This window comes from Tachypleus tridentatus, chromosome 10 (assembly GCF_004210375.1).
Source record: "Tachypleus tridentatus isolate NWPU-2018 chromosome 10, ASM421037v1, whole genome shotgun sequence".
NCBI lineage: Eukaryota > Metazoa > Arthropoda > Merostomata > Xiphosura > Limulidae > Tachypleus > Tachypleus tridentatus.
The window spans coordinates 174,211,354-174,473,215 of record NC_134834.1 but is presented as its reverse complement, the minus strand read 5'-3'; the positions used below and the strand labels follow the sequence as shown (position 1 = coordinate 174,473,215).

At 32.4% G+C, this 261,862-nt stretch overlaps 4 protein-coding genes and 1 long non-coding RNA gene across 13 annotated transcripts; 3 read left to right on the top strand and 2 right to left on the bottom strand.

Annotated features, from left to right (window-relative positions):
- Positions 1-9,839: 9,839 nt before the first annotated feature.
- On the top strand, positions 9,840-52,000 carry LOC143230958 (uncharacterized). 7 transcript variants are annotated; one of them, XM_076465313.1, is made up of 7 exons: positions 9,840-10,017; positions 22,695-23,120; positions 26,290-26,379; positions 32,368-32,516; positions 32,765-32,834; positions 38,976-39,112; positions 50,691-52,000. In XM_076465313.1, the coding sequence occupies exons 2-7, from the start codon at positions 22,737-22,739 to the stop codon at positions 50,953-50,955; spliced, it is 1,095 nt and encodes a 364-aa protein (XP_076321428.1). In that variant the 5' UTR covers positions 9,840-10,017; positions 22,695-22,736; the 3' UTR covers positions 50,956-52,000. The 7 variants fall into 7 exon arrangements, with proteins under 7 accessions (XP_076321428.1, XP_076321431.1, XP_076321427.1 ...); XM_076465316.1 differs by lacking the exon at positions 9,840-10,017 and adding an exon at positions 20,291-20,389; XM_076465312.1 differs by lacking the exon at positions 9,840-10,017 and adding an exon at positions 20,873-21,108.
- A 5,021-nt stretch (positions 52,001-57,021) lies between these two features.
- Positions 57,022-72,479, bottom strand: LOC143230960 (homocysteine-responsive endoplasmic reticulum-resident ubiquitin-like domain member 2 protein). The gene is made up of 9 exons (XM_076465319.1): positions 72,156-72,479; positions 70,349-70,515; positions 69,325-69,402; positions 68,444-68,518; positions 65,313-65,440; positions 65,050-65,166; positions 63,798-64,094; positions 61,939-62,077; positions 57,022-60,504 (listed from the first exon to the last, which is right to left on the bottom strand). Exons 2-9 carry the CDS (start codon positions 70,472-70,474, stop codon positions 60,376-60,378), a joined length of 1,089 nt encoding a protein of 362 aa, XP_076321434.1. The 5' UTR covers positions 70,475-70,515; positions 72,156-72,479; the 3' UTR covers positions 57,022-60,375.
- Positions 72,480-72,611: 132 nt separating this feature from the next.
- c11.1 (maestro heat like repeat family protein c11.1) lies at positions 72,612-168,053 on the top strand. Its single transcript, XM_076465310.1, is given in 39 exon segments — positions 72,612-72,862; positions 74,983-75,038; positions 83,256-83,350; positions 84,451-84,596; positions 86,761-86,892; positions 88,275-88,437; positions 88,752-88,850; positions 91,518-91,669; positions 96,403-96,543; positions 96,782-96,874; positions 98,019-98,097; positions 100,036-100,149; positions 101,369-101,442; positions 107,616-107,738; positions 108,236-108,340; positions 108,684-108,693; positions 108,696-108,827; positions 110,453-110,635; positions 111,278-111,441; positions 114,216-114,335; positions 114,473-114,592; positions 125,408-125,560; positions 125,847-126,049; positions 129,472-129,706; positions 130,714-130,818; positions 137,198-137,333; positions 137,683-137,792; positions 141,446-141,598; positions 142,909-143,063; positions 144,380-144,545; positions 146,820-147,034; positions 148,470-148,607; positions 148,944-149,205; positions 156,493-156,681; positions 157,661-157,816; positions 159,419-159,553; positions 163,270-163,372; positions 165,144-165,209; positions 166,845-168,053. Coding segments are annotated over 37 exon segments (4,968 nt in total). The 5' UTR covers positions 72,612-72,862; positions 74,983-75,038; positions 83,256-83,295; the 3' UTR covers positions 166,928-168,053.
- A 5,898-nt stretch (positions 168,054-173,951) lies between these two features.
- Positions 173,952-214,887, top strand: LOC143230956 (dual specificity protein phosphatase 22-B-like). Of its 2 annotated transcripts, none has more exons than XM_076465308.1 (6): positions 173,952-174,203; positions 174,652-174,849; positions 191,589-191,705; positions 196,740-196,864; positions 199,934-200,105; positions 211,971-214,887. In XM_076465308.1, the coding sequence occupies exons 2-6, from the start codon at positions 174,829-174,831 to the stop codon at positions 212,163-212,165; spliced, it is 630 nt and encodes a 209-aa protein (XP_076321423.1). In that variant the 5' UTR covers positions 173,952-174,203; positions 174,652-174,828; the 3' UTR covers positions 212,166-214,887. The 2 variants fall into 2 exon arrangements, with proteins under 2 accessions (XP_076321423.1, XP_076321424.1); XM_076465309.1 differs by having other exon boundaries at positions 173,952-174,231.
- A 4,932-nt stretch (positions 214,888-219,819) lies between these two features.
- On the bottom strand, positions 219,820-248,928 carry LOC143230955 (uncharacterized). Of its 2 annotated transcripts, none has more exons than XR_013016706.1 (4): positions 248,609-248,928; positions 241,423-241,486; positions 228,026-228,135; positions 219,820-220,251 (listed from the first exon to the last, which is right to left on the bottom strand). It is a non-coding gene; the product is annotated as an uncharacterized LOC143230955 (long non-coding RNA). The 2 variants fall into 2 exon arrangements; XR_013016705.1 differs by lacking the exon at positions 219,820-220,251 and adding an exon at positions 224,984-227,196.
- Positions 248,929-261,862: the final 12,934 nt, after the last annotated feature.

The following is a 261,862-nucleotide window of genomic DNA, read 5'->3' as shown; positions in this document are numbered from 1 at the left end:
CTTGCTAAGCTTTCACATCAAAAGAATGTTTCATTTTGACCAATAAATTTCATTAATTAATCACTACAATATTCATCAGATTACTTACATATATCAGTTAAAACATTATATGAAATGTGGTCAGACACACTTAATGAGTTATTCTAAACATTTTACATCAGTTTCTAACTATGCTATTCAACTGAGAGAAATAGCAACTGTTATTTGTATTGAATTTAACAGTGGGTATTTTATTTTAGGACAGACGTATTCAAGGATGTTCTTGGCTTAGGAATGGTTGGATTGGGTAGCATCAGGAACAATGGCCTCTTCTTCAACATTGAAGGACTGAACACTAACTTAACATCCATGATGATGATAAAACTCACTTGTAGAAAAAAATATATATGTAAAATCGGCTGGTATGGGTAGAGAAAGCTCTGTGTAGAGGAGTCTTCATTCATCGTCAGGTTTTTATTACACGAGTTGAAACACGAGCAGTTAACACAGCATTACATCCACCACTATACTGGAACAGATATGTAAACAACGCGATTGCAGGATTCACATCTACAGAACATACACTTAATTTTTTCAATCACATTAACTTCACATGTGAACAGGAAGGAAGCAATCAAATATCATTTCTTAACCTCAAAATTACAAGAACCAATACACAGTTAAAAGAGAAATTCACTGAAAAATCACCCATACTCGACTATACATTTCTTGGGACTCAGCACATGAAACAAAAGAAAAACTCAACATACTAAGAAACCAAATAAACACAGCCATAAAAGTATGCTCACCAGATAAAATTAATCATGAATTAGATGAAATAAAACAATACTTCATCAACATCAATAAGTTTCCCCACAAATCATAGAAAACATTATACACACACACCTAGATAGAAAGCAAAATCAACTAACAAAAATAAATATACCCACGATTTAAAAAATCATGAAACCATATACTGCTGCATACCACATATTCCCGACATCAGCAGAAAAATAACCAACATTTGGCAAAAACTAGTAACAAAATATGACATTCTAGTTACTACCAAATTTATTCAAAAACCAGGCACAAAACTAAGGTCTATACTATGTAAAACTACACTAACAAACATGACACCAACATTATTTATAAAATACAATGTGATAACTGCCACGACTTCTATATTGGAGAAACAAGTAGAAAAATGGAAACCAGATTCACATGACACAAAAAGTCACCTTCACACGTTTTCGAACACTGCAAGTCAAATAAACACAACATAACCATAGAAAACACTCAAATACTAAATAAAGAAACAAACATAAACAAATGCAAAATTAAAGAAACCTTACTTTTACAACAACTCAAGCCCACAGTAAACCAATACAAATGAACACCTTTATACCTATATTAATAAATATAATCCAACATCTAAGCACCTACATTCCTACACTCAATTACACAACCACCTTCAAACGTGGTCAGCTATTGGGGTGAACCTGAGATGGCCGAAGAAGGTTGAAACGTTGTTCGTTCTTCTATATAGAGCTTTCTCTACCCATACCAGCCGTTTTTACATATATACTAACTTAGCATGAATTTTTAAAAAGATTTTTTTTAGTATCCTTATGACTCTTCAAATAGTGTACACCCCAACTTACTAGTAGATCTACCTCTTTATTGGATAAATTTTGTTTACTCATGGCTTCAGGTACATCTGATTGTAGATAAGATAAACAGGTGGTGCACCATTTATACATTTACTAAGTGTGTACAACTTTCGTCATATTGCACATATATGTGTTACTTCTATAATCTTATGAAATATGTATTCCTCACTTCTTCAAGCATTTGAAAATACTGTAACATGCCACAAATAATTCACTTGATGATCTAAGGTAGGGTTAGGGTTACATGCCCTTACCTTCTGCTATGATAAAATCTAGGTCAAGCACCGAATGTTGCTGAATCTTAGACAACAACTTTACTTCCTACGGATGTTTTAACCAAAAATGCAAATGAATATCTTTAAATCCTTTTATACCAAAAAGTAAATGTATAAATGTCAGTGATAAATGTAAAGCTGTATTCTGGCTGAATTTTCTATGCAAAGGGAAAGTCATCATTAAGACAGATTTGTAATGTACAATCATTGCTGGTAAAAATAAAACATAGATACACTTGAATTTAATTTAAATGTTACTAGTTAAGGTATCATGGTCCGAGTGTTTTAGGGTAGGAGCAATAAATTAAAAGGCTGAAATTGATCTATCTTTTCAATAGAATAGTCATTAAATCAAATGTAATGAAGTTTATAGAAGTTTTATTTTTTTTATTAAATCATACAAAAGTTTATATATATAAAAAGCCAGAGAGCTCGCCTTGTAATTTGAGGGTCTCAGGTTCGAATCCCCGATACACCAACATGCAAACTCTTTCAGCTGGGAGGGTCGGTCAATCCAACTCTTCGTTGGCTAAAAGAGTTGGTGGTAGGTGGTGATGACCAGTTGTCTTCCCTCCAGTCTTAACACAGCTAAATTATGGACAGCTTGTGCAGATAGCTCTCGTCTAGCTTTGCGAAAAATTCAAAAACAAACATATAAAAACTGAAAAATATGTGATCAATATGCTTTGATTCGGAGGGGTGGACTACTTTATCCACGCCTCCCCTCCTAGATATTGAGAAACATAATTCCTTCCTTATTCATTCAGCGTATTTATGTGTTTACAGATTTGTTATCTCACAAGTTCACATTACTTGTTACGTTTTATTTTCGATTCTAATAAAAGTTACCGGGTTTTCAGTAGGCCACATCTCCCATACACAACGACCAACGATAACAATAATTACCCAACTGACCCCGAGGTTGTCATATCTATATAAACACTAAAGAACGCAGCTCTGTGTCAAGACGGTATTAGCAAGAAGCCTCAGAATTGCTCCCCGCTAGTACAGCGGTATGTCTCCGGATTTACAACGCTAAAATCAGGGGTTCGATTCCCCTCGGTGAGCTGAGCAGATAGCCCTTTGTGGCTTTGCTATACGAAAAACACACACACGCCTCAGAATTTCTAATCCAACATTTAACCGTCCTGTTTAACTTCTCTCTCAATTCTGGTTACTAACCGTCTCAGTATAAGGCTGCAATTATTAAAGTTATACCCAAAACCATTCCTGCAACTATAAAGACTCCAAGAACTACAGGCCAATCAGTCTGATCAATAATATAGGAAAAATTTTCGAAAAAATACTAACAACACGTCTGTTATGGTACTTAGAGAAAAATAACTCACTCTCCGAAATACAAAAATAGACAGCCGACCACTTTGTCAAGACTAATCAAGTCAATCACCCAAGACTTCAATTAAAAAACAAAATCACCACAGTATGTCCTGGATGTCAAACAAGTATTTGACTCTGTATGACACCAGAGTCTAAAATATACAAATTATTACAATTTAACTTTACATCTATTTTAACAAGATGGATCTCTAGCTTTCTTGCCGAAAAACAGCGAGAGGTAAAATCAGCAAAGCCATAACCTATACAGTAACACTTGCAGCGGGTGTACACCAGGTGTCAGTACTGGGGCCCCTTCTCTATATCATGTTCGTTCATTGTATTCCGTTCACGGAACTAACACATACACACACACACACCTAGTAATGTGCAGACGACATCGTCGTCTGGAGTACTTCCCGATAACCCCTGTTAGCAGGTTTCAAAGTGCAAATTACTTTCAACTGCATAATCACCTCGAGCAACACTTGAAGAGTAGCGTTCAACGCGTTCAAAACTTAAAACAATAATTTTCAAAAGAAGAATATCTCGTGAGAGAAATTCGCTCCCCAAAGAAACACTAAAAATGCACAACACGTAACTAAAATTCTCCCTAACACTAATATTCCTAGACATCACGTATAACAGTAAATTAGCATACACTCTTGTGCAAATTAATTGAAACAAGACGGAAAATTACAATTTTTTTCAATTTTTTGCGTTTTATTTCCGAAAATCTAAAAGTTACTCACAAATACACATGATAAGATCGCCTTTATTTTCCAGAAGATCATTAATCTGCTTTGGCATCAAATCCACGAGTTGACTACAATCTTTAATAATTTTTGATCTCGGTACCACACCTCAATTAGCTTATCTTTCGTAGTAGAGTCTTTTCCCCAAAGTCTTTCTTTACAAATCGCCCAAGGAGTTTCAATAGGATTTAAGTCCGGAGAGTTTCCAGGCCATTTATTCGCGTTGTAGTCATAAAATTCTTCACAAGTTTCGATGTGTGGCACGGAGCCAGATCTTGCTGAAAAATGACAGATCCATCTGGAAATCTCTCATTTCAATTCTGGAACGTCTCTTCTCTGCAAAACTTCGATGTACTGTGGTCCTCGCATCATACCTTCTACGATATGTAAGCCTCCGATGCCATAGTAGCTGAAAAAGCCCCAAAACATCTTCAAGGGATGTTTTACAAACTGATTGATGTGAGATTCTCGAAGTTTCTTACCTGGAGATCTGCAAACATGCAGACTTCTTTGACCCTGTACGAAGAAATGAGTCTTGTCACTGAATAACACCTTCCTTCATTGTTCTCGTGTCCAGTTCTTGTATATCAGACCCCATTGATACCGTTTTTTCTTCATTGAGTTGGTAAGAAGTTGTTTTTTGACTGGTCTCCTTACCCTTCTAACGCAATTTCAAATGACGTAATATTTATCACAATATCGTCATATATCCCAAAATTAGATCGACCGTACTGCAAAACACAGCTAATGACGCCGTCTGTGTGAAAAAATAACTATTAAAAGAAATCAGCGGGTCCAGCGAGCCTACACCGGCCGCCATGCTGAAATTATTGTAAAATAACCGTTTGTTTCAATTAATTTGCACAAGGGTGTAGGTAGGCCACGTTAAGAATATTCTAACTAAAATCTATAGACAAATCTGCTACCTAATAAAAAATCGGAAATATAGTTAAAGGTTGCAGAGGAATTCAGATTTGCACACTACTAGCATACCTAAAAAAAAAAGAAGATTGAGAGCCAGTGCATTAATAAACACGCAATTTCTCTGCACCCCAGAAATACGGCAACGATGCCTCTCCCTATTAAACATAATTCACGCCCTGAATGAAAATGTTTAACCATGTATAACATAATCTCCTTTCAGCTCTGAACACTGTCAGGATAGAATATTCGGCGCCTTACCAGTGAAAGCGGGTTTTCTCTATATGCCCCCATTCACCTCCCCCCCCCCACCAGCAAAATTCTTATTCATATCAAGAACCATTGGTGTCAGTCCATCTCATTTTTGTTCAAATCGTTATGCAAAACTTGTCAAATACAAGCCTAAAAACAATAAATGTAAAAATTAAAAATATTTACTTCTCACTCACTAGAACAAAATTGCTGTCTTTATAAACAGGAACTGACGTACTCGGCCTGCATCTTTCTTGACAGCTCACCTTTCCTTGTAGTCAAGAAGCTCTCCTTCCTCCTTTTCCCAACTTCCCGTGTTACACCTAAACAACAAATGTACTGTGACGTCTCTACCATGACAAATCAAGAGAACTTCAAGTCAAGCGCTCTTTAACTCTCAACCTTGCAGTGAAATGAAGAGAAACAGACGTTTCTGACCGCTCCTGGTTCTATTTTATTCCTCTTAGGGGAATGAAATACACTTTAACCTAAATTACCGTCACGCTATGTTGTTGTTGTTGTTGTCAGCAGGCTTTGTTTAAAGTCTGTTATCTACCCGGTAGCTAATTTCCTAGATATTGGACAAAGCGATTGTCACTCAGGTCATCAAAGAGATTGACATAGTCTTGCCGACATCCCCTGTGTTGGATATGTTTAGTGTAAGTGTTATTATTTCGTTGAGTTTGAGGGTCGCGGGTTCGAATCATCGTCATATCAAACATGTTCGCCCTGAGGGCGTTATTAAGTTACGGTCAATCCCACTATTTATTGATAAAAGAGTAGCCCAAGAGTTGGCGGTGATGACTAGTTGCTTTCCCTCTAGTCTTACACTGCTAAATTAGGGACGGCTATCGCAAATAGCCCTCGTGCAGCTTAGCGCGAAAATTTAAAGCAAACAGACAGTCATTTAGTTTGTGACTTAATATTTGATGATTGTTTAGTTTTTAAGGTGAGTGTTGAAGATGGATTGTTTTAAAATATTAGTTTTGACAAATCTTCTTACGTAACTCCAAGAATCATACGTTGTGTTTGTAATTACAGTATTATCTAGGCTTTACTGATATTGTTGACGTCACATCACTCGAATCTTCGGCATTTTTCTCATTACCTAAAGTGGGTATTGTTATTTTACAGCATTGCTCTCGTAGCTTGTGGAATATTCGAGGCCTCAGTGAACAGATATATATAGAGAGAGTTCCACTGTTTAACAGAAATAAGGAGAATAATTTATCTCGTTAGAGGGTGTCCTAATGTAATTTAATCCATCTGTGTGGACTCTGACAAAAAAAAAAGAGAGAATTATTTAAGGTTCAAAATATAACTGCGGTAACCCACAGGATAACTTAAGTGAATTATTCACACGGATAAGAGTACAGAAAAATAATTTGTCTTGTCAGTTAGACTCTAAAGTAACTGAATCAGCTTGTGTGGACTTTTGACAAGAAAAGAGAATTATTTAGCTTTAGATAAAACTGTGATATCCTATGTTGCATTTATTTTACATACATTTAACTTGTTTTGAATATATTATTTTGAAACGAGTTGATTGTGTACTCTCAGTTTACTGTAGACATTTATCGTCAGAAAATCACAGCCACCTACTGTAGAAAAATCCAGGTCAACATACATAAAACTCTGACACCCTTAGAGTGTGATAAGAGTCGATCTGTTACCACCTGCTAGTAATAGTGACAGCAGGTTATCAATTATCAAAAAAACTGATGTAGTCTTGCAAATATCCCATGAAACAATATGGTCGGGGTCAATCACAATTTACGAATATAGAGTATATATGTATACAGCTGTAATTCTGCATTTTGGCTCAAACCAACCTTACAAATATTAAACCCATCAAATTGACTAAAAGCTTGGCTATTCTCTTGATTGTAACGGCAAACCTTGAATGTCGTCCCTTGATTTTGTTAATTTTCATATTTAATTGTATATCTAAATGTATAATACAATTTACATTACACAGTGTATTATATTCCTTTTTTAACGCCTGCTGCAGCTAACATTTTTTTAGTAGTTGGCCTAGGATGGGCAACAGGGGATCGTTCCGAAAACTGGTGATTTAGGATTATTTTGATAGAGTTCCACAAATGAAGCTCGGTAAATTAAAAAAACAAGAAACTATTAATGAAAATATGACATATGACAACATCTATATGGATTATACTATGGTAAAACCATACTGTGAATTATACCTTTATTCTTATATGCACGCTTTATTGCAGAAATGTTATTATTAATTTGACATTCGCTAGTTTGTGTGTTTGTTTTTCAATTTCGCGCAAAGCTACACGAGGGCTATCTGTGCTAGCCGTCCCTAATTTAGCAGTGTAAGACTAGAGAGAAAGCAGTTAGTCATCACTGCCAACTCTTGAACTACTCTTTTATCAATGAATAGTGAGATTGAGTGAAACATGATAACACCTCCACGGCTGAAAGAGCGGGCTTGTTTGATATGCCAAGGATTCGAACCCGGAGAATCGCTAGAGAAATTATGTTGTAATGTATCTACTTCAACTTTAACACTGCATCCTGGACATTACTGTGCTGTTATTTTCACAAAGTATTGAGACTAATAATTTCTTATGCATAATAATAATATATAGTAATATATATAATATTATTTTTATAATTATATTATATATTATTATTATTTATATAATAATTTCTTATACATGATTCCAGTCCCCCTATTAGAATATAACGATATCTTGTATCCGTTGTTATGTTTCGCTGTCAGCACACTAATAAATCGACAAATCTCCAATTCAACTGGTATGTCATAACGTTTGGGATATTTTTTCGAGTAAGTTCTACTTTCATCCGACTTGGACCCATGATGTAAGTTAATCGCTACACTTAAACCATCACATTTACAACCACATCTGGAACATTTTAAGCATGTTTCATTGCAACATCATGTTACTTTACAAGTTCTTCATGTTTATTCTCATAGTTTGGGTCCATTCACGGGTCAAGTCACAGCGACCTAGACCTCAAAAGTAGTGTCAATCGTCTTCTTTTTATCTAATCAAAACAACCTAAACATTTCCAGAATGATTGATTTTGTTTTATTTACATCAAGTTGCTGAAATGCATCTTGTGGCAGATGTTAGAAGAATATTAAAAATTCCTACACAGGCAACCCTCACAAAATGTCTTATTTTCCTGTTGACCTAAAATAAAAACCGGATTTTGATACCTATTGTGTGTATGATTAACGACAATTCATTAAATAAACTGAACATAAGAATATTAATTAAGTGTTGCTTCATGAAAACTGCCTTTTTACCTCATAAACTTGCAAACATATTAAATATTTCTACACAGATAACACAAACACTTAATATCACTATAAGGTCAACACACACATGGTGTCTTCTTTACCAGCTGGAACATATATATTTATTAAAAGCAACAGACACATAGTGTCTTATTTGTCATCTGGACCATATATATTCATTAAAGGCAACAGACACATGATGTCTTCTTTACCAACTGGACCATATATATTTATTAAAAGCAACAGACACATAGTGTCTTATTTGTCATCTGGACCATATATATTCATTAAAAGCAACAGACACATGATGTCTTCTTTACCAACTGGACCATATATATTTATTAAAAGCAACAGACACATAGTGTCTTATTTACCATCTGGACCATATATATTTATTAAAGGCGACAGACATACGGTGCCTTCCTTACCTTGTGAATTATATACATTATTTATATATATGAAGTACACAAACCTTTTTAGGTTCTGATATTGCGAGCATTACTTTTATACTTCTACAGATACTTCTAAGTACAAAACATTCTCAATATAATGGAACAGGAAGTATTCAGTGCGTTTGAAAATATCGACGTGAGACTTGATACCTACTGGCTGATTTAATGTGAGAAACTATCATGGAAATTTAGTGTAAAATAAAAATGTTCAACCACAGACAAGGATAGAAAGAACAATTAGATGCCCTATTTAAAACAATTCCAGAAAAGAGTACATAATTTTTAACCAGTCGTAACTTAAAAACTACAATTCTCTGTAATTTTTTTAGACTTCCTAATGCAACGAAAATACCTCAGTATCAAAATTTAAAGAAGCTTTCCTTATCCAACTTCGACCCAAAGTAAACAGAGGAAAGCATATATATATATATATGTCATAGTTTTATGTTACATATAACTATTTATTTTGTCTGTTTGGAATTAAGCATAAAACTACACAATGAGCTATTTGCGCTCTGCCCATAACGGGTATAGAACCCAGAATTCTAGTGACGTAAATCCACAGAGAGACATTTCGCTGTGCAACTGGGGGTCAGAATAAATAGAACATTTATTCTTGAAAGCTGGCGGTTTTTTTTTTTTTTTTAAACTTCACGAACGTAGCCTTGCGAGTGTTCGTTATTTGTGCAGATTTGAAACGAAGATGTATTTATGTATTCGTGTTTATGTGTATATGTATCTCTTTGTAGGCACATATATATTTTTTATGTATCACGCCAAAGAGCGTTCGTGACCTTGGCGGCATTTTTAAATCATTAAGCACGTTTATCTAGTGTACCGACCATGTTACACAGTGATTCTCAGATAACAGGTGTTTATAAAACAAGTGACTCATGCGTATCTTTCTGTGCTTCTACATATCATCAGGTATCACGCGAATAATAATAAAAAAAATCACTTGCAGCTGTTCCGAAAATATTACACATCGCAGATTCCTGGAACTAAATAATTCCACTACTTTAGTTATTTGAATAAGTGTTTACTGCTGAAAGTTACGTGTGCATGATCTGTTTGACCTACTGGGTAAGAAGTTTTTTTATATATATTGTATATGAAATGACAATGAAAATTAAAATTATTCTAGATGTACCTCTAAATACACAAGTTATGTGTATTAATGAATTAAAGAAACAGTCTACAAAACTAAAACAATAGATAATCCGTGTTGACGAGAAAACCCACTTAAAGAGAAAGTATATATGTGAAAAATGGCTGGTGTGTATAAAGAAAGCGATATTTAGAAGAGCGAACAACGTTTCGACCTTCTTCGGTTATCGCCAGGTTCACAAACAAAGAAGGATGTAACTGACAAATAGCTGGTGGCCTGGCATGGCCAAACGCGTAAGGCGTGCGACTTGTAATCGAGGATCGCGGGTTCGCGCCCGCGTCGCGCTAAACATGCTCGCCCTCCCAGCCGTGGAGGTGTATAATGTAACGGTCAATCCCACTATTCGTTGGTAAAAGAGTAGCCCAAGAGTTGGCGGTGGGTGGTGATGACTAGCTGCCTTCCCTCTAGTCTTACACTACTAAATTAGGGACGGCTAGCACAGATAGCCCTCGAGTAGCTTTGTGCGAAATTCCAAAACAAACAAACAGACAAATAGCTGACTACATGTTTGAAGGCGGTTGTGTAATTGAGTGTCGGAATGTGGAGGCCGTGCGTAGATGTTGGATGATATTTACTAATATAGGTGTAAAGTTGTTCCTTTGTATTGGTTTACTTTGGGCTTGAGTTGTTGTAAAAGTGAGGCTTCTTTCATTTTGCGTTTGTTTATGTTTGTTTCTTTATTTAGTATTTCGGTGTTTTCTATGGTTATGTTGTGTTTACTTGATTTGCAGTGTTCGAAAACGTGTAAAGGTGACTTTTCGTGTTCTGTGAATCTGGTTTCCATTTTTCTACTTGTTTCTCCAATATAGAAGTCGTAGCAGTTATCACATTTATTTTATAAATAATGTTGGTGTTGTGTTTGTTAGTGGAGTTGTACATAGTATAGACCTTAGTTTTGTGCCTGGTTTTTGAATAAATTTGGTATTAACTAGAATGTCGTATTTTGTTACTAGTTTTTGCCAAATGTTGGTTATTTGTCTGCTGATGTCAGGAATACATGGTATGCAGCAGTATATGGTTTCGTGATTTTTTAATTCGTGGAGTATATTTACTTTTGTTGGTCGATTTTACTTTCTGTCTAGGTGTGTGCGTATAATGTTTTCTACGATTTGTGGAGGAAACTTATTGATGTTGATGAAGTATTGTTTTATTTTGTCTAATTCATCGTTAATTTTATCTGGTGAGCATAGTTTTATGGCTGTGTTTATTTGGTTTCTTAGTATGTTGAGTTTTTGTTTTGTTTCATGTGCTGAGTCCCAAGGAATGTATAGTCGAGTATGGGTGATTTTTCGGTGGATTTCTGTTTTAAATTGTGTGTCGGTTCTTGTAATTTTGAGGTTAAGAAATGACATTTAATTGCTTCCTTCCTGTTCACATGTGAAGTTAATGTTGGAATGAAAAGAGTTAATGTGATTGAAAAAATTATGCGTGTGTTCTATAGGTGTAAATCCTGCAATCGTGTTGTCTACATATCTGTACCAGTATGGTGGTGAACGTAGTGCTGTGTTACTTGCTGTTGTTTCAACTTGTGTCATAAAAATGTTGGGTAGAACTGGTAAGACTGGATTGCCCATGTTTAGGCCATTTGTTTGTATATAGTTGTGGTTGTTTAACATGAAGTTTGTCTTCATCGTGGTGAATTCTATGAGGGTTGCTAATTTGTTGCTAGGAATGTCTATTGATGGGTTAGGGTCTCGGATATAGAGTTCTAAGGCTATCTTGCAGGCTTTAGTGGTTGACACTTCTGTAAAGAGTGATATGACCTTGAAACTGGCCATTAAGGTTTTGTGATTAAGTTGATTTAGATTAGACTTGAAATTAGAAGAGTCTTTGATGAATGAGCTGGCTAATGTTACATATTTGGAGAATGCCCATGCTTTGTATTTACCAAGATTGTAAGTAAACGATTCATATGTGGACATTATTGGTCGTAATGGACAACCTTGTTTGTGAGGTTTGGTGATGCCGTATATTTGTGATGTGCGTGAGTTGGTCTTGCGTTGGTAGGAATAAAACGTTTTTGAAATTGTGTTGGCTTTTTTCATTTTTAGTAGTATTTTGTTTAGTTGCATTTTGTGTGTCTTTGTTGGATTTGTGTGTATTGGTTTAAATTTGTTTGTGTCTGATAGGATGTTCTTCATTTTTTGGATGTGTTTATTCGTGTTCATTATGACTATAGCGTTTTCTTTATCCGTTTTTAGAATTTTAATATTTTTATCTTGTTTCAGGTTTATAATGGAATTAATGTCTCTTTTTGCAAGTTTGTTTTTTAATTTTTTGTTTTGTGAAATTATGTTCATGGATTTGTGAGAAAATTCTTTCAAAAAATCGTTCAAGATGTTTTTAGGTGTTTCTGGAAAATATAAATTTTTAATTTTTCCTGGGAAGTTTGGCTGCTGGATGTCAGTAGAATTCTCGAAATTGTCTTCTTTCTGTTGGTCGTTTTCGGTTGTTGTTTTTTTTTGTTTCTGTTTTCTGCGGAAAGTGTCACAAGTCTCCTGGCTAGATCTTCTAAACATGCTTTAATTTCTGAGGTTGGAATGAAACAAACGCAAAATTAAAGAAGCATTACTTGTACAACAACTCAAGCCATCGCAATAGCACCTACACAAAGAGCAAAATCGACTAACAAAAGTAAATATACTCCACGAATTAAAAAATCACGAAACCATATACTGCTGTATACCATGTATTCCCGACATCAGCAGGAAAATAACCAACATTTGGCAAAAACTAGTAACAAAATACGACATTCTAGTTAATACCAAATTTATTCAAAAACCAGGCACAAAACTAAGGTCTATACTGTAAAACTACACTGACAAACACCACACCAACATTATTTATAAAATACAATGTGATAACTGCCACGACTTCTATATTGCAGAAACAAGTAGAAAAATGGAAACCAGATTCACAGAACACGAAAAGTCACCTTTACACGTTTTCGAACACTCCAAGTGAAATAAACACAACATAACCATAGAAAACACTCAAATACTAAATAAAGAAACAAACATAAACAAACGCAAAATTAAAGAAGCCTTACTTATACAACAACTCAAGCCCAAAGTAAACCAATACAAAGGAACAACTTTATACCTATATTAATAAATATAATCCAACATCTAAGCACGTCCACTATATTCCTACACTCAATTACACAACCGCCTTCAAACATGTGGTCAGCTATTTGTCAGTTACCTCTTTCTTTCTTTGTGAACCTGATGATGACCGAAGAAGGTCGAAACGTTGTTCGCTCCTCTACATAGTGCTTTCTTTATCCATACCAGCTGTTTTTTTACATATATAAAATGATAGATAGACAATTCAAAGAGCAGAAATATTGAAATCCAAGTTTAAATACAGCCTGTAGGTAACAGCGTGAACTAAAACTATGCAAAGTTTGGTTTCTGTAGTTAAAAAGTTATTGATTGAAGGTCATATCGTATAGAGTTAATATAAGTGTATACTCTACAAAATAATGAAACTAACGCCCCAGAGCACAGGATGGCTTTGTAATAGAGCTTTAGATTTCGGAGCTAGCGATTCGGATGTGAACCTGCGAGATAGCACAAAATATCTCAAGTTAGCTTGTGTGGCAAAGTTCTGCTGAGTTCTCCTCCAATCAAAAGTTCAAATTTATGGACTGCGATAGCTAGTAACTTTTCCACAAGTACGAATACTAAAGAAATGTTGCCAATGCATTCATATGCATATTAATATCTACAAATTAAAGTGTGTAGCTATGATTATTTGTATTTATATTGTTTATACTGAATAAGTTATTATAGTATTAATTTAAGTTACAACGTTTGTAAAACACTGTTCTATGTTTGATGGAAAAGGTGCCAAAATAGCATAACTGTTTCCACTATTATGTACTGACTTTTAGATGGTGTGAAGCGCATGTAAAGAGTACTTTTTATTCGTTATCGGCATAATATGACTATTAACACATTTGTTTGTTAGTTGTTGACTTCTAGAAGGTGATATATATACATATCTGTGAAGAGTCATATCTACGCGTCATCGAGTGGTTAACAATGTGGCTATTGACACCTTAATAATACTAGCACTTCTAAACAGTGTAATGTATATAAGAACCAGTTTCGTAAGAGTGAATACCTGTAAGAGTTATATGTTTCTTGTCTTTTTACACATTATGAGATTTTTAAAAACTGGTTTATATCCATATCCATAATGGTTCATTTTTGTGTTTGATCGAATATATTTCTATACAGTCCAGTACAGTTGATCATCTCATCCAAGTCTTTCGTTACCATCTCCTTTAGAATCAGTGACATGTCACTTGAGAACATTTACTCGAACCAGTATATTTGCAGATTTGCCAGTTTCTCAAAACTATTTTCACCCTTGCCATGTCAGTCCATCTTGTAAAGTATCACTGTAGAAGTACCTCAAACTGAAATACCATTTCTCTCGTTTTAGGTTTCATTTCTCTGAACTTCTGTAAGTTCATAGCATTTCAGCAAGGCCACTTTTAACTTGTCATAGTCTATAGCATCTTCTGTTGTCATTCCTGAATATACTTGAGTAGGCTTTTTACTCTGAGAATGGGAAGAGACAGATTGCCTAGTTGTCCCTTTCCCAGTTCAGACTTTGACTAAATCTTTCATATCATTCCAGGAAAGCATTAATATCGTCTTTCTGTTCATCACACTTGGGTCGACTGGTCTTGACTCCATTATCATTCATAAGTTCTTTCTCTTTCTTAGTGGCGAATTTCAGATTGTGTAGGCCCAGGGGCTAATCATTTTTGTAGGCACTACATCCCATGTAATTTTACATAGAATAAAATTATCAGTGGGCCCCCCATTAAGACCATAGATCCTGGGGCTGAGCCCCTTCTCATTCTTACCTAAATACGCTACTTCTATTTCTGTTAAATGAGTTTAGCAATATCAATCTGTGCTCTTATTTTCTCTATTTTCAGTCTCTCATATCTCTCCTCTTGTTTTTCTTAGTTTCCAATTTGTATTCTTATTCTTTCTTTCTGTATTTATTTTCCTTTTAGTATGTTTTTTTCTCGTCTGTCTCTCCTCCTATCTCATCTGTTGACACTGTTCTCTATATATTTGTTATTTAACAAACTCTAATAGGTCGCTATCTTTTAGCCCAAGTCATTCACATCTCTCTTTCCATTTATCAACATCAGCCCTAATGGGTATATAGTGTGAGTGTAATCTCTACACTGTTTTTGCCACCGCTGTCGTTGACTTCTTTTTTTACCACTGTATAATCCTGGCTGGCTCGCCATATATCAGGTTTTATAAGGCCGACATTTTTTTTTTTTTACAGTAGGTGTCACGAATTTTTAGGCAATAAATGTTAACAATAAACGGATACTCCACTTGTCATAACCATCGTTTTTTAATTAATTAACTTTTAATTTAACACAATTGTTACGGAAACAAAATAATCAGTAAATATTAAATAAGAGAATAAATTAAATAATAACTTTTAAACTGAACAGTCTTAAATATCTAACAAATACTAAATTTACATTAGACTGACCATGGATAAGGTTCTTTAATAAAAAGTTGGCAGTATACAATAAATCTTTAAACATTGCTCATGAACTAGATGAAGCTCAGATATATACAGGAGCATGTCCGTTGGAGGGAGGCAGATCTGATTGAAGAGATTTATCCCCAAGCAACTCCCATATGAGATACAGTCGAATAAAGTTTTTTTAAGTTTTCTACATTTTAATTTCTGACATGAAAACGTTAATTTTCTGCGCCCCTCCACATCTATTTCTTTATCCTCAAATAAAAAATTCCCAGAAACGCTATTGTATGTAGAAATGGACTACATTATCCCAGCTCATTGATTCACTAACTCTGAGCATACTACATCAATTTAAAACTTACTTTACTATTAAAGGTAATCATATGCTTTATTTACCCATGTTTTCTCACAATTTTTGGGGTTGTAGTACTAAATAAACATTTGTAAACATTGGTTCTAATAGTAAATACTAACATATCAGATCTCATAACTGATTATTTTACAAAATAATCAAAGACAGTTCTCTGTTATGTAGAACTTAAATTTTGTTTAATTTTGGATATACAGAGTATAAAACTCATGGTTACAACATTTTACCACGTTAACTTGGCATCATCAGATTCAACAAATATGAGAAATGAACTTCTTACCTTGGTAATACAAAAAACTAGTAGATAAATACATTGGTATTTGAATGGTCGAATTTAACAAAACTACAGAACATAAAAATGTGTTGCAAGTAGTTAAATATAGTATTAATTTGCTAATTATGCCCATATCAATATTATTGATACAAATAAGAAAATTTCCAACTTCCATGCAGTGACACATAAGTTTCCTACCTACTTAGGTTGTTTGTTTGTTTTTTTTTCTCAAAATATTTGTATTCTATGAAATATTCGCTTGCTTTTTATGTAGCAAGTTGGTGAAGGAAGCCATTAAGTTTCTAACACCCTAATTACTCATGGAATTAGGTATGCCGACCAGGGCAACACATGTGTTCCTTATCAATGGGGTTTGTTATAAGATAATAAAATCTTTATAGAGAGAAGCAATAATATTTTCTATTAGTAAATCGGGAGATACACCAGGAAAAACATCCTTTTCTTTGACATAAGAGCAATCGTTAGTAACATTGATGGCGCCTGTGCCATGAGAGAAGTGACATGATTGTTTTCTCTACATAATGCGATGTTCTGTCAGTCTGAGAAAAGTTTAAACAACCAAGTTAGATAAGTTAACCTAATATGTTCATGTTGGAACTATTACTATTATTTTAATATCTTTGTTCGTTAAAGGTAGTTTTTATGTGAATAATAAGTGATTAATTCGAGAAATTTCACAATTTTTTAAGTCTCCTTGGAACTTGAAACCTCCTATAGTATGTATAAAACAAATATAATAAAAAAATGTCAAATTGAATGAGTAAAATTAATTAACAAAGTATGTTATCTTACGAATAACCAACAAAGCAGAGAAGTAAGGCCTACTAATAACTGTAGGTTTTAGGATCTTGCATGAGTTAATATTATGTAATGAGTTGTGACATTTAAGTCATGGAGATATAGACAAGGTAAATTTAATGTCATTTTTACAAATAACAATATACTACCGAAAATATGCTACAATAGAATGTGCTGTGTTTGGTTGACAAGAACTGAAGAAAACTTTGATAGAAAATAGGAGCTTTTACAGCTCTTTAAGTTAAACTGAGAAAATTAATGTTAAAAGAAAAGTTTTAGCACAAATAAAGTTAACTGTAACATCATTTTAATCTTTATAAATATTCTATGTGAAATTCAAGAGTTTACTAGGTTTTCATCAAAGAAACTTGAAAAAAAAACACGTTAGAAGTAGAACCATATCCAATTTTATATTCTAAGTGTGTTCACTCTTACCTTGAAACAGTGCTACTTTAAACGCTAACGTGAATGAATGCGACAACAACACTTCAAAGCCTGTTTATTTAAAGAAACTACGGAAATAAAAGTGCACAGTAATGTAACTGCAAACATAATGGTGAACTAACGATAACTACATGTGTAGTCTGTTAAACACTGCACTGTAGAGATCGTATAAAAATCTGTTCTCCCAAGTCTCAACACTGTTTGAATTTGTCAATACACCCTCGAGATTCTAACAATAAAAGCAACAGCACACATCAAAAAACAGTGATTGGTTCTTTGTTAGATCAGCTGGCTAACGAGCAGTGAAACAACTGTTGTCTGATCCACTGAGAATAGTATTTGAACTTACAAAGTAAATGAAATATTCTTATTTCTTCAACTGGATAAGTTGATTTGACCTTCACCTGGTCTTTCATTATTCACTTAATTCAAATCAAAGTTGCTACCTTCATAAGTGCTTCTATACTGAGTTAAGGAACTCAGAGAAACAGAATTATTTTAAGAATTTTATTTTTTAACTAAAAGGTATAAAAGGTATAGTATATTCCCATAACACAGAAACATTAAGTTTAGAGTCAGTTAGTAAGTTAGACAGTAAGAGTTTAAAAGGTATAAAAGGTATAGTATGTTCCCATAACACAGAAACATTAAGTTTAGAGTCAGTTAGTAAGTTAGACAGTAAGAGTTTAAAAGGTATAAAAGGTATAGTATGTTCCCATAACACAGAAACATTAAGTTTAGAGTCAGTTAGTAAGTTAGACAGTAAGAGTTTAAAAGGTATAAAAGGTATAGTATGTTCCCATAACACAGAAACATTAAGTTTAGAGTCAGTTAGTAAGTTAGACAGTAAGAGTTTAAAAGGTATAAAAGGTACAGTATGTTCCCATAACACAGAAACATTAAGTTTAGAGTCAGTTAGTAAGTTAGACAGTAAGAGTTTAAAAGGTATAAAAGGTATAGTATGTTCCCATAACACAGAAACATTAAGTTTAGAGTCAGTTAGTAAGTTAGACAGTAAGAGTTTAAAAGGTATAAAAGGTACAGTATGTTCCCATAACACAGAAACATTAAGTTTAGAGTCAGTTAGTAAGTTAGACAGTAAGAGTTTAAAAGGTATAAAAGGTATAGCATGTTCCCATAACACAGAAACATTAAGTTTAGAGTCAGTTAGTAAGTTAGACAGTAAGAGTTTAACTGGTATAAAAGGTATAGTATGTTCCCATAACACAGAAACATTAAGTTTAGAGTAAGTTAGACAGTAAGAGTTTAACTGGTATAAAAGGTATAGTATGTTCCCATAACACAGAAACATTAAGTTTAGAGTCAGTTAGTAAGTTAGACAGTAAGAGTTTAAAAGGTAAATCCATTTTTCTGTGATTCAGTTGGTATTCTGAACAGTAAATCAACCAACATATTTGTTATTGATTAGTTAGTGAGGAAATTTTGCAAGGAAGCTCATAAGTAAGATAAGTGTGTACACCATTAGTTTGGAATGTTAATTGAAATGACTGTGGAGTTAGAACCACCCGTGAACATAGCCTATGGCAAACATTATAAAACAAATAATTTAATTCTTTATTATTACATGAATCACATTTTGCATATTTTTTCTAAAAAACACACACACACACATTATAATGCTACAACTTAATTTGAATTGTTTAGAGTTTAACCTAACTTAATATTACATACCTCTCTCTCCAATAAAGGTACATTACAAACATTTCTTTTTTACTTTGATTTTTCTTTCTAATAAATGAATATTGTTTTATTGTTTGGAAGTTAGTGCCATTGGTGGCAATTTTTGTTTGTTTAAAGTTTCACACAAAGCTACACGAGGGCTATCAGTGCTAGCCGTGTCCCTAATTTAGAGTGTAAGACTAGAGGGAAGGCAGCTAGTCATCCCCATCCACCACCAACTCTTTGGTTACTCTTTTATTAACGAATAGTGGGATTGACAGTGACTATATAACGCCCCCACGTCTGAAATGGTGAGCATGTTCGGTGTGACGAGGATTCGAATTGAAGATTGCCTGGCATGACCAGGTGGTTAAAGCATTCGACTCGTAATCTGAGGGTTGCGGGTTCGAATCCCCGTCACACCAAACTTGCTCGCTATTTCAACCGTGGGGGCGTTATATAGTCACGGTCAATCCCACTATTCGTTGGTAAAAGAGAAGCCCAAGAGTTGGCGGTAAGTGGGGATGACTAGCTGACTTCCCTCTAGTCTTACACTGCTAAATTAGGGATGGCTAGCGCAGATAGCCCTCGTGTAGCTTTGCACGAAATTCAAAAACCAACAAAGAAACTATCAATTAAAGACAGACTAGGTGAAACAGCTGTTCCACAATATATTATTTGGCAAGCCACCAGTTAACCTGCGTATAACCGATAATTTTAAATGAAAATCGGTAACTCTGAAAAAACCAATATAAACCGTCTTCCTGTCTTTCAATCAACCATCAGTTAGCTAATTTTTTCCCAACCCATAGACATCTTCATGATTTTCTTGGTTATTTCGTGTAGCACTTTATTGAGACTTTTAAGTACACACGCATTTTTTATCTTTTAGATATTAAGTAAGTACTTCGATAAAAAAAAAGAACAATTTGTGTTTAATTCGTGTTAACTAAACGTGTCTCTTTTTTTGTTTACAAATTGCTAGGTTTGTTTGTTTATTTGTAGTGAAGCAAAGCTACGCACAGGGTATAAAAACTCGGTTTCTAGTGTTGTAAGTTTGTGGACATGTCGCTGTGCCACTGAAGGGCGAAATTATTAGGAATGTGTATATCGAAAAGAGGCTCCTTAACAAAAGCACATTTTCATGCATCGTAGCGTAAGTAAGGTAGGTAATGAAGCATATACTTTAAAAGTTATTGTAAAAAGGGCAATTTTGCGGCATGAACTCCCCTCTATGTACTTCGTTGCTTTGGTTAACAAATGTTGTTTAAGTGTTGCTTAGGATTTCGTATTTCATTAAATGCTTTTATGAAGCTTCTTTTATCAGACTATCAAATTTTCCGATTACAGTAGTGAAACTAACTTTTGTCATTTTGGCTGTTTAAAAAATAAAAGTACTGTAATAAGTGTAGAACTGTTCAATACTCAAGAATTTACCCACATTTTTGATGACGAAAAACCCACTTGAAGTAAAAATTAAGCACAAACCTATACAATGGGCTATTTGTGCTCTACCCACCACGAGTATCAAAACCCGCCAGTAGCGGTGTGAGTCCACAGACATGCCGCTGCGTCAATGGGGTCGTTACGTTTAATAGGTCAACAGAATGTGGGTAAAAATATATCTAAGAACGATTGGTAGGGATATTAACACTTTTATTAATAAAGCAGAGAACAACGTTTCGACCTTTTTAGGTCATCTTCAGGTTGAAGCAGTTTGAAACGTTGTTCTCTGTTTTATCAGTAAAAGTGTTAATATCCCTACCAATCGTCCTGAGATATATTTTTACCCACATTCTGTTGACCTATTAAACGTAACGACCCCATTGGTGCAGCGGCATGTCTGTGGACTCACACCGCTACTGGCGGGTTTTGATACTCGTGGTGAGTAGAGCGCAAATAGCCCATTGTATAGCTTTGTGCTTAATTCCAAACAAACGAAACGAAAATTAAACGTAACAGAAAGAGACTCATTTATCTGATCTTTGACTTTAACTAAAACACTCAAGAGACATTGATCAAACCTGGTATTTAATACCCTACTTGTATTGCTTACTATCGTGATTCAGGCATGACTTGTGTTCCTTAGACCTGTTTTACGTCTGTTGTTGGAAGAAAGGGCTGTGTAAACTTTCATCAGTGACAGATCCACGTGACGTATTAAGTTTCTAAACTAACCTCTGTTCAAGCAAGGGAATGATACGTAGGCGAGTGAAAGTGCTCTTACTTTCCTGTCGGATAAAATGTATATTAAGTGTTTTGTTTATCTGAACATTCAACGTAGTAGTCACTTGTTTGATTCCCGTAACTTTTAACAAGTCGGGTGTAAATAATTCGTCAAAGCTTTACTTGGTCAAGTTATCGCTGTGTGCTTCGTTTTGCCATAAAGCTATGAATCTGTAGATAGCAACGTGTGGTTACATTTCTTATATAACGCTTAATATGATTTTGGCTTAAATTAGAAATGAGGCATGCAGTTATATAGCATTAATAAAATAATTAACTGACGTTAATAGCAAAAAAAACAAACTTGAACAATGGGGGTACTGAAACTTAACATTCTTTAAACTATTTAACTTAAAGTTTAGTGGTTTATTATTAAACATTAATTTCTAGTATTATTGTTATTATAATATTCACCATTATTCGTAATTTATGAGATTATCTAATACATTAACATTGGGAAGTATCATTAAGTTAGACATAACTGCTCTAAGTGTTAACGTTAGAAAAAATAATAGTATTTAAATATTTACCAGAGTATTTTACCTGTGTATATCGGAACTTTGTTGAAGAAAGTTGTTAAGCAGGTTTTTAGGTGAACTGGTTAAACCTCAACTAATCTGTAATCAAAAACTACTGAAATGCTATCAGAGACACATTGTGTACGAGTGGGACAGACTTTATATATAATTTAACATAAAACGTCGAGTGAACTCCACATGTTTTTTTTTTTTTTTAATTTCTTGCCAGAAGTAAGAGTGACTAATTAAACTAATGAAGTTTCAGGCATGTGACTGATAGCCAGCAGGAGGTATGAATTATTATCTTTAGTAACTCGCTTATTTGAAACCCATCTCTTATGAAGACAGATTTAAATCTTAAGTTGTTTTCATATCAAACTGGAGAAGTAGGAAATTTAGGATTTTTTAAAATTATAAATCTAATAAGTTGAATGCTCATATGAAAACAAATTGTGTTGATAACTAGTTTTTTTTATATAATTCTATTCATTCTATATTCTGTTTCCTTTGAATCTTATGTGTAAATTACTTCTGTTTTTTTTTTTTCAGTGTTACAAAGGGAAGTTTTAATACATTAGGCTGTGTAAATAAATTAATACTACAGAGATACATCTATGTTCAACATTTGGGGGGAAGTAATTTTAATTAAAAAAACATCTAAGTTTTTTATTTTTATTGTTATAAAAAAATTGTGTTTTGCCCTTACTGTATTCTGTTTATTGATAGTGATATGCAAATTCATTCAGAAAGCAACTGTGTAGATAAGCAATGCCTAAACAAGATGCAGATTTGTCAAGAGGAACAAACACTATTTGTTGTTCAAAAAGTTCAAACTGTAAACACAAAAAGCCATTAAACAAATCAGCAAATATTATTGGAAAACTCCACCCTGAGTGTTCTTATTTGGCTGTGACTGATACACCTGAACAAGATGGTTTACATCACTGTGTGGTTGTGGTTGAAGAGAGCACTGAGGAAGATTCAGAGCCAAGTGACTCGTGCACAATTTCATCTGTTAATGTTGTTTCACAAGAGGCTTTTGAAGAAACTGGAGTGGAAGCTGAGACAGTGTTTTTACCAGAAACTGTACACCGTGACTACCATGCACCAATTGTTGGATACGAAGTCATGGAAAGAAGAGCGAGATTCACTGTGAGTATTCATGTAGAAAATGCTAATACTAAGGATAGGTTCAAACATACAGGCATCAGTAAGGGACCATTTGGACCTTTGAAGGCTATCCTTTCATGCTAACCCTTGAGTGCAAAAAATGTAAACCACTTTTGTTTTTTCAAAGTTGTCCATTTTCTTAAACTTCTTTATAGTGCCAGCCTTGACTCTTACCATCAACAGTCAGTCATTCCATAAATTAATCACTCTGTTAGAAAACTAAAACTGTCTTAACTAAAACCTAACCTGTCTTTTACAGTTCTTAAACTTGTCTTTCCTCCTTATAATATTCAAAGTACAGTAAAAAGATATCAGAGGTCTTTATCATATAAAATGCCATATAATTCTGTAAACATCAAAAATATCCCTTCTTACTCTTCTTTTATTAATAGAAAATAAGTTTAAAAGGTCTCATCCTATCCCTATAAAATAATCCTTCTATGTACAGAAACATCCTAATAGAGCTTCAGTAAGTTAGTATTGTTTCATGGGTAATGACAACTGTAGAAACAATTTCAAGTGAAGCGTAATAGGTGACTTAGATAAAGAAATAATTATTTTTTGACTTAATTGTAACAGTATGTTTATAAATACATCCTAAACTGTTATTAGCTTTTCCACCAGTAGCAGAACTCCACTGCTTCAATAGCTTGAGTGTCTTATCCACATCTGTGCACAACTTCTTTTATTTGGTCATACTGTTGAGTGGTTTATCATCTATATTAAATACCTGATAACCTCGATGTATTACTTTGCACTTACTATAGTTAAAGGTCATGTATCAAATATTTGTCCAAGTGACCAATATTGTAACACTGGAACATCTTAGTATAACTGCAATTATTCAAGAGTATAAAGGCATTAATAAGGTTTTCACTAATTTGGTAAATGTGCTCCTTTCATTATCACTAAATAAAAAGCAAAGATTTAAGCACTGACTCCTGAGGCACTACACTAGTAAGAAAGGTCCAGTGTGACCTTTTAATAACCTTTTAAATTCTCTCATTTAACCATTGTACAATCTAGTAAACTAGTCTTTCTCCAGCTCTCACAGATGTGAATTTTCTTCCACAAATTTTATTTGTAGCACCTAATAAAAAAAGTTTGAAAACCAAAATACACCAAGTATACACCTTGAATACATTTTTGCTATTTTATAATATCATATTTTACTAAACAATTTTGTACAGTTTATTTTATTAGGCTCTAGAATTTCTCTCACTACAGAAGTAAGCGTAACTGGTGTATAATTTGCAAGGAAAAATTTTACCAAACCATCTGATAACAAGAGTAAGATTTTTTTGAAGGTTGTACTCAGCTGACAAAACATTTGATAAAAGTAATTAATATTTAATCACTAACTAGAATGTTTCTGTGTTAGAGATGATGGTTTCATACATTTTAGTGGATCTTCTCTGGATCTGTGGTTTTATAAACTTTAGTGTTTCTCTACTGTATGATGTCCAAATGGAGAGCTCTAGCTTTCTTTTTTTTTTAACTGGTTGAGTAGAACTGATTACTGATTGGTTAGTTGGTTTTTGTGAACAAGACCTGTCATTGGCTAATATTTAAGTATTTTAATATATAGACTGTTGATTTCTGTTATTGGATGTGTGTGTGTGATGGTTTTGATTCTGATGTGTTGAGTTTCTTTTATTTATCTATTTTTTTCAGTCTGCCTTCTTGCCAATCTATACTGTTATGGACATTGGTTACAATGTAGGTTGATACAAAACACATAAATAGTCATGTGTTGAGTTTCTTTTATTTATCTATTTTTTGTCAGCTAGTCTGACTTCTTGCCAGTCTATATTGTTATGGACATTGGTTACAATATAGGTTGATACAAAACACATAAATAGTCAGTAAATATTGAGTTACTGGCATCTTGAAGTTTACTTTTTGAAGAAATAGTTATGTCTGATACCAAGAGAAATGAATCTTATCCCTAAACGGTGTATGTTCAAACTCGGGAGATATATTGTATTAATACATTAAACACTGCTTTCAGACAGGATAACCATTAGGTGATTTGAATATCAAATATCATTGTTATAAGTTTCTTAAAACTTCAATTCCAGCTTTTATTTTGACAAAGTTACTTCTTCCACTGTTTGAGTAGTAACTTCAGTAAATTAGATTCATTTTTTTGTGAATTGTCAGTTTTCTTCAGACAGTCTTTATACAGACTGATACCCAATTATATTCAAACTTACAACTGACAATCTATAAAGACTATTTTTCATAAAGATTTATGTTGAAAAGTACGCATGGAAACATGTTTCTGTTTCTTTCAATATTTAACTTTAGCATATTTTTAGCATCTTCAACAGTTTGATCTGATGGTTTTTCAACTTGTACACTGCAGAACTGTTATTTTGTTGGATGTGTAATATTTCTACATATCTCAGGATCATAATAATCACCAACAGTATGTTTCATATCTCAGGTTGTTTATAAATAAATAAGCTACTGGTGTGTTTATTCTGAATTGACCAATGAAACAGTAAAAAACTTTTATTTCATACTTCATGAAGTGTATGGTTAGGTTGGTAGTAGTCACCACCATTTACTTTCTTTGTTATATGTGCTCTACTATCTTATGAATAAGTAGAAAAATGAAATGTGGATGACATTTGTATACCCAAACTTAAGTAGTGACTGTAACCAAGGTTCTGGATGTATACTTCACAATATTTGTTTTCTTTAAGTTGTGACTGATTCTAGGACCCATTTTATTACTAACTTCAACCAGTAAGTTAAACCTATCATGATACTGAGAAACCAGTGGTAAGAAAAGACTGATAAGCCACAAAACAAGAAACCTGACAATCACGTTTGGAGAGTAGAGGTAGACCTTTTGTCAAGTTTGGTAGGAATGACCTATTATCTTTTATTAATGTCTATTTATGTTCTGGTAATCTTCAGTAAAAGATAAAGCACCTTTTAATTAGTATTTTGAATACAACTTTTTCATATTTGTATTTATTCTTATATGTTTTTTGTGTTTAGATTTATACTTGAAAAGCTTTTTTGTGTTTAAATTATTAATTTTAATGTTCATTTGTACCTAATTAATGTTCAGTATAATATGGTTTTAAATTTTTGATAATGTAGAATGTAAACACATTTTCTATTTTTTGTTATCCAGGTGTTTAGAATTTGTGTTAAACATCTGACAACTGGAAGTAACTGGTTTGTTTTTAGAAGATATACGGACTTTGTACGTTTGAACAGAAAGGTAAGGGCAACACCAATGTTCCCTTTAAGTTTTTTTCAATCCATGTGCAGAATCAATTTTTTCATGTGCATCAGTACCAAGGCAAAGACTGATGTGTGCTACCAGTTTTTTGTGATGTGGGTATTTTCAGACCATCAGCCTTATTGGATCATTAAGCTGCTTTGAAATGCTACCATTTGCTTATTTGGGCATTAGGCATTTCGAATTCCATGGTCTCATTGAGGCCATCAACATGTGGAGACTTTTCACCATTACCAAGAATGTATATAGCATTAATTGGTTATTGTACAGCTTTGACAGAACAATGGACAATTCTGAAGGTTGAGATTTTGGGTAGAAGTGGATAAGTTTTATCTTTGTTGGCTTGTTACATTTTTACAAAAAGTTTTGTATTTCATACAATAATTTTGATTAAATTATTTCTACAAAACAAGAAAATTACTTCCTAAGGAAAAAAAAAAAACATGCAAAATGAAAGAAGTACAAGATCTTAATAACATTAATGAATTCTAGCAGTGTTCAGTATTAAAGTGTAGCATTTCACTGGTATTTCATTTTTATTAGTAAGTATAATGAAGCTGATTGTGTAAACGTATCTGCATTTTAAATTGTTATATAATTACAAGTATCTGTATATATTTTTTTTGAAAATATATTATTGGTAATTGTTTTAACATTAGAAAATAATTTTAATTAAATAGCAGAAACTTGTAAGCAAGAGCAGTATGGCTTTATGTATGCATAAATGTACAGTAACTTAAGTTTCTAAATATTTTGAGTATCATAATTGAATTCAGTTCTTTACAAGAAAGAGTAAAAGTTACCATTAACAATAATTTAATTGGTGTACTGAAAAGGTTATATGCACATGATGAATTAAGTCTGTGATAAGACTCCTAAAATAGTCAGTCACAGGAGTGGACTGTACAAGAAACTTAGTATGTACATAGAAGCTTTTGGTTAAACACCTAAAATAAGGAAATATATAGGTACAGACCTTTATATATAAATCTATATATATATGCATGTGTGTTTGTTTGTGTTGGGCTTTTGTTGGTTGCTTTTTAGTATGTGTGTGTTGTTTTCTATACAAGTTAGTTTGCCTTCATGTTAATCCATGCTGTATGGACACTGGTCACAGCACACATTTAACAAACACACAAGCACACACTAAAAACCTCTTAACATGGTTCCCAAGCTTATTTTATCAATACTTTCCATAATCCCACTAATCATTTTACAATTGCTTTTTTTAGCAAGAGTGTTTATGTAGCCATTGTGTCCAAGCCAGGAAGCGGCCCTTTAAAAAGAAAATAGAGCACAACTCACCAGTGGGTTGTGAGGGAGCCAACATATTAAAGAAAGAATAAAACTACAAACAAAATCATACAACAATGATAATACACTATAAATAAAAACAAAATAATTAATGAAAATACAGTTGCTCCATGATCAAACAAAGAAATATATTAATGCTGACAAAATTCAAAAACATTTAAAGAACTCTTTACAGTAAAAATAATACTTTATAGTGCAAAAACTAAACCCTTCCAGAAAAAGTGGAATTTGGATTCAGCACATAGGTATATTAAAAAATTAACCCTTTTAAAGTAGTCAACTTTATAAGCATTTTGAAAGCAAACTACTCTTGAACAAGGAACACAAGGAAGTACAAACACAAAAATATACTTCAACACAGAATACACTTTGATGATAATTACCCTGCATGATATAATAATAATAAACATTAACAGAGATATGGTTAAGAATCCCTTCAATAATGACAGAATTGTAGTCATTACAGAGTAACATAAAGGTACGAATATATAAAAGAAAGATGAGCAGTATAAAAATTTTAAATTCAATGTATAGTAATTATATAAGAAATGTTAAAATAGATAATGACAGAGTAGGTCTACATGTAAAATAGTTTGTTCATGTATTGAATTAAAGTTTAAATGAAACACTTATAACAGACTGACAGTAGCATAGCTTTCTCACTGTATAAATTACAATTATAAGCACTTCCATCAGAGCAAGTTATGCACTTGGAATAAAGCTCAAAATCAACCTGGCTATTAAAGTAGATAATATCAAAGGTAGGCCTTTATACAAGATTGTTAATGTGTGTGATGTTTGTTGAAATAAATAAGGCACATAAAATAGAGAATGAAAGTCAAACATCTTGTAATATAATGAGAAACATCATAGGTGTGAAAAAAGTTAAAACCAAACCATTAGCTACACTTATAACACTAATAAGATTTTACTACAAATCCCCATTAATTAGTTGGCTAAACTGCATTGTATTGTTCAACTTCTCCCTCTCTCTCTCTCTCTAGGTGTTTGGATATATATATTTGTATACCCAGGAGGGTCAGTTGTACTAGACCTCTTCCTCCTTCCATTACTTGATTGGAATGGCTTGATTAATACATTTAGAGTAAATACAAAATGGCTGAAGTAATAGCATAACTTTAAATCTGGTCCTTTTTGGGGCAATGTGCATTTATATTCTTCTTTCATTTTTTTTTAAATTTTTAAATAAGCCTAGAACGTAGGTGGCCTGTTATATTTTAGCACTATTTTATTATTATTATTTTAAATTTGATTTTATCTTAAAGTTTGGTTTGTTTTTTGGAATTTCGCACAAAGCTACTTGAGGGCTATCTGTGCTAGCCGTCCCTAATTTAGCAGTGTAAGACTAGAGGGAAGGCAGCTAGTCATCACCACCCACCACTCTTGGGCTACTCATTTTACCAACGAATAGTGGGATTGACCGTAACTTATAACGCCCCCACGGCTGAAAGGGCGAGCATGTTTGGCGCGACGGGGATGCGAACCCGCAACCCTCAGATTAAGAGTCGCACGCCTTAACGCGCTTGGCCATGCCGGGCCGTTATCTTAAAGATCTGATGTACAAATTTAACGGGGTGAGGTGTTCAGGTCTCTCTTCATCATATATGCAATATCTGCCTAGTTCGTATAACAACTCATTTTTTCGCCAATTTTTATCAAAATATTTTATTGTACTATATAGAAGTCTATCTGGTATTGATTGTGTATTTGAATAATTTTGCATGAACTTTGAGGAAGTGGTTTTAGGTACTCTCTATGCTGATGTAATTAGTGTATTCTGAAATGTTTGGAGTTTGGTTTGTATTTGTTTTTCACTTACATTGATCCATGCAGGAGCTGCATAGTCTTTTACTGGTCTTATATATGTTTTGTATATTTTAATTATGTTTTCAGGTGTTGCTCCGTAGTTTTTACCAGTTAGACTCCCAGCATAGTTTATTCTTCGCCAAATTTTAGTTTTTATGTTATTTACATGCTTTATCCATGTAAGTTTAGAATCATATGTTAACCCTAAATATTTTGCTGATATAGCACTTTGGAGAAGCTCTACGTTCATGTAGATATGGGGTTGAACTTTTTGATGTTTCGTTGATTTTGAAAATATTACTAATTGTGTCTTCGCTGTGTTTATTTTAATTCAATATTTTTCGCAGTATTCACATAATCTATTTAGTTGTGGTTGTAAGTTAGTGGCTGCTATTTCTGGTGAAGGGGCACTTTTCCAAATTTCTACATCATCACCGAACTGTGACGCGTATCCATGGTTTGGGTTTTTTGAGTGGCATATTATTTACATACATGATGAAGAGAAGAGGGCTAACCACCCCTCCTTAAGGAACGCCAGCTTCTGGAGTGAAGAACTCCGAGAAAGTTCCCTCTACGTTTATTCTAAATTTTCAATTTTCCAAAAAGTTAGATAACCAGCGAATAATTCCTCGTGGTAGTCCGATTTCATACATACGGAACCGAAGACCATTGTGCCATACGGTGTCGAATGCTTTCTCGATATCAAGGGAGCAGGCGACAGTGCATTCTTTTTTATTAAAGATGTTTATTATTTTTTCAGTTAATGTAATTAAATGATCTCTTGTTTGTATATATTTTCTAAATCCGTTTTGTTCTTCTGATAATTTTGCCTACACAGTTGGTCAGGCTGATCGGTCAATAACTGTTTGGTTTATTGGACGATTTTCCTTCTTTGTGGAACATTAAAATATTAGCTTGCTTCCAAGAAACTGGGATGTATCCAGAGCATAGATATAAATTAAATGTGGCTAATAGTTGGTCAAATAATTTTGGAGTGCCTTTTTTTTAGAAGAATTGTTTATATTCTTGAGACATAATGGTTGGTAAACCAAAATACGCGGCCTGGCTAACTAACGAATGAATATTGGTTGTAAACTTGTTCCCAGTGTTATACCAGTTTGGCTATCAGTTTTGATTTCATTTCTTTAAGTCGCAAACTGTCTCTTCCCCCCTTTTTTTTTGCTTCACTTTTTTTGTTCACACCTAAGGCGTTTTTTGATTAGACGTCACGACCTTTTGTCAGTACACAACAACGAAGGAAATGAGTGACACTGTCTAGTGACCAACATTAGCTTTAGGATCACAACCTTATCATTTGGAACCAGACCAGTACTTTACACATCCATCTATATTCTTTAAAATATATGGTGGTCGTTTTCCTCTATGAAACAGTATTAATAACTTCCTGTATAGTAATACCATGGAATCTAGATTAATAGTTTTTTTGTCAACCTCTCATGCAATTGGTACAGCTGTATCAAGCATCAATATTTACAATAACTGCTTAAGCTAATATCACGTAATGCTAAACGCTCTTAAATTAAGAGAATTTTATAAAATGTAACAAATTTGTGCTTAAAAGTTGGCAATGAATAATAACCGTCCACTTTTAGCTAGAAACTGATAATCTAGTTTGCTTTGTTTAACCAATACATCTGTATCTGCACGTACTTTCACCTGATTGTTTGATGCTCTAAATGAGCCATATTTAACGCAAATAACAAAAAACTAAAAACCGTCCACTTCTACTCTTGGTGAACTCGCAGTAAATATTTTACACTGATAGTTCATTTGACCTGTCGCGTAGGCCTACGCAAAAGTTTTGATCAAATTTGACGTTTTTTTGTTAACTTTTTGTGGATTTTTATTTAATTAAACCAAATTTGACACAAAATAATCATCTATAAAGATTTGCCAATGTACCAGACTTAAATAAAATTCCATCAACTTCAATGTGTTCGAGTGCGAGGAGGAAAAGACAAAATTCAGTAAGAATTGGAGATTTTATATGTCGTGCATTTCGTAATGAATTGTAATTCGGTAAGTGAAATAAGGGTCCGATAGAACAAACACGTCCACTGAAAATATATGGTTGTTGGATTAAGACAGTGCGAGCCACAAATGGTGGAAAATCACTTCAGATTGTTTTGACCTAAGACACATTACCGTATATCTTAATATACAAGATATATTTTATGTATACAGTGAATTACAGTTTAAATAAGACGCCTGTAGTTGATAACGAAAAGAGTTAGTATCTGTTTATATGCAATTTATTTAATATATTGGTGAATTAGGCACTTAGTACCAGTGATTGGAGTACTGATTCAGAGAGAGGAACCCCCATCGTTATGTGCTCTGATAGTACAATTACGTTGAGTCGACTCCAATAACAAATTGAAAGTAACCCTCAGATTACTTAGTATAAGCCGAATTATCCAAGAAGCTTGTATGTAGATAACTCGTATATTGATTTATTTTATAATTTTTCTGGCCATTCCAAAACGTTGGTTTCTATTTGCTAAGAACGACTTTTAAAATAGATTTACCACGTCTTTAACCGGCTTTGATTTGTATAATAAACGCTAGTTATAACATTCTGACTGTAAAAGTAGTGTGGGTTTTACAGTTACTGTGGTAAAATGTAATACAATGTATTTATTCATTGATAACTGAATGTATAGTTGTTTTCCTAATTGAAAGCTATGGTATTCGAGATATTATTTGTGCGTGAGTTGTTTAAGAACATGAAAACCTTACAACTGTCATAAGGCACTTTGTTCTTGTTGTATATATATATACAACAATATATTTCTTTTCCAGCTGAAGGTGCTATTTCCTGGTCTTAGGTTTAGTTTGCCTCCCAAACGATGGTTTGGTAATAATTTTGATCCATTATTCTTGGAAGACCGTTTACTTGGACTCCAGGCCTATACTGTCAGCATTATATCTCATCCAGAAATAAGCAAATGGTAGGTTCCTATAACGTTTTCTCGCAAATTGAAAAGTACATATTTTATATTATAAAAGAATTAGGTAAATATCTATCTATCATGAATAATGTTGTAAATTATTTTTGCTTCAAAGTTTATATAAAAGTAAATATCAGTGAGTTCATACGAATATATTGTGAATATATAGAATTTGTAATATGTAAAACAGCCATTAAACTGAGATTGTTCAGGAATGAAAGTGTAATACTGGTGAAAAACTGTTTCAGCAAGCCGGTTCGAGAATTTTTTTGCATTGATGAGCCACCAAGTCCTTATGAATCAATAGAAGAAAGCAAAGTAAGATTTATTTGTATTAGTAATGTCCATTAAAAAGCTATTTCTAGTTTTAGAGTAATATGTAATATTACAACAACAACAAAAAAGTTCTCCTTGAGTAAGCCCCATTTTGCTAGTAAGCGCTCTGCTTACCCCTTGCATCCCTATGCTATGACTAACACCCGCCCTTATTCCACAGCTCTGGATAATTCCTTCATAGCTTATTGTGGAACTGTGGGTTGGCTGAGGATGTTATATCCTGACACTTTCTGCCCAGGGTCTGGGGACTTTCCCCAAAGCAATTAAGTCACAGTGGACTTCGTACGTGGCTTCGAGAGCAAGTCTAAGGAGAACTTGTTATTTTTCATTCCGAACTATCACTTATATATAAAGTGAAATATATGTTATTGAATACGAATGGTGTGAATAAAACTTTTACAGAAATTACAAAACATGGCTAGAAAAATGGATATATTTATGAAACAGCCTCACTATAAATTTTTAGAAATAAAGTTTTCTTAATACAGATACTTTCTTTCTTCAAAATAAGTGGTGCAAGCTTCTGTGTATATTCAGACATAGTATGTAATAAGTTGGGCTTCTTTGCCTTGTTTGAAACGATAACGGTAGTGACCTAATTACCGTTTTTGCTCAATATTATAACAATTATACTTTTAAAAAGAATAATGTTTGTGTTACATTTGTACCTTAGAATTATAGTGAAGTTTTAAATCAACAGTTACTATAACCCGCAGTTTATATAATTATTTTGAATTCACTTTAGTGAAGTTAAATAAAGTAAAAACAAGCGTATGTGCTATGTATTCTTTATGACTTAAGAACGACAACAAGGAATGATAACGGAAGCATAATTTTAAGTTTCATTTTTATTATATTGTTTCTGTTTTATATTAAGCTCATTATGGATTTTATAGTGCTGATTTTAATCGCCTATGTGCTGCACTGTATTATATGTATATTGATTTATTTATAATCACATATATGTATATATATATTGGAGGTTTCACAGTTTAAATTTTCTAACCGGTGGAACTCGTGCATACTACGACACTGTCGAAGCCCTACTGACACAGATCACAAAATTAATTGAACCCAAATTTTTCTTTTTTTTGGGTTTTGATTATTACACTTGTGAATTGAGAATGGAATAGATTATAAACTCATACTTCTGTTTCAGAACAAGAGAATGAAATTCTTCAGCTTAATTATATTACTATCTCGGCTCATTAAGGATCAAACGGGAAAAATTATTTGCGGATACTCAGTTTATGCATTTCTTTGAAACCCCTGTATGCCAGTGAGAGAACTACAATAATATTTTAGTGTACGATACATATGGCAGAACAAGTAAAATAATCGCTTAGTGCAGTAGTAGGAAAATTCTGAATCTGTTAGGACTTTGAGTAGAATCTTAAATGCCAGAAAAAGTTTTATTAACTTTATTTACATTGTCCCAACAATTCACCATACTTACTTGGCATTACGAGGTAAAATACAAGAACTGAGACTAAAATACAAATTAATTCAAAATATGAAAATGACATGGCCGCGTATAACAATAACAATCTGTAAAGTATATTACTCAGCAGTTGTACGAATAATGAAGTATGTTAATTTTATCCTCTTAATTGAGGATTTTTACTTTAAAATAATTAAAAGAATGATTGTTTTTAAACCCATGTTTAAAAATATGATATGGAGATTTTAACCTTTAAACGGTGACCATCATCAATTGGTGATTTCATGCTTTGCGCTCAGGACAGCTATCATCTCTTGATGAATAGGCTAGAAACATTAGTTGGCAACCTCCTCACACCGTAGTGACCGTACTCACTCAAAGGGTTGCGCCTGAGCCATTTTCTCAGTGTAAGTCATGAAACAGAAAAGGAAGGTGGTGTCAGCTAACGGAATGAAGCGAAAATGTTTTTTGTCAAAATACGAAATTGAAGTATTAGCACGTGAAAATTATTCGAATGAAGAAGAAAACTTTTCAGATTCTTCTTTATCAAATTTAATTGTTTCAAGCTCTGAACGTGATTTAGATGGTGGATCAGAATCCATAAGTGAATTAGAATCCATTGGTTCCCAATGGATAAGATGTCACGATTTTGATCTATATGTTAATTCTTTTGATATAGAAACTCTGGACTCACAGATAAATTTAGGCTTATGGATGAATTATAAATTTTCAACTGCTATATTTGATCAAAGTATAATGAGACGTATTGTGGGAGAAACAGATATTATGAGTTTTGTAAATCCTTAATTCCAAAGAAAGTGAAAGTACCACTCCTTCATGAAGTAAGAAATGGGAAGATACAATCATTGAGGAAATGTATACTTTTTCTTACTCTGGTCATGCTTATACCACGTAAAAAAACATGTTGGCTGTATACTGGAAGAATGATCCCCTTACAGGAACTCCAATTTTTCTAAAATATATTACTCAAGATTGATTCATGGAGATTCTTAGGTAGTTCCACTTTGCAAATAATGAAAAACCGAATTTCAACAAATGATTATGGAAAGTTTGAGAAGTACTTACAGTTCTGAAGAATAAAGCTAAGGAATCTTTTTCTCCATTTGAAAAGTTGTTATTGATGAATCTTTGATTCTTTTCAAGTGTCACATTGTTTTCAAGCAATACGTTCCAAGTAAGCACCATAAATTTGGGATAAATATGTTTGTATTTTGTAATTGTGAGACAGGAATTGTAATAGATGTGATTCTCTCTCTTGCAAGTGATTCAGATGTCCTAAAATATCCCTGATTAGGATTTTCAGGATCAGTTGTCAAGCAATTGATAAAAGACTACCTTTGAAAGGGTCATATAGTATATACTGATAATTATTATATACAAGTCTGGAATTATGTAACTTTCTCTTTGAAAATAAGACAGGTTTTTGTGGAACATTTGGAACTAATTGAAGAACATTCCTAAATTTGCACCTCTGAGACCAAAAAAGCAAGGGAATGTTTTAGCACTTCAATGGAAAGTCAAACATCTTGTTACTTTGCTTAGTACAGTACACAAAGGTGAAATAAAATACAGTGGAAAAGATGAATACAAAACTAAACATCAATAACCAAACTTGATATAGTTTTAGATTATATTATCAACATGAGGCTAGCTGACAAAAGTGACGTGCAAATTGGACAAAGTAACTGCCTTCATAAATGTGTGAATTGGTACAAGAGGCTCTTTTTTTCACCAAATTGATATCTCAATTTTGAATTCTTATAATATGTATCTAGTAAAAACTGGCAAGAAGCCATCACAGAGGCAGTTTAATTACAATGTGTTATTGGAAAGGTATGGAAAGGTGACAAAACCTTCTCCAGGAAGATATATCCTTACTGTTCCTGATAGACTTGTTTGAAAAAAAACAAAACATTTTCTTGGCACTTTCTAGAAAGGATTCCATTCTCAGGAGCTAGAACATTTGGACAAAGACAATGTTATGCATACAACAAGAAAAGAAAAGAAGTGAAAGATGGTGACTACCTGATGTAAAGACTGTAGAGTAAAACTGTGCATTGGAAAATGTTTTAGTGATTCTCATACCCTAAAAACACTTGAACTTGTAATAAATAAGTCTTTATTATGCTTTTTTTTTCTTCCATATTTTGTTCAAAATTTATAATAAAAATGCTAAAGATTGTTTAAGAATTTTTTTTCCCCATTTTTTTTACATCTGTGGTAAGCTGCTATCAACAACATTCCTGCTGTTTAAGGGTTAAATGTTCCATTAGATCAGGTAGTAAAAGACTGTCTGCATGTTTGATTCTCCAGTTCAATAGCTTGTTCAATCTGTATATTTTGTTGCTTATACATTTCATGAAGTATCATTGTCTAGATGGCAGTTAGTTTAGTAAAAATGTAAATTATACTTTAATGTTAATTCTGTATTCTTTGATTTTCTAACCATATGCTGTGATTGTATGGGAGAAGTTTGGGAAGAAATGTAAAACACTATATAGGTATATGCATGGAAGAATAATTTTCTGTGCCAGATTTTAACTCATTTTTAAAGGAAGTTATGTGATTAACATCAGTGTGAGGAAAAGTGTGTTGTATGTAGCACAGAATTTAAGGTAATTTTATTTGTTCTGAAACAGTCAAGGATGGAATGTATGAATATTTGTTTTGTTAATAGCAGTTTTCAACTAAATATGTGTGGGGTTGGGGGTCTGTCTAATGGTGAAGGAATATTGACTATAATTCTGAATTCATTACCTGTATTTGCACAAAATATTGCAAGCTTTGTAACAAATAATACTTACACATCTGTTTACCACAAACATTTAAGTGTGTTACAACTGTATTATTACTCAAGGTATGTCTATGAAGTGACAACATAAGTCTAGTTCAGTCTGACAAGTTTGAGTGATATTTATATGAAGAGTAAAAATATTTTTATCCATAGTATATTTTTCATGTTTGAAAAAGCCTCTAGAATCTTCAAAATGCATATCTTGTATCCCTGTTTATTGTGACTGGTATTTAATCTACCATAAGCAGTTGGTAAGTAAGTAGCATAAAATAAATTGAATAGTTGATAACTTTGAAAACAAATATATAATATGTTGAATATCACTGTGTAAAAAATCATGCATTTGCACTATGACCCTTACCTGTGTTTCTAGCATTAACATACTAGACTTTTGAAATTGGTCATGAAAGGAATTCTAGTTTGAATGGACATGTGAAATGTGGAGGGTTGTCATTCCTAAATATTTTTGAGAAACACCAGCTTTTGAACCTCAGTACTTTACAAGGTGCTCATGCATATCTACTTTAATTTCTTGCTGGTATATAAAACAAGTTTCCATACTTAGGCTGAGGCCTTAGTGTTATTTTAGTATTTATATATTTGACTATTTATGAATAAATAAAATATTAAATACACAATTGATGAATCACGTAATTTGTAATTTATTACTGTTATGAACACTCATGTGATTACCTTATTTTAAATTAACTTCTGTTAGTTTCAGTTCTTGTATCTCGCCTGATAAACCTGGTGAAACGTTTTAAATAAATAAATTTTACTCTTTATAACAGATACAAACTTGTTTGAAATTAAAAAAAAAGAAAAAATTCTAGTACATAATTCCTCTTGCTCTTCAAAGAGTAAATCGTATTGCGTATTATGATTTTATTTCGGATGAGACTTCGATTTATTATTTTTTGCACATTTCGTATTACCATTTCAAATAACCGTAAATTTGAATTTGAGCTTAGTAGTTAATTAAATGTTAATATGTATTAAAGTAATGTTATTTGCCAACAAGACTGATTCACATAATTTCTTTTTTTTAAGACAAATATATTTTAATATACAAACATAAAAACAATACAATTTATAATAATGGTTATTACTAATAGTTATTACAAATGATGGTTTATATACAGTAGTTTTACAAACTATACTGAGTCTTATATCTGATCTAGAAATGAATATTTTATTGATGATCCAAGTCCATGATGAGCAAATTAATTTGATATTTTTGCACATTGCTTGAGCTCATGACTTCTTTCTTAATTAGCCTCACACTTATTAGAAGTTCATGATTTACCAAAGAAGGTATTTCATGTCCTCATAAAAATAATAATATTCAAAATAATTCACTAAAATTGAATGGTTTGTAATTTTCAAAATCTGTAAACAATCCTGGTCAAATTCTGTAGTTTTATGATAAGTAGACATTAATCCCTATTAAAGCTCCTTAGGTATATAGCATACTGACTGTAGCTGTCCAGTTATATTCTCATCTTGAAGCACTACTTTTATACAAATCATGTGAGTCTGTCGAACCTTCACCAAAGTTTGCTTGGCAACAATAATCTAACATGTTTTCATAAACAACTATTGTTGCTGCTCACATTCAAGAATTCTTTACAAGTTCTGAGAACAGGTGGGATTTCAGCAATACACTGCAAAGAATATATGTCACATGAAAAAAGAAAACTGTACAGAAACAAACATGTGCACTAAAATAAATGTACAACAGTAAATTTGTAACAATAATTATTCTGGTAGTCATGACACCCCTAATATATCTAGAAAGACATTTATAAATATGTGTGTGTGTGTGTCTCTCTCTCTTTCTATATATATATAGTTCTGAATTTTATAGGCACTGTGTGAAAGTTTAGAAGAAACTGTGTATAAGCTGAGACAGAAATTACGAGAAAAAGATATGGAAGTATCATGTCTTCATGAGGAAATCAGGATGCTTTGCATAGAACAAGAACATTTGTTGAAAGCTTTGAAGTTAGTGGAATTTTTTCTTTTATCTTTGTGAAATCATTTTATTTAGATTTCTTTTTGTCACAATTTAAGAAATATAAACTTTTTAAAACTAGTACAGTCACTTTTACAAAATGAAGTATAAAGATGAAAGGTGATCTGTCTGTTGCACTGATGTTTTAGCTGTTGTGATATCAATGAACATGTAAACTGCATGAGATGACAGCACTTTCTGCCGTGACAAGGAACATTGTCTTAAAGATTCTCTCAGCCATGCATATATATATATCAAATGGATGGTGCACAACTTTGGGCATAGAATTAGATGTGAGGGTAGCTTGGTAGAAGTCACAATAAGTAATAAAATCAAATGATGTATATGTGCATCCCATGCTTTGTATTGCTGGCACACAAAAATCATAAGGATTGGCTGAAATTCTTCACAACACATTTAAATTTTGAAAATGCTGAAACTAAAGCTCTTTACTTCAGCTGAGCAGGATGACAAAGCCAAAATCCAGGAAGACAGTCCAAAGAGAAGACACTGAAATACATAATAAAATTCACTACCTATACCTTCATAATTAATCATTTCTAGGGTCATACAGTTCACCAGGTAGGAAGATATTTTTCAGAATTAGTTGTTTTTTGTTATATTTTTTGCATGTTTCAGTCTATGAAGATTTAATAAGAAGAACATTTGAATATAACTTGAAAATATTCAGAATGTAAAATGTTTATCAAGCAATACTTAAAGGAGATGACTAAATAAAAAAACTGTTTTTGCAAAGCACTAGAAATAGGATAGTTATTCTACACACATATATATTATTACTAGATTATAATTAATTTTTCAAAAATATGTTCATAGAACATTTGAACATTTATTTAGATATAGTTTGAGAAGAAAATTATTGTTATTTTCTATCATAGGGCAAGTATTCAGCTTGTAATGAACGTCAGTGAGTTTCTTAATCAGATGGAGAAGTAAACTTCATTAAGTTCTTAAGGATGTGTTTTTAGTAAATCAGTCATTGGAATTTTATAAATTAAAAATTGTTTATTACTTTTATAACAAATGTTTTGACAGTCTGTTACATATGAAATTTACAAGCCAATGCTTGTTTTGCTGCTGTTTATTTTTTGACAGTTTTTTTTTTTTTTTGTTTCTTACTTTAATCATAATGTTGTATTTGTAAGTTAAGATGGCACATACATGTTATGAATGCATCTTTCTTCATTGGAAAGTGTTATAATATAATGTTTAATACTGACAATGTTTAAATTCATACCTCATGACAAAAGGTTTGAGTACTCCCAGGTATAACAAGATTTCCTTAAATATCATGCTTATCCATTTAATCATTTTGTCTTGTTACTCAATTAGCAAAAATACTTCAAGAGAAAAATGTTTTCTAATATGTTTGGGAATAAGTGAAGAATAAAACACTTCATGGGAACAGTTCAGAAGTAAACTAAGTAACAAAGGTACCTGTGGATTTATGACCATTACAGTATTAGGAATATTGTTCAGATTTAACTTGTTTTTGCAAGCCTTGTATGTAGTAGAAAAATAATTAAGAACATATATGGATGCTGAGGCTTATCCATACCATATTTAGGATAACCATTCACACTCTACAGTCATTTGTGTAAAGCTGGTACTTTTAACAAAACACTAGTATAAAAATAAAACAGGCTAATATACCTGGATAATTAGGGAAACAAGAAACACTTATCTCATGAAATTAGTATTCCAGCTACCATATTGGTTGCATACCTGTATGATCATTCTAATTATATCCTTTGAAATTAAAACAACCAGAAATTATAAAATTATTTAACCAACCTTGTTAATGCTGGGTGAAGGGAGTTGAGAAATTTGAAATTCAATAAATTATCTTTATGCAAAAATGTCATAATTTTTCAGTTATGTAAAATTTTGCAGAATTTGCAATAAAATACGTGTTAGCTATAATCTGCATCATTCCTAAACTGTACAGTTTAATGGTCCCATTTCCACTTGCAACAAAATCTGAAAGGCATTGGAAATTCTGAGGATCACCCTTGATACATGTTTTCCATATTGGAAAGTATTACTGAGGATGAACATTTATAATTAATTGATTGCAAAGGATTGTTATAGTACTATTTTTGTAGTTACTTCAACATTAAATAAGTTATTGTTACAATTCATACAATACCTTGTAAGTTTCTGAAGAAATATCTTAAGTCATCTGCTTGGATTTGGCACATTGTACTGTTATTATAAAAGTCGTTTTTGCATTGTTTGCTCAGTGTATGTACTTAGGGCTATTCTAAATCTCTTAAGCTGGCTGAACCTTTGGAGATGTTATTAGGTTTACAGCTTAAAATATATTCGTTGACAGCAAAGGTACCAAACTGGTGAAACAGTGCATTCTAATCTTTATGAGTATATAATATCTTGGGAAATATTATTCATTTTACAGCTAAAAATATACCTTTGATAACAAGAATACCCAACTGATGAAACAATGCATTCTAATCTTAACATGTAAGAATACGAGAAAAGTATATTTCATTAGCCATGATTGTTAGGTTGATTTTCAGTTTTGCTCAAATCAGGTATCTTGCTCTGATTGGAAGGTAATATGCAAATTAGTTGTGGTTAGCCTAGAATGTTATGGATGAGCACGTTATATCAATATTCTGAGAAGTAATTCACAGATTTTTTTTTCAGTTATATGACTTTAATACAGTAATTGTTTGGGATTTTCTTACTCACTAGTAATATAAGTTCTGCTACAAATTCTCCTTTCCTTTACTTACTTTCTTTTATGCATAGACTTGCAATATGAACAACACTAATAAATGTAAAAATAGTCGTACACACTGCTACAATCAGTGTAGTTGGTACCTCAGGTGCTATAGGCTAATTTCTGATATGGTACATTACACATATGCTCATGTAAATAGCTATTTCTTACAAGCAAAAACGTGCCACAAGCCTTCTATTTCCACTCCATTGAAATTGACTGATTCCAATATGTCTGTATACCATTATGCATCAACTCTCCACCAATAGGAGTGAAACATACTGAACAACCACTTCTTGTTTGGTGATACCTGAGCACAGATGTTTTTTCTTTTGGTGCTCATCATGTTAATCGTGTTTATAATAGTTTAGTTTCTTCATTATATCTTTCATTAAAATTGAATAATTTTTTATTTCACTTAATTTCCAGTTTTTATAATTTCTCAAACTCACAAATTTTCATCAAACATTTTTGTTTCATTTACATATTTCTACAATGAATTTTAAATGACATATTCCCATTTTAGGCATTATTTTATAGTGCTATTTTCACAGGCTGCAGATGAGTGAAACTTGTTATTGGATTTCTCTGCTGTTATCCATCACAAGACTGATCTTCCTGAACAACCCAACTTGTTCAGGCTGATGAAGATTTTATAACCCTTTTACACCAACATATTTTTGTCATGTTTTTCCCTACCCTTCCTACAGAATCAGCTAAGCCTAATATGGCATTTTAAATGTGATTTCTCAGGTATGGTATATTTTATCCAGTTTCCTGTCTTTCTATGATTCTTTATTACCTTTGTGTTGTCTCATTTGTCATCTTTAGCTTTACACATGGTTTCATTGTAATTGGGGTTTTCTGGGTTGCAATGTAAATTTGTCTTTAGTATGTTTGCTCTCTTTTTCTTTTCAGGATTTCTATATATTTTTTCTTTAGTAATATGTTTTCGATAATGTATCTGAATCTGTGATATCTTTTACATAATCTGTGCATCAACACTCAACCCTTTCCTCTTTTTTGAATGTTTGTCATAGTTGGAGCCATGACACTCTCCTATTCTTTTTCCATGCCTGTATCTCTTCCAGGGGTTTTTCATCTTGTTGTTTTATTCAGTGATTTTTGGCTGTATTGCTTACGGTACCAGAGACTAATCATAGGCTTCCAGTCCAGTTTCAGTTTGATCATATTATATTGTAACCAACTGATGATCTTTCACAACAGATCTATGTGCTCTTCAGGTTTTAACATAGGGACTTATTCTACTATTTCTTTCTCCATCTACTTTGCTTTTAGTACCCTTTTCCTTTCTCATGTCTTGGGATAATGTCACCAGCCTTTCTGTCTGAGTGGTGCAACATTTTTCTGTCTCTACAGGCCATTGCATTTGTTTATAATCTTCTCTAGGCTGTTTGTTGACCTAGTGCCACATCAGAAACTGGCAGTCTTGTTAGGTTTGCCCCACCTTATTTTTATTTCAGTTAGTCTAATTTTACCTTGAGGTAATTTCTCATCCATAGGTGGACTTTTTCTGTGGGTTTATCAATGTTACAGAAGATTATTACAAATGATTCTTTGCATATCTTGATATTTCATCACTTGCAACACACGCTTTAGTTTCCTCTCTACTATTAGGATGTGATCCATGGTAGCCTTTATACCCTTATGTCAGGCTCATATGCAAATTTTTTTTCATGGGCTATTCATAACCAGTGGAATTTAGCAGGGTTCATTTGTTGGTTCTTATACGCCTTTCTTTTACACCCCATTGTGGATCGGTATTGGTGGTTAGATATAAATTGCATGTTTTATCCTATCAACATCCTAGAACTTCTTACTCTAGGTTGTGTTTTGATACATTTTTCTTTTGTGTGGCCAAAAATTGTCTGATATTGATTCTTTCTGACCTTCCTTCAGTGGTTACTTATCTCATTCACCAGGGCTTCACCTATTTTTCATTCCTCTGTATTCACATGTTGGATCTTTATGGATCCTCCACATTTAATGTTCCTGTCATTGCGTGCCATGTTTCAAATCTTTTCACTCACGTTGAGAGTCAAATTCCTGTCCAGACCACATTTATCTGATGAAGTGGTCTCCTGATTCTTTTGTTTCCAGTGGTTTTGAATTTAGTTGGGTAATTCTCACACTTTAGTTTTTGCTATGTTCCTTAATCACAAATCATCTTGCTTTTGGTCTCATTCCTTGCCCTTCCTTGCCTATTGATGTTTTACACACAGGATTGGGCCTACACATTTGTCTTACCTCTCATTCCTCTGGGTACTTTTATTCTTGACACTGCAGGCTTAGTTGTCTTACTAGCTCTTTCCTGGCTGTCTCTACTGTGGTTTTCACATCTTTTTCACCTTCACCTTCCTCCTTCATTACCTTTTTCTCTGTCTTTGTCTCTTCTTTTTCACTCTTAGTCACTGTATTTCATCCAGAGCTTCCTGTTGTCTGTATTCATGCTTAGTTTTCTTTGGGTCATTGGAGAAGTGATTCAGCTTCTCCCAATGGTGAAACTTTTCTGGCTTGTCTTGTTTGTCTTTTTTACTTGGAGGTTTCTGAACACAAATGGATTTTCCAATCATCTGTTTCTAGATTCATGATTTTACCTGATGAACCCACTATTCTTAGTCATGCTGATTGCCTCTCTTGAATTTTGGATTGTAGGTTTTTTGCCTCCTCAGTCTCAGATTGTAAGGCAGTCCTGTACCACACCTTTTGTTTTTCCCAATCCCACCTCTCTACTCTTTAACTGTGCATGTGCTACTTCTAGACCTTTTGTGTGCCACAGTGGGATGACCTTCTGGATGGGGATGTTCTTGTGGTTCTGCACTGCCAAATCTCCTTGTTTCATCTTCCCTTATGTTTTCCCTTCATTATCCAATTTGCCTGTAGGTATCAGCAATCTGTTTTTTTGCCATTAATATTTCATTTGCTCTATCCTTGTCTATATTGTACTCTTTCTCCAGATCATTTTTCCACTCTTACACTTCGGCAGCTCATGAGGATAACTTCTCTATTTAGCTGGTTTCCCCTCCTTTCATTTCTCCTTTAACCTCTTCTCTGTTATATTGCCTCGATGACTTTCTTCAGTGGTGTCCCTTTCTGCCTCGGCAACCATCCTTTGTCTGCATTCTTTTTTCTTTGCCAGTTGAGTTTGACTTCATTCTATGGGCTTATTCCTCTTTATCATCTTCCTCCCATATATTGTTCAGAGTGTCTTCTCACACACTTCAACACCTTACCTATTCATTGGTGTTTCATTTTCATTGTTCTGTGGAAGTACTTCTTCAACTGTTCATGCTGGCTACTCATGGTACATTTGACTCTTACTATTTGTATCAGATTGCAGTTTCTTTCTCCTCAGGTTATTGTTTTTCTATCTCTACCCATTCTACAATAACAGAATTCACTGAGACATTCACTGGGAAAGTTTTTTTTTAATTATTTTTCCTTTTTGTGGGTGCCCTTTTCCTTTTATTAATGTTTGTTGTTTGGATCCCACTCTGTGGCAAGTGGTGCCTGATCAAGTATTCATTAATTGTCTAAATCTGAACTATTAAGCATTGTTGATTTGCATATTATAATTCCATGGCCATTCAGTGCACACTGCAGAGATGGAGTATTTCACAAGATTGCTTGCAAGTTTTTACTTATGTTAGAATTGCTTCATAAGTTTGCCTGTCCTGGACTGTACCTACTCATAGACTACATGGGTAAAGCAGATGGAGGGATAGCTGCCCATCCCTGCCATGCTTTGTATGGAATAAATCAGTATGTTATGCTTTAAAAATAGGGTTTTGACATCACTCATTGCATTGTTTCAGGGGCTGACATTTCTTCAGGCTTTCTATTGCATATTTGTCCCCTTCTGAATGTGGAGTCCTTATCATTTTCCAGTTCTATACTGCTGGGGTGGTGGTCTGTGGAGGCATTCTCCTTAATGGGTTATTGAAATACAAACAAAATATATAAATGATTATGAAACCATTCAATTGAGAGTAGGGTGGTGGTGCTCTGCTGTTGTAGATGATGTGATATCCTCTAATATGAAACATAAGATAAGTGTTGGGGAGCCATCAAAATTACAGTTCACCCTTTGATTGGGATCCCTCATCCTAACCCCCCATTTGAAAGTTAGTACTCTGTGGTTGGGTTTTGGTTTTAGAGAGTTCACCCTTTGATTGGGATCCCTCATCCTAACCCCCCATTTGAAAGTTTGTACTCTGTGGTTGGGTTTTGGTTTTAGAGAGAGGATCATATACATTTGTAATACATGTGTGAGGACGTACCCTCCACACAGTATTGATAATTGCAGATTCTTGTAGTTTTTCCCTTCCACTATCCTTCGATGTTTTATTCCAAAGATATTGTTGTGCATTGGATTGTTCCAATCAATTTCACATTGGAGAGAGATGGTTTATGTTATGTAGACATCTGTTTTGTTCTGAGTGTTAGGTACCTGGATCAATCTATCAGTTATCATATTCACATGTAACTTGTTCATGAGTTGGAGGTACTAGATTCCCTTCAGTCTCATGAACCTGAGGTGAAGACTATGATGGCATGATCTTTTCCACCTGTGTCAGATAGATGGGTTTTGATTATAGTCAACTTGCTGATGGTATGGTCCTCTTTCTTACCCAACATAAATGTTGGTACCTAGTGGCCAGGTTTTGAATTGCAGTTGACTTACTGACAGTTTGATCCTCATCTTACCTTTGCATAGGTTTCTAGCCACTCTATACAAGTCAATTCCAGTGGAGGGGAGATGGAAGAATTATGGCATATGTAAATATTTATTTGCATATAGAGGGCAGCTATGAATGAGAATAATTAATTATTTATGGAAGAGGAGGTAAATACCTATAGGAGACACATTTTAAGTGTAGGAAAACTATAATGTTTGTCTTCATTTTAGATCTAATAGAATTTCATGTTATTGGGCTCCTGATTGGTCAAAAACGAATGTATTAATGCTTACTATTTCAAGTGTATTTGTCAAAAAGACTCGTTTGGTAAACTATAGGTGTATATTGGAAATTTTCATTTGACAACTTTGATAAATGAAAATGGTTAGCTCTCTGTTGAGTCTACAACCTGCTGGTTTCTTGGGGATAAATGCTTTAACAACACAGAACTCTCATGTTTTCAGCAAAACATGGATATTCAGGATTACTTAACTTATTGTGTGTATTTTAAAAAAGTATATTATTTAGGATAGTGGGTTTGGAAAACTTGTATTGTTACTTTTAGAACTTAGAGAAATTTTTGTTTTTCATTCATTTAGTATTAGGCAGTTTTTAACCTAGACATTTTACTTTTTGTTATGATGATTTATGTATATGATCAATATGAGAGTTGAAATGCCAAGTTCAGGAGATAAATATTAGCATTGCGAGTGGTTTAATTGTTTTAACCATTCACAATTTTATTCTTGTATACAGTACTGCTTCATTAGAAGAAATTGCTTTCTCCAACTGCTGGTAGCACAGAGTGAATGGCAATTTTAGATATGGAATGCCATGGGCTTGAGCATCAACCCATGTCCTAGTTTTTCAGTTTTTGCTATTCCACATCTGAGGTTTAGGAATAGAAACTGAATCTGGTAAATAATGTACCCCCACTGTAGTTAGCCCAGCATGGCCAGGTGGTAATAGAGCTTGACTCTCATTGTGAAGATCGTGGGTTCAAATCCTCGTTACACCAAAATACCCATTCAGCCATTGTAGTGTTATAATGTGATGGTCAGTCCCACTATTCGTTGATAAAAGAGTAGCCCAAGAGCTGGAGGTGGGTGTTGATGACTAACTTTAGTCTTACACTGCTAAATTGGGAAAAGCTAGTGCAGATAATTTTCATGTAGCTTTGCACAAAATTCAAAACAAACAAACCAACTGCAGTTTGGCTCTACTAACCACAGTATGCTACCTTTTCTTCAGTGTTGTTTTTTTTCCCCACTTTTATTTGTCTTCTATGTTTCAAACGTTATTTTGGGCCTTGTTATAGTGACATATATATGTGTTTTCTATTATATTGAAAATTTAATTTCAGGACTACTTGAAAAAAAGATATTTATATTCAGTTTCAATGTTACTAAAACATTATTATTTTAGGCTGGAAAAAGTAAAAGACCTACAAATAAACATTTCTCAGTGTGAATATCAGTATTCAAACATAATTTACTTCCTAAATGCAGTAAAAGACAGGTGAGCAATAGTCAAGTTCAATATCACTCTCTTAAACTTAAGATAAGATTGTGAATTTATTAAACCATTACTGCTGATAAAGTTTATATTTGAAAAAAAACTTTATATAAAATTACATGATATTTCCATTATGACTGCAAAAATGTTGTAATGAATTAGTAACTTTGAAAAGAGCCTGATGTTTGTAAAGCACACCTCATGTTAATAAGCTAGTAAGTTATTGTAAAAGTATGTGCAGATAGGCCTAAAATGTTCAGCCTGTTTTATATAGCCTTATTCAATATTACATGTATTTATCATAAAAAGTTTCAAATAAAATGTACATATATATATTTAAGATCATTTATTTTGTATTCCTTCTAATCCACTTTTGCTGTATGGTAGTATTTGATTTTATAATTGTTTATAAACTGATGATTATTTTGTTAAATGATTAAGCTGTCACAGAATAAAGATTCCATATCAGTAAATATGCAAGTAAGAGCTTAGCAGAAAGCATTTTTTTTCACTCATCTATTCAAAGAAGATGTTGGACTTGTTTGTTACTACATAATTGATTTCCTTAATTTTTTTTTTTAATATTGAAAATATTTCTGTTGAACTTTATTCCTGTGAAACTGTCATCTTCAATACAGTGTACAGTTTGGTATAGTTCTGTAATGAAACTGCTATCTTCACTACAGTGTATAGTTTGGTATTGTTCTGTTATGAAACTACATCTTCACAACAGTGCACAGTTTGGTATTATCCTGTAATAAAACTCATCTTCATTACAGTGTACAGTTTGGTATTGTTCTGTAATGAAACTGTCATCTTCACTACAGTGTATAGTTTTGTATAGTTCTGCAATAAAACTGTCATTTTCATCACAGTGTATAGTTTGGTATTGTTCTGTTATGAAACTAGATCTTCACAACAGTGTATAGTTGGGTATAATTCTAAAATAAAACTGTTATCTCCATTAGAGTGTATAGTTTGGTATATTTCTGTAATGAAACTGTCATCTTCACTAGAGTGTACAGTTTGGTATAGTTCTTAATGAAACTGTCATCTTCACTACAATGTACAGTTTGGTTTAGTTTTATAGTTCAGATTTTTGCCAGAGTGAATGAAGAGTGAGTTATAGTTCTTTATTGTAAAAATGGTGCTACATAAATTCTATGATAAGATAAGATGAATTGGCATATCCATTTATAAGTAAAATTCTTGTTTGTCTGTTGTTTTAAAATTTATTATATTACACTGAGGGATGAGTAGAAAAGTTCAGAAATTTTAGTCTTTTGAAGAAAGGTACATCATGTAGCATTATTTATTTAAATGTACCATATTTATATTATTGAAAATCAGAATCTTGATTTCAGTCAAATGACATTGCCATTCATACTGTTTTAGGGTTAGGATGAGAAATACAATATTTTGTTGTTGTTATAGTTAGAATCCCATGTAAGTTTCCAGTTGTTGAATTTTTTCTCTAGTTATTTCTGTTTGGTTCATATTGTATGTTTTGACTCTATTTTGCTTCTGTTTTCAGGGAAGACTTTAGGAGGACTGTCTTTTAGTTGCTAGGAGTTAACCATGTTTTTTTTAATAATGAGGCATAATCTTTAGAAACTGAGAATCCAATCATTCATAGAAACAAGTTGATTACTGACTCTTGTAGCAGTATTTTATTAAAAGTACTAAGTCTTGTAGCAGTGTTGATTAAAGACTTCAGTCAGTGAAGAAATGGAGAGACCATAAAATTTGAATTCAGACACATAATAGATGCAAGAATCTGTAATACTGATCTACCTACAGATGTAAATTATGTCACTTGTAGTAGTATGTTATAAAAGTCCTAAGCCTTCTATCAATGTATTGTTAAGAGCACTAAACCTCTAAGCAGTGTTGTTAAGGGTACTGAGAAGGTAAAGGGTAAAAGTAATTATTTGTAGTTATTACCTGAATCCATGCAGTATAAATGGTATTTAGTAGTGAGATAAATACATTGAAAACATTGATCATATAAATAAGTTAGATCCTTAACATGAACAAAACTTATTCAAATGTTCTGAAAGAAAGCTGTCTAGCTCAAAGTTGTCAATTGAGTTCATTATCATTCTTAAATATTGCAAAATAAAACATTAGAATGCTTTTATTTATAAGTCAGAATTAATTTGTATTTGTTCAGTATAAAGATTTAGTTATTTTAATAATTTTTTTTATAAACACTGATGAATAATTTAGTATATGTTGGTGTTAGGTTACCCAGCTTAAGCCTATTTTAAGCTTGTCTGGTCTAATTAACTTGTGGTTTATTTTCCACCCATATAAATTCCAATACTGAGGAATTTCAGGATTAATAGAGTTGTATTACTACAGAAGTAGTTTTAAAATAGTTACACTTTGTGTATTCATTGAGGAGATTTTCTTATTATATTGATGTTTTATATGTATTTTCTTGAAGATTTTGCAGATCAATTAATGTATATGTAATATAGAAAGAACAAACACATTGATACCATCTTCTGTTTTGTTATCTGCTGCAAGACTGCTTTAAAAAAAAGTAACTTTAGAAGGTTAATACATTTTATTATATCTTTATAGACCACTTCCACGACCACTTTCTAAAGGGCATCTTCCTTCTAAGACTCCTTCTTTTAAAGATATTCCAGAACGTGTAAGTGGAGATGGATGTATTCTTCAGGAGGAAAGGCCTTCACCCTTAGGGGGTGCTGCTGAACATATTGAAATTTTGGAAGATGTTTTATCCAACAAAGCCATGGATGATAAAAGTGGAGGCGAGTTTAAAAATAGCTGTACAGTATTGGAAAATACTGAGAAAATAGAAACTAAAAGTTGGGAACCTTAGAATAATAATTGAGAAACAATTCATTCATAAGTTTAAAGATTACGTTCATAGAACCAGGTTGAATATTTCATAAAACAAATAGAAGTTTAATGATGATTAAATCAGCTAAAACTAGGCTTCAAAACATTTGCTAGTGATTGTTGGTAGTAGCAAAGTTGCTCCATCATATATTTGTTATGCATATATCATATTGTTAAATATATTATAATGTACAGTTAATACTTACTTATGTGTTATTGAAAAATACGTTATCTAATCTACTGATAACTTAACCAATAAGTACTTTGTATTATGGGGTATTGGAATACACTGTACCATTAACAATAATACGTTGTTCGTTATTTCCTTTGCTTTCCTTTTTTGGATTAACAATATATATTAAATATTTTACATACAAATAAAAAGATGTACATGCTAGATACCCAATATTAGAATGGTGTATCAAATGTTAGTGGTATAAAGTTTTATAATAAATTGTAATCATATTTTAGAAAGGTGACAACTAAAATGTACGTTGTTTTATCAGAATGGTGTCACAGATGCAGGGGTTTCAAATTTACTTGTAAACAGATTCTTCAGAACTGAAAATTAAATGTATGTGTTTTAGATATTTCTGGTACTTTTAAGCAGATTTTTGAAAAGTGACAGCAAGATGTAAGTTGTTTTACTCACTATCAGAGAGATATGTCACACATGTAGGTAGCTTAAATCAGAGGTCAGCACAGGTGCCCAGAGACCTGAGTATTTGTTGGGTTTTAGTTATCCAATCTAGTTCTCCTTTAACTACCCAGATATCACTTATTAATTTGAGAAGATACATAAATTTGGATGATTAGTTCAGTATATGAATATCAGAATTTGACAGAGTAAGACTTGTTTGTGAGATGAGAGCTCACAAAATTCTTCAAGTTTAACAATGATGTCTTAGGTTGCTGTTATCATATAAAGAAGACATAGGTAGTCAAATAACAGAGTTTAGAAGATTGAATGCACAAATAACACAGAGTGTAACATGCTGATTTTTAAATAAAAAGATGACTCTTCAGGAATGTTTTCAATGTGTTTACCCCACTATTAGAGTACCTAGCATTACTTGGATGAAAATGGCTTTAAATATTCTTCATTGTTTTGATTAAATCAACCATATTAATCATTTTTTTGTGTTTTGTTTTTTTTTGCAAAAAATTAAAATGATTTTTTTATCTAACTAAATGTTTTGATTAAAATCAATAAAAATTATAATATTCAAAAAAATTTAAATTGCTAATGCTATTTTAATCATAACAAAACTGGGTGCATAGCTACTATTTTTTTCATGTGTTTTGCATGACATTTCTTTCTTATTAAATTGTTTATAATTTAACCAATGTCCTGTAGACATGCATTACTAGCCTTCTCTCTCTCTCTTATTCTACTGTGTAAATAGTTAAGGGCTTGTGTTGTTATATCCGTTTTTTCAGAGAGTCAAGTTGTTGTCACAGCCAAGGTTTCATTATGTCACATAAAGGGTCCATTAAATCCTAGTAACTTTCATGCAATATCAGCCATTTTCTGTCAGCTTGCTTTATAACATTCTTATCAAACAGAAGTGCCAGTACTGTTTGTTGTTTATTATGCAGTATTTCAATAATTTCATATGTGAAGTTCCATTGTATAACCATATCCTCTTTCAGAGATTGTTTTGGTACCCCATGGTGTATTTATTCTCTGAAAAATGCTTCAATACCTCTGTGGATGAGTAATAAGCCAAATAAAATGCTAACTGATTCCATTCCTTCTTAAATGCATAACTGCAAAATATGAGCAGTGCAACTGGTGTAACTGGTAATTTTTTTCAGCAAACATTATTCCACATTCTATGTTCTGCTGGTAGTTAATAGTGACTGAGGAATCTTCCTTAAGGCTCATCTACAAATCAGTTGTCAGACTAATGATTTATCTGACATCTTTGGATAAGATTGTGCATTAGTGTACTGAAATTCAAGAATTGAAACATTGTTGGTGAACTTGGGTACTATACCTTTGGGTTCTGTGAAAGTCAAATTGCTGTTGAATCCAGGGTTATTTACAAGAGAATAGTGTTGCATATCCTTTACACTCATATCATCACTTGAACTTGTAGTTGTGTGTAATTTTTCTTTCTCACAAGGCTTTTAATTAACCACCAACTTTGTGAAGTTGAATCTGGTTATGTAAAAACGTCTCTTTTGTATGTTTTATTTTTTGTTATTGCAGAACTAATTAAATTAGTTTAGATATTGGCACACACAATTAATTATGATAAACTTGCATTTCTGAAGAAGATGGACCCAGCATGGCCAGATAGTTAGGGCACTTTATATGTAATTGAGTGTCATGGGTTCGAATCCCTGTCACACCAAACATGCTCACCCTTTCAGCTATGGGGCATTATAATGCTATGGTCAATACAACTGTTCATTGGTAAAAAAGTTGGCAGTGGGTGGTGATAACTAACTGTCTTCCCTATAGTCTTATGCTGCTAAATTAGGGATGAGTAACACAGATAGCCTTCATGTAGCTTCACTAAAATAAAAATAAACAAGCAAACTGAAGCAGGTGATGTTGCTTGTCTTCAAAAGAGCAGATGTGCCTGCACGACCTGTTTGGATATGATGTTTGTTCTGAAGATGTTTTAACAAAGCACTCATAAAATACTTTCTTTGTAGAAAATTCAAATTGCATTTTCTCCTGCTTTGGTAAAAAAAAATTCCACACAGCTTGAAGTTCTTCAATATTAGGAACTATCAAGATTTATTACAAATCTGTTATTATTATTTTGATGATTCCAGTGCTTATAAAGTCTACATCTATGAAGGGACTAAATGTATATTTTATTTAGATTTGTTTCATTTGCTTAAAACTGTAATATGCTTGCTTACTTCATTACCCAAAAAATGCATTTCTCATGATATGTACCTATACTCTTCAAAAAAAGAAACGTGAAAGTTTATTCCGGTAGTTCTGTATGACATGTGTGAAACTTTGCACATTCACTGCTGAACATCCAAAGTCTGCAAAGGCGAAGTCCACGCTCATTATGTGAAGTTTAACGTCACTCAACGTCAATAACGAGTATGCCCACCGTGAGCATCAATAACTGCTTGGCATCTCCTGCCCATGGAAGCTATGAGATGACGAATCACATCCTATGGAATGGCTGTCCACTCAGCCTGCAAAGCTGCTGCAAGCTGAGGTAGAGTCTGCAGTTGAGGTTGTCGCCGTCGCAGACGTCGGTCCAACTCGTGCGAAAGATGTTCGATGGGGTTTAAATCTGGTGATCTGGAGGGCCAGGGAAGAACGTTGATATTGTGGTGTCTCAAGAAGACAGTGGTGAGTCGGGCTGTGTGAGGACGGGTGTTGTCATGTTGAAAAACGTCGACGTTCACCATGATGGGTTGCACATGGGCCTAAGAATCTCGTCGACGGTTGCGTACAGTCTGATCGGAAATGTTACGCAGCCCTGGTATGGTTGAGGCAGTAGACGTCGCAGTGGTGGTCCTATTCCAAAGGTGACGTAACTGGATGTAGCGATCTTGTGCGGGCGTGGTCACACGAGGTCTGCCAGATCATGGACAGTCATGAGTTGATCCATGTTGTTGGTGACGATTCCATAGCCTTGTGATGGTGCTTGGGTGGACATTCACAGCTCTGGCAACATCTGATTGAGATTCGCCTGCTTGGAAGCGACCAATGGCGTTGTTGCGTTGTGCTTCAGTCAGTCTTGGCATAACTGTATTGCGTGTCGGTAGCTTAACACTGAGCTATGGAAACCGAGAATCCATCACTTTTATAGGGATTTTGCACATGTTGCACTTGCAAAACATGCAGATCTCTCAAACAAATTTATTGGACACGAATGCGTTTTGGCGAAAAATCCGTTGCTTTCCTCCGTTTTCAAAGTGCACAACTTTTATTGTCATTTTGGTCTGACAATCAGTGCCTTAACACGTGTAACATCACATACTTTGAGCTTGTAACGTTATTACATATATTTCTCTCTAAAATAAAAAAAAATCCCTTTTTTGTTTCTTTGTTTGAAGAGTATACTTTTAGATACTCTACCAATGTTGACCTTTAGTTTAAGTATTTTTGTTATTTAAAATATATTTTAGAAACCTTATGACAGGTACTGGCAGTTTGAATCTACCTGTGGCTTTTGAGCAAATTTTGTAAAGGTAACTACCAAAATTTATATTGTTTTACGTAGTATTAGAATGGTATCAGAAATACAGGAAGTTTAAATGTATTTAGTACTTATAAACAGATTTTGCAAAACTTAAGAATGAAAAAGTAAATTATTTCACCCAGTGTTAGAATGGTGTACAGTTGCCAGTTTGTTACTTTCATTTAGAGTTTAGAAAACATAAAACATAAGATGGGTATTGGTGGTGGTTTTTATATGCTTGTGATTTTTAAACAGATTTCAGAAAGGTTGTAATGAAATGGAAGTTGTTTAATCAAGTATTAGAAATATGTGTTTATGTATGTTACTTCAAAAATGAAGCTTTGAATCAACTGAACAAATAGTTTTGATAGCATAGTATGGGTCTCTGTGAGATTTGAAAACCTGACAAGAGTTGGAGTTAAGATATAGGGACCTGTAGGGCTAAATCAGAGAAGTCTTTTGTTGATCCTTCTTCTATGGATGTAGTATTTTTATTTTTTGGCCTTTTTCACAGCTTGCTTTCTTTGTATTTGGCATCACATCAAAACTGCTGCATGAAATATATTTCTACTTTAAACTTGCAGGTTAAGTTTGGATAATTGATGTTTCTGGCATCAGTTCTCTAAAATATGTCCAGTCTTGACAAAGAATCTGCTGGTTATCCCTATGTTTCTCACTAGCTTCTGAAGAATCTCTGTGGATATATTAAAATAACATTATAATCTCAACAGAGGTTAGTATAACATTTCTCCATCTACCAAAATAGAACATTATTGTGTCCTCAGTTCTTTTTAGTTTTTGGTTGCAAAAGAGTTGAAGAAATACTGGATTTGTACCTCCTGGAGGTTGAATATCACATGTAGTCTGGTTTAGTTAGTTGTTATTAAAATAGTGCTATTTGCTGTGAAGTTAAACTTTAATCTTCAGATGATATTGAAATATAAGAAAGTTAGTAAAAAGTGTGTTCCAGTGTTTTCTCAGGTACACACTGAAATATGGTGGTATTCCCAGAAATTACAACCTCAACTTTTGAAAATTTCCAACATTTGTGGGTATAGGTCAAACTCTGATTTATTAATAAAATACCTTTTCCACATGGTGTTATATTCATCTATAGTGTATCTAAGGTCAAATGATTCCTTATGACAAAAACCCTCAGTTGTGAAGTAAGTAAAAATTAAGATAAATGTACAGTAGCACTCACTCACATCTTAATTTTTATTTTCAAATAAATTATTGGTTTAAATTTCTGGTTATTTGTAGGAAAATATATTTTAGATTGAAGAAATTGTTTAAGTAATAGATAGCTTGTTGTAATAGTTTTTTTTCATAAATTGGCCTTGTAACAAAATATTTTTTACCAGTTGACGAAAGCTCTTAATGGTCTATATAAAGAAAGAGTATACAGCATTAGTGATTTTGTTAAGTGTTTGGTTAAAATCAAGCTTAATCCCTCTTTATCAAAATGCAAGTGATTAACACGAGTCTTATTGTTACACACATCATACATGAACTAACCCCTTTCATTGAATAATTTCTTTCATGTAAAATTGTCACTGAAATAACTTTAGTTGTAAGTATTCATGTCTAGAAAACTTAAAAAAATTGGTTACTTGTGTTTAACACTGTTTTTGGTATGCACTTTGAGAAACTTGTTGTGATAATGATAGATCTTTACTCTGACAAAAGATATGTTTTAATGCTTTGAAACACAGGAAACTATTTACTGTTACCCACATTCTGTCTGTATACCTGCTAAAGTAATTGATAAGAATTGTTATTAGAACTTTATCTAGAAAATTTAAAATTGAATGAAAGATAAATATTCAAATAAATTTCGTTTAGATGTCTAAAAATGCAGTGAAGGATAATTTTCAAAGTGAACAAGAACATTTTTTTTATTGACAAAATGTAAAACACTCACTAATTAAAAAGAATGAAAGATAGATGTATACAGTAATCTTTTGTTTGATAGCTAGTTCAGAGAATCAACCCTGTTTATTTTGTTGTACAGAAGGTTGGATGTGGCTAATTTTCCCAGAGTACATTATCATTCATATCACTGGTGTTATCCATTAAGATACAAGGGGAGATGGAGTCTGGTTTTTCTACATCTTCACAAGACTGGAAAATTCCCTTAGGTTAAGCCTAAAGGAACTCTCCAGCCCATCTCTGTTTGATAATATAAAACACAAAACCAATGAGCCAACTCTGAGTCTGTGGTAAGATACCTACAATTAACAGTACAGTATTTAGACAAAGTGAGGTGGCCCTAGGTTTGTAAATATACATTTTTAAGAAAGAAGTACATATACATACAGAATACAAAAATATTCATACCACTGTTGCAAGAAAGTATGTAAATTCTGAAGTCTTCTGTTCATGTTTTGTTGAGCATGCAAGGAAAATACTTTAGATTTCATGCACTAAATAGAATAACTATGATAGCTACAATTATGTTGTTTCTTTCTCGTTTTTTTTAATAGTTTGACATGACTATCTCAAACATAGCTGTTACAGACACAATTCTCCATAGATTCATTTTGTACACATTTCATGAATAAGGATATCATCACAGTCTTTAGTTCTCATGGTGGTGCAGTTTATGTGTAAAACGTTTGGTGTCCTTGTCCAGTAGATAACTTCCAGTACAACTTACCTATGTCTTCATCCTAATCATACTACTCATCCAAAATGCCCATTCCATAAAATGCTGTACCACCTATGCTTAGCATAGGCATTGCACTATCTTCTCCTAAATCCAACAAATCTAGATGGTTACATACCTGTAGTGCTTAAGAAAGCAATCCAGGTTACTTTAAATGTCAGTAGCATTATATTTTCCATTTCTCTGTAACCAAAGTATGGTAGTGAAAACATGTAGTTTCCATAGGCATGCCACTTTGTGCATGGCTGAGACATCCATGATGTCTGAGGAACTTGTTCATGTTGGTACCCACATATTGCAAAGTTTTAAGGAATATGAGAGTTCCTGTTGAAGAAAACGACATGCCGCTATAGAAAACTTATTATGCTGCTCTACTTGGCCTCAAGTGGTTTCAGCAACTCCTTGCTCCTCCCTAAGAGATTTTTTTTCAGCATGGTGTTTTAATGTCTTTCCTTGTGGTGAGACATTCTTCAGTGCAACATCCTGGCAGCAGGTGACATTGATGAGTGCTGGAACTCGGATCTGCTAATTGGTAATAATTTGTAGACACTTTCCCAAGTGATCTCAGAACCTTCACAACAAGCTTCAATCATTTGGACTTCCTGTATTGCAAGGGAGTTCTTCATTAGCTATGTAACTGTGGTTAGATTAAGGTTACAGATATAGCTCTCTATGTGATAGAGTAGGATGTTTGCACCTACAATGTACTATTTGGTGAGATGATGATGTCCTTTTGTTGACTTCTCTTCCTGTCAGCCATATAGCTTTAATATAAACAAATTCCAATTTCAGGTTATCCTGAAGTTCTATCTTAGGTACAACAAAAGTTTAAAGGGCTATAGAAAATTATATTCATCAAAATTCACAATTTTTTTTTTTTTTAATAATCATAGAATATTTTACCTAGTAACATACAGTGTGACATTCAATAAATTTGTTGAATAGGTCAACAGCTAGAGGTTTGATGAGAAATGTTTGCAGAGCATATTTAAATTTTACTTGGTGGAATTAAGAAACAACTCAAAGATGAAAACCTTTGACAATCCATGAAAAAACTACATAAAAGTAAGGTTAACTTATTTCAAAACTGGTTATCTGTGCACTAGAAAAACACACTCACTACCAACTGAAGCTTGAAAATTTGAAACAAGTAAAGTATTACCTTTCTAAAGGAAATATTTGATATTTTTCAACTATGTTGCAAGGGTTTTTTGGTCATGTTAGAATGATATTAATAGTAGGCCTATTATATTTATAAATAATACATTCTTTACTGATAATTGTGGTAACAATAAATTAACTTGTTCTGTTATGATACCTTCAAAACTAAACTAAGAATGAACACGTGTAGGTTCTGTCTAGATACAGTGGAAATAAAGGATAGGCATCTAGTTATTTTTCCTTCAAGATAGATTTAAATGTTGTGATATTTAGGTAAATTAAGACAACTTGCATAGCAAAGGAAATATAAAATGTACAGATAAATAAATTTAATTCAAATTTTGTAAGCCTGGCTGGATGTTTCCAGGTCACTAGGCAAGAGAGAGAGGTAACAGCTACACTATATTATGATTTAAAGTCAGACCAGGGTTCTGTTGCAGAGTCCTCAAATTACTTATATCAATGATAGTTTCAAAACACATTTTGAAAGGAAATAGCTTCCAATCCATAAAACCTCTTGGAATAAGTGTGATTTCGCTCCAGGAGAGATGTGGGACCAATACAGTCAAGTTTTGAAAACATCATGTCAAATACCAGTACTGTTATAAATTTATTCATTCATTCTTTTTATTTTAATGAATGTTACCAGGACTGGTTTTAGTTCATTAGATTTTTATGTTACTTTTTTTATAGACTTGTTACATATTACCATACAGAGGTATGTTTGTACAAGAGAACTGGTTATGCTTCAGTTAAGAAAGTAGCAAGTTTTATTGGGGTTTAAACACACACACACACACACACACACACACACACACACAAAGTAACTATATACAAACATTTATAACTCTGTTACAAACTGTTGAAATGAACCTTTACAGACTAGCATTACATGCTTTTACATTAAATGAAGTCACAAACCAGACTTGTGTTATTATAGTTGTAATGAGACCAGTTCAACATATTGTTTGTAGTTTTTAATGGAAAAATTAACCAAACTGAAACTACAAACTTCTTTCAAAAATACAATCTAGTGTACATTACTTTACTTGAAAAAAGTGACTAAAACTCAATATTCTGTTTTGTGTTCATAAAATATACTGATCTACAAAACATGTTAATAAAGTAACAACAGCAACAAAGAACCTAGATTTGCTTAAATATAAATATCAATCTTATGCATTGCAAACACATACATATTTTATTTACATATATATCCTTAAATAATATGGAAAACAGCAACTGGTTCAGTACAAAAATTTTTTACCATGTTGAGGTGTTTTGAAATTACTTTCCAAAATATTCTACATTTCTCTCCATCTAATTATTTTCTAGAGACAAGAGTCGTACATACCATTTTCTGTTTTTTTAAAAATACACTGCAATTAGAAGTTAAAGAAAATTTCTAATTAACATTAACAGGAGGAGGTTGATCTGGTATCATAGATGAAAAGAAAGTTGAGATGAATGTCGCAGCTGTAGCTAATGGAGAATATAATCGCTGGTTTGATTCCAAACTTTGCTCTGTAGTGATCTAGACAGAAATAAAGGAACATTTCTTTAAAATATCACACCAACTGCTACATAATCCAAAAATTTATTATTCTAAGTTGTGTTTAAAGAAGTTTTTATTATACTTTAATATTCTGGGTCTTACATTTTATTCAAAATTTGTAAATATTTATCACTATTTTATATGGCCAGACAAGTTTGGAACAGTATTATAAGATGGATAAAATAAGGTTTCACACCCGTTTCAAAGACATTAGAATTAAATAATTGAACATGCTCCTTTATTATGGATTTTAAAACTGTAAGAAAAATATACTTGGTTTTGTTATTTAATATGTGATGAAAACAAATGATCAAAATTATGTCACACTGACTATTAGTCATTTTTCTCATTGTGTCAGTTAATTAAATCTCAACCAGTAATAACAACATTTTTAATATGCACAGACTGCACTATGCAAGATAACCAATGAAACTGTTTTACAAAATAAAGATATTTGATCAAAAATAAAAAAACATTAAGAAATTGCTTCACCCGTGTCTGTCTTAGGACACACATATGTAGGGTCCTGGAGGAATCTCATTTCTATGTCATTGTAATGTATATATTAGGTGTAAGGTTTCATCTTTGTCTGCTTCAATTTTTTTTTTTTTTTTTTTTAAGAGTTCAGAGTTATTTTGAAAATATAGAAATACTGAAAATGTTTCTTCAATTCCTAATTTAATTGTTACAAAATTATTTTATTTTTTTATCTATGTCATTCTAAAAAAACTTGCATATGAAACCCATATGGCTTTGCTTAATTTAACAAGGATTCCTTGAATAAAGAAAACAGTATGCAATGCTAATATAATGACTAACAGAGACAGTGTATTATCCTATGTGGTTATCCCAGTATTGAATCCATCTTCCAAGCTATTTCATGGAAAGTTTGACCTAATGATACAAATACTAACATGCACAAAGCAGGGTCATCTTTGAAGCAATGTAAAAGACTGAAATATAATTATCATCACTAAACAGAAACTATTAAAAGATTCAGTTATTAGTTACAATGGCATATTGTAAACTGTCTATACAGTTTGTAACTTATAAATTACATTTCATGTTTTTAAGAAATATACAAAACAAGTTTACTCGTTGAGGCTAACAGATGCTATACAGTGACTAAAGTAAAATATATAATTCTTGATTACGAATTAAAAAACTGATGGAAAACGTTTAGATTTACACCTTTATTTTGCACTGATGAATCTGACTGGAATGGATTGGAATTAACAGTAATTTTACACTTAGTTGGTAGGATGCAGAGTACATAAGCAGTGGTTTATACAAAATATTTCACAAGGGCATTCTGTGAAATTTGATGATAGTTTTTTTGATAGAACAAGGGAACAAGCTATCTCTACACAAAACTATTACAAGAGATATGACAAATATATTACACTGCCCTACCTCTTCATGTTCATTCTGTACAGATATATCACGTGTTGCTCGTTGATGTACACGATCTGGGTATCCTGCTCCAGGGTCCATATTCACTTCTCTGGGATTATTGGCTGGTCTTCTCTGGTTGAACAACCCTCTTCTGTATCTGTAAAGAGCAAGAAACTTCTATGATTTATAGTTTGTTTCAAATGGTGATAGCTATGTAGAAAAACTACAAGTTAAGAACAACAGCTCAAATTGTATTGTTCTTAACTTAATATGACAGCAGATAATTTTTTGTAGTATATACAATATATTCTTCTTTCAACTGAAGTCATTCAACTCGTATTTTCCTTGAAGGTTATTGACCTACCAATAAAAACTTCAAGACTATACTTAACTCTTCTCTGGTTAATTAATCTTAGCTCAAAAGATTTTGGTGACTGTTTAAGAAACATTAAACACTGTTAATAAACTTTTTGCATTATAAATATTTCCTCTTTACAATATTGCACTTGTATTTAACAAATGAACAACATAAAATGTATAGCCAATTATGCATTTCATAAAAATTTAATTTACAATAAGTCTAGATCTAATACCAATAATAAGCTGATACATTTATTAGGATAATAACTAAAAATATACCAATAAAAGCAAGGGATGCCAACTGACCAATTAATGAGTTATTATTTTTTATAATCTATACATTGAGTTATATTAGTATTTCAGCTCAGACAAAACTTTGTTTTTTTTTCAAATTTTCCTGCTGTTTTTTTTGGTTTTGACATGTCATTTAGTAGTTCATAGAGACCCAGTATACATAGTGCCTAAATTCATTTTAACCATTTCATGATTGGATGGGTGCATCCTGCCCCAAGATGAAAACTGCACAACTGAATAAAACAAAATTACAGAAAATAATTTATTTTATTCTGACACACACATCCTGAAAAAAAAAACAAATAAAAACACTTCAGTTTTCAACTATACTCAGTGCACTAGTTTTATTTACTTAATATAAGAAATAAGTTAACATTCTCCCATTAAAAACAGTATAGTGCTTGCAAGCTCTGTAAATTGTTTGAAGCATAATACAGAATTCATAGCCTCTTTAGACAAAAGACAAAATTGATTTGAGCAACATTTCACTAATTTGAACCTTGTAACTTCAAGTGTAGTTTTGCCTGTTTTAGCCAATTACTGTTTTTCAATTTTAGTTACGGTGTGAGGTTATTACCTTATCTCAGCTTTGACAAATAATTAGCAACTAAAAACATTTAATGAATGCTATTTTTCTATACAAATGAATGTGAAATAAGTTTAAAATTTATCACAGTAACTCAAACATTCTGATTAGCAATTTTAAAAAGTTGTCATGGTAATAATTTTCCTATGGCAGAAAAAAAAAAAATCTTATTACATGTCAGTTACCATAAATGCAGTGAAATGTTTCTTGAATCGAAAACAAAATACACAGGTTTATAAGAAAAACCTTAAAGGAAAATTTTACATACATTCAAATTGTTCCTTACAACGTACAAGTATCATATATAAAAATAATGATATTGTATAAAAACTAAGTAATCCATATAAAATTTTTTCTGGTGTTTCAAACTTTTATCTAGCAGTTTTGTTGCTATGCTATTAAACAAACAATAAACACAACAGCTACATCACGTCAATATAACAGAGGATATCAGAATTAAATTAGCTACATTATTAAAGTTACTCTTTGGTTCTTATCCATGCAAATATCTTGCTTTGATCAGAAGTTGCTGATAACTGCATAGGAAAGTTGTCTTCAATTAAGTAGAATTTATTGATACAATAATGATTAAGCAGACTATTAAATGTTTTTATTGTAAAAATGAATTCATACTTACAAAAACATTATCACTCCAAGTAGAGCCACAATAAAGAATCGCTGCACAGAAGAATAGAAGAACACAAAACTGAAAAGTATAAAGGCACGGCTAAAAATGTAAAAATAATCCAGCCAGTCTCTACGAACCAACTGCTCTTCTTGTTCTCCAAACACCTGCCTAGCCTGGCCATTCATTCCCATGTTTTCAGCAAGAGGCAACTGTTGGCCAGTGTTCTGTTCAACTATTCCCATGTTTACTGGGGCTTCGTGAAAGGAAGAAGCCCATTGTGACTCAGTCCTTGAACTTGCTTGAACACTAAAGTGAAGCAATTGTTAAATAATTAGTTTGATGAATTTAGAAAAAATGTTCTGGTCATATACAAGAAAAACTTATTTAGATTCTTTTCCACATAATTTTTTTTTACCATTCTGTTTTATCAAAATGTAAAAAAAGAACTAACATTATTAAATGTTGTATCTGTTACCTATACAAACTAATATAGCACAAAAGAAGTATAAGATAAAATCAGGGTAAAATTATTCCTGACAGATCAAGTTGCACTTTCATGTCAAATTGGAGTGGTAAGAAGATTTATGTCTTTCACGAAATCCAGACTCAAACATTTATCAAAATATTACAGCAAATAACACTATCAAAAAACTGGAGGTTTTTATTTCCATGAATTAATTTTCAGGTTTTAAATTATAAGGAAACAACATACAATTTTTTGGTACTTTGTACCTTGAAGAATTGTATAAAATAACTGAAACTATGAAAATACACACATACAAGCATGCAACTATAAGATAAAATTCAAGATGAGGTGACATTATGCAATGAATCAAATGACAACTTTTATATTCAGAATATGTAATTTTCATACATTCTTGGCAATGAACTTTGCCAAAATTAAATAATTTTTTTTCCCCATTTGTACAGATTGTAGCAAAACAACCATTATATTGAGAAGGATGAAAATTACTTTTGTTAAAAGCTTAGAAAGCCAAAATACAACAAATGAGATTTTAACAACTTGTACCTTTACTAATTTACATATTAATAGTATCTTCTGAAAAAGGAAAAAAATGCACATCATTGAAATGATATTAAATGACTGGGCTTACAAGTCAAGCTAGTTTAACTTTGTTTACAGAACATCAAAACCTGCTTCAATATTAAAAAACCCTAAAAATTGTTTTTCTAATATTGTTATTTTATTTCATATCAATGTGTTTCAATTCAACTACAAATTAACAAGTATCATACTTACTTTTGAAAGTATTGGGCCATGTATTGAGCATAAATGTTATGCATGGTAATAAAGTGGTGGTATGCCTGCTCTGGACTCATGGAAACTGACTGAAAAGTAGTGGGGGAACTATACACGCTGAAAATGGAACAAGAATATGAATCAGCACCACCTAAACATTAACTTTGAATAATATTTAATTTATCTGCCCATTACGATCTGGAAGTACTTTGTTGATAAGTACGAAAACAAAAAATATACACGTGGACTGTACAGTTACAAACCTTCTAGAAACATGTGGCATGAACCTCTGGTGAAGGCCATCAGTCCATGGTAAATCATTCAGACCACCTGTGTTTGAATTGCCAGATGTAGATGAACTATTAGATAGAGGCTGAGAGGATGTTGTAGTCTGCAACAGTAAAGCATGATTTATTGTATATTTAAAACAATAAAAACCTAAGTAATTATATTTTTAAATATACATATATTTTAGTCCAACAATATGTATTTCTAGAAAGTAGTAAACAAATCTAGAAATACCAGGAGACAACAAATATTTGTCACAAAATACAACACATTCTGCAGAAAAATATAAATAAATGGTTAAACACAATAAGAGAAAATGAATTATGCAACCAACACTTTATGAAAATAACCATTCAATTTGTAAAAAAGTACGATTAGACACGGTTCTTTTCAATCTTCATTAATTAAGTCAAATTAATATACCTTTTTTACTCTAGGTCTCAAAATTGTTTGGCTGAAACCATAAATTATTTTCCCTTAGCAATGTTGGTGATTCATTTGTATTTTCAAATTTTATCACATTGTAACTGCATTTGTTTATCACTTGTGCTATTAATATTAATTGACTTATTTTCAAGGTTACGAATTTGGTAGGTGCGAGACAAATGTATGAAATTTCTTTACTCATTGTTTTGTGTTTTTTAGCCACCCATAGTATACAATATTTTATTTACATGAGGTTAGTTTCTTCTGAATGTTATGTTGCTACGTTAATCACAAGTCAATATATTAGATCATTAATTAACAGTGAGAAAACTTAAAATAGTGTTAGTTAATAGCTATTTGATCATTCTAGAGAAATACACAGATAATTACTATTTACTTTTTCAACTGTAGAAATTACCCCGGGTGAAAAACTCAAGCTTGTTGATCCAAGCCCAAGTGTTAAAGCAAAAAACTATTACCACTAGTAATGGCACTAAGCCTACTCATCGTTTCCAGGATGAACGGAATAGAGGCCGACCATGGCTGGAGTATAATAATGCTACCGGACTGATGTTTTGCTTAATTTGTCAGGAATATGATAGTGTAAGGCAGAAGAACACCTTCACAAGATCCTCCAACCTGAGAGCAAGTGCTGTTAAGGAGCATGAAAACAGTCATGCCCACAGTCTAAGTTGTCAAGCTAAGACAGCAAAAGAAACAGCTGATTTAACTCCCGTGATGAAAGAATTGAGCAAACTTAACCAGACTGAGAAAGATTGTTTGCCTCTGCTGTTCAGGACTGCCCTTTATATGGCTTTGAATACCAAACCATTCAGCGATTTTCAAGAGTTTCTGTTGCTGTAGGAGCACAACTTTGGTATGAACTTAACAGAACATTATGCCAATAACAAACAAGCAGTTACCTTTACGAAGTATATTGCAGAAACAATTACAATTAATGTCAGATTTCGTCTGCACACCTCATTATTCTTTGGCATTATGACTGACGGCTCAACAGACACTGCCAACATTGAGCAGGAGATAGTATATGTAAGATACTTGGACATTGACTGTTACCCAGTAACCCACTTCCTGTGTCTGCAGTCAGTTGAGAAGGCTGATTCTGAATACTTGCTACAGATACGTAGTTCAGGTAAAAGGTATCTTAATTACCTGAGATTGGAATTTTCTGGATTTATCCTGAATTCCTAATTAAGAAAAATTAAAATGGACAATATTTCATGTACATTTGTGTTTTAATTCAGGTTAACATAGTAATTCCATTATTAATATACATCAGTGAAAACTCAAGCATTTTTCAATTGATTTAAACCAAGAAGAACCATGTATTTACCACTGAGGGAATTGAAGCTTAATCTAACACAAATAGTGTGATAGATAATGGAGCAATTGAATTTTCCAAAGTACAAATTTACATTTTGTTTTTTCACAGAAAGTAATTAATATTGGGTACTAATTTTTTGTACTTGCAACATTGTCCATATATGGCAAGTTTCCCGACTGGCTTGAATCAACTGTATGCCTAACAGCTGATGGGGCAGCTGTCAATTCCGGCACAAATAAAGGACTTGTTAACAGATTGAAGGTGCAAAAAACTTATTTGATAGGGATCCACTGTGTTAGTCACAGATTGGAACTTGCAATTAAGAAGACCAACAAGGAAATCCCTTACCTTGATACTATCCAAACCTTTTTAGAAAACCTATGGAAGTTTTATAACAATTCGCCACAGAACTGGGCTGGCCTCAAAGAAACTGGTAAAGCCAACAAAAGGGACAGGAACCCGGTGGGTGGCCTACAAAGAGTGTGCTCGGGAGTCAGTTTCTCAGGAGTCAGCTTTAGCAGAGCATTTGTATCAAGTAAAGCTGCATGACAAAGGGGAACATGGACAGAAAGCTGAAGGATTATACAGTACTTTGACAAGTACTTAAATTCATCCTGTACATGGACATACTCTTGACAGTTCTGCCTGTTTTGACATCTCTTAAGTCTCAAAATGAAAGACAATTCTGCTACTGTGAACGTTGTTTCTGACAAACTCGCTGTTTGCAAAGAGAAGCTGGGCAATCTGAATGATGTTGAGAGATCCCAGAAAATTGTTAAAGAGCTCACAACATGTGAACAAACTGGCAAGTGGTTACTTAGAGGAAAGATGTTTGCTATTAGTGGTCAGACAAGGGCCAGAGGCTCAAAAAGTGTCACAAAAGAGACAACTGCTCAATCTGTGGCTGAAAAAACGGTCATCTTCATAGATAAAATTGTCACATATCAGAATAAGAGATTTGAAGAATTTGATAAGGATTTTATTGGTGCCTTTCAAATTTTTGAACCAAGCAACTGGCCTAAAAGCAAGGAAGCATTGTCATCTTATGGCCATAATGAACTCCAGACACTATTGGACCACTTTGGTGCTCTGCTAGAAGCTAAGGGTTTCAACATTGCAGCTGATATTTGCCAAGCTGACTTACACGAGACACTGCTCAAAGCCACAAGACTTCATAACAGCAACCCTCCAAATACCTGTAGCACCATGAATGGTACATACACCCATTAAAGAAGTCAAGAACAACAAAAAGGCAATAGGTAGTGTTTGTTTGTTTCAGCATTATTTGCTGGATGTGTTTGAAATATTTATATTAATCAGTAAAAAACAACTTACTATTTTTTGGGGTGCTTGTGAAATCACTACATTCTTTTGTGAACAAATCAAATGGATTACATGAGTTTGGGCATCCTGTAAAAGGGTGAAAAAAAACATTATCAAAACAAACTAACATACATGTAACTGAATATAATTATGAACAAATGTTTGAAAGAGTTCATGTGCCAAGTAATGGCACAAGAATTAGATATTTTTTTTCATTTTAGCAATTGTAAAAAATTAACTTTACAATATAATTTATGAAAATAAAGTCAATAAATTTATATTTCAGTTCCAAAAGTTAAACTTAATGAACATTAGGAAATTGGTTGATACCATATTTATTTTAAATATGTATGTGCAGAACATTTTAAAGTATTAAGTGTGCAGATAACATGTTATGGTATTCTACTGAAAATGAAAGGTACACACATGTGCAACAACTAGGTACAAGAAGCGAGTATTTTGATTAATAAACACACAAAAACAGAGAAATAAATACTACGATACATGTTGGAGACAACGTAGTGAAGGCTCAACTACAGACATATAATTAATGTCCTGATATATATATATATACACAAGACAAACTAGATCAGGTTTCTAAAAACTATTTTTAGAAACTATTGCAGCCATCCTAAAAATATTAAATTACACTCTTAAGATTCTTAAGAAATAAAAAGGTTCAGTGATTGTTTTTCTTAATTATTAAATATAATAGGTTTTAGGTAGAAATAGTTTATGCATATATTTTTGTCTAATAAATACAGATGTTTCTTATGAAGAGTACTATACACACATTTAATAAATCTGAACCTGGCATGCTACTACACAGTTAAAACAAAAAAACTTGCATATTTCAAAAGATGCAACTCAAATAAAAATGAATCCTTACTTACAGGTCTCAAGATATCCTTTATACTCAGATGATCTTGGAGTAGATGACCAAAATAAATCAGTCTTTGGTCTTCAATTTTCTGGAAGAAGAAATAGAAGTAAATCTCTTTGTTAAGAAAAATGATTTACTACATTTGTAACTATAACAGCTTTTCCAGATTTAGGTCTAAAAGGATATCATGCACTAGTGATGAATTATTCATGCCAATATTTTCAAAAAGTAGTAAAACAAGTTAATCAAAAAATAAACTTAAACAATTTGTACAAGAGGGCTGTAATACCTATTCCCTTCCAATCATAATTATGGATCACTGACTCCTTTTTTAGTTAGCATTATACAATTTTAAATGTGATGCCAAAAAAATACAGTAAATGTTGAAAAGTATAAAAATTATCCTTCTAATTATTGGAAAAATTATAATAAAATATAGAACCTTTTTTTATATTACTCATTTCACCAAAATTTCAAATTACATACAAATAAGAATTGAAATTTATGTGCATTTTTGTCAGATATTTGTCAGTGCTCAGGAGATCTTTCTGCAATACCAATACTTGTCAGCTGAGCTAGTTACTGAACAAGTTCAAAGAATTACAGATAAAATACATCCAAAATTTAATGCAAATCTTGTACTATTTATTGTGGGTACAGGCTTTATAGCTTCACTATCTTTTGCTGTTTAAAAACCACAACTTTTTATTTGTTCAATAAAAGTATGATTTAAATGAAGACAATAATCTTGAAAGTTAAGAAATATAAACACAAGCTGTATATCTCATCTGATAAACTAATGTATTTCCAGTTTAATCAGGATTTTCATTAACAGAATGTAATTCATACTAAAAGTAACATTGTTTAAGAAATTAAGCTAACATAAATACAAAATGTACAAGTAAAGTAAATTAAAGTCTGAACAGTGAACATTTTTGTTTCATTTAAATAAAAGCTTTTAAAAATTTAACCATATACAAACATTTTTTTGGTCTGTATCACACTGTACTGTATTTTGAGAATGGAAAACTTACAGGTTTATTTGGGTATACTTGAGAAATATGATCTTTTAAGTCTACAACTGTCCAATCAGACTGACATTCCATCTTCTGATCAGGTACCGTTTGGTTAGGCGCACGAATGATTACATAAAGAGTCATGATCAAACTACAAAGTAGCAAAGTCTTTCCACTTTTGGGTCCTTTCGAAAATAAAAAGGTTGAAGCTGATTACGAGATATGCAATAACATTACTTTTGTTTTTAGACAATTTAACTGATTTAGATGTAAAATAAAATGATAGTTTCAATAAGTCTGTAGACTTTACACCAAATGGCTATTTGTCTTCTTTCTTTTCTTATATTTCTAGTATTGGCTTCTTTAATATTTAATGTTATATATAAAAAACCATCTGAAATTTACTTACTTTTTACAGTTTCATAATATTTACACAATATTTAATTTTTACAGTTTCAAAATATTTTCAATTATGAAGAATTAAATCTTTTAGAATAATTTTAACAGCTATACACTTTCCATAAACTCTCACTAGGTCTGCTGTTAAAAATCAATGATCAATGAACAAAAAATCAAGAATTATTCATAATGTTTTAATTAAACCATATTAAAATGATTATGATCTGAACAAGACTGTGCTGTGTACAATTTTAACATGAAAAATAACACAATGGAAACAAATATACATACTTGTCATACCTTAAGTTGAATGATGTTCAATTTAAAAAAAGAAAAGCATCAACTATGCCATAAGAGGTTTAAATAATGAATTTCACAATGTTAAGAAAATCTACCAAAGCATAGATTGTTTGAAAAGTGCCTATGGAAAGAAAGAAGTTGGAAATGCAAACAAATAAAGAAAAATGGTCATGTTCTTTGCAAGAATTCCATTTTTACTTGTCTAGCTGTACAGCTGTAGTGACAAATTAGATAAACCTAAGGACTTAATAGCTCAGACATTACAGTAACAACTCAAAATACTACATACACCAGTGAGGATGGTTGTTTAATCACATTGTTACAAGACAATTGATTGAGAATATGCTTCATATTGCCAACTGAAGTTGATTTTAATATATATGAATGGTATATAATATGTAGGTATATACTTAGTTTTGGAATATGGTGCTTTTACTACTTGTTTTTTGGTTTGTGAAAATTCACCACAATGACTTAAGACTTTATTATAGAAAGTTATCATATTTCAAACATGCGATTTAATTTATTAGTTTTTATTAGTTATAATTTTAATTCCATGTTTATTGTATTATTATGATTATTACACAGTGAACTTACTTTATTATAATCATTCTGCATTATTAGCTTCATATATGGATTTTGGACTAATACAAGACTTCAGAGACAGTTAAACCTTAGAAGATTTTATTTAGTTTATAACCATAAATATTAATAATAAGAATGCTCAGCTGATCAAACAGTGCATTCTAATCACTATATTTCATTATAAGGTAAAGGTATATTTTTTGGTTTGACCTATGCAAGTAGCGTGCTTTGATGAAATATAAATTAAGATAAAACCTCAGCCAATTTAAAAAAAATAACTACAATTCTATTAAATCAAAAGTAATTTTTAACCGCTATTACATAAAATTAATGTTTTTTTTTTATCAACAAATTCAGAATTACAGAGTACCTATAATTATATCTTACACGAAGCAAAATATCCAAATTGATATTTTTATGCATTGTAAAGTAACACACATTTTAAATACCAATCATTCAAGCTTCAGTTATGAGGCTATGATGAATAATATGATGAAAATAAGTTTTGTCACATAAATTAGTATAACAAATATTCACTCACAGTCAACAAAGTAAGGTGCTAGCACAACACGGAACCTTCTGTCACGGCTTACAAATCCCGAAAAAAATAACTATTTGGAGAAGTTATTTTTTTCTTGTATTGCTATCCGTTAAAATATATATTTTGAATTCAAAATTGCCTAACAATAACAAACTATCAACAAATATATAATTTTTAACGTACTAACAAACTACTACAACAATCGCTAATTTTCTCATATAATAACCGTTCTATTGACTTGTAAACTATGCGTTCTTCATTACGTGCATTTTGATATAAACAGATTACGTATTACGTCATCTACGTGGCTTTCGCCACAGGTACGATATTTGTCGTTTCGTGATTGGCTAATACATATCCTGGTGGTCTTAAATGTGTTTTACCGTAAGAGGGCGATGAAATCACACGAATGTCATGTGATAAATTTTGATGTCTGAATAATTCCAGGAAAGTGCTATATCTAGTTTAGTAAAAAAAAGTTGTGAACTATAATCAGTGTTGGAGTTCAAAGAATGTACAGTGTTTCAGGTTTTTGACTAACGTCATTTAATAAACATAAGTATTAACGTAGGGGTAACAGAAAAGTGTACGATAAATTAGTTTCGACACAACGTCTATTAAGTGAAGTCTATGATGTGTAAAAGAAACTGAAAGTTAGACCAGTAGTAACTAGTACTTTCGAGTTGCAGTGGTACTTACTAGTAGTGGTATTTAAACTAATAACAATCATATTAGGAATATGAGATAACAATGACTACATGCACCTTTAAATATATCGATGTAAACATTAGCATATTTTTGAAATAAGTTTGTTATTGCTTGTGTTAACAAATATCAGTTAAAGGAAGATATTGACCAGTAAATTAAGATTTGACTTAAGTGCGTTTTAAATATATTTGCGTAATTGTGAGTTAATGTGTCACTGTCATATTATTGTTAAAACAACAGTATTATTACCAATACTAATCTACATGAATTCAAAACTAAGTTGTGAAAGACATGTATTGCAAAAGTGCCAAAGTAGTAGTCAGTTTCTTTTATATTTTTGTGATAGTAATGGGATTTATCTTAAAATCTATGCTGGATATAGCAAAAGTACAGTTGAGGATTGTGCTTGAAAATTTGGTTTTAGCTTGTAGTGAGGTCTTTCTTTTTTTAGTTGAAATTATATGTAAAAGTTTTAACCGTTTACACAAAAAAGCTAGATAATAAAATTAAAAGGTGATGTAATGGACAAGATGAACAAATATGATAATTTTGAATTGATTTTCCATCCTTTTATTTGTTAAAATTTGCATATATTTTGTTGATTCCAAAATGTTAAGTGTGCAAGTGATACCTCTATAGAAATTTAGAGGACTTTGAGATTATTATATTTTACAATATTAGCTTTGAGTGTTTTGAATGTTAATATAAATATCAATTAATTAAAAAGTTTAAATATACTGGTGATCATAATGCATGTGTTAAATTTGGCTAAGTATAGTAAGGTACTAAAGTATCATGTTCGTGATATTGGTGAAGGAAAAAGTTAACTTGCAAAGTGAATTCAATTACATAATCTCTCCCTGAACTATCTAAAGAAAGGTAGTAGACCACAGGTCGAGAACTGATAATAGCATAAATAATCTCCAATAATTGTATATTTAACTAAATTTAACTTATTTTATAAACAAAAAAACAAAGAGCAAGCTTCATAATTAAACTAATTATTATGAAACAAATTACTATTAATGCATCTGTGATGTACCATAAATCTCTAGTTACATACAGGTAACTATTATTGTATTTTATTAACAGTAAATTCTTGGCATTGTAATAAATTTAAAGGAAGATGGTAAATTGTCATAAAACTATAAGGTATTGATAATTTGAGTAATCCTGTGTTTAGTTTTACTTTCTACTTATATGTTTCAAATTATCTTTGACAACCAATATATATGTGTGTGTGTGTGTGTGTGTGTGTGTGTGTATATGCACATATATTAGAAACAGTAATCAATGGTTTCATCTCTCGATTGTAGCAAATCAAGAAAACGTTTAGGTAACACCCTTTAATGCTTAATGATGCAGTAGGATGAAGAGAAATGGATGTTTGTCTGTTCTTGGTTGTATTTCATTGTCTAAAGGGAAATGAAAAATTTTAACCTAAATACCTGCCATGCTATGTTGTTGTCAATCATTAAATTTTTATTGTTGCTTCTAACCTCTTCATTTTAAAAATAGAAGTTATGTTAGCAGGCTATTAATTATCAGGAATTTCTCCTGTGAGAAGCATTGTTTTAAGAAATAACAGGTTGAACCCAAACCAGTGCAGTTTCCTCATGGTTTTAGGGTAATTTACATCAAAGATGGGAATTTCATTCTCCAAACTTTCTTGAAAAGCAGATTTTCTTTTGCAGGAAAATAGATTTTGAAGAATATTTTAACAACTGTATATCACAAAGAAAAACATCTCTAAAATCTGTAAAACTTTAATGCCTTTAATACAAAAATGTCAAATTTCTTGTCAAAATATCCTGAATTATTGTTTTTGCAGTTATTGTAAGAAATTAAAAAGCCAAATTCTTTCTTTTACTGCTTTTATTTAATCACAAGGATATGTTTTAGGTAAACTTGTATACAGAACTGTATTTCGAAAAGAATTTACGCACTTAAGTTACACATTTGTAGAATAGTTCAGATAATTTCAGTTCCTTTAAAGTGTTTTTGAAAACTTCCATTACTTTGTTTTTTGTGTGAGTACAACTTTGTTGGGTCAAATAGCCTTGCATTTCACATTATACACTGTATGTTCTTAAGAATAGCTTTCCTCATTTTGTTTCAGGCTGATGATCTTCCATACAGGTGATGTTAAGGTGAACTGAAGGAACTTCTGTTTCTGTACGTTGTTGTTTTCTGTATTCAAGTTTCAAAGTTTTCCATAAATTATCTATATATTTTGAGGTCTTATTAAAAAAAAAATCTATTTTTTTTTTTTTTCTGTAACTGAGTTTTTTGTTATATTAATCTGTGTGGTATCAAGTCTTTAATTTTGGATACGTTTTGAATTTGTTATTGACTATCGGTTTCACAACACAAATTTTGAGAATCCAAAAAAACTATGTTCATGACATATTTTTTAAAAATCTGTATGAGGATATAAGTTTTTGGGTGAACTTTGTGTTGGGATAGAAATTATTTTTAAATTTTAGTCCTACATCAACACCAAATTCACTCTAGAACATTAGGGACAAGAGTATAAGTTAGTTTTGTTTTCTTTATTTAAACCTGTGAATAAGGTAATGTCTCATACAACAAACTCTCTGAGAAAACATTCTACTCTTTAACATTATCCAAAACACGTGAGAAAAGAACTGTAATTGGAAAACTTGAAGGAATAGACAGCTGCACAATGAAAGCACTTTATGTACTACAGAATGGTTAAACTTTATACGTATCTGTTTTTAACACGCAAGAATAGAACAATAACACTACGCCACAATTGTACCATATAACCACAATAACTGTAAAAAATAAGAATAATACTTGAACATCTTTACTTCCCCATGATATTAGGATGTACACCAGGAAAGACTATCAAATAAAGCTAGTCTACTTTGTTGTTACTTTCAAAAATGTGTTTAGTGATGATAGAGCTGGAGAAGTATGTATGGCCAAAACATGCAGAGGTACGTACATAACTAGCATAAAACAGTTCTTATAAGTGAATACATTAATTTCTTAAGTAACTAGAAACCAACAGAAAGTTCTCAAACTAATGTTATATAAATATATAAGCATAATATTCCAATGATGAGTAAAGCTTATTCTTTAGACATCAAAATTATCCCCCCTTGGTGAGGATTCCTGTATGTGGTGAGGGGACTTCCCAGGGAAGGTTCTGTTCTTTCAGTTTACGTCCTCTGGGATCTAAACATCCACCCACGTGTTTGCTGTGCACAGTGACCCATGAAGGGGAGGAGGGGATCCTGGAGGTTGAGGGGTCCAACCCTAACACACCACTTTGGTCTTGAATTCCTGTAGATGGGCAGTCTTGAGGTGGCCTCTCTTGGGTCAGTCAGCTGGTCCACATGGGCTTAGGCTAACCAAGTACCAGTGTTGGATATTCTAAACAGCTGTTGTGGACATTGTATCTGATGTTGGTGTTTGTGTATAGTGCTCACGAATCCCTGGCATTGCTGCAGTGTCCTTGTTTGACATTGTAGTGCATCCCCTCATAGGGCTCCATGGGGGGTGGCATCAGTGGGCACCAAAATTTCCCTTTTTTGTTTATGGATCTTCAAATAAAAACCTGTAGTGAAAAAACAGTCCATAGGTAAATGAACACATCTTGAAGATTCTGAGCAGCAATCTTCATCTGTATTACCTGTTGTACCTCATTTTCTTATCCTGCATTCTCTTTCAGACAAACCATTATGGCAAATGTATGCCTTTTTTGTTCAGAAGGGACTTGCTGGCTCTCCAAAGTCAGTAAAGAAGCTTCGATCTGGTGACATATTGGTGGAAACATCCACATTTAAACACATTGAACTCCTTTTGCATTCAAAGGCAATTGGGAATATACCTATAGAGGTTACACCTCATGCTTACTTTGAATTCATCATGAGGAGTTGCTGTTGAGAAGGATTTGAAGAACATCCCTGAGTCAGATTCTCACTGGTTTCTCCAATCAAGGAGTTTCTGCAGTGAGTTGTATCTCCACTATTAAAGTTGGAATTATGATGCCAATCAATATCCTTGTTCTGACATTTACATTGCCATGTCAACCTGCCCTGAAAGAGGTGCTCATTGCAGTGGCAAGGACCATGATGCCTATGTGTGTGAAATGGTCCCTCATTGCATCAGTTGCAATGTCTCTCACCTGTCCTACCTTTGTTCTTGCCCTAAATGGTTGGAAGAAAAGAGGTGCAGCAATTAAAAACGATTTATATCATTACTTATCCTGAGGCTCGAAAACTGCTGTCCACCACCTCATCTCGGACTATGCTGCTGCACTTTGTTTTACAAATACGGTGGGAGTGCAAACAGATCTCTCTGTGCCTCCAAAAGAATCGTTCTCCAAACAAATGAAGTCTTTCAACCTTTATGGTTAAAAGTTGATGAATCAACTTCAACACCTATCTCTGTCCCTTATATACATTCCAACAAACCCCGAGATCCATATCCTTTGGTTCCAGGTACAGGCATTTCTTCAGATACATTTTCTTCTTCCATCCCAAGATGCAAAACAATCATTCGTTCATGTTTTCATTCATTGGAATTCCTTGCTAACAGCAAAAACCTCCCCAATCGACTAAGGGCAGGATCAATGGAAGTCGACAGACCTCCCTTGAATAAAGACAGTAAAGAAAAAAGGCGTGGTCTTACACAGAAGGGTTCTCCACCTAATTTGCGTAGACATATAAATAAAAATTGCCACTTTGATACGATGGAACTGTTGAGGTTTACATTCTAATCTGGATGACATCAAAACACTGATTGCTTCCTACCATCTTGTATGTCTTACCTTACAGGAAACATTTTTGAAACCTGCTGATATAGTCACCTATCGGTGGTTTTCTTTGTACAGAAATGAAAGGATGTGTGATGGCCGAGTGCATGGAGGGGTGGCACTGTTGGTTGATCAGCACATGCCCACCCGACACATCCTTGGTGGCCGTAGCTATTCGTATTTCCTTGGGTCATACTATCACTGTTTGTTCTCTCTACCTGTTGCCTGGAGAGACATATATTTAATCAGACTTTGATGCTCTCATTGAATGATTGCCATCTCCCTTTTTCATCCTGGGGGACTTTAATGGACATCATCACCTTTGGGGAAGTGCTGATATTGGTAGTAGGAGTCACTCTGTAGAGTGTATGCTCTCTGATCACAACCTTTCTTTTTTCAGTACTGGTTCTTCTACTTATTTCCATGCACCTAGTTAGTCCTTTACTGCTATAGATCTCTTAATTTGCCCCCCTTCATTATTCTCCTATTTTTCAGGAAGGGTTGACAATAATTTACGACGCAGTGATCATTTTCTTATAATCTTCAGAGATACTGGCCGTGGTCGATGCCACTCGACCCATGTACCCCAGTGTAAGCTGGATCAGGCAAACTGGCCCTCTTTCACTGCTCTCACAGAACTTGATCCTGCCATTGTCTGTAAACCATCAATAGCAACAGTAACTGACTGTATTATACAAGCAGCTGCTCAATGTATTCCTAAACTCTCGACACATTTTCCACTATATTATTGTCCGTGATGGAATCTTGCCTTGCACATGGCATGGAAGGCTCAAATATGGACCTGGGATACTTTTCATAGGTATCCCACAGTTTTGCACAATAACCTCAACATGTTTTCCACTATATCCTCATCCATGGTGGAATCCTGCTTGCTACATGGCACAGAAGGGTCAAAAATGGGTTTGGGATACCTTCTGTAGATATCCCACACTCTTGAACTGCATTGTTTTCCAGCAGGACCATGCACGTACTTAGGGGGTAAGATGTCAAATCCAGAAAGAATCTTGGATTAAGTTCACAACCAGCATATCTCCTACCTCCAGTTGCAAAGTCATATGGGACAAGATTTGAAAGGTCAGTGGGCAATATAATTCTGTCCCCTTCTCAGTCTTGCTCTCTGATGGCCAGGAAGTAGCTGATATCCGGAGTATTGTAGGTGGAAGCTTTTGCTGGGAATCTAGCACTTCTGCTTCTTCTACTTTATTAGCCATCAACACTTGGGATGAGTAGTTACCTCCGAGCTGATTGTCTCTATGACTACAATCATCCATTTACACTGGTGGAACTCAAACTGGCCCTTCATTGGTCTGGCAGTATATCGTTTGGGCCTGATGATATCCACTATGACATGTAGCTCCTGCTTCTCTTGCTATTTTTCTGATTGTTTCAACAGCATCTGGCAGGAGAATGTTTTTCCTGGTGCCTGGCACCAGGCTATTGTTCTACCTTTCTCTAAACCTGGGAAGGATCCCAAGATTCCTTCCAACTACTGTCCAATTGCTTTGAAGAGCTGTCTCTGTAAGACCTTAGAGAGGATGGTAAATGCTTGTCTTGTGTGTTTCCTTGAATAAAAAACACCTCTTGTCCATCCAATGGGGGTTTCGACGACAGTGCTCCACCATGTACCACCTGATTCAACTTGAAACGTCAATCAGAGAAGCCTTTCTCAAACATCTTGTATCAGTATTTTTTAATATTGAGAAGGCTTATGATACAACATGGAGGTATGGCATTTTGTGAGACCTCCATATATATGGGTTACATGGCCATTTGCCTATTTTTGTTAATTTTTTAATGGACAGGAGATTCCAAGTTTGTGTGGGTTTGACATTTTCCAGCTCTTTTCTACAGGAACTTGGAGTCCCTCAGGGCTATGTTCTGAGTGTCACACTTTTCAGTACAAAAATTAATGCTGCCACTGAACAACTCCCTCTCACTTTTGCAAACAGGCTCTCTGTCGATGACTTTCACATCTCACGTCAATCGTCAAACATGAGGTATACTGAGCAGCAGCTACAGAGTGCTCTCAATTGCTTACTGCAGTGGACCACAGGAAATGGCTTAAACTTTTCTCTCTAAAACTGTTTGCATGCACCTTTGCTGCCAACGAGGTATTTACCCTGATCCTGAACTCTGTATTGGTGAATTGTCCCTGAGACAAAGTTCTTGGGGCTAAAATTTGACCATAAGCTGACCTTTATACCACACATCAAGTAGCTTTGGGTCAAATGTACAAGGTCTCTGAACATTATCCATGTCCTCTCTTTCACCACTTGAGGAGTGGTTTGACGTTCTATGCTAAAGATATATCGTGCTCTTTAATTGAAACTTGACTATGGATCATTGGTCTTAAAGATGCTAGACCCTATTCATCATCAAGGACTTTGGCTTTGCACTGGGGCTTTCTGCATTTCCCCAGGTCAGAGCTTATACATAGTCTCATGAACCTTCTTTGCACCTCCACCATTTGCAACTGTATTTATTGTATGCTTCGAAACTTCATTCCTTACCAAAGCATCCCACCTGGGGTTGTGTTTTCCTTCCTTGGTGGGCCATGCTTTTTCAGGACAGACGGTCTGCCGTTGCTCCTTTTGGCCTGTGTATCCAGGTACATTTGGATGAATTGGGTCTGTACTTGGATAACATTGCTGTGTCCACTGGTCAGCCCATCCCACCATGGTTTCTTACAGTCCTCAAATGTGACCTATCTTTAAGTCATCTGAGAAAAGCACACTTCTGATTGGAAATACTGTCTGCTATTGCTGAACATCTTTTGAACCATCCTTCCATTCCTATTTATACAGATGGTTTGAAATCAGGTGACTGTGTGGGCTCAGCCATGGTTTGTTGTGGTTCAGTGGTTGCATGCAGAATCCTCTCTATAGCTTCTGTTTTCATTGCTGAACTCTATGCCATTTCTCTTGCCCTGGATCACGTAGAAGCTAAGCAGTACTCAAATTGCACTATTTATAGTGACTTGCTTAGTTCTCCACTGGTGCTGGAATCACTTCACGTTAATTCACACCCTGTTCTTGTCAGTAATCAAAACTGACTGGCCCATTTCTCCTTTATATCTATTTCTATTCAGTTTTTCTGTATACTGGGCCACATTGGTATTTGCAGCTAAATTTAACTGCTCTGGCACTGTCACTGCTGTGCCTGTTCCATACTTGGTCTGTGGTCCTGTATTCAAGGTTCAATTCCATACTAGTTGCCAGTCGACTTGGAGTGAGCAACGCAAAAACAAGCTTTTCCAAAAAAAAACCTCTATTGGACTTTAGCCATCTTGCTTCCATAAGGATCAGAAAGAGGAAGTTGTTCTAAGTAGACTACACATTGGTCACAGTTTTTAACTCATCATTTTCTTTTATCTGGGACTGATGCTCCAATGTGTTGTCTGTGTATCACTCAGTCTCAATAAGCCACATTTTACTATCTTGCCATCATTATGACTCTCAATGGCGGCACCATTTTAAACATGTCTGTCCCAAGATTTATTGCAGCTAAATTTAACTGCTCTGGCACTGTCACTGCTGTGCCTGTTGCATACTTGGTCTGTGGTCCTGTATTCAAGGTTCAATTCCATGCTAGTTGCCAGTCGACTTGGAGTGAGCAACGCAAAAACAAGCTTTTCCAAAAAAAAACCTCTATTGGACTTTAGCCATCTTGCTTCCATAAGGATCAGAAAGAGGAAGTTGTTCTAAGTAGACTACACATTGGTCACAGTTTTTAACTCATCATTTTCTTTTATCTGGGACTGATGCTCCAATGTGTTGTCTGTGTATCACTCAGTCTCAATAAGCCACATTTTACTATCTTGCCATCATTATGACTCTCAATGGCGGCACCATTTTAAACATGTCTGTCCCAAGATTTATCGGTAACACTATCATTTATTTATCAATAACATTAGACAGTGTTATTGGTGATGGTGACACTGTCTACCTTAGAAATGTTTTTAGTTTTTAAAGGCCATTAATCTTTTTAATGCTATTGAAGTTTTTTAAATTATACATTAGACTTTTTTTTAATGTGATATCCCTTTTAAGAATTGAAGTACATCTAGCTTGATTTGAAATTAGAAAATGGCTGTAACATCAAATAACTCAACCAGGACTGAAAAGACCAACTTTAGGTGACTAACGTTGTTGTTTGAACTATCCGTTAGTCATCCTGCTGGGTTATAATTAAGGTTTTGCAACTAGTCTTTTAAAACTATTATTTTACTTTCTGAAAATGGCCATAATGTTAAATAATTCAGAACCAGGACTGGAAAGGCCAACTTCAGGTGACTGACAGTTGGTTTTTGAACTTATCTATTAGTCTTCCTGGTGAGTTATGATAATTACAATTATGCTGTAGAAAGTCCTTTACAACTTATATTTCTGTAGTTTTTCTTTTTACATTGTAGACTAGATGTGAGCATTGGTTTTATGCTATTTATGTTTATTTTGTAAACATTGTTTTATCTTAATTTCCTTTCATGAATTTTACTAAATTTACTTTTAACTTTTTACTGGATGTTTGGCACAGATAGCCTAGTTGTTTTGTGCCATAAAATACTAAATCAACCAACCAACCAAAATTGTAAAATCAAAATACATTAACTCTCTCATCAAGACAAAAGAACCTAAAATCAATGGAGACAAAGTATGGTGTATATAACAAAACTTTTCTTACTGTATATCATGTTTCCATCTTGTTTATACATGTGTGTATGTCTGTCTATAAAATTTACCACTTAATATAATTTTTATTCATATAATTTTTAAAATTAACAATATACATGTAACTTGGAAAATTTAAGTTTTTTCATAATATGAAAAATATGTTTGCATTTTTAAAAAATGGTGCACAACAGTTAAAAATAAATTCATCTGTTCAGTATACCTTCACTTCAGAGTAAGTTGGATGGTAATGATTAGCTGCCTTTTTTCTGATCTTTTGCTACTGAATTAGTGATGGCTAGTGGTGATTACTAGCTGCTTTTTTTGTACTCTTTCACTGTTGAATTAGGGACAGCTAGAGCAGATGGCACTCATGTGGCTTTGTACAAAATTCAAACCAAATTGGTGTAAGAACGTTATTTATAAATCCAAAATTCTAGCATTTCAATATGCAGTACAGCAGCTACAAACAAACATAATAGAATTTTACAAACAAAAATCATCTAAACAAATTGACATTCTGCACTAACTTCTTAGAGAAGCTTTTACTTTTCTGTGACAGTGAATGTTGTTTTGATGCATTTGAAAGAAAACAGCGTAGAATTATTTAAACTTTAAAATAAGATAAAATTAGATCTCTATCAGAGTTACTAGTTTGAAATGTAAAATTTTACAAGTTTTTGAACATGTGTTAAATTTTTAATAATAATTGACTTTACAGTATTATGACTCAAACAGTTGGTGTGAACATAAAATTCTAAAACCTCAGTTTGTAAGGAAAACAATCTTAACTATCAATTAAATTCTGAGATAGATTGATCAAACTCAGTACTAACCAAGTTTTCATAACTTATAGTGCAGTTTTTAAAGGTAATTTTCTAAATTGTGTTAACACACAAATTATATTTTTGCCACCAGATTTAAATTTCTAGTTTCTCTGTAAGAAAAAATATTGAAGATGTTGCCAAGTTCAGCAGAGAATAAAGTTCGAGCAACTGGAGGACAAGTTGATTGTAAGTTGAAAATATTATGTCCAAATAATTCAGTTATTATCAAGGCTGCTATTAAAAGTGCTTAAGTGTTAAATCATGAAGAAAGTTTTAATCTTATTTAAAATTTGCACTGTATTATTATAAACAAAACAGGATGACATCAGGAATGTCAAGAAGAGGGATGGAAGTTGGATTTTCCATGTTCTATATAATTGAACATCAATATGTGCATGTATGTTTTCCTTGTACATTTACACATTTCTTGGTCAATCAGCATCTAAGTTAACACAATGATATAGGATGACATGAGAAAGGTTGAATCCCCTTCCAGTCTTTTACATGAATGAACATCAATATTGATGTGTATTTGTTCCTTATACATTTCCACATTTCTTGATACAAGATGCTATGAAGGTGAGGGGGTTGGACACTTCCTCATCTAATTTCATATCGATAAATTTTTGAACAGCATGTCTTTCTTGTCAACGAGGATACCTTTGTGTTTTTATTGCACTTTTGTTGTTTATGTTAAAAAATAGATGCTCAGTTTCCTTTTTGTTACAAACAGGTTTTTATTTAATTTCAATGGAAGGATATACTAGTTTGTGTTAAAATAAAAAATAAACTTAATACATGCTGTATTGGCAAGTGTTATAGAACTCCATTTCGATAATGGTTTCAATGACTTTCATACATGAAAAACAAGTTTTGGTTAAATTCTTTTGTGACTTTTTGTATCTTTACTCTGTATGTGGTGTTTGTAATTTATGAACTATGATCTAATTTAAAACATTTTCTAATTATAGAATTATATATATTTTTATGAATTGTGAGAAAATGTTTTGGAAATTTAAGTATAATTATGTGATTTTGTGTTAATCTTTGGCCATTATAATGTGATAACAATTTAAACTTAAATTTCATAAAACAATTTATTAAATTTCTCATTTTTAAAAATTGAGTTTTATGTCCAAGCATATTGCTTGTTTGCAAATAAAAGTACATTCTGTGAAGAACAGTCATTGTGTTGTGAATGGAAATCTGTATGTAGAACTTGAGAGCATGCACGTAGAAGAACCTGGAAGTAATGTATATTTCACTATATATTATTCTTACTGTAGCAATTGTCTTAGCTCTGATTGATGCTGCTTTTGACAAACAAGCACATGTAAGCCAAGCAATGTGTACATCACTCTATACGATTGGAAATCATCAGCCAGATCTGGTGTTAAGTAGCTGTCTTTCTTACCTGCAACAACACACAAAGGTAAGAGCAAGGATCTCAATTAAGACATACCAGGATCATTTGTGAAATGGTTTTGTTTCAATGTAAAAATTCTTTTAATAAATATTTTAAAATGTGTATGTTTTGATTGAAAGACTAAGAATTATGATCAGCTGTTTTTGTATAAACAATCAGAATAAGAACAATTAATTAAAATGCATTGATGCTGTTTACTGTAAATTTACCAATGAGTTTTGAAAATTTACATTTTAAACAATTCTAGTTAGTGAATGTTTGAGTAGATGGTTGAAACATAAGATAAACAAGAATATGAAATTTTGAGCAACAGATTTATTAGTGACTAGGACTGTGTAATTTTACTTGTCATGTAAAATAATCAGTTAATTAAAATTAGTTAAATCTGTTAATGAAACAAAAAATATCTGCTAATCAAAATTAGTGTTTTGAATAATTACTGAATAATATGGAAACCAGATTCAAAGAACATGAAAAGTCACCTTCACACGTTTTTGAATGCTGCAGATCAAATAAACACAACATAACCATAGAAAACACTCGGATACTAAATAAAGAAACAACATAAACGTAAAATTAAAGAAGCCTTACTTCTACAACAACTCAAACCCAAAATAAACCAATACACAGGAACACTTATACCAATATTAAAAATAATAAAATAATATAATAAATAATAAAATAAATAATATAAAATTATATATTCAAACATCTAAGCATGCCCTCTACATTCCAACACTCAGTTATACAACCCCTTCCAAACGTGTGGTCAACTTAGTCAGTTACCTTTTTTTTGTAAACCTGATGATAAAAAAATTTTCTCAACCCAAACCAGCTGTTTTTACATAAATATGTAGAATTGTTAAAAAAAAAAAACTTGTGTCAAATCCGAAAACAGTAATATCATTGTATTTGCATATTTTATTATCTATGTAAAATTCATATAAACCAGAAAATCTTTGTGAAAAAGATGTTACATTATTGAATGTAAACTGTTCGCTTATCATTGTAGAATATGTAAAATATTGTATTAACATTAGCTTCTTACACTATTGAACACACTTAGTTTTAATTTATTGTAGAATATTGTATTTAAATTTAGTTTTCTTAGTTACATAGGCCTGCAAATTTAAACTCAATAAAAGTTGTTTTGAGTTTAATAACAAATTTTCCAAATCTCCTCTGCTCAAGTGTCAAAAATAATATTGCTAAGTGTTAATCACAGTTATAGTTTTAAGGTCTATAGTACATCAACAGTAGTAAATCAAGAATACTGTTTCTTGGCATGTCCCATTTGTTATTTGTAAGTGTGAGGAAAGTTTCTAGAAATGTCAACCTGCACAACAATATAAACGATACACTAATGTTTATACACATTCAAGAATCTTCTACAACTTTAGTGAATAGTGGGGAATTTTGCAATAAAGATTTAACACTATGGCTATGTACACTTCTAAATATAAATACAACTTAAGAAAACATTGATATTAAAATAGATAGGAAATCTTTCACATCATCAACATATCAGAGTCAAGTATTCTGGTTAGATTGGCTGTTTTTTTGTTGGAAGTATTTTGAATGAGCATAGAAGTTTGTGAGCTCTACTGTTGTAGAGATTTTCAATTTTGTGCATTCTCTGTCAAGTTAAAGAACAAAGTTAGAATTGAGCAGCATTATAGATATACAATACTCTGTAATACTGGTGTCTAATATAACTTGTACAAGATCATACAATAAACTGGAATAGCAAAAATAATAGGGTATGAAGCACACATGAGAAAAGAGAGACAGTCCTCTTTGTCCACATAGCTGATAACACAGCCAGTGTCGTATAGAAATTAGTAAAACCTGGATATCCATCTTGAAAATATTCAAATAGTTGGTTAAGTCCTAGTGGGGAAGATTTTAGTTAAATAGATAATATACCAGACCTTTATCTACTTGAGTATCAAATCCCAGTTATTAAAAAAACACTAAAATAGTCCTTTTCTCAGGAGACACTTGAAGATGGCAGGAGATTAACAACTGAAATAATAGGATAAAGTAGTTAGCACATAGTTACTAATTACTAGTGAGATTTAGGTATAGGCTAACAGTCAGGACAAGGAAAAGAAATAATTAACTGAGAGACAATAAGATAAAAGTTTTTTTTGTTTTTTTTTAAATCTAGCTTCCTTTAAACCATCGAATTATCACATTAAATGTTATGGAACGTGTTTGTCGAGATTCTTTACATAGAGTAAACGAGGATTTGGCATCAGACATTATCAAACAAGCAGTGAAGGAAATGGTCAATACTAAGGTATGATATACATTTTTTTTTTTTTTTGTAAGGCTGAAATAGTTATTAGGTGATCTAATATAATGAGTGGAAATATAGCAAACCTTATTTCTAGTGACAAACTGAAAATGTGTTATAAAGTAAAGTTATTTGTGTTCTGTACTTAAACTGCTACAGAAGGCATATAATTTCAGAGCATAGTTTCCAAACTGTTCTTTAAGTTGCATAACACAAACACTGTACTAAGATGCAGCATTAGAAAGTCCAAGTGATAACATTTACAATTAAGACTTGGCTTTATAAACCTTGTTCTTAAAATATTTGGTGTTCATACATGTCACAAGATTTATTGGCTGGAAAGGATTTATTTTAATTTTCAGGTAGTTAATGTACAACCTCACTGAATCTAATATATGTTTCATGTTTTTAATTATGTAAATAACCGAGTGTAATCAATTGCAACAAAGTTTATTATTTATTTTTCAGAAATTTTAAATATGCTTGGATATAAAGTGTAAAGATAAAAAACAGTAGTTTGAAATAAGTTGCTTTGAAAAACTTGCCTATTTTATTATTTAATAGTTAAGATTGCCACAACACAAAATATGATGTAGTTTATGAAAATATATGTAATAGTATAAGATGTTGGGAACAAAAAGTTCAAATTTGTTGAAAGATAAATTACTCATTTGACTTGTTTTTACATAATGTTATTATAATAGTAATTACATTTGTTTATTTCTTAATGTTTTTTTAACCTGTAGCTTTAGATTTGTTACATGTTCTGATGTGATATAATGTTATTACATGTTTTAGACTTGTTTATTTCAAGGTGATATCCCAATGCATGCATTAGATTTGTTGAAAGGTGCTAGATGATATAATTTCATTATTTGTGTTATTTATTTCCTCTAGATGATGTTGGCTCTTGTTATTCAGATTTGTTCTTTTTTACTTAATGAGGCAGGTCCATGACACTTGTTTAATTTGCAAATCCAAGACTTTTAAAACTGTGTGTAATCGTATAGTAGTTTAATTTTTGGTTCTTATATAATGAAGTTGATGATATTTACATGTGCTTCTAGCTTAGTGGTCTAGTCCCTAACATTAAGATTTGTGTGGGTATCAACAAGTGATGTTTGTACATGACATGTTTATGTATATTTCTGAGTGATCTCATCTCGCTGTATTCATTTTTGTTTGATGTTAAGTGATATACTAGTGATTCTAATGTTTTTTGTTTTTTTTTGTTGTACAGTTGTATGATATTCAATTTTTTTTTTTGTGCAATAATCAGTTAAGGGCTCATAAAGTTTGTGTTTACTGGTGATACGTTCACTGAAGAAACATTTCTTTTGCTCTTATGAGTAAAACATGGTACTCTGTAACATGTTTTATTACAGGAAGTTGTCCCTGAATGGCAAGGAGCTGCTAGTGGAATTCTTGTTTCACTTGGCTGCAGGTTTCACAACAAAGTTATGGATATGCTGTTAGTTGAATTCCAACCTGCTATTCTCCCTCATTTTTTTGTAGTACAGACCATGGCAAATCTGGCAACATCTAATGGTAGGTGGCAAAACCAAATATTTTTTTTCTAGTTTTCTCTTATTTTTTGATATTTACTTATGATAATTTTATATTTTGGGAAAAATATTTTTTTTTGGAAGAAAAGTAAATATGTGCACAAAGCACATAATGAACTTGGTTATTTTATATATTCCAGCTTTTGGTAACATAATGAACTTGGTTATTTTATATATTCCAGCTTTTGGTAACATAATGAACTTGGTTATTTTATATATTCCAGCTAATGAACTTGGTTATTTTATATATTCCAGCTTTTGGTAACATAATGAACTTGGTTATTTTATATATTCCAGCTTTTGGTATAGTGCCTTTTCTCAAAGCAATACTTGGAATTATGTTACCAATGCTAGGAATGATAAAACATGAGAACATGAAGTGGGTCTTCTCTTATGGTAAGTTTTTACACATCTGTAATATGTTGTGTAGTAAGGCCTTTTTATTGTATTATTGCAATAATTTAGCTAATTAATATGCAAGTACCCCATTGCTTATATTTTTCAGAATGTTTCTCATGAATTTTATGTAAAAAATCTATATTTACTATAAGTAATATTTTACTGCCAAGAACTGTGGTTTTCAGCTTGTGTATCACTTGATTAAATCAAAAATGCCCTGTTGATTGTTATGAGAAATATTTAGGTTGCTCCTATGAGTGACTGGTATTTTATATTACCATTATGCAAAACATAAAATAGATATATATATATAATCACTTTTCATGCTTTCAGCAAACTAATGTTGAAGGTGACTGGTTCCAAACTCTAGGTTACTGCTTAAGATATCGGGAAAATGTTTTTTGAAGAAAAACCACAGTGTAAGAGCATCACTAGATTTTACTATAATGCTTTAGAAGAATGACACTTTTCTCAGTTCAGAAAATTTGGAACTCTTATTCTAGGAATTTAATCATTTAACAGTCATGTTCTACACATTTTTGGACACTTCATTTATTAATTCTTGCAATTCATATTTGATGACTGAAAATCCATGTTGGCAAGCAATTAAAGTCAACTAAAGACATAGGTTATAGAAATAAAATGGTACTTTTTCTGAAAATTAAGGTATTTGTAATGTAATGTGTTATAACATCATATACATTTTTATTAGCATAAAATCACTTTAAACGTTTGTTTCAAAAAATTTACTTAATTTCATCTGAGAGTGATTACTTCCAGTGAACTGATTTCCCAAAAGAGTAACTCAGATGGTTCCACTTTATAAGGAGAGGTTCAGAAAGATGAATTGTGATTTAATACTTAGTGGAACAAAAACAGTCTGTACTGACAAATAAATGGATTCTACATAAATTGAGATGCACAATGAAAACAGTATTAATTTCACAAACATTGTGTGCATGTATCTGATACTGGATAGTTCCCTTTACTGGACTTGTGGACTGTTCAGACTGGTTCTACTCTTCAAGAACTTTTAGTAATCTGAATCAAGGTGTTATTTCATGACTTAGCTAATTCAAGAACAGACTTAGTTCATTCAAGAACATTAAATTTACTCAGAGCAATTAGCAACACCCCATGACTCATCATTCCAAATGAACCTTGAGATGTCATCTAACCTACCTTTGGAAGATACTGCTATTGGCTTTTTTGCACAAGAGGTGTAGCTTTTTAAGTGTACCTCAGAAATAACAAAGAAGAAAGGTGGCTAGAACAAAATCAACTTAATGACTTTTTTGGCCATGTATCAGGCAAAAATTCCAGGAACCTTAAAATAAGTGAAACACTTTGAAAACTTGTGTGTTAAAATGAGAAGGTAGAAAATTAATGGTATGATAACTACATGTCACAGTAGTACCACTTTTTAAAGGGCTAATATACATATGTACTTATATTACTCTTCAATGTTCTCTTTGCTTTTAGCTGGAAATATTCAAATATATATAGTTTTGTTTATTACAATGTAGTTTGTGCTAAAAGTTTTGTTCTGTTTTCCTGGCCGTCCCTGTTTTTCTTTGCTGATAATCCTACTATCTTTCACATTAGTTTTGTTTATTACAATGTAGTTTGTGCTAAAAGTTTTGTTCTGGTTTCCTGGCCGTCCCTGTTTTTCTTTGCTGATAATCCTACTATCTTTCACATTAGTTTTGTTTATTATAATGTAGTTTGTGCTAAAAGTTTTGTTCTGGTTTCCTGGCCATCCCTGTTTTTCTTTGCTGATAATCCTACTATCTTTCACATTAGTTTTGTTTATTACAATGTAGTTTGTGCTAAAAGTTTTGTTCTGGTTTCCTGGCCATCCCTGTTTTTCTTTGCTGATAATCCTACTATCTTTCACATTAGTTTTGTTTATTACAATGTAGTTTGTGCTAAAAGTTTTGTTCTGGTTTCCTGGCCATCCCTGTTTTTCTTTGCTGATAATCCTACTATCTTTCACATTAGTTTTGTTTATTATAATGTAGTTTGTGCTAAAAGTTTTGTTCTGGTTTCCTGGCCATCCCTGTTTTTCTTTGCTGATAATCCTACTATCTTTCACATTAGTTTTGTTTATTACAATGTAGTTTGTGCTAAAAGTTTTGTTCTGGTTTCCTGGCCATCCCTGTTTTTCTTTGCTGATAATCCTACTATCTTTCACATTAGTTTTGTTTATTATAATGTAGTTTGTGCTAAAAGTTTTGTTCTGGTTTCCTGGCCATCCCTGTTTTTCTTTGCTGATAATCCTACTATCTTTCACATTAGTTTTGTTCTTTTTCAGGACAGAATATAATTTTACATTTCAGTTTCAAAACACTTGGCTTGAAAAAAAATTCCAACTTTCCTATTCCTTGATTTAAATTTATTTTAAGCCTTACTGTTGTGTACATTTTCCTGTGAGTGACACAGATATATGTAAATGATTTTTTTTATGTTTATTGTCACTTGTTTAAAGAATAAATATAGTTTCATTTTATAACATTCAGTGGTCTCTCTTATATCTGCATTCTATGAATTTGAAACCATTGTACTTAGCATTATTCAAGGATTAGAGTTGTGTGTAATGTTCAGGAATGTTTGCTGTGATGCTATTTGAGAATATATTTATTATTTATTGAAACTTACTACCAGCACTAGCAAGATTTTCTGAAGCTATTCTGGAATATCTGGCAAACTTGGAAAAAGCTCCAGACAAAAGTGTGAGGAAGGAGGTTTTTGCCAGTGAAATTGGTAATGCATATGATGTTTTATTCAGTGCATGGCTACATGCTAGAGAATTAAAGGTTGGTCTTTTTATCTTGGTTTTGATTGTGATTAATTTCTTATTATGTTAGAACTTGCATGTAATTAAAAGAAAAACATCTTAATTGGTAAAAAGATTTATTAGTAAAAATAAACACTTTGTCAATTTTACATGCAACCATTGGATAGTAATTTTTTGCATAAATAGCAGTATTTTACTGTGCAAGAAAACGGTCATGTTTAAACTACAATAAGACTGCTTACACCTGCAAAAAGTTAAACCATTTTCAATATATGTAAAGAAATGTTTTGTTTATTTGTATATTTAAAATCTTTACTGTGTTATGTATATACACTGCTGACCAAAATCTTAAGGCCAATGAACATAAGTAAAAAATATGCATTTTGTGTTGTTAGACTCAATCACTTATTTGAGTAGAGCTTTGAAAGATGACAATAAGAAAAGGGAAGGTTAAAATAAACTTTTTTAGCATTTAATAGGGAAAATGTGAACATTATTGGAAATGCCCACAAGAGGTCTCAGAAGAGAGAGCATGGTCGTCATTGTGAATAACTTCAAATGTTTGCTTTATCATGGTTGATATAAGTGTGTACAGAAGGCTGACTGGAATGTTATTCCAAGTGGTGAAAATAGCTTCACGAAGATCATGCACTGTTTGGAATTGATGTCCATTTCTATAGACTTCCCTTGCCATCCACCCCCAAACATTTTCAATGGGGTTCAGTTCGGGCGAACTCACTGGATGGTCCAAAAGAATCTCGTTATTTGCCACGAAAATGTCCTTTGTCCTGTGGGTATTGTGGATTGCAGTGTTGTCCTGCTGAAAGATTGTCATTTCTACACAGCGAGGGCCTTCAGTCAATAAGGATGCCCTCTCCAACATACCGATGTAGCCAGCTGTTGTTTGACATCCCTGTATAACCTGAAGCTCCAATGTTCCATGGAAGGAGAAAGCACCCACATGATGATGGAGCCATCTCCACTGCGTTGTGTAGCAAATGTATCCAGTGGGATATTCTTATCATGCCAGTAATGTTGGAAGCCATCTGGACCATCCAGGATAAATTTTTTCTCATCAGAGAACAAAACCTTTGTTCAATTTTCTATGTCCCATATTTGGTGCTTCTCAACAAAGTTTAACAGAGCTGTTTCATGGTGTGGAAGGAGGTGTGGCCTTTGAAGACGCTTGCAGTTTTTAAAGCCTTTCTCTCATAGTTGCTGTATTGTTGTTCTTGAGCTGCATTCTGCATCCGTAAGGGCATTAATCTGGTTTGACGATAGGCTGGTGTTTTTCCAGACAACCTGTCAAATCATCCTGCTCAATGTCGGCAAAAGTTTACCACTTGAAATCATCATTCTGTATCCCTCAGGGTCTTTTAAGAAATTTGCAATAGCAGTTTTACTATACCCAATCTCACCAGCAATAGCATGTTGAGAGAGACTTTGCTTTTGCAGCTCAACAATTCTGCCAAGTTCAAACTCTGTCGACTGTTTAGCCTTTGCCATGTTTTTACCCAATGTAACACAGGAGATGTTGGTAATGCTAATGCTTGAACACAAATGACTAAATTTCATCACTTGTTTACCAATTAAAGCTTCATTTCAGTGTGGTCTTAAACTTTTGACCAGCTAGTATTTAGGCTAATTTCATGGTGTTCACATTTTCCCTATTAAGTTTTCTCTTTTCTTATTTTCATCTTTCAAAGCTCTACTCAAATGAGGGGTTGAGTCTAACAATGCAAAATGCATATTTAGTCTTTGTTCATTGGCCTTAAGATTTTGGTTAGCAGTGTATGTTTTAAGAAATGGCTTAGCCTCATCAGTATCTGTTAGTTGATTAACTTGACTTCTTTCTAGTCACGTGTAATGTTTTAGTAGATTGTACATATTATTTAAAGATGGCAAGTTGATTTGTTTGAATGTTGCATTTTATTTTGTTCACATTTTGTATGTAATTAAACTGGCAATGTATATGACTGTTTGAACCTGTTAAACTTTGTAATATTCTTATTACCACATTCTATAAGAATGAAGTTAATTCTGTTGTTTAAAGGAATTGAAGGTTAATTAATTTTATCAGCTTGAAATATTGAATTTCAGTGAAGTTTCATTTAAAAGAAAAATGTCAAAGGCCAATATAGAGGTATTTCTTGATTTATGAAAGGGAGAACATAATGTCTAACAAAATACATAAATTGAAAATGCTTTTCACATTATTTTAAAGGTGAACAGTTGATGACACATTCCTGACCCAAACATTTCTGCCATATTAACCTAACCTTTTCTCCCACTGTGATATCTATGACATAAGAAAAAATAGTTGTTTTATTATGTCCATTTTCATATCCAGTAATGTTGTCTGTTGAGAATATTGTGTTGAGGTTGCAGTTGAGCTTGAAGAAAGTCTCTTCCCAGATAACTTCTGAGGATTGAGGTAAATTATGGTCAATTAAAAAACAAACAAAAATGACTGTGCTTAGGTGCTGTGTTAGATGCTTGTGTAGAGATATTACAACAGAGAATTCTGTGACATGGCTAAACAAAGGAGAGACACACTGTTTGAAATCCATAGCATTTTCCTGAATATGATATTGCTGACATTAAAAATTAGATTCCTGTTTGAATTTGGTAGTGGTGTAAAATAGCTTAGTAGCTAAAGGTATTTCTACACTGCATTAGAAAAATAGCATTTTAGCTATTGAATTTGGTAATGGTGAAGAAAATCTTTCTTGAAAAGCAAAAGTTTCTTATTAGTTACATAAATCTTTTATTGTAACAAAAATGTGCATGCAAATTGAAAAATGTCCATAAGAATTAATTACAGTATAGCAAAAAATTTAAACATAATAAATCAGAGGATACCTGTAATTGGAAGTGTAAAGATAAGTAATTTGGAATATTTTAATTTGAAAAAAAAAAGTGCAGTTCCTGCAGAGTAAACAATAATTTCTTATTTGTCATCTTGTCAGTTCAGTGTACATTGACATATTTCTACAATTAGTGTTATGTAGAGAAAATAAGATTTTAAATTTATGAAATTTTAGCAGATATTCATTTAAAATTGAAAGCTAAGATGACAAATTTTTATTATTGTTAACATCAAAGTAAACACTTTTATGATGTTCACTAAAAGCTTGTCAAATTATGTAAAAATACTTGCTAAATTTAAAGTTCTAGTATGTATAGTTTAATTGTTCCGAGGTTGTTCAAATTGACAGGTTTTTTCTCGTAAGATTAATGCACTGGTAGCCAACAATGTGATCTGTTAACCCTCTCCTTATGGGTAGGGGTCAAAAGTCATGTCATTTTGTTGATTTAAATTCAAACTTTTATTAAACTACTGCTTTATTAACACAAGTCAATAAATTTGATTTCAAACTGTAGTTTATAATTGAAATTTTAGTTTTTTTATATTTTAATTTGTTGTTTTGAAAGTAAGTATTAAAAACAAAATTACCAAATATAAATTATTGTGTCATGTGGTACATCATCTGCTGCTTTTTCTGATGTTACATTTTATTATAACACCCACAATACAATGTTTACAGTTTTTAACAAACTAAAAACTAAAATTACCAATATTAACAAGCTAGAAAAAAAACATCTACCTTTATATGACAATGAGAAATATACTTGAAGTAAAAATGTATCTCAAGACACTGGTATGGGTATTAAAACTTTTATTATTAAGCAGAGAACACATATTTCAACCTTCTTAGGTCATATTCAGGTTAGGTCATATTCAGGTTAACCTGATAACCTACCTTTTGCAGAGAATTAGTATGATGCATGAGTACAAAACCTTTAATATTTTAAGTTGTAGAGATAATTTTGCTCTATATATATTTCTTGGTCTATGTTTGAAGTAAAATAGTTGTAATTTAAGAATTATAAATATTAATACAAGTGCACAAGTACGTATGTAAAATATGGTAACCCAAATGTCACTGTTTTATAAAACTGGTACACTAGTGCTAAAGAGAAGAGTAAGATTTGGTCTTTGTAGGCCAATTTTATTTTATTTAATATGGTAATGTGAGCCATGTGAGTTACAAAATGTGCAGCAGGATTATTAGTTATACACAGTTCAAATATCAGTAAAACAAAAAATTAATAAATATGTACTTGTTACAGATTTTAAGCTATTTAGAATGAACGCTTGTGGTTTTTCTGTTACATTTTGCAGTCTTTATAGAAACAGAGTAATTATTTGCATTTCCTAATTTTTTACAGTGGTTGAGGTTAGTCAAATTGATTTACCCATATGGGGTTAATATTGAGAAAATAACAGATTAGATTTTTTTTTTTTTTTTAGAAAAACATTTTATTTAAGAGGTTCAAAGATAATGCAAATGAAACTTTACAATTTTAAGATGAAAAATATTTTTGATCTTCAAATCAAAAATCACTAAGTATGTTGGGTAGCCAACATTCCAAAAGCAAAACTTCACAAGCAAGTCTTTAATTAAAATACTTAATTAGAAAGATATGGTTGTCTGTACAAAAGCTTTGGTTACTAATAGTCTGCAAAAGATTGTGAGGATAAGCTTACATTATCAAAATCTCATGGTTATTCTGCTATGTATGTTTGGAGAGTTGAACAAAACTTAATATATTAAAACAAGTATGTTTTGAAACAGATATCAGCATCTTGTGTTATATTTGAACAAATTTTTAAGTATGTGTAGTAGAGAGCATTTGTTAGGTTCATGCTCCATACCATTTACATTAATTATCATTGCAATTTTTCAGGTAAGATCAGAAGTTGTTTCAGCATTGGGACACATGACCCCTCTTCTAGACCCAGAGAAATTGGAAGAACAACTTCCAAAAATTCTACCAGGAATATTGGGTTTATATAAACGTCACCAAGAATCACTATCAGTAACTCAGGTTTGTGTCATGTGGTGAAGAACAGAAAGATCTATTGGTAGTTCATGTATTAGTTGTCGTTAGTCGTATGTGATTGTGGTATGTTAGGATGTATGCTGAAATTTTAAGTTCACTCCAGCTTTTTGGATCTGGATTTTCCTATATTTATTAGTAAAATTATAGGTTTGTAAATTTTATTGTATGTGTGGTTTTTAGTTTGTGACAAATCTTGTTTGTAGAGTAGTATTTTTATTTTCAGGGTTTGTGCATGGTTTTGGACACAGCTGTAAAGAATGGGTCAGGTCTTCTAGAACAACAACTTGACAGTGTTTTGAATGTGCTTTTTCCTCAGGTTAGTATGTAATTCTGTATAAAATATTGTGTAAGTGTAAATATTTTTTCAAAACTATTACATTCTCTTTAGAAAAGTTATATAACTAACAGACTTCAACCACATCTTAATCAAACTAGTTAAGATAAAAAAAATGATGCATATTATGATTAAGAACTAATTCAGATGAAAAGAAAACAAATTCATGTGCCTTTTCTTAAGGATTTATCTTTTAAAGATGGTTTTGGATGTATCCTCTTGCAGTAAGTGTCCTTTGGTGATCATAAATTCCTTGTGTAACACAGTGTCATTTGAAGTTAAATTTAGATGAAGGTTGTGTAAAAGTTTTATCAATTATATAAATATCATTGCAACTGTTATCCATTTATTAGATACCAGATGTTTAATAACTTTAGTTATTAATTTTTTGTTTGAATTCATTTACATATTTCACTTATACTGACTAAATGTTTTAATCCCTTGTCACAAAATGTAAAATTTTGCAGCCTATTTAAACATATGAAACAACTACTTGACTGAGTCAACTCTCATGAAAAAATGATGTATAGTGCTAAATAAAATTTCCATGAAGAGCAATGTGATCACCAGGTGGCACTTCTCTGAGAGGAACTATGATACTTTCACCCTTCAAATGTGTAATCTTATTTCAGTTTGGTTAATCATACTTACAGTGCATAATATCATTAGTAATCTGGGCCTATATTTATTTTAACATTTTATTATCTATTCATATACCCTTTATTGTATGACTGAAATAGGGTGTTAATAACTTTTGTAAACAGTTTATATATATCTCTACACTGAATGTGAGCAAGTCTGTCACTCAGTTCTTTAATAATGAAGTTTAGGATTTTCCTGCTTTCATCATGCAAATATTTAACTGCATTTTCATTAGCGAAACTGTAATTAGATATATGATGTTAACATACATCAATTCCTTGTTAATAATTTCTAATGATTGTACTTTGAACATGGGAACCTTTTTATTTTTTGACTGAAGTCTTGACCACATAATTTCAGCCCTTTTTTGATTTTCCAAAGTTACTTAGAAATTATAAAACTATATGATAAAAATGAGTGATTTTAATAATAAGTGTAAACATATTACCTTTATATTAAAAGTAATCCAGATTGCTTGTTTCAGGTTTGTAGTCTTCCAGATTACAGCCAGCCTTCTGGAGTGAAAAACCATAATGAAGTTCTTCGATGTTTTGCTGTTCTCAGTAAGTGTATTTTTAAATGAAGTTAAAATCTTAGATGAAAATTATCTTCTAAAGGTTTGTTATTAAAATGGATATACCAGTTTTTCTTAAACATCTAAAAAATGCCATTTAATAAAATATTCATGAGGTGATTTTCAAAATTGCACCTTGTCAACGCACACACACACACACACACACACACACAAACACATTACTATGGGTTTTACATAGAATAAATTTTTTGCAAATAAGGGTTTTAGGGAATTAATATGTTTGTTAGTTGAATTGTTATTTTACAAGAACTGAGAATTTTTATACTTAATACTTGACTCTGATTAGTTGATAAACAAAAAAAGTCAAACTATACATTTAACTTGAATTAAGTTTTTATGAATATTTTACAACTGTATAAAAAGACAACATTTAAATATTTTACTTCCAGGATACAAAGTTTCTTAGTTTAGTGAACATGGACAAAACTATTTCTTAACCTTTGTTTATGTAATACTTCTATGTGATAATTCTATCAATATATATATATTAAGGAAATAGATAAACATTGACAAATGCTGTGTGTGTGAACATTGCTTACCAATGAAATTTTATAATCAAGACCTCTAGTCTAACATTTGATGCCAGTTCCAAAGTGACCACTGTAAGGTTGAAGTTCATAACAATATTTGTATTGGTTATAAACATGTACACTAAATAAATGAGGTGTTTTGTCTTTTGAATATTGCTTTTTAAGTTAAGGATAGATGGGCAAGGATGCTGTCATGAGTTGGGAAAATTGATATCGTACTTGTTCAGCAGAGAAGATAGGATGTTGAAACTGTACATTAGACTTTGAAAGTACTTCTAGGTTATATATAACAAAGACAATGTCATGGTCTTCTTTTGAAGTTATACAACCAAGAGGGAAACTGAGAGCTATGTAAAGATTGAGGGCTTTTTAAAATGTTCTCTGGAAATTAAGAAATTTAAACTTGATTTAAAATATAAACATTTGAATTGTAGTTCACATTCTGATGCTGATTTTATTGACAGGCATTCATAAAGATGTTTATTTAAATTTTAAAAGTAACTTTGTGATTCTGTAAAATCTATGTAATGGGCAAAGAAGAGCCATGCCTGTGCTTTAAAGGTTAATTGTAATTTCCTGTTCTACGATACATTCATAGTAGTATTTTCTTGACTGTACATTAACTGAGAATTTCTGCTGTACAATATAATATTGTAATGTTCTCTTCTACTGTACATTGATTTTATTTCCTGTGGTGTATTTGCAGTATAATCTTTAGTACATAATAGTAACATTCCTGTATGGTATGTCCACAATAATGATCTTTCTTTCTTTTTTCTTCTTCTTTTTTTTAACTCTAAATTTGATGTAGGTTTTGCTAGTGCATTCATGGTGACGTTAACTTCTGTGGTAGTTTTGCAGTAATTCATTGTGATTTTGTTCTGTATGATTCATCCATATAAATATACTTGTATGTGTGTATAGCACATATAATATTCTTTTGTAAAGCATAATCACAGTAATGTTCTCTTCCTTGCTGCATTTTGTCAGTATGTTCACAGTAATGTTCTACTCCACACCACATTACTGTTCTCATCTGTAGTAAATTGAAAGAAGTATTTTTGTTTTGTAAAATAAATTTTTTCAGCCTAATTTTTTTGTCATTTTAATATTTTCTAATATATTTTGACTAATCTTTACATATGATACTTGAAATAATTGATCCTTGGTAACTCCATAATGAGAGAATAAAGAAAATGTAACATAAGTACATTTATTCATGAGCATGGTTACACCAGCAAAGCCATGGTCATGAATAAATGATGTATTTGTGAAATGTACAATTGTATCATTTTTCTTCAATTATGTAGTATCTTCATCTTTAAAGTACAGTAACAGTAAATTTTTTACATTCTTATTATTGTTTACATTCACAGTGCCTGCTTACAGCGAACGTATTATCAGTTTTTTGTTACAACGAGTTGACAACAATAACGAACGTGTTAGGATTGGCGCTTTGAGCATTCTGAAGCATTTAATTAACTCCTGTGGTAAGTTATTTCTTTCAGTATCCTGTTACAAAGAACAGAATATTTGCAGTTTCTAAAGCATTTTGTTTTCAGTAGGTTTTGTTACAACTTCAGTTTTCTATATTCCACAAAGAATGGATTAATTTTTCACTTAAGGCTTTCATATCAGATGATTAGAGAGAAAAGTTGAGTAGGGCTAACATAAGCTTTATAAATGGGTACAAGGAAATACAAAGATTTGTGAACTATCCTATTGGAAGAGTATAATTATGGGTTGAGAAAAATCCTTAATTTGGGATTGTTTAACTAATATTTGGTTATAAATTAATCTTAAGGAGAGACTTTAATTTGGGTTTAGCTATATCTTGAAGCAATGCTTATGTGACTACTATTACATTGGAAGTACTCTAAAGCTTGGTATATTTAGTCATTTTATATTTATTAGTGTCATGAAGTAATTAAATTTAAGTTTAGTAGTATCTTGGAAAATAATTTTATTAATTTCGTATATCTTAAACTAAGGATCCACTTTCTTTTTTTATCAGTATGCTGAAGCATGAACTGATTACTTTTTATAAACTGGTATTATTATAATATCCTGAAACAAGAATTGTTTTATTGATTTTGTGTTTAGTAGTATTCTGATGCAAAGATTATTTAACTGATTTCATTTAGAAGTCATCTGAAGCAAAGCAAGAAGTGTTTAACTGATCATTTGATTAGTAATTTCTTAAAGCAAGGACTGTTTAAAGTATTTTGTATTTATCCTGAAGCAGACTGTTTAATAGGTTTAATTTAAAGTAAGGTTTGTTAACTGATTTTGAAATAGTCTTTAGAGTTAAGAACCATTTAATTTGTTTTTGTTCAGTAGTATGAAGCAAGGTTTTTATTTTAAACTGATTCTGTATTTTTCTTCTCTTGAGCTTGAATATAACCACTTAAACCCAAGGTTGTTAGTTGTGGACTGAGTTTAATATGGACTTTTCCTACCTTTTTTTTTTTTTTTTTGTCAAGGTTTTGGACTCCATGTTGAGTAACAGTACACTCAGTTAACATGTTGAACATGCTACCTAAAGTATTAAAAGAAGAATAATACTAATGTGTTAATATAAGCAAAGAAAATTAGAAGTCATTGATATTCCTACAATTTATTGAAGGATAAACAAACTGTCATGTAATAGTTTATTTAGAATGTTTGTCTAGGTGATTGCTACAGTTGATTGTGTGGTTTTTATTGTAGATCTTCTTCTTAGTGAATACATGGCGGGCGTTATTGGAAGCTTAAAGTTGATTTTAAATGACCCAAGTAATAAGGTAAGTAACTTTTTTTCATCCATAGTTTCTCTTTCTTTTATAAGGCTTACTTAAATATTTCAACATGGGATTGGTTGATTTTTACTGACCATGTGATCTCTCTGTACTCTGTTAAAGTCTTGACAGATTTAATACTTCCAACTTTTAATATAATGTATATCTTCATAAAACTTGGCAGTCCTTCACATGCAAAAAAATCACTTTTTATCAAAGTATTTTTAATAAACTAAACGATCTGCCCAGGAATATGTTATTTGTTTTGAAATCTTTTCATCACCTCAAAAATCTGGTTTTTCTTTCTGTAATCCCTAAAACTGCCTAAGTACATTTCAAACGTTTGTTTTTAGTTACACTTTATATTTTATTTATTTTCTATATCCTATATGTATATAGAATCAGTTGGTGTGACCAGCTGCATAACCACCAAAAAAAATCTAAATTACCTTATTTTTATGTCTAGGATGAATTAAGATTTGTAAAATAAAACTACATATGTTTATCCCAAGTGGCTTTAAACTCATAACAGCATACATCTATTTATAATTAAATTTTATTGTTTTATTGCCCTTTGAACCATGTTGAACTACTATTTGTGCCATTATGGGTCATAACACACTTCCCCTTTGTGTGGATTCATGTATGTGGTAAAGGGACCTCCCAGGGAAGTTTCTGTTCTTTTGGTTTACCTCCTCTGGGATCTAAACATCCACCCACGTGCTTGCCGTGTGCAGTGACCTGTGAAGAGGAAGAGAGGATCCTGGCGGTTGAGTGGTCCAACCCTAACACACCACTTTGGCTTTGAATTTCTGTAGATGGGCAGCCTTGGGTCAACTAAGTGCCACTGTTGGATGTTCTCAACAGGTGTTGTGGACATTGTATCTGATGCTGGTGTTTGGGTATAGTGCTAATGAAACACAAGTGTTGCTGCAGTGTCCTTATTTCCCCGAGTCAGAGATTCTTGCTGATTTCTCGACCTAAGGAGTTTCTGCACTGAGGTGTATCTCCACTCCTAAAGATGGAATTATGATGCTGACCAGTGTCCTCATTCTGACATTACATCACAATGTCCACCTCCCACCATCAAGGCAGGTTATCTTAATAGCAGGGTATAGCCATACATTCCAAACCCTCTCAAATGTTTCCAGTGTCAGCGGTTCAGTAACTCAAAGACCTCATGTCATGGTTCCTTGACGTGTGCTCATTGCGATGGCAAGAACCACGATGCCTGTGAGTGTGAAAAGGACCATCATTGCATCAATTACAATGGCTCTCACCCATCTTACTTTCGTTCTTGCCCTAAATTGTTGAAAGGAAAAGGTGCAGTGTTTGAAAATGATTCAAAACATTACTTACCCTGAGGCTCGAAAGTTGCTGTCCACCACATGTGCTGCTGAATTCCATTCCACTACTACAGTGGGAGTGCAGACAGATATTTCTCTGCCTCCAAAAGAATTTTTCTCATACCAAATGAAAGTGTTTTGACTTCCATGGTTAAAAAAGTTGATGAATAAACTTCAACACCTATCTCTGTCCCTTATGTACATTCCAACAAACCCAAAAATCCACATCCTTTGGTTCCAGGTACAGGCATTTCCTCGGATACATCTTCTTCCACCCCAAGATGCAAAACTATAATTTGTTCACATTCTCAATCACTAGAATCCTCTTCCCGCAGCAAAGACTTACCTTATTGACCTAGGGCAGGATCTATGGAGGTCGATAGACCTCCCTCGAGTAAAGACAGTAAAGAAAAAAGACATGATCATAAACAGAAGGATTCTCCACCCAATTTGGCTACACATATATAAAAATGAACACCTTCATACAACGGAACTGTCGAGGTTTACATTCTAATCTGGATGACATTAAAACACCGATTGCTTCCTACCATCCTGTATGTCTTTCCTTACAGGAAACATATCTGAAACCTGCCAATAGTTGCCTTTCATTCGTTTTCTTTGCACAGAAATGGCATGCTGTGTGATGGACAAGTGTATGGAGGGTTGGCACTGTTGGTTGATCAGCATGTGCCCACCCTGTTTTTGCCACTTGACACACTCTTGGAGGCCCATAGCTATCCATGGTTTCTTGGGTTGTACCACCACTGTTTGTTCTCCCTGTTGCCTGGAGAGACCTATGAGCAATTAGACCTTGATGTCCTTGTTGAACACTTGCCATCTCCCTTTTTAGTCCTGGACATAATACTCTGTGAGGAGGTACTGATATTGATGGGATGGGTCGCTCCATAGAATGTATGCTCTCTGATCACAACCTTTCTCTTTTCAATAGCAGTTCTTATACTTCTTTTCATACACCTAGTCAGTCCTGTACTGCTATTAATCTCCTAGTTTGCCCCCTTTCACTATTCTCCCACTTTTCATGGAGGGTTGACAATAATCCACAAAGCAGTGATCATTTTCCTATAATTTTGTGATAGACTGGCTGTGGTCGATACCACTTGACCCACATGTCCTGGTGGAAGCTGGATCGAGTAAACTGGTCCTCGTTTGCTGGTCTTACAGAACTTGATTCTGCCATTGTCTGTGGCAGCAGTAACTTACTGTATTACATATGCAGCTGCTGAATATATTCCTAAAACACCAAACTTTTCCACAATATTGTCATCCATGGTGAAATCCTGCCTGCCACATGGCACGGAAAGCTCACAAACGGACCTGGGATACTTATCGTTGGTATCCCACACTCTTGCATCTCATTGCTTTCCAGCAGGCCTATGCACATACTCGGTGGGTAAGATATCAAAGCCGGAAGGAATCTTGGATTAAGTTCACAACCACCAGTTCCAAAGTCCAATGGGACAAGATTCAAAAGGTCAGGGGACAACATAATTCTTTCCCCCAATTGATCTTGCTCTCTGATGGTCAGGAAGTAGCTGATACCTGGAGCATTGCTGATACTCTAGATGAAAGCTTTTGCCAGGTATCGAGCACTTCTGCTTCTTCTTCCAACTTCTTAGCCATCAAGACTCAGGCAGAGCAATTACCTCTTTCCTCTTGAGCTGATTGTCTCTATGACTATAATCATCAATTACACTGGTGGAACTTAAACTGGCCCTTAATCAGTTTGGCAGTAGATCGGTTGGACCTGATGATATACACTGACATGCTGCACCATGTATCCCCTGCTTCTCTTGCTATTTTTCTGATTGGTTTTAAATGGATCTGGCAGGAAAATATTTTTCCTGGTGCCTGGCACCAGGCTATTGTCCTACCTTTCTCTTAGCCTGGGAAGGATCCCAAGATTCTTTCAAACTACTGCCCAATTGCTTTGGTGAGCTGTCTCTGTAAGACCTTAGAGAGGATGGTTAATGTTTGTTTTGTTTGGTACATTGTTCCTTACCAAAGCATCTCACCTGGGGTTATGTTTTCCTTTCTCAGTGGGCGATAATTTTTCAAAACAGACTATCTGTCATTGCTCCTTTTGACCTTTGTATCCAGGTACAGTTGGATCAATTGGGTCTGTCCTTGGATAACATTGCTGTGTTCACTGGTCAGCCCATCTCACCATGGCTTCTTACAGTCCCCAAATGTGACCTATTTAAGTGATCTGAATAAAGCAGACACTCCTGATTGGAAATACTGTCTGTTATTTGCTGAATATCTTTTGAACCATCCTTCCATTCCTATTTATACAGATAGTTCAAAATCAGGTGCACTATTTATAGTGACTCACTTAGTTCTCTACTGGCCATGGAATTGATTCACGTTGGTTCACACCCTGTTCTTGCCAATATTGAAAACCGACTAGCCCATTTCTCTTTAACATTTTCTATACAGTTTTTCTGGATACCAGACCACATTGGTATTCATGGGAACGAGCTTGCCTACACCGCAGCTAAATCTGTCTGCTCTGGCACTTTCACTGCTGTGTCTGTCCCAGACTTTGACTATGGTCCTGTATTCAAGGTTCAACTCCATGCTAGTTGCCAGTCGACTTGGAGTGAGCAACGAGAAAACAAGCTTTTCCAAATAAAACCGTATATTGGACTTTGGCCGTCTTGCTTCCATAAGGATTGGAAAGAGGAAGTTGTTCTAACTAGACTACCCATTGGTCACAGTTTTTTAACTCATCATTTTCTTTTATCTGGGACTGATGCACATTTTACTGTCTTGCCATCATTACGACTCTCAACTATGGCACCATTTTAAACATATTCTGTCCTGAGGTTTATCTGTAACATTAGACAGTGTTATTGGTGATGGTGACACTGTCTACCTTAGAAATGTTTTTAGTTTTTAAAGGCCATTAATCTTTTTAATGCTATTGAAGTTTTTTATTTTATACATTAGGCCTTTTTTAATGTGATATCCCTTTTAAGAATCGAAGTACATTTAGCTTGATTTGAAATTAGAAAATGGCTGTAACATCAAATAACTCAACCAGGACTGGAAAGACCAATTTCAGGTGACTCATGCTGCTGTTTGAACTATCCATTAGTCATCCTGGTGGGTTATAATTAAGGTTGTGCTACAAGTCTTTTAAAACTTTTTACTTTACTTTACTTTACTTTCTGAAAATGACCATAACATCAAATAACTCAGAACCAGGACTGGAAAGGCCAACTTCAGGTGACTGACAGTTGGTTTTTGAACTTACCTATTAGTCTTCCTGGCGAGTTATGATAATTACAATTATGCTGCAGAAAGTCCTTTACATCTTTTATTACTTCAGAAATAACTGTCCTTCAGGTGACATTGGTTTTGAACTTACCTATTAGTTTCCTGGTTATGACTTCAGTTTTTCTCTTAGCATTGTAGACTAGAAGTAAACATTGATTTTAATGCTTTTTTTTTTTAAACTTTGTTTTGTTTTACCTTAATTTCCTTTGATAAATTTTACACAATTTACTGTGATTTTAACTTTTTACCGGATGTTTGGTGCAGATAGCCAAGCTGCTTTGTGCCATAAAATGCCAAACCAACCAACCAACCATAAATCATTTGGGGAATGTGGAACTCTTATTCTATAAAAATAGATTACTCACAAGTTATTCCAACTGCTCATGTGTGTGCCTCACAAAGTATTTTTTATTATATTGTTTATTTTACCTAATCTAATCTTTTTACATTTTTGTTACTTATAATAATAATAATAATAATAATAATAATAATAAATAAAGAATAAACATGAAAAACAAGAGATACTGACCTGAATATTCCTCTTTTCTTTTTTGCTGTCAGTTACTGATATCAGCTTGACCTATTTTCTTCATAATAATGGTATTAGTGCATTTAATACTCTTTGGTTAATTACATAGTGCATCAAAGGACTAAAAACATGCAAAAAGCAGACAATTTCCTGTAACAATCATAATTTTTCTGGCTTTTTAACCGTGCAACAAGACCCATTACAAATTTATTCAAGCTAGCTGTTGTGATTCCCATGAGAACCAAAGTGTTATTTTAAGTGAAATTGATGCTTCTTTATTTAGGACATATCGTAATACAATAAATTATTTAATTAGTGAAAACCTTGACTTTCTGTTTGTTATAGGTAATGTATAATTAAACTTAAGAGAGAACGATTAAAAAATTTTGAAAGAGTATTTGACAGGTTGGTGTTGCAGGAAGGTTCTGATTTTCCATTTAATAGTTGTAAAACCAAATAACATTGAAGGCTATAAAAATTATGGTTTGTCTGAGTAATGAGGATTTTATAGTGAGTAAATTTAAATTATTTACTTTCATAGTTTCTTGGGGTGAATAAAATAAATTAAGAAGATACCTTGAAAATGTTATGCGAGTCTATCTTGGGGAAATTCAGGATTTTGTAAAATATTGCCTTATAATGTTAAGAATTTAAATTTGTATATTATTAAAATATGGATTATTAGCTTAGCTTTTGTGCTGTACTAATTGGTACACCATAAACTAAAAGCAGTTTAATAATATTTTGAATGTAAGATGCTGAAATACTGTCATTCACAGTAAAGATTCCTCTAAATTACCTAGAATACAAGTGCATTAGGTACTACTTAGAATGACAGCTACATTGTCAAAGAACATTTCATTTCAACCTTTATATTGCATGTTATTCTTTGCTAAAGACTGAAATAACTGAAACTGACATCTGTGTTATAGAAATGAAATATTATAGAAAAAAATTGTCATTAAATATCAATAACTGACTCCAGTAAATTTAACATTTTGTAGGTTAAAAAGTTAATGACACAAGTGGTGGTTGCCATGGCACATCATGGTTTCCTTGAACTACCTGGCGGGCAGAGTATGATCGAGTTCATTGTGAAGCAGTGTGCCTTTGTAGAGGAATCTAAAGTATGTCTTTTGTCATTTTTTGTATTACTTAACATCTCCATGTTAAACTAATGTTAAAAGTAAGAAGAGTGTTAATTTGTATTGTAAGTTATTATAAGTGAGACAATTATGTTGTCAGTGAATGTTTTAATAAACCTAATTATAACTTTTTTTCTTTACAGTAATAATTATTCTGAGAAGTTACTAAAATTATATAGGGTACTGATAATGAAAAAAAAAGTTTATTTTTTAATGTGGACATCTTGCACAGAATTTTGAATTTGTAATAAAAATTACAAAGGTTATGATTATAAACAGTTTTCTTTCCGAGCTTAATTTTGCAACACATTTCATATGTTACTGCAAGCTAAATATGTATGAAATAAATTACTATTATAAAATTAAATAAAACAAAACAGATCTAGTAAGTGGAATGATTTTTTTTTTTGTATTATTGAAAACATATCTTCTTTCAAATTATTTTTATCAATACTAATATTACTGCTGTTAACCCTTAGGAAAAACGACCCCCAGATCATGAATATGTTAGTAGAGAAGCTCTGAGAGCTATGTGTGACAACGTGATGAACTTATTAACCACTACAGTGGATCAGATGGAAAAGGTGACTGTTACTTTTAGAAAACTTTAGATATTTAACTTGTGGTTTATGTACAAGACAAATTTTAGAAGCTAGAATTAAATAATTTACTTGTGTTTGGAAAGTGTTAGTCTTGTTCTGTTAAGTTGTTGGTCCTGCGCGCACGCAGACACACATTTTGTATTGGTTAGATATGATGTTTTTCATATATACATTTCCCAATATTTTTTATTTTATTTTTACTTTTGTGAAAATAAAGTTTTAGTTTTCATTGTTTTGAGTCAGTTAAGTTTTATTTTTAATGTTTTTAATAGCTGCTACAGCTGTGTTTAGGAAAACTGCAAAACTTATATATTTTACTTTTTAGGTAATGTGGCCTCTCTAATGGAATATTTAATGCCAGAAGAGATGACTGGAGCTGTTGGCACTTTGTGTAGAACTCTTGCACAACTTGCTGCTAAGAAGCGTGAAGAACAAGGAACTGATTTAGAAATAAAGTTTGACAAAGACAGTAAGATAAGAGAACTTTAAGGTCATAATTTCAGTTATACAATTTTTTGCATTTAGAAAATTCCTGATAACTTTAGGCTCTCACTTTTACAAAATCTTAGTGTTCAGACATAACATATAAGCTGAAAGTTGTAATTTATTTTAGGCAGTAATATTCTTGATACAAAATATTATTGTAATAATGCTTAACAGTGGTACGTTTTAAAAATTTTAGAATTTTTTACTGTGATTTTTCTAACTTGATGCATTTTCCAAGTTATTGATGTTGGGATTACTAAGTTTTGTCACAGTGTTAGCAAGAAAAGGTATTTACAAGCAACATGTACAAGTTTTGACAGTTTTCCCATTAGTTGTATTTATATTGTTCCCATGGGACTGCAAAAGTATGGAAATATATGATTTTGCTCTATTAACTTAAGTGTTGTAAAATCATAATAAAAATTATGAATAACAAAAAATAAAATAAAAATTACGGCTTCCTACAAGTGAAAACTGTACAAACAAGAAATTGTTTGAAATCTTGGTACTACAACTGCCCTTATTAATTTAGGTGAAATTACCAAGTTAATGTATAGGAACTTTTCTCAAATTGTTATCAGATTCAACATTTACATTATCTCTGGTTAGAGTAGACCAGTCAGTGTGTGTGTGTTAATCCAAATAATGATTTCTCTTAATAGCAATATTTGTTTTGGTGTTTGATTGTGTTTTATTGTGTTTTTGTAGATGCTCAAAAAGTAAATAAAACATTTGAAAAAGGTAATTATAAGTACCTGTTCTAAACTATTAGATGGAGATTGGGCAGAGGTTTTGTAGCTGATAATTGACATTTTATTTTAAATTTATAACTACTAAATATATCACCTAACACAAAGCTAAGGTCTTGCAAGTAGTTGACTTGTTTATATAGCAAATTAGTAACAATGGCAAGTGATTGGTCAGTATCTGTCAAGTTCAAATCTTTGACTGAAATTAACATTTTTGGCAACTAGTCATTCTGACCATAATTTGAATTCAGTTTCTGATATATAAAAAAACTGGAATAATTCATTTATTTTTCTCATTAAATATTATATTCTGAAACCTTCCAGATTTTGTCTGTAAAGTATTTAACTACTAATGTGTGTTTTATTGATTTTATGAACACTAAGAGAAGTATTAACTCACTTTCTGTTTGTTATTAGTGATTATATTGGTTAACATGCATTCTCTGTAGTGCTTTTAAAGCACAATTTATGATGGTGTAATATGAGGTTAAACCAAAAAAATCATTTACAATACTGGAATTGTTGAAATAAAATAATCATTTAAAAGTCCAAATAATGAGTTGAAATATATTCTGTTTTTTGTATATTAATTTTCCAAAGAAATAATTATATTCATGCATAACTATCAGTTGTATGAAGTGTTTGGTTTCAGATACTGATTGCCTGAAAAGGTCTTGGAAAACTACTTAGTGGACCTTATTTAATGGAGAAGTCCTGGAAATTTATCAACCCAAAAGTGGGGGAGCCATGTATTTAATTCCAAATTGTTTGTACTTTTCATGAAGTGTTAATTTGTTATGCCTATACTTATTTTTAACATGCATATCATTAGACTTTATACAAAAACTATATCCTTTAGGCAACCTCCCAAGACCTCCTGTGTTGTTAGCAAGGCTGACTGTATTGCTTGGAAGACCTTTTATTGATCGAAGTCGGGGATGTCATATTCTTAGTTTTCTAAAGCAAATTGCACCTGTTGTAGAAAAGAGTCTGATGGCACTGTGGGATTCAAAAATACCCTCACTGATTAAGTATTTGGAAGGTACTGTATTATAATATTTTTCTACTATATACATTATACAGGTTAAATTTTTAAGTTTCACAATTGGTTTAGTTAAATCTTTCACCATGGACATCTTTTTCTGTGCATGTCCTGAGGTGTTTAGTATCATACATTCAAAATTTAGTTAAACTACTCTTTTCAATGGTATGCCAACATGTATAGTATAAAAATGTAGCTAATAATCCATGTTTTAATAGTGTATAAGTTTTAATTACTTACTTTTGTCAGTCAATATTTTAGAAAAATCCAGAATTTCCCTCCTGTGAGAGTTGACATTTTCTCTGGTCTTCCATTTTTCTCTAATTTATTCACCACCATTCTCAGAAGTGCAAAATTTAATGTAAATTGCTCATTATAATGTTGTCATTGCTCAGGCAACAGATAATTTTCATATATTTCAATATTATTTAGTTACAGAGCCATCAAATAGAAAATTGGACCTCTCTGCCATACCCATCTGTTACTTTTGTCTTTTAGAAGTTGGTAAGCTTTGGGAAGTTTGAATGGTGGTATAAATTTAAAAACTGGATTATCATTGATACTGAATGTTTTTGAGTATATCCTTTTCATGTGCCTATGGTAGTTCTAGAGACATTAAATAAGGAAATCATTCTGTTTTAGCTTCTGAAGAAAGTGAATGTTTCAATCAAGAAGAATGGGAGGAAAAAATTGTAGACTTCGTTTCAGAGACAGTTCAGGAGGTGGATAGAGAAGACTGGACAGTGTCCTTTGGTAAAGCTTTGGCATCTCAGTTATCACTGTATGACAAGAACCCTGATGACAAGGTGAGTACAACCACACAATGTGAAAAGATATATTGAAAACAGTGTACAAGTGTTCTTTGAATTTTTTTTATTCATTTAGCTTATGTAAGCTGTTGCTGTATGTGTTCTGTTAACTAAGTTGTTCCTGAAGATGTTAATATTGTACCTGTTTAACTACAAAGGTGTTAACAATATTCTACTTTAACTACAGTATTGTTCCACACTTGAAGATATTAACAACATTGTTGTCAGTGATGTGATGGTAAACATTATTTATAATAACTGGATACTTAGTGTTTTATATCTAACCAGATGACACATCTCAGTCGTATAAATACAACTGATATATTCATATCATAAAAAAATTATCTCTACCCACTATATTTCTGATTGCAGGCCAACAAAGCATGTGGAGTAGCAGCATATGCAAGCTGTTGTGAGACTTAGTATTTTCTTGAAGAATACACATGCTGATTTTGTTGTTGTTTTCTGACTAAAAATCATTGCATAAGTATGGCCATTGATTTTATTATGTGCCATTTTAGTAGTACTTTTGAACATGTGGAAAACATAATTGTTAGGAGATACTAAATTAAGAACGTTATTATAATATTTATCCTAAGTATGTATTATAGGGTATTCATAGTTTTTTTAGCTGGTATTAAATATCATACCTGGAAGTTGTACATGTGAAGGTGAAAATAAGGGAACGTTACCCACAACTGGGAATGAAGATAAACTGATTAAAACAAATAAATTGTTATTACCAAGGGGGGAAGAGCATAATTTATTCAATTAATCAAATGAAAATATGAAGTAGACTGAAATAATTTGGGTACTTATCCCAACTTACCCTATTACTGTCATCTAGGTCTGTTTTACTAATATTCAGATACTGCCCATACTGAAGGATGTGATCAAAAATAAGGTTGCATGTATTTCTTAGGACATAATGAGTTAACATATTTTAATTATTTTCCATCTGAATGCTGTAATTCAGAATGAGAGAGAACATGTTGAACATGTACAGTACTAGGACAGAATAAAAAATTAGATTTCAGGCTTCTTTCGAAGAATAATGAAATGTAAATTACAGGTGAAACATAAACATTTTATTCATCTTACTTAGTACAGCAGAAACTTGGTGGAAATGTTTGATTTCAATAAACAGTTAATATTTTGCTTTAGTAACTGCAGACAGTTTTTCAGGCATTGTTACAACAAAGTGTCTGTTGGGATTGTACTCTAAGTGTCTTTAATACACTCCCATAAAGTTTTTTTGAAAGCAGCTTTTGATTTGTCAAATTCTTGAGCTATCAAATCCCAAATCTTCTCAGTTGGATGGAAATTGGATGTCGGGAATCTGGGGGCCATTTGTATCATTTGAATGACTCAAGCAGCTTCTTTCATAGCTGAGTAGTTTATGCATGGGTTGGATGAGTGTTTGGCGTGATTGTTTTTCTTAGATGTAGGATTGTTCACAAATGATATGGTATTGCAATGGTATTTTATTCCATCTGTTTTGCTACTATCTCCTGTTGCATCATCAGAAAAACACCTCCAAACTATGATACTGCCTCTCCTGTACTTCATGATAGGTACTGTGCGTTAAGGTAACTGTCTTTCAGTTTTCTTCTCCTGGACACATAACCTACATTTTGACCCAAATATTTCAAACTTGGACTCAGTTGTCCATAACACTTTTTTTCAATCATCAACAGTCCATGTTTTGTACCATTTAGCAAATTTTAGTCTCTTAACAATATTTGTAGACTTAAGTAAATGTTGTTTAATTGATACACAACCACATATTCCATTCTCATTGAATCTTTTTGATATTGTAGATCTGGATAATTTTGTATCATTTGGTACATGGTTGTTTATTTCATGTTTGAGATCAGTGGCAGTCTTCCTTCTGTCCCAAAGGCTGCATAAACAAAGATACTTAATATCAGTATCATTGAATTTAGCTGTTCTGCCTCTTTCTTTCCTGTTTTCAAATTTACCTGTCTCAGTTTCACAATATAGGGTGTACTTGGTGTTTGGGGAGCATTTCAAGTCTGCAGTAATTTGCTGGAGAGTCCAATCATCATCACATTACAAAGTATCTTCTCTACTGACAAATCTTTTTGTCTGCGACATGACAACAGAACTTAATATACAGTGTTAAACACTTTTTTATCAAGATTTATTTGTGGAGTGCTATTAAATTGATTTCTTCTAGTATATACTGGTACCATATGATAGCTCTTTACTAGCTTCTTTCTAGCTAGTTAAGACACTGAATCGCATTTATTTCAGATCCCAAATTTGATCAGTATCTTCATTAAAGTAGTCCTTATGACATGCCCTTGGTACAAGTATATGGGAATTCTAAAGAATAATATTCTCATCCTGGCTCAACACATCAATACTTGTCAACAGGGATTAGTAAAGCATTAGCACAGTGTTGAAACTTGCATCCTGTAATGTTATGGAAGAACTATCTCCATAATATGGAAAGAATAACTTTTTTTTTTTTTTTTGTCCTGACACTTTTACACAGTGCTGTAATTCAAAAATATGTGATATGGTGGCAAAATTTAATTATTTCTTCTTAGCATCTTCTACTTTTCCCATGTATTGATAGTCATGTTCTTTAATTTTCATCTTTATCATTTGTAGTGTTTCCAAGTTAACAAACTGCAAAGGGGCCAAAGGACTTAGCAGTATGACAAATGTATCCTAAGTATAAGATAATTTAGTTTTTCTGTTTTTGCTGTAGTAAACTGAATAATGATTTTGTATTTTTTCAGTATGTGCTTTTGAAAGTGTTGGGAGTTGTACTTAAAAAAGTTGGAAATAAGCAGTTCACAAGCCAGACACTGGACATATTGTTTGAAAACATTCAGAATACAAATCCTTTGGAACGAGAAGTAAGTTTATAAGTGTAGTGTAAAGTATGTATTTATAGTCCATTTTTCTTTCCTTTATAGAATTATAAGCAATACTTTTGAAATCACTAACTGTGGAACACTTGTATATTGCTGCTGTTTTCTTTTCATGTGTTTAGGGATGTGCTTTAGCTGTAGGTTATTGTGCTGCAACCCACCTTGATGCAGTCCTGGTAAAACTCGAACAAGTAGCCAAAGATGATCAGAAGAAGAATGCTGGTATTCTGGGATTTATAAAGGTAATCTTTATTTAGGAATCAAAAACCTGTTACATATATCATAATATGTAAGTTTATACAAATATATATTTATAGATTTTAAATTTCAAATATTATCAGAAAGTGACTTAGTCTGCCAATCAGTTTTTTTTTGTGTAATCTGTAAGAATGCTACTGAAAGTATCATTTGTTGAATACTTAGGGTTGAGCCTTGTATTAAAACAGTTCTGCATAGCAAGTCATTAATTTATGACTATGACTACCACAGCCAATATAAAGTTGAATTGAGAAGAAATGTATCAAAACTTAATTTTGACACACTCACATTTTGTACATAATATGATGCTATTGAAAGCTGACCACTTTTATGAGAAGTGTATAACAGCTCTTTCCAGTGCAAAATGTATACACTCAGATAACAAAGATGTGTTGAGATCAGGGATTTAGGATAAATGAGACAGTATATTCCTTGTACTTTGGGGTATTACAAAAAAAAAAAAAAAATGTGGATCAGCTGTGATAAAGTACTGCTTCTTGTACCAGATGAAATCTCATAAACATGAAAGTCAGTGACAAAAAACCGTCTACATGCCTCAGTACACAATATAATCAAGAAGGATCTCTATTTGGGAAAGCAACATTAGTTGCCTCCACAACAGATCTATTCAATTCTTACATATTTAAAGCAACAGAAAAATAATAGGAGTGTTATTGCTGTTTTATATGATTAAATACTGTTAAGGTATTTAACACAATGCATCAATATTTCCATATGCTTGCTCAGTCTCAGAAATGGAAAATAGAAAACAGGGAGGTAGGGGTGGTTTTGAACATAACAGCTTTATGATAGAACCTTTATGTGTTGCAAAGGAAACTGTTACAAAACTATTCCCAAGACTTTGTACATTGTACAGAGTACAAGTAGATGAGATGACATTGACTGTAATGGCATGGTGAGACTCCAAAATTATCTTAATAGTGTAATCAACATCTGTAATTGAAAATTAAACATTGAAAAGTAGTTGTAGTAGTGTTGCATTTAGGAAACAATTTACTTTCTAATAACTGTATTTATGTGAGTAGGTAATGTGTATGTCCCAACCTTTTATATAGTTACATTCAAAATTTAATTAAACTATTTTATAACTATGTATGAATAAACTTAACATCAAACAAAACTAATAAATCAAATTTTAATATTTTATAAGTTTGAATATTTATTCTTAAAATATTTCAATGAACCCTTAGTCTCTTGAATGAGAATTCTGACAGTTGTCTCCACTCCTCTGCAATGCCTTAATTTAACATAATTTGGTCATTAATGTGTAAGTATTACTGAGGTAAAATCTAATTTTTATAGCCTTCACTCTGTGTTTATGGAGACATAAACTAGAAAGTCAAACTTGCTTGTCACAGCCACCTGTCACATTCTCTATCAGAAATTGCCAGGACTTACATTTTCTATTACATTGTTTATAATAATTAAAAGACGATCATTTAGCACACTGAATAACATATAATGCTACATTGACTTCAGTTTTAATTACCTCATTTACAGAGTGGTAGTTCCTGTTGACAGATTTAGATCAAGACGTTAAAAGAATTATTTTAAGTCTAATTATAAAGTGAGTTATAATAGTTATACAACATTGCTTGATTTGTTTGTTATTATTTTATATTTTCATACGGTATTATCCAATTAAATAAAAATTACTGAATATACGAGAGCACCATCATTACAGGAAGGAAGTAGGTTTATTATTCATTTGTGGGTGAACAACAAAGAAACAAGAGACCAAACATAAGTACTATATCAAAATTGTATGGATATATTTGCACACAGTAACACACCTGATTTGAAGTTTGTTTTTTTATCAAGTAAAAAACATATGGTCAGAGGATAATTTAAAAAATTATAACTCAAAAACTAGGTTGAACACCATCCTGATGTAGGTCATATTCAGAGATGTAAGAATATATGGTAAAAATCTGAAAAGGCTGAATAACTGGTGACAGGGTCAAACTGTGGCCTGAAGTAGGGCTATTTTTAACTAAATCATAAAATGTTGCATGCAGCTAAATATTTTTTACAGGAGATCTAATAGACTTTTTCAATTACAACAATTGCAGATTTATCAACTGGTATGTTATAGGAAATTAGAAAAAATTCAGCTTTGTATCATGTAAAGTCTTAGAGCTATGACTTATTAAATAAACCAATGTTTTTTACAATTTTGGGTTTTCAGGTGATTTATACTGCCTTACTATGAAAATCCTAAGAGAGATAAGCTTGGTTTTAGACCATTTTTGAATTCTGTGAGATTAATTCAGTCAGTGTAGCAAATCTCAGCCTTCTACCACCATTACTCTTGCAGCTTTAAGCAGCCAAAGTTGTCCGAAAATGAATTCGCCAAAAATAACAAAAAATTAATAGAATCTTACAGGGCTGTAAATCAGAAACTATTAGAGATATTGATCTAATCTTTGGCAATTTGTCATTATATGGGTAGATGAGCACATGTGAATTTTTTTAAGGCATTCTGAGAGGGTCACCTGGAAAAGCTTCCAAAATCTGGATGATTTGACATGGAATGACCTTATATTATTTCTTGTTTCTTATTTATAGCTTTATTTATTGTTACAAAAGTAACTATAATATAATTAGAAACTTGTTTGTTTAAACAAGGTTAAATTAATAATAATAATAAAAAAAGTATCCTCACAATTAACTTGTGTTACATCATTCAATTCTAATAGTTTATTTCACAGGATTGCTATACATAGTATAGAAAGCAAAAATATAATAAATTTAAATAGAAACAGGTATAGATTATTATGAGCTACAAGCTGTGTAGTTTACACAAATGTAGTTTTTGGTTGCAATAAGCAGTAATTTAAGAAAGAAAAAGTGTAACTTAGATGTATACAAAAATAAATAAGATTGACCAAACCAACTGAACCTGTGTAGTTAAGGTTGTGAAAAATAACAGAATATAAAGATTTATTGGAAGAAAAATTTTGTATTCATTTATTTTATTTTTTTAAGTTATGCAAATGAAATTTGAAAACTAAGATGGAAAAAGGAATTTTAAACTTTTTCCATATAGGTAACATTTTCTGTACATGTCATGAGGTTTTACTGATCAAACTATTTTATTATTATGATGTATGAATGAATTTTATACCAAAATAGAATAATTTGTTTTAATATTTTGTAAATTTTAAGTATTTAAGTTTTAGAAGACAATATTAAAAAAAAAACCCATCAATTTTCCCTAGTATGAGAATTATGACATTTGTTCTCTAGGTATTCCATTTTCTGATTTATTTACTGTCCCATTAGAGAAGTATGGAGTTTAACATAAAGTACTCATTATAATATACTCACGTAAAGTATAATTTTTCAAGCCTTCAGAGACAAATTAGAAAATCAGAACCTCTTGCCACATATTCCTGTCGCATCCCCTCTGCCAATAGTTTTCTCTGACATTTAATATATTATTTTTAACCAGTGGAAAGCCGAGGTTTCAAAAGACGTATATTATACTACATTGTTTTCTCAACAGAGAGCAGTCTATTTCACTTCCAGTTCAAACTTTATTCGATTCCCATGGGAATTGTATTGATAGGTTTAGCTGAATTTTTAATAGCTTTTATTGCATAGTTAGAAAGCCAGAAGAATTGTAATAGTTATGGGACAGACATATTCAGATTTTTGTTCTGTATTTTTTGATCATTGTTTGATTAAATAAAAAAAAACTACAATTATACCAACAGTATTAAAAAAAAAAAAAGTAGGGTTAAGTGTCATTGACAGTCAACAACAACAACAAAAAGAAGACTCAGGTAAGTACTTTATTTCTTGCTTTTCATGTGTATTCTTTATTTGGTATTATAATAGCAACAAAAAATGTGAGGTTTGCTCTCAGCAGCTTTTGAGTAGTTTGTGCATTATGGAATTCAATATTCTATGAGCTGCATATTCATCATCTAATTTACATCTTATATGGCATTAATATTAATTGTTCATGGTTTGAAGGACAGTAAAACAAGATTTAAGTATAAATACATGTATATTGTTACAAGTTTAAAGAATTAGCATAAACATAGTTTCAGGTTACTATTTGAAATCATTCTAAAAAGAAAAAAAAGGCAAATTAGGTTTTGAATTTATTTAGGTAGTTATGAGGTTGATCAAATTGCATGGAGTTAGGGTAGAAAAAATTACATGAACTTTACTTTCACTGGAAGCAAATGTTTGAAATTCTTTTATAAGGTCTTATTACACAAATGAAGTTTGTGAAATTTGAGAAGAAGAAAAGTATTTAATCTTTAAATGAAAAAATCATTTTGCACTCGGACTAGTAAAAAGAAAAGTATATTCACAAAAATATTCAGTAAAAATATTTCATTAAAAAGTTGATTTTTTTTTTCTCTTAAAAGACTTAATATTTACTGAATGTTTTGGAAGATGTACATAGTGTATTAAGAGTTAAGAGTATAGAAACTAGCAGGTACAAAGTGGTTATGAACTTAGTCAATTTTGCCAACCTCATAGTGAGAAAAAATAGTGTCGAATGCTGTCTTTTATTATAATAGTACAAATTAATGTAATGAGTTTGTTTAAATAAATATATGTATGTTTCATATAGGATATCTTACTTACACTTGCATAAATAGCTGTTTTCATTCAGTGCTGCCCTCTATATACAAAGTTTTTTTTATGAATACCACAAACTTTCTATGTCCTTTCCATCGTAATTGGCTGATTCCAGCATGTGTCTCATGCAAATAATCATGTGTAATAAGAGTGCAACATAATCTCATGATACATGTGACTTCAGTTTAATTCTACTGAACTATCACCTCTCGTTTGGTAGTACTTGTGCTGAGACATTTTTTCTTTTGGTGATTTTTTTGTGAATCATAAATTTTATAGCTTAATTGCTGAAATAGGATTTCTTTTTTTTTCGTCATTACATTGAAGAGGTCCCCTGCTGGTACAGCAGTAAGGCTACAGATTTACAATGCTAAAATCAGGGGTTTGATTCCTCTCAGTGAGTGCATTCAGCATATGGCCCAATGTGACTTTGCTGTAAGAACATTCACTCACTCTGAATGAATCATTGAATTTAATTTTCCAGTCTTAGAGAGGATGGTAAATGTTGTCTTGTGTGTTTCCTTGAATAAAAAAACATCTCTCACCCATCCAATGTGGGTTCCGAGGACAGTGCTCCACCATGTACCACCTGATTCAACTTCAAACGTCAATCAGAGAAGCCTTTCTCAAACATCTTGTATCAATATTCTCTGAAATTGAGAAGGCTTATGATACATCATGGAGGTATGACATTTTGTGAGAGCTCCATATATATGGGTTACATGGCCATTTGCCTATTTTTATTAATTTTTTAATGGACAGGAGATTCCAAGTTTGTGTTGGTTTGACACTTTCCAGTTCTTTTCTACAAGAACTTGGAGTCCCTCAGGGCTGTGTTCTGAGCATCACACTTTTCAGTATAAAACTTAATGCCATCACTGAACAACTCCCTCGCTGTTGCAAATGAGCTCTGTGTTGATGACTTTCACCTCTCATGTCAGTCGTTGCACATTAGGTATATGGAGCTACAGACTGCCCTCAATTGCTTACTGAAGTGGACCACAGGAAATGGCTTTAACTTTTCTCTCTAAAACTGTTTGCATGCACCATTGCTGCCAACGAGGTATTCACGTGATCCTGAACTCTGTATTGGTGAATTGTCTTTGAGACAAAGTTCTTGGGGCTTATATTTGACCATAAGCTGACCTTTATACCACACATCAAGCAGCTTTGGGTCAAATGTACAAGGGCACTGAACATCCTCTGTGTCCTCTCTTTGACCACTTGAGTTTATTGACATTCTATGCTAAAGATATATTGTGCTCTTTGATCGAAACATGACTAGGATCATCGGTCTTTCTGCACTTCCTCAGTTTGTAGCTTATACATAGTCTCATGAATCTTCTTTGCACCTCTGCTGTTTGCAACTGTCTTTACTATATACTTTGGAACTTTGTTCCTTATCAAAGCATCCCACCTGGGGTTGCGTTTTCCTTCCTTGGTGGGCCATGCTTTTTCAGGATAGACAGTCTGCCATTGCTCCTTTTGGCCTGTGTATCCAGGTACAGTTGGATGAATTGGGTCTGTACTTGGATAACATTGCTGTGTCCACTGGTCAGCCCATCCCACCATGGCTTCTTACAGTCCTCAAATGTGACCTATCTTTAAGTCATCTGAGAAAAGCACACTCCTGATTGGAAATACTGTCTGCTATTGCTGAACATCTTTTGAACCATCCTTCCATTCCTATTTATACAGATGGTTCGAAATAAGGTGACTGTGTGGGCTCAGCCATGGTTTGTTGTGGTTCAGTGGTTGCATGCAGAATACCCTCTACAGCTTTTGTTTTCATTGCTGAACTGTATGCCATTTCTCTTGCTATGGATCATGTAGAAGCTAGGCAGTACTCAAATTGCACTATTTACAGCGACTTGCTTAGTTCTCTACTGGCCATGGAATTGCTTCACGTTGGTTCATACCCTGTTCTTGCCGATATTGAAAACCAATGGGCCCATTTTTCTTTAACATCTACTTCTAACCGGTTTTTCTGGATACCAGGCCATGTTGGTATTCTTGCGAATGAGCTCGATGATACTGCAGCTATCTGCTTTGGCACTGTCACTGCTATGTCTGTCCCATACATGGACTAGGGTCCTGTATTCAAGGCTCAGCTCTGCCATCTGGCAGTCAACTTGGAGTGAGGAGTGCAAAAACAAGCTTTTTCCAACTGAAACCCTATATTGAACTTTGGCCATCTTGTTTCCGTAAGGATCGGAAAGAGGAAGAAAGAATCAAAATCCATTCTCGTGTTTGATTTGAAATTAAAAAATGGCCGTAACATTAAATAACTTGAAACCAGTAATGGAAAGGCTACCTTCAGGTGACTAATGCTGCTGTTTGAACTACCTGTTAGTCATCCTCGTGAGTTATTATAATTTTGCTACACGTTTTTTAAAACTCTTTTTGAAAATGGCCATAATATCAAATAACTTTGGTACCAGGACCGGAAAGACCAACTTCAGGTGACTGATGGTAGTTTTTGTACTTACCTGTTAGTTTTCCTGGGGAGTTATGATAATTACAGTTATGCTATAGAAAGTCCTTTACAACTTGCAACTTGAATTACAGTAGTTTTTCTCTTAACATTGTAGACTAGATGTAAACATTGGTTTTATACTATTTATGTTTTTAACTTTGTTTTATTTTACCTTAATCTCCTTTTATGACATTTACTACATTTACTTCTAACTTTTCACCAGATGTTTGGCAGAGGTAGCCTAACTGCTTTGTGCCATAAATCACTAAATCAACCAACCATTCTAATTTTAAATCTGCTCCATTTTACCTTAAACTTGTTTCTCACTCTTAGGTGGGCTTTTTCTCTGTTTATAGATGACAATGAGTATCATAATTGCATTTTTGCATATCCTGATATTTTATCACTTGTGTCTTTCTCTTTGGTTTATTCTTCTTGGTTGATTTGTCTGTTTCATGCACTGCCCTTGAGGCTAGCTTTTGCCCTGTATGTTTTGTTGAGCTTTCAGATTATTTGTCCATCACTTACATGCTCTTGGGTTGCACTTATGTTTTATTGACTGGCTACTATTAACTCATCATGAACAGGAATTTCCCTATTACCTTATCAGCTGCTCCTGAAGATGGCTATAATGAGTTGTTAATCATGTTGGAGAAATCCTTACTGCAACTTATCCAATATCTTGTCCACATAGGTGTTTTTCATTTTCTACATGCATCTTATTCGAGCTCACCCTTCTCCTCGTCAACAACTTCATTTGATGATTTTTCAGTTTGGTTACTGCTGGTGAAGTTGTATCATTTTTATGGATGTGATTTTTCTTTATAGCCTTAGTCCCTTTGGTCAGGCTCTGTTGTAGACTTTTCACAACCAGTACAATTTCACAGGGATCTTTTGTCAACTCTTATTAACCCTCCTTTTACCCTCATTGTTGATTGGCATTGGTGGCTAGCTAAGACTTGCACATTGGTAGGTATCTTGCTCCTTCCTCCTCATCCAGTTTTCTACATTTCTTTTACATATCCCTTTGGAGATGTGGGGCATGGGTTAATCCACTGTAAGATTTGAGATTTTTGGTCTTTAGCCAAATATATCTTATACTATCAATATTCTGGAACTTTTCACTGTAGCTTTTGTTTTGGTTCACTTTTTCAGTATTTTACTGAATGCCAATGATAAATAACTATTCAATAGACATACTGTTGCAGTTTCACGTAAATGCAAATCAGTAAGGAAATTATACGAGTTTGTATCATGTACGTGTGATAAGTTATTATAAACAACATACAAGGACACACTTTTAAATTATTTTTCTTTATTTGGAGGTGCTTAGTTGGGCGTGTAGACTACTCATAATGCACTTGTCTCTATTTGCATTAGATCGAGGTTTTCTTCCTCGCCAGTTTATTATCTTCTGTCTGTAGGAAATATCAGAATTCAGGGAGTATGGAGTTATTTCTTCATTTTTTTATCTTCTTTTCTCTTTTTAATGCTCATTGTTTGGATCCTGCTCTGTGGCAGTGGTGCTTGTCAAGGTATCCTTTAACTCTTCATATCTGTGCTATCAAGGCATGTCAACGTGCATGCTATAATTCCATGGCCATGCAGTGTGTACTGCAAAGATCATAGGGAATTTGACATGATTGTTAGTTAGAAGGTTTATCCTTACAATAGAAGTGCATCATAAGTTTGCTTCTCCTGGGCCATACAAACTTGTAGACCACATGGGTGAAGTGGAAGGGGATAGGTTGCTATCCATGCCATACCTTATATTGAATAAATCAGTATTGTCTGCTTATGAACATAGTGCAGTGTGTGATCACAAACCCTGTCTCAAATGTTGACATTTCTGTGGACTCTCCACTGTGTGTTTTTTGTCCCATTTATTTTAGTGGAGTTTGAGAATCCATACCACTTCCAGTTTCAAGCTGCTTGTACAGTGGACTGAGGAGGCATTCTGCTAAACATCAAGAAAATACAAACAAAATATAGAAATTATAAAACCATTCAGTTGAGATCGGGTGGTGGTGTTCTGCTGGTGTGGATGAAGCATAAAAACAAACGATATGTTAAAATTAGTTTTTTTCTGGTGAATGTAAGGGTGGTCAAATTAGCTGAATGCATAGTTATGATGGAGAAATCAACATATAAAATATAAAGTTTTACTGCTAAAAGATGTTTGAAATTTATTTTGGAAGTTTTATAGATTATATAAGTGATATTTGAAAATTTTCAGAAGTAAAGTATTTTTATTCTCAGTGCAAAACCACTTTGTGTTTTGGAGTAGTCATCATTTTGACATTTTTGTTGGCAAATTTTTAGTGAAATTATATTTTGGTGAAATATTTCTCCTGTCTTCAAAAAAATTTTCAGTGACTTTTGCTAACTGGATTATTCTATAAAGAATACTTTGTCAGCTTTATGGCTTTTACTATCAACAGCACTAGGTTTGGGTCTTGTGTCAGTTTACTTGAAGCTTTTACTGAAACACAAAATTTTACCTCAATCTGTAGCATGTAGTAGCTTTCATCATTCAAAACTTGATTTATACACTTTTGTTTTGTAAGGTCTTTTTCTCCTGGGAGCTGTAGGTGCATATACACCATCCAACTGCTGAGAACAATAACTTTGAATATTTTTGTAAGGATCATGCTGGTGTGGCATTGTCTTCTTGGTTAAGTGCCAAACTGTGCTCTGGTGTAATTCAGTTTCATACAATAGGAGTCTTCTCATTATGACTTCAACCCAAACTTAACTTAGACTTGGCTGGTATTTTTGTAAGCCCATAATTTCAACACTCGGTTGGCTGACCAAGAGGACAGTCATTTGGGATGAGGATGCCAGACGATAGGGATTCATATAGCAAGACAAACACTAACCACCAGGCTGTGTAAGGCCCTTTTCATATTTACACTTTTTTTTTCCCTACTGTTCCCATAAGTATCACATTGTGCATCTTTTATGTTAGTAAAATATAACATTTAGATTTGAATTAATATGTATCCTACAAATAAAGATCATACTCAAAGTTTGAGGTATATATTTTATATATAAAGTATAAACAGTTATTTTAAACTTTAGTGTGTGAAAGGCTTATTAAACAGTTCATACTATAATACTGAAAAGACTATTTGTATAGCTGTTTAGTACAGTTTGTAATTTTTTTTGCACAAAAAATACCTTTCATTTTATTTTAAATCTGTACAAGCAAAAAACACAACCCATCAAATGCTACTGGATTTATGATTTTGGCCACAGTTATAAGTCCAAGTCAGTGATACATGCAAAAATTATATTTGAATCACTTTGTGACTAGGAAAGTCTTAAAAGTTGTGGACATAACCCATAAAATTTGCATCCTAAATTGATATGGGGCTGGGTGTGATGATTAACACCATGATTTTAGGTGTGGATCTTCAGGCAGTACCTTAATGAACATACACAGAAGCCTAAGAGGCTAAAATACAATTATTAGTGTCATAAGTGACTTTCATGAAGATTGGGCATGTTACAGTATGGATAGGTAACACACAGGAATGAACTTGGTGTTACTTTTAAAACAAACTATTAGATATTGGTTAGCTCTTCTGCAATATTTTTTTATTGAACATTATGCTTAGATCTTGTATTTTTTATGAGTGTTCATTACAAGTATTTTTGTTAAACATTAATTTTAACAACTTGGCTTTTCATTGTTCAGGATTTTAAAGGAGACAGTGTTCATGACAAGTTAAAAGCCACCATAATTTTATGTTATGGACACATTGCTATGAATGCTCCTGCTGCAATACTAATGACTCGTATTGAAACACCAATATTAAGGAGTGTTGCTCATTTTTCTCAATCTTCTAAGGTGAGTTGTTCAGTTCTAAGAAATTTTTGTAATACAGTTGTATATGTACAAGCTGTCCAAATTTGTTATAGAAATAAATATTTTATATTTAAAGAATTTGTTAACAGATAGTGTTGCCATGTTGAAGAAAGTGATTTGGGTGTTTAAGGATATGCTTCAGACACAAAGGAATTTTGGGACACCCTGTTAATGGTGTTTATGAAGAAATACATTAAATTGATTTTCTGTTTTGTTTTCTTGTATTGTAAAAGTTGTGCATTTGTTTAGTCTCTATTTGTGTTTTCAGGATCTATGTGTTAAGCAGAGTATGCTGCAGACTGTGAGGCTTATTGCTGAGGCTTTACACCCTTCACATTTAAACCAAAACTATGTATTCCACTCTCTCAAAGACCTCCTTAATCAAATGCAAAGTATCTTGAAGACTGAAAGTTCCTATCCACTGACTTCTTCAGTTAGATCTTTGGCTCTCCTAGCAGCTGGCAGTCTTGTGTATCCTCTCTGAAGTAGTGTCTGTAATTTGAGTGATAATTAATTCCATGCCTACTGGGGCCATTTTTTTCTTCTCATCAGGGCAAAATCACATTTGAATTGAAAAAATCATTGAGAGCTCATATTTTATTGTTTTTTTTTTGTTGTAAATAGCAGCATGACATTCAGTTGTTTGTATTAAATTGTATCATTTAATGAAGTCTGAAAAGAAACTTAATAAAACAAAATACCAAAATGCATTTGAAACAAATATGCACTTTCCTAGTAAAATTTTTATTTGCACTTAGTACTATTTCTACCATCTATGATTGGTACCTAAACCTTTTTCTAGTCTTTTCATTTTTAAAATAGCTTCTGGGTGTGTTAAACCTCAGCTGTAAAACTTTTAACCAGTTGTAATGGATTATGTTAGTTTCAATATCATGTTAATTGAATCACTGTATTTCACATTTAACAAATTGCAGGATGATAAACAAAGCATGCTACAAAATGTTGTTTGGGGTTTACAATAGGAATTTGTATGGTGCTTATTATAGTAAATGTTACTTTATCTGTAGATTGTATTTAGCAGTGGTCAAAGCACTTTTTAGTAAGTCTTAGAAAATTTACTTCTAGAAAAAACTGCATGGGATCTACATAACTGATTTTTCTATTGTAGCTTAGATCATGCTATATTGTATATCTATTTATATATTAATCATTGTATTGAAAAATACTGAAATGTATTTTTAGGAAATGTTAGAGTTAAAATATATTAAGTGGTAAGAGCATGGTCTTTACCTTGAACTGAATGAATGTGATTTTTGTTCTTTTGCACTTGAATTAGCAGTTTTATGTTCAATAATTTGAGTAGTTTTATATTATTTTATCATAAAAATGACTCGGTATTTAGAATAACCTTGTGTGATTTGTATGCACTACTAATACTGCATAAAAATTTTGTATATCTTTCCTTTTTCCTTCTTACTGTCTTTACTTTGTAGTAAGACCAACATTTCTGTTGTTGCTTTATAATTAGAACAGTAAGTGACATATAAAATGCTTATTCTGATATTTTGCAAAGGGTTTAAAAACCTCTGTACAAGTGACAACAATAAAACCCATATGTTGGTTGTGAAATGGACTAAACATATTCATCTTTAATAAATCTCAGTGAAGAGCTTCAGTTTCAAAGTATAACATAAACCTTGCTTATAACAGAGGAATGTGACTTGGACTGATATATTTAGTGCCTTAAAGTGATCTTTGTAATTTATGGTATCTGTATTGTTTGGTAATATCTTGTAGCTGGATGTATCGCGTAACTAGTATCAGGCAGTTTTATTCAAATCATCTGTATTGTAAGCTATAGTATACATTCACTAGTAGTGGCAGTTAGTTTTGTCAGTTTAGTGAAACGACGTACAAGGACGTGTTGAAATAAACTTGTTTTGAAAGTAGAAAGAAATGATATACAAGTACTGAAGAACATTCTTACTGTCATATCTACAGTAATGTTCACAGTTATGCCTGTACTGGACTGAATGAGATGACCCCCAACAGGCATGATGGGTTACAGCAAATATACAAAGTTTACAATACTGACCTTGTGGGTTTTTTTTGATACAGTGAACAAAAGTACACCTGCAATGAAACAAACTTGAAATAAAAATACATTTATGAAATGTTTTCTGTGTACATATCTAAATGTGAAATCCTATTTAAAAATAAGATATACTAGTTTGTTTGGGTTTACTTAGGAATATTTTCAGTCCTTTATATTACATAAAACTATAAGGAGAGTATGGGATTATTAAAAAGTTAAAAATAGACAATTTCTATTGTATTGGTGATAAAATATTTGACATTTTAAGATAATATACTAAAACATAAGAAGTAAATAGTTGAAATCTGGAAAAAGATATAAATATTGTAACCATATTTTATGCATACCATTTCATAATGTAACTTTTCAAGGTATTACAAGTTCATAATGTAATAAAACTACATTTATTAACAGGCTTTTGTTTTTCAAACCATGTGAATTTGAAAGTTTTTCTTTAAGTTTTAAACAATTTCATCCACTAGTTTTGTTAAAACAAAATACAGCAAGATTACCTGCTAGTAATCAGGTTAAGATGAGGTATGGAAGATAACCTTTTCTCTCTACAAGAAAATATAATTTACATCCTTCACTTCATAACTCATTGAGTTGTATGTGACTGGAAGCCATGTTTACAGATGAGTTAAAACATTCTACAAACTTATGAATGACTTATTTATAAAAAATTGTTATTGTAAGTTTTCAATAAAAGAAACTTGAATTGTAACTTGATCAATTTATTAATTTCTGTGTGTATACTTTTTTATATTTACTAAAACATTCATTAACAATGTATAATTTATGTTTAGCATGACAATTGTTAAGTATGAATCATCATTTTTAAGTGTTAAATCTTAAGATTTGAATACCTTTTGTTGTGTATTTAACATAGCACTCACTGAAGATGGATCACCATTTTTGTGCATGTCTAAAGCACTATCTGCAGGTCATGGTATTGAAAGGCATAACCAAATATACTTAAAATTAATTAAGTGGGGTGGGGGAATTATAGCATGATGGTCAGTCTCAATATTTGGCAGTGGTCAGTGGTGACTATTAAAGATAGGTCATTATATTTGTTGTTTCAACAGTATTTGTACAAGTTGAATATTTGCAATTTTAGTTATCACAGTTTTTGTGGTACTGAATTTCCTGATATGTTAAGTTCACTCTAAAAGTTTCTAAGTAACCCTAAAAGTATCAAAAATTTAGTTATTTATATGTTGGATTTTGGTCTTATGACACATACAACTTTGACCTGGTATAAATATTTAGTATTTTCATGAATAATTTAATGAGCAAGAAGTCATTAAAGTCACATTTTAGATCTGAAGTCAAATTCTCACCAACATTTTTGGTTAGATTTCTGGCTTTGATATTAGTACTTGCAAGTATTTTATTATGCAGGCCTGCCATGGCCAGATGGTTGGGGCACTTGTAATTTTCAGTTACCAAACATTCTTGCATTTTTAGCCATGATGGGATAATAGTATGACAGAAAACCTTTCCATCTGTTGAAGGGTAACCCAAGAGTAGGTTGTTGATTAGGTTTACCAGCTTTTGCCCTCTAGTCTATCACTTCAAGATTACAGGCAGCTATTGAAAAAATAATCTTAGCTCACAACCTGACCAACATCAAGCAAGCATCATCTATATTATACTGGTCTTTAAGAGGGAAAATGTTAAAATTGGAAATGTGTTTTACTGTAGATCTGTTATGTTCATTAACATATGATTTTCTGAATGCTTGGTTTGATACTAAGAAATGCAAATAAATAATTTGTTTTAAGAAATGGTAAAGTTTATATTGGTTTAAATTTCCTTTATTCATAATCCTCAGTATGTTAGATCCAAGCCTCACAAAGGAAGAAAAATCCACTTTAATTTTAACAGCTGTGGGTTCAGTTTATACCATCCCTCCAGATCATGCGCTGACTAGGTCTCCTGCTGAACCTCAAGAAGAGCAGTTTGATTATGAGAAAACACTAAGTATCACACTGACATCACTAAACAGCTTGCTAAGACAAATCTTATTAAAGGAGATGACACCAGATAACTTGGAGCTTATTATAATGGTATGTATTCAGTGATTTAAAAAATCTTATAGAGGATCCATGTAATAATTGTGTTCTGAAATTAGTACTGTACACTTTGTTGAAAATGCATTTAGCTTTCTTTGTTAACCATTTCAATGTACTTTATAAACATAGTTATCCAGCTTGCCATTTATGTGCATCATACATGTGCATATAAAATATATTGTCTTCGCAGTTTTATTACACTGTTTCAGTGATAATCCCATTTGCCATGTAATTTCACCACCAGTGTATTGGCAATTCTTGATCAACTGTGCCCAATTGTTCCTTTCAGTTATAGAATACCTATTATTGGTAAATGAAAAACTTGTTACATATTAGAAGCAGTAGAGAATTGCATAAGTTTAGAGTAGTTTCTTATTAAAAGCATCACTAATTTTAGACATTTCATCAAGTCTAAGCTGCTAATCTGTAGAAAAGAAAAATAGTTTAATCTTACAGGTATACATTCACTGTCTTCCATTACTATTTTTCTACATGAAGAGACTTGCATATTAACTGTTAAACTTTTTGTATGTCTTGATTAATATATTTAATTATTTAAACTTGTATCGTTAAATTTAATCATTCCTCATAGTTAAGTGTTTGTGCCTAAAATATAGTACTGTTAATACTAATCTCCAAAGAAAGAGCAAAATGTAATATTGCTATGTTTTGTTAGATATAACATTTTTCAGTGTGTATCTTAACCTATAAAATAACAGGTCATGACTATATTACACTTTCTATCACATCATAAATTAAATATAATCATCAATTGTATTTAATTACTCATAGTAATTTTTATTTTACCCTTTAAAAAAACAATTGTTTTTATGGAATAGTCAAACAACATTTTTGAGCTGTAATTGCCCATAAAGCCAAGTATCCAAATAAATTTGTCTTACATTTAAAATACAAAATAGTTATAAAACAACTAATAGTACTTTTTGATGATGTTTCAAATTTTATGCATTACATTGTTTGCTAATATTTTTTGTTGATAGAATATACTTCGATGGCTCAACTCAAAACATGATTATGAAAGGGAATGCTGCATTGATTCTGTATTGGGATTGTTGAAAGCTTATCTTGAAAATTTGAAAATAGGGGTAAGCACAAAAAATTTCATAAACATTTTCTGTGTTTTGACTTGTTCAAAAGATAAGATATTTCAAATATACAGTTTGAATTGAACACTTGTTGATGATTTGGTAAGTATTTGTGTGCTAGATTCTATAATGTTTTCACTAGTGTTAAGTTAGGTTGACTCTACATAATATAGAATTATCCATTCTGTTCCATAGTTTCTTCAGGTATGTCACATTGAAATGGAAATGTCATGGAAGTAATTTGTATACACATGACTTGTACTGCTTTTCCAAATGGAAATTCTTCTTGTTTACGTTGTTTGTTATTACAGATGAGAATCTAAACACTGGAAGATTAGTGACAAAGGCCATTCACATGCCCTGAAGTTAATCCATGTTACTTTGGCTCCCAGTATCATAATTACAAATAATATATCCCATTTTTAAAAACTTCTAAGCACTCAATATGAACACATCTTTATGATCTGAGTTTATGAATGTTTTGCATCAAGAACGGCCATTCTAAAACATGCTTCCCCTCAGTACCACTTAGCTTTTATTTGACTGCCAAAGTTTCTTCTTTTTTGCCCATTTAAGCATTAATCCAATTTTTTTTTTTCTCACTTGCTTCTTTTATACCTTGATAAGTCTTTTGTTACTTCCCACCCACATCAATGCACTTTCTATCCTGGTACTGTATATAATCACCTAATTCAGATAATTTGATCACACTTTCTTGACAGAATGTCACTAATAAGTATCACAATTGTTCAGAGACATTTTGAATGTCATTGTGTTGTCTATTTGGTTTCATTTTATGATTTAAAAAAACAATTTTTTTTGTTTTCCAGTTGGCAAGCTGATTATGGAATGAATACCTGGATTATTTCCAGCACAGAGTCCAACTGGGTCTGACTTCTTCTGCCTCTGATATCAAGCATCAAATATTCATATAATAATAATCAAAGTAAGATGAAAACATATGACATATACGATGGCTCTTCAGGGTGCTCTGAAACTGCATTTGAGGATCATCCTCAACATTTTCAAGAGACTTCAGATATTTTCTTTCCTGTACATTCATTTAGTCTGTTGGATTTTCACACACACACCCCCCTCCTCCCTGTGGTCATTGATAAGCTTGAAACTTCATATTGCTAGGGTCCGATGTTTGATCCCACAGGATGGATGCAGCAGATGAATTGCAGTTATTCTGCTCTAATGAAATAACCTACTTTACCATGGTCTTTAAATGGCCTATGAAAAATGAAAAGGTCTCTTTGGGAATAAGTATTTTTGGCTTTTCTTTTGTTGGTTTTCCAAGTGTGTAATGTTTTAGGATTTTTCCCAGTTGCTTTTGATTCTGTGACTTTTTTTCCCATTGATGGAAATTGTGGTTTATTCTGTAAGGTTTATATCTTGATTATGTGAAGGGACAGTTAGGTCTTATCTGATACATTGTCAGAACTTAGTGATTTCACTTACCACCAGAAAGTGGAGGCATTTTCCAACATTCAAATAATATATGTTCTTTAAATTTTGAAGTTCTGATGGGACAGAGTAAGTCAAGAGACTTACAATTCAACTTTGACATTTTGTATCCTTTCACTTAACTTTGTTAGAAGACTCAGGATTGCCAGTTTTCATTCATGCTGAGATAGATTCATTGTTTAAATTTTTTCATTCCTTATGGTTGGGAGTCACAAATTTTCTTGGCTCCTACATGGGAGTCATAGTTCTACCTCTGTTCTTGGGTACCAATTCCCAACATCCGCTCCTCAGTACATTGGTACTCAAAATACATTCTGTTTGTAAGTTTTTCACTACTTAGTCAAATCACCAGCAGCATTAGTGATTGTTGTATATATACCTTCAGGAGATGTGGGGTCTCAGTTCCAAGAGCTTTTGAATGCGATAATTTTGATCATTAATCCAGAAGCTTTGCAGATTCTTGGGACACAGTTGGGTATGCAGTTCACATCTTCTTCATTATTATCCACCTAAATTGTAGGATTTCTGTATCCCAGTGTTTATTGGAATTTGAACTTAGCTTTCCAAGGTTATCCGAGTCTGGTTGGTCAGTGGGATGAAAGTGATAGAGTTGTGATAGTTTTTCAGAGTTTTATTCCTGTTAATTGTTGGATCTGTGAAGACAGAAGATTTGGTACCCTGTTATTGATCTTCCTTGTCTGTATTAATGCCTAGATTTTCTAAGGTTCACAAATTTATCATTCCTCAATGTGTTGATTTTTTTTTTCACTGGGATTTTAGATGTCCATCTTGGTTGTAGTTGGCTCATATCTACACTTTATACAGTGATGGATTCCCACTGCTATTAGCATTTTTAGCTCACAATGATAAAATACTGCAGTTCTTTGTTTTTTTTTCTTCCATCTTGCATAGGCTTCAATTGGGTTGTGCTCTATCATACCAGTTTTCTTGTTCACTTCATTCTATCATACTATGCACACACCATTCCATAGACAACTGGTTACTACTGGCATTTGTTAATCATCACATCTAAATTCTACTTTAAGATATAACCCAGGCAGGCTTCTCTTTTGGGACTGTGACATCTAATTTTACTCCAATTCATTATGCCACCAGTATGGATATTTTATATTTTTCATCTCATCTTTCAGTTGGGCTCGGCTGTCTCCCATCCTGTTCAATGCTATAGAATAGAATACTGTACTTGTACATGTTAAAAAAAAAAAAAAAAAAAGCTGACGATGACTGAAGAAGGTCGAAACATTGTTCGCTTCTTTACACAGTGTCCTCTCTGCCCATACCAACCGTTTTTTACATTTATAATTTTCTCTACAAGTGGGTTTTCTTGTCACCATGAAGAATACTATACTGTTACTCACCTGTCCTTTTTCTACTGCATGGATGGTTCTTTTCTTCTGGGAATGAGGATATCAGTAAATTCATCATGCCTTTAGGATGAGAGCACAAGTGATCCTTTAAGCAGCTTGGGACTATAAATGTCTGTTTCATAGTTTTCTTAGTTGGAATAATTTTTAATCTTGAGTGAGTTAAGCCAGGATGTCACTGTTGGGTTCCTCTTTTGTCACCTTGTCTAAAGTTTCATTCTCTTCACGAATGCCTTGCTTCACAGACCAACAGAATTTGTACATGGATGATGAGGTTTCTATACACAATGTTTTTGTCCTTTTTGCTCTTCAACAGGCAAGATCTCATGGTCTGGGCTTCATTTTGGGTTAATTATCAAGTTGCACTCTGGCTATTCTATGGTGGTATCTTTATATTTCTATTCAAGGAGGAATGCCATCTAGGGCTCCTTATTTTTGAATTTTGGACTAGTCTATCACTTTTCAAGCTTACCATGTTCCACAGATGCCACTTGTGGTGGCAGGTCCATTGTCTCAGTCCAAACTGATTCTCCTGACAGAATAGATGTTGCATCATAAGGTTTAGTTGGATTGCCTGTTATTTTACAACTCTAATTGCTGGGTAGCATCTCATTAGATCATCCAACTACTGGCAATTTGGTCCCCAGTACCTCATCTTTGGGCTTTGGCAGTAGATGCTTTTCATTTGGACAGAACATGATTACTGCTTTCAACCTTATCACCACTTCATATGTTAGCTAGGGTGTGAAATATGATTTGTTCTAACTCATTGTCAGATCTTGTAGATAGTTCCAGATTGGCTGCTACACCCAGATTTCTGTTTTTGTAATCTCTTCTAGTGTGTCCAATTCCTCCACTTCTTTTTAGCCTCTTTCTGTACAGGCAGCCATGATAGTGTATGTTACACTTGGCTATCAAGAAGTTCAAGCTTCTTGCATGTAGGTTATGCTGTTTTTCACTTGGAATCAGGATTTAATTTTCAAAGTTGACATATATTTGGCTTAGTTTCTTCTTAGTTTGAAAGTAACTTTTCTTAAAAGTAATGGCATGCATATCAGCAATGTTGTATTGAAAAGTGATTAAACCCTTTTGAATCAGTGATGTCAACCATAACTCATTATTGACTTGGCTCTTTAACAGAGGTTTTTCTATCTTCCACACTTCCCATTGTTTATGATGGTCTTATCAACTCCATTCAATTGTTGCAGCTACTCATTTTTAACTCCCCATACTCTACAGATTAATTATTGTTTTGGGTAATTGGTTCAAAATGACCAATCCAGTTACCTAAGAGGGTAGATTCAGGTTGCATGTTATTTGTTTTGTTTTTCTCAACACTTGTTTGTGATCTGATCCTTATATGCCATGTATTTCCTTTACATTTAAGTTTGCTTTTCATGGCTGCTGATGTACAGACATCACCAGTCAGAATGATTTGCATTTTTTGTCCACAAACCACTTTTTCATTCTGTGTCCTCTGAGCAGTTCTTACTCAACACTATCAGACAGAAATGGGACACACTCCTTTTCTCAACTTCTTCTCACACTTTCTCTTACATTCAAAATCAGATTTTGGTCTTTGCCATTTTCAGTGAGGGTTTTGAAAGTTTTGTTGTCTGCACTTGTACCTTTAGAGATGCTAGATATCACTTTATTATAGATTCTCTTTAAAGGCAGAGTATCTTGTGTGAATTACATCTAATCATATTTATCTTTTCTATGTATTTAGCAGCTTGGTTAAATTGCCTGCTGGAGGTCTTTGTTTAGACTTGTATGTGGACCTCTACTAATATGTTTATCTTGCATTATTTGCCTGAACTGGCAGTCTCTTCATTGAAGGTTTTTGCCTACCCCTCTAGCTATCTTAACTATTTCTGTTAGATTATCCAGAGAGGTTAGTATCTTTATTTCTACCTTTCAAGGTTTCTTACCCTGCTTTCACAGAATCCCTCTAGATAGGTGTTTTATCAAACTAATTCAGTACCAGCAACTACTGTTTCACTATTATAAAAACCAGTTGCAACAGGCTGTGTAGAAATGAGATGTTCCATATGACTATTTAGGAGCTCACCAAGTTGTATGCTGGACCACACCTCATGGATTGTCATGATTAAAGTTAAATGAGTTTCTGCCTGTTCTTACTAATCATCACATTTAATAAATTGGGGTCAGTTTGCTTTTAAAAATTTGGAGAACTTGCTTTGCCTACTTTACTGTTTCCTGAGCACTATTTCTCAGGACTTTCCAAAGTGCATTGTCCCCTCCTTTCCCCAAAATTCTACTAGTGGAGCTAGGGATTCCTTACCACACCTGGTTTCCAGTCACTGGGGTGGTGAACAGAGGCTTTTTCCCAGAGTGTTAAAGTTAATGCCTCTCTCTCTTGTAGAAGAGGATAAAGTTGGAGTCCCTCTTACTTAAGTCCCTGGATATTTTTTCCTAGGTGTCAGTAGGAGCAGTGACAGCCTATGCAAGAACCTATTCATAATACCAGTTCAGATTTGATGCTTGATAGCTGGTTTGTGTATACAATGTCCTTCTTTTTTTTGGTCAGTATTGGTTCAGTATATTCATGAAACAGTCTACTATCTCCTCATAATTCCAAATGTGGAGTAGTTCCATCCTGAGTCCATGGTTGAACACAGTTTTTTCAAGTCTTCCCCATAATTCCCAGGGAAAGTGGAATGGTTTTTGTTCACTCAGCTGGGGATGAGGATATATGTTTCAGTTATCTCAGCCATCAACATAAGAAATAAGAACCAAGACCTTCTTATTCTAACCTCAAGTAGTGGAACTTTGGCAATCTGATTGAGACTAGCCTATAGTGAAGATCATACATGTATATTTTGATCTTTGATACAGGAATTAAGTTCAAGGTAAAGAGCACACCTCTTCTGGATGTAGTGTGGTTCCCTCACTTAGATACCAATCTTTGTACACCCATGATCTATGCAGATGCTTTTTGTATGGAAAATGCCTATACTGGCCTCTCCATTTTTTCAGGATGCTGGATTATGTAATTGTACGAATGTTGGATGCAGCAGTGTTGTTTTTATTAAACGAACATGATTTCTTCTGGTGTTGCAGTTGAGTGATTATTGGCATTATAGCTGAGTATCTGTAAATATTAAATTGTACACGTATTTGATTTCTGCAGCTGAGTGACTATATAAATGTTGAATTGAACATGATTTTTACTGATGTTGTAGTCGAGTGACTACATTATGAATATACATCATTTGTACTGTTTCTGTAGTTTTATAATTGTTCAAATGTTGGATGCAGTAGTATTGTTTTTGGTTTTGTGGCAAAATATATTTTCTGTTTTTAAGTTTTATTGAGAATTCTGTGCTACTCAATTTTTTCTCAGAAATTGAGATTTTATAAAGATAATGAGAAAGAATAAACTTGTAATTACAATTGCAGTTTTCTTAATAACCTACATGTTTTTTGTATTGAAAATCTGAGCTATTTTTCTCATGTAAATATGAATAATTAATCATTTGATATTTTTTCTGTTTCTTTAGAGTTTTACACTGTTTACTACACTCGGCAGTATCCTTGGTATTCTAGTTCCACGTTGTACAGATCCAGTTCTAAGAATTCGGAAAACTGCCTTGGAATGTGTGCATACACAATTACTCCTTGTTAGTCATTCCCAGAGTATGTAAAAGCAGTAATATCTTTTATATTACTAAATGTATCAATTTTAGGATGAAATGAAAGTACTCAAATGAAACTGTTTTCAAGTTTTGATATGTACCAGAAGTCCCTGCCTTACAATTCCTTAACAAAAAATTATGTTGCAATTTTTGAGCCTTTTATTTTTGAGAATATGTCAAAAGAATATCACATTTGAAAGATATTAACTTTTATAATTTATTTCTAATTAATGTTGATGTTAAACAATATTAAATAAAGGGTTTCGTGTTGACATGTAAAAAAAAAAGATTAATATATAGAAGTAAAGTACTTTGATTTTAAATTGTTAATTGTGTGCAATATTCCTTAGGTCGAACTCTGGAAGAGAATGAAACGTTGTATCAACTGGAGAACTTAAAGGGCCATGTTTTAAATAATGATCCATCATCTCTGTTTAATGTAACCAGTGAACTTGCAAAGGTAAATCACATGATAATTTAATACTTTTGCTACAGGTAGGTCAAAGTCTGCAGGTCATGACATTTTAGTCACATTTAAAATTTAATTAAAACTATATTATCATTGTAAACAAATAAACTTGACATCAGAACTTATAATATTAAAATTTACTTTATTAACTTTGTTTTCATGTTTTATGAGGACACTTAAATGCATTCTCAATCTTCCTTTGTATGAGAATCATTAGATTTGTTATACAAATCTTCACTCCTCTAATTTATTCATCACCTGGTCTGAAGTATAGAGTCAATGTGAATTACTCATTATAAAAAAGAATATTAAGGAAAAGTCTAGTTTTTATAGCCTTCAGTTTGATTTTTATGGAGTCATGAACTAAAAAGTCAGGACCACTGCCATGTCCACCTCTTCTTCACAAATTACCACTAATTCTCTCTAATGTTTTACATTGTATCAATTATATCCAATGAAAAGGCATAACTTTAATTTATCAGATGGCATATAAGGTTTTACTGTACTATATTGTTTTGTCTTTCATATATATTTATAATTTGTTATAAAAGTAACTAAAATATGAGAATTTCAAACTTATATGTTTGAAGTTGGATTAGGGAAACTATTAAAAACAGCACAGGTGTGAAAAAAAGGTAAACCAAAAAATGATTGAATATGGCATACAGCTTAAAGAAATGAAATCAAAGACCAAATTGGTGGCTATACTTTTTAGCATTGATAATAAATTTACAGCAAATATTTGTTCAATACTCAACCAGACAGCATGTTTTGTTAAACTTGGAGTATGATAGTGGGTCTAACAAAATGTGTGGCCTAAATAATGTACAAATATTGGTTGTAAACTTCTTATAAATGCTGTAAGTGTAGCTAACAGTTTGGCTGTCAGTTTTTATTTCATTCGTTTAAGTTGCATGCTAAATCCATTTTTGGCCACCCATCATTTTTGCACCTAAACTGTTTTTATTAGATATCATTACTTTCTATTAATACACACCACCAAACCACAGCAAGCAAGAAAGTAACACTTGACAGTAACTAATGAGTTTTAGATAGCAACCCTATTATTCAGAACAGACCTATAGTTCACAGAACCAACCAGATTCTTTAAAAGGTATGATGATATTTTTTCTTCTCCAAAACAGTTTTAATAACCTCCTTTGTTGTAACATCATGGAATATAGATTAACAGTTTCTTGCAATCTTCTTACTTGATACAGCTATATCAAGCATCATTATTTATGTTAATTGAGTAAGCTAATATTGTGTGATGCTAAATGCTTTTTAATAGAATTTCATAAAATTTCACAAATTATTGCTTAAAAGGTGACAATCAATAATAATAAATAATAAATGTTCACCTATATGATTCTCCTGAAATTTTGTGCTACAAGCTGCTAATCTAGTTTTCTTGGCCTGACTAGTACTTGTATATCTGCATGTACTTTCACCTTATAGTTTTACTATTCTAAATCAACCATCTTTAATCTGTTTTTATTCTTAGATGAAACTGCAGTAAAAAGTTTACATTGGTAACTTGGGTGACTTTTTGCATAGGCAGTACAAAAAGTTTGCACAAGTAGCATATAAAGAGATCTATCAGTGTACTAAATCTGAAAGAAGTACACAAGTTATGCAAGTTTTTTGACCAAATAAATTTTCCATACTTTGTGTGGAAAAGAATAAATGAATAAATTGGATCAAAATTGTAGGTTTGATATCGTGTATTTATTAATGGATTGTTTTAAAATTTAGTGTATGAAGTAAGGGTCTAGTAGAGCACATCCACCTAAAATATGTAGTAGTTGGGATTCCCACAGTCTGAGCTGTAGAAAATGGAAAATTTCTAAACTGTCACTTCTATAAATAACAGTGTTGTACAGCAGGTTGTTTTGTTCACACAACACACACTACCTTATTGTGTAACTTGATAACTTGAGAGATTTTCAACTTGTCTGGTTTAATTATTAGTTAAATATAGATCAAAAGGTAAAACAATAAAAGTAGAAACAGAGGTAGACTGTTATGAGCCTTAAACTATTTATGATAAATTTAGTTTCCTATAATAGTCTGAATTGCTCTTGAAATGTAAAAAAAACAACAAAAACCAATGATTCAGATTTTTTTTACTTTTCTGTATTGTTTACAAAGTCGAGTTTGTATGGAGTTAAGTTAGACAAAATAACACATTAAATATAAATTTTTTACTGGATAAAAATTTTATCTGTTTAGGAGGTTTTAGAGGCTATAGAAATAATTTGGAGGTTTCAGATGAGGAAAAGTATGTTTAATCTTGAAATGAAATTGTTTTGGATTTGCAGCAGCCAATACTGATTCAGTATTTTCATGGATAAAGTTTTACTTAAAATACTTAAGTGTAAACCCTTGTTTTTTGTGTATAAGTCTTGTCAGCCTCTGTGAATATACACTTACCATATTAAAAGTTGTAATCACCAAAGTTTCCATATTTATTTGTGGCTACAAGTTCAGTAGAATTCATTAAACCCACATAAAACAAAGTTTATGCTCCGGTTTTAAAACAAATACGCATGTACGCATGGCTTGTAATTTGACATTTCATTACTAAGGAACAAGTCATATGGTGAATGAGGACCTAATGTTTCTTTTATATTTTAATAACGTTTTGAAGACTAGTTAAAAATTCCTTTTTTCTTAATTTTATGATTAATATTTTTGAGCAGTATTTCTATTTTTATATCATAGTAGATAATGTGTTTGTTGTTAGGCCTTAATTCACATTGAAGAAAAAGTTTCATTCTAATTTATGGTATAGAGGAGATTTTAATGTCTAGAGGATTAGTGCCAAAATATTAGTGAAAAACATTAGAAGTCAAACTAGGTTTATCCTAGAACAAAAGCTTTTACTAAAATAAAATTTATAAAAATGAATAGACGTTTAAATATTAAATTTGAATGTTATTGTACAACTGACTTTTTTTTTCTCTCTCAATTTTCCCCACAGTTACTATAAGTAAGTTGTTTATGATGTTGAAAACCATTTTCTTATATAAACATGGAACTTGTAGACTTGCGCTGCCCATCCCATTTACTTGCACAATTCATTCCTATTTCAATATAGTCAGTATAAGTCTGCATCTTTGGAGAAGAATGTGTAAATTTCTGTTCATGATTTATGCAAGAAAATGATTGCAAGTGAGGCTCACAAACTTATAGCTCAATTGGTGACACCAAATCAGTATGTTGTGGAAGTACAATAGTTTGTATGACTTCAGTCTATAAAATATAGAAGTTCAAAGTTTCTTCTCCTATATTAGAGTCTAGATGCAGACATTTTAAGTGTAGTAAGGTAAGCTCTGTTTGTTAATTTCAAGTGATGTTTATAAATATTTAAGCAAAAGTGTGTATCAAATTAGAATTAGTTTTAAGCCTCAGGATCATATTTAACACTTTTTTTTATAAAGACTGTTGCCTTTTTTTTACTTGGAATTTGTAACAAGGTTATAATACTTAGTATGCTAGTGCTGATAATATAAGCCACAGGAAAAAGCTTGGTTAAGATTTAGAACTTAAAATTGTATTTTACTTTTCTTTTTTTGAAGTCAGTCACAAATAGCTTAGTAAATCTGAATTATTTCAAATACTTTTATGCTTTCATTTTCAAGATATTTGCAGCCAAGCTTCCTCCTGACCAGTTATCACTCTGCCTTTACTCTCTGTTAAATGGTCTGTGTGATCCATTATCTCAGAGCTCGTCTGGTGCATGTGTGGTATTGAATGGTATAATCAAGCTCCGTGGAGGAGAGCTTCGTCAAGAGGTAATGTTTTCATGTATATGAAGATCAAGATTTTCATTCACTGTTTTGGTACAGATTTGTTTATTTAAAATGTCTGATTTGAACATAAATGTATTCACGTTGTTTTTGAGAATTCTACTTCAGTATATAAAAATATTGTGTTTGGTTTAAGGTATTTGTTTTCAATTTATATGATTCTTGAAACTTCTGATAGGTTTTATTTCCAGTTTTCCCAACTGATATGTTTCTGGTTAAGAGAATGTGATGTCAAATTTGTGCATCTTTGGTAACTTGAAGATATTGTTGATATTAGGACATAGATAAAAGTAGGTTAAAGGAAGTTTATAAGAATCTATCATCTCTTGGAAAATCATTAAAATGTAATGTATTTAAGTCATGTTAATGTTTCAATGAAGACTTAATTTTTAACTCTTTATCAGATTAATATATTTTAAATTAAGTCATTTCAAGAGTTAAAATTAATGTGGTGGTAGTTTTTGATTGGAAGTAGCCAGTTTACCATCTTTTATCAGATTGTAATTAGTGGTGAAGCTAAGGGTGAAGGGAAAGGAGACATTTAAAGTGAAGCTGATTAGAGAAGTCTTTTTTTTTTTAATGGTGATAAAATTGGGTGTTTTAAGGACAGTGATTGAAGGTGAGATAGTATTGCTAAGGAGACCATTGTTTAAAGTCTAACAATCTGATTATAAAAATATTGAGTAACAATAAAGTTGGGTGTTTAAGGATAGTGGCTGATTGGTTTTGGGTATCTTAGTTGAAAAAATTATGATGCATTCTCTTTGTTAACCTAAAGATGATGTAAGAAGGTCGAAATGTTGTTCTATACTTCATTTTAATTAGTTTTAATACCTATACCAGCTGTCTTGAGAATACATTTTTACTTCAGGTGGGTTTCTTGTCATCATGAAATAAATTACAATGTTTAAAGTTCTTCTGAATGAAGGTCAAGTGATCTAGTTGTACAGACACTTTCAAAAGTTTAAATACCACAAAAGTATTTCATAAAAGGTTGCACAATAAAAAAAGTTTCCTCAAGTTCTTATTGTGCTATCTAAAGATTTCTTCTTTTGAGACTAGAAATTTCTATCATATTTTTAACACTGATATACTGCACCAAAAAACCATTTGTGAACTTGTTCTTTGATAAAGAGAAATTCTCTCTATTGCTATTTTTGTTTCATCAAACTAAATGTAGATAGGTCAGTAGATAAAATTTCTTATACATTATAGTTCAGATTTATGGTGTACAAGAACATTATTGTATAGATATCTACCTACATATATATTGATTTGTACTTTTGTTTTATTAGGTTCCAGAATTGTTGGAAGCTCTGAGAAAAAAATTAGAATGCATTAGCTGTCTTCAGACGAGGACAGGCACTCTTCGTGTGGTGCGTTCTCTTGGTTCTCATCACCTTACATCTGTGGTATCTGCTTTAATGGCTGCACATCTTCCATTTGATGAGTAAGTCATGGAAAAAATCCAGTACTTAGTGGCATATTATTTTAATTATTATTAGAGCTTAAACTAGCTGATAATTTCACCAGTACTATTGATAATTGCTAAACACCAGGTAGATGATACTCATGATACAGTGATTATACTGTATTAGGAAACTTATTGTTTTAACATGTTTTATTTGTTATTTTTAGACACCATTTAAGCTAAGTTTTAATTTATTTTTGTAAGTGGTAACTAGAATCAGGAATTTATGGAATATGATAATTGAGTAATTATTACTCAGTCACATTCAACTAATTGATTATTCTTACATAAAATTTGAATATTTGTAATAGTAATAATAAAAGGAAACTAACTGATTAGCTGAATAATTTCTTTAGTTACAATGGTAAACGATTGAGCCGAACAATTCTGAATTGATCAAAAGTAATAATGAGAAACATAATATAGATATATCGATAACATTGATAGTTGCAATAAGTAGAAATATTACTTTCAGCTAATTGGCTATTTTTGTTTGTTAATCAATTGGCCATTTTGATTAATTCATTACATTATGACACTAATCAGTGTAATTGGTCAAAGGTAATATATTAAGTTGTTACCAGACACTGGGTAAGATTACAGTTTTAATACAATATTTTAATTCAGATATCAGGTTTACTGATAGTCTTAGTGTTCTTATAGTTAAAATAGACATAGGTTAGTTGATACTCATAGTATGCATTATTAGTCAATATCAGATGTCAAGGAATCTTAACATCAAAGATTAATTATTATAAAGCATCAACTGATAGTGTTAATTTTCAAAGTTAGTCACTGTGATACACCAGGTGGTAGTGTTAACATCCAAGACTAGTCATTATTAGACATCATTTGGTAGTCTTAATGTTTAAGTAATTACTTGAGACCAGATAGACCCAAGTTCCATTATTCTTTGAAACTGTTTAACATTCAATACAGGTTTGTTTTGTTAGTCCTTATTATAAAAAAATACCTTACACTGCTATTATTTGCCAACTAACATTTTCTGTTAATAGTTGTGAAACAGATAAATTTAACCATAATTTTAATTGCATTCTTTAAACTTAGGTTTAAATATACATTATCTGGCTGATGAAAATTGATTAAATTTATAGGAAAGCTTCTTTCAAAACATTGAGTTAGTCATTTGACTTTAAAATTCCTCATTTACCTTCATACCTTTGTAGGTGTACATAAATTTTAATTTAAATTAGATCCATTAGAAATGTAAAATAAACTTGGTTGGGAAATTTAATGACTTTATTAATTTTACTTTATCTCTTCTTGCATGGTAGTCACGTGATTGATAGTTGGAAAGTTCTGGGTCAAGACTCTGTTATAGGGAGAAACATTCTGGAAATTCTTCTGGATATCTTAAGTGACAATAATCTGTTGGAAACTCATCCCGATCCCAAACACCGCAAACAAGTCATCCAGGTGGCCACGCCACGATCATTAGCAGTAAGATACCTGACTTTATGAAAATTGCATATTAAATGTTAAGTGATTATAGTTTCCCACCTGTATGCATTGTAATCTTCTAAAACATGGGTATTTTTACTTTAACCATGCAAAAGAATTGGTAATAACTTTTTAAAAATAAGTTTGTAAGGTTTTCTTTCAATTATACTTTTACAAAATATTGCTTGTGTGATATAAACATTCTTTTTTTTTGGTATTTTACATAATTTTTTATTGTAACTGTTAAGAGTAAGTTTATTACAGTCAACATGCATTTCCCCACACTCATGGCTTTACCTCTAAGTAGAAAGACATTCTTTTCATAAGTGTTTGAGTTATCAGGTTTCATATTGTATTAATCCTACTGCTTTTTGTAAATGATCAGTCTCATCTGTAGTATAAAGTGGATTGTATTTGTAACAATGTTCTAGCCTCCTGATGTCTTATATCCATGTAACTTCCAAGGGGTGTAACCTAGAAGGATTCTAAAACCTCTTACTTTATTCATTTTTCCCCTTTTTTACACCTTTGACACCCATTTCAATATTTTCTTTAACTATTGCCTTAGTTCCTATGTTACAAACTTTAATCACAATGAAAAATTTAGAGTTTGTTGGGTGAAGCTCAGATCTTGCCATCCCCATGGAATCAGGTACATTCATTGAATATACTGACTTCTTAGATTTCAATTTCATATTTTTAACTAATAACAAAATTAACATAGTCAGTCCGTGTTGTTAAGCTTGTACCACAAAATGTGTACAGACATTTAATGCTTTGGCATGAATCATACAAGTCGTAACCAGTGTCATACAAGAGCTGAACATTCTTAATGTTATGTCTGAGAGAATTATAAAACAAGTGATAAACTTGCATCATATACCTAGAAAAGAATTGATAGTAAGAGGAGTATTCAAGATTTGCAAAAGAGGGGAGGGATCCAAATGAATGGTTATAAAAGCCTAAAAGGGGACTAACCTTCCCTTGAAAGCTGAAAATAATCTTGAAATCTAAGTCCAGTTCCTGACACTTTTCATTGACCTTTGGTAGTTATTTCCATTGGCAAGTTAATAAAAATCAGGATGATCAATACTTTGTATTACCACTGAGAGCATCTTCCTCCTCATTTTCAGAATTTTTAGAATCACTCTTAAAGTGATTTCTAGAATACAGTAAAATCAAGTGGTGTGTGCTGATATGCAGAGAGTGATAGAATGTTTGATCATACTGATGACAATGACTCCTTGAGTAATTTGTAATGAGTTTTTAAAACAGTAACAGTATTTTGGAAGAAAGGATCCTTTATGGCTATCTTCAGTACTTAACACATCAAAGGTGGTCCAGACCCCATTTCCATACTTTAGTTTGAGCATAACTGATCCAATAAAACAATAAGTATAATATTTGTACTACTGTTTTTTCTTTATCTCTGTTTAATGTGTTTTATTATTTTATGTAGTTTGTAACTGTCAAAGGAGTTTGTGTTTTTGTGACACTGTTAACTATTTTCTGTTAAATTTACATGAGTTGAGCTTACATGTAGAATATTTAACATCTCAGTCATAAAGTTAGAGGGCACTGGCAGTGCTTCAGTAAACATAAAATAGCATTATTTGGGTATTGTATTTTTACTTAATCTTGCTTTAGTCTCTTGGGTTCTTCATTAACATCAAATATTTTGTAAACATTGGTGCCTACAGATGGAAGCACATGTATGTTTGTTCTCAGTAGCTTCAATATTTAGCTAGTTTGTGTTGTTACACTTAATTTAGGTGGTAAAAGAAATAAATTGTAATATTCATAAATAATAAAGGAAAAGTTTGAGTGTTACAGTTTGTTTTCAAAATAATGGTTTATTATTATTATTTAAGTATTTTAAAATTAGTTTTTATAATATGGTCTGCTCAGACCTCAGGAAAGTGACTGTAGAAAATTTTTACATTAGACTAATGTAGGGTTAATAGCATATATTAAAGATCATTCATTTGTTTAAACACTTGTTTTAATAACACTCCAAAGCCACTTCAACTTATATTTTTATATTATGTTCATATTCTACATATTGTTTAATTTTATAAATCCAACTTTGAGAATCTTAGCAAATGGTTAACTATAATAGTAGAAAACTGATATTTATTCTATAGTGCAATATTCATGTAAACATTACTTGAGCTTGTAAATATTTTGTAGATATTATGAATAAACTTAGTACTCCACATCATGCACCATATCTTTGATGTACAATTTTAACAGTTACATTTTTTTTTTTTTTAGGCAATCTGTGCTCTACGAGAATTGTTTCGTGTAGCTGAAATGGAACATTGTGCCATAGATGAATTTCCTAGTCTGTTTTGTAACCTTATTTTAGCCATGGGAACTTATATTGGTGTTTACTTTCCTCTTGAATCATCAGCTGAAGGAAAGAAGGAATTACGTGCAAGTATTAGAACAGGATCAGATGGACATCATCAAAAGCCGAGCCCTCTGAGGTAGATTTCTTATTGAAGCAGTTCTAAGTAATTAATACTTTTAAAATAGTTTTGAATTTCCTCAAAACTTGGTTTAAATAGTGTTTTCTTAATTATGAATGTAGGGCAGTGTCAGTTGTACAAGAAGGTTTACTATTAATATGATAGCTTCCATGGAACTGAAAAGAACTTATTAAAAATGTGGGTTACTGGTTTATCTTTATGGCTGGGTCAAGTCATAGAGGTCACAAATGTTTACTGATATATTTTTGGTGTATTATCAGTGTATGTTAATAAACATGACATCAAAACATAGTTTATAATTTAAATTGTTATATTATCTAAGTTTTAATTTCTTTAATTTTGAAGGGGAATATTTTTGTATGATGTGATTTATATCTGTTCTCAGAGTTCTTCCTTTTAGGTTTTATAAAATCAGTGGTACAGCTTTGAGTGTGTCAAAGTAATTACAAACAAAGTAAAACTTAAATCTGTAAAACTTAATACCTCATTCTCTGCCATTAGTTGTGCAATGTGTAATGCATCCATCCCAGGAGTGGTTTCATCAGTGATCAGGATTTTTTCTCTACTGATCTTTATTACTTTATAAAGTTTCTAGGGGTACATGCTTATTTGTACATTTTAATTATTTCATCCATGAACATGTACAGAAAACCTCTAGACCTATAATTTTATACCCATTTTATTGGCAACAAAACCAGTAGCATTTCTAATGGATGAGTTTCTGGGTTAGTAAAGCATATAATAAAATAATATATGATAATGACATGAGGTGAAAAAAATTAATTTCTGTAACAGATGTGCAAACGTAAGTAATTTTTCATTTCCAATGTCAAACTGTTGCTGTACTCCAATAGACTTCTTGGTTACATAATCTCTTGAAGAAAGTTTTTCTTCAGAGCAGTTTGTCACAAGAAGGACCATTGTAACAATTTAACTGATGTGTGATTGGAGATAGTAATATACTTAATGTGCAAGTTAGTGAAGCATGAAGTTAACCATAAAAGTACACTTCAGTTATCTGTATTTGAGTAACTTTCAAAGTTTCTTTGTATTTTAGTTTTATTTGTAGTTTTTGTCATTTTGCAGTTGCTAGACATTTTATGAAAACAGATTTTTGTTAATTGAGAAAACTTTGAGGTAGAAATAAGTAATGCAATTGGATTTTCAGAAATAAGAAGCAAAGTTGATATTTTGAAGGTGTAGCTTAAAGGCAGTTCTTTTGGTTATATGATCCCTCTTATTCAATTCACAATTAATGAATGACACTTAAACTTACATTATAATAGAATTGAAAATGTGCATTTTGTTATTTATATTTTTTTTTGCAAAGAAAGATTGAATCACGAAATATCTTATTGCTCAGGTGTGGCACATTCCTATGTGGATATGTAATTACCAAAATAGCACTTCATTCAAACAAGTTTTTTTTCAGATGTGCTGTGGAAGCTTTTAAGACATTCCTCCTCTGTGTCAAGCAAGACCATGTTTTATTGGATATGACAGAAGGAGGGTACTGGGCTGCAATGGAAGATGAAGTCAAGTATTCTGATGCTATTGCTGCTTTAGCTCGGTAACTAATATTTCTAAAGTTTATAGTTTTAGGATTAGTTTGTTTAAAGCTTTACAAATGTATGAAAATAACTTTTTTTTTCCTTCTGTGTTTGTTTGAAATATACATCAAGGTTATTATTTATTTATTTAACATAAATGTATATAAATTTCCAAAAGTATGATGTACATTAGATAGGGTGTACTTACACATGCAAAGTCCTGAAGGGTAATTTTTCCAACATATCTTTATAGTTATGCAACTTAATTAAAACTTCAGAAACTTAAAAGATTATGTAAATATTTTGTCACAAGAATTTCTAATATCACTAGGTATTGTTATTAACTTTTGTTTCAGAGCACTCTGTGTACATTCTCCATCACAAATACCAAAAATTGTGGCAAATCTTAACCAGTATCTGAACAGCAACCACGAGAGTCAGCGTGTGACAACTATAGCTCTCTTTGCCGAGTTCCTCATGCAGGACTATCCTGGTGATGACACACTTACTGAACCTCTAGTTAACAGTTGTCTTGGTAGTCTTGCAGATTCTTCCCATCTCGTCAGAAAACTTTGTATTCGTGGACTGGGATGCATGAAGAACAGGGACAAAGACCAGGTGATGATATTCTCAATTCTAAGTTGGAGCATAGTATATTTTTTAAAGTTAAAAATCTGTGTAAATATTCTAAGTTACTTACTTTAATGAGCTTATCAATATTCTGTAAGATTTTACTATGCCTGTGCAGTGATATAAATTAAAATTTTCCTACACTTTTATGAAAAAATATAAATGTTGCAATTTTGAAAGCTGACCCCTTCATTTGAGGGGTTAATGCTGAAAAAGGCATGTACATTTTTAAATGTGAAATTAAGTAATACTGAATTAAAATATGATAATCTTCAACCAAATGTGGGTGTTACTTAACCTTGTTTGTTTTTTCTCTTTTTAAGTCTAATTATAACAATGTTCATGAAACTTTAGGTTAAAGTACTAAAAGCATAACTTTTTTAATTCATATGAAACTTAGCTATAGATCTGCCAGCTGCTCAAAACTATTGCCATGCCTGGCCTTCTTGTGAAGTATTACTTTAGATGTCAAGCCTGACACTGGAAAAACTATTTCAGTTTGAGATACTTCTACAGACTATTGATGAAAACCTTCATCGGTAGTAAGTTCATGGCATTTCAGGAAGGCTACTGTTAACTTGTCACTTAGTTCATGGCACCTCCAGATGCCATGTATACATATACTTATAGGTCTTTCCTGTGAAAAGTGGGCTGAGACAGACTGCCCAGTCACCCTTTGTCCTAGTTCTGATTTTGGATTTATTTCATATTTTTCCAAGAAATTATCCATATCATCTTTCTGTTCATCAAATGTGGGTAGCGTGAATCAGCAAGTCTTGATCCCATTGTTTTCTGTTGAATGAGCTCTGTAATCTCATTTTTTATCTACTTCTGTTGCTCTTTCTCAGAGGCTTTTTTCTCTATCATACTTACACTCTTGTTCTTATTGTTTGACAAATCATTGTAATTCACAACCTTTTAAACCAAGATGCTCACCTCTTTATATTCATTTACCAAAATTGGTAACAGTTGTATAGCATGATTGTAATCCGTACAATATTTTCACCACCACTATTGTTATGCAAATAGAGGCATATTTATTTCCACTTTTTTTGTCACATCTTCTGCTGTTAACCATTATATAATCTTGCCATTGTCAGGGTTTTATATATGTGGGTTGTGATTCTTTTACAGTAGATTTCTTTGACTTGTTGGCAATAAATTAGACCAGTTAACAGACAACACACAATCCACTTCTTTTTAAAATAATATTAAAAAGTCAAACATTTAAAATATTTTTACACTGTAGAATATCACAATAGTACCTAACATTAAATCCTCTTTTCCTATCATAAGCTCACATAGGCTGACTCAATTACTTTAGAATCCGAGTAACAAATATTACTTTTCCTTGTTTTGTTTCTGCAATATATTCACTTACTTTATTTCTTAGGTTACCACAGTTGAATCCAGAAATCTAAACAATTGTCATAGTCCACACAAGTGGACTCGATTATCTTAGAACACTCTTTGACAAGACAAGTTATTCTCCTTATTTCTGGTGAAACTCACTTTAAAATATTGCTTGTTATAGCTGAACTAAGAATGACTAACTTCACTTTCATTAACCTTAAGTTTTTCTGAATTCCTTTTTCATTTTGTACACTAATCTGTTTGCTTATGTGTATATTGCACAACTGAAGCCTTGAACTTTCTGTAAACTACAAGATGTAATAAGTGCATAGTGAGAAAAACTTGGAAGTTTTGAGGAAGATGATGTCAACAATACTACAATAATTGAACTATATACACAACATACAACTGTTACAGACTTGTATAACATAATTTGTCATAACCATGGCCTTGTTATTAAAAGTAAGTAATCATTAAATGTTAAATCACTTAACAAATTAAATAACTCCTACACTAAACAGTCTTGTACATCAAAAATGGACAGAAATAAACAGCTGAAGGTTTCTCCATGAATAATTTGACCCATGAAACTCCTTTTTTTGTCATGTGTTTGAATTTGTGGAATGTCTTAGTAATGTGACTATATGGATAGCCATTGAACAGTGGAAGCTTTTGAAGTTTCGAGACTTGTCTTACTGTAAATGATCTGGCAGATTTTTAAAATGATTTTGTATTAACTAATAATGGAACTCCATTTAGTAGCTGGTAGACAGTGAGTTGAAGTGCATAATTGTGGGTTTAATACATGTTTTGGAATATGTATTAGCAATATGTTTGTTCTGTTTTCAGTAGTCACCATGTTATCCAGAAAAATGTGTAAGTACAAGCTTTGTTTTTGTCAGGGTGTTGATCGTTAGGGGATTCAAAGAGTTCTGAAAGAAAAGGTTATCCATGTTCCAAAAACATCATCTGTATATATGTACCACCTAGTTGGTTCAAGATTAGATACAAAATTTAACCTAGTAAGAGCCAATAATTTAAAGAAATACATGAAAGTAGAGGGAAAAATAATAGTAATATTGTCAGTAGTAATACCTTTTGTTCTTAACAACAATAAATTCAACTTACTTCTCTATAAACAAACCAATTTTAGGGATTTTTGATGAGTTTTATAGGGGTGTCATTGGTAGTAGAAGGGGTAGTCAGTCTGATACGACTTGTAACTGAACTTGTACATTCTTCTTTGGAGTGGAAGACTTCATAGAGAGGACATCAACTTGTTTTCTAGTTTTGTATTACTGCAATTTTTCAACTGGATGTGGTTAACAATGATACAAGTTTGGTAACTGGAAAACAAGCTTAAAAGACTATCATGAACGATAGGATTACAATTCTAGATAACCTACAACTTTCCAAGAACTGCACTTCCATCCTCTTTGAAGATCCTGATTTTACTATTTTTGGTGAACTTGCCAAGAAAAAAAACTCAGTATTTGTTTGTCTCTTCACTAATGATTCTGCAAGTGACAACCTGACATTTTTGGTACATGAAATTATGGGTTTCCTTTTTTTTGAGGGGGAGTTGTATGAATTTCTTGACAGTCAATGCCATGACATAAAACTCATACTTGCACACAACAGTTATTTCTGGAAAGATGTTCCCTTTCATGATGCCATGTTTTACTATTGAAAACAGCCAACTTATTACAACTCATCTGTGAGCTCCTAACTGGAATGTTGTTACTAGTGAACACACTCACCATGGGCTCAGTAGAATCAACCAAATTAGTTATCCCAAATTTACCTTTATAGTTTCCATAAATGAATTTCAGAAAAGGGGAAACCTAGAGAGCAAGTTTATACTTATCCCTAAATTATCATACTTAGGGAGATTGAGGATTTTAAAAAATATTTTGTTATAAAATTAAGAAATGAAAACCTATATTAAAATTTGGATTAGTATAATTAAATTTTGAATATAACGCCAGGATAAAACTTCAAAACTTTCTATTTTCTGATTACATGGTTATCCATGTAGTTACTTTACTAAGACAAATTTTTACCAAATAGATTTTAACAAATAACAGAAAAGTAAACATAATATCAAAATGTCATTTCATGCATAGAAAACTAAATACTTGTTTCTGTGAAAGAAAAAAATACCTGTTTTGCATATCCAAATCACACACAAACTCAAAAAAAATTGAGGGATATACTTGTTCAGTGTTCAAAAACAACAATTAGTGCAAATCCAAAAAAAGAATTTTACCAATACTAATGGCTTGAACAAAACCTGCACACTTAAGAATACTGTCTTTGAAATATCATGTATACAGTGTTCAGCCACAAATGTAAGTGTATACCTTCGTCCAGTACATAAGCATTTCAGAAAACATATTCTTGCAACTGCCAATCTTGACAACAGAGGCTACTGTTGAAATTTAAATCAACATACATGGCATAATTAACAACATACCTTATCAGATTAAGAGTTTAGAGATTTGTGACAAATGTCTTCACAGAAAATTTAAGGAATCTCTTTTTGATTCAATCCAAATACCCTTCCATCAACAAATACCATGCCTGGCTGCTATAAAACTATTGTTATTTCATGTAAAATTTATTCAATTATTTTTTGTTTTTTTCATTTGCACCTGTGATTTGTGATTCTTACCCGTACTGTAATGCACTTCACTGTGTATTGTTTTATTTTTATTTTATATTTTCAGTTACTGTAATTTAAAATCAGTTTCATAACCTGTGATGTTCGATGCTGAATAGGTGGAACAATTTCGAAATTTTAAAAATGTGAAAGAATTCCTTGTGTTAACTTCCTCAGGGTCCTGGGTTTAAGTCCATAAAGAATAAAAGTTGCAAGTTCATAATTTATGGTAGATCATATTGAATATTTGGTCTGGTACAGTGTGATGGTAGATCTTTAACAGTTTGAGGTACTACTGTGATGTGTTAGGATTTTTAAAATTTTGAGATAAGTTAAAACTAGTATCTAACCTCACGTGTCTCAGGTGAGTGTCATAGTTAATTTAAGTTCTTTGGTTAAACATACATAAACCTATTTACAAACACAATGAAGCCTATGCTTGTAAAACCATGATCATGAATAAATGAAGTTTTTAAATGCACCTTCTATAGGTATCAGTGTGACTTAGACATTTTTGTTTCCACAATTTCATAAACATTGCATCCTTGACACTAAACTCAATCATTTAGCTCTTGATGTTGTCCTCTGACTAAATAGATGGTGTTACCATTGGTTCCAATAATGCTTTCTGTCATGGTTAAGCATGTTCTTACCTGACTTTAAAGTAGTGCTATCCAAATTATATATTTACTGTCCTATCCAGTTAACCATGTTACAAAATTTCTTGCATAATTAACTTCTCAGCATGCCAAATTAAGTTCACTCTCAATATAAAGTTGTGTTGCCTTTTCTGTATATTGTAAAAACGCTTTTACAAGGCTCTGCTTAATTTGAAAGCTTAATCCTAGTTCTATTTTCAAACATAATCTGTTTATTACCATCTTAAATAGGTTTTTCAAAATTTGTTGTAGCTACACCCTTTTATATAAAGAGGTGCTATGATGCAGGTAATGAAAGGATGTTTGGGGGCAGATTAAGTTAACAAAACTTTTAAACTCCACTTCAGTTTAGTTTTAGATCTAATTTCCAAACTTGCAGGTTTATTCATTATAAGGACAAACGATTAAATCTTTCATACAAATACATTTGTAGTGATTGTATAGTCATAAATATTAACTAAACTAAATGCCTGAAAACCAGAGTTAATGAAGACTTAGTGGTCACCAGTGGAGCCAACATTTACATTGTAAAATTAATTCTGTCAGAATAATAGTCCATTACATGTCTGGAACAACTTTGATATCATTTCAGATTCACCTATAGACCTTGGACTTCTCATTACAGAAAGTCTTCTATTTGCAAAAGACCATTCTGACCTAAATTATTTAAAGATACTTTTCCAGTGAAGGCTGTTCTGTTTAGTATAATTACAAACAACCAGTTTATTTCGTAGTAACATGTTACCAAAATATATCCTGGTATTACACAGTATAACTGCCAAAAGTACTGCAGTATTGCAAACAAAAACTCCAACATAACTAGTCTAAATCCCAACATGGCAAATCAAAAAGCCTTCAGATTTAACAGCAGTGAATAAAATTTATTTATTACATGCATAATTTATTCCAAAATTGAAGAAAAACTTCATTGCTGTATGAAAGTTTTTCTAATTATGTAACTCTAAATGTACAGTAAACACCAGACCATAAATTGCACTAAAGTTTATACTAAGCAACATCTTATTTGTTCATTTGATTTAAAATTGACCAAAACTAAGTAATTGTCCTGCACTTTTAGAAATCTTGAATTTGTGGCAATAAAATATAGAGCTGAATTTATGTACAGTTTTATGTAAGATAAATAACACAATTTTTACCATTACATGAACATTTCACAAAGAAATATAAATTAACTGCAATTATTCTTCATTTATGTATTTGATAAAGGAGTTCTTGGTACTGATTGTAACATTTTGTACAACTTTCACTATAATGTGTCCAACTTATCTCTCTCTGATTAACTTGTGTTCAGGATTACTGGTGAAGAATGGGATTCTACCAAACCTGATAACATACATTGATCAAAGTGTAGGTTGAACTTGACTTTCCTTGAACTTATTTCAAGATTTTAAAAATTTTGTAATACAAAGTTCATCTCTTATTTTCTACAGTTAAAGGTAAAAAAATGGAAGTTATTTTTACAGAAATACTGTTATGAACTGTCCATTTGTTTTATTTTATATCAAAATAATGATCCTCTTTGTTTTCAGACACACTAGCACACAAACTCTTGTCTACATTAAGCACAATGATAAATGATGTGTTTTATAGTAGATTTCAAAATATTAAGACACTCGAGCACTTTTAAATAGTAAACCATTTTTATTTGGGTGTAAGTGGATGAAGGTTAGAGCTTGGAGAAATAAACCTAAAGGTGGCTGTGAAAGCTGCCCAGTCCTGATAGAAGTGTGTGACATTTGGCAACAGAAATGTCAAGATCATCTTAACAAGCACTTCCTGTTCACATGACTTGTATTTCTTTTTCATATTTATTACCTAATACTGTTTTTTTACCCTTTTTACATTTGAATAGTTTGAATAGTTACGTATTCTAAAAAACAAATTTCTTAGTTCTTTGTGATCTTTTGGGCTACTACTGTCAAAATGACTGTTTTTCATCAATTTTATGGAATAAGAAGAAACTTGCCTACAACCTGTACCCATGATTCATTTTAGTTTGGCAAAAACTGACAGATGTGATCAAGTACAGTGCACTTTGCTAGATAATGTTACTATCATACACTGTTGCTATTTTAGTGTCTGAAACTACTGAATATTTGTAACTTAATGTGATTGAAGCATTTGATTTGTAAATATTGCGAATTAATTTTTGCTATAATCAGAATATAATTAAATTCATTGTATGACAAACAGTATTTCATGTTTTAAATTGAAACTCTTTATTTTAATTATTTTTAATTTTCATGTATAACTATATTTCCTTACCTCTAATTATTTCAGTCAAGTTAGTTTTTGATTGGACACTAAATCATGTTAGTTTGTCTCTTTTCATGCTTGCATTAATTTCTTCTCAGTGGTTTTTACAAAAATAATTTGTCTTACTTTATTTTTATGAAAATATAATTCTTGTTTTCAGTATTGTTTGAAGATAGAATAAGTGTCTTGTAAATAAAATATTTTTCCATAACCAATGTCTTTTTCAGTAATATAAAATCAATGACGTTTCTTGATGTTTTAAGAGTTATTGTACGTAACATTGCTAATATTGAAAGTGTGACCATAATGGCCAAATTCTTTTAGATTCATAGATATTCCACAACTATCTTGTCTGCTATGATGGCAGGAATGGACGACAAGGATGACCCAGACAGTGACATTACTCTAGAGGCTCTTCTGGGTCTATCCAACATGCTGGATCAAGTTGGTGAGGAGGAGTTACGTGGGATTTTAGTCAACATTGCTCTGAGGATACGTCCCATGTTTGATAAGGTAACACACTTCTAAGCAATTCATTAACTTATTTTTCTTAATACATGCATATAAGTCTAAAAAACATTGGCAAGCATGTTTGGTGTGATGAGGATTTTAGTCTGTGACCCTCATGTTAAAAGTGTGTTACTGTGTTTTTGGCTAGAATGTGATTGTTTAGTAATTTTGTTTTTCTGTAAGACACTTGTATGAATTATTTAATTAAAATAGTCAATTACTGACAAGCAAAAGCACCTATTCTCAGCAAGAGGAAAACCTGAAGTTAATCTGTCAACTTGAATTATTTCATGGACTTAAAAGGTTAATTGTTGCATTCTTTTGGTTTCGCTTAAAGTTAAAGATCTGAACTACTTGTACCTTCTGTAAAGTTATTATTGAGAATTTTATTTATGCTAAGAGTCACTCAACAATAACATATGGTAAACCTACACTTATGTATTATTTTTTAAGTTAGGTCACATTTTGAAATGTGAATGACAGTGTAATTAATTCCTAACAACTGTGAAATTATAGGAGAACAAGCATGAATACTGTTAATGCCAAATTATTTCATGAATAAGATATTCTACAAAGTTGAATGTTGACTTTTGCCTACATGTGCAACATTTCAAACAGTGCAAGAAGTGTCTGCCATAAATATTAGATAATTGAAATGTTGGACAAACAGATATCAGACAAATATTTGTCATGTTGTTTAACTCAGAATTTCTATTTAAACTTGGTTCTTTTTCATTGTAAACAAGTTTCAAATGTTTATTTGAGAATTAGCTAAATTTGTTTTTTGTAATCTTTCTTATCAAACTGAATCAAATTAGTTTTTATTTTATCATGGGTTTTGTTCACAACACACTTTGTTCTGATGACTATAATTTATTTTTGAAGGTTTTTCAGTATTAAAAGCTGTTAAGGATTGTGACTTAATGTTTTATAAAACTAGACATTTTGTGGTCTGATTAACCAAATTTTAACTCATCTGTAGCCACAGTCTCCAGTTCGAGCTGCAGCTTTCAGGTTGCTTGGAAAACTAGCACAATTTGGTAGTGGACCTTCCAGAGAAGCTTTCCTGGAACAAATCCATAACAATTTTGTAACCTTATTACTACATCTGAATGATGATTGTACTGAAGTCATTAAGGTAATTTATTTTGCTCAGTTAACTAATATTTAACTTGGGATTGAGTCTTTTATGAAATGAATCTGCATGGAGTTCTGACATAGATGAAATTTTGTTTTTTTTATTGGGTTGGTGGGTGATAATCTCAGCTCCACTTTTCATTCATCTTGTCACACAGAAACTTACTAAACAACCCTCAGATGAAACCAAGAAGTAAGCTTCCATGAAAATTGAATGGCATTCTTTGTTTAGAAGACTTTCAGGTAGCACACATTAGCATAATGTGATGGAAGCCAGATGGAACCACAGACTAATTAGTCCTACCTCCTAAAAATTTCAGATCTGAACATCCTGTATAAGCACAAAGCATAGTGGTAAAAACAGCAGACAGAAGCTCACCTGCAGTATATTCAACATGTTAAGCAACATTACCTAAAATATGATGTCACACTGCAATAACTGTGACTCTAGCAAGACCATATTGATAATAAGGTTATTGCACACTCCTGATGAAGGCCTCAAAACTCAGGTTAAAATATCCCTCTCTAAATTTCTGTTCAGACTTTTGATGTCAATGTAGCACAAGTTTCATAAATGAAATTTTAATTAAGAGCTGTTCAACTTTTTTTATCTCAAAATAAGAGAGTTTATGTAATATTTTGAAAATCTATCAGACACTACTGAATAACTTTTTTTTTCTAAATGCTGTTTCTGAAATTATTATAGATAATGAAAATTACCTCTGGATTTCATCTCGTAATTTTTATTTTTTTTTAACTGTGTAAATATAAGTTGTGGTAAGAAGTTGGACGTGCAATAGCTAAGTGTGTATCATAAAATGTATTTTTCGTTTTTTTGTTGAAATCATGCATTTGATTTAAAACTTTAGAGGTTTATTTGTACAGCTTAAAACTATAGACTGATAAAATACTGCAACAAAATTGGACCCCTAAAACCCTTAAAACCCAATAAGTAGAAATATTCAAAGTGATTTAAATGTCCAGAAACCTACGCTTTGATTCTATAAACTTTTACAAGTAATAAGACACATTATAAACAATAGGTGGCAGTTTAATGCCTGCTGTATGACAGTCACTGTACTAGCATCTTGTGGTTTGACTATATAGGCCTATTAGAAGTCACATGTAAATTATAATTTCATGTGACTCTAATAGATGACATGTTTGTAAATATCTTTTAGGCCTGTGTACAAATAGTTGTAAATATTATGTTGCAATATTATCATTTAGGCCTGTAAAAGAAAATTTTGTAAATGTTATTTTAGTCTAAAGCTAAACAAATGCAAAAAAAAACAAAACATGAATACCTTTAATACAGTATGACTTACTAGGCCCCAAAAAAAGACTTCTCTAACAATCATTGTATTATATAATTATGCAGGTTTAAAAAAAGAAATACAGATCTGTAAAAAGTTTTACGGTATGACCCTTTAGACTAGTAAAAAATCTATAAAAAAATATCAACTTTCAAAATAACCCATTATAGCATACGTGTGTGAACACAAATAGTTAATTATGACCACTTTAACCCTTTGAAAAAACAATACACTAATCTTACAATTTGTTCTTTAGGTCTGTAAGTACTATATTATTCAATTTTTAGGCCTGTAAAAAGACTCTGAAAGAATTGGGACCAATTCTTAGATGTGAGGCCATCAATGAAATGTTTCAAAACCATCTCTTGGAAGATGCTAACCTTCACTATGGAGAATTTATTAATGATCTTTCTAAAACTGTGGTAAGTTGTTTAATATCATTAATACTTTAGAGTGTCTTTTTCTCATTAACTATTTTATGATTATAACTGTTACAGTAGCTTGTTTTTTTATCTAAAAAAACAAGAGAAACAAATATATTAACTGTGGTTCTGAGTGAAGTAAATTCCAGTCTTGTATATAATGTTTTATCACTTTTTATGCCTTCATTACAGGTTGGGTGGAATCCAACTCTTAACTACAAAAGTTTGTTTGCTTTGAAGTTGAGCACAAAGCTACACAATGGGTTATCTGTGCTATGCTCACCATGGGTATCAAAACTCACTTTCTGTCATTGTAAGTCCACAGATATATGACTGTCTTGAATGTCACACTTTTCAGTGTGAAGATTAATGGTATCACTGCACAAATTCCTCCTACTATTGCAAATGTACTATGTCAATGACTTCTATATCTTGTATCAGTCATTGAGCATAAGGTTTATTGAGCGGCAGCTCAGTCATTTGTTGAAGTGGACCACAGTAAATTGTTTTGCATTTTATTTCTATAAAACTACTAACATGGATTTCTGTTGCCAACAGAGTATTCATCCTGGTCCCAAGCTCCATTTTCGTAATGTTGTTGTCCTTGTGGTCCCTGAGACAAAGTTCTTGAGGCTTATCTTCCTTAGTTTGCTATGCTTTTTCAGAATAGATAATCTGTCATTGTTCCTTTTGGCCTTTGTGTCCAGTTGCAGCTGGCTGAAGTGGGTCTGTCCTTGGATGATCTTGCTGTCTATACTGGTCAGCCTATCCCACCATGGCTTATTATTGTCTCCACCTGTGACCTTTCTTTGAGTCATCTGAGGAAGGCTGATACTCCCCATTCAAAATACTATCTTCTATTGGCCAAAAATATTTCAAACCATCCTTCCATTCCCATTTGTGGTTTGATGATTGTTCACAACTAAATTATGCCATCTTTCTTGCCCTAGATCATGTAGAAGCTATGGTGTACACCAGTAGTGCTATTTATACAGACTTGCTTAGCTCTCTACTGACTCTGGAATCGCATCATGTTAGTTATAGCCCTGTTCTCATCAATATTCAAAACCAACTGGCCTCTTTCTATTTATTTTCCATTTCTATCTAGTTTTTCTGGATACCAGCCACTTCTGTATTCACATGAATGGATTAGCTGAAACCACAGCTAAGTCTGCCTGTTCTGGTGCTATCACTGCCATGCCTGTCCCATATATGGACTACACTCCTGTGTTCAGGGCTTGGTTTTGCATCATTTGGCAGTTGATTGGAGTGAGTAACATAATAGCAAACTCTTCTAGATCAAACCTTCTTTTGCTCTTTAGCTGTGTTTCCATAAGAATATGAAGGATAAAGTTGTCCTGGCAAGGCCATGCGTTGGTCAGTTTTTAACTCATCATTCTCTTTTACCTGTACCTGATGCACCAATGTATGGCCTTTGTGACACTCAAGTCACAATAGCACAGTTTGCTGTAGTGCTATTGTTCAGAGTTGTAATGATGGCACCATCTTGGACATATTTTTCCACGGGTTTACCCCAACACTAGATAAGTGTTATTGGTGATGGTGACACTGTTCACTGTACTTATGCTTTTAAAATTTTAACAGCCATTGGTTTTTTAATTGTATTCAAGTTTTTATCCAAATATGGGCCATTGTTTTGTTTTAACTTGATTTTTGTTTAAATGATATAACAATAATTTTACTCTTATATTTGTACCAGTTGTTTGGTGCATATGGTGTAGTTGCTTTGCACTAACAAATACCAAATTGTCATGGTAATGCTATTAAAGAGTATATGAAAATATTGCCCTTTTACTAGGTTCTTTTGTGGCTGCCTCTTGTTAAGTTTAACTAATAGAAAATCTCAATTTCAACTTATTAATTATAGTATGGTTCATGGCATGTGATGTTACAGATAACTGACAATCTAGTGTGAATCTAAGTTTAATTTCTAACTGTCAAAGTCACATGATTAGAGAGCCAGAACAGTTCTAACAAATACCAAGCTTTCTCAGCTGTTGACATGGTATTCTTTGTTTTTCTGCAAATTATTTATGTAAAGAAAAAAATATCTTATAGAGTAGTAACATTAGTGAAAGTATTAGGACTAACATGTAATGATAGTTGACAGCTGTATTTTCTGTTTTTCATAACTATTCTTTGTTTGTCATTATAAAAGTAACTAAAAATGTAAAAATTTAAAAAATGTTAGGTTAGATAAGATTAAATTAGTTAACGTATATATAGAAATGATGATGATATTTAAAGTAATTTAAAAGTGATATGTGCCGAGTGTTGTCAGATATTGAACGTGATTGCAATCAACAACCACACCTGCTAATGTTTATTGCTATAAAACAAAAACAGACAATGAGCAATTATAATGTGGAAAGTCACCAATAGCCTCACAACTGATTTCAGTGGTATAATTTGTTGCATTTCAATGGGGGAATAGTATCCTTGGTGAGTTGGTTGTTCAGGGAGATTGTTTTTACTATTTTTGAGATTTCTTTGACATACTGTTAGAAACCAGCTTTTTGATATTCTGAAACACAGCAATCAAAATACTGTGAGAACCTAACCTACTGATGTTTTTATATGCAACTAGTAACTATTCTTAGGAATTGGGATGCTGGTGATGATGTACACAAAGCAAATTTGTGTACTATTTTATGAAATACTAGTCCACTAAAGCACAATCAAAACAGGTCTTTTTGTAAAGATTAATGGTGAGTTTTATATTACCGTACATAATGACATTAGTGCATGTGCACTGTCATTGCAAGTTATGCCAGGTACAACTGGAAGGTCAGTATAATATATAATGTTATGAGATTTAAGCTGTTTGATTAAACATTTGTGTTTTTGTTTTATCTGTAGTTGTTCTAGAATCAAAAATGTGTAATTTATATTTATTTCCTAATTGTTTATGGTGACTGTGAGATTGGTCAAATTGACTCACCCATGTAGTTAAGGTAGAGAAAATAACAGATAAAATATAAAGTTTTACTGAAAACAAACATTTAAAATGCAATTAGGAGGTTTGAGATTGCAGAAATATATTTGAGATTTTGGGGATGAAGAAAAGTTTTGTTAATCATAACTTTAAAATCACTTCACACTCATACTAGCTATAAAGCAGACTTTTATATTCACATTAAAAATACTTCATTGAAAACTGATTTCTTGTGTACAAAAGACTTGGAATCGTTATGAAAAGTACACCAAATTTTATAAAGATGCACATTGCATTAAAAGTGATAGGATAAATGCTTAATGTGTACAAATGTGTATAGAAATTCATATTTTTTATTGAATCTGTTACTAAGTGAACTTTCATTAGAAACTAATTCACTGTTGTCACATGCAAGCAAGCATTTCATTTGAACTCTATTCATTGTTGTTGTCATATGCAACAAACAAGCATTCGTTAGAAACCAATTCATTAATATTGTCATACACAACAAGTGAGCATTTTATTAAAAACCAATACATTAATGTTGTGGTTTGCAACAGCTGAACATTTTAATAGAAATCAGCTCATTATTTATATACAACAAGTGTGTATCTTGTAACCAACCAATTCATTATTGTTGTAAGTAATATATGAGTGAATTAGTTCCTGTGCAACAAATTCAATTTTCTATCATGTGTCTTAGCATTATTGCTTAGTTTTTAAAATCCAGTATCAAAATACATTTCTTGTTTGATCCCAGGTTGTCAATTTCCCCAATAAAATCAGTTTCTATACAACAACTTCAGTCTCCTACTTGAAAAGTTCTAGACCTGTAATCCAGTGTAATGCAGCTATATTACTTGGTAAGTTATCTGTATTTATTACTTAGTTTAAGACAGTTAAATATCAGTTCATTACTTATGCAGTAATTCCATTTATAATTTTGATTCGATACTTGTAAAGTTGTAAACCAAGATGATCAGCATCCAAGTAAGTTGTTTAATAACTTAACCAACTCTACTAGTATTCTTGTCCACGACTTAATTGTTTCGTTTCTTAGATTTGGAAAACTGTAATTATGTTTTGCATTAAGAATTAAATTTAACACATTATTTAAACCTATGTAACAATGTGAACCATAGTTTAGTATTACCCGTTATAAACTTCCTTCTAAAAGTATTTCAAATTTACAATCTTCTGTTTTATTGATTTTATAAATGTAGTAAGAGGGAGAATTGACTCACCTTCTATTTTTTATTGGTGATTACGTTGGTAACGTGTGCTTTGTAATACTATTAATGGATGGTAATTTATGATAGTCAAAAGAGAAGACATGCTGAATTGTTGAGGTAAAATAATTATTTAAAAATTCAAGTGAAAGGTTGAACTATTTACTGTTGCCCTTTTTTGTCTATTAATTTGCCAAGAAGACTGCCTGTTAAAGAACTGTCAGCAATGCACAGTGTTTATTTTGGTTACTGATACATTTAAAAGGTTCTGGAAAATTGCTTAATGGTTTTAGGAAAGTCATGAAAGTTTCTAAACCCAAATGTATGAGACCATGCATACTAGATATTTTTTTTCATTTTCTCAGGGCCTGCTTAAATTTGAAATTATGTATGTTTATATACTAACAGTTGTATTTCTCTTTACTTATGGCCTTGATAGTCTTAATATTGTAAGCTTTGTCTATGGAGTGCTCATGTCTATGCATGTTTATCAAACTATAAGTCAACAGGCATACAGCTGTTAGTCCTGAATTGTAAACTTTGTTTATGTAGAATGTGTAAATAATATAAGCTTGGTGATACAATGGTGAGTCAGCTTCTCAGTAATAAAGAAAAGAAAACTAATAATCGATAGGTAGTATCTAAATCTGAGTGTAATTTAGCTTAATTTTAATGTAATTGAAAAATTATATATTAAAGTAAAATTTTTATACAGTTGCAGGTACTCGTTCCATGATGTAAAAGTATTTTAAAATTCTGTTTAATATTCTTAATGTTTCAAAATATCACTTTATGTAGAATGTTATTTAAATTCCTTCGGAAACAATTTTGTGATGGTTGTGTTAAGTTTTTAATGTTAACCAAAATGGGAAAATTCACACCTGACTCATTGTTATAGTAGTTAGGAGAAACTAAAAATTATTTTTCCAATTACTCTAGCTCTTGTCTTATGCATAAAGCAAGACCACTGGTGAAATATTTTTGTGATTTTCTTAATATTATATCCTTCTTGTAATTATATTCTGATTTAATGGCATAGAAAATTTGTTATAAAGAGTTCCTTATCTTAATGTTCTAAAGTGATGTATTTTTAGATTTTCAGTTGTGTTAGTTAATTATTTATGTAAAAAATTATGTACATATCCACATGCTACCTAGGTGTGTCTTATTTTTTAAAGTATCAGTTTGTGTTACCTGCATAGCAATTTTTCATCCACCTGATAAACCAACACAGTATTTTTTGAAGTAGGTATCATTGTGGTAAGTATTATCTACTTAATCTTATTAACAATTATCCATGTTGGCTGTACTGCGTAACCTTGGTCATTGTAACATGTAATAGAGATTATATATAGGTTAAAACTGAGCTGTTTCTATAGTTAAGTGTTCTTTTCTCTGTGTATAGGGTTTTTATTAGGCAACATCCCTCCAGAAAAGCAAGGCTCTATATCTAAAGACAGGGTTTGTGGAGGTAAGACCTAATATGAAAAAACGTATAATTGCTAGTTTACAACTTAAGACTGAGAAAAGTTACTTAGAGATTGAATTTATTCAAGAGAATGTACGTAATAACTCCAAGTTTAGCCTAATTATACAGAATGTAAGTAATATAATTTAAAAGCCTTGGCTTTACTTTCTGGAATGTGAGATTTTACCCCTTTCATGTTTTGTCAAGTAAACATTAAATGCCTTTATTGACAATTGTTAGTTTATTTAATAAACTTCTAATGTTTGGTGTTTTTTTTAAGCTTGCCTCAGTGTTTGTATATCATTTTTTTGTCATTTTTGTGATAGTGAGCAGGTGTCAAAGGAAGAGAAGTTAACTAATGTCACTCCTCTTCAAGGGAGGTGATTAAAAGCAAAAAAATTGCCCCAGCAATTATAGGTCTATTAATATTACATCTCTGTGAAAAATGGTTTGGAAAGTCATTTAACAAAATTTAGAATTGTATTCTCAAGACAGCTGGTATGGGTATTAAAACTTTAATAAAAATAAAGTACAGAACAATGTTTCGAGGTTCTTGTGTCATCTTCTGGTTAACAAGAGTTTGTGCAAACTCTAAAGCCATCCAAGCAGTGTGATGTTGTTAGATGTAGGGCAAATAGGATTTAGGTCGTATCTACAGAAATATTCAATAGAAGTTTAAAGAGATTATAATTTCATTGTATATGTCTCTGTTTACACTACATTTAAAGTATTGTGTTTAGTCTTTGGCTTCTTACCTTAGGAAAGCCATTGAATTATTGGAAAGAGCTCATAGAAGGGGATACTAAAATGGTGCTTGGGATGGAAGAGTTATCATGTGAGGAGAGAATAAGAGTTCTAAAACTGTTGTTTTTTGCCTGTGAAATGTATGTTGTGGAGGCAATAAAATTGAGTTTAAAAGAAATATTGATAATTATATGAATGACAGAGGGTGTCTGTAAGATTTTTATTTTACTTCTTTATTTGATAGTTTTAGTTTAAAGAGTAAGACAGCCAAGATGGACCAATAGGTCCCTTGTCCCTAAATATTATTTCACTGTGCCTTAGTACAGGTATGTTTCTGACTTCTGGTATCATATGATAGTTTTCAAACTGTATAGTCCTAAGTATCTCCTTATCTGTTGCTTCACTGTTTTGACTACTTAAATAATGACATGGTGGTGAAAGCTTAGTTATATAACAATTGTCTACTTACAAATAAGCTTTTTATTTTTTAGATACATTTTTACATGTAAAATTTCTAGAAATAGTGAAAGAAGTCATAATTATCAACTATAACAAGTGTTAGTAGAGACTAAAATGATTTCTTTGATTGCAAAATATAATTCTCTCTCTAGTAGTAATTTTGGTATTTCTCTCATTTTAATGAATTTAGTATAACATCCAACTTAATTGTTTTATCATTTATGGTAGTATCTTAAGTATCATTCTCTGTCAGGGATTTTACACCTTTTCTTGGTGATTACATGGTACATTCCTTGTTGTGGTAGCTTTAACACCATTCTTAATGATGAAGACTAGATTTACATTTTAGGTTTCAAATATCAGAAAATTTTGATTACTAGTTAAACTTCTTTTATTTTTTACATTTCTAAATGTAATTGTTTTAATTTGTTTCAGCTTTAATCCTGTTATTGAAGGATCCAACCCCAGAGGTTCAGATTAGAGCATCTCAAGCTTTGAGTCTGCTTCATTCATACTGATGTCATAGAATCCTGAACAGAAGTAGTAACAACTCTGTATAAAAATGTTTCACTTAGAATGTGCCAGTAACAAAAAGTGTCTTGATCGTTTAAGATATAGACATGTCAAATCTATAAGTTGATATTCATGCAAGTGTTGTTGAAAAAGGTGTATATATTTGCAAAATGTTAAAGGTTTAATTTAGCTCTAGATGTCCAGCTAAGAGTAAGTACTGGTGAATTTTAGTTAGTTTGTATTCAACTAACCAGAAAAATAAGTTGTGACCAAATAAGTAAAATTTAAACTGCTTCATTCTTAATAACCAACATATCTTAGTCATGGGATTACTTACTCTAAGAAAAATTCAATTAATAGTTCAGCTGTAGCAAATGTAATGATTGTGGAAGGTGAGGTTCATACTTGTTGCAGTTTTAGTAAATACTTGTGTACAATGTTATACTCAGTGTAAAGAGATAATAGTAATAGTTGATTATTTAATGCAGTTCTTTCATTTTATATTTTACCCAGCACAGTTAGGTTGTCATTATAATGTTGATCACAGTTGCTATTTAGACGAAAAATTAGTAATTGCTAGTTGTTAAGACCATTGAAAACCAGTATATTCCACCTAAATAACTCATACTATGGAGTATTGTTAACATAGTAATAACTTAGTAATGGCTGAATTGCATTATGTTGTAGTTGCTATATGTAGAATGTCAGTATTCTAGGGTCATTTAACTGATTAAGTTTTTAAATTACGAGTTTGGAGTGTGATTATTAATAAATATTAGTTTCTGTATTTAATTTTTAAGTTTTGGATATTTTGTTTGTGCTTCTCGTTGCTGCTGTCTTGAAACTGTGATAGTTTTAACAATAGTTTTTTAATTCCAAGTAAAATTATGCTAAAACATTCCAAGTGAAATAATTTCAATGTTTCTGACAAATGTGCTTTAAGAATGGCACCAAAAAAGTTAGGCTTTTACATTAAATTCTAGTCTCGATAAACAATGGGAAACTATGTTGCTTTGTTTATAACTAATTGTATATAAAGAGGCTTTTGTTTTCTTTCAAGGTTAAATAAAATCATTTGAAAAAATAAGTTTTTTTTTTTTTGTTCCATTAAATTTTGCATGAGATCAGAAATGTGTTATTCATTCAATTCTGAATTGTACCAGTTGATAATGCATAACATTCTTTGTGACAAAAAGTCAATTGTGAGGATATAATATGCAGCAGAAATCTAAAGAACAGTTTGTACAAGCCTGAATAAATTGAACATTCATTATATATGTAATTATTTAAAGTGGCAAATAGATAACTGACAGTATTATGTACATCAGTGGGATTTCTGAAATAGTAGACAGGTAGTAAACAACACTAAGAGTGAGAAATCTGAAGTCATAATTAGAAACACTACAGCATCATATAAAATAAATATCAAATATCAAAGCAAAAATACATGTTACTAAATGTGTTGGCACTACCCCCATTCTGTTGTGGTCTCATTTCCACTACATCTCCCTTGGTGAACTGTTGCAAAAGCTTATTTTAAATATAAGCAGCTCTAACAAAAACCATTTGGGATTTAGTGTTGTAGGCCATCAAATCCACTGTACTCAGGAGCTCCATGCTGCTGGATTTTAGAGAGGTGTTACAGGCCATAAGTCACTTCAACATTTACATGAACCCATGAGTAAAAGGAAGGGAAAGTGTAACATGTCAACCTCACTGTATCTGCATGAACCAGTGTCATAGTTAACTATCATGATGCTTTAAGTGATGAAGTGGAATGAAACATTAGTCACATAGACATTTTATAATTAATATTGCTACTCATTGTTTACTTCACTTCTGTGCTTGAGGGCAGCTTGACGAATTCTTTAGATAGAAATTTGTCATCCTGTAGATGTTCAAAACTGGTACAGGAACTCCTAGAGGGTATGTAACTGTGGTGTCTCATTTGGCTCAAACGATATAAAATTGTGAACAGGTCCTTACAAGGTGCTCTATACTGTCTTTGTCATGAAAATATAGTTTTCATGTGTGAAGAGAGAGAGCTTTAGGGAAAGACTCAATTCAATACAGCATCGAGCATAGAAAACAACCTTGAACTTTATTAAAAGGATAAATACATCTCCCTCAACAATCTAGAAAGGTTAGGGACATGCCTTAGACTTGTCTGCAGGGTTAGGATTTTATTTGTGAGATTTCACTTGATAGTATGATCACTTATTTTCGAAGAATTTCATTGTAGAAGAGCTCACTCAAACTCTAGACAACCCTAATGAAGGACCCAGGCTAAAGTTGTTATGAGAAGTTGCCTTTAAACTTTTGAAATTGATTGTTGTCGACTATTTTGTAGGATAAGATTGTACTTACTGTTACATTATACTTTTGTTAACCATTTCTTTTGCGAATTTAATTTTTCTTGTTTAGGAACCATCTATTAGAATATATATTGTTTTTATTGCTGGCAACAATGGTAGCAACATTCCAGACAACAGTCTCGGAAATTGCTCAAACACTGTGAATCCTTGTAGTCATCGTTTCCATCCACTAGCTGGACCCCATTCATTCTTTCACATGTTATCAGGAGTTTGAACCTTGAAAGTGGATACAGAGGAATACATGTGTAATAACAAAGACTACATTTTATCAAACGCAAACTTTTACCTTATAAAACTGTCGAGCTTTAACCTTGCATCTTTTAGGTGAAGAGCAGTTAATGATTATAACATCTTAATTAGTAAGCACATGAAATACGGAAAAAATAGTGCCACTGTTTAATTATACTGACAAAAAAGACATCAGAACAAAGTTCTTAAAGAGAACTTTGTTTATTTTAAGTAATATTAATCGACCAAAAATCAATAATCTACTCTAGAGAACATAGAAATTAAAAACAAGAAATAAATAAATTATTCTACACTAGTTACTCCACGTGTTTTCACAAAAACAAAGGATGCTGCTATACCTCAAACTGGCCAATCTCTTGTGCAGTTGAAAATGTTCATTGCTGGAAAAGTGAGGAGGAAAGTAAGAATTGCAGCATCTTAAAATACTTAAGTTACCCACATCAGAGACCATGTTAGAAGAGATGGAATAAACGTTCTGCTCATACTAATCTTAAAAACCTGTGTTTCGTGCCATTCTACGTCGCACATGAGGGTGGAAACAGCACAGAAGCCTCACGAAATCAACCACAAGTTTTACGAAATAATTGTTGCAGTAGGTACCTGAGATCGTGGACTTTGCAATGGTTTAATTAAATTCAAGTACAACTGAAAAAATTGTACATGAATACACTTGTGTAAACATTGGGAACAACACTAACAGTTTTAAACTGCCGCCTTTTATTTCCTACATTAATACATCCTTAGATAGCAAGAAAGATGTATATTTACAGGGTACCTGCATTTTTTTTTTAAAGTAGGAGTTATAGTCAAAATTAAAATACCTAAATTACTCGCTGCAAGATAAGCTGAAAAACTCAACGTAATACAGTGCAAGTAAACTGACCATAAATTCAATTATTGTGACAGAAATGAAATTGAAAAAAACGATTTTAAAGTGAAGAATGGGTTAAAATGAAAACATCAAGACAAAAAAAAATCGGCTGAAGACAGGTAATAACAGATTGGTGTTAAGGTAATAATAATAATAAAGCAGAGACGCAGCTACAAATGGAAAAGAGATAGGGCTGGTATGTAGAGCAAAATTAGTCACCTTATTCAAAATTTTTTTATCGAAACAAGTATCTTATTCTTTCTTTAAGCAAATGGATTATTTTACAAGTCTTATATCGTAGTAGTGCAGTTTGTACTTTTGATATATATATATATATATATATATTCATTTTATTTATCCTAGCTTTGCTGTTAAGTTTGAAATGCTGGCCCGGAATGGCCAAGCGTGTTAAGGCGTGCGACTCGTAATCTGAGGGTCGCGGGTTCGCATCCCCGTCGCGCTAAACATGCTCGCCCTTTCAGCCGTGGGGGCGTTATAATGTGCGGTCAATCACACTATTCATTGGTAAAAGAGTAGCCCAAGAGATGGCGGTGGGTGGTGATGACTAGTGCATTCCCTCTAGTCTTACACTGCTAAATTAGGGACGGCTAGCACAGATAGCCTTCGAGTAGCTTTGTGCGAAATTCAAAAACAAAACAAACAAGTTTGAAATGCATACAGTTCAGCCTATTAACTTTCATGTGCTTATTATACAGTTAATGCATGGTGTTAGTTTTATTCAGTTTTAACCAAATAGAGTTTCATTCTTATAATGTCTGCATTGCTGTATTCTTTGTGTTTTTTTGCATACACTTTACGTGTTCTTTTAAGTATACACTCGTTTTACATATACATTTTCTCCTTTTTACAAACTTGTATTGATAACGTTGACAGAGTTTTTACTTTGGCTGGTGGGAGCCCCTGGTCCGAGAGAAAGTTTTTCCTTAATTTATGCACCAATCATGTACATTAAATTCAGTGGTTAGCTTGAAAGCTTATAACACAAAAATTCAAAATTACAACCCTGTTGTGGATATAACACAGATAGTCTATTGTGCAGGCTGAGTACTTAAAAATATACAAATAATTCTTTATCCACTATATGTTGTAGGTGGTATTAGAAAATAATCTATTGTAAACATTTATTGTTCATTCAGTAACACGATGTGTTTTGTCGTTTGAATATATTTGGCAATAGTTGAATTTTCAATTTCGTTATTTCTTTTACGTAAACTTTAGATTCTTGCATTCTACATTTTAATTTATTTTAGTTTGACCAATAAAAATATTACGATACTTACATTCTATTTTATAAATTCCAGTTTTATCTTTTGTATTGCCTAAAATTTGATTATTGTATTATTTAGAAGTTTGAGGACAAAATTGTTTTTAAACAAATATTAAATAATTCACTGGTTGATCCTAGAATGTAAGGTAGAAATAAAGCTTTATTATTTTCATGAGAAATATTTAACTTAATATTTTGAAAATTCATTAAATTGTTACTAAATTTATTAAAAGTGAAACAGTATTTGAGTTTAATTCCATTTCTACTGCTACATTCATATGTAATAATTTTATTTTTAATTCTTCTTCTTTAGTATGTATATTCAAAGCCTTAAGAACATAAATGTAAAACGTAGAATGTTTTTGGATTTAGTATGACTTGATTCTTGGTATAGCGGCCTAACAACACCAAAATGTTTTCTACAAAGTGATGTTTTTAAATTATCATGCATATCTTTCTTAACTAACGTAACAGTTTCATATTTAAATCAATTTGTGGTTTTAAACTTTTTAAATAATTATCACGTTATTTTAATATATTGTTGCCATGCCACCACACCAAAAAATGTGCCATCTACATATCTTACCTAATCTTTTGATATAAACTTTGAACTACTGGACGATTCAGTTGCAAACACATCTAACCAAAGTCAAATAATAAAGTTGACAGAGGTACCCCATAGTTAAACCTTTTACTTTATTCGAATTTAGAGACTGAAGCAGTACATTGCCTTGAATCTGTTTCATTCATACTGATGCCATAGAATCCTGAACAGAAGTAGTAAGAATTCTGTAAAACATAATATATATCACAACTAAGACTATATTTTTACCAAATATCAAACCTATACTGTATAAAACTGCACAGTTTTAACTTTGTATTAATAAGTGTCACCAAAGTTTAAGAACGTCACACATTTCACTGATAATGTTACTGCAACAGGCCAGTTGGGTGTCATTTACAGTGTTGACACAATTTAAAATCGTACTTCAAATTATTGTTAGTTACATTTGCTATTTTTTGTCTTTGCTTTCTACAATAATAACTGAATATTAGGTTACTAGTTTTGTCTAAAAACTTGAACGTTTAGACAAATATGGAGTTGCCTTACTGGGACAACAGCAAGTTTACGGATTCAATTTCTGGCTATGGAAACAGCAGATAGCCAATGTGATTTTTATCCAATACGAACAAACAAACGTAGCAAAATGAATAAACGAATAAGAGAAGTTAACATCTGGTTATTTATTAGATTTCCTAAAGATCTGTTCGAAACAGAAAGATTCAACTGTGATGTATGATCACCAAGTGAAAATGTAGCTAGTAGAGACAAAGTGGTTGTTATAAAAGACATGCTTAGTTTTCACATGTATTTATAGGCCCTATCTAATCATATTAAAACAGCAACAAGGGCAAGTAGTATTTTTTGTACAACACCGCATTGCGTGTTATACCAAACAAACAATATCTTATGCAAATGCATCGAGCAAAGCTAAACGTCAATTTACGAATAATTTTTAGTAACCGTTTAAAAAAAATACATAAAATGGCCAACATTCATTCAACTCATTCATGATCTTATTCACAAACCAAACAAAGATAATTGATCAAAGATGAATTTGATGAGAGCTGTAAGTTATTCAATTATTTTTTAAAGAAACAGCAACCCTTTTCTGGAATTAGAATTTAAGTTACGAATAACCAGTTTAGTAATAAAGAAGTATAAGAAAAAAAGTCGTCAAATAAAATAGCTGTGTAGGATCTTTGGAATTAAGCACAAAGCTACAAAATGGGCTATTTGTGCTCTGACCACCACGGATATAGAAACCCCTTTTTTACCGTTGTGTCACTGGTGTACCCTATGTGGGGGCTACTGAACTTTTTAAATAGTTTGAAATCGTGAAAATTTAATAAAGTCGAGATAAAAAAGTATCACTAAACTGTTAGTTGAATATTGTTGTGTTAGCCATTTTGTAATATCTGAACACACAAAAGAAATAAAAAGTGGTTTTAAAAAGCAAGATATAGATCAGTTACTCTTTAGTAAAACAACAAAAAATTCAGATATCTTACTCTCTAAACTACCTAAATAATTTTGTTTCTCTGTAGAAGAACAATTTATCAGTAAGCGTACAATTCTGATTATTTTTACATAATGTGTTTTTATATATATTTTTTGAGAGCTCATCACTAGATGTCACCTATTTCATCCTATATGTATCGTCTGCATTGTATCTGTAGTGGCGATCGTTGAATTTGGGTGTGATGTGAAAAGAAGCAGGAATAGTGAACCAGTTAAAATGTAACAATTTACTTTTTAATCTTATGTAATTTCAATTAATTAAAACGATTTTTATAACATAGCAACAAACGCGCTTAGGAAGAACTGCTCCAAACAAAGTTGTTGCCTAGAAGATTCTTTTATTTTGTGTCTTTGGATAAGTGGTAAAAATTATCGTACGGTAACATAACTCGTGAGCGGAAGACAAGTTAAACCTGTACGTTTGATTTTTTTCGTTCCACTCGGTAATGATTACTATGCTTATATTTTATTCTAGTTTTGCGTGTTCTATTATGTAGCAATCAATAATACCACATATTAATAAGGAGAACAGTATTTTTACATATCTTTAAAATGAAGCTACAAGAACATATTTTCAATAATTTATGATTAAACTTAAAGCGAGTTATCTTTATAAATTTGTAAGTAATAAATAATTAAATGCCATTCATTGAGCTTGTTTTTTTACAATGTCAAAATTATGGTCGTAGTTGTTAAAAGGGTTAAAAGTATGGTAATTTCGACTTTTACCTTTCGTGTTAGCTTACAAATACTGAGAGACTAAATCAAAGAACAAGAAAAAAACGACCATTATAAGTAACGTAATAATTACTTTTATGGGAGAAATTTCATAGTTTAAATGAATACACTACACATATTTACAGATTCAAGAAAGAAAAGCGATGTCTTTTCTCTACTCCAGCCTGCGTAAGCTACAGCGTTATGTGTTTCATCATTGGTAAAATTGTTTCCATCACAATGTCTTCGATTAGCCAACATGAGAAGCTGAGAGATTATATGAGATAGTACAACTAGTGGAGAGTCGTCCTACAGCCGACGTCATGGGAAATGGTATGAACAAGGTAAGAACGATAAATATCTTCAGTGATTGGAAGGATTTAGACAGCGACATTAAGAGCTAGAAGATAAATTATTAGGATTAAATTTATATACGCAATTTTTCTTTGTGAGATACTAACTATCCTGTAACTATTTAGTTACAGACATATCTGCTTGGTTTATCCTATATCCGCATCTGTGATGGTGTACATGAAGATAACCTTTGATACTTTTCAATTATTTAGTGATTACTATTATAATCAGATATTATAGATTCACAAATTATTTCTAGTGTTATCATCTAAAATCAAATCGGCTAAAAAACAGGATTACTAATGACTTTAAATTATCATTAACTTTTATAACCCAGTGCTACGAATTATAATTTATTCCGGACGAGTCTCCGATTTATTATGTTACGTACCTTACATATTACGATTTCAAATAACCGGAAATTTTAATTCTAATTTAGAAATTAAATGTCGATATGTATTAAAGTAATAATATTTTCCAACAAGAATAATACACACAGTTGTTTTTTTTGACACAAATATATTTTATTATACAAACAACAATACAATTTATAATAAAGGACATTACAAAGAGGTATTACAACCATTGGTTTATAGACAAAAACGTACAAACAATACCTAGCCTTCTGTCTGGTCTAGAACTGAATATTTTATCGACTAGCAAATTAATTCAGAGTCGATATTATTACACCTCCCTTTAGATAGCTGGCTCCGTTGACCTCACGCCACTTATAAGCTGACATTTACCCACTAAAATATTTAAAGTCCTCGTAGAAATACTAACGTCTAAAGTTAATTCAATGAAGTTAAATGAGTTGTAATGTTCGAAATTATAAATGTTCCTGGTCAAATTCTGTATTTCTCCGATTAATAAGAGTTTATCACAATCACTGATTCCGAGACTTCTAGGCCCGGCATGGCCAAGCGTGTTAAGGCGTGCGACTCGTAATCTGAGGGTCGCGGGTTCGCATCCCAGTCGCGCCAAACATGCTCGCCCTTTCAGCCGTGGGCGCGTTATAATGTGACGGTCAATCCCACTATTCGTTGGTAAAAGAGTATCCCAAGAGTTGGCGGTGGGTGGTGATGACTAGCTGCCTTCCCTATAGTCTTACACTACTAAATTAGGGACGGCTAGCACAGATAGCCCGCGAGTAGCTTTGTGCGAAATTCAAAAACAAACAAACCGAGACTTCTGGTACACTAACTTCACCGACTAAACAATACAAAACTGTCTCAGATAGCTTCTATACCAATCATGTAAGATTCTTGAACGTTCAATAATGTTCAAAGACAAGTTAATATATTCGTAAATCACATATTGTTGATTGTTGCTCTTGATAATCTTCTACAAATTTAGAAAACAGGCGGAATTTGCGCAATATACATCCAACAATATATGTCACTGAAACAAACGTAGTTGTTAAAATAAATGTATAACAGTAAATCCGTTAGACCTAGTATTTAATATATATACACATATATAAATTAGAAATGTGCAATATTAAAAACCGGAACTTACATGATTATAACACATCAGTTTAGTACTATTACTATTAAGGATATTTTCCGCCGTAATCCCAATAATCTTTCAAGAAATTTTCATTTTTCGTAGTTAAGCACAAATCTACACAATGGGCTGTATACAGCCTGATCTCTCTATAAGTATTTAAACCCGATTTTCAGCGTCATAAGTTTGCAGATATGCCGCTGAGCAACTGGGGTAAGGGCTCATGAGACTTATCCAGTTAAAAAATCAAGTCTGGACATAAATTAAAAAACTAGCTAAAATACAAAATAATCCTCATAATGAAAATATATATGTAATAAAAAACAAATCTATATAACAAATATATATCAAACGTGTTAACCAAAACAGTTAACGAAACGAATTTATAAAATAATAGAATATAACGTAGAAAATAGTGTTCTTCAAATGCATTTATTGACTCTATGTGTCATATGTATTAAGGCTACAGTATTTTACGTCTGACCTCTCAACTTATACAGATTTCTCACAGAGGAATGGTTTAGCGACTTACATTAGCACCCCCCCCCCCCGGCAGAGCAGTATGCCTGAGGACTTATAGAAACCGGATTTCCATACTCGTAGTGGCCCAAGCACAGATATAGCCCACTGTGTATCTTTGTGCCGAAGTATAAACACAAACGAACGTATCTTACAAATGAAAATAAAAGGTAATAGTAGTTTTAACTGGGGGATTATCATGATTGTGTTAGAAAATTTGTTTGTTTGTTTGTTTTGGAATTTCGCACAAAGCTACTCGCGGGCTATCTGTGCTAGCCGTCCCTAATTTAGCAGTGTAAGACTAGAGGGAAGGCAGCTAGTCATCACCACCCACCGCCAACTCTTGGGCTACTCTTTTACCAACGAATAATGGGCTTGACCGTCACATTATAACGTCCCCACGGCTGGGAGGGCGAGCATGTTTGGCGCGACGCGGGCGCGAACCCGCGACCCTCGGAGTCGCGCGCCTTACGCGCTTGGCCATACCGGGCCAGTGTTAGAAAACAATTGGAGAAAGCTAAAAGGTAGTCAATTCTTAAGCTAGTAGCTAATCATACAGTTTTGTTGTTTTCGGTGATTTAGTGCAAGTAATGTACTTATTTTCATTGAAGTATTTGGATTAGTGTTAGTTATCATGTGTATTCAATTACTCAATTGATTAGCCATGAAGTTGTGCCAATTACTTTATTTTTAGGTTAATTATAGTAAAATTAGAGAGGTATTTTTTTAATATAATTTGTAAATTGAAGCATACAAGTTACAACACTGTACAAGAGAAGTGTAGAAACGCTAAGAAATAAACTAATATTTATCGTTGTGTGGACTCGGTATCAAATATCTTCATTGAATACTTTAAAATAACCATCCATGCGAAATAACAATATTACAACACTTGTATCAGAAATTGAACTATTTTGTGTAAAATAAAATAGAGTATTGAGTAAATTTTAATATTCTAAATGACTTCAAGAGGCGAGATCAGAGATTTATTGGAGTTAATTAAACAGTTAAAAGAAACTTGAGAAGAATGAGACAGGAATTTGAAAGAGAAATTAAAAGGAAGAAATGTACTATTTAAAAGCAGATCTGTTTGAAACATGATCAATGGAGCTATATGCCACATACAGAGGAATTACAAAAACAAGTTTGAATTAATGCAGAATGACATAAAAGAAATGCAAGATGGCTGTAATAACAAAATTAGAGAAGCGCAGAAAGACATCCGCGATGTGAAGATAGGCTGTTAAAATTGAAGGAAAGTAAGGCAATGATAAAGTAGACAAGAATACGAATGAGAAAATAAAACATCTGGTAAAAACAATTACTGAATGAAAAGATTAAACCATTCGCATGTCTTACTGCACCAACTCAAGTGTTTCAAAGTAAAACACCATTTATGCAGTAGGAGAACTTACTTGTGCTTCATATATGGACTACTTCATAGGCTACTCCTGTCATGATACTACTAAATCAAGTTCCAGAATTTAGCTGGATAACTCAGCATTGATCAATCAAGAGACTAATGGAGTATGATAGGAAAGTATCTTGAGAGTCCTATCAGGCTTATTTTGAAATCATTTCCAGAGTGAAATGAAACTTATAACCGTAAACAAATATTTCACAAACTGAATAAAGAGTTAGCAAATCAAACTCCTGACGTTTCACTCAGATACAGATGGCAGTGAAATTGCATATTGAGCAGTTTTCACAAGTATAACACAGATAATAATAGAATATTATACAGTATTAAAGTCATTGTTGGATTTTTTAACCCATAAAACCAAGAAGAATGTAAATGCCGTGATAAGAAAGAAGCACGGGTTAGAAAAAACAGTCTACCTAAAGTACAGCAAAGGATAGTCCACCATGCGGCGTCCACAACAGATGACGAAGAACTGATATGGTTTACTACCCAACTGGAAGCTGCTCAGACAAAGATTACGAGTTTGAAACCAGGTATTGGTTCAAGAATGTTACAGAAATACTTTCATTGCAAAGAGGATCTCTATACAAGTTGAAAACAAAGATGTAAGAGCACAGTAGAATACATTATGCCTGCAAGATGACTTTTTATATCGGAGATAAAAAGACTCCAGTTGGCAGAAACAATGACTACAGTTGGTACTTCTCCAGTCTCTGTGTTGTAGCTGAAAATGTCCATGAAAGAAACATCTTGGGCAGCTACAACATTATTGTATCGGGATGCCACTGGAGCATTGTTAATGATATGATGGGGTGAGCTTCACTATGGCTGTGCTAAGCTATTTCACTAGATCTCTAGAAGCACATGCTATTCCTAACCAGAAAGCAGATACTCTTGTGAAGAAACTCGTATGTGAATTTGCCCTAATATTTGATTGCCTATAGAATTTAAATCATATCAGGGACACAAATGTGAATCACTTTTTGTGGAAGTGTGTGAGATCCTTAGAATTAAAAAGATCAGGGCAAAGGCCCTTGAACCGTTTTTAATGGCATGACAGAGACATACATACAAATGCACATTTTAAAATGAATTAGTATATAGATGGACATCAGATAATGGAATCTGGATATACATTTACTGATGAGTTCTTGTAGAGCAGTAAATGAAGCTATCAGCAATACTCCACTACCGTTGATGATTGAGAGAAAACTTAAAGTGCTATTGGACCTTCTGTACTCTTATTCAGAGAACAATCATTTAGAGGAGTCTTATACAAAATAAGTAGAAGATTAAGGAAAATCATCGATCGTATGAAGAATACTCGAGATAGATTTAAATCAACTTGTGATAAAAAAAGAAAGTCAGTATGATATTAATTTTAATAAGGCTGAAAAGGAATAATTAATTAAGATCCGAATCGATGTTTAAAGGAAGTTTAATTCTTTTACCACATGTTGATAATGTGAAAATTCATGTCAGGCAAGAAGAAAATATCTGTTTGAAGTTAAGCACCAAGCTACACAATGGGCTATTGTACCCCACTAGTACAACGGTAAGTCTACGGATTCACAACGCTAAAATCAGCGGTTCGATTCCCCTCGGTGGGCTCAGCAAATAGCCCGATGTGGCTTTGCTATAAGAAAACACACACACAATTGGCTATCTGTGCGTTGTCCACCATGGAGGCAAGAACAAATAAGTTAATGTTGTCAAGAGTAAATATAAAGTTCCATTAACGAAGGAATATTACTTGATTCGACGTTTGGTTATCATGCACATAGTACAGGCCCGGTATGGCCAGGTGGTTAAGGCACTCGACTAGTAATCTGAGGGTCGTGGGTTCAAATCCCCATCACACTAAATATTTTTGCCCTTTCAGCCGTGGGGACGTTATAAAGTTACGGTCAATCCCACTATTCGTTAGTAAAAGAGTAGCTCAAGAGCTGGAGGTGGGTGGTGGTAAGACTCTAGTCTTACACTGCTAAATTAGAGACAGCTAGTGTAGATAGCCTCCGTGTAGCTTTGCGCGAAATTCAAACCACACATTACAAGCAACTTTAGGTTCTACTACATCAAAGTTATGGTTAAATTAACTGGAGTTTAGGAAATTCAACAAGAGAAAATGGGACGAGTTAATAGAAATACACAATTAGTGCATCTGGGCAGCATTTTCAACACCTTTTATTACTGAGGGGAAACTTTAGTTGTTAAATACATTATGGATAATAGTACGGGCAATGACGTAAGTATGCCCCACAATTGTTGTGGGAGCGAGCTAAAATGGGGCCTGAATAATTCAGAACCATAACTTCAAGTATAAGGAAATAAATTTAGGGGGCTCAATTATTTTTATTCGGGGAGGGGGCATCTTTTATAGTTACTCAACTGATTATATGGTGTGTATTTGAAGTTTTAGACCTTTCTAAAACCTTGCTGCATTTTTGTCAAAAATTATTTTGTCAGTTTGGTTTGAAGTAATTTCCACTGGGTAATAAAGGCAGATTGAATTTATTATTCTTGAGAAATAAATCGGTTGCTCTCTTTATGTCATTTCCATAGTATTTTGTGTAAACCATCTTGATAGACTGTTCCAGTTCTAAAAGAGCGAGTGCGTACCAGTGGCTTACATGCCAGAGCGTTGTTCGTGCCCAGCTACCGCTAAAAACAAATTAAAATAATCGCGATTCGCACTTTGGAATTGTGGATTCGTTGATATAAAGTATTTCATGAGTTGTCTGTGAGTTGTGTTGACAAGCTGCCTTTCATTTAGTCTGTTATTTCAAGATTAGAGGCTGCTATCGCAGTTAGTACCTTTGTGATAAAATTAAAAAATAAAACTGAGCAGCGTGAAACGCGAGTTAAGCCGGAGTACATGATTTATGGATAACCGTGTTAGCGAATTAGGCTTGTGAAGATTGTTGAGTTTAGTGCTCTAAATTTTCGGTATGTTTGTTTGACATAATACGAGAAGTACGATATTTACGAGAATATTAGCAAACAAGTGGAATTATTAAATTAGGTCTATTACTCTGTCCTTCCGTGAACACCATCTTAGTTATGTAAAACTGTGGAACTTGTAGTTCTTATAGTCGAAGAAATAAGATACTTTTGTTACCATTACTTCGACTGGACATTCTTCTTTTCATCAAAAAAATCCAAAAGAACCAACCCAATAATATAATCGTTACAACACGATTTTAAATCCTTAAATAATGTAGTAGTTCGACCTTTCCGACATTTTCACCTTAAATCACCTTGAACGTCGCAGAAAGTCAAATATATAAAGCATGATGCTTAAATTCAGTGAAGACTTTCATTCCCCTTCCAAGTATGATTACAAAGTATTAATTTGGTTGAGAATGATATTTCCCTGTTCTGTTGAAAGAAAAAGGTGTAACATGTATACGACACGGGTTCAGTTAACGGTTCTTACGAAACATGCGTTTAGGATATTTCTCTTCATTTCAAAAAAACAGACTTGTGATTAATAAAATCTGAATTTTTGTAGGAAACCTAATTTTAAGGAATGACAAATTAGTATTTTTATTGTTATTTTAGGTCATATCGTCACATGTAATAATTGGCAATAAATATGAAATAAGTTTATACCACAATTTAGCAACATTATGGAGGGCCTTTTTGTGAACACAAATTAACATAGAAAGTTTTGTTTTTTATATAGAGCTAGGGTTAAGATTGACAGTGGATTAATGAAATGTGAAAAACAGAGGCTTAAACTATAATTGCTTGCTGCTGTGAAAAATATAAATGCCTGTTTACTTATGTGCAACTCAAATCTGTCGCACTAGCCAAAAATTTGTGGATTGTAGAATGTAAACAGGGAGAAAAGTGGAAGAAACTTGAACGACGTACCTTTATATCTGTTTCACTTTAACTGATTTTTCTTGGTTAATCAACTTGTTTGTTTAAAAACACAAAATCGTAGTATAGGCTTTCTCTGCTTTACCTATTACGGATATCGAAACCCAATTATTAGTTTTATAAGCCCTGAGCCATGGAGGCGCCTTCTTGGTTAGTGGCTCATTCTTTGTTTCTTTATATTTTGCCAATTGTATTTCAGCGTTACTACAGAAAGTGTTAATGGTTTGATACTGCACGCAAAGATAAGGCACGAATAGTCCTTTATGTCAGTCATTTCGTACAGTAGCTTGACGTTAGAGCACGCTGACCTGTGTAGATTATGTGTTGTATAAATGCATGGCTGAAGTTCAAGGTAATGTTTGCGTGTATAGTGTTGTATGTGTGTGCTTGTGTGTAGAGATATTACGTGGGCCCGGCATGGCCAAGCGTGTAAGGCGTGCGACTCGTAATCTGAGGGTCGCGGGTTCGCATCCCCGTCGCGCCAAACATGCTCGCCCTTTCAGCCGTGGGGGCGTTATAATGTGACGGTCAATCCCACTATTCGTTGGTAAAAGAGTAGCCCAAGAGTTGGCGGTGGGTGGTGATGACTAGCTGCTTTCCCTCTAGTCTTACACTGCTGAGTTAGTGAGTTAGAGATTTAATAAAAGTAAAAAAAAACAGGTGAAGTAGATACTCAGCTAAAGTAAAGAAAAAACCTATTAAAGTAAAGTAAAATCTAGCTCAATTTAAGAAAAAAAGAACAGTTGTGTTTTACTCGTTCAATAAAAGTGAAAAGAAAAATTTTGTTGTACGAAGTAGATACTCAGCTAAAAGGAAATAAATACATAATGATAGTGAAGTGGAAAGTTAGCTAAAGTAAAACAAACAACAACAGACCGTAAACACAGCCAAAAGCAAAAAAAAAAAAACACAACAATTTCAAAAAAAGAGTAGTTTGAAAGTAAAATTTTCTTGTTCATTTCTGGCTTCAGCTTGTGAATTGAGCAAGCTGTCTTTTATACACCATTTGCCCTTATTAATTTCTTAAAACAATGATAAAGGACTACCACATCACACTCAACTAGGGTGTGTTCTACTTAACATCGTCAAGTGTTATACATAAATTTACTTGTACTTGATTCGCTGTCAGCATAGCAGCATAGTTATATTGGGTCCCCGTAAAAGAATGTTTTTTACCTCGCGTAAATAAATATGTAATATTAAAGTCTGCGAATAGATCAAGTGTATTAGATTACTAGAACACACCCTCGTTGAATGTGACGTCGTCGTTCACTCAAATTATTTTAACATATTAACAATGGCAAAAGATGATCTGAACCTAAATATTACAGAGTTTGTTCATACTAGATACCAAAGATTAATAAGTAATTTCTTATTTCATTTTACACTTGGTTATACAGGCATATTGTAATGAATTATAGTGAAGTATAGAATCGAGGAAAACTAAGAAAAACGGATGCATTGAAGTAGACAGTCGCAGTGAAATAAAAATTCCGTTGAAATAAAGAAAAACACAATTGCAGGGAATAGAAATTTGAGTAAAGTAATACAAAATAAACACAGCGGTAGTGAAGCTGGGATTCGACTAAAGTATGTGTGTTTGTGTGTGTGTTTTCTTATAGTAAAACCACATTGGGCTATCTGCTGAGTCCACCGATTAAAGTAAATAAAAAGTAAACACAGCTGTAGTGAAGTTTAAATTCGACTAAAGTAAATGGAAATAAACACAGTTGAAGTGATGTTAATATTTGATTAAAGTAATAAAAATAAAAACAGTTGTAGTGAAGAAGTTATTCAAGTAAAATATATTGGAATTTATAGGAAAAATAATTGTTTAGTTTGTAATTATTTTCATAGTGCTGATAGTGTTGTTTATTTACATCTATATTTCATCAGTACTTAAAATGAAAACAAGATTTCTTTTACTGATTCTACCTTATCATCAACCTTACATATAATGTTCTATTAATGCCTCATGTGAATATAAATATAATAATGATCACTACTAGGTAGACTATGGTGTCAGAAACGTTTGTGATAATGAACCTGGATACATAAATTTCTAATTTCGGAATTTTTTCAAGTCATATCTCCAAAAGGGGGCCAAATGCCATTTTAACTACTTACACCACTATACAGTGTTGTTTGTTAGTCAGTCAGTAGACATTAAAATGACGTTGCAGTTTATGCTGTTGTGACAACAGTTAAACGTGCACGTGCCATGAATCACGAGAAGAATTATTCACTCTGTATCCTACAACAAAGTATGATATATGAACTTTAATAAATAATAGTATTTGTTACTCTTAATTTTGCTTTTATTTACACTTGAAATATAATACCTTTGGAGACCCTGCGAACTTACAATTAGTTTCATTTATTTATTTTCTCAAACCATAAACCCTTTGAACAAATGATGTTCTTATAAAGTTTAATACATACAAAAACATGTGGATGATGCCATGGATTTAGAAAGAAGCTGTATTTAGTATCTGAACGTTTTAGTATTATCACCAGTAACATTTTTGTTATAAATTTGTTTGTTTTGAATTTCGCGCAAAGCTGTTCGAGGGCTATCTGCGCTTGCCGTCTCTAATTTAGCAATATAAGACTAGAGGGAAGGTTTTGTCTTTGATTTGAACAATGGCGATTTTACGGTCGGTTTCTTCAATTTTTTAACCGAGAGCTACTTTCGTAATAATAAATTAATAAAACTGGTATTTGAAAAGGGGTATAACCAAGAATTTGTTAGAATCTTCAGTTAACTTTATTGGTTTCCTAGAGCTAGGAATCACTGTTGAATATTTAAGTAATACAAAACAGTTCACATTCAGGTTTGTTTGTTTGTTTTTGAATTTCACACAAAGCTACACGAGGGCTATCTGCGCTAGCCGTCTTTAATTTAGCAGTGTAAGACTGGAGCTAGTCATCACCACCCACCGCCAACTCTTAGGCTACTCTTTTAATAACGAGTAGTGGGATTGATCAACATATTATAGCACCGAGCATGTTATAAGTGCGAGCATGTTTCGTGTGACGAGGATTTGAACCCGCGACTCTCGGATTACGAGTCGAGTGCCATAACCTCTTGGCCATGCCGAGTTCTTAGGTTCTGGAACTCGTGTCCTCCATAGGAAAGACGACCCTCTTGTCTGAACTTCAAAATGTTTCTTACAGCAGGAAATCACAGAAGTCACTACTTACCTTAAAAAATATGGGCTTATTGTGAGGAAAACTAGGAAAAGATGCATGTAAAAATTATATAACTTTTATTGTTTCACTTTCTTTGCGTTTTATCATTTAAATAATTGTTAAAATCAGTATTATAAGTGTTCAGGTTACCAATCGATAAGTTATCAAGGTTAGGATGAGGTCACCATATTAATCTTACCATTGTTACGTTCAGGCTACCATACAAAAAAATCTATCACTGTTCCGTTAAGGCTATCAAAAAGGTTTTGGTGTGTATTCAGAGCACCATACTAACACTCTTCCTCTGTTATGATTATGAAACCATATAAACCGGCATTTTTATACTCCATTCAGATCTCCTTGTTAGTAATTTGTAATTAAAACATTCTGATTACTCTACCAACTGTTGCCACTAAACCTCCTCCTGCACTTTAGGAACAGGCATGTTTTATAAGTTGTTGATCTTCGCACGTAGCTAGCCGTCCCTAATTTTGAAGCGATAGACTAGAGGTAAGGCACCGTCGCCAGTTCTTGGTTTACTCTTAAGATCATACACATAATTTTACTCACTTCTAGACAATGTCGTAAGACCAGAGTAGAATATTTTGTATGTACATCACTGACGTAGTTGCTTTAGGTTAAACAAGACTGACAGAAGGATTTCACCTGGAGGAGGTAAATACAGACTATATCCTCTACTGAAATGGTAAACCCAAAGACCAACCTCAACAATCTTGTGTTGAATTTTTTATACGATACAGACTTGCATATAAACAAGCTCGACTCACCCTGCAATATCAAGTGGCATGACAGAATTTCCAGTATTACAACTTAAGACGTGTTGCATCCCAGGCATTGAGGGAATATTTAATATATCCTAGATCTATTGGGTTATATATATAGTTCACACGGAGGATAGCCGCAAACCAAAAACAGTAGTATGCAGTTAGTTAAGCACGGAGCTTCATACCACAGGATAGTCCATGGACAGGTATAAAGACACCTCGGAGGCCAACCTTCAGGCATGTGAGATGAACATCAAATTGTTGGAAAACATCGACTTGGACAGACCAACATGGAGAACTATTTTTCAATTTTGAAGATAACAGAGTAAATGACATGTGAATAAGTTCCAAAATCAGCACCTCAGTCCATTTCCCCAACAAATAACATTTTAATCGTATGTGCAAATTAAGAATTGGGCTTTCTTTTCACATGAGACAACGTCAATCAAGAAACTGATCTATTGATTCTTATTATCATTATACCACTTTGTTGACCTCTGCCAAATGCTCATTCGTCGACGTCATGAGAGGATTCATCCTTCCATATATTATCATATTATTACTGTAATCTTTCTTGTATCTTATTATCACTTTTGGATAATTCCATAGGCCTACGAAAGTTTTATTGTCTTGAAATTTCTGCATGTTCTACAGTAATTTCTGTATGCTAAATCCAAAAATGATATCCATTTTTCTCCATTGCTTACAGATTTTTCACAAAATGCCATATTTACTTTTACTTATGTTGGCAACCACTGGCTATAAATTTCTCTAAATCAATCGCGACGTGAAAGTCATCGATGGTTCTAGAACCCATGAGAAGCACACCGCTAGTATGTATGCAGGAAACAGGCCACATGACGTCTCATTTTTGGATAATAGTTGTCTTTACATGCATTCTAACTTTATTTTTTTTCTTTTCAATATTATTTATTCCTTGCTATGGCAACACGAGGTTGTGTAAATATCCAAACATTTGTATGTTGTTGGGCCATCAATCTGATTGTACTATATTTCCATGTTTTTTGTGTGAATGGGAGATTGTAGAGCATGAAATCAGCACTGGATAAAGAAGCAATGACCATGCAGAACCAGCATGATACCAGAATTAAAAAACATTGAACGTGAAAGTTTGGTTGACACAAAGAAAGTCCTATTACCTCCACTTCAACACTAAAACTTTGTTTTATGAAGCAGCTTGTAAAAGCCTTACACGAAGATGGACATTGCTATGTGGACATTTCCTAGCTCTTAAAGAACGGACTTTTGTTGGACCTTAGGTTAGGAACTTGACTTTGGATGAACGGTTTGAAAGAACAATGATAAAAGCTAAAAAAGAAGCATGGAATGCCTTTAAAAATGTTATTGACAAACTTTTAGGAAACAACAAGGACCCAAATTACGAAGATATTGTCAATAACATGCTTGATAAATTCAAAAAGTTGGGTTGAATTATAAGATTGAAAGCTCATTTCTTACTCTCGCATGTTGGCTATTTCCATAAATATCTTGATGCCGTCAGCGAAGAACAAGGGGAAATATTTTTATCAAGACACCGGGGAATGGATAGGGGGTATCAGGAAAGATGGAACATGAACATGATGGCTGATTACTACTCGTCATTGAAACGAGATGCTCCAGACACAGTACATGAAAGAAAGACCACAACACGTAGTTTAGTTTTGAGACTAAGAGACGTATAATTCACAAAAAAAAACAAAACAGGAAGAATAAGGAAACATATTTGTTTGATATCATTATTCTTTTTCTCTGTTTGTATTTTTGTTAAAAAGCATAATAATAAATGTATTCATTGTGGTAAATGAAATAATAATTTGATTTAAGTAAAGGTTTTTTATTTCCGATTTCTAAATAATTCTTACGTGGTAAAAAAATATTATTTTCGAAATCTGTGTAGCTGAATTATGGAAAATCCATTATTAAATCCAAAACAACTTTTATGAAGTTTAAATTGGTAGGTTTGTGGTTAGAGCGCTGGACTCGCAATATGATGGTTGCGACTTCGAATCCCTATCCCATTAAACATGTTTACTCTTCAGTCGTGAAGGCGTGATATTGTGACGGTCACTCACATTACTCGTTGGAATAAAACACAAGGATATGTATAATTTGATACAAGAAGTAATTTCTATGGCCTTTTCTATGAATGTAGTCGTTATAGTGGTTTCATATCTCCACAAAATTAACCTCCCTTACTATTCTAGTTATGGCTATCCACTTTTCCTATAATTCTTACTATAGCAGATGTGCTTTATTTTGGCCCTGCAGTATTTCTGTTAGCACTAATAGAAGTTATTTTTTTTCTGAACTATTTCACAGTTTGCTTCTTCTGCAACTAGTATTCCGTCATGATAACATTCACATTCTGCTGCAATGGTAGCATTTCAAACATTTTGCTTCCTTCAATTTTCAACTTTCAATATGGCGCTTATCACATCTATCCTCCAAGATGTATGTATTCTTAAGAGAAAACCTTCTGCTTTTCCTTGTAGTTTCTTATTACTAGTTTCGCGACACTCTTTATATATATAGTGTTACAGAAATATTTTTGATGTGGGTAAAATTTGGTAAAAAAATTTCAATTTACTTCTATCTTCTCTTGTATATTCCATAATTTTAGCAAGAGAGTTGAGGGTATGTGTTATCTGCGTCGCCTTACTGACTCAGACTGTCATTGTCATTGTCAGTGTATTATTATTACTTTTTACCTTCATAAACATTATTTTTTCTGTAATATCTTTTACCATACTGCTGTCTGACTCTGTTAAGTAGTAAAATGTTGTGGTAATTTATCTGAGATGTGAAGTTATTCGTGAGCATTCATTGACCATTATACTTTGTTCGGGAGATTATACAGATTTTAGAATATACTGGTGTCACACATTTCAAAAACTTAGAACTGGTGATAATGCATGAATTAAAAAACTAGTTTGTATGTTTTATGACTAAATTATTTAATGTTAGTTTCATTAACAGCATTAGTTAAATTGTTCGAAATATGATATTTTTATCATTTAAAATGTTTATTAATTTTTCTATCGTAAGGATTATTTATTAATATTAGCTTAGTGTATGCGTTTATTACTACTGAAATCATTTAAGCCAGCTAAACCCTGTCATGTATAGTTGGGATTAAGACCGACAGTATCGCTAACACTGATGATATCCAATTGATAATAAATGCCCTTCAATTATAATAAGAATAGTAAGGTAATACGGTAGCTTTAATCGTTACTAGGTTAATTTTTTTATGATTTAGGTAGGAGGCTTGATTTGTAACGTTCATTGTTACTTTCAGATCACTATATTGATCAAATATTGGTGTTACATTCAGGTTTTCATGAAAGACATTTATCACTAGCCACCAATGGTACAGTGGTATGTATGGGGACTCACACCGCTAAAAACCTGCCTTCGATACCCATGGTGGGTAGAGCAGAGATAGCCCATCGTGAACTTTGTGCTTAATTACAAATCTTATGACTATGACATTTTGTTCATCATATGAACGTGCTAAGATATAACTTTCAGGTTTAAGAAAAGTACATTTTACTGTTGTTACTTGTAGCTCATTGTATCAACGAACTTTTGTAGTAACATTCAGATTTCTAGATAAACAATTTATGATTGCTATATTCAGGTCAACATAGCAATAAGCTATTGATGTAACGTTCAGGTTTCTATATAAACAGTTTACCATTGTTGCTTTTAGGTCATCATATTAACATACTATTTTGTAAGATTCAGGTTAACTTTTTACCAGTATTACGTCTAGTTCCTCAAATTGTTGTAAGCTGCATTTCCAGTGATATAATTTAGTTGTTTGTCAGAGGGAGCTGCTAATTAGAATGACGTAATACGTAGACTTTTTGTGAATGATAATAACAAATAATATCTAATATATAGAAATAAGAGTACACTATTAATACAAATAACGGTTAATCAGAATTTATTTGAGTGTTCCATGAGTGTTTCGGTTTTCCAGTTTACTGTTAGAGAGTGAGAGTTATGGCATCTATTCAGGAAATAATGCAAGTCAATTTTGTATTTGGCAGTCATAACTAATATTAACATCGCAGTCTCTGTTGAAAATGAGTTCGTTGTTTGGGAACTTAGGCATACAACCTGTTTAATAGAGCGTGACCAGAAGCAAACGTTAGAGGAGAAATAAGATAACTTTCTGTCTATGCGTGGATTGGAATTTGCATTATTTTTCCAAATAATTCGACAGAACACGATACCACAAAATCACGAAGCTAGTGATGTAACATAGGCTTCTGTATAAAAAAATACCATTGCTACATACAGGTCATCATGTCTTCTAGTAGCACAACGGTATTTTAGCGTTGTAAGATCGTTCACAAGATGGAAAAAAAGAGAGGCCTCGTTCACCAGATTGTCTTGTTTCTGACAAATCTAAAAGGACTAAAACTGTGAAAGGGCTCTGTCTACAATCATTACGCTCAGTCATTTGAAATAGTTGGCATCTCTGCTTTTCTTTCTGTAGTTGTTTTCCTAACATTGTAGACTGGATGTCAACATTGGTTTTATGCTATTTATGTTTTTAATTGTTGTTTTGTTTTACCTTTATTTCCTTTTATGAATTTTACTACCGTTACTCTACTTTTACCTTTTTTACCGGTTACTTGGTGAGTTATTATTACAATTTTGCTACATGTCTTTTAAAACTTTTATTACTTTACCTTTTGATACAACACTAGAAATCTGGTTTCAATACTCGTGTGGGCATAGCACAAATAGCCCATTGTGTAGCTTTGTGCTTGGTTTCAAACATACAAAACACCAGCAAGCTATTGGTGCAACGTTTTGAAACGGTATTACTTTATAATATCACCACGTTGGGACTAGGCCTGACGCGAGGGGGGTCGGGGGGCTACAGTTCCGGGGTCCGGGGAAATATGGGATAAATAATAATGTTTGAATAATGTATTCTCTTTTTCATAATATACTTAAGGGAAAATCTCGGTACTGCGGGAAGTGGCTTTGCTTTAAAAAATATCTTTTTATCCAAAAAATGTAAATTTTCAACACATTTGACTTCTACCCATCAGAAAAATTCTTCACATATCCATGAATGTACCAAGAAATTATGAAGACTTCACTAGGGGGCCCGGTGACGTAATTGTCCTGGGGTCCCAACCTGCTTCTCGACGCCCCTGGTTGGGACAATTACAAGTGTGAAAGAATATAAGATGACTTTTTGAAGTAATGATAACTTTTTAAATATGTCTTTATTTTTTTTTCTTAATATATTTTATGAAGAGTTCGTCAAGTAACGTCTTTGTTCCTGGTAATATGAAATGTAAAACAAAGCTATGTGTTGCGAAACATTTTAGCAATGTTTTTAATCGGCAGTGAACAAGGTCTGTGGTTGCAGGTTCTCCCGGGTCTGTATGTGGGGAACCTCCGAGACTCCAAGGACCAGGAGCAACTGACAACCAATAATATTACTCACATAATTTCCATCCATGACAATGCAAAGATTATTCATGAGGTAAGTAACGCTAAAATATTTTACACAAACTTCACTCTACTTATCAGTTAACATTTTTCTGTAGGTTATAGTGTTGAGAAAATTATTACGTTACCTTTTTTTTTTTACTTTTCTTTGTTCCTGTAATTTTTATGAGATTTTGCATTGTGGAAGTGCCAGAACTAGTGTAAAATAGATTGACTCGTATTTCAGTCATTCAAACACGTGTAAACATACTTATTAACAGGCCAACCGTGGCAAATGTATTACAGTAGATGACCAACAAATACTTGACAGATACCAAAACCTAAATTTAAAGATAACGTCACTAATGTAATTTACAATAAGTGCTACAGTTTCTAAAGACTTTTAAAACAGATAAATAGATCTTGAATTCTAGCAATGCAGGCTCCGTGTGTTGACGGTTAAAAATAACAATATAGAAGCAGTGAAGACATAATTTGTAAAATACTTTATAAGCGATAGATAGAAGACACCACATCATTCTCATACACAGCATATATTTCTACTAGTAGAATAAAAACAGCTTCTGCATATTCGTAAAATTGTACTCTTAATTGATAGAGGGAGCTCGTATTTCAAGTGGTGTTCAACTTTATTCAAAAACGCAGTTTGATATGTGAAGATTATTTTATGCGGAATCCACTTTACTTTTTAATTCTGTTAACAATCTCCAGTCTAGAAGTCCGTTTACAAAGAGACTAAACAAAGCGAATGACTTCTTCACTTGTGTTTTTTCCCACATGTGTTCAGAAGATTACTCTTAGATATAATACCTTTCACTGTACAGTGTCGCACTATAAGAAGGAATTTTACAAACCTTTCTGGACACACAGAAGTCTTGGGTAAAGTTAAGGCTGAAAAAATGAACGATTTGAAATAACTTTATTTAAACTAATAGTTTCCCATTCATTGTGATTGTTTCAGTTACTGAACATTTTGTTTATATTCAATCTTTCAGCGAGATTAACGCACACTTTTCTACTTCCCGTGTTTACTTGGGTGTTTGGGAGCTGATCTGGGTGTAGCACCATCACAAACTGTGCTGGTTTAGTCAAGCACAGGCCACTGGGTCCTCTACGGTCAAATCCCATAATATATGTTATAAACAAGACCAAAACTGAACTATGTGAAAATGAATTTGAAAGAACCAATAAAAAAAAGATTGCACGTTATTTGTTAAAAATATACAAATGTAAAAAAACAACAACAACACATTTTTTGATAAAGGTACAAGTATTAAAGCAGGACTAATAGATAAACCAGTCATGACCAACACTCAACGTCCAAAACATTGTGATGACTGATGTCATGTTTTGTTTTCATCCCTGTTTACCTAGGTGCTGGAAAGCTATTGTTGATGTTAAGTTCTATAACTCATCATATGAAATTTCTTATTAAACTTAATTTTAAATGTTGTTGCTTCCTTATGTCTAATAAATATTGTAACCAAACACTGGATGTTTGTATTTATTATATTTAAACCATAAATTAACTGAACGAAAAATGTACTTCTTACAACCAGAAAGTTTTAAGTTATGAACCTGCAAAATATAAGGTTTAAAATATTGTATTTATTAATGAAAAATAATGTCAATTAATCAAAACCATACGTTAACTTCACCAAAGTAAGGACCCATTTGATGTGCTTTCTCTTTTTTACATGCTTATAAATAATCTCGGTTGTTCATATAGTTTTATTTAATGATACTAAAGGGTGTTCGGAAAGTCACTGTGCACTTATATATTTATTAACAGACATGTTTCAATATAGAATTCAGGAGGTAAATATGAATGACAATTATAAACAATGTTGAAAGTGACCCCCGTTGGCATCAATACAGGCCTGGATCTTTCTTATTTTGTTTCTAAACACCGCTATCAGTTGCTGGCTTGAAATAGACTGAATAAAATATGATTACAAAACTGCACAGTGACTTTCTGAACACCCTGTATAATTAACCGCACGAAATGATGTGCTGTTTCAGTTTTTTTTTCTTGTTTTTTTTATCCTTAATTTTATATTAGCCGTATCGAAAGGTCCATAATTTTCCATAGTGTGTTGTTAAACCGTAAGTAAATATGCTATATGAAATATTTTAATGTCGGTTTGTTTTTGTGCTGAAATTATAAACAATTCCCAATGGATCAATCTGAATTTTCAAACCATTTTTATTGTATGTTCAGTGACGGAGAACTTTATTATTGCGGACCGTATCGTAACCAAATGTACTTGTAAAGCATACAACTACCACCACTTTATTATATTTCTTTGTTATAAAAAACAATTTTTGTGGTTTAATGCGTATAGGTATGGAACGTTTTATAAATATAACGTCATGTGTCTAATAACTTCCCGAGTAAATTATAAATACGGGTTCAGCAAAGTATCGATAATATAGTTTAGAAGATATTTTAGAAGATAGATGGTTACTTCTAGACAGTGGAGTAAATCATTCAATGCGTTTTTATTTTGGTCGTGAAGTTATACAAGTGGATTTATTACTTTAATTAACGTAGCGCAGTTAGCATCATTTAAAAACGTGGTTTACAGCTTGCCGCAGTTTAAGTTTGTAGAAACTTTAAAGGAAGAAAAGACTAGTTTAAAATCGTTTACGTGGGCTGAATTTTTAATTACTTTCACCAGATAATTTAAAATAACAGTTTAGTTATAAAAAACAACTTTACAACAATGCACTGGATTCCAAAGAAAAACAAAAGCTAAACCTCACTGTGAATACCTCGTTAGAAACTCATTGTGTTTGTTGCGGTAACGTGGTAACACTTTGTTGTTGTTGAACAGGTTCTTTTAAATTGTTTGGTAACAAAACAACGTAAACTAGGTCTACGGTTTCACAATGAAAATGTTTTATTTCTTAGTTTTCAAGTTTTGTAAGTTAGTTTGACTAATACTCACAGATAGGCCTAATTTCGGAATAAACACTGAAATAAAACATTCAGTTACTTACTAAGTTCTCTCGTACGTTTAGCACTTTCTCGTACTGATAGTGCTTCTTTACAAACTCGAACTCAAAATATACAAAAACTTAACTAACTGACTAAATGGTGGTCAGTAACAGACAAACATACTAACCGTTCTCAGTAACTCAGTAATCAGTCATCTATTGTAACAGACTTGCAAACAAAAATAACAAAAGAACTAACTAGCACTTATAAACTCAAAAATTAAACCTCTACTGCAGACTCAACCAACTTTTAGTAGTCTAGTGTAGTTGATGTTTTTATACTATTGAAATAATTTGAAGAAGTTACAGGTGTCAATAAATGCAAATGTACGTAAGAACCATCAGCAGCTCCTCCCCAGAAAAGATCCAGATTTAAGCTTAGGTATCAAATCTCTATAATAAAAAATATAACTAGTCATTTAGTTACTGTTTTAATTTATAGAAGTATGCGTATACTGTACAGAATTAATGAAATTATTATATGATTCCAACATTCGGAACCTGTATAGATATGATAGGGTTAAGATGCTGTTCGAGAATTCGAATATTGTACAGATAGTCAGAGTTACTGATTACTCCAGAATCAGTAAATTGTTCAAATAAAATTGTTAGGCTACTGTTATTGAATTCATATACCGAAGTTGGGTTACACTTCCAGCATTCAGAAACTGTACAAACACAGTTATTATCCAAGAATTCAAATACTGTACAGAGGCGGGTGAGTAGGATTACTAGTGTACAGTTCAAATACTGTACAGAGACGGTGGAGTTAGGTTACTAGTGTAGTGTTCAAATACTGTACACACACGGTGGAGTTAGGTTACCATACTGGAGTTGAATTACTATTAACATTTGTAATGTATTCTATTACTTCTGTTGTTCAGTAGGTTTTGTTTTTTATTTTCCTTTTCAGCCTGCACAGTAAAATAATTCACATTCCAGTCAAGGTAACGATAAGAAACCAGGTTCTTTCCTTTATGACGTTTCTACAGGCCACATTCACTTTGACATAAGTGCGTGCGCCACGTTTAAACATTACTTCCACATCTGAATTTAGGGCTAACTTCTAATACAATATTTCAGTATAAACTATGAGACTTACGTCTAATTTCACTAGCTTTTTTAGATAAATTCCTAATTCATCATGTTATGGTTTGTTCTGATTTTCGTGCAAAGCCACAAAAAGGCTGTCTCTGCTAGCCATCTTTAATTTGGCAGTGATAAACTAGAGAGAGAGTAGCTACTTAACAAAACCCGTTAGATAATGCTTTCATGGCTGAAAGGACGAACATGTTAGATTATGACAGGGATTCGAACCCGTTGCTCTCAGATTGCGAGTCGATCGTCCTAACAAGTACTTCTCTTTGACTTGCACTGAAGAAACTTAAGGCAAAGCTTCGCTGATTCTCATATAATGGATTCTTGTTTTTAGATGCCATTCAAAATTGCTAGATTAACCTCATACACTCTCTAGCTACCGTCTGAATTAGAATACTTAAAGCATAAATTACAACAGTGTGATTACTATTTAATCATATACATTTTATAACAATACAATTACTATTTATATACATAAATCTAACAACAGTATGATTACCATTTAAGTATATAAATCAAATTTCGCTGCATTTTTTGTTCTGTCTATTTCACCATTGTTTGGTTGTGTGATTTTAAAATTAGTTGCCTCTGTATTTAACTTAAAAATTTTAAGAAATCATTTTTTATTATCTGTTTTTATTATTGTTTTGTGGGAACTATTTCGAATGTTTCGTGATATTTCAAGAAATTAGTCAACTTACGTTTCATATTCATGAGTTATCACATCTACGTGTTACATAAATGTAATTATATCTAAGAGCTTAACTGTTCAAATATATAAACACACAGAGTAAAAGCTTTTGATGGTGAAAACAAAACAAAAATCCTGTAAGGTCGCTGTAGAAGAGGAAGGACTTCTAAAGCTATCTCTGTTTATAATCACATGTGTTCTCTTTAAAATTTTATGGGAATTAACCTTTTAGTTCCGGCAGCACCAAGTTATCGCGTTGATTTTACTTATTTATTGTAGGACAAAAAATATTTATGTATTCAAGCAGCCGATACGCCCTGTCAAAACATGATCCAGTTCTTTTCAAGATGCAACGATTTTATCCATAATGCCCGTGTGAAAGGAGGAAACGTTTTAATTCACTGGTAAGTATGTATACTTGGACTAGTTGTAAGAATTGTCTTAAACATATATTTAGATTTAAAGATCAGTAATAACCCGAAAAGTAAACTAATTGTATATTTTTGTGTGGCTTGTCTTATGTCTTAGTTTTTATACTTTTAGATGAATGTTTTACTCTCCTAAGTATGTAGTTCTACGGACTTTTGATCTACAGTCTTGGCTAGAATATCTGCTTATTTTGTAACAAATAAAATCATTATTATTAAAGTGAACAGAAATACACTTAGTGCTTCCAAACTGAGGAATTTGTGTTATATTAAACATAAAGGTGTAATTTAGTTTGGATAATGAGACAGGTTCTATTGACATCATAAACGATTTATTAGAATAACAAACAATTTTATTAAACACCCGTGGAAAGATGTGAAATTCAGCATTTTACTTATCACAACGAACCCTTACCAAACTACATGTATAATGACAAAGTACAACATCAAATTATTATAAATAGTGTATGTAACAGTATATCAGTTCGTATGAAAAACTCAGTACTTGGTTGGTACTCCTCGTACTCTAAGAACCTCCACAAGACGACGTGTCATGCTAACGGGCGAAGTCATTGATGTAATCCACTGTGGTTTCATCTCAATGTGTTACTAGAATGCCCAGAACTCAGTTTTAGGACCATGGTTAGCAATTTTCCACTTCATTTCTACTCAACTGTTTTCAGGGGAATTACAATACGGAGATTTCGCTGGCCATGGTAATCTTGTAATGTCCTCCTGCTCGAGATATTCATGTATAATACACGCACTATGGGCAGCGATATCGTTATTCTGGAAAGCAAAGTTATAACCAAACCTTGCCTCAGCTTATGACAGAAATATTGTTTCCATGTGATGTTTGTAAGAGACACCGTTGATGTTTCCCTGGAAGAACAGCTTCTCCATCATATACTGCACCACCTCTCCCTCATATGTTCTCCAGGCAAACTATAGACACTATCCAACCATAAGCTTTAAAAAGCCAGAAACTAAGTTGGCATACTGTGTTTCCTAAGTAAGATGGTGATGGTGGTGAATTCTGATTAATATCGGTTTGTAGATAGCTCTTCTCAAAAAATAACTTTATTTTGTCAGTCTCCTATTCACTGTTGCTCTGAATATCCTGTTGTAAGATGTTGGAATACTTCTTTTGACCTTGATGAGTTAACCATGTTTTAACATGGTAATCTAAGGCAGTAGTATTTTGTTGTTGTTTTTTTGCGTGTACAAGCAGACTTCCTTAGAACAATGTTTCTTGTAGTCCGATTATGTTTCATGATTTTGGATGCAGTACACCGGGGGTACCATACCGTTCTGGCATTGTCCATTTGCTTCATACTACAGTGGAGTGCCGTTAAGCCGCGGTATTTGGGGGGTCAACCTGCTTAATCGCGGCTTAAGTGGTCCGCGACTTAAACCTTTGTGACTGAAAAGCCGAAGTCGCCAACAGCTCCGCTGAGGAGCCTCATCCGGGCCATTGCGTGATCATTATATCGGATATCGAATTAAAAATAATACTTTACTTATTGATCACTTTTTTCACGGATTTACCGCGGATTAACTTTAATGTATGGAGAGGTGTGATTCAGTAACAATGGCGGCCTCCATAAAGCTGACATAGAGAGCGGATAAGGTAGATTAACGGTCGATTTCTATTGTAATATATTTTATTTATTTCCCAAATTAAAGCAAATCCTTTTTAAATATCCCCTTTGAAGTTATAAAGCCAGGATTAAATTCGTAAGCCGCGTTTTTACACGTTCTTAAATTAGCAATGAGCCGCGGTAATCCTCGCTCACATCGCTCACAAGACTTGCTGCAGCGGCTTAAGCGATTTCGCGGTTTACTGGTCCGCGGTTTAATGGCGCTCCACTGTATTTGTAGACAATCAACAATTTGAAGTCCTATAACTTTTGGCACGTGACGAGGCATTACTCTTCACCAAGTACAGAGAAACTGTCTGAACAAAACGTTGATCTGTTTGAAAAAGATTGTACCAAAAACATACAATTTTATAAAATAAATTAAACAGATGATACATTATTATGGGGTTATGTGTTTTCGTTTACTAGTATTTCACATGAAGTGAACGCTATTTCGAAGCTGTTGAAACATAATTATAATTAATTATAATTTACATAAGACGTTACTATTAGGCCTATTACATTTTAACACTTATTTTTTTAAATAGTCTAACAAAGATTAGTGCATACTCATGATATTCGAACAACTCTTTGTTCCCCAAATCCATTGCTGACGACGTGTTTCTCTTAATCCAGAGCTCATCAAGCTGGCTGGACTAGGTAAAGAACACAATGTTAGAAAATACAATACTTCTAATTCTAATGTCGTATGACAAATATAATTAATTATAATCATGCTTTACCAGTTTAGAAAGGGCATTCACACTATAGCAACTGTGTTGCAACGAATGACTTATATAAATGGTGTTCCGACCACTACTGTGTTTGTTTTGTTCCAACCGGCCAGATGAGCCCTGAATTAAGCAGAATTCATTGGTAGTAGTTATAGTGTTCTTGTAATATTATTAGTATAAAATCTTCTAATACTTGAAAAGCCCTAAGGGACTAGATAAAGAATGCAGCATTAAAAATGTAATAGGCTTAATACTAATGTTTTATGAAAAGTATAGTTATTTATAATAACTTGAAATCAATTTCGTGACTTTTCATGCTTATAGACCTTCGAGAAAAAGGCATAAGTCAAAAAGTCGTGTAATGAAAGCTGTCTTTTTTTTAATATTGTTTCCATCTTTCAGGCCCTGCAGTGACACAGCAGCATGTCTGCAGACTTACAATGGTACAAACCGGTTGTCAATACCCGTGATTGGCAGAGCACACATAGCTTATTATGTAGCTTTGTGCTTAACTTCAAAACAAACAATCCATCCTTAGTCAGTACAGAAAACTTTAAAACTAATAAAAAGATTTATATATTAGGAATATAATTTCTGTTACCTTGCTAGAGATTTGTCCACTGTCTGACATTGTACTACTTGTAAACATATTTGTTTTCTGTTACATATAGCTTAGCTGGAGTCTCACGCAGTGTAACCATTGCTGTGGCTTATCTTATGTCTGTAACCTCTCTGAACCATCGAGATGCCTTGAAGGCAGTTCGTGGGGTTAGAAGTGTCGCTAATCCTAATTTAGGATTCCAGAAACAACTACACGACTTCGAACAGCGTAGACTAAAGGAGGTACTTATCTACGTATATGTATCTTCTTTCTCTCTTACGTATTCTATTTGTCTTTCTTCTGTTTTTTCGTATCACTAATTTATTTGTTTCACCAGTTCAGTAATGAGTGAGATATGTGTTTACATGAATGTCAAACAAAGAGTTTCATCTATAAATCCGTTTACCTGTATGTGTTGCAGCCATTTATCTGCATATCTTTGTGTTAGCTAGTTGCAGTTAAAAACAATAATACCATCCAAAATGACAAGCAGCGATCAATATAAGCAGATAAAGATATAAAAAATTATTCATAGAAGGGTTTGGTTTACTATAGAAAATTTGAGCACAGTAATATTTTAGAGAAACAAAAAAGACGATTAACTGCACAATGCTAATTGTTGAATACATGTATTAATGATGAACTGGCAAGTAATTTTCATTCTTATCACCCATACAAGCTACTTACTCCGTTTCACTTTAACTTCAGAGTGACTACAATATATTTTGATGTATATGGGGCTTAGGAAGGTGAGAGTTCACATGGAGGAATAAAAATAATATCTTAGAAGGAAAAATGAATGAAGGGACTCAACGATTTTACTGAAAACAACTATTCTTATGTTGACCCTACCATCATCTGGTAGGCCTAGCACTCAACTGGCAATCTGAGGAACGTGTTTTCAGTCCCTGTTCCACCAAACATTTTACACTTTCAGTAATGGCGGCGTTATAAAGTGACAGTCAATTCCACTGTTCGTTGATAAACGAGTAGTCCAAGGGTTGACGGTGAATGGTGAAGACTAGCTTCCTTCCCTCTAGTATTTTATTGCTAGTACAGATCACCCTCGTGTAGCTAGGCGCGAAATTCAAACCAAACAAAAACATCATCTGAACGATCCCACTGAAACTAAGTAATCCTATGTTGACACTACCATTTTTTGAACGATCCTACTGAAATAAGTAATCCTATGTTGACACTACCATCTTTTGAACGATCCTACTGAAATAAGTAATCCTATGTTGACACTACCATCTTTTGAACGATCCCACTGAAACTAAGTAATCCTATGTTGACACTACCATCTTTTGAACGATCCCACTGAAAATAAGTAATCTTATGTTGACACTACCATCGTCTCATTTTCATAAACGACGTTATAGAAATCCAACATCTTACTTAATTGTTGGTATTCAACAGAAAATCGACTTTATTAAAAGCTTACTACTGGAATAGGCATAGTGCTGATGCGGTATTAAGGGCATATTGGTCTGGTACGATGCTGGAGCACATCATGGAAGGTTATTTATATGAATAAATACGACCTTTCTCTAATGTGTAAGGATCAGGAGTTTGTCACATCATCTTTTTATTATATATTGTCACTGCTGTGGGTAAACTAAGCATCGAACATGTGCCACAAATCTATTATAAAGGTGGCGCTTCTTGGATAATATACTCCTTCAGTAGAATCCATGAATCTCTTCTATACTTATTCAAATCTCAATAGTAATCAGTTTTAGTGCTTCAGTTTACTACATAATAATCTGTACATAAATACTAAAAAGGAACCAATATGATATATTGAAATTAATATTTCTGTTATTCCACGGTTACATAATGTTGCATAGTAGTACAAAACAAGTACATGGCTTAGTAAAGGTATTATTTAAAGTGAAATTCTCAATGTGATCCTCTGAGAATGCCGCTACTTAAAAGAATGGAATTGTAACTTGATAAACTAATCAGGAAGCATTTCAGTTGGTTGTCTCGGTTATGTGAGTTTTTCTTATAGCAAAGCCGCATCGGACCATCTGCTGTGTCCACCAAGGGGAATTGAACCTCTAGTTTTGGCGTTATAAATACGTAGGTTTACTGCTGTCCCAGCCGGGGGCGGTTGGCCGGAGCTAGGCCTTTCTGTACTAGAAATATCATTTTCAGGCAGCTCACTACTGTATTAGTTTTGCCATATTGTTTTATATACTCAAACACAACTAGTTTTTATAGTTTGAGTAGGTCTGTGGGCTTATAAAACTAAAATTTAAGTTTTAAAATCTTTGGTAAGCAGGACACAGATGGCTCTTTGTATATATTTGCACTGAACAATAAAGAAACAAACAAATCAAATAAACTATTTATTATGACATTCTTTAATAAATTAGTGAAATAAGATGACAAAAAATTGCCTAAAATTAACATTATTACATTTTATCTTACTTGTCTTCCCGTGATTCAGGATTCACACCAAAAGTATGTTCATACGTTTTATTAGGAAACATACTTTGATGGTGACCAATTTTAACTGTTCCTTAAAATCAGAAGCCTTAAAGTTCACCCTCAAGTTAAAGATTTCCAATAATGTGTTATGGTCTTCGTCCTGCAGGAACCAAGCTGTGTATATTTGTAATATTTTGAAGATAAAAACTCTAGCATGTGTAAACGTAGGTAAACAGGTTTCAACTTTGTTGGTTTGTCAATTTATAATAATCACGTGAATGCTGTTTAATTCACTTTTCACTTTTACTAGTTTAGTTCCAAGGTTTTCTGCTTCCTTAAAATAATTGTTAATAGATTAGTCGAATGAAACTTCTAATTTAACTCCATAAATATTGTATTAAAACTGTATTTATAAAATGAATCGATATTTCACCAAAGTAATGTATGGATATGAAAGAAAGAGACAGCTAAAGGAAACAAAAATCGTAGGTATTTCATAACATAGTAATGGTGATCTAAATACTTTATGTCTGCATGCTTCGTTTTAACGCAAGGATTGCATGTGTAAGTTAACGTTTAGCTGTGGTAAAGTTAGCTAATGTGATATGAGTAACATTTGATTTGGAACCTCTAAAGTAAGTAGCAAAGTCTGAAAGATATTGATAAGGTTAATACACACATGGCTTCTACATAGCTAGCATTGAGAGTGCATTACGACATTGACAAAATGACTCCATAATAATCCGAGTAATAGCTTCCAGTACTCAGACTCGGGATTTTCAGGTACTCAACAAATATATTAGTAAATCTCTGAAAAATAAAACAACTTTCCACTGAGCTACGAAAGTATTTCTTTTCTGTAGTTTGTTTTGTTTTTTCAAACTTTCGGCTTGCATTCATTTTTTATCAGTGTGCTTTTAATTGAAAAAAAAATTATTAAACGTTTTGCTCGCGCTGACACTTTAATGGTAAAAGACTCGAATAACTTTATAATTTATAGGAAACTTAAGATCTGGCTATATTAATTACCATCTTTTCATCAAAATAATTTCAAATAAGGTCTGGACAAACTCGGCAACTCAATAACATTCAGTGGCGACAAATCAACAGGAATTTCCGACTGATTGCACATTAACACATAATTAAATTGTCTAGGTATAGCCACCATTAATTATTTACGACACGAATAAATCCAAATTAAGTCAATTGTGTAGCATTGTGCTTAATAACGAACAAATAGGATTAAGCTAGCTAGAAAAAAACAGTGAGAGGAATGGCTGTATACAAAAGGCACAAACATAATTACACTGTCTAGAAATAAAATTCTATATCAAATTACTTAAAAATTAGTTATAATTACTAAAGTCCAAATTCATCGAATTACAAATATTCATACTTATACGATAGAAGTTTATATAATTGACTAGAAATGTTATTAACTGGTTAGTATAATAGTTACTAAGAAAACCTTAGTTGAAAAAGAAGAATCTATTATTAATTTTTTGATAATTATAGTAGAATTACTATTAACTTGTCCAGAAAGGTAACCTTAGGTTAACGTAATAAGTAAAAAACATTGATGTTGTGAATTGAAAATGTGTAGAAAATATTTCCCTTCATACGTGATAAAAAATGCTGTTGTAGGTATGTGTAAAAATATATACCTATAGGAATCTAAGCAAAAACGTACAGTAATTTGTGATATAATTGGTTGTGTGACTCGTTTCGTAAAAGTTTGGAAAGCGAATGTCACGTGTGTGACCCGTGTCCAACACTGAACATTTTTATACATGAGAAGCAAGAGAGACTTGAGCTCCACGTACCCAATAATGAATAATGACGATATGTGTGGAAATCCAAAGCTCTTTGAATGAGTGATTTACATCCAGTACAAACACTGGAGAAGGACAAGATAATCTTCCATGGGTATACAGTAGGTCTTGTGATTTATACCGACGTGTAACTTTGTTAGAACTTCATCTATTATTGTTGGTATAGACTACAATTTATTACTATGTTAAGATTGAATAAACATGCGTCGGAAGATGGCTGATTTAATTTAACCTTGAAGCCCTTTTCTTAAAGAGTATGGTTTTGGTAAAGGATTATGTGTCAAATCCCACATAAACATGCTGAAATGTGACAAAGTAGTTGTCAAAAAAACCTAATATTATGCTTTTGGTGGTATCTTGACCCTCTTTATAACTACAAAAAAATGGGTAACGCCACCATTTTGTTTGTCAATGTGTGAGACCAATTTGAAAGTATCTTTATACCAAATCCCATGTAAACTTGTCACAATACGGCCAAGCCATTTGAACAAAATTCCCCAGAATATGATTATTTTGTGAACTCTAACTATCTGAAAGGAATCTGAATGGAGAACCCAATTTTTTTTTATATGTCAGTTTGTTGGGTGCATGAAAAATTATAATGGTGCCAATTTTCATCTTGATTGCTGTTAATATGATTGCACAGAAGCCCAAAATATACATTTTTGGGTTGTTTCACCTTTTACCCCATAAAATCCTTAAAAAAGATCTAACTCAAACAAGAGGAAATTCTCAGTAGTCGCGGCACTTTAACTTCTAGGCAAGATTAATGTAAGTTAATTTATGAGATCTTTCACCCCTTCCATATTAGCTATATTTATGTGCATCAGTGTGTGTAGTGGATTCATTGTTAATATTCATCAGGTCCTCTACCAGCCTACTCTCAGTATTTTATTGTTAGTACTGATCAAGTGCTCTACCAGCCTACTCTCAGTATTTTATTGTTAGTACTTATCAAGTCCTCTACCAGCCTACTCTCAGTATTTTATTGTTAGTACTGATCAAGTCCTCTACCAGCCTACTCTCAGTATTTTATTGTTAGTACTGATCAAGTGCTCTACCAGCCTACTCTCAGTATTTTATTGTTAGTACTGATCAAGTGCTCTACCAGCCTACTCTCAGTATTTTATTGTTAGTACTTATCAAGTCCTCTACCAGCCTACTCTCAGTATTTTATTGTTAGTACTGATCAGTCCTCTACCAGCCTACTCTCAGTATTTTATTGTTAGTACTGATCAAGTGCTCTACCAGCCTACTCTCAGTATTTTATTGTTAGTACTGATCAAGTGCTCTACCAGCCTACTCTCAGTATTTTATTGTTACCAGTACTTCATCAAGTCCTCTACCAGCCTACTCTCAGTATTTTATTGTTAGTACTCATCAAGTGCTCTACCAGCCTACTCTCAGTATTTTATTGTTAGTACTCATCAGGTCCTCTACCAGCCTACTCTCAGTATTTTATTGTTAGTACTCATCAAGTCCTCTACCAGCCTACTCTCAGTATTTTATTGTTAGTACTCATCAGGTCCTCTACCAGCCTACTCTCAGTATTTTATTGTTAGTACTCATCAAGTCCTCTACCAGCCTACTCTCAGTATTTTATTGTTAGTACTGATCAAGTGCTCTACCAGCCTACTCTCAGTATTTTATTGTTAGTACTCATCAGGTCCTCTACCAGCCTACTCTCAGTATTTTATTGTTAGTACTCATCAAGTGCTCTACCAGCCTACTCTCAGTATTTTATTGTTAGTACTCATCAGGTCCTCTACCAGCCTACTCTCAGTATTTTATTGTTAGTACTCATCAGGTCCTCTACCAGCCTACTCTCAGTATTTTATTGTTAGTACTCATCAAGTCCTCTACCAGCCTACTCTCAGTATTTTATTGTTAGTACTCATCAAGTCCTCTACCAGCCTACTCTCAGTATTTTATTGTTAGTACTCATCAAGTCCTCTACCAGCCTACTCTCAGTATTTTATTGTTAGTACTCATCAGGTCCTCTACCAGCCTACTCTCAGTATTTTATTGTTAGTACTCATCAAGTCCTCTACCAGCCTACTCTCAGTATTTTATTGTTAGTACTCATCAAGTCCTCTACCAGCCTACTCTCAGTATTTTATTGTTAGTACTCATCAGGTCCTCTACCAGCCTACTCTCAGTATTTTATTGTTAGTACTCATCAGGTCCTCTACCAGCCTACTCTCAGTATTTTATTGTTAGTACTGATCAAGTGCTCTACCAGCCTACTCTCAGTATTTTATTGTTAGTACTCATCAAGTCCTCTACCAGCTTACTCTCAGTATTTTATTGTTAGTACTCATCAAGTCCTCTACCAGCCTACTCTCAGTATTTTATTGTTAGTACTCATCAAGTCCTCTACCAGCCTACTCTCAGTATTTTATTGTTAGTACTGATCAAGTGCTCTACCAGCCTACTCTCAGTATTTTATTGTTAGTACTCATCAGGTCCTCTACCAGCCTACTCTCAGTATTTTATTGTTAGTACTCATCAAGTCCTCTACCAGCCTACTCTCAGTATTTTATTGTTAGTACTGATCAAGTCCTCTACCAGCCTACTCTCAGTATTTTATTGTTAGTACTCATCAGGTCCTCTACCAGCCTACTCTCAGTATTTTATTGTTAGTACTCATCAAGTCCTCTACCAGCCTACTCTCAGTATTTTATTGTTAGTACTGATCAAGTCCTCTACCAGCCTACTCTCAGTATTTTATTGTTAGTACTCATCAGGTCCTCTACCAGCCTACTCTCAGTATTTTATTGTTAGTACTCATCAAGTCCTCTACCAGCCTACTCTCAGTATTTTATTGTTAGTACTCATCAGGTCCTCTACCAGCCTACTCTCAGTATTTTATTGTTAGTACTCATCAAGTCCTCTATCAGCTTACTCTCAGTATTTTATTGTTAGTACTCATCAGGTCCTCTACCAGCCTACTCTCAGTATTTTATTGTTAGTACTGATCAAGTGCTCTACCAGCCTACTCTCAGTATTTTATTGTTAGTACTCATCAAGTCCTCTATCAGCTTACTCTCAGTATTTTATTGTTAGTACTCATCAGGTCCTCTACCAGCCTACTCTCAGTATTTTATTGTTAGTACTCATCAAGTCCTCTACCAGCCTACTCTCAGTATTTTATTGTTAGTACTGATCAAGTGCTCTACCAGCCTACTCTCAGTATTTTATTGTTAGTACTCATCAGGTCCTCTACCAGCCTACTCTCAGTATTTTATTGTTAGTACTCATCAAGTCCTCTACCAGCCTACTCTCAGTATTTTATTGTTAGTACTGATCAAGTCCTCTACCAGCCTACTCTCAGTATTTTATTGTTAGTACTCATCAGGTCCTCTACCAGCCTACTCTCAGTATTTTATTGTTAGTACTCATCAAGTCCTCTACCAGCCTACTCTCAGTATTTTATTGTTAGTACTGATCAAGTCCTCTACCAGCCTACTCTCAGTATTTTATTGTTAGTACTCATCAGGTCCTCTACCAGCCTACTCTCAGTATTTTATTGTTAGTACTCATCAAGTCCTCTACCAGCCTACTCTCAGTATTTTATTGTTAGTACTCATCAGGTCCTCTACCAGCCTACTCTCAGTATTTTATTGTTAGTACTCATCAAGTCCTCTACCAGCCTACTCTCAGTATTTTATTGTTAGTACTGATCAAGTCCTCTACCAGCCTACTCTCAGTATTTTATTGTTAGTACTCATCAAGTCCTCTACCAGCCTACTCTCAGTATTTTATTGTTAGTACTCATCAAGTCCTCTACCAGCCTACTCTCAGTATTTTATTGTTAGTACTGATCAAGTGCTCTACCAGCCTACTCTCAGTATTTTATTGTTAGTACTTATCAAGTCCTCTACCAGCCTACTCTCAGTATTTTATTGTTAGTACTGATCAAGTGCTCTACCAGCCTACTCTCAGTATTTTATTGTTAGTACTTATCAAGTCCTCTACCAGCCTACTCTCAGTATTTTATTGTTAGTACTGATCAAGTGCTCTACCAGCCTACTCTCAGTATTTTATTGTTAGTACTCATCAGGTCCTCTACCAGCCTACTCTCAGTATTTTATTGTTAGTACTGATCAAGTGCTCTACCAGCCTACTCTCAGTATTTTATTGTTAGTACTTATCAAGTCCTCTACCAGCCTACTCTCAGTATTTTATTGTTAGTACTGATCAAGTGCTCTACCAGCCTACTCTCAGTATTTTATTGTTAGTACTCATCAGGTCCTCTACCAGCCTACTCTCAGTATTTTATTGTTAGTACTCATCAAGTGCTCTACCAGCCTACTCTCAGTATTTTATTGTTAGTATTGATCAAGTGCTCTACCAGCCTACTCTCAGTATTTTATTGTTAGTACTGATCAAGTGCTCTACCAGCCTACTCTCAGTATTTTATTGTTAGTACTCATCAGGTCCTCTACCAGCCTACTCTCAGTATTTTATTGTTTGTACTTATCAAATCCTCTACCAGCCTACTCTCAGTATTTTATTGTTAGTACTCATCAAGTCCTCTACCAGCCTACTCTCAGTATTTTATTGTTAGTACTCATCAGGTCCTCTACCAGCCTACTCTCAGTATTTTATTGTTAGTACTCATCAAGTCCTCTACCAGCCTACTCTCAGTATTTTATTGTTAGTACTCATCAGGTCCTGTACCAGCCTACTCTCAGTATTTTATTGTTAGTACTCATCAAGTCCTCTACCAGCCTACTCTCAGTATTTTATTGTTAGTACTCATCAGGTCCTCTACCAGCCTACTCTCAGTATTTTATTGTTAGTACTTATCAAATCCTCTACCAGCCTACTCTCAGTATTTTATTGTTAGTACTCATCAAGTCCTCTACCAGCCTACTCTCAGTATTTTATTGTTAGTACTCATCAAGTCCTCTACCAGCCTACTCTCAGTATTTTATTCTTACTACTCATCAGGTCCTCTACCAGCCTACTCACAGTATTTTAAAGGAAGGATTAAAGTAGATTAATCTATGAAACCTTGGATGTGGTCAAATATATCAGTCGAAAGGGTTTGACCTTCCGAGTCCAAAATTGTAATTAGATCTGAAATCGGTCAAGAGATGAAGAAATTGTGAGCTAAATGTTTGTACATGAAAACAAAACAAAAATAACTCAGAGTCATTCCCATGAGCCACTATGCCGTGACTAAAAATTAAAAAAGTGTCTGTGCATATTGGACTATGGTACAGTCTAATCAAGTTCCAAATGAGTTCGTCGAGAAATAACAAATGGTGATCAATTGAAAGCGTTTGAAAGAAAGAAAGAACAAAGAAGAAACAATAGAGAAACAGTATTTTTGCGAGACATATTTATCAAAAATAAGGCGTGTAACCCCGGCTTACACGGTATAATTGTCTGAGAAATATTGACCCCTTACTTTATTAATACATTTAATGTAAAAATATAAGAAATAAGAAATAATTACACAAAACGTCGAGTAAGAATTCAACAAGTATTTTAATTAAGTATAAAATTTTGGAAACCATTTTTAGGTCTTTCAGCGTATCACCCTATAAGCCATTAGTGCCTCTAAAATTATTCATTTTTATTCACATTTACGACCCTGCATCGTGAGTAGTTTTTTCCTCATAACGTAAAAAGTATCACGATTAGGATTATGAAAGTATGGTATATTATAAATATTATACTAACACACATCTACAAAAAATTTTATGTAAATTGAAAACGAATAAATTGTTTATAAACAAATAACCAAACATAGGAGGGGCAGAAAGTGTTCGTGCGTCTACTTTAATGGCCAGCCTTTCAGGTGAATTACTTGCCACAATCTCTTCTCATAGCTCTCCATGATTGTTTGACAGTACTCGACTGGTATTTTCTTCCATTTTTATTTACAAAAGGCCTCCAACTCTTGCAAGATTTTCGGATGACGCTGATGAACCCTGGTCTTCAACTCATGCCAAACGTTTTCAATTGGGTTGAGATCGGGTGACTGCGATGGCCACTCCAGAACGTTTATATGGTTCCTCTGCAACCAGGATTACACATATTTCAATGTGTGCTCAGGATCATTGTCGTGTTGGAAGATCCAACGACTCCCAAGCCGCAAGTTTCGAGCATCATTCTTGATATAAGTGCCTAATATATCAACGTACTCTTCTTTATTCATGATTCCACTGACGCGGTGAAGGCTGCCTACACCAGAAGAGCTGAAGGAACCCCATAGCATGATCGAACCACCTCCGTGTTTAACTGTAGGGACGGTATTCTTTGGAAGATTTCGAAGCTCGATTATAGTTTTTTTTTTTTAAATTTCGCACACAGCTACTCGAGGGCTATCTGTGCTAGCCGTCCCTAATTTAGCAGTGTAAGACTAGAGGGAAGGCAGCTAGTCATCACCACCCACCACCAACTCTTGGGCTACTCTTTTACCAACGAATAGTGGGATTGACCGTCACATTATAACGCCCCCACGATTGAAAGGGCGAGCATGTTTGGCGCGACGGGGATGCGAACCCGCGACCCTCAGATTACGAGTCGCACGCCTTAACACGCTTGGCCATGCCGGGCACATTATCATTATGTTATATTATATATTTTCAGGATCATCGATTTTAGTCTCGTCTGACCAAAGAATATTCTTCCAATAGGTAAAGGGTTTATATACATGCTTTCTTGCATACCTCAATCGTGTTTCTAAATGAACAGGCTTTAAATATGGAGTTCTACGAGGACGGCATACTTTGAACCCAGAAGAGCGTAACATGTTCGTAACTGTAGAGGTGCTTACTTCAACCCCAGTTTCCCTTAACAGTTTCTGTATGTCATTACGTGTTAAACGAGAGTTCCTACTAACTTCTCTGAGAACTTTCCTCTTGATTCTCTCTGGAATTTTAGTGGGGTCCGGTATGAGGGAGGTTAGCAGTTGATCCTGTAAGCTTAAACTTGGCAATTATGCTTTGAACAATAGATTTCTGCACATTAAGTTGTGTAGCAAATACCGGAAAGAGACACACGAGACTTGTATTTTACAATAATTCGGTTTTTTAAATCACTGGACAGTTGTTTCCTGTTCTCCATGACGACCAAGCAGATAATGATGGAGATGGCACTAAATTGCCGGAAGTACATGTTTTGTTGGCTAAATTCCAATAATTATAAACTCAGTGTCTAGTTCTGGAATAGTATATTGTAGTTTATTCGCCAAACTAAACAAAATGTTGAAGGGCATATCAGTTTTTTCTGTTCCTCCTATTTTTGGTTATTTGTTTATAAACAGTTTATTTGTTGTTTAATTTACATAAAATTTTATGTAGATATGTGTTAGTATAATATATTATACGTCTATTAGCCTAATTTTGATACTTTTTAAGTTATGTGCCAAAAAACTACTCGTGACGTACGGGTACGCACACTTTCTGTCGTAACTGTACTTTATCTTTCAGAAGTTGTTTCAGATTATCATGGTGTTTGAAGTATTTCAAAATAAATTAAAACGGCCCTTGTGTGTGTGTGTGTGTGTGTATACACTTACAATTAACAGGAGTACAACATTAAAATAATTGAACGATAAATTATTGACTAAAAACAAGAACCAGCTATAAACTGATTTGACATATTTTGGTGTTTTTACGTCATCATCCTGAAGAAAATATCATTATTTATGGTGCAATTATTTGAACGTTGTACTCTTAACTGTATACAGTTTCACTCTTTCATGATATTTATTATTCAATAAAGCACTAGCTACGATTTAATTGAAAAATATTGAATGATAAGTAAGATATATATATATATTTGTGTGTGTGTGTGATGTGATTAATTTTCGATTTTCAGGAGAGAAAACGACTGGTTGGGAAGTTTCCTAATGCCGATTTTCAGGAAGATGAGAACGAGTGTCGTAAGCTGCTAATGGCCTATCATAATTGTGTCCGCCCACTGGATCCCTGTGCAGGGATATGCCGACGTCATCCCGCCCCGCCCTCGCCCAAACGTCGACCTCCCGGCCGAGAAAATGCCCGTCCTTGCTAATGAGACTCTCTTATTTGGCGGATCTTTGTAAAATACATTAGTTATATTGTAGGCATTTCTAACTCTTAATACATTCTTGGGCAAAATATCAATAATAATAACTTGTTTGTATTGCTTGATCATGTAGGTTTATATCCTAATAGCTTCTTGCATCGTATTCACGAGCTTTCGATCAACTAGAAGTTTCCGTGTCTGACAGTATGTGTGATTCAGAAACGTTATAGTTACTAGGTGGATGAAAATGAAATAGAGGCAGCTAACAAAATACTTGAGTTTACCCTGGTAGATTTACCCAATTGTTTGACACGGGAATACTTCGGTAGATTTTCCAAGTTGTTTGACACGGGAATACTTCAGTAGATATTCCCAATTGTTTAACACGTGGGTATACTTTGGTAGATTTTCTCAATTATTTGACAAGGCTTTGCTACAGTAGATTTTGTCAATTGTTTGACTCATAGATATACTTTGGTAGATTTTCCCAATTATCTGACACGGGTATACTCCGATAGATATTCCCAGTTGTTTAACACGTGGGTATACTCCGGTAGATTTTGTCAATTGTTTAATACGAGGATATACTTTGGTAGATTTTTGCAAGCAATAATTTATATACAAATGTATTTATTATTTCATTTTAGTTGTTTTCAACACTCGATCGGCACTGGACAGCAAAATATTTGGACGGGTGTAAACTTTATACTTTTTAGTAGTACCTACTACCAGTTACTGCTGGTTTTGTTTAAATGAAGGATTCTTGGAAGTAAGATGGTTTACGTTATTGTAATTACTTGCATGTTTTGATGTATTGTTTGATCCTAACCAGGTCGCGATGACTTGATCTTTTACTGTTAGCTTCTGAAAATAGTGTAAAATATGTGTTTGTTTTCAAACAAAACATTCACTAACTCAACTACTCTGCTCTATTAGCAGACACTAGAAGTGATTGTTAGATATGCAGTTACATGTTTATGATCAGAATAGATACTTAAAAACATAACGGGATTTTGCCTTATTATTTTGCTCAATCAGCCTTTATATGCAGTCTTATGTATGAACGTTCGAAATAGCTTAGTTTATCACGCTCTCTGCTTTCATTGGAATCGATATTTTTGCAACGAATTGAAGTAATGTTATTTAGCATCAGTATCTAGTTTTCTAAGTATAAAAATAATTAAAGTTTATGTTTTATACACTGTTTCCTTCTAAGTGGCGTGTCGTCTATATATTCATTACTTAATAAATGAATAAATGAAACATTAAAAATTTTAACAGTGTGAAATAAAAATATGTTTGCGTGTAAACAGCCTGGTCAAGTTGGCTGTTTATCAACACAAGCAGTGATCCCAGTTGCATCATGGTGCCCAGGCACCCTGATGCTGTTTGTTTGAAAAAACTGTTGAGGCATGTAACTGAAGTGTTGAGCCGTCCGTTAAAGATAGCGCGTCAACTGGTACCTTATTAGCTGCACACTAACGTGACATCACCATGCCAACCAAAACAAATTTCGTTTATATGCGGTAAAAAACTTTTGACAAATTGCATTTGTAACCGAAGTTATACAGGTTTATATAAAGTATTTTTTGTACAGTAAAAATTTACGAAGCAACAAGCATTAGACTTCAACAGTATTATAGACCTTACCATTATTAGACTAAAACAGTATTACGTATTAATGTGAACATTTAATCTTAAAAGTAAAAGTAATACACACATACATACATATATAAGAATACACATCAAAGGAAATGTTTATCAGTCATCTAAAAAATTGTTGCATGACTCACTAAAAGAGTCGCGACACGCCACTGATCATTCTTTTGATCGACTTCCCCATTTTCATGCCACAGAATATACACATTTAAGTAGCTATTATTATGGTTCTTTAAGAAGAGAAGGTGGAACAGTATGACTCCTGTTTCTAGAGCAATACAGTTTTTCATAGTAGTTAGGATGCAATATAGCTTAGATTTTTGTGAACAATTAGATGTAAAGGCTTCATCTTTGCACCCTTAAACTAGTCATCGATTATCATGAACTTGTACTCTAGTATAAAACACCTTGTATACTGAATGTGATTCATTGTGTTAGTATGTAGTTTTCCTGTGCTGAAGCTTCTTCGTTACATATATTATCTCCATCCACTGAAAGAGAATTTTCACGTCCATACCAGGACCGGTTTCAGTAGTTTCACTTAATTACTGAAATGATTTACAAAGGCACTCGTGTCTGATTAGTAAAAAAAAATGAAGTGGTGAAGTGGAAGTGGAAAACTGACTACAATATTTAAGATATCAGTTCAGCTAATGGCATGGTTGTAAATCAAATAATTATGTTATTGTAATGTTACCCACAAACCGAAAGAGAAAGGGTTATAAATATTATGATATAAATGAAGAAGTTAGAGGGAAGGTCACTGTATTTTTAATAAATTAATGACAGAGGAAGACTGTGATATAGTACTGTGTAAGTGAAGGTGATGGCTGTGATATAGTACTGTGTAAGTGAAGGTGATGGCTGTGATATAGTACTGTGTAAGTGAAGGTGATGGCTGTGATATAGTACTATGTAAGTGAAGGGGATGGCTGTGATATAGTACTATGTAAGAGAGGGGGATGGCTGTGATATAGTACTATGTAAGAGAAGGGGATGGCTGTGATATAGTACTATGTAAGAGAAGGGGATGGCTGTGATATAGTACTATGTAAGAGAGGGGATAGCTGTGATATAGTAGCTACCATGTAAGAGAAGGGGATGGATAGCTGTGATATAGCACCATGAAGGGGATAAGTGAAGGGGATGGCTGTGATATAGTACTATGTAAGAGAAGGGGATGGTTGTGATATAGTACTATGTAAGAGAGGGGATAGCTGTGATATAGTACTATGTAAGAGAAGGGGATGGCTGTGATATAGTACTATGTAAGTGAAGGGGATGGCTGTGATATAGTACTATGTAAGAGAAGGGGATGGTTGTGATATAGTTCTATGTAAGAGAAGGGGATGGCTGTGATATAGTTCTATGTAAGAGAAGGGGATGGCTGTGATATAGTACTATGCAGGAGAAGGGGATAGCTGTGATATAGTATTATGATTTTTTATGGCGAAAGGAAAGTGTAAGAACCTGGGTGTGATGTGACGAAGACTATATTGAGTTACGGTGCAGGAGAAGATGTAATGTATTACAGTGTAAGGAAACTTATTGTGTAAGAATGGCAGGAAACAAAAGTGTAATGACTTTGAAAAATGGGATAATACCGGTGACTAAGACGCGTTGCGATATAATGGTATGGAAATATTGGTTTGTCATGATTTAAGAAAAGAGGGAAATCATGATTCTTGTGACGTAAGTAGACTGAAGTACGTTGTGATGAGAGAATGTGAAAGTGATATTTTATAATATATGAACTGAAGAAAGCTAAAAGTAGTGTATAATAATAGTGGAATCATATTTATGTAATAATATTTTACAGTGATACGACATTAATATAGTTAGTGGATAAACCGATACTGTGTTAGGGAGGTGAGAACAAAGGTGGTAGTGTTATATAGATTAATGAATGAGTTGGAACTGTTAGAGAGAATTTTACGTAAATGTAGCATTATTTATAGAAGACTTATAATATAAGCTTATACGATATGTTACAGTGGAGAAAAAAAATGTCATTATTATGAAAAGCCTGATAACAGCTAATTACATGTTAGAGGAGATAAACTGACCCTATAAAGACATTCAGAGATAAGCGAAACGTCCGTTTAGAAAGTTTAGGAGATAAGCTAAAACTGTTAGAGAGATAATAAAGTAAGCATGACGCATATTCAGAATGAAAGTAACTTTGAAAGGGAAGAAACTGGGAAGTGAAGAGTAAATATATGTATTTTGTAAAATAGATAATACAGCGAAACTTGTTTTAGATGGGAAAGGAAGACAAATTAGAAAATAAGAATATAAAACTCACAGTGACCTAATTTGTAAGTTTAATGATCAGTGAATCACTAAACGCTATTGATTGGATTCTTATCTCATAATACCCATCACCTAAAATAAGCTGTGCAAATTACAATTTAACACGGTTGTGTCAACCCACATAAATATGATTCTACTTTCTGATCTTTTATATTGTCGTTTTTTTTTAATTACCTGTTACACTGTGTTCAGCATAATAGATCAGGATTTCCCATATAACACACTCTAGTACATACATATGTAAATACATACAACACAGTCAAAGTTTCGGGGAATTTTTTGTTGTTTTCTTTACAATTGCCAGGATACTATTAGAAGCAGTTAGCAACAAACTGCCAGAATCAATCTGTAGACAAAAAATGTAACTTGATAACCGTTTCCGTGACGGTCAACTGTGTTGCTTTGGGTGTAATAGAACTAGTTTCTAAATGTTTGGTTATACAACAGCTTTCAGTGAATAGTTTAAAAACTACGAACTATCAGTAAATTATTTGACAACATTTCGTTTTGAGAATAAGTTTCAAGATATGTACTGTTTAGTAGACAGATATTGAACTAAAGAACTTCTTGATGACGAGAAACCCACTTGAAATAAAAATGTATCTTAGCCGTTCTCAGGTACATTTTTGAACTAAAGAATGTTAAAAGTGTTAAATTATTTCAAAATTAACTTGGTTATTTACACTTTGAGGATCTTCGAGCAATTTTTTTACAAAGAAGATATCAAAAATTATTATCCGTCTTATTGTAATGTGCGCACTACGGATTAGTTGGTTTACATTTACATTGAATATATAGTGCCCATCTTGTGAAACTATCTACGTCCAAAACTGTAGAAATAAATACACAGTAAGATGTAGATTAAGACCAATGAACGGTCTGTTTTATGTTATTGTTTATCATTTGTAAATAAAGTAGCCTACTAAAGAATCAAACGAAAAAAGTGTTAGAAAGTCAGGTTAGTAGAACCCCATTCGTGCTTAAGTCTATTGTGATATAGGTACATCTCGGGGCAGTCAGTATAAGCAGCTGCTGTGTCAGGTTTTGAACGTACTGGGCGTGTGTCCAACAGAGGTAATGTGTTATTGATCAACAAGAACAAAATCCAGTTTTCAGGAAGGTATACGTAGTCTTCAAGAACCAATGAGTTTCATCTGCTTCTGTTGTGTTCCACCGTGCTGTAAAACTACCATTTTTTAAAAATAAATTCAAAGTTTTGTATAAGCTGTAAGTGTCGATAGCACTAGAGTGCTGAGACTTGCTAGTAAGTTTTGACTGACAATGTCATCACCCATACAGGATATTTAAAAAGAAAATATTTTAACAATTTCATATAACTTGGAACATTTTTTATTTCCAGTATAGGTGTTTACTTGGTGTAGTTATACAATGTGTTTATGAGACCGATAAAAGTTAGAGGCTTCTTATTTTCCTGTTACAGAATGACCGTTGTTTGTTACTGTTTTATGTACTTAATATTTCTTACTTTTGAACATATATTACTACTATACTACTTTTTGTTCTATTTATCACGTTAATACGTAATCATTTTTATTTGTTTATTTCTTTTCTGTAGTTGACGCTACAACAGTTCTTAAATTTTACTCTTTATATTAATACTTTCCTAAATGTTAATCTGATTTGTATTTGTTAACCTATTTTTATTCGTTCATACTTTATAAAAGTAAGATATTATTATCCCTTTCTTAATTGTTGTTAACCTATTTTTACTCGTTCATACTATATATGAGTAAAAATAATATTAACCCTTTCTTAATTGTTAACCTATTTTACTCGTTCATACTTGATTTCAGTAAGATAGTATTACCCTTTTTGTAATTGTTAATATATTTTGCCTGTTCATACTTTATATGAGTAAGATAATATTAACCTTTTCTTAATTGTTAACTGCTTTGTTCTTTCTTATGCTTTAAGTAAGATAGCATTAATCCTTTCTTAATTATTAATCTATATTTATGAACTTCTGTTTTTAATTAAATTATTAATCCTTGCAATATTTTCTTTATTTTTCAAACTTTCGATTAGCTGTTAATTTTCCTTCGTATCATAATCCATTCTTTAGCTGATATGTCGTTTAAAAATATTATGATACTCTCGGTGTTATTATTTCTCTGATTTTTAATCCTTTATACATGTGTGATATCATAAAAGTTATGTTATACGAAACTTCTGTAATTTACTGAAAAAGCTGATTATGTTAAAGTTTTATAATAGTGTTAAAGAAAACCCAAGTAAACTGAGCTACCATTACAATCCGTCCTTTTTTATAACCCTCGTGTTTTTAAGGGCCTACCGCATTCCTCAGTAAATAAATTGACTTTTTTAACATTTTGTTTGTTTTTGGAATTTCGCACAAAGCTACTCGAGGGCTATCTGTGCTAGCCGTCCCTAATTTAGCAGTGTAAGACTAGAGGGAAGGCAGCTAGTCATCACCACCCACCGCCAACTCTTGGGCTACTCTTTTACCAACGAATAGTGGGATTGACCGCAACATTATAACGCCCCCACGGCTGGGAGGGCGAGCATGTTTAGCGCGACGCGGGCGCGAACCCGCTCCCCTCGGATTACGAGTCGCACGCCTTACACGCTCGGCCATGCCAGGCCTTTTTTTTTTTTTAACATTATGTATATAAATAATATATTAAACATGACCTTAAACTATGTTGTTATTATATCCACTGCAATGAGACATTTCGATAGAAACCGGCCAAAGTTAATCAGTATTAAACGGATATTTATATCCATTCTATTCAGTCACTTACTGCACGCAGGTTTGTTCTGGAACCTGTAAGGATTTACAAAGAAAGTATTCTGAAGTTAGTCTCTAAGCCTGATGTGCTTTTTTTTGTTACATGTATCTATCCACAAAGTAGTGTTTTGATGAAGCTACATAGCTGCTCGTTGTTATATCCTAGTTTTGTAGTTTTGTTAGGCTTTATTTTAGGAAATAAGTGATAACCACATTCAACGTTAAAATGTTTGTATCCTATTTTTGTCAAGTTTTACTTAAAAATAAGTGATAACAAGTTAGTCACCATGAACATGTTTGTATCCTGTTTTTGTTAGGTTTTTTTTTGTAGAAAATAAACGATTTAACAGTCACCATGAGCATTTTTATATTCTTTTTGTGTTAGGTTTTATTTCAAGAAATAAACGAAACATAATAACAGCAACCGTGAACATGTTTATATCCTAGTTTTATTTCAATAAATAAGTTTAAGATGAAAATTACTTATAGAGGATTATAATGGATAATAAGTTAATATTAGTTTAATTAATTATAAAGGATTATCGCAATCTTTAAAATAGAAAAAAAGGAAGATAAAAAGGTATTTTATACTTAGCGCCTCATACAGTCTTTATCGATATAATTATTTAGGGTTACGATTTAATAACAGGCACTAGTGGCAATAGATGCTATCATTAATATCAGCCGTATCCTCGTTATGTTTGCAACATTTTTGTAGGAAATTTAACTTTTATGACTGCCATACGATTTTCAATGAAAATATTACACAGTTTTTAGGAATAAAATGTCTAATATTTGTAATTGTACATATTTGTATTTAAAGATTAAGGTTTTTGTCTATGTTTTTACATTTCACGTTTTATTTTTTACATTTTTGAAACTTAATTTATCTTTTTCATCTCTATGCCTCTTCCTTCTTACAGTTCTAAAGGAGTTAATGAAATAATATTAGAATGTTTTTAAATTACTCTATATTTAAAGTCGTTAAGTAGGTTAATATACAAATTATCATAGAAATTATTTGCTAAAGTTGCAAAGTACTGCGTTTTATAGTCTACTTTTCATGGATACATGTCTAACGATATTTAGTTAGCAGATACTAGCAAAAGGTTCCTGCTATATTTGAGCCGAAGGGTAAGAACCGTTCGCTCATGCAAAAGTCACTTTTGTGTGGCTTCGCATTAATATATCTTGCTACGACGTTCTTGCACGGTATAGTCCTCATTATCGGTATATAGATGGTAAAACTTGGATAGTTTTCAAACTCGAAACGTTCGTCCAATCGTTAAGGTCCACCCAAACTCCTTTATCAGATTTCGTCGGCATTATTTCAGGAATTTCCTCACTAGACTTTGTGATACCAAAAGAATAACGTGTGTTATACCATGCTATAATATATCATCCACATTCACCAAAAGCCCATAAGTGGGACAACAGTATTAAGGAAATAATTATACAACAATATTAACTTGTACTTTTAACTGACAATATTGTAGTTCTTTGTTTTAATAAATCTACGGAACTTGAGAGGTTGTTTATGATGTCGTGAAAATATTCTAGATATCACACATTAAATCGTACAAACTTATTTGATTACTTACAGAAAATTATCATGCACCAATGTTGTTGTTTTCAACAGATTTTCTCAGTTAATCTAACAGATTATTTATAATATCATTAGACACTGATTACGTGGTGTGAAATAATTCTTGTATTTTGTTTATAGTTGACGAGACTAGCTCTTCACATAATGGCAGTATGATATTTTATACATAACTGATGAGACTAGCTCTTCAAATGACAGAATCGTATCATAATCTTGGTGAAGCGTTCATGGATATGGATAAACTATCTGTAGCAGTTGTTGGTGTGCTTGTTGCTACTTTTATCTGTCTTTCAAATGAGCAATGTATATCAAAACTACATCTGTAATACTATTATTACTGGAGTAACGGTTGACTAACTGTGTGCCGCTGAAAAGAATCGGTATACATAAATATATTTTTATTTTATGTATAAAATAATGATCCTAAAATATTTTTAAGTAACGTCCTCACACAATTGCCAGGTTATTCCTGTGGATCGTGGATTGGTAAAGGTTTGAAACCCATTATTTAGGGGGCCGTGTGTGGCTCAGTGCTTATTATATCGGCTATAGATCAAAAGGGAAAGGAACACGTTCAGTTGTGGGACATTTATAAATGTGTTAACATAAGTTACTTTACCAAACTGCATTTCAATTGTATTGTTTCACAAGCATTCCTTTATGGCATAATCATCTAGCGTTAGTAAATACTTATAAGCAATAAAAAATTAAAATTACTGTTCTTGTAAACTTCACGTATCTTTTTCCAGGCGAAGACATCAGTAGGTCCTTTGAAGACGAATTTTGTAGCTCATTCTTAATCCGTGAACTGATTTACAGAGCTCTAAACCTTTCTTGATCTATCAGATTTTTTAGGTATGCCATTTCCTAGCTTAAAAATAATTCCTTGCTGCAAACTGTTACTAGAATGGATGAAACTATCATACAAACTGTTATATGGAAAATTATATTTTAAAATACTGTTCTTAAGTAATTCAATTTTGACGGTGAATTTCTTTGACAGAGCTGATTGCATGGTCATGGTTTCGCTATACGAAGAGTTGGGAGATTTCTTTTGCGAATTATAGTCGTGATTTCGCTATAAGAAGAGTTGGGAGATTTCTTTTGCGAATCATAGTCATGATTTTGCTCTAAGAATATCTGAAAGATGTTTTCTCGAATCATAGCCCTTGTTTCTATAGGAAGATTTTTTATTCACACGCCCATTTATTTTGCTTTTAAAAAACAGGTTTTCTTCACCCAGCTGAGACCCTTGCTTTTTTGATGGTTGCATCCTTAATATCCATTAACGCATTGTTCGCGAATAATTACTACAGCATATATTTAAATTTCAATCTTATAACATATCCTTACCCTTAACACAGCGCCATGAGAGAAATTAAAACCTTTCTCAATAAACATGAAAAGAAAATTCAGATTTATTTGTCATTATTATTTTATGATTAGCATATGTTATTCTGCCATTTTATCATTTATTATTATCACTATATTTCTTTTTTATATAAAATATTGAGTACTTTTCAGTAATTCCTAAATGATCTGGGCAGTTGTTCTGTTTATCCTACTCATTCCTACATTATTATTTTACCCTAAATTACTATATGAGGTTGTTATGGTTACAACATACCAAGTTTATAAATAAATTTATCGTAATAAGTTAACTGTAACTACATTTGAAATTAATATGTGCTCAGAGTTCTTAGGATTATTGTTTATGGATCTAGAAATACTGTTTGAAAAAAATCACAGATGTGTATACTTATTTCTTTTTTGCTCTGTCATGCAAAATTGCTGTTTCTCTGTACTTTTTGTTTGAAGTCTAAAAGTGTTAGAAGTTTAAAATAAAAATATGCAATTCAAATGTAAAATATACTAAAGAGTTCCTGATCGTGTGTGGTAATTTGGAGAAAATACAGCTTCTGTTATTTAATTTGTTAATTTGATTGTTTTTGACAATTTTCAGGGCTATTGGATTCAAAATTTCTCACTGGTTTTCGACGTTTTAATTGTGTCACAACAACAGTTTAAAGAACGGATATTTTAAAACCATTTCAGAGTGTTTCAGTTAATACTACACATATATATCAATGTGTAAAAAATTTCTCGGATGTATTTATATGAAATACCTAATGCAACTGACAGAATAGTCTTTTAAGAAAATGAATAAATGTCCGAGGAAGACTTCAGAAAATAGGCAACAATATTATTGTGAATTAGAGAGGTGTAGCAATATTCTAAACCAAAAAAACAAATGTTCCAAACCATCAACAAATAGATTATAAAGTTCATTAAAGACTGATAAGCATTCTTTAGATTTTGATATTTATTTAAATACAGTCTATTGTGCCGAATCAGAAGAGTCACCTTTATTATAAGCATATACCTTAGTAACACCACTAACAGATACATTTCTATGGTAGTGATTCTGTCCCACCTTATTAACACCATTAACAGATACATTTCTATGGTAGTGATTCTGTTCTACCTTAGTAACACCACTAACAGATACATTTCTATGGTAGAGATTCTGTCCTACCTCAGTAACACCACTAACAGATACATTTCTATGGTAGTGATTCTGTTCTACCTTAGTAACACCACTAACAGATACATTTCTATGGTAGAGATTCTGTCCTACCTCAGTAACACCACTAACAGATACATTTCTATGGTAGTGATTCTGTCCTACCTCAGTAACACCACCAACAGATACATTTCTATGGTAGTGATTCTGTCCTACCTTAGTAACACCACCAACAGATACATTTCTATGGTAGTGATTCTGTTCTACCTTAGTAACACCACTAACAGATACATTTCTATGGTAGTGATTCTGTCCTACCTTAGTAACACCACCAACAGATACATTTCTATGGTAGTGATTCTGTCCTACCTTAGTAACACCACCAACAAACACATTTTTATGGTAGTGATTCTGTCCTACCTTAGTAACACTATTAACAGATACATTTCTATGGTGAGATTCTGTCCTACCTCAGTAACACCACCAACAGATACATTTCTATGGTGGTGATTCTGTTCTACCTTAGTAACACCACTAACAGATACATTTCTATGGTAGAGATTCTGTCCTACCTCAGTAACACCACTAACAGATACATTTCTATGGTAGTGATTCTGTCCTACCTTAGTAACACCACCAACAGATACATTTCTATGGTAGTGATTCTGTTCTACCTTAGTAACACCACTAACAGATACATTTCTATGGTAGTGATTCTGTCCTACCTTAGTAACACCACCAACAGATACATTTCTATGGTAGTGATTCTGTCCTACCTTAGTAACACCACCAACAGATACATTTCTATGGTAGTGATTCTGCCCTACCTTAGTAACACCACCAACAGACACATTTCTATGGTAGTGATTCTGTCCTACCTTAGTAACACCACCAACAGACACATTTTTATGGTAGTGATTCTGTCCTACCTTAGTAACACTATTAACAGATACATTTCTATGGTAGAGATTCTGTCCTACCTCAGTAACACCACCAACAGATACATTTCTATGGTAGTGATTCTGTTCTACCTTAGTAACACCACTAACAGATACATTTCTATGGTAGAGATTCTGTCCTACCTCAGTAACACCACTAACAGATACATTTCTATGGTAGTGATTCTGTCCTACCTTAGTAACACTATTAACAGATACATTTCTATGGTAGAGATTCTGTCCTACCTCAGTAACACCACCAACAGATACATTTCTATGGTAGTGATTCTGTTCTACCTTAGTAACACCACTAACAGATACATTTCTATGGTAGAGATTCTGTCCTACCTCAGTAACACCACTAACAGATACATTTCTATGGTAGTGATTCTGTCCTACCTTAGTAACACCACCAACAGATACATTTCTATGGTAGTGATTCTGTCCTACCTTAGTAACACCACCAACAGATACATTTCTATGGTAGTGATTCTGTTCTACCTTAGTAACACCACTAACAGATACATTTCTATGGTAGTGATTCTGTCCTACCTTAGTAACACCACCAACAGATACATTTCTATGGTAGTGATTCTGTCCTACCTTAGTAACACCACCAACAGACACATTTTTATGGTAGTGATTCTGTCCTTCCTTAGTAACACCACCAACAGATACATTTCTATGGTAGTGATTCTTTTCTACCTTAGTAACACCACTAACAGATACATTTCTATGGTAGTGATTCTGTCCTACCTTAGTAACACCACCAACAGACACATTTCTATGGTAGTGATTCTGTCCTACCTTAGTAACACCACCAACAGACACATTTCTATGGTAGTGATTCTGTCCTACCTTAGTAACACCACCAACAGACACATTTCTATGGTAGTGATTCTGTCCTACCATACACCTAAATCTCCATCTTTTACTTGGACACCTTTATAAGTAGCCTCTAGTGGTATTGAATATTCCACTGATAGGTACAAAGATCATAAAGAGTACATGAAGTTGTATTTTAGTTTTATTTCAGTTGTCAAACAGAAATAAGTAACAATACATTAAAACATAAAACTACAAATTTTAAATTAGTTCCAGAAACTTCTAATAAACATGTTCCTAAGAAAAATACAAATTTCAATTCATGTAAATTACTTTGGATAAAAAGTTTGTGTTAATTCAAAGAAGCCAAAATGAAGATCTACTATCACATAGCAACACAATCTTATTTCTTTTGTAACTGGTTTACAGAACTTATTTTAAAATATAATACATGACACCATTGTGCAAACTAATGATACACACAATATTGGACATTCATTCTTTTCCCATAAGTAACTGAGTACAAAGAGTCATTTGTCCAGTTTGTGGAAACTTGACTTTCATAATATTACACCTTTTAAAAAAATATAAATGTTTTTTTTTCATTATTTTTTGTTTTAATGTAAAGGAATCTCACTTATGAATATAAAAATTTAATTAAAAATATATCAAACTGAAAAAAAATATCTATAAATTCTTAATTAATTACATCACTGCAAAAGTGGGAACCACTACAGTTTATACAGTGCAAGTCCAACTGACACTCAATTATTGCAGTGTTTGGTACCACAAGAAGAACATGTTAACACTCTTGCTATAGACAGATCAAAGTCCAGATGTCATGATTTTTTTTAGGGAATTACATTCAAAATTTAATTAAACTATTTGACTATCATTATATATGAATTAATTTGGTGTCAAAATGTATTTACTAAATCAAACATTAATACCACATAAAGTTTAAGCTTTTAATTTTATATTGCAGTATTTTAAAAATCCTGTTTTGTCTAGTATGTGAATTGTAAAATTTGTTCTCACAGAACTTCCCTGTTTAATTTATTTAACACCCTTCTAAAAAGTGCAGAATTTAATGTAAGTTACTCATTATAATACACATATTACTCAGGAAAAGTATACTTTTTATCACTTTCAAATTTATTTATCTACAGAGCCACAAACTAGAAAATCAGATTAATTTGCAAGTTCACCTGTTACATTCCATCTTTCACAAAGTGCTAATAGTCCTTTCTGACATTATACTGTATTATTCATAACTATTAGAAAGTCAAAAGTTTAATCTGTCAAATAACATGTAATACTATGTTGTTTTCAGTACCAGATATTGTCTATGTTTTCATTCAGTTTAAAATTTATTCTCACAGTAATCACATCAACAAGTTCAGATGAACTTTTAAAGGCTGTTATTACAAAGAAAGCTAATAAATTATCAGTTATTTTGCATGTTATTATTCTGTGTTATTATGTGCATTATTTGACTACATAAAATATTATTTAGTTTAGTACTACCAATAGTATAAAAACAAAGGTATCAAGTTTCCTTAATGGTTAACAGTAAGCAAAAAAAAAGAAAAAAAAGACCCAGGTAAGTACTGTATTTTTTGTTTTTATGTGTATTATTTATTATTATAGAAGTATCTAACAAGTAAAAATTAGAAACGTATTAGGTTAGATTAGGTAAAGAAAAATAAATAAATATTCTTCATAAGGTTCACTGGGTGTTTTTAACCTTCTGTGGTGGGATTATTAATTAGACACAATTGAAAGGGCAACAAAAAGAAATTTAAGCAGTAATGGATGCACACTGTTATGAGCTTATGCTGTTTAATATAAACAGTCATAGTTTCTTGTTTCAGTTTGTTGTAATTCATGAAAGACAAAGTGACAATTTAGATTTATTTCATTTTCTTTTAAGGTAGTGACAAGGTTAGTAAATTGACTGAATACACACAGAGGTAGGATACAGAAAATAACAAATAAAATATAAAGATTACTAAATAAAAACATTTGGTATTTATTTAGGGGGTGTTAAGAGAGTAAACAACTAAAATTTGACAACTTTCAGGTAAAAAGTATTTTTAATCCAAACATGAAAATCAATTTGCATTCAGAGCAGTCAACACTCTGATTTCATATATTCACAGAGTAATTTTTAATAAAAATATGGAATTAAAAATTCTGACTCTGGGTGCACAAAAGATTTGAAGCATTTAATGAAATCTTCACAAAACTTTGCAAGATATCAGTCAATGTTACAAAACATATTCAACATTATTATACATAAACTATGATGATTGCTTTGTGATCATAAACTTGGTTGATTCAGTTGAGCCTGTAGCAAGAGTTTAAGAATCATGAAGAGGTGTATGAATGTGTCCAAATTGCTGAAATGGGAAAAGTCTAAGAAAGTTAAGAATACAGAACACCAGTTTACAGTTCAGGTGACCTGCTTTAATGGTATCAGGTGAAGGTGACAATGTACATGTCAGAATGTTAGTAAGCTGTGTTATTCCAGTAGAAACTCCATGGCTGGAAACACCAAAGAGAATCTCTGACATGGGGGACATAAAGCAAATTCTTCCCAATAATCACTGCTTTTGAGGAATTTTAAATAGTATGGGAGGTATCCTCAGTAGGCATATTCCTGATAAAGTTTACTCTCAAGAGAAATTTCAATCAAAATGACTCCAGGTTGTAGCTACTTGACCAACTTAGGAGAGCCAGCAAGCCCATCTAATCATTTCTGTCCTATAGAACTTACTATCAATGAATGAAAATCAGAAAGGAAGGCCCAGGAATAGTTAGAGATTGTGATTTTTGAAAAATTTTTCAATCACGGTCATTTTCCAATTATTATTATTTTCTTATTTTAATCTGATTATCATATTTTGTATTATACATTAAAAAAAACAACAGAAATATTCAATATCCACTGACCTCACCCACCATGGAGTCTTACAGAAATAATTATTAACCTATGAAATATTATGATTAAAATGAGATAAGGCCAGGAACAATTCAGAAACTTAGATTATTTTTACAAATGCCAAAATGGAAATGGCTATAAACAAAAGAAAATTATCTACAGGATAAATGAGAATGAATCATGTGATTTAAGTAATATAATTTAAGCCTCAGCACTTTGGAATACGTGTAAGACCACTTTCAAATTACTGATCCATGTGTAATAAAAAACAAGCAGTTCAAACTTACCAGTGATATGAGCAATTTTTCTATTTATTCATTCTATATTGGTTACTCCAATCTTCATATATGTCATCAATGTAGTTATCATAATTCACCAGATGTCTGTACACCCTAGACTAAAAAAGTATTGAGGCTATGCCAAGTGCAATATGACCTTGTTCCAAAAAAACACTGAGAAAAATAGTTAAAGAATGTAAAAATGCCAATATAAATAACTTATAATGTTACGATAATTGGTTTCATCACTGAATAATAAAGCAGAACATATCTTCTACTAAACAAAAATATAGTTTTATCTTTCAAAAACAATTTAGTATATGTTCCTGCATAAAACAAGACAGAACTGAATACATAAATGAGCAGTAATATGGAAGATGTTCTTATTTTGGTTTCCACAAGTCATTTAGAAGTTCATATATTGTTCAGTCTATACACTGGACACACTGTTTAAATCCACTTTTAACACATGTCTATGCCAAAACTTTTTAAAGTGCGCTGTCCAACATAGTATTTATTAAGTGTCTTATGTTGATCTAGTGACAGTTTCTGATAGAAGAAAAAAGTACCACATAGAGAATACATGGACACTGAAAAAATAAAATAAAAATGGAAATATACATTTTGTAGGATTTTTCAAATGCAATAAGCAAATTGTACGACAGACAAAAATGTTTTATTCTTCATATGAGCATCATTTTCTACTACTACTTGTTAGAGAGACATCATCATTTTACAGATACACCTTAATCTTACAAAACTGAACTATTACAACCTAAAGAATACCATAAAAAGTTAAAGATTTATAATGTGTCATGAGAAGGTAAAGTTGATGCCTTATCATCCTATGACTTACACATATGGTATTAAAAAATACTAACAAATTCTTTACTATTTCTAATATGTCTAACTTTTGAAAAAAGTACTGAACATGTAAGTTGTACATTAATGAAAACAGGTATATAAAATATCTATCAAACATGGTTTTATTTTTTAATTTCCAGTGTACTGATAAAGTTGAAAGCCAACTTCTCTAAATTCTATTGATATCTTCTGGTTGTTCATCTTTCAGATTGATAAGTATTATGTCTAGGCACTTATAGATGCATATAATTGTAGTACATAAAACCTATAACTCAGGTAAAAATCTAAACTTTTATAGTTAAAATGGAATTCCAAAGTTACAACACAATGCTCAAGTAGTTAAACGTTTTACTCCAAAAGTTACACAAAATGCCCAAGTAATTAATAGATTTTACATCAAGTTGCTCTAGAATGGCCAAGTAGTTAACAGTTTTATTCTCAATGTTATTGCAGAATGGCAAAGTAGTTAATATCTTTATTCTATTTTTGCCTACATCACTTACATGACATCTTGTTTTCTGTTATTTTTGAAACTTTTATCATATGTGAGATTGCCTTCCACCAATCAATGTGTTCAAGTACCTGATAAAACAACCTTTTTCTCATTCATGTTTGAGATGTCTTACTAACCAACAAGGGAACGATTCATGTTCTGTCAGTTCTACATGCATGATAATTGTAGTTTCAAATACATTTCTGTACACCAAGCAGAAAGAATTCCCCCACATAGAAAAAGAGGTTCAAAAGAGAAAAGGAGGTGCCACTTATATCCAGAACAAAGAAGGACATTACAAAAATACAGAGTAGGGTCTTAGTTCACCATCCTTGCTAAAAAAATAAAAAAGGTTTTCTGGTTAACAAAGACAAAACAAAGGCTGGGCTGACTTTTGTAATCTTATAAAAAAAGAACTGACATAAAGACATCTCAAATTTCACACTGGATCAGGAAAGATGAAAAAACTGAAGTCTCAAAAAAATCATTCTAATAATCAAAGTAAAAGAAATGTATCACACAGAATGAGAACTAGTAACTGGGATCTGAATCAAGAGCAATGGCCATTGGTAAACCCAGTGCTATGTAAAGAAATGAAATAACTATTGTGTGAGTAGATTCTTCTTTCTCTTTGATTATTAAATGGCAATCAGGTAAGATGCTTGATCGAAAGACAAAAGGAGATATATTCTTAAAACATAGGTTATGAAAACTAGTTTCCAATTAGCAACTTATATAATACACTAAAATGTAGTCACAGGAGGGTATCATAACCTAACCTTAGAAGTAAACGACAAAATAAAATGCCAATGTATTACACGCAGTGTGAACAAAATAATATGATTAGAAGACTTGTAGGTATCAAAGAGAACTATACTAACACTACTTCACCCAGCTGAGCTGGAAAAGACGACATTTTTCAGAAAGAACCAAAATTCCACAATATAATTACCCCAAGATATCACTATTACACTTGTTTTGACTTTGATTCACTAGAATGAGGCTTAAAAAGATGTAACCTTTCCTCAAATGATTACATCTTGATCAAGGCAAGGAGGTCAACCAACTAATCATATCTGGTTTTTTTACTGCAAGTAAATTTACAAACAAATAAATCATGTATTACGATATTCATCATGTCAGTGTGAAAATTTAAACAGTTTGAAACATTAAAAAAGCAGCTGGGGTAAATGTCAGTAAAACAGTACATCTAAAAGCAATAAAGTGTTTGTTTAAATGTGGACATTCTGAAACAATGTACAAGACCATGCTTCAAACAATTGAACAACTATGATTAAAATATAAAATGTGGCTAAGCTAAATATCTTATTACAAACCAATAAACTCTCATTGTGAACATAAACAAACAGAGGAGACAGTAAGGATTAGGAAATCAAGGTTAACATTGCAGATGCTTAAGGAAGGCTCCCAATGACCAGAACATAAGTTAGAAAGTCTTTTCTCATTACACAAGAGGAAAATAATTCCTCTAAAAGTTAGTCATAAGACTTATTCTTCTCTCTTGGGAAAGAAAAAATAAAAGGAATAATATCACAAAGACAGGAATTTCACAACAGTTATTGCCTGCTTATCAAGAGGCAGAAATATTTTCCAATATTACATGCCATAAAGAATCATAAGTAACAATAAATGCATTCCTTTACCAAAGGATGTGAAATCAGAGCAAACATTAAACACTGAGTTGTCAATGATAAGGGGCATAAATGAATTAATAAAAGAAGCATATACTTCTACAAATATATATTCTGACAGAACCAAAAATAGAAGGTGGGTTAAGAGTAGACCTACTGAAAGTTCATTAAGTTCTCAATAAACACCGCTTGAATAAGCAGATAAAAACAAATGGAAAAATACTGGCAGTAATGGGTAGACAGTACAATCAAGTTTCTATCAATTCTCTGTAAGGAGAAGAAAACCAGTATCTTCTGGTTCATCACACTACTAATATCAATCATTTATCTTATCTGCTGGTTCAGTATGTTGAGAAGAAACACAATGACAAGACAAAAAGTCAACTTATTAGAAGCACTGATAAAGCAAAAAATAACAGCTTCAAAGTAACAATAGGGAGCATGTTCTTCTGAGCATGCACACTTAAGTAATTGCTTTCCAATGACAAAGGAGAAATCTGTAATCTCAGGAAAGCTTGAATACATGCAACAAGTGAAAGATGAAAGAAAGATACTAGCAGTATATTTGTGTTTATATGAAAGCATAGAAATCTATATAAACATGTTATTTTACTATAACGCACCACATAATTATTATTGATATTATTTACACTAAGTAGTTTAAAATAATGGTACAGAATCAAGACACAAATTTCAATGAAGCCTGTTAATACAAATAACTATTAAAGTTTAAAAAGAGAATAATGCCTTATGAACAATATTAACTTGGAGGATTTTTAGAATTTGCATGAATTGTTCTAAATAATTATATTAAAAAAACTAATAAATAAAAATAAAGTTATAATCTTTACTACATTTATAGTAGCTTGAAATTCCAAAATTATAAGAATAATTTTAGCAACTAATTTACAATTCTAACAAACCTTAAAAGGAATTTTCTTTTGTAAGTAGACTATTTAATGTAGATTAATTTTATATTTACATTATAATGAGCAGTAACTTTCTCACTATTATAAATTGTAGTAGTAAATACAATAAAAAAAATTATGTAATTGCATCTCTGTAACATGCAACATTTATGATCTTCTGAGGAAAAATTATTAAAATAATTAGCAATATTCAGAAATTAAATCATAATTAACATTACTCACAATTACAAGGCATGCATTATCAAAGTTTTCCTAAATTTTCTCAGCCATTTTTAAAGCTACTGCATTTGGACTGGTAAGGAAGAAAGCCAGACTTTAAAACATAGTAATTATATATATATATATATATACACAAAAACATACATCAAGGCTAATTATGTCTCATAAATATCATTTGGGACTCTTTAAAATTAATTATCACTGTTTTATAACACAATAACAATTTAATATTATTACTAGTTTAAAGGAAATCTCTTAAAATGTTAAACAATTTTATTACAATATATGAACATCAGTAACTGGTCTTATAAAATAATAATATATACATCAAGTAACTAGCTGTAGTTTAATTAAATGTAACTTAATACAATATTTAACAATTATTATTACAATTTTTCTGTGTAAAACTATGAGGTGTAAATTCGGCATGTATTACCTAGAAATATGATAACACCTTAACAGATAATTTGCTTTTACTTTCTTACACCTCTAACAATAAAAGCATTCAGCTGCTTGAAATAATAAATATGATTATACATTTAAAAACAGCTGGTATGGGAAGAGAAAGCACTAAACCACCTGCTTTCTGAAGTACAGGCAAATAAAATTTTGACAGAATTTATATGAATATTAAAAAAAATGTTCCAATTCAAGAAATGCTTTGTTTGTAATAAATATTTGCAATTTTTTTTAGAATATCAGTCATGCAAAATACCTATGACTGCTCTTGAAAGTTTAAATCTCTGTGAAGGACAACAGAACTGCATGCACACTTTATCATAAAAATATCCATGCTTGAATAATGGATATAAATTAATTCAGTATGGACACACAGATGATTGTCATTCACAATATATTATAAAATGGAACATCATTAGTATACACTGTGGTTAGTAAAACATTTATAACAGGTAGTAGGAAACAAGAAAATATTAACTACTACATCTGGAAGATTTTACTTAGCATCATCAGGTACAAAGTACCAATGAGTGTTATAGAAAATATAACAGTTTAAAAGTAAACTAATATAATGATTTTATAATCTTATTTATTCACTTCACTTTGGGCATTCTGTCTTTTATAACTCCGAGTGATAGTTTATGTATTAATAGTGTAAATTTCATTTATAAAATTCAGGAATCAATGGCCCATCCATAAACTGCTAGTTTACCTTATTCTTATCCTGTGCATCAAATGATATACACAGGACATATCGTTAAAGCAGCTGAGTATCGTATGTGATATTTAGCTACATAGGAAGTGTGATCAAAGGGTTCTAAGACTTCACTTTATTCCAAAGGATAATGTATATAATCAGTATTTGTGCTATCCCATTCAAAGTAATCTTCCCCCAGCTGATACACAATTGTTTCAACGTCCCTGTCATTTTCGGAAGCAATTCTGGAAGTCTTCAACTGTTATGTGACTAAATTCTGCATTCACATTATTATGGATAGTTGGAATGTCATCAGATCTCTTTACTTTCAACTTAATTTTGAATTTTGGGAACAGGGAAAAAAATCACATGGGGCAACATTGAGAGAACACAGGGGGTGAGTGTGTTATCACAGGAATTTTATTTTTTGTCTAAAATTCTTGAACATATGCAGTAGTGTGTGAATTCAAGTTGTCATGATGAAGATGCATGTAGAGTTTTTCAGTTAAAATTGACAGACACGATCCAAAGAAAATGTCCAGTCCATTAGCAATTTCGTGGATAGTTAACAGTTGATCACTTCGATTTTTTTTTTCACCTTAGCGACTGTTTCATCAGAGGATGATGTCGATGATTGCCCAGAACATGGGCCATCTTTGACCAATTTCTCGCCATTTTGAAGCATTTATATACTAATAAATGACAGCCTTAATTAAGCAGTCATCACCAAAGGCAATTCTTGACATTTAGAGGATTTCTGTTCCTCCTTTACCATTTTTCACACAAAACTTCATGCAAACATGTTGCTCTTCATTTTTGCTCATTTTTATTATGACAGGGGCAAGAGATAGTCTGTCTTTGAACACATTTTCGCAACGTGAGTATAACATCTTGAGAAACTGCTTGTTTGTGGGGTAAACCACTATTTGTACTTTGTACACTCTTCAATGAAGCTCACTGACTCTGTACTGGCACCTGTAACAGAAGTCCTACAACTTTTTGAATAGACCTCATATATCTTACTCATAGCTAATGCTCATGAATGTAGCAATAGCAACTGTTTGTTTTGGTTACAGCATTAGAAAAGAGCTTCATGTTGGTAATGCATATGGCACTTAAAACAAATGTGAATGATGGTAAGTTACATTCACACAGCAGGAAATGTAACATTGGATGTTATTGCTAAAAGTCTATTTCACTCTCCTTTAATAATACTGGAAGAATGTGCTACCTCATATTTACTTGGGCAAGTAGTCAAATAAAATCCATTAAATGAGCTAAAATATGGAAAGAGTTCAAACAAATATTTCTCTACAAAGCATGCTAAACATTATAAATGTACACTTCTTAAGAATATTCAAGTACCTTGATGTACAGTATCCAAAACCATAACACTCAAAATGATAAAAAACATGTAGTACTTACAAAAATTAACAACCATGTGATTTTTTATAATCTTTTTTACATATTTGTAAATTCTACCCATGTGAGGTTTACTATAAATTACTACTAACTTTCAAAAAAATATATCAGGAATAAAGCATTAATAAAAACAGTGGCAAAGAATTTAATTCCTTAAAGGTTAAAAAAAAGTCGAAAAAGAGCCACAGCCTTTAATTTAACACAAACAGTCAAGGATTTACTGGAGTTCTGAAAAATTGAACAGACATTAAAGATATACTCGATTTCTCAAATGACTTGGGTAAATCCATAATAATGGGATTGCACATCAAAGGATCTTTTACATTTCCAATGATATTCCTATAAATATCTGTATTATATAATCTATTACCTGAAGCATTATTTATATATGTACAAACAACTTTCTTGTGAAATATAACATTCAAATGGTTAGGATACATCTTTAAGAATAGAAAATGCAGTAACACATTTACACACAGAACGACATGCACCTTGTACAGCTAGTTCTCATTACTAACCACCCCATTGTTTGTCATTTGAAAATAAATGAACTTTATTCCCATAGTTGGTCAGTTTGACCGACCTTGTAACCACTTTGAACTCACAAATTTCCATATTATAACATTTGATATAGCATATGTATCTTCACAACATTTTCCAAGCATTTAGTAGACATTAAATCTTCTGTAAACACACAGTCATATTTGTAATGCAAGCTGTTTACTAAAATTTTGACAGTGAATATATGGAGTATTTTTGTTACTATTCTGAAAACAAAGAGATATTCAAGTTAAGATTAAAATACTTTTTGTAATAGAAATCCCAAATTTTATGTGAATAATCTCTAAAAGTTTATATTTTATGTGTTATTTTCTTCTCCCTAATCCTGTATAGTTTTACAAGGTTGACCACTTTGACTGAACTCGTCAATTTCTTCACTATGGAAAACCAACTTGGACTAAAAGTGAAATTGATAAATAACTGCAAAGAGAATAATAAAATACATCATCTGATAGATTAAAACCTTGGCTTTCCATTGGTTAAAATAATATAGTATTAAAAGTAAGAGAAAACTGTAGGAAATTTCTGAAAAAGATCATGTGAAAATTGGGCATGACAAGATTCGTCTGATTTTCTATTTAAATGGTCTGTAACTAAACAAGATTAAAGTGTATAAAAATTATGCTTTGCCTGGTTGAGAATGATAATACAGTGAGTAATTTACATTAAATTTCATACATTTAGGAGAGGGTGATAAAGAAACTATAAAAGAGTGGTTATCTGGAGAATTTGTCCAATTGCACAATAATTATAATAATGTGTACAGTTTGTCTAACTCTATGATAACTTTGCAGAAATGTGATAAAGTGTCTTTGTTATTTTAAACACAACACTCAATCGTGCTCTATGTTGGTTTAACTGTTTCAAAGTGCCAATCCTGTCTTAATTATGACCTCTAAATACCTTGCAAGTGAGAGTGTTGCACAAGTAAAGTGGTGAATATAAACCTGAAAATTATACAAAGTTTCTGGCTGAAGGATGTGTGATAGACATAGCATGTGATTTTTGATTGTATCAACCATGGTGAGATCTGTGGTAAAAAAAGAAAGTTCTTAAAAGTGCCAGATAAAATATTATTTAAATGAGTGTAACTAAAGTTCCGAGAACAAAACAGGAATGTAATGGAGTGAATGAATAAATGAGAGCCACATGGATCGAGTATTAAAAACCAGTAATATATGCCCTTCAGTATGAGAATCATTATTGACAAGGCATTGAGCAGGAAGACAGTGACAGTTCTTCTGTAAGCCATAATTGGTTTGACCACTTAAAACATCACAATGACTTGCACAGCTTCAAAATTTTAGGTGAGGTAGCAAGTGCAGACCAACAGGCAGTGGAGGAATTCCATGGCATTCTTGTCTTTCACATGGATGAGACAGATGTTGTTTTTTTCTGGAAGTGAATACCTTCTCGTAGATTTGCATTTGAGAAAAAGATTGCACCAGGATTTAAGGCAGGTAATAATTTTATGACACTTTTGCTTGAAGGAAACACAGTTGATGATTTCAAATTAGAACCCTTGCTAGTTTATCATTTTGAAAATCATCAAGCAATGAAAGGCTACATCAAGGCAAACCTGCCTGTAATTTGGCATTCAAACCAAAAACCATGGGTTACTCAAGAGTGGTTTGTGATTTTTGCCCAGCTATTAAGCAGTATTGTGAGTTATGACCTTAATTTTAATGTCCAGGAGTAACAATGCTCCTAGTTATCCACGGCACCTTAACAATGGAAACTGATGTTGAAGATGTGTTTTTTCTACCCAGGAAAGTGAACATCATCTTCAAGGTGTACCACCTGCATCATACATTTTCAAAGCCCATCAAGGAAACTAATGGTGAAGAAGACATTTCCTCAGTTATACCATTATGAAGGCAGTGAAAAACAACAGACAGTCATAAAGGAAGTTAATGGAAAGAACTGTGGCCTGACTGGGTAAATGACTATTAGTTTTGAACCTGATATGCCTCAGTTTTTAATTCAAGAAAAGTATTTTTTAATATTAATGTGAAAATCACTTTGCACTTGGACCAGTCAACATTCTGCCTCCATATATTCCTGGAAAAATGTTTACTAAAAGCTTGACAAATTTCATAGATATACAAAATATGTTAAAAGTTATACTACTGAAACTCTGATGGTAACTCCAGGGTCATGAGGTCAGTGTAATCTGTAGAGTATGTAATGAAAGAGTAAAAATAAGTTCTTTTAAGTTATTTAATATCTTGAACTTAACATTTCATAAATTTGATCCATTTTTTCTTCAGGCAAAACAAAAGTAGATATCCAAAGATGTCAACATTTTTTCATGTATCATCAATGAAAAACACTGTACCTTCAATTTACACAAAAAATGTCAGCCTAATGTATTATGCCTGAAAATCATAACTTAAATGTTGGTAATTTCTGTTACTCTGATAATACCCAACTATTTTAAGTTCTTTAAGCTTACAGTAATAGTTTACCTGTTCAACTCAAATAACAAAGCACATGAATTAATAGCTATAAATTAATTAGTTTTATACTTGTACCAAGTATGTAAAACAATTTAAAGGAATCCATACATATTTTTAGCTATGAATAAACATTTTAGCTAGGTAAAATCTTGCTAAATGTTTTAGTTGTCTATGACATTTCATTTTTTATTAAAATAAAATACTGGCATGTTTATAAGGTCTGGATGTTCAAACGTATAACCAATACTGCTTGGACTGAAGCTTTTCAGATCTAACATAGTACAGAAACTGTTTATTAACATTAATTAACACATAAAGAGACTTCTAGTTACAATGATACCAATTCTAGGTCACACTGATCACTGTGACAAAATATTCTCCTATAATTTCTATTGGAGACCTTAATTAATTTTCACAAAAGCATAACAAAGTAAAATTGACACATCCTAAAAAATTACATTCATAATCATACATTGATGGACTGTAAAACAAAGAAATATTGTCCAATAATTCTGTTGCAGCACAGGATTGAAAGGCAAAAGTGATTGTTTACTTATGAATGTACATAAGGCTATGAGCTTACAAGAGAACTTTATGTCTCCTTAAGAACTGTTTGTTACAGATATACATTATTCCTATCCTTACCTGTATGAACAAAAGTTCATCCTTGATACGATCATGCACCATTAAGATAGTTAATGAATTACTAGAAACCTTATGACGAGACAAAACAATGACTATAAAAACTCAAATGTTGTTTTGTAATATAACATTCAATTTCAGAGCACTAAGGGACCTCTTTGTCCATTTTTGCTGTTCTTTCCACTAAATCAAACTTTAAAATTAAAACAAAATAGCTAGCTCTTACTATTATTCAAATGTTTAACAAGTCTTTCCTTACACTCTGTTATATATACTACATTCATCAAAAAGTCAACCCAATCCAAAGATTAACCACTCTTTTAGAGAAATAAAACTGACTTAAGATGACTCTCACTCTGCCAAAATTTGTGTCCTCTAGTCCCACCACTAAGTATAAATAAAAGGACTATACACCAACATTATTAATCTCCCTAACAACTGTGAACACCTCATTTAGATTTAATCTAATTTTTCTTTCAGATACCTTGATCTATACTCACATAACTTTTTTATCTCAGGTATTATTGCACAAGCCATCAATTGAACTATTTACTTACTAAGGTAAGAAGTTCAAGACTAAACATAATACTAATGTTGCATTATAAAACAATGAAAATACTGATGCAGTGTAAAGAATACATTTCAGTGAAAATGATTCTAGTTATTGTAAACACTTAGAGTCAAATGATAACCAATAAAACTATCCAACAGAGTTCACTTTAAGATTAAAAAATGAACTTATGACACAATACTGAGCTGATGATGTTTAAAACACTGCTTCTTGATATTAAAACTAAAGATAAAACAGGATTTTTGTTTTGAATGCATTAACTGTGAAATAAAAAGGTCATCACAAGAGGCAACATAGCTCACTACTACTTAGTTTTATTTAATCACAAGAGGCAACATAGCTCACTACTACTTAGTTTTATTTAATCACAAGAGGCAACATAGCTCACTACTACTTAGTTTTATTTAATCACAAGAGGCAACATAGCTCACTACTACTTAGTTTTATTTAATCACAAGAGGCAACATAGCTCACTACTACTTAGTTTTATTTAATCACAAGAGACAACATAGCTCACTACTACTTAGTTTTATTTAATCTCTAGAAGAAAAAACATCCTAAGCAGAAAGCTGCCATAAAAAACTAATTTAACAAAACAAATGTTGCTCCAATAAGAATCATTTTGCCATCTTCAGCTATTTTAATGTATTTTTTTTGTGTTTGTGTAGAATATGCAGAGTTTGAAGTGATTTGTTAACTCATGGTGCCAATTGTTTATACAGAAATATTATGAAAATACTAAATTTTAGGAGCATAATGTCACATTTATTATAAAACCTCAATCACTGAATATTCACAATTACAAACTGGCATGCAGAAGGCTTCAAAAAACTTAATTATTACTTCAACACAACTATATAACTGAGATTACATATTCAGCTCTATATGCTGTTCAACATGATTTAAGCCTAATAATCTATCATATGTAAATGATATATGTACTACTTCTTCTAGCTTCTAAACCACTAAACTTTCAAACAACGAGAAAGTTAATTCATTACTGGCAATTGCATGTGTGTGTATAGTTCATTTACTACAATTTGATTTTGTTAAGTTACACTCAATAACTCAAGTTGCTAAAACCCATGAGAATTATATTTGAATCAGGCATACATGTTGTAAACTTAAACTGTTGATGGGTTTGAGTTTTTGCATGACTGTTAAGGTTTCAACAATTGTACAATCATTAATTGTTTTAGGATTTCATCACAAATGCTTGTGAAACTTGAATAATGCAAAAATAAATACATTTTTTCAAGTAGTAAATTATTTAATAATGTAAAATACAACTTTTTAAATTGAAATAAAAGACATGTATAATACTATATTCTTCTATCTACTATATATTTTAAAGGTATTAAGACCAAATTTTCATAAAGCTAACATGTTGCAAGTATATGTTATCAGCTTGACATCTTACATTATTGAGCTAATCTATTATTTCTTGGCACTTATATATGATGTTAAAATAATATGTAACACACATTGTAAAAATGGGTATATGTTTAATATACTCCAGAAAGTTGACTACATATTTTGATATTACAATGTCATTACCAAGAGTGAACTGCAAGATTACTCTTTTAACAATGAATAATGGGATTGACTGTTACATTATAATGCTCTCACAGCTGAAACAGCAAACATATTATACATCAGGTTTTGATCCCACATAATGAAAACTGGTGACAATAAGCTATTACTGGTTTGTATATTAAAAAGTGACAGTGGCACAGCTAAAAACTAATTTTTAACCCTACTTAAAAAAGCACAGATGCATGTTGATTTTTAGAAAGAATTAATGTAGGAAGTTAGTAATAATAGCCATGCCGTTTAGCTAGTAAATAATAGCTATGATAATTATAACAATATATAATTTTTTAAACCAACTTCAACAAACATAGGAACATGTTGAATTTGGGAAATTTTAACTATAATAATGTGTCATGGAAAACTAGCATACAAGTAAATCTGAAAACTATGAAGAATTTAGATTCACTGAATATGTAAGAGATAACTACATGCTTTACCAACCAATAAGGCACTATTTTGGTCATAAGCAGAGTACAGTTGACTATATTTTTATAAACAAGGAAAATATAATCTATAATATTAAGTGCTACAGTTCTCTTGATTAAAGCAACCATTCTGTACTTAGGTGTGATTTTATTTATTATATGGATACTTCAAAAATAAAATGTCATATTACAGGAGTAATTATAAAGAAATGAAAAAGTAACATACTGATTAGAAGGAATTGTTTAGTAATAGTGATGAAAATGTACACATGAAATGGAACATATTTAAGACAAAAAATAAAAATTAAATTAAAGAATTAAAGCCCAATACAAGAATTGGGAGAAAGCAAATATAAGAGAAAAACAAGAAGAAATACAGTTGAAACATAAATAAGGTCAGAGTCATCATACAAAAATTACCAAGAGATAAGGAGTGGAGCATAACCACTGCTGTTGGCCCATCTTGGCTGTTCCATCTTCTGAACTAAACAATTAATAAATAAATTTTAAAAAAACAACTAAGGACAGTCCTTATCATTTATACTTATCAAAACTTCTCTTAAGCTCGTTTATATTTGCTACTCCACATCATCTAAATTGCCAACCAGCCTGTTAGAAAAATAAAACTGCCTTAAGGTGACTCATACCTTGTCTACATTTATATCTGCATCCTCTAGTTCTGCTATTCTTTCTGTTAAATACGAAAAAATATAATGCATCATCATTATGAATTACCTTTATAATCTTAAACATCTCAATCATATCCCCTCTAACTCTTCTTTTTTTCATGAGGAAACAATTTGAGGGATTTCAATCTCTCCTTGTATGACAACCCCTCCCTTCCAAGCACCATTCTAGTAACCCTTCTCTGAACTCTTTTTAACAATGCAATTTCTTTCCTAAGGTAAGGAACCCAAGTCTGAATGCAGTATTCCAAATATGGCCTAACCAGTGACTTATACAATGAAATCATAACGACTTGTATTCAATTTTTCTGTAGTTATGACCTAAAATCCTAATTTTCCTACCTCTAACAATAGCACACTCCTTGGATGGCTTTAGAGACTGATCAACCATGACACCATAATCCCTTTCATTCATTACACTGTTAAGGTTATTCCCATCCAAACTATACTTATAATTCAAATTATGATAACATACATGCTTTATCTTGCATTTATTATAATTAAAACTCATTTCCCATTTATTTGCTCAACTCAATAAATGATCTAAATATTTTAGTAAATCAGCATCCTCTTCACAGCTAGCAACACCCAAGACCTTAATATCATTTACAAATTTAAATAATTTATTGACCATTCTTTAATCTACATTAATGATGTAAAGAAAAAAGAACAAATGTTCTAAGACTGAGCCCTGAGGTACCCCACTTGAGACATTAATCCAGTTTAACTGAACTCCATTTGTAACAACCCTCTGCTTTCACCCATCGCCACTCTTCTATCCAATTTGATAACTTATCCCCACACTTATAGATAAAAATTTTTACAAGCCTTTTATGCACTACCTTGTCAAATGCTTTCTGAAAATCTAGATACACCAAATCTACACTCTTACCCTCATCTACATAAGTAGTAAAATTTTCAAACAATGTGAAAATATCTGTAAGACCAGATTTTTCATTAGTGAAACTATGTTGTTGACTCATTCAAAAACCAGGAAAAAAACTAAGGTCTATACTATGTAAAAACTACACTGACAAACACCACACCAACATTATTTATAAAATACAATGTGATAACTGCCACGACTTCTATATTGAGAAACAAGTAGAAAAATGGAAACCACATTCAAAGAACACAAAAGTCACCTTCACAGTAAGAATTAAGCCTATCCTTATAACTAATTCTGTACTCATTTCCTATACTAAACTTTTCTCTGCCTCTTATAAATTTTGTATTTAGTTTTCCTGGCCCTTGCCACTATCTAGTCTTAGTTTAAAACATTCTTTTATAGCTGAGTTACGATCTATGGTAAACTATCTTATTTAAATGTAAACCATCCATTCCAGAAAGCTACTTTCTTCCACTGAATTGATCCCAGAAGTCCAACCAGCAATATGTGAAGTCAAAAACAGTTTGTTTATCATTTTATCATAGTCTTGCCATGGTACACACTGGTGTAACTAAGAGTTAGGACTTATGTACAAGGAAAATCAAGTTGAATCAAAATCTGTGCTCATTTTTAGACACACTCTCTTGCTACAAGACTGGTTTAATTTACCAACCTCATAATCATTTTGTACTCATGCATTTTACAGTGTAACATTAACCCTTTGGATTTATCTGACATGACATTTACAGCTACTTGATGTAACAAGCAGATTTATTCAACGGTGTCACCAAATATTTCTCAATGATGTAGCAATCAGAATACTTACATATCCATAAATTTTCCCACCTTTGCATTGTGTGTACATGCATCACTGAGCAAAAGTGCAACTAGCAAATTTGGATATTGAAAAAGTACTAAAAAAGGTCAAATTCTAAATTTCATTTTAAGTGGATAACTGACACATTTTGAGATCCCACCTGTAATTTAATTATACATTTAAAGAGTTAAATTTTATTATTGAAAGTCACGTAGGTACAATCTATATCTCACTTTATTATACCTACATATTTGTTTGAATTATTTTTGGCACTGCCGTCACTATATTATTTTACATATGCAAAATGTTTTTTTCATGAACTGATTTGTGACATCATTATGTGTGATGAAAATGAAAAGGCTGAAATGATGTCAAATTATTTCAAATGGACCTAATGAATCTTCTAATATTGAATAAAGACAATGATACTGAGTTAGGTAACATTAACTGAAGATATTGTACTGAATAAATTACATGAACTAAATATAACAATCATTTGAGCATTGTATCACTCATCTCCAGAGTTTTGAAACAAATGAAGGAAATATTTATCAAACCATTCACTTAAACAAATCAGAAAATATAAAATTAATGACGAATTACAGAGCAGTCAACTTCAGACTTGTCTGTAAAATTTTTGAATTAAATAAAAATGAAAGTATTTTTGCCCACTTTTTAAAGATTATTCAGTAAAAAGCAATTTGAAATCATTAACTGTTACTATAAAACTTTACAGGTATTGTATATGATGGAAGATTGTTGTTAGGCATCAGACAACAGTGTACTGATTTAACAAAGGCCTTTGACAAGGTAACACACTTGAAATAATTTAGTAATGTGAAAAGCTTTGGGACTGGATACAGCGTTACTGGCTAATAAAAAAAACAGTGGGCATACATGAATGATATTTTGTCCATGTCAATGTATCTAGTGAAATTCCTGAAGGAAATGTGTTTGGTCCTGGTTTATTTGTTATTTAGACCAAAGACTTCCAATATATTATAAACCATTCATATGCATATATTATTGATGAAAATACCATGACTTTCTTGATTATAAATAACATTAATAACTTGACAAATTAGATAGCTGCAAACTTTAATAAAATGGTCTAATATTTGGTTGTTAAAATTTCATTAGGAAAATGTAAACTTTTATCGCTTGGAAAATACTAAATCAGCAAATTCTAACTACATTGATAATCATGAACTAGCACATTAAAAAGAAAAATACCTTGGTGTTACTGTTAATGGAATTATCACTTGAATATCATATGCAACAATATTTTTAACAGATTTAACAGCAAAATGCTTCCTTCCAAGGAGTGTTTTTACAGACAAGTGAAAAAAATGTTATTATACTTGCACAAAAATATTTTAAGACCTAACATGGAGTGTATGCTAATTATGTTCAAAGTCCTCATAAAGTAAGGGATATAGAAACTCTTGAAAATATTAAACAAAGGGCTACTAGGCTTGTACCATCACTTCTTAATTCAAGTTACAAGAATAGGTTAAGAAAGTTGAAATTACCAAGTTTAGAATACAGAAGATTAAGAATAATAACGAAAATCTTGCAAACAGTTTACTGTATGTGAGAGAAGAGAAAAGCTCTGGACTTTGACACAGCAATCACTGAAAACAATACCTGAAGCCATAGCAAAAGTATGCTTGAAGAAAACAAACAAGAACATAGGAAAATACTTTCTTTTCTTTTCTTTTATTAATATAGAATAATTCATACATGGAATTCAGTCATCAGCTTCTAGTATCTTAGCACTTGAAATTAACTGCATATTCAATAAAAGTATAAATAACTCATCTACGATTGCTGAGACACCACAGATGATGTTTGTGGTCCCATACACAGGCTTGAGGATCACCTAATTAAAACATTGTACATGGATACTAAATCAGTCCATTGAACACCCATGGTATAGGTCAACATTCTCAGAAGTCTGTTGATGGTTTCATGCCAAAAGTTCAAAATATTTCTTCTACAGGCCTACTTTAGGAATTAACCACAAATCAATGTACAATTTGTAATTATCTAAGTTAAAATGTACTATGTCCAAAAATATTCAATAATAAATCTGAACTGATGTTTTTTAAACTACTAGTGGGATTAGCGGTAGTGCTGGTATCAGTAATGACAGCATTCACAGTGAACCGTGCAACAAATGAAATGTATTGAGTAAATTGTAAATGAAGTGTTTTAAGTTACAAGTTGTAGCTTAGTTTCTGTATAGGCCTACTATCACTAGTTCCTCTAAATTTTAAAATTAAATTTGAAGAAACTAAACAAATTATGCAGTACCATAACAAAATTAAACGTTATGATTAGACTTATAATACAATACTGTGCAAAAGTGTTAGGGCAGTGACAAAAATTAGACTTCACGCTACTTTCAAAGAACAGTGGAAAATAAATCACAAGTGAAACATCAAAATTTGATTAATACTCATATTTATTACAGCAGAAACTCAGTGGAAGTGCTTCAGTTTAGAAAACAGTTAATATTTCATTCCCTTTTTGCTTCAATAACTGCAGTCTTTCACACATTGTTGCAACATATTTATTCAGTGTTCTTTGGGATTTTACACCAAATGTCTCTAATATACTCTCATAAACTTTCTTCAGAAGTAATTTTTGATCTATCAAATCCCAGATCTGCTCAATTGAGTTGAGACTAGGGCTTTGTGGGGGTCATTGCATCATTTGAATGACTCCAGCAGCTTTTTTCTTAGCTAAGTAATTTCTGAATAGGTTAGCTGAGTGTTTGGGGTAATTATATTCTTGGTAATAGAATCCTCTACCAAGAATATGAAAACAGCTGGATATACCATGACAGATCAGTATCTGATGGTACTTGCACTGGTGCATTATTCTATCTAGTTAGCAAATATCTCCTGTTGCCTCAGTAGGAAAAAAAAAAAAAGACTCCCAAATCATCACACTGCCCTTCACATGCTTCATTTTAGGTGCTATGCATTAAGGTGTCTTTTACTTTTCTTTGGTCAGATGTACAACTTGTGCTTTGAACCAAATATTTCAAACTTGCATAACACCCTTTTCCAATCATCAACAATCCATGTTTTGTACCTTTTAGCAAATTTTAGTCTCTTAACAATATTTGAAGATCAAAGTAAATGTTGTTTAATTGATACACAACCAGATATTCCATTCTCATTGAATCTTCTTGATATTGTAGATCTCGATATTTTTCTGTCATTTGGTACATGGTCACTTATCTCATGTTTGAGATTAGTGGCAGTCTTCCTTCTGTCCCAAAGGCTGCATTAACAAAGATACTTAATATCAGTATCATTGAGTTTAGATGTTCTGCCTATTCCTTTTCAAATTTACCTGTCTTGGTATCATAATCTAGGGTGTACTTGACAGTGTTTGGGGAGCATTTCAAATCTGCATCAGTTTGTTGGAGAGCCAACCAGCACCATATGAAGCTTTTATGTAAACTTTCTGCTCCACTGACATTTCTGTATGTTTTTGGTGCCATGACTTGACACCAAAACTTAATATATAGTGTTAAACACTGACTTTATCGAGGTTCATTTATGGGGTGCTATTAAATTGATTTATTCTAACATACACCATAACCACATGTTAGATCCTTGCTAGCTTCTTTCTATATAGCTCAGACACTGCATGGGGTACCATGACAGTTATTTCATACCCCAAATTTGATCAATATATTCATTCAAGCAGAACCTTTATGACATGCCTTTTAATGGGAATTCTACAAAACGACAAGTATTCTCACCCTGGTTCATTCAGTTGACAACAGTAATCAGTGAAGCATCACCATAGTGTTGTAATTTACACTGTGTAATAGAATGAAAGAATTAGCACCATAAAATGGAAAGAATGACAAAATATTCTTTTGTCCTAACACTTTGGTACAGTAGTACTATAAGCAACATAATTATTCAAACACAAATGCTCAGAACAATATACTATTAATTAATAATACAACCTCAAAAGTTTCATATATATTATATACTTATATATTTCTGTGTGTATGTGTACAGACACACACACATAGAAAAGCTTATATGCTATGACAAACGTGTGTAGGTACAAATTTAAAACTCACAAACTACTAAACAAAATTTCTTTAAGTGTCTTTAAAGTGTTAACTGCAGACCACACAGACTTGGAATTTACAAAAAGAATTCTATTCATTAAACACAATCTCCCTCAGCTTGGATAGTAACTTTTCTCTCATTTTAATAATTTCTCACCAGTTATACGGATATCAACTAATTCACTTAGTATGGATCTAAATTACAATCAAGTTCTAACTAATTTTTAAAATTCTCCTGTTCTTCGAGTCTTAAGATTATTCCTACACATTTATAATTGCAGTATATCAGCTTTTATTTAGCATTCAAATAATAATTTGTAGTTGTGGTCTCTTGTTCTGTAAGAATTTGCTCAAGATAGAATGTGTGTATATTTTGAAACATTCAAGAAACTTTTTTGTTTTAACTTTTGAACCTTTTTCCCATATACGAAAAAACATTATGCAGTACTAATGCAAAAATGTGTAAGGTTACAATGGCATATGATTTCGTTAACCTTTCAATGGATTCAGTAGATAGGGATCAAAGCTTAAAGACAATGGGGCAATACTCATAAGACAGCTACAGACATTTAATATTAAAATGTTTCAAACTATACAAATTCCATATTCAGTAAACTATATTAAACAAAGTAAAATAAGATACAAATATTTCTAGGTTTACAAGGTTCAAACATTATACTAAGGAACTAAAATGCATGTTTTCTGGGCGGGTGTAGGGCACAAAACAACGCTGTTTCTGAGTGCCTTGCTGACAGTTAATTTATACTTAGTGGCTTGATACTTAGCGCTACAAATATGTTAATGCTGATGAGCTGCAATTATACTACTAATAATAACTTCAGAAGTATATATGTATATCTGTGCATATATATATGTGCGTGTGTGTATATTTATTTTGTACTACTTTGTATCCAGTATTTTGAATTTCGTCGTCAGCTTGTAACAAAACATAGCCGTTGATCGACACCACAAAACTCTTCAGAAGATAATAATACTTTAACTATTTATTTTTGTCAGTACAAGTTTTGTTCATGTCGTCTAATCGTGCTTTAACTTGTTGAAGGCAAATCATTCTCATAATTTACTATTAGTATTACTTATTCTCTTACTTAGTTGAAGTCGCACAAGAGGTGATCGTTGCTCATCAGTTGTGAAACTTTGGACTGCCGGATATTTAGAATTTGAAATTGAAAAGTCGTTTGCGGACCTATCTGCATAACTACTGTTATAACATAAATGTTAGACCTAAATTAATATAAAAAGAAAAGTGTATACATGCCCTCTTTTATGTGTTCTCTTCTGCTACGAATATACTGCTTACCACATAGTGAGGTTATTTCATTATGTATAACAATATATTACAGTACAACCTAATTTCAACTATCTTGAGTTTAACTATGCAACTTGAAAAACGCGTCTATTAACAGATATTTATAATTTAAAATACTATAGTATAAAGGTAACTGACATTGTACAAAATTAAAATTGTGTAGGGCCCGACATGGCCAAGCGTGTTAAGGCGTGCGACTCGTAATCTGAGGGTCGCGGGTTCGCATTCCCGTCGCGCCAAACATGCTCGCCCTTTCAGCCGTGTGGGCGTTATAATTTTACAGTCAATCCCACTATTCGTTGGTAAAAGAGTAGCTCCAGAGTTGGCGGTGGGTGGTGATGACTAGCTGCCTTCCCTCTGGTCTTAGTAAACTACTAAATTAGGGACGGCTAGCACAGATAGCCCTCGAGTAGCTTTGTGCGAAATTCAAAAAAAAATAAAAATAAAATTGTGGTCAAAACACTGCTGTTTTTGTCATAGCTGTACACGATTCCTCTCTTCAACGAAATATAGAAATTTTATAGATTTAGTAACGTTCTTACCGCGCGAAGATAGATTTAAAAGCTCAGGAAGAGAACATGCTTAGCTCTTTATCTTTTGAAGTAAATGGTTTTTTTGCTAAGGTAGAAAAAAATTATTGTTGTTACTTTGAAACGAATTACTTAAAGATTTTATTTGTTGTTTAAAACACACGAAGTATTCTCCACCATCATCCTCGGTGCTAGAAAATAATGAAAAACTCGCTTATATCACTATTTGTTGAACTTTTATCGCTGCCACTTTCCATCTTTATGGCGCGTGCGTGTTTTTTTTTTATAGCAAAACCACATCGAGCTATTTGCTTCATCGAAGGATTTTAGTCATTATTCCTTTTGTAGTTTCTTTCATAGCGTTCGAGCTAATCCAAATAATTTAAAACTATGAATGAAAAAATTAGCTGCGAGAACATGATCCTCATTGACAAAGGAAACTTAAAATCGCTTTTCAATTCCCAAATTAATAGCATCAAGAAATGGCTTGCACGTCTGGAGTGGTTTACCACAAAGATCTTTCAATTTTGTCAGACATGCAGTAAGTATTGATAGAAGTAGTCCCATATAGACCCTAGTTTCTCTTTGAAATAAATAAAGCGTGTGTGCTAGAGGTCGCATGATGATCGTTTTCTGTGATGGAGTTTATATCCAAAAGGTTGAAACAGGTGATGTCCAACTCATTACAAACTTTATTGACAGAATCCACTCTCTTCGTTATTATGCTCTCCGTATGAATGAACGCACTGTACATCTAATCCCATCGCTTAGCGCACAGAACAACTAAACAGTTACCCAACTCTTGCTGTATGAGATAAACTGCTACAGTGTTGCGGCTCTATTTGTTCCAAACCATCTGGGCCTTTGCAAAAATCGATTGGGACACTTTCTTGGATACATTGTCGTTGAAAGCCTTTTTATGTCACTGATTACTATTAAATTGACTGTATATGCTTAAAAATAAATCAAATCTCACTGAATTCTGTCTCACTATAATTATAGTGGCAGTTTTTATCATTTTCTTGTTCTTCATCATCTGGCTCGAGTGTGCTTTGCTTTGAGAGCACCTGCATCACTACTTATAGGTTAAGTCTTTGATTCAGTAGAGAAGATCCTACAAAAAAAACAACAAATAGTAATATATAAAACGATATTTACATGATCTATGGCATGGCTTAGTAGTACAATCTTGGTTAGATATTACTGTTTTGGCATAATACAATGATAATAATTAAATTAATGACCTTATCTCATTTGGAACAGATAAAATATTCTAAACTGAATTTTCCCACATAATTTAAGCTAATTTCTGTTTTCTGATACCCGATTAGCCGATCGTTGTTTCTTTGATTTAGTTAGGCTTGAAGACTCATCATTGAGACAATGCCTCTTTGGTGTCTTAATGTCTTTACAATTGTTGGTTACCCACAGATTCGTCTGGAATTTGGATCTTTCTTTCATTCTTGTATTATTTAGAGTTCTTATTCCATATGAGCTTTTGTTTCAGTCAGTGGAAATACTTCTTTTCAAGTTACACTTTAAAAAACAATTGTCTTATAACTTATTTCAACAATTCTGTTTAACTATTTTGTGCTAAATTTTGAATTATTCCAGCCTATCGTCAATGTAAGCTGATATTTCAATATTTACTAATTTCAATGAGACCATAATTCCAAGGTGTCCTCTTGAGTTGTATATCTGCACCTTTAATGGGTTCTCGTTCTACCGACAACCGCAGAACTTCCTTTAAATACACGTGCTTTGCTTCAACCTAAATTTCAAATTACATTTCAACTAATCCACTGGCCTGGCATGGCCAAGCGCGTAAGGCGTGCGACTCGTAATCCGAGGGTCGCGGGTTCGCGCCCGCATCGCGCTAAACATGCTCGCCCTCCCAGCCGTGGGGGGTGTATAATGTGACGGTCAATCCCACTATTCGTTGGTAAAAGAGTAGCCCAAGAGTTGGCGGTGGGTGGTGATGACTAGCTGCCTTCCCTCTAGTCTTACACTGCTAAATTAGGGACGGCTAGCACAAATAGCCCTCGAGTAGCTTTGTGCGAAATTCCAAAACAAAACAAACTAATCCACTATTTCACAAAGACACCAACCAGGTAAAACAATTAAGCAAGCCTGTCCAAATCTTCTGTAATTTTAGCTAAAGTTTCTTCTTTATCCTGTTCTGTAACGTTCCTTTAAATACTTCCTTTTTAGCGTATCCCTCTTCAAACTCGTTGGACAAGGCAGCTACTAATACTACATAGTTATTAAACTCCTAGCTGGAAGGTTAATTTCATCAAATTCTTTCCTTTAAATGGACACAAAAATACATACAACGTTATTCATTATTCCCTCGTTAATGCTGGAAATTATCTTGAAATGACTTTCGTATGACTTCCATGGCACCTTTTCACCATAGTCCATTTATTTTTATTTACCAACACTGAACTAGCCAGCTAATTTATGAAACTTGATTTAATAGTGTCATGGCTAGAGTAGTCCAGGAAGGTCCTGCAGTCAAAGATGGTACAACATTACTGGTAATAGGCAGTTTATTTGTTTGTTGAATTTCACCCAAACCTACTTGAGGGCTATCTGCATTAGCTGTCCATAAATTTGAAGTAATAAATTAGAAGAAAAGCAGCTAGTCACTACTGTCCACTACCATCTTTTAGTTGTTTTTCAGCGTTGTTTTTCTCTTTTTGTCATCTTCAATGTTGTAGCTGTAACCTAACTGTACACCCACAATAGCTTCATTGATCTTGTCTTTCATCAAAATTATTTCAGTTTTGAATGTTCTTTAAATATTTTGTCTTTTTCTTTTAAAAACTCTATTACATTTCTGTCTCTTACCTCCTAATCATTTAGCAGTTTGCTCTAAATTTCTTCTCGGTTTTCTTTTCAATTTTCGTTTACTTTTTTCCAACAATTTGGGGTTTGTTTTTTAGTTTTTATCTTTTTTTAATTTTCTATCTCACATTTCTTCACATTATTCTATTTCATTAACTACAGTAAATATCGCCCCCCAGTGTTCTGTGTTTTATTTTCTTCAAACTAATCACATTTCAGATACCTATTTTTGTAAAGTTGTTCTGTCGTTGGTCTGATTTTTTAACTTAATTGCGGAAAATAATTCTAAGCTCTTCTACGTAAAATATTTTCTCAACCCAAACGAGCCGTTTTTGCATATATAATTCTAAGCTTAATCCACACAGCAATAATAATGTTGTTTACTTTCCTTTCTATAAGCTTGCAGACTGTTGTAATTCGTTAACTCACACTAATCCAGATATTTCACTGAAAGTAAATACTTAAGCACAATCTTAAAAATAGAACCCACTAATTCAATGTTTCACTGGTTCCCGTATTTATAACCTACCCTCGTCTTTCGATATTACTATGATTTGCATGACTTTTGACGTCAAATTTAAAGCTTCCTACTTTTACGTTCTGCAATATTAGGTAACGTCTAAATCTAAACGTTAGAAATAGCTTATAACAATACTTAATTACTTTATAACGCTGAAAATGACTGTTTTCGAAAAGATTTTAATGTATATAAAAATAATTAAATCTTTTATGTCACTTTTAACCCTCTTACCTTTGATCAATGGGTCACACCTTGTAATATTCTCACATCTTCTAAAGTAATGAATAGGTTTGCTGAATGATAGAAGGATCAAACAGGAAAATTTTAGAGTAATCTGAATTTGAAAACTCGAATTTTTAGGCTTTTATACAAATAAACAGACTATACACCTTGGTAAAAAAAATTCAAAACAATTTTAATTACAAAGAAAGAAAAATTAACAAATAAAATTGGCTTCAATTTCTCGCAAAGCTACTCGAGGGCTATCTGCGCTAGCTGTCCCTAATTTAACAGTGTAAGACTCGAGGAAAGACAGCTAGTCATCACCACCCACCGCCAACTCTTGAGCTGCTTTTTTACCAACGAAAAGTGGGATTGAACGTCACATAAGAACGTCCCCACAGCTGAAACGGCGAGCATATTTGGTGTGACGGGGATTCGAACCTGCGGCCCTCGGATTACGTGCCTTAACCACCTGGCCATGCCGGGCCAAACATTAACAAAATATTATGCATAATTTTGCAGGAATTTAAATAATCACTTGCACTGGATCAGTGGATTGTACGTCACGTTTCTTCTTTCGAGATAAGTAAGTCTCTGGAGTACTATGTACAATGATACATAGATATCCATTTACCAGCAAAAGAAGTTACATTCAACGATCCTATCTTACACTAGCAGTGCACAGAACAGATTTGTTTGTTTGTTTTGAATTTTGCGCATAGCTACACGAGGGCTATCTGTGCTAGCCGTTTTTTATTATACAAGTAACTTTCTCTATTCAATACTGGTTATTTACAGTGTCACATGGCTTTTCTACTATACTACTAACTTTATTCTTTACAATATTCATTATTGGGCCTGGCATGGCCTAGCGCGTAAGGCGTAATTCGAGGGTCGCGGGTTCGCGCCCGCGTCGCGCTAAACATGCTCGCCCTCCCAGCCGTGGAGGCGTTATAATGTGACGGTCAATCCCACTATTCGTTGGTAAAAGAGTAGCCCAAGAGTTGGCGGTGGGTGGTGATGACTAGCTGCCTTCCCTCTAGTCTTACACTGCTAAATTAGGGACGGCTGGCACAGATAGCCCTCGAGTAGCTTTGTGCGAAATTCCAAAACAAACAAAATATTCATTATTTATATCGTTACTTGGCTTCTTTATTTTATAATTAAGATTATTCTTTGGAATATTCATTGTTTACATTGTTACGTGACCTATTTATTATAGAACTAACTATATTCTCTTCGACGTTGATTTTGTTACACGGCTTCCTTATTATGTAACTAACATTATTCTCTTTAACATTCATTGTTTAATTTTTATATGGCTTCGTTATTATACAAGTGACTTTATTGTCTTCAATATTCATTGTTTACGGTTCATTGCTTCTTTTTCGCATAACGAACAGTGTTGTCTTCAACATTCATTGTTTAATTGTTCATGGTTTTTTATTATACAAATAACTTTATGCTCTTCAATATTCATTGTTTATAGTGTTGCGTGGCTTCTTTTCGACATTCAGTGTTTAAATTGTTTATTTGATTTTAGTTTTATTTTTGAACTTCGCGCAAAGCTACTCGAAGGCTATCTGTGCTAGCCGTCCCTAATTTAGCAGTGTAAGACTAGAGGGAAGGCAGCTAGTCATCACCACTACCCGCTAACTCTTGGGCTACTCTGTTACCAACGGATAGTGGGATTAACCGTCACGTTATAACGCCTACACGGCTGAAAGGCGAGCATGTTTGGTGCAACTGGGATGCGAAACCGCGACCCTCCGATTACGAGTCCCACGCCTTAACCCACCTGGCCATGCCGGGCCATGTTTACATTGTTACATGGTTTCTTTATGGTATGAGTAATACCATTGTCTTCAATATTCTTGGTTTACTTGTCACATGACTTCTTTGTTATACATCTATCTTTATTCTCTGGAACTTTCATTGTATATACAGTTACACAGTTTTTTTATTGTACTAGTAACATTACTGTCTTTAACATTAATTTTTTAACATGGCTTCTTTCTTTATACAAATAATTTTATTCTTTTCAATACTCATTGTTTACATTGTTACATGGCTTCTTTATTATATAACTATTTATACGCTCTTCGACATACTATTTAATATTATTGCATAGCTTATTTATTGTATAACTAACATTATTGTCTTCAACATTAATTGTTTAAATGTTACATGGCTTTTTTATTATACAACTAACTTTTTCTGTTTAACTTTGTTTATATTATTACATGGCTTCTATATTGTATAACTAATATAATTCTCTGAAAAAAATTATTGTTTCCTTTGTTACATGACTTCTTTTGATACAACTAACTTTCTTCTCTACATCATTCATATTTTATATTGTTACACGGTTTCTTTATCGTAGAACTAGCATTATTATCTTCAACATGTATTATTTTTAACATGGTTTTTTTATATAAGTAACTTTATTCTTTTCAATATTCATTGTTTACATTGTTACATGGCTTCTGTACCTTACTACTAACTTTATTCTCTGCATTATTCATTATTTATTGCGTTACTTTATTATAAAACTGACTTTATTCTCTTCGGGTTTCATTGTTTACATAATTACATGACTTCTTTATCATATAAGTAAGATTATTCGATACAACATTCATTGTTTATATTTTTACATGGCCTGTTTATTATACAACTAACTATATTGCCTTCGACATTCATTGTTTATTTTGTTACATGGCTTCCTTATTTTATAACCAACATTATTCTCTTCAACATTCATTGTTTATAGAGCTACATGGCGTCTTTGTTACACAACTAACTATAATCTCTTCCACATTCTGTGTTTATATTGTTACACGTCTTATTTATTTTACAATAACATTATTCTCTGCAACAATCACTGTTTATTTTACTGCATGGCTTCTTTATTATAGAACAAACTTTTCTAGAACATTCATTTTTATATTGTTTTATGGCTTTTTTATTATACAACAATATATATTCTCTACGACCTTTCTTTGTTTTTATTGTTACATGGCTTATTTACTGTATAACTAACATTACTGTGTTCAACACTAATTGTTTAAATATTACATGACTTCTTTAATGTACAACTAACTTTTTCTTTTCAGCATTGTTTATTCTGTAACATGGCTTCTTTATAATGCATCTAACTATATTCTCTTTGAAATTCATTGTTTCAATTGTTATATGGCTTCCTTATTTTCCCAGTAACTTTATTCTCTAGAAAATCCATTGTTTAAATTGTGACATGGCTTCTCTAGTACACAACTAAGTTTTTCTATTCAGTATTGTTTGTTTATTTTGTTATATGGTTTATTTTTTGTGTAACCAACATTATTCTCTTCAACATTCATTGTTACATGGCTTCTTTATTATATAACTACCTTTATTCTCTACATCATCCATTGTTTATATTGTTACACGGTTTCTTTATTCTATAATTAACATTATTGTCTTCAACATTTATTATTTGTTACATGACTTCCAGTTTATACAAGTAACTTTATTCTTTTCAATAATCATTGTTGACATTGTTACATGGCTTCTTTCTTATACAAGTTACTTTTTCTATTCAGTATTGATTATTTACAATGTTATATAGTGTTTACGAACATTCATTGTTTACGTTGTTTCACGGCTTCTTTATTGTATAACCACATTATTCTCTTCAACATTCATTGTTTAATTTTTATATGGCTTCGTTATTATACAAGTGGCCGTATTCTGTTCAGTATTCATTGTTTAAAGTGTTACATGGTTTCTTTATTATACAACTAACTATATTCTTTTTGACATTCATTGTTTATAGTTTTACATGGCTTTTTTATTATAAAACTGATTATCTTTGGCTTCGTTTACATTCTTACATGGCTACTTTATTGTATAACTAACATTATTCCCTGCAAGTGTCATTATTTCATGGCTTTATTTTAGAACTAACTTTAACTATTCCACATTGTTTATTCTGTTACATGGATTCTTTATTAAACAACAAACTATATTCTTTTCAATATTCATTCTTTACATTGTTGCATGGCTTTTTTGTTTCTTAACGAACTCTATTCTTTTCAACATACATTGTTTATAGCGTTACATGGCTTCTCTATTATAAAACTGATTTTATTCTCTTCGGCTTTCACTATTTACATTATTACATGGTTTTGGTTTCGTATAACAAACATTATTTTCTTTAACATTCGTTGTTTAATTGTTACATGGCTTTTTATTATACAATTAACTCTATGCTCTTCAATATTCGTTGTTTATAGTCTTACATGCCTTCTTTATGGTATAACTAACACTATTATCTTTAATATTCATTGTTTATATTGTTACATGGCTTTATTATTATACAACTAACTATTCTTTAGAACAATTATTGTTTAAATTTTTAAAAGGCTTCTTTATTATGGAAGTAAATTTTTCTATTCGGTATTGATTGTTCACAGTGTTAGAAGGCTTCTTTCTTATACAACTAACTTTACTCTACACAATATTCATTTTTTAAATTTATACATAGCTTCTTTATAATATAACCAACATTATTCTTTTCAACTTTCATTATTTACTTGTTATATAGTTTTTTTATTATACAACTAAGTCTTTGTGTTGAACATTCATTGTTTACATGTTACATGGCTTCTTTCTTCTACAATTGAATTTATTCTCAACAACATTCATTGTTCACATTGTTATCTGGCTTCATTACTGTATAACTAACATTATTCTCTTCTACATTCATTGTTTACATTGTCACATAGCTTCTATATTATACAAGTAACTTTATTCTCTTCAATATTCAATGTTTATAGTTTATATCGCTTCTTTATTGTATAACTATCTTTTTCTATTAAGATTGATTGTTTATAGTGTTACGTGGCTTCTTTATTATACAACTAAATTTTTCCGTTCAACATTTATTTTTACTCGCTACATAGTTTCTTTCTTATACAACTAACTCTTTTCTTTACGAAATTCATTGTTCACATTGTTACATGGCTTATCTATTGTATAACTAGCATTATTGTCTACAATATACATTGTTCATAGTGTTACATAGTTTTTTTTATGATACAACTAACTATAGTCGCTTCGACATTCATTGTTTAGATTGCTTCACGGCTTCTTTATCGCATAAGGAGCATTATTGTCTCCAACATTCATTTTTTAATTTTTACATGTCTTTTTATTATACAATTAACTTTGATGCTTTTCAATATTTATTGTTTATAGCGTTAAATGGCTTCTTTATTAAACAGCCAACTATAATCTCTTCGACATTCATTGCTTACCTTGTTACATGGCTTCTTTATTGCATAACTAACATTAGTCTTTTCTATTTAATTGTTTACATTGTTACATATCTTCTTTATTATACAACTAATTTTATTCTCTAGATCATTTATTGTTTATATTTTTTCACGGTTTCTTTATTGTACAACTAACATTATTATCTTCAAAATTTATTGCTTTTTATATGGCTTCTTTTTTATACAAGTAACGTTATTCTTTTTAATATTCGTTGTTTACATTGTTACATGGCTTCTTTATTATATAACTAACTTTCTATTCAATATTGATTGTTTACAGTGTTACATAGCTTCTTTATCATACTACTAACTTTATTCTCCAGAACATTCATTGTTTATAATGTTACGAGGCTTTCTTATTGTATAACTAACATTATTCTCTTCAATATTCATTGTTGATACATGGCTTCTTTATTACACAACTAACCATAGTCTCTTCGACATTCATTGTTTACATTGTTTCACGGCTTGTTTATCGTACAACGAACCTTATTGTCTTTAATATTCATTTTTTACATGTAACAAACATGGCTTTTTTATTATACAATTAACTTTTTGCTCTTCAATATTCGTTGTTTATAGTGTTACATGGCTTCTTTATTAAACAACGAACTATATTTTCTTCGACATTCATTGTTTACATTGTTACATGGCTTCTTCATTATAAAACTAACTTTATTCTCTGGAACATCATTGTTTATATTGTTACATGGCTTTTTTATTGTATAACTATCATTATTCTCTTCATCATATCTTGTTTAGATGGCTTCTCTATTATCCAAGCAACGTTTTCTATTGAACATTTATTGTTTATAGTGTTACATGGCTTCTTTATCACAAATCTAATTTTATTCTTATCGGCATTTAATGTTTATGTTGTTTCATGGAATCTTTATTGTATAATTAATATTATTCTCTGCAACTTTCATTGTTTACATTGAATGGTTTCTTTATTATACAATGAACTTTTTCTATTCAAAATTGATTGTTTATAGTGTTGCAAGGCTTCTTTATTATACCACTAATTATATTCTTTTCGACATTCATTGTTTATATTATTACGTGGCTTTTTTATTGTATAACTAACATTATTCTCTAGAAGATTCATTGTTTACATTGTTACATGTCTTCTTTATTATACAACGAACTATATTTTCTTCGACATTCATTCTTTACATTTTACATGGCTTCTTTATTGTATAAGCAACAACATTTATTGTTGAATTGTTACATGACTTCTTTGTTATACAAGTAACTTTATTATTTTGAGTATTCATTGATTATTGGGTTACATGGGTTCAGTATTATACAACTAACTTTTTCTATTCAACGTTGATTGCTCATATTGTTACATGGGTTCTTTATTGTATAATTAACGTTATTCTCTTCAATATTCATTTTTTACATTGTTACATGTCTTCTTTATTATACAACTAACTTCTTTCTATTCCACATTGATTATTTATAGTTTTATATGGGTTCTTTGTTTTACAATTTTATTCTTTACAACATTCATTGTTTATAGTGTTACATGGTTTCTTTATTATGCAACTAATTATATTCTTTTCGACATTCATTGTTTATATTATTACGTGGCTTCTTTATTGTATAACTAACATTATTCTCTAGAAGATTCATTGTTTACATTGTTACATGTCTTCTTTATTATACAACGAACTATATTTTCTTCGACATTCATTCTTTACATTTTACATGGCTTCTTTATTGTATAAGTAACAACATTTATTGTTGAATTGTTACATGACTTCTTTGTTATACAAGTAACTTTATTATTTTGAGTATTCATTGATTATTGTGTTACATGGGTTCAGTATTATACAACTAACTTTTTCTATTCAACGTTGATTGCTTATATTGTTACATGGGTTCTTTATTGTATAATTAACGTTATTCTCTTCAATATTCATTTTTTACATTGTTACATGTCTTCTTTATTATACAACTAACTTCTTTCTATTCCACATTGATTATTTATAGTTTTATATGGGTTCTTTGTTTTACAATTTTATTCTTTACAACATTCATTGTTTATAGTGTTACATGGTTTCTTTATTATGCAACTAACTTTATTCTCTTTAATATTCATTGTTTATAGAGTTACATAGCATAGTTTTCATACAACTAACTTTATTCTTTTGAACATTCATTGTTTACAGTGTTACGTGACTTCTTTATCATACCACCAACCTTATTCTCTTCAACATTGATTTATTCTCTTGAAAAAATTGAATATCACCGCAGGAGTATTACAGGCATCAGTTCTATACGTGATATATATATAAATGATAACCTATTCCCGAATGTCAAATATATATATCACTCCTAATATGCCGACCATATAGCCGTTTCGAGCATATCTAGAAACCCACTAATTCTACGTCAAGAGTCCAAAAATCACTAAATTTAATTCTAAAATGATGCAACAAATAACGGGTTATATTAAACCCTAACAGAATACAAGCAATGACTTAAAAACCACACACACAAAACGAAAATATATGTAAACTGTGAAGAAAATTAAAGTTTTACAAATGAACAATAATATTAAATATCTCTTCGTCACCTTTGACACATGTCTAACAGAAAACTAAAAAAATATAAATGTATTAAGAAGCAAACGTATATCAAATTAACTGACGGTAACCGGGCCGAACACCAGAACACGGATAAAAATATACAAAACATGTGTAACGTCCTATCATATAATAACGGCTGTCAAATAACATTCAACATATTAGAAAGTAACATCCAAAACTGCTGCAAAACAGGGCAGTCGGATTAGCCCTAAGGTTCCCAAAATTTACTCCCATAACATTAGCTACCACTCTACTTTACTAAATATACGTATTGAGCTTGCTTACAAATACCACAGTAATGCAGAAAAAGGAACAAGCTTACACCCATTGTAAGTCATACTATATATTTTGTTTTGCAAAAAGAAACATGAAACAAACACACGGGTTAACAAAACGCCCATAGCTGTTGAGTTTCAAATATCATACCATGCCATACCGTTTTTAACTATCACGTGTGTTTCCCCAGCCTTGTCTTAACGTACCTAAAAAAGAGGTGTGAATCTTAGATAGTAAGAAAGAAGAAAAAATGATTTGTTACGAACAACCTATGTACAAATTCTACAAGCTTATCTTTCTAAATAGCGAATTGTCACATCAGAGAGTCTAGATGAAAAACAACTAAACTAAATGGTTTTTAACGATGTGAGTCCGCAGACATACCACTGTGCCCACTGGGGCGCTAGTTTCTTTGTTGTTGTTTTTTTGAATTTCGCGCAAAGTTACACGAGGGCTATCTGCGCTAGCCGTTCCTAATTTAGCAGTGTAAGCCTAGAGGGAAGGCAGCTTGTCATCACCACCCACCGCCAACTCTTTGGCTACTCTTTTACCAACGAATTGTGGGACTGACCGTCACTTATAACACCCCCACGGCTGAAAGGGCAAGCATGTTTGGTGTGACGGGGATTCGAACCAGCGACCCTCAGATTACGAGTCGAAAACCTTAACCCACCTGGTCATGCCGGGCCAAGGAAGGGGGGGGCTAGTTTCTAAGAAAAACAAGTT

Excerpts from the sequence above, each read along its gene's own strand:
- LOC143230958 (XM_076465313.1), top strand. The coding sequence starts at position 22,737 with ATGCCTAAACAAGATGCAGATTTGTCAAGAGGAACAAACACTATTTGT. Across the intron at positions 32,517-32,764 it reads CATCCAGAAATAAGCAAATG|CAAGCCGGTTCGAGAATTTT; the intron begins GTAGGTTCCTAT and ends AAACTGTTTCAG. Across the intron at positions 32,835-38,975 it reads AATCAATAGAAGAAAGCAAA|GCACTGTGTGAAAGTTTAGA; the intron begins GTAAGATTTATT and ends TGAATTTTATAG.
- LOC143230956 (XM_076465308.1), top strand. The coding sequence starts at position 174,829 with ATGGGAAATGGTATGAACAAG. Across the intron at positions 191,706-196,739 it reads ATGCAAAGATTATTCATGAG|GACAAAAAATATTTATGTAT; the intron begins GTAAGTAACGCT and ends TATTTATTGTAG. Across the intron at positions 196,865-199,933 it reads GGAAACGTTTTAATTCACTG|CTTAGCTGGAGTCTCACGCA; the intron begins GTAAGTATGTAT and ends TGTTACATATAG.
- LOC143230960 (XM_076465319.1), bottom strand. The coding sequence starts at position 70,474 with ATGACTCTTTATGTAATCATTCGTGCGCCTAACCAAACGGTACCTGAT. Across the intron at positions 69,403-70,348 it reads AAGTATACCCAAATAAACCT|AAAATTGAAGACCAAAGACT; the intron begins GTAAGTTTTCCA and ends TTCTTCTTCCAG. Across the intron at positions 64,095-65,049 it reads ATGGCCCAATACTTTCAAAA|TGTTCAAGCAAGTTCAAGGA; the intron begins GTAAGTATGATA and ends GCTTCACTTTAG.